Source organism: Pipistrellus hanaki, assembly GCF_964339955.1.
Source record: "Pipistrellus hanaki genome assembly, chromosome: 4".
NCBI classification, from domain to species: Eukaryota; Metazoa; Chordata; class Mammalia; order Chiroptera; family Vespertilionidae; genus Pipistrellus; species Pipistrellus hanaki.
Window position 1 is genome coordinate 73,365,863 of NC_140506.1, and position 251,752 is coordinate 73,617,614.

Below are 251,752 nucleotides of genomic sequence, written 5' to 3' on the forward strand. Positions count from 1 at the left end.
GTAGGACTGCCCTGGCAGGAAGGAGACAGGCTCCAGACTGCTCTGAACGCCACCTCCAACTCCACTTCCAACTGAACTGAACCCCAGTTTCGGGCCCATTGCGGGAGAGCTTACACTGTTTGGTAGCAGGCGAAAATCGAGGGCACCTTTCTCTCAGAGGCACTTGCAACAAGTACTGAAGGACCCTGAGTCTCAGGAGTCGCATAGGGCGGGGCTGAGGGAAGCCAAGGCTGTAGGCTCCACCCTGAAACTCCGCCCCCATCAGGAAAGCTGCCTGCGAAAATGCCTAAACCAAATAGATCACAAACGAAAGAAATGGAGGACAAAAAGCGACTGGATATAGAGTTCAAAACCACACTTATAGGGTTTTTCAAGAGACTCCTAGAAAAGGCCGATAAAATAAATGAGACCTATGAGGATATGAAAAGGGATCAACAAGAAATGCTAAGGGTTCAACAAGAAATAAAGAATACATTGTCTGAAATAAAAAATATTCTACAGAGTCCTAAAAACAGAATAGAAGATCGCAAGAATCAAGTCAAAGATTTGGAACATAAAGAGCCAGAAGACACTCCTCTGCAGAAGCTAGAAGGCAAGAGAATCCAGAAAATTGAAGATAATGTAAGAAACCTCTGGGACAACTTCAAACGATCCAACATCAGAATCATGGGGGTCCCAGAAGATGAGAGAGAGCAAGATATCGAAAACATACTGAAAGAAATAGTGACAGAAAACTTCCCCCACCTGGGGAAAGAATTGGACTTACAAGTCCAGGAAGCACACAGAACTCCAAATAAGAGGAATCCAAAGAGGACCACACCAAGACAAATCATAATTAAGATTCCAAGAGCAAAGGACAAAGAGAGAATATTAAAAGCAGCAAGAGCTAAGCAGGTGGTTACCTATAAAGGAGCACCTATACGATTGTCAGCTGATTTCTCAACAGAAACCATGCAGGCCAGACGGGAATGGCAAGAAATATTCAAGGTGATGAATAGCAAGAACCTTCAGCCAAAAATACTCTACCCAGCAAAGCTATCACTCAGAATCGAAGGTCAGATAAAGAGCTTCACTAATAAAAAAAAGCTAAAGGAGTTCATCACCACCAAACCAGAATTATATGAATTGCTGAAGGGGGTTCTTTCAGAAGAGAAAGTAAATAAAGATAAAAATTATGAACAACAAATACGTAACTATCAACAAGTGAATCTAAAAACCAAGGAAATTAAAAAAAAAATCTGATGAACAATATTAACTGTTGAATATAATAGAATCAGAGGTATGGAAGGGGAGTGAACTGATGATTCTTGGGGAAAAGGGAAGAGGGGAATGTGGGAAGAGACTGAACATAAACTGTGCACCTATGGATGAGGACAATGGGGAGTGGGGAAAGGGCAGAGGGTGGGGTGGGAAGGGGGGGGAAAGGAACACTTGTAATAATATGAACAATAAAAATTTATTTTTAAAAAAAAAAAATAAATAAATGATAGCCTTACAGGGTAGAGTAATCTTGGTTGTAAGTCCTTGCTTTTCACTACTTTGGATATTTCTTGTCAATCTCTTCTGGTAAGCAATGTTTCTGTTAAGAAATCAGCTGACAGTTTTATGGGAGCTCCCTGCTAATTGCTTTTCTTTTGCTGCTTTAAGATTCTTTGTCTTTAACCTTTGGCATTTTAATTATGATGTATCTGAGTGTGGACCTCTTTGGGTTCATCTTGTTTGGGACTCTCTAAGCTTCGTGAACTTGTGTGTCTATTTCCTTTACCTGGTTAGAAAAGTTTTCAGTCATTAGTTCTTCAAATTGGATTTCAATCTATTTTGCTCTCTCTTCTCCTAGTACTCCATGATGCAAATGTTGGTATGCTTACTGTTGTCCTAGAGGCCCCTTAAACTCTTCATTTTTTAAAATTCTTTTTGCTATTCTGATAGGCTGTTTTCTACAACCTTTCTTTCAAATCTCTGATTTGATTCTCTGCTTCATCTAATCTGGTATTAGATGAAGCAGATGGTTCCATCTAATGTATTCTTCATTTCAATTATCATATTTTTCATTTCTGACTGACTTTTTAAATGTTTTTATCTCTTTATGTAAGGGCATGTGAAGGCCAGCTGCTGATTTTTTGGGGGGTTGTGGATCTTTGAAAGATTTTAGGAAAGTCTGTAGCATGGGCTGGGGCCAGTAGCTTGTGAGGAACAGCTGCTGAAAGAGGTTCAGGCTGGTGCATGGGTTGGGTGGAGGGGGGTATTAGGGAATCATCAGGGTGGGGTGAGCAGTGTTAGCCAAGTTGAAGGAGACCCAGATATGTCTGGTGAGGGAAGGGCTCAACAAAGGAGTAATGGTGCCTGTCAGCACTTCTGTCTGGGAGAGAGCTGCCCCTCCAGCCCAAGCCCTGAAGCCAGACAATTCAATTTCTCCTCATGTGTCCCTGGTGTTTTTCAAACGACTTTCCCTTTGCTGGAGCCCAGGGAGAGTATCTGTGAACAAGTGAGTCTGTGTCTCAGCTCTTTAAGAAAATGCCTGGGTCTACCGCAGCCCTCCATCTCACCAGGATGGAATCTCCACTGATTTTCACAGCCATATGTGTGGGGCTCTTCCTCCTGGCACTGGTGCTCCAGTTGGGGAGCTCATTGTAGGACTCCTCACTCCTCAGGGGGGACCTCCATAGCCAAGATAACCCTCTCAATTAGTTTCCAAAAAGATATGTTTTTATTTATTTTAGAGAGAGAGAGAAAGGGAGAGGGACAGAGAGATAGAAACACCAACTAGAGAGAGAGACATTGTTTGGCTGCCTCCTGCATGCTCCCCACTGGGGATTGAGCCCGCAACCTGGGCATGTGCCCTGACTGGGAATTGAACCTGTGATCTCCTGGTTCATAGGTAGATGCTCAATCACTGAAGCACACTGGCTGGGACTGTTAAGTTAATCTTAAGGTGGTTCTCAAGATGGATTGTTCTATAATTTAGTTGTAATTTTGATGTGATCATGGGAGGAGGCAAGCACAGGATTTATCTACACAGCCTTCATTTTTTGTTTTGTTGAGTTTTTTTTTGTTAATCCTCACCTGAGGATTATTTTCCATTGATTTTTTAGAAAGAGTGAAAGGGAGGGAGAGAGAGAGAGAGAGAGAGAGAGAGAGAGAGAGAGAGAGAGAGAGAGAGAGAGAGAGAAACATCAATGTGAGAGAGACCCATTGCTTGATTGCCTGCAGCCGAGGTATGTGCCCTTGACTGGAATTGAACCAGGGACCCTTCAGTCTGAGGGCCAACATTCTATCCACTGAATCAAACAAAAGGCCAGAGCCTACTCTGCCATCTTGGCTGGAAGTCCATACTTTTAAATTGTGTGCTGTTCTGAATGGTGTGATGAAATATCATGTTATTCTGCTCCACCCCTCCCAGGATGTAAATCATCCCTTTGTCCAGCATATCCAGCCTATATTTACTCTCCAGTCATTAACTACTAAGTAGTCATTTGTTATCAGATCAATTGTCATGGTATCGCAGTGCTTGTGTTCAAGTACTCCTTATTTTGCTTAATAATGACCCCAAAGTGAAAGATTAGGAATGCTGGCATTTCAAATAAGTGCTTTTTTAAAGTGGGTTGGGGAAAAAATTATATATAGGGTTTGGCACTACCCATGGTTTCAGGCATCCACTGGGCATCTTGGAACATATTCCCCATGGATAAGGGGGAACTATTGTATATATGTTCTTCTTCTCCAATAATGAGAAATCAGGCTCCCATTTTTAACTCACTTGCTCAAGCTTGGAATATAAGAAAAATAGTTTCACAGTTGGTAACCCATAACACTGTAACAGGCAAACCTACTAAATGGAGTTCAATATTTCTCAAGATAAAATTTAATATAAAAATGCACAAAAACTAATGTATTATTTGATAAATTTTAACAAATACATACATTGTGTTACCCATGGCCCAATTGCTTTTGTCAGCTTGCGCTGCCATAACAAAATACTACAGATTGCATGGCTTAAACCACAGACTTTTAGTTCTCACATTCTGGAGGCTGTGAAATCCAAGATCAAGGTGGTGATAGATTCAATCCCTGGTGCGAACTCTCTTCCTGGCTTGCAGGTGGCCACCTTTTGGCTGTGTCCTCACATGGCAGTGCACCAGGGATGTGGAGAGAGAGCGGGAGAGAGAGGGAGAGAGAGGGAGAGAGAGGGAGAGAACCCTTCTGCTTTTTTGTGAGGTTGCTAATCCCATTATGAGGACCACACCCTCATGAACTCACCAAAACCTAATCACCTCTCAAAGGTCCCGCCTCCAAGTACCATGGCATTGGTGGTTAGGGCTTTAAAATATGACCTTGGAGGGACACAGACTTTCAGTCCATAAGATCAGTCAAGGCAGAGAAAATTTCCATTATTTCAGAATGTTTTCTAGGGTAACTAACTAGGAGTAGAATGACTGGGTGATAAGAAAAGCGTATGTTTAACCAAACAGGAAAGAGTCAAAACCTTTCTCACAGTGTTTGCATGTATTACATTTACTCCAGCGATAAAGAAAATTGTTGCTCCACATTCTCATCAACATTTGGTCGTTTTAATTTTAGACTTTACAGTAGTATCATACAGTATATATCCATTGAAAATCTGAATTCTTATAGCTTTGTAGTGGTACCTCAGAGTGATTTTAATTTGCATTTTCCTGCAGACTAATTATGTTGAACTTATTATCAGTTATAAAATTGAGACGTGTGTAATGTCATTTGAGAATGGGAAGTGTTTTCCCATTTTTTTTAGCTGAGTTATTTTTTATTATTGATTTGTAGGATTTACTGACATATTGTGGATACAAGTCCTTTGCCAGATATATGTTTTGTAAATATATTTTCTTCCAAGTCTGTGCCTTGTCTGTTTATTTTCTTTTTGATTACGTACTTTTTTTTTCTATAGTAAAACATTCTGAGCATAAAGTTTACCATCTTAAACATTTTGAAATGTAAAGTTCGGTGATATTTAGTACATTCACAATATATATAAGCATCACCACTCTCTAATTTTTATCACTCTGAAAGGAAACCCAATACCCATTAAGCTGCCATTCCTCATGCTCTCATTCTAATCTCCTTTCTGTCTCCATGGACTTGGCTATTTTCACTGTTTTATATTAAAGTGTCTAGTTCCTTTCACTTGGCATAATGTTTTCAAGGTTCATCCACATTGTAGAAAGTACCAAAACTTCATTCTTTTAAGTGGCTCAGCCATGTTCCATTGTATGACCATACCACGATCTGTTTATCTGTTCATCAGTTGGTGGACACCTGGCCTGTTTCCATGTTTAGGCTATGGTAAATAGTACTGCCATGAACATTTTTGTGCAAGTTTCCGTGTGAACATATGTTTTCGGTTCTCTTAGGAATTGCTATTGAGAAACTGCCACGCGGTGTCTCCCCCGCGACTATACTGTTTCACATTCTCACCAGCAATGTATGACGGTTACAATTTCTCCACCCTCTCACCAAAACTTATTTTCCATTTTTTTAATTATAGCCATCCTTGTGGGTGTGAAGCAGTGTCATTATAGTTTGGATTTATATTTCCCTAATGACTAATAATGTTAGCCATCTCTTCATGAGAGTTTTGGTCATTTACATATTTTATTTAGAGAAGTATCTATTCAAGTATTTTTGTTATGAGTTATAAGAGTTCTTTAAAAAAAACCAAACACCTACATTCCCTAAGTTGTACATTACATCCCCATGATTTATTTTATAACTGGATGTTTGTGCTTCTTAATCTACTCCCCCTTTTCTGCCCAACCTCTACCGCTCCCCTCTGGTAACAATCAGTTTGTGGGTGTTTTTTAAGAAATATGTTTTTATTGGTTTCAGAAAGGAAGGGAGAGAGATAGATAGAAACCTCAATGATGAGAGAGCATTATCGATCAGCTGCCTCCTGTATGCTTCCCTCTGGTGATTGAGTCTGCAGCCTGGGCAAGTGCTCTTGACCAGAATCGAACCCAGGACCCTTTAGTTTGAAGGCTGGCATTCTATGAGCCAAACCAGTGAGGGCCATCAGTTGCGGGCCGTGCTCTTTGCACATTTTAAAATAAGATTTTATTTTTTGCCATTGAGTTGTATGTGTGTTTTTGTGTTTTTTTTGTTTTTTTGTTTGTTTTTTTTTAATATTTTGGGTTCCAACCCCTTATCAGATACATGATTTGCAAATATATTATCTTGTCCCTTAGATTTCCTTTTCACATTGTTGAATTCTAGCTACTTTACAGCTGGCTAAATTGACCAACTCAGATTCTGGTACAAATTGTTTAAAATGTCTTTAAAATCTGATTTAGGTGGCTAATTTTGTCATTTCGTCAATTTTTTTGTCAAAAAGTTTTAAAAAAATGTTTTCCAATTGATTCTAGAGAGGAAGTGAGAAGTATAGAGAGATAAAAACATAGATGAGAGAGAAACATCAATTGGGTGCCTCCTGCACACCTCCCAATGGGGATTGTGCCCATAACCCGGGCATGTGCCCTGACCCGGAATCTAACCAGTGACCTCTTGATTCATGGGTGGACACTCAACCACTGAGCAACACTGGCTGGCAAGGAAAAAGTTTAAAAATGTATTATGTATTTGCTGAAATGTTTCTTAATATTGCATACTTTATTATTTAAAAATATTTTACACAAAACAAAGTGCTTTTTTTTTTTTTTTTGCTCTACCGAAGCCAATTTGCAGTTCATTATGAAATTTGCAATATAGTTTCTCAGTTTCCATTTTTTCTTTCCTATTGTAGTCATAGTCCTAGCTCCTATGACTCCATTGTTCTACATTGGCGATATACCTTTGTTTAAAATTAAAAATTTGTTCATACTTATTTTTTAAACTGAAAAAGGGAATTAATTATAATCACAATGAAAATAAAAATATTTCAAGTTTATTACTAATTACAATATAAGTAGGTATCATTATTACCAGTGCTTTCTACATGAACTATTCAAATAAACACTTAATGTTACAATGGTGCATAGAAAAATACCATGATAGAATCAGTACATTGACATTGACTATATGTGTTTATGTGTAATGTGCTTCTAATATGCAATATTAGTAGGATGGTTGGGTCATCTGGTAGGTATATGTCTGACTTTTTAAGAAACTGCCAAACTGTTTTCCAAAGTGGTTGTATCATGCTACATTCGCACTAGCAGTGCAGGAGAGTCCTAGTTGTTCTTTATCTTTGCCAACACTTCATGTGATCAGCCTCTAAACATTTTACTCCCTCTAAGAGGTGTGCAGTGGTATCTTAATGTGGTTTTAAATAGCATTTCTCTAATGACCAATTATGTTGAACATCTGTTCATTTACCTGTGTGATATTGTGATCTATAAGAAGAAATATATATCTGGTCTTCGATCTTATTCTTGGCCCAGAGCTCCTAAAACCTTTCGAATGCCCTGAGCGATGAAAGCAATAAAGACATATTTTGTTATGTTAATGAAGCGGCGTTTGGAAAGTCCATAGCTAACCTCAGGATGGGGACTGGCTGACAGGTGAACCAACAGGTGGTTAGAGGGTTGGAACTTCCATTCTTCCCTTCTCCCGCCCCTCTGAAGATTGAGTTCAATCACCAATGGCCAATGGTTTAATCAATCATGTTTATGTAATGACGCCTCCATAAAAACCCCAAAGTGCTGTAGTGGTGTTGGGAAACACACACAGTGGAATTGGTGTCAGTATTGTAACCTGTTTTATCTTCTTCACAGGAGTGTCTGTTCAAACATTTCCCCATTTTTGGGGGGTCGGGGGAGGTACAGAAATTGACTTCTTATTATGAGTTATTCTTTATGTGTATTTAGATACAGGTCCTTTCTTATATACATATTTTACAAATATTTTCTCTCTGTAATTTTTCTTTCTTCCTTTCTCCCTCTCCCCGCAGTAATGACTTTACTTTTTCAGTTAACATAATCAGCCCACGATACAGCATACTAAGTCGTAAAGAACAAATCTGAGTAAAGTAATACCTTCACTATGTTTCAAAGCTTTGGCAAACCAATACAGTACTCATTTAATACAATAAAATCGTATTTTTGTTGGAGTTACATTTTACTTGCATGATCATTTTCACTCCAAAAATGTCATTTAAGTTCCCAATTAAAATGCTGTGGTTTTTAATGGTGGTTATACAGAACAGGTTGTTTTACACAAGTTAATATATCCTTTCAAGCTATACAATTTCTCCTTTTAAAGTGGATTCTCTCTTGAAGTTCACCACAGCAGGGCAATTGTGTCGATGTAGAGGCGGCCCTGCTTTGTTCTGGGTTGGTCTGAAGCCAAGTAGAGTTCCAAAGTATGACAGGTTTTAAAATTCTACCTTAAGGAGATTTAATATGCTAACACCAATTTCCAAGGACTTTTCAAAAGTTGTTACATTTTTCACAGTGGATGCTGGAGTTCTCAAAACCAGACAGTCATTTCAAATAACCCTAGTAATTTCAGACGTTCCCTTTGATTTAGAAATCCTGCTCCTCTTTGTTTTGATCAAGCCCCATTGCCTTTTTTCAGCTTAAAACAATTCTGCCTAAAATATAGTTGCATTTTTTATTTTTATGATCATTTAATATCATTAATGTCCTCTCCTGAAACAGAGGTGGTCTGAATACATATCTCTATGTGTTGTTGTTTTTAAGATGCATATTTTTATTGATTTCATTGACTAACTGCCTCCTGCACGCCCCCTATAGGGGACTGAGCCCGCAACCCGAGTGGGTGCCCTGACAGGGAATAGACACTCATCCCCTGAGCCATGCTGGCTGGGGCTCTATGTATTTTTGTAAATATTATTTTAAGTATTAGTAACCAAGTATACTAAGATGAGGTTGAAGCAAAATACCAAGAATTTTCTAAGATTTTAGCCACATTTTTTTCTTTGAATAGAATATAAAGACATATACTCCAAACCCTATATTAGTAATTACTTCTGTCCATAAATGGTCTGTCCACAAATGGTCAGTTGTATCAGGAACAACGGACTGTTTCTGGTACAAGAAAAGAGCCGTTCGGATTGCCATACGGAGAATGAGAAATACCGTGGCTCCTTGGAGCTTGATCACGGCTTAAAAGGTTGAGCCTTTGCACCCGGAGGAAGAGTGCCCTCCTCAGGCTGGGGAGGAGCAGGCCTGAGAGCGCCCCCGCTGGAGGTAGAGCTCTCTGCAGCCTGGGTGGTGAGGGGTAGCCATTCTGACTGGGGATGGAGAAGCACTTCTGGAGAGGTGAGGCCACGGGGAATCTCCTTTGCAGAGGTTTCTGAGGGGTGCTGTGAGGGAGCTGCTGCTGGCCACTTTCTCGGGGAGAACTTTAACACAACATTATCTCCCTCTGTCTTCACTCTTGGGAGAACCACCACAGAATGCAAAAGATGAGCAATAGCATAGGTCATTACAATGGAGGGGCCAGTGTGAGAGGAACTCCTAGGTGTACTGGTTAATAAAGTGGATTTTTTTTCAATAGATGGAGTTACACATAGGTTGATATAAACGATTTGATGTGTATGTTATTTTGTTGTATTGCTCCTTCAGGTTACCACTGGTTCCAATTGATGGCACTTGCACTTTCTGAGCAGGACTTCAAAATATATGAAGAAGAGGAAAATTTGATCTCTGAATGGTGTGCCTCAAAACAAGAAAAGTTCTATTGGGATGGTACCTGAAAGATGGGGAAATGTGTAGCGAGCAATGAATACTACTTTGAATAAAGCACTTTTGATGCTTCTCTTGAAATTATAATGTTTTCTTTGATTACAAAATCCACATTATTATGCTTAATAATGTGGATTAATTATTAACCGGTTAATATGGATGAACTATTAATTGGTTAATAATATGGATTATCTATTAACCTATTAATAATGTGGATTACTAATTAACCAGTTAATGGTGTGGATTGACTATTAACCAATTAATAATACAGGTTAATTATTAACCAGTTAATAGTATGGATTAACTATTAACTAATTAATAATACAGATTATTAACTGGCTAATAATGCAGATTAATTGTTGACCAGTTAATAATGCAGATTAACTGTTAACTGATTAATAATTCAGATTTTGTAATCCAAGAAAACAGGATAATTTCAAGAGAAACATCAAAGTGTTTTATTCAAAGTAATGTCCATCGCTAGCTACACATTTCCTCCATCTTTCAGGTAATTTGTGAATACCATCCCAATAGAACTTTTCTTGTTTTGAGGCACATCATTCGGAGACCCAATTTTCCACTTCTTCATATGTTTTGAAGTGCTGCTCAGAAAGTGCATGTGCCATGGATGGGAACAAGTGGTCATCTGAAGGAGCAAGGTCTGGTGAATACAGCGGGTGGGTTAATACTTCCCAGGCAAGATCTTTTAACGTGTCTTTAACTGGTTTTGAAGCATGTGATGGTGTCTCATCATGAAGCAAAATCACTTGCCATGTCTTCTGGCTCATTCTGGTCATTTTACAATCAAAGCGTGGTTCAAATTGATTATTTGTTGTCGGTAGAGATCAGTATTAACGGTTTCACCTGGCTTTAGAAGCTCATAATACACCACACCTTCTTGATCCCACCAAAAACAGAGCATTGTCTTCTTTCTGAAGAGATTTGGCCTTGCACTCGATGTTGATGGTTGACCTGGATCAACCCATGGTTTTGTGCATTTGGGATTCTCAAAATAAATTCACTTTTCATTGCCAGTCACAATTTGATGCAAAAAAAAAAAAAAAAAAAAAAAAAAAAAAAGACTTTCTTTTGTGCTGTTGAAGCAACATTTTACAGATGAATTTTCGGTTTTCCATTTGTCTTTCGTTTTTAAACCAGCGCTCACAAGTATCTTGAGATGGAGCATGTTCACCCTAAGCTTCCCGAAGTATACGATAACTTTTTCTTCAAAATAAAGTAATGAATTAAAACTTCCCGCAAATGCTCTTTTTTGGGGGCATGAAATGCAACATTTTTAAGCATAAAAATATCTATGGTGTTAACACCTTCAGCAAATTTGACACATGAAGCTTTGAAGCATGTTGTCAGCACAACAAAAAAGCATACATATCAAATCGCATATATATCAACATATGTGTAACTCCATTTATTGGGAAAAAAAATCCTCATTATTAACCAGTACACCTGGTACTTCCTTGGCTCCAGGTCACCATATTTCCAGCCACAAGAGTTACACCTCATGATCCACTTCTTCTCCCATTTTGCTTATGCCTTTCCTTACCTGCCAGCTTTCCTCCCCTTTCTCATGGGTGGTAACCTCTGGAAGGGATCCCACCAGGCCAACAGCACCATCAGAAGACCACCAGAGGTTGGAGGCAGGTCCAAAGCATCAGGGTGGTGCTGGCAGTGGTCTCACCGAAAGGAACAGATTCCTTCAAATCCCTGGCTGCCATAGATTGTTGCCTGTTCTGCATGCAAGTTCCATGAGGGTTTCCAAATGTCAACATTCTTTCTTTCTTTCTTTCTTTCTTTCTTTCTTTCTTTCTTTCTTTCTTTCTTTCTTTCTTTCTTTTTTAATATATTTTATTGATTTTTTTAGAGAGGAAGGGAGAGGGATAGAGAGTTAGAAACACTGAAGAGAGAGAAACATCAATCAGCTGCCTCTTGTACACCCCCTACTGAATATGTGCCCACAACCAAGGTACATGTCCCTGACCGGAATCAAACCAGGGACCCTTCAGTCCGAAGGCCAACGCTCTATCCACTGAGCCAAACCGGTCAGGACTCAACATTATTTCTGAGTCACTCAGGACGCGTCGGGCCCGGTGATCCCTGGATGCTCCCACAGGCCGTGGCAGTTGGTTAGGGGGATGAGCGGGTCACAGCCCCCTCCCCCCAGCCTCCTGCATGCCCTCTCGTTGCCTTACTCTGGAGGAAGAGCAGCAGCCGCCGAAGACAGGCAAGCGTGGGCTGAGCCAATCTGGCGAGAAGTTCCATGGAGGAACCCGTCTTGGTCTCCCATGGTGTATAGTCGTGTGTGTGTGTGTGTGTGTGTGTGTGTGTGTGTGTGTGTTTTTAAATAAGTAAATATAATGCCAGTTAAGAGAGACCCGGTGGGGGCTGGGTGTTGCATACCAACTTTCATCATCATTTCTCTACAAATGCTGCTGGCGTCCTTCTGCTCCCTCTTGCCAAGCTGTCAGCTCGTCAGTCTCTGCATTTAATTTGTGTCACCCATTCCATTGCTTCTCGGCCTTTATTAGCATTTGAAGGTATCGTAGTTGCCATCAGCCCTTTGAGGTAACTACTGAGACCGATTCCTTTCACATTGTTTATGGCCTCTTGAGTCAAAAAGTCTTTTCTGGGTCCTGAGGATGTGGTTTGTATATAAGTCTCTTATCTACCTAAACCATATTTGTAAATGAAATATTAGCGGGTTTAAGTTCCATTGTTTTCTCCACAGGAGCAGCTACAGAGTGTTTTTGCACACTTGTTTTGGTTCTTGCTGCACCAGTAAGAGGTTTCACAATGAAGACCACCCCCACTCTGTGCTGAGAAGTCCACGGCAGTTCTCCAGAAGGATCTCTGTGTCTGTCCAATACATCAACTCCAACCACACTTGGATTCTTAGGGTTTGGGTATTTCTGCATCGCACCTGTTGTAACAGTTTCCCATGGGCGGTCAAGACATGTTGCAAAGCCCAGATGTGTACGGGCCAGAAGCCTGCGCAGGTGTCTGGACATGCAAAGAGCCAAAGAGGTCACATTGGCCCTAACCCCACCCCCTCCCCACTCCTTAATCATGACATTCACAGAGCAAAAGCTGATTATTTTGATGAAGCACCAATTTTTTTTTCTATTTCACCAGTTGTAGTTTCGGTGTCATATTGAAGAATTCTTTGCCTATCCTAGGTCATAACAGTTTTTTCCTAAAAATTTTAGAGCTTTACATTTTATATTTAGATGGGGTCTCAGCCTGGCAGGGGCACCACACTCCCACTGTGCGATTCCCTGCCAGCGGGCGGCAGCCTGGGCTGGGGTCTCGCCTGGCAGGGGCACTGCACCCCTACGGCGTGACCCCCTCCCAGTGCCAGCAGCCTGGGCTGGGATCTTGCCGCACCCCCATGGTGTGATCCCCATGTGGACACAAGATGGCTGCCATCTAGCAGGGGAGGGCAGTTGGGGGTGACCAGGCCTTCAGTGTAGAGTAGTTGGGGGGGACCAGGCCTGCAGGGGAGGGCAGCTAGGGGCAAACAGGTTGGCAGAGGAGCAGTTAGACATCAATCAGGCTGGCATGGGAGTGTTTAGGGGGTGATCAGGCTGGCAGACAGAAGTGGTTACGGGCAATCAGGACAGCAGGCCGGCGAGCAGTTGGGAGCCAGCAGTTCTAGATTGTGTGGGGGATGTTTAGGGCAGTTGGACATCCCTCGAGGGGTCCCAGATTGGAGAGGGTGCAGGCTGGGCTGAGGGATACACACCACCTTGCATGAATTTTGTGCACCGGGCCTCTAGTATTAAAATAAGAGATGCTCCTAGTGGTCTTACCACATAGAAAATCACAAGGGTTTTAAAAGTTCTGTGCCAGCTGGCACCGGTTTGGCTCAGTGGATAGAGCGTCAGCCTGTGGACTGAAAGGTCCCGGGTTCCCTTTTTAAAAAAATATATATTTTATTGATTTTTTACAGAGAGGAAGGGAAAGGGATAGAGAGCTAGAAACATCGATGAGAGAGAAACACCAATCAGCTGCCTCCTGCTCATTCTCCATTGGGTATGTTCCCCCAACCAAGGTATATGCCCTTGACAGGAGTCGAATCTGGAACCCAGGCCAATGCTCCATCCACCTAGCCAAACCAGTTAGGGCTGTCCAATATGTTAAAACAAAACAAAACAAAGCAAAACAAAACCCTATCTACCACTGAGCCAAACCGGTTTTGGCAACAAAACCCTATCTAATAAATAGGGAATATGCAGGGGAAGGCAGTTGGGGACGATTGGGCTGGTAGGGGAGTGGTTAGGGGGCAATCAGGCAGGCAGGAGAGCAGTTGGGAGCCAGCAGTCCTAGATTGTGAAAGGGATGTCTGACTGGCTGTTTAGGCCCAGTTGGACATCCCCCAAGGGGCCCCAGATTGGAGAGGGTGCAGGTTGGGCTGAGGGACCCCCCCCCCCCCCCCCCCGCACGAATTTCATGCACTCGGCCTCTAGTAATGGATAAATGTTCAAGCTATTCTTAGCTTGAGGCCATATAAAAATATGCTGTAATCCAGGTTTGGCCATTTATACTTACATAGTTATTGTTACAGTGGGATTTAATTCTGCCATCTTGATATTTGTTTTCTATTTGACACATCTGTTCTTTTTCTTTTTCCTTCTATTTGGCATTTAAAAGCACTAACTAAATACTTTTTATGGTCCTATTTTATTCATCAGTTTATTAGGTATAACTCTTGGTTTTTTATTATTTAGTGATTACTTTATAGCTTATAGTATACATCTTTAACTTATTAGTCTATCTTCAAGTAACATTATATCATGTAAAATATAGTATAAAATATTATAACATTGTCCCTCTATTTTTCCTCTTTGAAGCCGTTTTCTTATATTTTTCTTTTACATGTTGTGAACTCCACAATACATTATTATTATTTTTACTTTAGTTGGTCAATTATTTTTTGAAAAGATTTAATAAATAATTAAAAGTCTTTTATGTTTACCCACATACTTACCATTTCTGGTGCTCTTCATTCCTTTATGTACATCTACTAAAGGCCAGGTGCACGAAATTTGTGCGGGAGGGTGGGGGAGGGGGAGGACCCTCCGCCCAGCCTGCACCCTCTCCAACTGGGACCTCTTGGGGGATGTCCAACTTCACGTTTAGGCCTGATCCCAAACAGGCAGTTGGACATCCCTCTCACAATCCAGGACAGCTAACTCCTAACTTTGCCTGCCTGCCTGCCTGCCTGATCGCCCCTAACCACTTCTGCCTGCCTGCCTGATCGCCCCCTAACTTCCCTCCCCTGCCAGTCTGATTGCCCCTAACTGCCCTCCCCTGCTGGCCTAATCGCCTCTTAACTGCTTGCTCTCTCAAACCAGACTGATCTCGCCCCTAACTGCTTGCTCCCCTGTGCTGGCCTGATCTTGCCCCTAACTGCCTCTGCCTTGAACATTTTTGAAATGAAGATCTGCTGGTGATTAATTCTTTTGTATGTCCAAAGAAATCTTTATGTTCTGGTTCTGGATAAAATGGAGTAAGAGCACTCCATCCTGTCTCTCTTGTTGAATACAGTTGTAAAGTTTGAACAAAATATGTGGAAGAGCTATCTGAGGGCTCTCAAAAGTCAATTATTAGCAGGAACATTGGAAAAAAAAGATAAGAATTCAGAGTACCACTGATCCAGTGTAGAGTCTACCATTATATTCTCCAGTATCTTTCAAGTTTGAGCATAATACAGTTTGAAGCCAAGGGGTGACATTGGCACAAACAGTGAGAAGTCCAGGAGCAACCTCGGGTTCATAGATTAATGCTCAACCACTGAGCCATGCAAGGTGGGCTCCATTTATTTATTTATTTATCCTCACCCTAGGATATTTTTCCATTGATTTTTTAGAGAGAGTAGAAGAGAGAGGGAAAGACAGAGAAATATCAATGTAAGAGGAACATAACAATTGGTTGCCTCCTGCATGAACCCTTATCCAGGGCTCAGCTGGGAGAAGCCTGCAACCAAGATACGTACCCTTGACGGCAATCAAACCTGTAACCCTTCAGTTCCCAGGTCGACGCTCTTTCCACTGAGCCAAACCAGCTAGGGCCCATCCATTTACCTTTAATCTATGTGTATGATCATGTTTAAAATGGGTTTCTTGTAGACAATATGTATAGTAGTTGGGTCCTATTTTTTTTTTTTATCCACTCTGACAATCTGTCTTTTAATTGGTGCATTTAGACCATTGGCATTCAAAGTGATTATTGATATAGTTGGGTTAATATCTCCCATAGTTGTTATGTTTTCTATTTGTCTACCTTGTTCTTTTCTCCTATTTTGCCTTCCACTCTTTTTCTGCCTTTTAGATTTTAATTGAGCATTTTTATTATTCCATATTCTCTCCTTTCTTTTACTTTTGTTTAAACTTTTTTAGTGGTTGCCCTAGAGTTTGCAATATATATTTACAAACATATAAATCCAAGTTCACTTTCCAATAACATATACCTCTTCACAGGTAGTGCAAGTCCCTTATAATAACAAAATAACTCTAATTTCTCCCTCTTGTCCTGTGTACCATTGCTGTTATTCATTTCACTCGCACATAAGCATATATATATATATATATATATATATATATATATATATATATATATATAATATACACATATATATCTGAATACACAATCCAATACATTGTTGTTATTATTATTTTGAACAAACTATCTTTTATATCAATTAAAAATAAGAAAAATAAAAGTTTTTCTTTTATCTTCACTTATTTCTTCTTTGACATTCTTCCTTTATTTATATCTGATTTTCTGACCTTATATGATTTACCTTCTCTTTAAGGAACTTCTTTTAAAATAATTTACTATATATTGGTTTTGGGTGTACAGCTTAGTGGTTTGACAATCATATACTTTACATAGTGTTCCCCTCAATATTTCCAGTACCACACCTGAGACCATACATAGTTATCACAATGCTATTGACTATATTTCCTATGCTTTATTCACTTTCCCATGACTGTTTTGTAGCTACTAAATTGTGCTTCTCAGTCTCTTCACCACTTTCACCCAGTGCCCCAATTCCCATTCCCTTCTAGCGACCACCAGTTCTCTCTTTGTATCTATGAGTCTATTTCAATTTTGTCTGTTTATTTTGTTCTTTAGAGTCCACATATAAGTGAACTCACATGGTATTTGTCTTTCTCTGACTGACTTCTTTCACTGAGTTATCACAAATGGTAAAATTTTATTCTTTCTTATGGCTGAACTAGAGGCCTGTTGCACAAAGATTCATGCAAGAATAGGCCTTCCTTCCACTGGCTTTGCTCCCAGCCACCAGGGAGCCTGCAAGTCCTTCCTCCTGGCTGGAGCACCACTCCTGTAGCTCCCTCCGCAGTCACCTTCCCCCTCATAGCAGGCATCCCGCCCTACCCAGCCGCTCTGCTCCTGTGTATACAAATTAACCCGCCAGCTTTGTTGGGATAATTTGCATACTCATTCCTAATTGGCTGATAGGCATTACAGAGGTATGGTCATTTTTGCATGTTTCTCTTTTATTATTGTAGATAATATTCCATGGTATATACCCTGTTTCCCCGAAAATAAGACAGTGTCTTATATTAATTTTTCTCCCAAAGTTGCGCTAGGTCTTATTTTCAGGGGATGTCTTATCTTTCCATGCGCTAGGTTTTATTTTCGGAGGATGTCTTATTTTCGGGGAAACACGGTATGTACCAGGGTTTTTTAATCCACTCTTCTATTAATAGGTACTTGGGTTGCTTCCATAGCTTATCTGTTGTAAATAATGCTGCAATAAACGTAGGGGTGCATATATTCTTTCAAATCTTGAGTTTCTTTGGATAAATCCCCAGAAGCAGAATCACTTGGTCATAGACAGATCCATTTTTAAAAATATATATATTTTATTGATTTTTTTACAGAGAGGAAGGGAGAGAGATAGAGAGCTAGAAACGTCAATGAGAGAGAAACATCGACCAGCTGGCTCTTGCACACCCCCCACCGGGGATGTGCCCACAACCAATGTACATGCCCTTGACCAGAATCGAACCCGGGACTTTTCAGTCCACAGACCCACACTCTACCGCTGAGCCAAACCGGTTTCGGCGACAGATCCATTTTTAATTTTTGAGGACTCTAAGGAACTTCTTTGAATGTATCTTGCAAAGCTAGTTTACTGGAAACAAATTATTTCAATTTTTATTTGTCTAAGAAAGTCTTTATTTCTTCTTCATTTTAAAAGGATAATCTCATGAGTTACAGAATTCTAGGTTGGTATTTTTCTTTTCTTTTAACACTTTAATTATTTCCCTCTACTCTCTTTTTGCTTGCATAAATTTTGAGGAGAAGCCAGATGTAATTCTCATCTTTGATCTTCTGTAGATAAGGTGCTTTTTGTTTTTTACCCCTGGCTTCTTTAGTTTGAATATTATATGCCTTGGTGTAGGTTTTTGTCATGCACCCTGCTTAACGTTTTCTGAGCCTTTTGGATCTGTATTTGGTATCTGACATTAGTCTGGGGAAATTCTCAGTCATTATTGTTTCAAATATTTCTTCTGTTCCCCCTTCTCTCTTCTCTTTCTGATATTACAACCATGCATATGTCACACCTTTTGGTAGTTGTCTTACAGTCTTAGGATATTCTGTTCTTTTCCCCCCAGTTCTTTTTCTCTTTGCCTTTCAGTTTTAGAGATTCCAATGGAGGTATCCTCAGGCTCAAAGGTTCTTTCCTCAGCTGAGCCCAGTCTGCTAATAAGCCCGTCAAAGGGGTTCTTCATTTCCGTTACAGTGCTTTTTGATCTCTAGTATTTCTTTCTAAGAATTTCCATATCTCTGCTTCCGTTGTCCATCTGTTCTTGCATGCTGTCTACTTTATCTTATTATCTTAGCATATTGATCATAGTTGTTTTAAATTCTTGGTCTGATAATTCCAATATCCCTGCCATGTCTGGCTCTGATACTTTGTCTCTTCAGTCTGTGTTTTGTTTGTTTATTTTTTGCCGTTTAGTGTGCCTTGTAATGTTTTTTTTTATAGTTAGACATGATATACTAGGTGAAAGGACTGTCTGTAAATAGGTCTTCAGTGATGTAGTGGTAATGTGTGTGGAGCATTCTATAGTATTATAATTAGGTCTCAGTCTTTTAGTGAAATTATGCCTCTGGACTGTGACATTCACAAGTGCTTCTCAGTTGTCTCCCCACCACCCACCCACCCTCACCCCCCACTTGGGTGGAACAGGATGGCTTGAGTGGACTGGAGTTGGGTATTTCTCTTCCCCCAAGTTAATTAGGTTCTGATAAAAACTCAACAAGTTGGGCTCTGGTTTGATGGTTTCTCCTGAGGGAGGGCTTTATTAAGAAGAACAGAATGCTCTGATGTATTTTATAAAGGTTTAATTTCCCTCCCAACTGCCAAAAGCATGAGGAGATTTTTCTGATATTCATTGTGAGAACCTGGTAGAGCTCCAGGAGGTAAATTCACAAACTCACAAAATTGTGTGTGTGTGTGTGTGTGTTTGTGTGTGTGTTGGGGGAAACAGGTCACCTTATAATTGGTCCCTCTAGAGTTTTTATCTCTCAGACTTGTCCACACTGAGTCTTCAGCCATTTGTCAATTATATTGATAGTTCAGGTTTGCCTACCCTGGCACTGATCCCCTCTGCTTTCTGCTTATGGGCTTCTATTCTGCTAAGTTGTAATTGTTTGTGACTAATGATGTTGATGTCTCTGCAGCTTTGGGTGCAGCAATTTTCCTGTGACCTAACTTCTCAGATGGATCTAAGAAGAATTGTTGATTTTTCAGTTTGTTCGGCCTTTTATTTGTTGTTAGAACAGAGCAGTGACTTACAAATTTCCTACATGCCCAATGGGAAAATTTCCCTGAAAAGTATTTTTATCATGAACAGATATTGAATTTTTTTTAAAAAAATATATTTTTATTGATTTTTAAAGAGGAAGGGAGAGAGAGAGAGATAGAGGTAGAAACATCAATGATAAGAGAGAATCGTTGATCAGCTGTCCCCTGCACACCCCACACTGGGGATTGCACCCACAACTCGGGCATGTGCCCTTGATCAAAATCAAACCCGGGATCTTTTAGTCTACAGGCCGACACTCTATCCACCGAGCCAAACCAGCTAATTAATAAATTTTATTAACGGCTTGGATTTTATTAACGGCTTTTTTCTGCAACTATTGATATGACCATATCATTTAAAAATATATTTTTATTGATTTCAGAGAGGAAGAGAGAGGGAGATAGAAATATCAATGATGAGAGAGAATCATTGATCAGCTGCCTCCTGCATGCCCTAATAAGGGGATGGAGCCTGCCTCTTGGGCATGTGCCCTGTCCAGGAGTTGAACCATGACCTTCTGGTTCATAGGTCAATGCTCAACCATTGAGCCATGCCAGTAAGGCACCATATCATTTTAACCTTTATTTTGTCAATATGTTACATTACAATGACTGATTTATTTTCATATTTTGGTAGACCAACACTGCATTTATGGAATAAATTCCATGCAATCTTTATATGTTTTATCTGTCTTATATATTTCTTGGTGGATTTTCATCTTTCTTCATGAGAGCTATTGTCTATAGCAGGGGCCAGCAAACTTTTTCTGTAGAGTCAGGTAATAAGTACAGGCTGAGGAGAAAGTAGATTTACAGTTGTGAATACTTGAAAGTTTATTCTTGTACTCTTGCATTATTATTTATTAATTATTGTATTATCTTCCATATAAACAACTGTAAACCTCCTCTGCCCCACCCTGTATTGGAAGCTTTGTAGACCATATGATTTGTGCCATAACTACTCACATTCACCACTGTAGCATGAAAGCAGCAATAGACAATATGTAAATAAATGGGTGTGGCTGTGTTTTAACAAAACATTATTTTCTGGCTGGCTTTGGCCCACAGGCCTTGGTGTGCTGATCTTTTGTCTATATTTGTTAGGCTGTTTTTTCCTTTTGTAATGTCTTTGTCTGGTTTTGGTATCAGTAACACTGGCCTCATAAAATTAGTTGGGAAGTATTCCCTTCTATGTCTTCTTAACGTTTTTTGGGATTTGTATTACCTCATCCTTAATTACTTGCTAGAATTTACTAGTGAAGCCATCTGGGCCTGGAATTTTTCCTTGTTGGAAAGTTTTAACTATAAAATATAAATTTTGATAGATATAAATTCATTCAGATGATCTAGTTCTTCTTTTTATTGACATAAATCACAAAAATTACTTTTTTAAGAGAACAATTCCATGATTTTTGGTGTATTCACAAAGTTGTGCAACCATACTAATTTCATAAAATTCTATCTCCCTCCCCAAACTCTTATACTCATTAGCAGACATTCCTGATTCTCCTCCCCTCCTAGCCCCTGACGACCACTTTCTGTCTCTATGGATTTGCTTAATCTCGACATTTTATATAAAAGGAATCACATAGTGTGTGACCTTTGGTAGCTTCTTTCACTAAGCAAAATGTTTTCCAAGTTCATTCATGTTGTAGCAAGGATGAAATAAGTTTTTCATTAATTTTTATAGTTGAATATTATTCCATTGTATGGATGTACCACATTCTATTTATCCAGCTTACAGTGCTGGGTATGAGTGTTGCTTCCATTTTTTGAATAGTATGGATAATGTTGCTATAAAAATTTGTGTACAAGTTCTTGTGTGAATGCACTTTTTCATCTCTCTTGAGTACATACATTGGAGTAGAATTGCTCCTTTGGCAACTCTACGTTTAACTTTGTGAGATACTGCCAAACTGTTTTCCAAAGTGGCTGCACTATATTATATTTCTGCCAGCAATGTATGAAAGTTTCAATTTCTCCACATTCTTGTCAACACTTTTTTATTGTCTTTTTTTTTATTATAGACATCGTAGAGTGGTTTTGATTTTTATTTTCTTAGTGACTAATAATGTTGAACTTCTTTTCATGTGTTTATTGGCCATTTTTATGTATATGTTCTCTGGAGAAATGTCTGTTAAAATCCTTTTCACATTAAAAAAAAAAAGTGGGTTATTTATCTTTTTATTGTTATGTTGTAAGAGTTGTTTATGTACTCTGAAAATTAGTCTCTTATCAGAGAAATGATTTGTAAATATCTTCTTTCATTCTGTGGGTAGTCTTCTTTTACTTTCTTAATGGCCCTTTGAAATACAAAAGTTTAAAATCTTGATGAATTCAATTGACTTACTTTTTGTTGTTGTTGTTTGTGCTTTCAGCATCTTATCTAAGAAACCATTACCTAGCCAAAACCGTTTTGGCTCAGAGGATAGAGCGTCGGCCTGGAGACTAAAGGGTCCCGGGTTCGATTCCGGTCAAGGGCATGTACCTTGGTTGCGGGCACATCCCCAGTAGGGGGCGTGCAAGAGGCAGCTAATTGATGACTCTCTCTCATAGATGTTTCTACAATAACTCTCTCTCTCCCTTCCTCTCTGTGAAAAATCAATAAAATATATTTTTTTTAAAAGAAAGAGAAAAAGAAAAAGAAACCATTTCCTAGTCCAAGATCACAAAGACTTATACCTGTACTAGAGGCTCGGTGCACAAAACACATGCACTGGGGAGGTACCTAAGCCCATCCTGTGCCCTCTCGCAGTCCAGGAGCCCTCAGGGGATAATGGGATAGGCCTACTCTCCGTGGGGAATGCGCCTAAGCCCCCTGTTGGACATCCTTAGAGCTACTGTGGAGGTAAGAGAGGCTCCCAACACCACCGCTGTGCTCACCAGCCATGAGCCTGGCTTCTGGCTGAGCAGCGCTCTCCCTGGGGAGTGCACTGACCCCCGGGGGAAGCTCCTGCATTGAGCTTCTGCTCCCCCATTGGTCACTGGGCATCATAGCAACCGTTGGTTCCACCGTTAGGTAGATTTCCATATCGGCCTTTTATTATATGGGATTTTCTTTTAAGAATTCAATAGTTCTAGCTCTTACATTTATGTCTATAATTCTTTGAGTTAATTTTTGTATATGATTAGAGAATTTGTTTTCTTGGTTTCATTTTTATCTTTTTTTTAAATATATTTCAGAGAGGAAGAGAGAAATATCAATGATGAGAATTATCAATTGGCTGCCTCTTGCATGTCCCCTACAGGGGATTGAGCCTGCCACCCAGACATGTGCCCTTGATCAGAATCAAACCCAGGATCCTTCAGTCTGCAGGCCAATGCTCTATCCACTGAGCCAAACCAGCTAGGGCTATTTCATTTTTAAATTATTTACTTCTAAAATGAATTGTCCAACAAAATAAGACCCAAAGCATGGAGAAATGGTACAGACTGACATATCTCAATGTGGGGTTGGGGAGATGAGAAGAGATAAACCAAAAAACTTATATACTTATATACGTAGCCCCTGGACACGAGAAATAGGGGTAGTGAAAAATGGGGAGGTGGGTAGGGGCTGGGAGGAGGGAGGAAATGAGGGGGGATGGGAGATATCTGTAATGCTATCAACAATAAAAAATATATTAAAAATAAATTGTTCACTTCTATTTTATTTTATTTTTAATTATCACCAGAGGATATTTTTTCCCCATTGGTTTTTTAGTGAGAGTGGAAGGGGGAGAGACACACAGAGAGAATCATCCATGTGAGAGAGACACATCAATTGGTTGCTTCTTGCTTGCACCCTGACCAGGGCCTGGGCTGGGGAAAGCCTGCAACCGAGGTGTGCACTCTTGATCTGAATGGGGACCCTTCAGTCCACAGTTTGACACTCTATCCACTGAGCCAAACCAGCTAGGGCTTGTTCACTTATAATGTATATAGATTTAACTGATTTTTAAAAATATTTCTCTTGTATGCTACAGTCTTGATAAATTTGTTTATTAGTTTTAGTAGTTGTGTGTATGTGTTTTTAAATTTCCATATATTTGTGAATTTTTGGTTTACCTCCTGTTTTTAATCTAGTCTCATATCATTGTGGTTAGAAAAAATATTTGCTATGATTTCTAATTCTTAAATTTGTAAAGGCTTGTTCTGTGATCCAGCATATGATCTATCTGGGACAGTGTTCTGTGTATGGACACTTGAGAAGAATATATATATTTGTTGCTGTTGGATAAGATGTTCTGTATATGTCTGTTACGTCTATTTAATCTAAACTATAGTTCAAGTCCAGTGTTTTCTTATTGATTTTCTGACTGGATGATCTGTCCATTGTTGAAAATGGGATACTGAAGTCCCTTATTATTATCATGTTGCAATGTATAGTATTTCTCCCTTTTGGTCTCTTAACTTTTTAAAAAAATATATTTTGATTGATTTCAAAGAGGAAGGGAGAAGGTGAGAGAGAAAAACATCAATGATGAGAATCCTTGATCTGCTGCCTCCTGCACACTCCACACTGGGGATCAAGCCTGTAACCCAGGCATGTGCCCTGACTGGGAATAGAACTGTGACTTCCAGGTTCATAGGTCAGTGTTCAGTCACTGAGCCTCACCTGCTGGGCTTGATTTCTTAATATTTGAGTTACATATTTAGGTCTTCTGAATGTATATTTAGAATTATTATATCCTCTTGATTTATTTACCTCTATGTAATGACCTTTTATCTCTTATTATAGCTGTTGACTTAAAATCTATTTTGCCTGATATTAGTATAGCTCAGTGATCAGCAAACTCATTAATCAACAGAGCCAAATATCAACAGTACAATGATTGAAATTTCTTTTGAGAGCCAAATTTTTTAAACTTAAACTTCTTCTAATGACACTTCTTCAAATAGACTCGCCCAGGCCGTGGTATTTTCTGAAACAACCACACTCAAGGGGCCAAAGAGCCGCATGTGGCTGGCAAACAGCAGTTTGCCGACCACAAATATAGCTTCCCTTGCTCTCTTTTGGTTTTAATTTGCATCGAATATTTTTATTCATACCTTCACTTTCAGCCTGTGTGCATTCTTAAAGCTGAAATGAGTCTGTAATAGCATGTAGTTGGTTTTCTTTTTTCTTTTTTTTTAAATTTATTCAGCCACTCCATGTGTTTTGAATGAGGAAATTAATCTACTTATATTTAAAGTAATTAGTAATAAGCAAGGACTTATTATTGCCACTTTGTTCATTGTTTTCTGGGTGTTGTATAGTTCATTTGTTCTGTTCTTCCTCTCTTGCTGTTTTCCTTTGTGATTTTATGGAACATAGTGGTATTCTTTGATTTCTTTCTCTTTATTCATTTTGTATCTATCGTACTACAAGTTTTTGCTTTATGGTTGTTAAGAGTCTTATATAAAATACCTTATAGTTATAATGGTGTACTTTAAACTGATAACAACTTAATTTTATAATAATGTCTTACATATCAACATGATAATAGTAAGGGACTTCAATATCCCATTTTCTACAATGGATAGATCATCCAGTCAGAAAATCAATAAGAAAGCACTGGACTTGAACTATAGTTTAGATTAAATAGACCTAACAGACATATATAGAACATCTTATCCAACAGCAACAAATATATATATATATTCTTCTCAAGTGCCCATACATGGAACACTGTCCCAGATAGGTCATATACTGGATCCCAAAAGATATATATATTTCAGAGAGGAAGGGGCGGGGGGGGGAGAAATATCAATGATGTGAGAGAATCACTGATTGGCTGCCTCCTGCACTCCCCACACTGGGGATCGAGCCCGCAACCTGGGCATTTGCCCTGGCCGGGAATCAAACCCTTACCTCCTGTTTCATAGGTCGATGATCAACCACTGAACCATGCTGACCAGGCTGATAACAGCTTAATTTTTATCACATGCAAAAACTCTACCTTTTTACACCCCATTTTATGTGCATCCATTAACAAATTATTATAGCTATAGTTATCTTTAAGTCTTTTGTTGTTTAATCTTCATACTAGAATTAAAAGTAATTTACCCACCACCATTATAGCATTAGAGTTTCCTAAATACGCCTATATATGTATTTTTTTTTAAACTAGTGAATGTTATATATAATTTGACATGGTTTCATGTTACCATTTAGTATCCTTTTATTTTCGCTTGAAAATTTTCCTTTAGAATTTCTTATAAGACTGATCTAGTAGTGATGAACTCCCTCAGATTTTATTTATCTCTGCAAATCTTTATCTTTCCTTCATTTCTGAAGGACAGCATTACCTGGTAAAATGGTTTAGTTGGAAGTCTTTATATTTTACTTAGAATATATCTTTCCACTCTCCCCTGGCCTACAAGGTTTTTGTTTGTTTGTTTGTTTGTTTGTTGTTTTTGTTTTTTGAGAAAGTGAGAAACATTGATGTATGGAAAAAATATTGATTGGTTGCCACCCCTATATGCTCCAACTGGGTCCAAATTCACACCCTAGGTATATTTCCTGACCAGAAATCGAACCTGTGACCTTTTGGTTTATGGGAGGGTGCTTTAGCCAACTGAGCCACACTAGCTAGGGCCACTTTTATCCTTTGGGTAGACAGGCATTTTACTTCTATGTACTTTATAAACCCTACAATACAGTGGTATTTTTTCTTTAAAAGTGAACTATCTTTTAAAAATTTAAATGAGATAAAATATCTTTTTTTAAAAATAGATTTTTATTGATTTCAGAAAAGAAGGGAGAGTGAGGGAGAGAAAGATCAGTGATGAAAGAGAACCATTGATTGGCTGTTGCCTCCTGCATACCCCCTACTGGGACCAAGCCTGCAACCACCTCAAGTCACCCTGGCTCTGGGTATGACTGCATTTTTGATATCTGAGTTCTGGCCTCATTCTCTCAGAGCAGACTTCACCAAATTCCCTGATTATGATTGTGGCACTTGATCCTTATATGACAGACCTGAATCCCTGTCTGACCTGCCCATCCAGCCCCTCTGGTCTCTGCATCTGGCCCTGAGCTTCCTAGGCCACTTACCCACACACTGCACTCTGAATGTGGTGTGTGAGCACTCTGCTGTCTCTCATGCACAAGGCAGAGACCTGCCTTTGGGACTCCCTGCTCTCCTCAAATCTGACCTTTCAGTATCAATCACTTGGTCACCCCCAGCCAGACTCCACCCAGGGATACTACTGGTAGTTCCCCAGGCTGCACTCCTACATCTAGTCCTCAGGCCTACATGCAGCCAAGTTCTTGTCCTCATGGGCCTTGTGGTCCAGACAATCATGGCATGGGGTGGGCCAATCTCATTCTCAGCCCCAATCAACTACAGCATTTGGCTGGAGGTTGGAGGAATGAGATGGGAGATGAGACCACAGAGGCATGTTGAATTTCCGTGGCTGGAGCTTCTGAGTAGCCCTCTTAGATTTTCACCCCCACTCTGGTAGACAGCCCCACCGACTCCAAGTGCCCTGCCTTCTGCACAATGCCTGCCTTGGTTTGGGTTTCCAGAAGCAGAGCCTGAGTCAAGGATTGGGTGCCGTGATTTCCCGAGGGAGGGAAGAAGGACGTGGCCTTAGGGTGTGTTCTTGGCCTGATCACCGGGAAGGCTCCGGAGCACACTGGCAAACTGCACCACCCCCTTGAGGCCAGGAGGCCCCCATTTCGGATGGCCATTGAATGTAGCTTGCTCAGCTTCCATCAGCTGAGAGCTCTTCTCTGGAGAAGGGGCCGCTGTGAGTCATGAGCCGCTGACGTCCACAGCTCACAGTTGTGTTCGCACCCAGCCCGCCAAGGGGGGGTCGGGAGGAGGGCTACAACGACATCAACCGTGGCACCTTTCTCTGCCTCTGAGTTTGTGAGCCTGGGCGCTCTTAGCCTGAGAGCAAGTACAGACGGGATGTGGGCTGGGGGTTAACTTGTTTGGCAGCAAAACAGTGAAGGTGAGGAGACTGTCTCTCCAACAGACCGGGCTGGATGGCAATCTGTGTAGTCCCCGGAGGTTCCAGCGGAATTGTTCCGGCCGCCTACGGCAGACTTTGAGAGCATCTTTAGGTAGCCTTCATGTTTCCCCTGCTCTCCCTCCTGTCTCTTGGAAATAGCTCCTAAATGCCTGCCTTTGTTTAGGCATTGCCCTCAGGGCAGTCCAGATTAAAATGCCTGGGGAAGAAGTTTGGACTGACTTCTGAGGCTAGCAGAGACCTGTGGAAGGCGTTGTGCTGGGTCAGGGTGACTTAATCAGGTCTTCATTCCTGAGGGACAGAGAGCCATGGACACTGTCACCGGGGAAGAGAGGGGTCAGCGGGTGAGTGTGAGGGGAAGAAGAGAACAGGAGTCACTGAGAAGGAGAGAGAGAAATAGGATTTGGTTCTGGTCGGAGGGGCATGGAGAGTCTACAGCCCAACGCCCTGGCAGCCAGGACCTGGGGCCTGGGACCGGGGCCTGGGGCAGGATAGGGCCATGGAGAGGTGGCACTGGTTCGGGGCAGCAAACAGATCTGGTTTTCCCGGTGCCCTTTCTCTCAAAAGAAACAACAATTACATGAAATGTTCAGAACAGGCAAGTCTATAGAGACAGTGGGTAGATTACTAGCTGCCTAGAGCTGGTGGGAGGCAGAAGGATTGGGAGTTGTGGGGTGCGGTGTTAATAGCTAAAAGCTATGCATTTTCTTTTTCAGAGTGATGAAATGTTTTAAAATGAACTGTGGAGATGACTACAACGCTGTGGATATACTAAAAGCCATTGAATTATACTTTAAACGGGCAAATTATATGGTATGTGAATTGTATCATAATAAAGCTGTTATATTTTAAAAAGCAATTAGTGCAAAGTTGTGCAAGGGATATGGGTTGGCTGTGGAGGGAGGTTTGCTGACCATGGGAAGGACTTCAAAAGTCCTGTTACTCACCCACCTTACCCACCGGGGGGTACTGGGCTCTGGTTTTGCCCACGGGACAGGGTGAGTCAGGGGCTTGAACCCAAGTCTCTGAATTCCTTGGTCCAGCGTTCCCCCACCACCTCCAGCCACTTTGCCTGCAGTTGCCCCCTCCTGGATCTCACTCCATTTGGCAGCATTGCCTACCTTTGGCCTGCTGAGAGGTGGTCGACAAATCGGATGAATGACCTCTCTGCATTCTGCCCCCCACCCTGCCCTGCCTGATGAGTTGGGGAGACTGACTGCCCCTGCACCCCCAGAGGTCTTCCTGCTTGCCAAGGAGGTGGCCTGGGAGGACTTGGCTTGTGTGGAGGGAAAGATGTTTGGGTCTCTGAGCAAGAAGGGTCGGGAAATTGAGTCTGACACCTGGCAAGGCTCTCTCCCCGGGCAGCACGCTAGGGAGGCTGGCCCACACCCTGGCCAGGCCCGTCCAGGCCAGCCCCTCGCTGGGGTCCTGGCAGAAGCCAGAAGTGGGTGCGCCGCGGGACTGTGCTCGGGGTGGAAGGTGGGCAGGCCGCCCGCCGGTAATGGAAAAGCTCAGACATTGGTCATGGCGGGACTGCTGTGTTTGTGTATTGATGTCAACAATAGAAGAGGAATTTGTAACTTTTTGCCAAAGATGCTAAGATTCCCAGGGACCGCCTCAGAAGGCATGCTCGAACCACTCCTGGAACCTTCTTGTCACCATTGCCTCACCCTCGCGTCCAGCGAGCCCCGAGCCCCTCTGCTTCAGATACCTCCGTCCGCCTCACTTTTCTCACTCCTGGCAGCTTTCTCCCGGGGCCCCTTCCACCTTTCCAGTGTCCCTCTCAGCAGACTCTGCTGGGCCCAGCCTTCCAGCCTGGATAGCTCCCGGGTGCTCTGCATCTACCGTAGAGCCTTTGCTATCCTGTGTGAATGAGGCCAGGGCCTTGCTTCCTTACTGGAAGAGGAGGGCCTTTCCCAGTCATCCCAACTGTCTGGTACCCCAGTCACCAGGCCTCTCACTGAACGGGAAACCCTACATTGCCAGCTGCCTAAGTCATGCCTGATCCTTCGCTTACATTCGTTAATGCCAGGGAGGCAATGGCGTCCCCTTCCTGTCCATTCTCTTACCTGAAGCTGAATGCTCCTCAGTGACACTGACTGGTCAGAGGGGGCTTCTTGACTGAAAGTCATGGTGGAAGGAGCTTCTGTGTTTGCTGGAGGGGCTTTGGTCAAGAGCTGCTCCCAGCAACGCTTCTGTGGCTGTTATTTTCACCATCGCTGTCGCCTCCAGTTTCATGAGTCACAGCAGCATCCCTGTCACCATCACCATCACCACCACCAATAACCCCATGGTCCCCACCACTTCCTCCGTCCTCACTATCAGTCTCATCCCATCCCCACCATCTTCAGCAGGTCTACCATCATCACCACCATTGCCACTGCCAATGTCTCAGTCATCTCTACAATTTCTTCCATCCTCACCTCCACCTTCACCATCTCTACCATCACCACCACTGCCACCACTTAGCTCCCAGGTTGGACCTCTGACATCACCAGACATTTTTTAACAACTAGACATGTGTCTGGTTGGAGAGGTGACCCTGGATGTGGGGGTGTGCCAGACTGCATGTCCTGGATATCTCATAGCTGATGTCTGCTCATGTGCTGGGATGCTGGCCTTGCATGGTGATGGTAGCCCAGGGGTGGAGTTCTGGGCTGACTGACTTGGCATCCATGCAGCCAATGCCTGAGAATCAGTGGGCAGCCCACCATCAGGCCCAGTTGGTTAGTGTACTGTGGGGCTGAGAAGCTTTGTGGTTAGATGTGATCTCAAAGAAACCAGAAAACCCAGGGCTAAGGGGGCAGCTTGAAGCAGGAGTCAGCACTCTGGCTGTCCACGGACTCGGCACGACCTCTAAAGTCACCGCCTCTTTCCAGGCCTCCCTTTCTCATCTTAAAATGGCAGTAGACTCAACCTCTTAAGATTGCCATGAGGATTAACTAAGATCATCCATGGAGAGCACTTAGTTCAAGTGTTTACCTCCCCATGTTTCAGAGGGTGACAGAGCACTGGGGCTGGGGGCGGGGAGGGGGGAGGTGGAGTCAGTGGTGAGAACTGCCTGAGGTCACCCTGTTTGAAGTGACAGAGCAGGGGTTGGAAGTCAGGCCATGAGCTTACTGGTTCCTTTTCTAAGTCCCACTGACTTAGGAGCCTGTGCCCAGACTTTGAGGGGCACACAGGGATGCTGAGGGCTCGCTCCTTCCCTGGAGCCCATGGGCTGAGCCAGGGAGGGGAGAAGACTGGGCTCCTGGCTGCAGAGCTGGGCTGAGGAAGAATGTGCCGTCCAGGTCCAGCCGTGGGACTCAGTGAGATGTCCTTGGATTGCTCAGGGCCAAGGATCTGGGAAAGGCTGGGCTGGGCCGGGGTGAGTGTCAGAGAACCAGCAGGGCTGGGGACACCAGAGAAGATGAGCTTTCCAGTCAAGGGAACCTGAGCAAGCAAGTGTTGCAGACTGAGGTCAAGGAAGGCAGATGCCTAGCCCCTGGGTGTGAAGGACGTGCATCCTAAAAGCCAAGCGCTGGAAGGGTCCGAGGAGGCCACCAGCACATCCAACTTGTTCAAATGACAGCTACGGCCAGAGGAAGGCCAGGCAAAGGCAAAACCAGAGCTGTAACCGGGCTCCCCACTGCCTCTGTCCTGAGCTGGTGGTGTTTTTCTGACCATCAGCAAAACTCTCCAACATCGCCGAAACTGGTTTGGCTCAGTGGATAGAGCATTGGCCTGCAGACTGAAGTGTCCCAGGTTCGATTCCGGTCAAGGGCATGTGCCTTGGTTGCGGGCACATCCCCAGTGGGGGGTGTGCAAGAGGCAGCTGATTGATGATTCTCTCTCATCGATGTTTCTAGCTCTCTACCCCTCTCTCTTTCTCTGTAAAAAAAAAAAAAAAAAAAAAAAAAATCAATAAAATATATTTAAAAAAAACCAACAAAAAAACCTCTCCAACATCATGAAGACCAGTGTCCAGGGTGGCTGAAGTCCCGGACTTTCCTCCTGTCTTGTCCTTCTTCTACAAGGCCCTGCTTCAGAGGAGGCCTCAATGAGACAACCATCAAGAGAGTGATGGAACATTAAGATTTCTGGCCACAGATCTATGAAGAGACCGTCTCTCCTGTGTAACAGTCATGTGCGGTTGCTGCCTGCTCCGCCATCATTAGACTGCCCTTCGGTGGGTAACCACTAGAGACCGGGCACTGTGGGTGTTAGTATCTCCATCTAAGTGGAGAAACTGCTTAGCTAGAGCAGAGCTGGGGTTGGATGCAAGGCCTGCCTGAGGCTCCATTGGATGACACGCACTACAGTCTAGTCTCTATCCACTTGACCAGGGACTGTAGGGGAAAGTGATGAGCTGGATGATGAGCTGGGGAGGAGTGGAAAACAAGATGAGCAGCTGCTGCCCCTGCCAGCTGCCTGCGGGCCAGGGCTCCCTGCCACCTACAGTCCAGCCTGTTCCCTGCCAGGGCCTGCTGCCTATTGCACTGAGGGTGGCTGGAACACCCAAGCTCCTGGGACCATCACCCTCTCTCCTCATGGCCCTGGCACAGCTCCCCACGCCAGTGGGCTTGGATGCTTGGGGCACTATCCACAGGCAAGCCCTGCTCTGTGGCCCATCACGACCAGTCACGGGTCTGAACATGGGGGCTAGGGTCTACCAATGGGCACAGGAGGTGTGAGGCCTCTAAGCCTTCCTTCCTTCCTTCCTTCCTTCCTTCCTTCCTTCCTTCCTTCCTTCCTTCCTTCCTTCCTTCCTTCCTCCCTTCCTTCCATACTGTTGAGGTGTTCTTTGAAGGCTGGACAACATTCTCAAGCAGGACAGCCATTGGCAGCCACACTCAAAGTCGCGGGGTTTGGGGCAGCAGATGGGAGCTGGGAGGCAAGGAGGGGCATGGGTTATTGGTGTTTGATGGGGAAGCCCTTTCGGAGCCTACAATGACGGTTTCCTCTAGGGTTTTGTAAGCAGTGAGATGGTGCTGGGAAAGCACACAGCGGGCATTTGGTGGATGGTTCTTCTTCCCGCCTTCCTTTTTCAGGGCGCTTTGTTCAACGTGGGTCACGTGGGACCCATCCTCAAGAAGCAGAGAGTTGGGATCCTGCAGCCCATACAAGCATCCTGATGTGGGAAGTGAGGGCAGCGGAGAGGTCCCGAGGTCTCTGCCCTGGGAGGTGGACTGCCTGAGTCGGGTGCACAGGGTGCCTGTCTGTCCTTCCTGCTCATAAGCCAGCATAGGCCCCTGCCCTGCACGCCTCACAGCCCAGCGGGGCCAGTGTTGGGTGCGCCCAGCATTGGCCCTGCAGCCGGAGGTAGGGCCAACCCCATCATTGACGTGGCTCTGTGCCTCACATCCCTCTGGCATTGCCTGGGCACCGGCTTCCTGCAGGCGGATGCTGGCAGGCCCTCCCCAGAGCCAAAGGGGCCTTGGAGCCAGACCCACACCCGCTGAGCCTCCCGGGGGAGAGCTGATGAATGGGGACTTGTAAGAGAAGGGTCACATCTCCACTCAGGTCACAGCACCAGGGCCCTTGCCCCTGCGGCTGGGTCTTCTCAGAGGAGGCCGTGTACCCCCCTCTGACTAGGCCTCCTGGGCCAGGACTGTGTCTCCCCCCTCAGACCCTTTCCAGAGCGTGACTATGTCTTTCCCCTCAGACTCACACTTTTTATGGCAGGCCCATGTCTCCTCCTTCAGACCAGCTTCCTGGGGCAGAGCCATGACTCCTGCTCGGACGAGGGGAGGAGATGAGTTACAAGAACATTCTAGAAGCACCTGGTGGGGGGGAAACCATGGCGAAGTCAAGGCCCTACCAAAGGTTTCCTCTGTGGGTGTCAAGGGGTACAGGAGAGAAAATAATGGCTAAAGATTGAGGAGCTGGGGGTCGAGGACAAATATGTGATACCTAAATCAATAAAGAAATTAATTTTTTTTAAAAAAGAGTGAGGAGCCAGGTGTGCCCCGTGACACCCTAAGAATGGGCTTTTGTCCTGAAGATTATGGGGAACCAGGGAGAGAGCAAGAAAGTCAGATGCATCCTCCCAGACCCCTCGGCTGCGGTGCAGGCTGAGGAGATGAAAGCCTGGCTGCCACGTGGTAGGAGGATAGGCGGGAACAAGTGAAGGAAGAATTGATGGGCCTGGGGAGGGGGAAAGACGGGGGACTCGTCATAGGCCCAGCTCCCTGGTCTCTGGCTGAGGCAGTAAAGGTGGGTCCACAGAAGGGGAGCCATGGAAAAGGCCTATACCTTCTGGGTATCCAGGGGCGTGGAGGTGGAAGTATCCAGAATGCAGCCCAGGGAGAAGGTTTGCATCAGAAGTGGAGTTGGAGGAGTGGGATAGCAGGTAGAATTGCTCCCCCTTTTCACCTAGGGAAAGGGGGGACTCTGGGCCTGGGTTGGGGGACACAGCAGAGAAAGCCCCCTGAGCTGCCTGTTTCCTTTTCTGGAAGAGGGGAGAACATGTGCTGCTTGGCCTGTATCCTTGGTGGGGCGGGGGTTGGGGGTGGGGGCCAAAGCAGCGGATGCCGGTGGGTCTGTGGGCTCCCTGATGGCCCATCGGCCTGGCCTGGGGATGCCAGCCCCGCCCTCCAGCCTTTCCACTCCGCACAGAGCCCTCGCGCTCCTCTGGAATTTTCCAGGTGGAAATTCTCCTCAAAGGCCCTCTTTGGCTCCACATGCTCAATACATCTTGTCTCTGGTCCCACCACCCTGACCCCCAGCGGTCCTGGGCTCCACGGCTGAGCCCCCTGGAGAGCTGAACCCTCCTATCAGGGGGGCAGCGGAGTGGCCAAGGAAGGAAACAGGTCCCCCAGTGACCCCCTCATACCTCTCCCCGCTCCCCACCAGTTCCAGACACATTTGCGATTTATCTTTCTCTGTTGTTTATTGTGTGGAGGCCAGGCCTTCCAGCCAACTCAGAGCTGGACCGGCCAGCCGCGGCCCGAGACAGCCGTCCCAGCCAAGCGCAGAGCAGCCCCCGCCTGCCGTCCCCTCAGCCGCCCCTGAGCCAAGCAGGCCCTGAGCTCTGGCCCGGCTGGACGCTCGTTATGGAGCCCCAGGGCCTGTCTCCCCTATTGTCTGCCCATGTTTACAGCCTTGCTCATGTTTGCCTCATGATTTTATTCCGGGTGACGCCCCAGTCTGGATGGGGCCTGCGTGCCATCCTGCTGAGGCCTCTCTCATTGCCCAGGCCCTGGGCCCCTGGGCTCCTCATCCATCATTGCATGGAACAGCAGGAGGGCTCGTGGTGAGCAGGGTGGGAAGGGAACCTGTGCTCTTTCTGCTGCATGCTGAGTGGGCCTGCATTCACATGCACGTGTGTTTGTGCATAGTCATGTGTATACATACACCCATGTGTTTGCTCGTGTGTGCATGTGTATGTGTGTTGATATGTGTTCATGTGTGTGCTTGTGTGGACATGCTTTTATGTATGCATATGCACACATTTACATGTGGGTTGTGGGGGTGTGCCCATACATATGTATACAAGTATGTGTGGAGATTGTGCATGTATTCATATGTTCTCGTGCATGTGTGTGTGCACACATGTTCATGTATACTCTGTGTTTCTGTGTGTGCATTTTGGGATTTGAAGAGGTGCTTGTGTGCGTGCATGCGCGCACGCACACACACACACACACACACACACACACACACACACTAGAGCCTGTCAGTTTTTGCTTGGTCTCTGCTGAAGAGACAGAGCCTGGAGAGCTAAGCATCTGACCTTCAGGCCAGGCTTTCAGGCTGGTTCACGCCTTCATAGATGTGTGACCTTGGCCAAGTCATTCACCTCCCTGGGTTTCAGTTTCCTTTGGGGTGAAGGAAGGCTGTGCTGGCCTCACAGCATCAGCACAGCCTTCAGGCATCTAGAAGGGCTGTGCTGGGCTCTGCTACAGATCCAGGGCCTAGGCTGTTTGAGGACAAAAGTTGGTACCCCCATCTCTAGAAATTAGGGGGTTGGAGTGCTCCTGTATCGTGTGGTCCTGGGTGAGGGGCCAGGGGAGACCACGGCCGGAGGGGATGGTCTCTGGGGCAGGAAGAGGTGGTTATGACGCGGCCTGGCGGTGGAGCCGGGTGGTGTGTAAGATGGCAGGGCTTTGTTGATCTTGCTCGTTCTTTATGGTGTGCTGACAGCCAGGCAGGGCTGTACAGCTCCTCACAAGCACATCCTGTCCCTCGGGACTGGAGCTCCAGTAGCCAACAGTGACAGTCAGTTGACCACAGCTTGGGGCTCCCAAAGGCAGGCCCAGATGTTGTAAACTCCCTGTGGCATCCATTCCCCAGGGCCACCTGCCCCAGGTCTCCCTCCCTGGGAGCTGCAGCCTCTGTGCTCCTCTGGCCTCGGGGCTTCCCCTGGCACCGGGTGTGGTTAGGACCAAGGCAGGAGTGGCTCAGGGGTGTCCTGGGAGGAAGAAGGGTCACCCCAAGGACATGGAGCCCCCTAGTGTGGTTTGTTGTGATGTCATTGAATACATGCACAAGCTCCACACATACATGTATACATATGTATGGGCACACCCCCACAACCCACACGTAAACGTGTGCATATGCATACACACAAGCATGTCCGCACAAGCACACACATGAACACACATGAACACACACACACAAACACACGTGCAGCTCTCTTCTGGCCCTTCTGACCCTGACGAACCCATCACCACTGACCCGGGTAGGCAAGTGCCTCCTCCAGGGACCTTAGGAGGTGACCAGGCCCTGATGGCCTCTGCCCCGCCCACCTCCCAAGGCTGCCTCGGACCCTGAGCAGCTGCCACCTGCTCCACACCAGCCGAGGGCATTTGAGGAGCTGCCGCAGCATATCCCTGGATTGTGGGGGAAGGCACAGGGAGGGTGGGTGGCTCCCCAGTGGGTCAGGAGACCCTGCTCCCACAATTGAGCCGATCCCTCAGGGAGGCTGCAGGGGAGAGGTTCTCCTTTATCCCGACAATAAAGCCTGGCACTCAGTAAAGCTCGAGTGTGCACGTGTGTGTGTGTGTGTGTGTGTGTGTGTGTGTGGTTGCACACTCGAAGCCTCAGAGTCTGTCCAGAGTCTGTAACCAGAATTAGACACGCCCCGTGACTCCGAGACAGGCCATGCGGCTACATCTGGGATCCGCGGTCCTGGCCAGGGACGGGCTCGCAGCCCACCGGCCCCAGCGCACACCCAGGCCAACATCCCTCTCCAAGGGCCCTTTCAGGGAACAGAGGATCCGGGGTTGAAGGTCTTGGGAGAGCCCATAAAAGTGCCGATAAAGGCATTTATGTTTCTCCAAATGACACCACAACAAACCGCACTAAAGAAGAAGACAGTGTTTCACGCATCTTAAATCACGGTCATGGGGACGGTGCAATTAATTCCCATCTATCATCTTTCCCGTGCACGAGAGACGTCCCCGTCTCAGACCAGCCCCCATCGCTCACCCCACCCGCGCACAGCTCCGTTTCAACCAGACGCTCATAAATCTGTTGTGCTTGTTCCACACGAGCTGCCTGGGAAAAGGCCCCATTTGCCGCGTCTGCTCCTCTGTCCAAACGTTCAACGCCTTCGATAGTTTATGGTTTCACGTTATTGACTTGGCTTCCCAGGTCCCCTGTGGAAGGCGGCTGTTTGAGAAAGCGGCGAGAGGCGTGGGGTGACCTCAGGTTCACCCCCCTTGCCTTGCCGGAGCAGGGAGAGCCGTGCAAAAGCCCTGAAGTTGTCCAGGGCCCCCTGGCCTCCCGTGGCAGCTCCTGGGGGACCACAGACCCTGATCAGAGGCTGTCCTCGGTGAACTGAGTTCACCCCGTCCTGCGGACCCAGGCCTGTTTATCAGCTTCTGCTCCCCTCCTCTCCCCTCTCCAGCCCAGCCCCGCTTTTCCCAAGGACATGGCCTCCCACCGCCTCCAAGGGAACAGGCACGAGGCCAGTGTGTCCTGGAAGCAAATGTCCAGGTGGAGGGAAAGGTGTGCAGGGCAAGTGCCCAGGCCTGTGTTCTCCTCACCGAGGACACAGATAAAGGCCGGGCTGATCTTCAGATGGCACATCCTGGAGAGGGCATCTCAGTTGTTAAATGTTTTGGCTGAGGCCCTGAATGAGGGGCACCTACCCTTGCCCCAAAGGAATTGCTGCGAGGAAACAGACAGGTAACTATGATCCCGGTGATCAGCGGTGTCAGCAGAACGTGGGGTTCCAGGTGTCACCTGCCTCTGTCCGAGGCTCCTGGAAAAGGCACTATCTTAGTTAGTCCCCAAAGGACTCACAAGAAACACCAAAGGTTTATGGTTACAGCCGGGAGGGGAGAGAAGGAGTGGAACCTCCAGGCAGAAGGAACAGCTAGTGTTGTTCACGGAACAGGGGGATGGAGGCTTGATGTGACTGGGGCGAGCTGTGGGCTGAGGCATGTACCTTAGAGAGGGTGGGGTATGCCTTGAGGGGGGCACTTTAGGTCCAGGAGCTACATGGAAAGGTTTACATGTTCCCCAAAGCATCCTTTAGTGCGGCGAGTGGATTGGAGGAGGAGTAAGATTGGTGGAAGTCACCCTCCCTCACATCATACACAAAAATTAATTCAACATAGGTCTAGACCTACCTGTAAGAGCTAAAACTATGAAACTTCCAGAAGAAAACATAGGGGGAAAGCCTTAATTACCATAGGTTTGGCAAATATTTCTGAAATACAAAAAGAACAAACAATAAAAGAAAAAAAATCGACAAATTGGATTTCATTGGATTTCATTAAAGTGAAAAACTTCAGCTCCTCGAAGACACTATTGAGAAAGTGATAAAGGGGGAGGAAATGGAAGAGATCTGTAATATCAATAATAAAAATACATTTTTTTTAAAAAAAGAAAATGATAAAGGCATAGACTGGAATTTTTTAAAAAATTTATTTTATTGATTTTGTACAGAGAGGAAGGGAGAGAGATAGAGAGCTAGAAACATGGATGAGAGAGAGTCATCGACCAGCTGCCTCCTGCACACCCTCCACTGGGGATATGCCCGCAACCAAGGTACATGCCCTTGACCGGAATCAAACCTGGGACCCTTCAGTTCCCAAGCCAATGCTCTATCCATTGAGCCAAACCGGTTTCGGCATAGGCTGGAATTTTTGTAAAACACAAATCCAACAAAGGAATTATATCTGGGATATACGAAGAAATTTTAGACTTAAAAAAAAAAAAAGCAAAAACTAGAACTCTCAGTCACAGCTGGTGGAGTGTAAAACGGGGCAACCACTTTGGAAAACAGTGTGGCAGTTCCTTAAAATGCTGCCACACCTACCACATGACCCAGCCATCCCACTTCTAGGTATTGCCCAAAAGAACTGAAAGTATCTCTCCACACACACAAAACGATGCATGAATATTCATAGCAGCTTTATTTGTAAGAGCTCAAAACTGAAAACAACCCAAATGTCCCTCAGTGAGTGGATGGATAAACAAATTGAAGAATATCATACAGTGGATTATGATTGGGTGATAAGAAAAGAGAGAGAGAGAGAGAGAGAGAGAGAGAGAGAGAGAGAGAGAATCATTGATACATGTCACAGCATAGATGCATCTCAAAATAATCATTCTGAGTGAAAGAAGCCACCACCACCACCACCCCCAAAAAGAGTATAAAAAATCCTAGAAAATTCAACAGATCTGTAGTGAGTTGTTTGGGAGACACCATGGGAGGCCTAAGAAGCAGGAGGAAACTTTGGGGGATGACGAAGGATGTGCTCATTATCTTAAAAATGATGATTTCCTGGGTGTGTACATATGACAAGACCTATCAAATGGTACATTTTAGATCATTGCTATTAATGTATGCCAATTGAACCTCAATGAATTTGTAAAAACCAAGCCAACATACAAATCACAGCAGGCAAGCAGAGAGGCATGGGGTGACTGATGTCCAAGACCACAGCTGAGAGATTAAATACATGATCCTTTGTTCACTCACTCACTCCCACACCCACTGACCCTTTGCTAAATTGTAAGCCCCATAAAGGCAGCAGTGAAGTCTGTCTTGCTCACCCCTGTGTATCTGATGCCCCTACTCTAGCTTGTCTAGGCACTGGGTCAGAGAAAAGTGGATTGTCTCAGGAAGAACTTGGCCAGATCTGAGGATGAGTGAGGAGGCTGAGGAACCAAACAAACTCTGGTGTTTCCAGCTCAAGTATATACTGCTGGGGTTTTGGTTTGGAAAGGAGGGACAGGTGGAGATGCTTCAGTCTTGGGGATGCTTCAGTCTCAGGGATGCTGAGTTTGTGGTACTGGGGGACAGAGTGTGGGGAAAGATGCTGGAGTGCAGGATTTGGGAGTAACCAGCATCTCTCCAAGTGATTCTCCACATTGGCTGCATATTAGAATGAAAACTGAAAGTTTAAAAAAAAATACTGATGCTTGGGCCCCACCCTTAGACCAATAGAATCTCTGAGGATGCTTAGCTCTGGAATTTTTCTAAGGCTCCCATGGCATTCTACCATGTAGACAGAGTTGATAACCTTCACTATGGGTGGTAATTGTCATCATGGGAGAAGATGGGCTCCCCAGAGCAGGGAATGGAGCATGAGAGAGAAGAGGATTTGGGACTAAACCTCAAGGAGCCCCAACTTTAGGAGACGAAAAAAGGGAGAGTAGTGAGAAATTGGGAGTAGCTGGAGAGACAGGCAGAAACTCAAGAGTGGTCCTAGAATAAAAGGGAAAAGGGATTCATGGAGTGGGAAGTTGATACTAGTGCCAAGTACTGTAGCAAAAGGGAATAAAAGGGAGAATATAAAGGATCCATTGGATTTACCCACAAAAAGGTATCAGGAACATGGAGGGAAGTGTTTTGGTGGAAGAGGGATGACAGAAGCCAGACTGGAGGGGATGGTGGAGAAAGTGGGAGGTAAGTAGTGGAAACAGTGAACTCTTAAAACAACTTTGCTTTGAAGTGGAGCAAAGTGGAGTTAAGCCAGGGCTGGGGGTTGTCAGGCAGGGAGCGGCTTAGCCATGTTTAATCGCCGATAGAAATGAATCCAAATGGAATAGAATAAAGTCTAGAAACAGAGGTTGCCCATGCAGCCACTCAATTTATGACAAAGGCACAGTACAATTCTATGCAATAAATGCTGGCACTCAAACGTTAGTTCAAGATGGATTATAAAGCTACATATGAAAGCTAAAACTGTGAAGAAGTTGTAAGAGAATATCTTTATAACTTTGGGATAGACAAAAGTGTATATTTAAACAAAAATGACACAAAAAGCACTATCTACGAAAGAAAAAATATATAATTTCATAAAAATTAAATTGCACATCAAATGCCTCCACTGAAGACAAAATTAATGTATGGTTATTAGAAATCATATCAGGGGTTCTGAGGAACTGGAAAGGGGCACCAGGGAACTTTCTGGAGTGATAGAAATGTTCTGTGTCCTGAGAGGGGTGAGGGTTACATAAGCATATGCCTTTTTCTTTTCTTTTAAAAAAGATTTTAAATTTTAAATCTATTACACTATAACATCTTATAAATGTGATGTGTATAGCATGTTGATATGATACATTTATATATTGCAACATGATTGACATTGAGAGTTGGGGAGGGGACATGCCAGCGTGAGTGGGCCTGGGCCAAGGGAGTGGGCGTTCAGCCTGACTTCTATCCTGGGGGGGGAGCTGAGGCAGAAGCCCGCACCTGTGGACAAGGCTGTGCAGAGGGAGAAGGGAAAAGGGAAAAGCCTGGCCCCTGGAGAAGCCAGCCAACTATGGGGCGGGGTGCGGTTGGAAGGTCTCAGGCGGAAGGACCATTCCCCAGCTTTGGGATGCGGGAACGGTGCTGGGGCAAACCCCATTTGTCAAGCAGCCCTGGGCACCATCCTGTGGTAGGTTCTGTGTCAGGAGCGTCTTGATAGGAGGTCAGTGATACATCCAAAGGCATGAACAGAAGCGACTTTAAGGAGGGATGTGGGTGCAGAAGCCGGGGAGGGGAGGCACGGGAGTGCTGAGGCCCAGCTGTGATCAGCCTGCCCCAGGCCTGGAGGGGCACCGGAAGGGAAGGTGGTACCAGGGTCCAGCAAGAGGTGGGATCATGTAACAGGACCCCCAACCCCACCATAGCAGCTGATATCCTGGGGAACAGCCACTGGCAGACCCCGTTTCTCCTCCTGCCCTGCTCTCACAAGCACCTCATATGCATCCTTCAGTCATCATTCTTCATTTTTAGTCCATTTTATGGAGAAGGAAAGCGAAGAACAGCAGCGAGGGGACCTGCCCACGGCACTGCACAGTTGGTAAGTGGCCAAGTCACTTGTCTGGGACCTTGACCTTGGCACTCGGGACAAACCTCCGAGGCATTCCTTGCTCAGAGGATGCAGAAGGTGTGGCAGCCCCAGGTTGTGCATGGGCCGTGGTTAAAGCTAGCTCCGAGGACCCAGAGCTAGCAAGGTGGTTCCCTCAGGATGGTGACCTCAGCCCTCTCCTGACTCTGAGTCAGGGCCCTGAATACCCAGGGCCCTGAATAGCGTCTGGACCCCCTCTGGCGGCTCCCCTCGAGGCCATGGCTGGACAGCAGCCCATCACGTGGCCTGTGCTGACAGATGGGGTGTCTCTGGTGCGCCAGCGGCTGCCGCTAAGTGGCTTCCTGGCAGGGAGTCAGGGGTCACCTCATCGCTGCTCTGCTCAAACAGCACTGGCCTCTTCGGGGCGCCTCCCACGTCTGTCTGCGAGGATCAGGCGTGTTTAGTATCAACTCTGGGATCCAGTCTCTGCCTGGCAGCTCTCTGGGGGGTGGCCTTAGGAACCTGCGGCCCCTGGGGCAGATGGACTGTTGGCTAGAGGGGCCCAGGGGAAAGCTGGAGAGTCCAGCCCCCATGTTCATGGTGTACCCCACATACAGGGCTGCTCTGTGTCCCGGGCTCCTGTGTTCCACACTCTGTGATATCCAAGCCCCTGGCTTTGGGCCTCTGCTCTGGGCAAGCCCTTGATCACAGTATTTTTATTTTTATTATTTTTATTTTTGCAATGTGGCCCATCGAGGCCCATCTAGGGCCTGGGGACTGGGTGAGCCTGTGTCCAAGCCACTGTCTAAGACTACGGTCCTAGTCAGTGAGGCCACTGGTGCAGGCGGTAATAACAGGTCAGTTCTAAGGCCATCACCATCACCTGAGCTGAGGAATTCTGGGTAGTCTGTTCCCCTGCCGAGGGCTCCATTGTCTTTGGAAAAAAGTGAGGAGAGAGCCGAGTACATAGCAGGATTTCGGCAGCCCCTGAGACATCCGAGTCTGGATGTGCATGTCACTGCGAAGCTGCTCTGCCCTGCTCTCCAGCAGTCCTGGGCTGGCCCCATGCTGGGGGGGTCACACACAGCCCAGCCAGGAGGGGAGGGCAGTTTGGTGCAGAGTGATGAATGTCCGGAAGAAGGGGAAGCAGGGACAAGGTGGGGGTCAGGGAAGGCGTTTTTGGAGTGACGTCGGAGCTGGTCCACGCGATGAGAAGGATGCCTCAGGTAGAAAGGAGGCCATTGGACAAGCATTCCAGATGGACGGACAGCGAGGGTGGACAGGGAGGGTGACTGTGAGCTGGGGAAACAGCTGTGGCTCTCCATAGTCAGAGCAAAGGGTGTACGGGGTCGGGTGGCAGAAAGTCTGCTGGAAACGTGGGAGCCTGAGGACCAGGGAGCCAGCGTGGTGAGTGGAGCTCAGCAGGCAGTACAGAACATGCTGGAAACGAGGAGGGGATGGCTAACTGGGAAGGGACAAGGAGTATCTTCTCTCTCTAGGTATGGCCTGGATCACCCATGTTAAAATGCAGATTCCAGGCCGATAGCTCCATAGCTGCAGCAGGTGGACTGCAGAGAAATCGGGGAGGGGGGTGGTGGGAGGACCTGGGGAAGTTTGGGGGCCATTTGCAGAGAGCAGCTGAGGCCCAGGGTGAGCCAGGCAGGCAGGCCCTGGGGGGGGGGGGGCACCACAAGCCCCACTGTTAGGCTCCTGGCTCAGGGTACAGGTGGGCACCCTGCATGATCCCCAGCAGGCAGAGGGCCCATTTACCTCCACTTCTTCCTCCCAAGGAAGGGACGGGTCTGAGTTTCTGGGGTCCCTGATCTGGGGCCCTGAATCCCTTCAGTGAGAAGCTTGTCCCACAGCCGGTTGGCAGAGCCCTGTTCAGGTGACACTCGCTCTTTGTCTGCTTCTCAGCAGGGGAAGGTGCCGGGTTGGTGTCCAGCTTGGTTGATATCCAAACTGGGTCAGCAGTGCCAGCCACCCATCTGGACCCAGAGACATGCCCAGAGTTCCCGGGCTCCTCTGAGAGAGGCCAGGATGGCTAAAGGAGCTGGCACTGTGGTTGGCAAGGCCCTGGGAATAAATGGCTTGTCCACCTCTTGCAGGCAGAGGCTCATCTCATGGCCAGAGGTGTGGATGGGTTGTGCTGGGCCAAACCCAAGACCCAACTGAGCCAGGGTGGCAAACCCCATGCTGCTCCAGACAGTCAGGGGCTTGGTGAGTTTGCATATGGAAATGAGGCGTTCCCCAGATCACCCAGGGTTGGATTTGAAATGAGCCCAGCTCACTGATGGCTGGGGGGCTGAGGAGGCCAAGGAGGAGGGTGGGGCACAGGGCCCGGGCCGGGGAGGGTCTGGGAGCTCTGAGAGGGGCTTGCATCCTGAGTCTGGGGACCAGCCAAAGCTTGGCCCTGAGCTGAGCTCCCTGGGTGCCTGGCACCAGCTGAGGCTGGGGGCCTGGCCTCTTCCAAAGCCTTCCTTGTCCACAGCGGGTGGGCGGGCGGGCGGGCGGGCTGGGGGGCTGGGCGCAGCAGCTCATATCTTCCCCGTTACTTCATTCATTTTGCTCCCACTGATCCCTTGTTTATCTCACTGGGAACGCAGCCGCGGTGGAAGCTGGGGCCAAGGGAAGGGCCTGAGCCTGGGCCACCTCCAAGAAAGGCCAGTCCCACTCACCCACCTCCCTCACCTGGGTCACCATGCCCGGGGTTGGCCATCTCCACACCCACCCTACAGGGAGAGGCCAGCTCTGGGAAGCCCTCACATGGAGCCCAGAGGCCACGTTCTGCACCAGGCTGAGAACTGACCATCTATGGGCCTTGTTTTCTCTAGCTGAGAATTGAAGGTTGTTCTAAATGACCTTAGAAAATGCTCTTTGCGCCGAGACCGGTTTGGCTCAATGGATAGAGCGTCGGCTTGGGGACTGAAGGGTCCTGGGTTCGATTCCGGTCAAGGGCATGTACCTTGGTTGCGGACATATCCCCAGTAGGGGGTGTGCAAGAGGCAGCTGATTGATGACTCTCTCTCATGGATGTTTCTAACTCTCTATCTCTCTCCCTTCCTCTCTGTACAAAATCAATAAAAATATATTTAAAAAAAGAAAAAAGAAAATGCTCTTTGTTATCAACAATAAAGCTCCTTGTCTAGCCTGTGCTGGCCTGGAGGCTCACATGGATTATCAGAAATACCTTAGAGAGGAGACTGGATTCAGGGGGCATCCTTGGGTAGGGTGGAAGGTAGAGATCAGGCTGGGAGAAGATCCTGTGAGATGGGTGGGGGTGCAGCCACATGAGAAGGCGGAGCTGCCATGGGCAGGGGTGTGAGAGCCAGCAGGGCCAGTATCTGAAAATGATCTTCAAAAACTGGCCAGAAGGATATTGCAGGTCCCTACCATACGTTCCTGTTGCTGGTCTTGATCCCATCACCAAACCTGTCTACCTCAGAAAATCACCCCCTCAGGTCAGTGGGTGGGCACGCACCTGGGCTTCAAGCAGGCTGGTCTGAGCCCTTGTCCTTGGTCAATGATGCCCAAGGACACTACTGCCAGGAAGGGGCTGGTCAGATGTGAAAACGTAGGCCCAGAGAAGCCGATTGAGCGTTTAGGACACACAGCTGTGAGTGGCAGGGCTGGGATCCAATCACAGCTGGTCTGACCCAGAAGTTTGCCCACCGTCTGTCTGGCCCACCATCCAGGAGGGTGTGAATTCAGGCCTGGCACTAGGTCCAGCGCCTCAGTGCCCTCTTGTCTTCTTTCCCCCAGTGACTTGGTTTCCAGTCTGTGAAATGGGGTGGCTGGGTCCAACTCCAGGCCTGTTTCTGCCCCCTGCCCTGGAGCCTGGAGGAGGAATGAGGTCACATTTGTCTAGGAGCATCTTGGAAGGAGAACGCTCGGCAAAGACAAGGGCCCATTGTCCCCCCTTCTCCGGACCCCTGCCAGCTCCCGCCCCACTCACCAGACAAAGCCAGCCCAGCCTGCAGGCTCCAGAGGCCACCACGTGCCAGCAGGGGGTGACTCAGAACTCCCTCCCTTCCCAGTGATTGACACTGTCTGGAATTCCCACCGCCACAGCTTTGTTGCGGTGCCACAGAGGAAAAGGCAGGAAAAGAGGGAAGGCTCAGGGGTCCCGGCTTGGGGATTTCACACGAGGGGGTTACAGTGAGTTTGAGAGAGGGGCAGGAAGAATAATAGGCAAGAAGAACCTCCAGCAGCCTTGGTATGAAGCTCTAATAAACATTAGCTCAGTGAATGCTCACAGCACTTGAGGGGACATTGCTGCCATTGCCCCCACTTTACAGATACAGAGCACTCATCCTAGGCCACCCAACTCGTAACTAGTAGATATGGATGGAACAGGTGGCTCTTGAGCTGGTGTTTGTGTGGTTCTCAGGAATTCTGTAGGAGGGTCCCGGATGAGCAAGTGGAGGCTGGACTAGGGAACAGAGAAGAAGGTTAGATTCTGAAGCTCACAGTGGATGAATGTTGGGGTGGGGGGGAGGGGGAGTAGAAGAGATCCAACAGGGATGTGGACGCCTCCCCTCTGAGTCCTTCTTTGTTGTAGAATAAAGAGGTTAGGGAACTCGGTTCTTCCCTGGCTAAGGCTTGGGAAGGCAGGATAATGGATACTCAAGCAATTTCAATGCTTTGAAACACCTAATGGGGCCACACATGGGCAGGGCGGTTTCTGGCCTAGAGACACCCCTCTTTCTGGCTTCCCTGCAGCTCTGAAACCCATGGAGTTCTGTCAGCAATCAGCCAGGCAAGACAAATAACAGCTCAAGCTTAACATGCCCAAGAGTAAACTCTTGATTTCCTCCCCAACCTGTTCCTCCCTGTGTCTTCTCCGTCTCAGGAAATGGCACCATCATCTGCCCAGTTGCTCAGGCCAGAAAACTGGGAGGCATCCTCGGATCCTCCCTCCCCTCACCACCCACACCGATCCATTGCCAAGACTTGTCAATTCTGCCTCCAAAACAAATCCCAAATCCACTCCCCTCACTTCCCGCTGCCACCACTGTGTTCAAGCCACCACCGGCTCTCCCCTGGACAGCAATGTCAGCTTCCTGCCTGCCACCCCTCTGCCCGCCCCAGCCCAATCCCCCACAGAGCCAGAGAAATTGGCTTAAAATGTACATCAGATCCCACCCTTCTCCTGCTTAAACTGCCCCATCGCCCATTGGTTTCCTGTTGTGTTTGAAGCAAAACTGACACCCCTCCATGGCTGTGGAGTCCTCTGACCTGGCACTACCTCAGCTCCTTCCACTGTCCCGGCACCATCTTCTCTTTTCATCGGTGCCTTTGCCTGGAAGGTCTTCCCTGCAGTTCTTCACCCAGCTGGCTGGTTCTTGTCCTTCAGGTCTTGGCGTGTATCTCACTCTCTTTGCCACCCCAAAGGAGGTGTCCCCCAGGCCATGGCCTTAGAGCCTCTTGTTTGTCTCCCAGGAATTTATTTTAATTTATAATGATGTATTTGCCCTTTGTCTCTGAAACCAAACTGAAAAATCCATGAGGACAGACCCTTGCTCACCACTGTGTTCCTGGATGGCACTCCAATCTCTGTGGAATGAATTAAGCACTAAAATAATAGCAGCAGCTACTGTACACCGAGCATGTCCAATTCTCTCTCATTTTGAATATAATCACCTCAACCACCCAGAGAGGTAGGTAGTATCAGTGTTCCCCATTTTTCAGGTGTGGAAACCGAGGCTCAAAAGCTAGGATTACACAGTATCACACCGTGCACCCAGTATCACACAGCCAGAACATGGCAGAGCCAGGTATGGTATTTGGGGAACAAAACCCCTTCCATCCTTAGGACCCAGAGGAGGAAGGAATAGGTGGGTGTCTCAGCAGTGCTGAGGAATGTAGCCGCCTGGGAGCTAGGAGAAGCCCTGCCGTTGGCCATGGAGAGTTCAAGGTGATACGTGTGCTGGACGCTGTGCTGAGGCTGCTGAGGACTTCCTGGGTATTTGACCGGGAGACCCCAGCCCTGCGGGGAAGGCGGTGAGGGGGAGGAGCACCACGGACTTCCTGGAGGAGGGGGCCTCTAAGGCAGATCCCAGAGGAGGAGCAGAGGTTCGCAGGCTGATAGGGTGGGGAGTGCGGCAGGCAGAGGGGAGAACCCGCACAAAGGCCTGGAGCACACCTTCCCTCGTGGGAAATGGCGTGTAGCTCACTGTGGCCGAAATGGGGAAAGAGAGAGTAGGCTGGGGATGTCTCCGGCAGATGGTGACGGCCTTTTCGGGGCTGGAGAAAGAGTGGAGGCTTCATCCCGCAGAGAAGGAAACCCATGAAGTCATGAGGCAGCGGAGTGACAAGGCCACCTTTGTAGGTTGGAAGGAAGGAGTGAGGGATGACAGGAAGCTGAAGGCGGCGGCGTGGAGGCCTGGGAACGTCTCGGGAGCTGCTGTCAGGGATCTCCCGCCACCTTGGGCTGGATGGGGCAGTGAGCGGCACCGGGAGGAGGCTGGGCAGGGGGCATCTTCTCCCCAGGCCTGGGAATGTCCGGGAGGGCAGAGAGCCCGCCGGAGCTGGTGAAAGGCCCACTTACCATGACAGATGGGGGCCCCGTCAGGCCGCGCCAATTAGGCAAGATGGAATGCCAGGGCAGCGCTATAAATAACTTGGCCGCCGACCGGCCCAGGAATGTAAATGGTGGTGTTGAACAAGCGGGAGAAAATGTTCAGTTCAGACAGGATGGGCTTTTTGTGTGTTTAAAAAACATGTTCTTCCCGCCACGAAGGATTAAAATTGAGCAGCAAGGAGACTGGGTTCCCAAGACCTGGCTACGTGTCCAGTCAGAGACAGAAACGAAGGCTCATAAGTCAAAGTTTGGGGGCAAATTCCTGGAAAAGTCAATACATGAGGAGCTCAGAAAAAGCCTGAGCCTCACTTGTCGCCGTGTCCCTGGTCAGAGGGGCATCTGGATGAGGCCGAGCACCAACCATCCCGTGTGAGGACGCACAGCCCGGCCAGATGTGGGGGGTGCCACTCTCGCGTAGAGGTGCCTTCCAAAACCCAGTGCTGCCCTGAGCTCTCCGTTCTGTTTCGGGTGTAGCCCGACAGGGTGCCATGTGCTGGGGTGAGGGCTCAGCTGCTCTTCGAGGTCAGAGGCAGGAAAGCCTGGCTTTTGTTTGGGGTCATCCACGAGAGAAGCTGGGAGGGCCTCGGAGGTACATCTGGAGAGGTGGTCCCACCTGCCTTCACCTTCTTTGTAAATGTCAGAGCCACGCTGACCCACATGACTAACCGTCCGCCTCGGGGCCTCATTTGTTTTTAACCACAAGATTGCAGGAAGACATGTAGGAGAAGAGGGCCAGGAGACAAGGGGTGTGCGTGTGTGTGTGTGTGTGTGTGTGTGTGTGTGTGTGTGTGGTGGTGGTGGTGGGTGCCCTGCAGTGTTAGTACACCTCTCATCGCTCAGAGAGGCCACCTGTGTAGGGGGCTTTGAGCAGCCCAGAAGCCCCCAGCCAAGCCCTGAGAGTGGAACACACACCCTTAGAGGGGACGTGAGGATGCCCAGCCCGGGAGGGGCCAGGGAGGAGGTTCCAGGCTGGTTAACGGAATGGAGCGCCTGCAGCCCAGGAGGAGCTAGGCCTGGAGAAAACTTCAAGACAACAGAAAAGTCCCGTGTGGTGGTGGGACCCTGCTCTGTGTGTCCGGGAGGAGGTGCTCAGAATTGGGAAGGACACGCCCTCTCTGGGGAAGGAAGAGGTGAACGGGGACCCTATGTGAATGAGGGAACGGGCGGCAGGAACAGAGCTGCATCCAGCAAATTCTCCTCCCCTGGCCCAAAGCAGCCCGCTCAGGGGCAAGGCAGAGAGGGTGGGTCAAGGAGCGTACTGGACTATGTCAGGGGATTGTTGAGGAACTGATCCATCTGGCAAATATTGATTGCCATCCTATTCTGTGCCAGGTGCTGTGCTCAGCTCTGGCCAGACGAGTCACTGGAGGTGGGGAAGGGGTTCTGGCCTCCAGATGGGATGAGGGCTCAGCCAAGCTCCAGACAGAGCTTGGGACAGAACTCAAGTTCTAGGCTGAAGTTCTGAGTCTGGGAGGGTGAGCTCAGGCAGATGTTGAGGGGTGAGGTGGGGCTAGGCCAATTGCCGGGGGGTAATGGGCAAGAACAGACACAGGGAGCAGAGGTGAAGGTCAGCACTGCTCCGTGGAGACCCCTGAGCAGGTGGTGGAGCCTGGGAAACAGGGCTGAGCCTGCAGGTGAAGGGATGACAAGACCCGCAGCCTTGCCATCCATCTTTCAGGGCCTGCAGACAGGGCTCAGAGTGGGTGCAGATGCGCGGTGTGGCTTGGGCTGGAGAGGTGTCTAGGGTGGGGATATGGGAGGCAGCAGGAGCTGCGGCTGAGCAGTGGGTAGGCCAAGCCCTGGGCTCCCCTAGGCCGGTCTGGTCAGCCTCAGGCCTCACTGCCTGGTGAACTCTGGCAGGGCCCTCAGCTGCCACACTCTGGAGTAAGTTGGCCACCCAAAGAGGCCCAGGCTTTGCAGGCAGATGGTGTCCTGGCCTGTGCTCAGCTGCTGGCTATCTCTACCCAGTGAATGTGCACGTGCCTACATGCGTGCAAACATGTCAGCAATCCCCAAGGGAGCACTCTTCCAGGAGAACCATGGGGTGTGTGATGTCGAGAGAAGATGTGCCGGTGGACGTGCAAGAGGGTGGGAGTGCAAACCAGGGATCCAGTGAACAACTAAGGATGTAAGTGCGTGCTGGGGGTGTGGCCTGAGTGAGCACCCAAGGGCTGCCAGGGGGAACGTGGCAGCAGTGTGTTGGTGTCTATTTCTTGGTCCTCAAATGTCATTTCCACGCTGGTCACTGTGACCTCGTCCCCAATGGTCGCTGCTAGGGGAATGCCACTCTTGCCCTCTCCACCTCCCCCGACGCCAATACCCCCATCTTAGCCAAAAACATCCATCTTCTCCTTGTGTTTTCTTCTATTGTTTGGAAACTTATAAACCTCTCAGGAAGTTTAAGAAACATTAAAGAAAACTTATGAATGCTTTTCCAGAGGGTAAGAGAGACCTCACTATTTTCTACTGGCTACTGTAGAATTTTATTACTTAATTATGTAAGTTTTAACTCTGTCATCTGCCTCGCGGTAATTTTAGTGTTAAATAGAAAGTGTTAGCTAATTTCCTCCCACCCTGAATTACTGACTCTTAGATTCATTTTATAATGCTTGCTTTACCATGTGTTGCATTTATATGTAATTGCCCTTGTATCTATTCCAGCGATATGTGTTTTTGATCTTATTCTAGTACTACACTGTCAAATTATTGTTCTTTTAGGACATGTTTTATTGAAGGCTTTATAGCACAGTAGTTAAGATTATGGCCTTTGAAGTCAAAATGACTGGGATTTATATGGGAACTTTGCCATTTAAAAAATGTGCGACCTTTTACCTCACAGTTCTCCATCGGTAAAATGGAGTATTAGGAATCTCTAAAAAGGTATCTCCTCAAAGTTCAGAATTAACTAAGAGAGAATAGGAATCAGACAGAGATAAACATCAACCTTATTCTGTGTATTTCTGTCCACTGCCTCCACTAGTATTCAACATTGTGCTAGAGGGCTTAACCATTGTAATCAGGCAAGAAAATGGAATAAAAGGCATGATAAAAAAAAAAAATGGAATAAAAGGCATGATAAAAAAAAAAAAGGTATGATGTTTAGAAAAAAACAAAACAAAACACAAGACCTCTGACCTCAGCCCCAGGTCTCCCCTCTACCTAGCCAAGCAGAGCCTTCCCCAATAAAGTCACTACAGAGCACAACATAAAACACAGGTGTCTGGGGGGTGGAATGTCCTGTGAGGCCCCTTCACATAGAAATAGGAGGTGGAGGTGGTGGTGGAGATCCCCAGTGACACCCTCACATAGTGGTGAGCATTCAGTGAGATGCCCAAGAGGCACTCAGAAGGGGCCCAACGTGGCAGGCGCAAGGTAAATGCTGCTCTTGTTACCAATACATGGAGGGTTTTGTTCCATTTCAATTCGCCTCTTTCCTGAATATCTAAAAAAAAAAAAAAAAAAAAGAAAGAAAGAAAAAAAAATTACTGCCTCTTTCCTGAATTTCTAAAAAGAAAAATTATCCAGAAGAAATATAGGATGGTTTGGTGGAGTTCTAAGAAAAAGCCTTCCTTCCGTGCGGGAGGCTGGAGCCAGAGAACACGGGGCCCTGTGGGCATGGAAAGGATTATTACGTTATCCTACAGGGAATGGGAAGGTATGCTGGGTTTTCTGGGAGTGACATGATAAGATTGGGATTTTTTAAAGATGAAGCTGAGCGAAGGGGCCGGAGTGGATGAGGATAGCCGAGCCGGAGAGCTAGCTTAGACGAAAAGCGACAGCAGCTTGAAGTGGAGTGGGAGGCCATTGGGATGGGGGAAGAGGGTGGTAGCCATGGGGTTGGGGTGGGACGGTGTGCAGGGCGGCGGGGCGATGGCGAGTTGGGAGGGTACTGAGACATGGCGGGGTGGCGAGGGGATGTAGGTGAGGGTGGGAGGATCAGTGGGGGTAACAAGGCGGTGCTGGGGTGGTGATGGAGGTGGCAATGGGGTGAAATGGAGAAGTGGGCACAGAGGAGAGATACTCATGAGGTAAGGTTTCCAGCGCATGGAGGTGGGTTGGACCTGGGACGGAGGAAGAGGGAAGTGTGGAAGGTGACCTGGGGTTTTGAGCAACAGGGATGGTGCGATTCGCTGGGCCTCGAGTCCGAGGGCGAGCAGTTTGAGGGGGAGTAGAGTCAGGGTTTAAAACACTGAGATTGTGACGCTCGAGGAACAGCGGCCAGAGATGGCACTGCCAGTCTGGACGGAGGGGGACAGAGTGAGGTCCTGGGACCCTGGAAGGAGCAGTCTTGGGGAGTGGGTGGTCCAGGGTTGAAGGCTGCTGAGATGATGAATAAGTTAAAGAATGCAGCAGCGCCCAATGGGCTGGACCCTGGGGTCACCGCCGACGTCAGTGAGGGCCGTTTGGGCAGCGTGGGGAGGGGCGCTGACAGGACCGGCTGAGCCGTGCGAGGGAGGTGAGGAGTGGAAACAACCGTGCAGACAGGGTTTTGGAGATCTGACTGTGACAGGGAGGTGGGGGGGGGGGGGGGGGAGCCAGAGGTGGAAGTGGGGTTCAAGGAGGGTTTTCTTTTTCTTGTGTTAATGGAATGTGTAAATGCTAATGAGGAGGGATGGAAACCAATGAGAAGTGCTGGACACAAAGCTGGTGGTTGGGCTGAGATGTCAGGCAGGTGGCAGGGCGGGGGGCCCAGGTCCAGGTGGGGTGTACCTTGGTCGAAATGGCGTCTCTTCTGCCTGGACCGGGAGGAGGGGAGCAGGCAGATGGCCGGAGGCTTGGCCTGGGACGTTCAGGACAGTCCCATCGAACTAGCCTCCGGCTGAGCTGAGGGCTCAGAGCTCCGGGACAGTGAGGGAGGATGAAGGATGTCTATGTGTGAGCTCAGGGACCGGGGAAAGTCCAGGTTAACCTGAGGCTGAGGCCAGAGGTCATTGCAGACCTTGGGCTAGGTCAGAGTCTGGGTTAAGGTCAAGATTCAATCCGGGGTCAGAGAGGGCTCTGTCCAGAGTGGGCAAGCAGATAGTTAAAACAGGTCAGAGCCACACATTGCTGGGGTTCATCCCGAGGTCAGGGTACAGCCTCTGGAGCCACTGAGGTCAAAGGTGAGCTCAGCCAGGCCCTCAGTCTCTGGTATCTGACCTGGCCTGGCTCCCGTTCAAGAGCCCTCACTCTGCCTTCAAGCCAGAAGGGCCTCCAGCCCAGGCCTCCCCACACCCTCCCCCCCCCCCCCCCCCAAAGCTGGGCACGAGCCGCAGTCTTACCCCGCCTGTTCAGGGTGAGAATTCCGGCCACACGTCTCTGTGATGTGGTCACGTTGGAAAAATGTTAATCAAATATTCTCCTCCGTGTTTCCTTTCTTTCCCAGGCTGGATTCCTAGAAGACAGGAATTTATGGTGTGAGAGCTCCAGCCCCCGCAAACCCGCAGCCAAGGTCAACAGCGCGAGGCGGGGAGAGCTGCCAAGCCAGGAGGGGAGCAGCAACTTTGGGAGCTGATATCACAGAGAATCAAAGTACATGCATTTACAAAACCCTTCCTCTCCCTCACATTCCCCACCCGGGGGCTCACACAGGTCCCCCAGATGGGCCCCTTGTCTGGGAAGAATGCCCCACTCAGAGGCAGGGTCTGTGAGGCAGCCAGGAGAGTCCCTGGGCCCTGCCGAGGGTCGGGAAATGGCCCCATCGCCGAGACCCAAGTGTGGCAGCCCCTATCTGGCCTCGGGGAGGCAGGCAGCTTGTCCATGGTGCCCCCATCTTTTTGGCCAACCAGGGGCAGTTGTGATGGAAAGAGGCACCCCAGACCCTTCCACAAACACCCCCACCCCCTTGAGGTGGCAGCCTGACTCACCCCGGGCTCCCCTCTGCCTTCTGGGATCTGGAGTCTTGACTGTCGCTGTCGCCCAGGCCCCTGGGTCTCTGGCAGCAGAGAAGAGCTTATTCCAGCCTCCTGGGTTAGCTGAGGAGAGGTGAGGAGGGGCCTGGAGAGCACCTCAATGCAAACCCCACTGGTTCAGTGCTGGGAACACAGCCCTGCCCCGGCCTGAGCTCCCCTTACCCCCACCAGGGTGATAAACATCCACGGGTCACCCAAGCACCTGCCGTTTGCTGAGCCTCAGGGTACCGGGCACCTGGGAAAGGAGGAGGCAGCCTCCTGCCCTGCAGAAACCCCTCCTACTGGGGTGCCGGGAAGACAGACGTGGAAATGGAGGGTGATCTTTACGTGAGGGGCTGTGGGTCCCACCAGGAGAGAGCAACTGCCCCTGGGGTGGGGAGGACACTGGTCAGGGAGAGCTTTCTGAAGGAGGTGCTCTGAGGGTGCTGCAGGCGCCCAGGCGGACACAGAGTGGGAGGTGGGCTTAGAGGGAACATTCCAGCTAAGTCTGCAGCATGTGCAAAGGCCCCGAATGTTTATACCTTGGTAAGACTTTTCACATAAATACATTCTCCAATCCAAGAACATAAAATAAAATAAAAGGCCTCTGGCAAGCCACTTGTCTGGTTTTCTTGCTCAGAACATTAGGCTCTGCTCTGCTCTGAAGCCAGGGACCAGCGGAGAGTGTGTCCTGACACAGCCCTCAGGTTCCTGACCCTTCCAGTCAGCCCCTTAACTGCACCTCAGCACACCCTGTACCCCCAAGGGGTCTGCCGCTGCTGCCGCCCACAGCCCCTGGTCCCACCTCACACCGCCTACTTCCTCCCTTCGGTACCCGTGTCTCTCCCCCTACAGGCATCCGTTCCAGTGCACACGTCCTTCCACGCGTGTGTGCGCTTCTAAAACGTGGACACAGAGTGACTGTTGAGTGGGTAGGGTTTCCTTTGGGGTGGGGGGGTGACAAGTCCTGAAACTAGATAAAGGAGGTGGTTGCACAACATGGTGAATGTATTAAACACGGCCAAAACCGGTTTGGCTCAGTGGATAGAGCATCAGCCTGTGGACTGAAGGGTCCCAGGTTTGATTCCGGTCAAGGGCACGTACATTGGTTGAGGGCACATCCCCGGGAGGGGGTGTGCAGGCGGCAGCTGGTCGATGTCTCTCTCTCTCATCAATGTTTCTAGCTCTCTATCCCTCTTTCTTCCTCTCAGTAAAAAATCAATAAAAATATATATTTTTAAAAATAAAATAAAATAAACACAGATGGATTCTATCCTTTAAAATGGTTAACGGTTAATGTTGGATGAATTTTACCTCAATTCTTAAAAACACGTATCACTGTTTTTTTGGGGGAGGGCTATTCCCATGGGTGGGACTGGGCTGTGGGCCATGTTTCTTCCTCACCTTTTCCACTCGGTGCCCTGTGTTTTAGATCTAACAGCACAGTCTCATCTCCACCGGCGTGCTGCTCTGCCCTGTGACATGGTGTCCCCAGTGGGCATGGTCACGTTTTTGCACCCACATCCCAGTGCTGGCCACCTAGGAAGCCCCTCTCCCCCAAACAGTGCTACCAGGGGCGTCCCTGTGGGCCCAGGGGGTAGTGCTCTGAGGAGGAAGCCAGGCGAGCAGGTTTTAAGGCAACCAGGCACTTCTAGATGGCAGGGCCGCGGGGCCGCTCCCGCCCACCTCCCTGCCAGCACTGGAGCTACCCAGCTTGCTCATGCCCGGCAGCCTGGCCTGTGTGACCCAAGAGCTCATGGTGGTTTCAGGTTGCATTTCCCTGGTCATAAATGAGATTGAGTCTTCCTATGCTCTCTCATGGTTTGATTTTTCCTCTGCAAGTTGTCGCTTCATGCTCTAGCTCAATTTTCTGCAGGTTTGGCTGTCTTTTCCTCCTTGCTTTGCAGGCATCCCCTGCATATTCCAGGTGGAAGCTCTTTGTTGCTTTAAAATCACAAATAGTATCCTCCTTCTGTCTATCACTTTGAAAATGGCCCTGCGTTGAACCGAAACCCCTAACTCCAGCTGGATGTTTTTGAGGAACTTGATAAACGTACTCTAACGTACATGGAAGAATACAGATTCATGAATGGTTAGGTCAGTGGTCGGCAGACTCATGAGTCCACAGAGCCAAATATCAGCAGGACAACGGTGGAAATTTCTTTTGAGAACCACATTTTTTAAACTTAAACTTCTTCTAACGCCACTTCTTCAAAATAGACTCACCCAGGCCGTGGTATTTTGTGGAAGAGCCACACTCAAGGGGCCAAAGAGCCGCACGTGGCTTGAGAGCCGCAGTTTGCCGACCACGGGGTTAGGTGCATGTGCCCAACGTTAGCACATACTACAAAGCTGCTGCAAGGAAAACACCAAGGCCCGGGGGCAATGGGCAGAGGAGCAAGCTCCAAGACAGAGCCTCTCACGCCGCAGGCCTGGTGGTAGCCGGACTGAGGGAATGGGCTCGTTTTATGGAAAAGATGGCACCGGACCCCTACTTAGCGCTTCATAAAGTCCAGATGGATTAATGTCAGACCCTAAACATGAAAAAAAAAGGACCAAATCCGTCCGAACAAACTGTTGGGGAATATCTTTGTAACATAGGAGCAGGACTTCTCAAAACAAAACCTCAAACGTAATGCAAACCGGCGGGCCTCTGGGCCTCTGGCCTTATCCTCAGGAAGTGGCTTTTCCTCCCGGACACCAGCCTGGGCCCTGCCCACCTGGTGACTCATGGGTCTTTCGAGGCTGGCGGCCCGCCCTTCCCGTCGGTACCCAGGAGGCAGGCGGGTGTAATGCCCGCCTTATCTCCCCCGTGCCCAGGCCCTGCAGACATGAGGTCAGGGCTGGGGAGGAGATGTGGGTGGAGGGCAGGAGGGATACAGCAGAGGTCAGGGAGAGGTCAGGGGTAACTGGCAAAGCTGCTGCTGCCCTTTCGAGGTGGGGGTGGGAGGCAAACCAGGCCCCTGGGGGACCGGAGCAAGCCTCCAGGGCTGCAGGTGGTGAAAAGCTCAAGTCCACAGGGGGTGTCTGGGGAGAGGGGAACAGGGACGTGTGAGCCAGCCTAGTGGAGCAGAGGGCTCCAGATTAAGATCTCATATCTGGGACTCGATCCGCCCCTCCCAGAATCCTCTCCGGTCTCTCTAACGGCTCTTTGGAGCCAGCCCCTTCCAGCCAAGACACACCAGACTGAGACGCTGTGAACAATCGAGGGTGTGTCTGCCTCTCCCAGCCTGTGTCTGCGCTCCACCTGGGTGTCTCCCCTGGGCGCTTGGGGTATCTGTGTCTCGTCCCTGGGGTCACCCGGCAGAGGGTCACCCAGCTCCAGCGCCAGCCCTGCCCTGGAGGCACTTTGGGTCCAGGGTGGGAGAGTCCCTCTCAACAGCAGGATGAGTGCGAGTCTGTTTTTGAGTCCTGTGGCTGGGCCCTTCTAGTTGCCTGGCATCCAAGCCTGCTGTGTGAGGGTGTGTGTGTGTGTGTGTGTGTGTGACCATGTGAATGCAAATGTCCAACTGTCTGTCCCTCTTGCTTTGTCCCTGGACCAATGCTGGCTATTCCAACTGCTCTTTTTTTTCCCCCAGAGGCCCTAATAACTGGGACAAGACAGCGTGTCCTCCACCCTGTCTCTGGGCATCCTGGCCAGTGTGGGTCACGGTCTGTGAGTTAGGCAGGCAATTGGTCAACAAGTTATTTATTCAGGGTGTGCAGGCCAGCCTGAGGGCTGACAGCCTGGTCTGCCGCCGAGTGCCAGCTCTTAGGGACTGAGAAGGGGACGTCATTATCCCCTCTGGCCAGCGCCACTGTCCCCTTCCCCAGGGTGCAGGTTCGTGGGGGAGGGGGCTTCTCCATAGTCTGTATCTCCTTCCACCCTGTCACACAGAGAACCCCACTGTATTTCAAGAAAAACTCATTAGCCAGATTATCCTAAATATACAGATATACAGACATTGGTGACAGATAAATAGACAGAGACAGGCATAGATTTGTATACACACACACATATACACATATATGAAAATATTGCCACTAAATTTTGAACTTTTAAATCACAGGATCATATTATTTATATAGAGAGATGCACACATCATATGTGAATGTTCATCAAATCAAATGTAAATTTTCACAAACTGAACACATTTTGTGCTGACAGCATCCAGATCAGCATATAGAACTCTGCCAGGACCCCCCGAAGCTCCCTTACACCCCCTTCCAGTCACTATTCTCCCACCCATGATCACCATTCCTCTGGCTTCTCTCAGCATGGACTGGTTTTGCCCGTTCCTGAGCTTGATGGAAATTGAACCCCAGAGTGTGTAGCCTTACATCCGCAGCTGTTGCCTGTAGTGACAGTGTGTGTGTTTGATACAGGCAACACCTGTGCCTCCTGCATTCTGCCTCCGCCCCGCCCGAGTTCTCAGGAGCGCACCACGGGGAAGATTGTAGAAGGAGCCTTTTTGAGAGAACAGATACCTCGGTCCTGTGTCCTCCCAGAGATGGGGGTGACCTCAAGGCTCAGACACGGGGGGCCTTCCCTGGGCCTTTCTAGAAACGTGCAGTGGGACAGCAAGCCTGGTGCAGGTGCTGGGGGCAAACTGCCGCCTTCCAGGCAAGACGGGGCACCTTCTCAGGAGGGGCTCTGAGGCCGCGGGTGAGGGGAGCTGAGCAGATGCGGATGGAGCACATCCTAGGCACAGGGAAGACTCAAACCTCCCACTGCCTGTCTCCAAGAGAGGACGCCTTTGTGGGCCACTCAACCCAGCCCTGTACCTGTGCCAGGCGCAGGGACAAACGGGGGCCGGACATCCCTTTGCTCCTCTTTCAAGGCCCAGACTGAGCAATACCTCCTCTGGGAAGCTCCCGTGACCTCTGTCCTGACCCCTGCTGGGCCCCTTCCTCGGTGCCCCTGGTGCGGTGTTCGGCACGCAGGAGGTGATGCCTCAGGGTCATTCTAGGCCTAGGGTGCCAATCTGATCACATAGCCTCTGGCTTGTGAACCTCCCTTGGCTCCCAGTCTCTTCTGTTGCGCTGTTCAAACTCCGCCTGACATGTCACGCCTGGCAGGATCCAGCCCCACCAGCCTCCCCACCTTGCTTCTCTCCACTCTCCCCTCTCAAGCGCCCCACCCGATGTCTAGCTTCTGTCTTGCTTTGTGGTTTCTGAATTGTGGTTAATTGCCATGCCCAGTGTCCCTTTCAGCAAGCCAATTTCTCCTTGTCCTCTTAAGATTCTTCCTCACCCCTTGGTCTTAAAGGACAAGAAGAAATTGGCTTGCTGAAAGGGACACTGGCTTGCATCAAGAAGATGGCTTCTCTGACTGCAGAGGGAGGTCAGCACCTCCTCTGGGCTCCCACGCCTTATGCTCCCCTCAGGGCACTCCATTCCTCCATTGTAATAACTTCCCCTCCGGACTTGGGGCCTCTGAAAACAGAGGCTGGCACTGAGGAGGGGCCCTGTGTGGGCGCCTGAGGGCATCCTGGGGGAGGCATCCAGCAGGCAACTGGCCATGTGGCCCAACAAGTGTGGCCCAGCAGACAGATCTGGGACTGTCCCTGGTAGGAATGCAGGGACTGTGCTGGCACGGGGCCCTGCGTGGTGCTGTCCTGGGAAGATGTTAGCGTCCTCAGGAGGACCGTCCCCCCAGGGATGAGCCAGCCTCCCCTCCAAGCTGGTGGAAGCAACGCGACCCTTTGGACCAGAAGCCGATCTAGGACAGCGCCTCAGATGTGAACCTCACTGACTCCTCCAGCTGCCCCTCAGGATCCCACAGCCCCTAACAAGGCCCATTCTCCACAGGGCGGTCCGAGGGTACATGCAGACCTGACTGTGACAGCCCCTGCCTCAGACACTCCATGGCTCCTCAGTGCCTCAGGCAGACGTCTGGCCTGATTCCCACGGTCAGCTGACCTTTTCAGCCTCGTCTCAGCACCCACACCGCATCCCCAGTACTTTACTTCATCGGAGTAAACCTCGGGCAGGTCCTCGGTCTGTTCCCTTTGAGCCTCTGCCTCTGCCTGGAGCCCTCCCTCCATGAACCCCCAGCCCCAGGTCCTCTACAGAGGATCCTGCTTTCTCAAGAGAGGACTGACTTCTCCATCTCAGTCCTCCTGCTGCACCTCGCCCTCTGTCCTGGATCGTGAGACACTCTAGGCACTCCTCTGTCCACCTCTACTGTCCCCCCTGCTAGCCTGTGGACTCGCCCACGGCTCTCCTTGGTGCATCTCCATGCCTGGGGCCCAGCACACAGTAGGGTTGTTCCCTCTTATCCACGGGGGTACATTCCCAGACCCCCAGGGGGTGCCCCAAACCACCGATAGCACCAAACAACATATACAATGGATGGAGAAGAACAGTGAAAGATCTCAGCATACACTCAGAACGACATGCAATTTAAAACTTACGAATTGTTTATTCTGGATTTTCCCATTTAATATTTTCGGACCACGGTTACTGAAAACCTCGGAAAGCTCAATGGAGAAAAGTGGGGGGCTACTGTAAATGTCTGTTGAATGAATGAGTGAATGCACCCCTTTTACAGACAAGGGATGTGAGGCTCAGAAGAGCAGTGATGGTGGCTCAAACCCACTGTGGAGTACAGGCACAGCACTTTGAGTGTCTAAAAGGGTGTAGGCTAATTTCCAAAACATCACCCTACCCCAGTCAGTCCTCTGGAGGGAGCAACAGTCCCCTGCAGGGGCCGCCCCTTAGGAGCCAGGGAGGGGGCAGCCACTGGAGAAGTCTGTGGGACCCTTGGGGGTACTTCCTGAGAACCAGGTCACTCAGGACCGCTGCTCTCTGGAGCCAAGAGCTGCTGGGCAGTCCTTCAGCTTGCCCCGGGCTCCTCTCTGCCTCCCCAGCAGGTGGGGCTCAGGGTGGGGCGGGCAGCATGGGAGGGTGTGGCGGGCGCAGGCAGACAGGGGGAGAGGCAGGCCTGATTTATGAGCAAGCAGTGATGGGACCACTTGGCAAGGTGGGCACGCACGACAGACCCTTGGAGATAAGAGCCCACAAGTATGTGAGCGATGTAAACGGGGGAGGGCGAGGGCACCCCAACTCCCAGTACCAGCCGGAGACATCGAGACCAGAGCAGGACGAGGCAGCCATCCTGGACAGAAGGAAGCGTCAGGACCTTCCCTGGCTGGACCGGGCTCTGCCCTCCAGCAGATCTGGACCCCTCTTTCTACCCCACAGTGCCACCTTCACCACGGCTCACGCTGCCCCTTCCACGGAGATCCTACTTCATCACGGAACTCTGCCCAACTTGGCGTTCTCTCTCAAGGCAAACCTGCTCCGGAATGTTTCCTGAATTCCTCATTCTCTCCGTCATCAACTGACTGGTCAAGTCGGTCTCTCCTTCTTCGTGCATCATCATGGCCCTTCTCAGGCTCAGCCTTCCAGACCTCCTGCACTTCCCTGAGGGTGGACGTACCACCTTGGGGACTCTGCACACATGCTGGCTTAGCTCTAACGTCCTTCTCCACTCTGATCTACTGGCAAACTCCTACTCAACCTGCAAAACCCATCTCATAATTTCCTTCCTCCGGAGTCATTTCTGCCTCTCTAGTGGATGCCCTCAGCTCCCACAACCTCCCCCGACCCCAGCCCAGCCTTCTCAGTCACACTACTCAGCACTCTTTCCAGCCTTTGATGGGAGGCTCCCTCGGACAGAGGCCTCCCTTGTGCCCTCTCTGTGCTCCTGACTTCCACCTGCGGCTCTGGAGGACACAGGATCTTCCAGGTCAAGACTGGAGGCTCCCTCCTTTTGTGAAGAGGCCAAAAGATCAGGCCTCCGGCATAATGCCCGGCCAGCCTAGTCCCGGCCCAGGGACAAAAGGTGTCCTGGACATTGCCCTTTATCATGATCCCAGTGGTCAGTGAAGGGTATGACTAGGCCCAATGAAAGAGGAGAGAACTGAGGCTGAGGGCCTGGGAGAACATATCTACCCAAGCCATACGCGAACAGCGGTAGAGCCCACGCTGGTTGACTTACATGACCTGATGTCTACAGTAGGTTGGAGACATGCCCACTTTAAGTACAGCGCAGGGCCCATCCCAGCTGGGGCCCGGGCAGGACACGGGGACAGGGGAAGCAGTGTGTGGGCAAGGGCAGGGACTGGATGGGCTGCCTGCTCAGGGCTAAGGGCACGTGTGGGCAGGGCCATGCCATGTCCATGTGGGGCAGACATAGGTACGAGCCGAGTGCCCAGGACAGGAAGCAGGAGAAGCAGGGCATCCGCCGTGTGCACAGGGCCGGTGTCTGCTGACTGCCTGTGAGGGCAGGAACACAGCTGTGTGCCCGTGGCACAGCCGCCCGGCAGTGCATCCAGCAGACGCCCTTGGCTGCGGGCACAGCCCGGGGACCCACGTCTGCAGACAGGACGGATGGTGCCAAAGCAGAGCCCCCGCCCCTGCAGACAGCCTCGACCCCCTCCTCACCGCCCTCCCGCAGGAATGCATGACTTTGGACGAAGACTGTGTCATCCAAGAAACATTCCGTGTTTTCCTTGGTGCATGCTCTGGGAACGTGGCAAGAACGGCTGTCCACCCTGCCGTCCGCATACTTGGGCAGCTGCCGGAATTCCGCCGGGCTGCCCAGGCCAGCCATGTCCTCAGCCCAGAAGGGCCTGGCCCTGGGAAGGGCCCCGCCCCACGGCTCCACCACTACCACCTGCCTGGGAACTCAGGCGGGCTATTCTGGGACTGAGGGGTCTCCGTGGCTGGGGGAGGGTAGTTTTCAGAGAACAGAGGTCAACTGCCCTCCACCCAGGCCCAGGCCCGGGCCCTGCCGGTCAGGCACTGTCTTTGTGTCTGGGAGACAGAGACCTGGCTGCCAGCTCCCACAGAGGCCACACCCATGTGATGTGGGGCAAGCCACAGCTCTCTGAGCCTCAGTCTTACCCTCCATCCAGTGGGCTGTCCCAAAGCCTTCCCAATTCTGAGGGGTCAGCAGTTAGGAACTCTGGGTCTTGACCCGGGCAGCTCACACCAATAGGATAGAAAGGGGCCCGCAGGTATCCCCACGCCCGTACCTCACAAAGGCAGGGACACGTCAGCCTTTGTTCCTGATGGCCTCTTGTCGCCCAACGCGTCTCTCCTTCCGCCCACTTTGAGCACAGAAGCCAAGGTGCATCTGGACCCAGCCTGGGACGCCCGCTCTGATCACTCACCCATCTCCTTTCTCTCGTCTCTCTCACCTGTCCCTGCCCTTGTGCTGCAGGGGACCAAGCAAGATGGGGGCCGTGGGGACTGCTGTCTGTATTCCTCCCTCTCTGGTGGGGAACCCGGCACAGCACAGCCCTCAGGTGGCTCTGAAACAGTGCTGTGATGGGCCTGCTCCCCTGGGCCTTACACCCCCCCCTCCGGAGGGGGGGTGCAGAGGTAAGGAGGCGGGGACAGGAGAGTCAGATGCAGCAGCTACCCCTTCCCTCCCTTCAAAAGGCCTCCTATGAGGCCTGTCGAGGCGATGCCCTCTGACTGGTGTTCTCACTGGGAGGTCCTGGACTGTAACTCTACCAGAGAATGGCCTCTCAGGGCCGAGCGCCAGCTCCCAGGTGTCGCTGGGCCCAGGTGAGGTTGGCTGACACCAAGCACCACCTGGCAGTCCTGTACAAGCCAGCGATGGCGTCGCAGGGGGGGCAGCCCCAGAGGGGCAGCTGGGCCAGCCCCAGCCCGAGGCCCGGTGCCTGCATTGGAGTTTGCAGTAGCGCTTCAGCCTCTTGTTTTGGATTTGGACGTGGTGGACAGACCTTAAGGGTTTTCATGTTTCCTTGGTTATTTGGGGGCTGGAACCTGGGGCAGGGGCTGAACAGCAGACTGGGGTTGTCCTGGTCCTCACAGGACACCCAGGTCCAAAGGGCAGTAGAGCCCAAGCAGCTTCTTTCACAAATGAGGAAACTGAGGCCCACGGAGGGGAGAAGCTTTCCCAGGGCCCACAGTGCACGGGGCACAGGGCCCAGATGGGAAACCAAGGCGCTCAGGCCCCGCCCCTGTACACAGGTGTGTGTCCGGGTGAGGCCTGTCAAGGTGTTCTCGCTGGGAGGTCCTGGGACTGTAACTCTACCAGAGAATGGCCTCTCGGGGCCGAGTGCCAGCTCCCAGGCTCAGGGCCTCAGCCGGGACCCCACAGCCAAGAACCAGGCCCGTGCGGGCAGGGCCTTGGTCAGTCCTTGGATCCCTTAACCTGCCAGGCCTATCCTCACCGTCTGCCCCTGTCCAGTCGCGTTTGCCTTGGCCTTCCTCTCCCCCATTCCCGTGGACACCCAAGTGCCTGGATTCGGTCACATCCGGCCCAGCCGTCTAAACAGGCCTAAGGGCCTAAAGCTCTCTGAGCCCAAGGGGTGCCCAAAATAACATCTGACTCAGCGCCCCTACAGACACCACCCCCCCACCCGCCTGGGCCCGCCGGGAGGGGCCTAGAGGCAGCCCAGACGGGGGACCGGGCCAGGTCAGATGGCCACCTGCTCCAGGGAGGCCCTGCCAGTGACGGGCCCAGCCCTGAGGGCAGAGAGACTATCAGGGTCAGGAGAGCGAGGCTGGGAGGGGAGGGAAGAGGGGGCCCTGCCCTGGGTTCCTGAGGGAGACAGGTGTCTGCAGAGGTGGCAGTGCGGTGCGGTCAGCGTCACAGCAGACGGAGAAGAGGGGCTGGGGGAGAAGGAGGAAGCCCGAGACCCAGCTGAGGTCGGAGAACACTCCCAGAGGCAAGCAAGTCTGGAAGGATGGATTGGATCTGGACAGGACAGGGACCGAGGAAACACACTCCAGACAGGGGAGTGACATGAGCAGAGGCCAGGCACTGGGGTCTCACACCAGAACGAGCTGGGTACCTCCACCCCTCCGCTGCCGACCCTGACAGCTCCCGCTCCAGCCCCTAACGGCAACCCACCCCTCAGCAGCCTCACTCATCACTCAGGGCTCGGCCTAGGAACAGGGACAGGAGGGAGGCCGCTGTCATCCAGGGTTGAGTCTGGAGTGGGGTCAGGGCTTGGCCTGTGGGGGGAAGGGGTGCTCTAAGTTGAGAGACTTGGGCCTGTTGGGGGCAGGGGGCACGTGGCCTTATCTCCCTGAACATGGTCCCCCATCGATCCTGCCCAGGGGGTGCTGTGTTCCCACATCCCTGGTGGGTGGCTGGTGTCAGCCCCTTTGTTTCACAGCCCTTGGCCGCTGTGAGGTCATCCTGCCCCTCATCTCCAGGCTGGGGCAGGAGGTGGACACCTGAGTCCCCTCAGGCCTGTGGCTTAATCCCCCAGCTTTCCTGAGAACGGCTCTGCTGTTCTTGGCCAAGGGCCTCCTCTGAGCCTGGCACGGCCCTGACTTGGCCCTCACCAGCGAGCGAGGGCTTGGCAGGGGCCCAGCCAGGGCGTTGGACATGAAAAAAGCACAGAATGTGGGTCCCGGGCGGGCAGCAGGGGCCCAGCGCAGCTCTGGTCAGAGGCTCTGTGGCAGGATTGGGGCTCACCTTCTGGGCCCCTCTAGTCCAGTGGAGGCCCCAACAGCTTTCTCCCTGCTTACTTAGTCCGGAAAACATTCAGACCCCGCTCCTCACGCCTCTGGAACAAATTAGGGCTTCCCAGCGGGAAAAATGGAAGATTGAGGGTAAAACCCTGGTCCTCCCTGCATAATGAGTCTTGATTGCATCTTTCCATGTCCCCAGCTCAATGCCAAGCTCTGGGTGGGGCACAGAGATGCCAGTCTGCACACCGCCTCACTGCCCCGCTTTCTTGGTATAACCCTGAGCCAGTGACCTCAGTGGGGCCACAGGGGGGCTGTAACGGACATTAGTAGGGCAGCTACCCTATGCCCAACATGTGGAATGTGCTCCTTAACTCCCCCTACACCTCTCTCTCAGAAAGGGGGAAACTGACGCTCAGGGAGGATAACTGCCCAAGGTCAAATCGCTCAAAGGAGGACAATAGGAACTTGAACCTTAGATGGTGAGCCCAGAACCTCGGGGACAGACAGAGAGAGAGAGCGCGGGAGAGAGGGAGAGAGAGCCTGACACATGTTTGTGTCTATGTGTATTCTCCATGTCCATGTATGCATGTATGTGTGTGTCCTTTTGTGAGTGTGTGTGTCTATGTCTGTGTGTCTGTGTCTGTGTGCATGTGTGTCTGTGTCTATGTGTCTGCATCTGCATATGTCTGCATCTGCATGTGTTTGTGTCTGTGTCTGTGTGTCTATGTGTCTGTGTCTGTGTGTCTGTGCGCGTGTGTGTCTGTGCATGTCTGTGTGTCTGTGCCTATGTGTTTGTGTGTGTGTGTGTTGTCTGTGTGTGTGTGTGTGTCTATGTCTGTGTCTGTGTCTGTGTCTGTGTGCGTACAGCAGGAAGGAGCAGGGAGAAAGGCCCGAGCGTGCGGAGCAGCCCCTGTGCTGTCCCTTTAGAAACCCCAGAGCTCCATGGTCCGTTTCATCAGCAACAAGGGTTTTCACATCCTTTGTTTACAGACCTCATTTGTGACCCTCTTTCCTGAAAATTACTTGGAGAGAAACATTTCAACTATGAAACCCCAGGTATCTACCAAATTTTCTGTGCTTTTAAATTGTACAATAACCCTACTCCATGGACTGGGCTGGAGGTGGAATGAGCAACAGCAAGCTCAGCAGATGGCAAATGGCCATCACATGAGACGCCGGATTCACTCATTATATACGTTGAATATTGGCAGCAAGGAAGTCCTGTGGACCTCGGGTAGACCCGACGAGGCTTCATTCACCATCGCACCTCTGTGCCCAGTGCTGAAATACACCATGACTGAACTGCAATAGGTGCTCAGTCCATATTTGCTGAATAAATGAGTAAGTACCTCTGTTGAATGGATAACACCTGAGCTTCTAAACCACCTCAATTAAATAATAGCTGAGTGTCCTTGAATAATAGCTGAGTGTCCTTGAATGAATCCCTAAACTCTACTTCGTATTAATGCTAATGAGAGACCTAGACTAGATCAGAAGCATTAAAGACACAACACGCAGGGCACAGCGCCCACCTCTGCTCCCAGGCAGACATTGCCAAGCACCCACCACACCTGGAGATCCTCAGGCTCCTTTCTCACACCACTTTAGGCTGCCATTGCTAGTCAAGTGTGGTGGTGATAGAACTTATTTGCCATCCTGGGAGGGAACAAGATCCTCCAGATCGTGAATCTATGAACAAATGGACAGAAGTGAGGAGGGAGGATAGGGTGAGGGGAGGATGGGGTAAGGAGGCTCCTTGGAGATTCCTTGTCCCAGTCTGAGGACCCTCAGTGTTGTATGAATGGAAGAGCTGGTCCCAAACAGGTGGGAAAAGAAGTACATACGGAGAGGGGATGGGCACCCCACTTGTTGCCTGAATCCTGACAGATTGGAACCAGCACAGCCTGAAAACCACAGGTAGCTCAGAGCTTCTTACTAATTCTGGGGCTGGGAGGAAGGGCTGGGGCCAATGAAAGAGTCAGGACAGCTGGCAATTCAGAAAGGAGTTCCCCACCAAGCTTGGGGAGGGGTTGGGTGGTAGGTTGCAGCCTGGCTCTGGTGAGATTTAAAGTGCTCCTGTATCGCCCAGCCGGCGTGGCTCAGTGGTTGAGCATCAGTCTATGAGCCAGGAGGTCACAGTTCAATTCCCAGTCAGGGCACATGCTCTGGTTGCAGGCTCAATCCCCAGTAGGGGGCATGCCAGAGGCAGCTGATCAATTATTCTTTCTCATCGTTGATGTTTCTCTCTTTCTCTCTGTCCTCTCCCTTCCTCTCTGAAGTCAATAAAAATACATTTTTTAAAAATAATAAAGTGCTCTATATCAAAGTAGATCAGAAACTTAAAAGTGAAAGGTAAAACTACAAAGCTTCTAGAAGAATGTCTACCTGACCTTTTAGTAGACAACGATGTCTTAAGCAGGACAGAAAGTAAAACACTCACCACTGGAGAAAAGATTGATAAATTTGACTTTATTTATTAAAATTAAGGATTTCTGTTCATCAAAAGACAACATTAAAAGAAAGACAAGCCACAGAGCAAGAGAAGATCTTTCTTATATATATAACTGATCACAGGATTGTAACAGCATAAAAAAGAACTGCTACAGCCCTAGCTGGTTTGGCTCAGTGGATAGGGCATCAGCCTACAGACTGAAGGGTCTCGGATTTGATTCCTGGCCAGGGCACATGCCTTGTTTGCTGGCTCGATCCCTAGCAAGAGGTGTGCAGGAGGCAGCTGATCAATGATTCTCTCTCATCATTATTGTATCTATTTTTTTCTACCTCTCCTTTCCTTTATGAAATCAATAAAAATATATTTGGAAGAAAAAAAAAAGAACTGCTATAAAGCAACTGGAAATTACCAAACAGCCAATGGACAGAAAACTTAAATAGGCACTTCACAAAGACATTCAAATACCCAAGAGGGATAGGAAAAGCCTCTTGAACCGTGAATCTATGAACAAATGGACAGACCAGGAATCTATGAACAAAAGTGAGGAGTTGGGAAGGATGGGTGAGGAGGCTCCTTGGAGATGTTCACCATCATTATTCATCAAGGAAATGAAAGTCAAAACAAAATGAGAAGCCCCTATGCACCCACTAGCATGGCTAAAATTTAAAGACTGGCAATTCTAAATGTCAACAGGATGTGGAGCAACTGGAAAGCTCACCCACTGCTGGTGGAGATGTAAAATGGTGCAACCACTGTAGAAACTTATGATAAGAACACATACTTATCATAAAACCCAGCAATTCCACTCCTGGCTCTATATCCATGAGAAATGAGATTATATGTCCACAAAAAGAACCATTGTTAGTGGCATTACTCATAAGAACAACAGAAGAAGAAACAACCCAAATATACATTAACGTTAGAATGAGTAAGTAAATGGTGGCACCATTCTAAGATGAAATATTACACAGCAATGAAAAAGAATGAATACACAACATAATTACATTTCACAGACACAATATAAGTAAAAGAAGCCAAACACAAAAGAGTATATATATTGGAATTCCATTCATATGAAGTTCATCTTAGTTTCCTGGTCCTCCCCCAACAAAGTATTACTACAATAGCTTGGTGTTCAAATAAAAGAAATATATTCTCTTCCAGTTCTGGAAGTGAGTCCAAAGCCAAGGTGTTGGAAAGGCCACACTCCTTCTGGAGGCTCTTCAGGAGAACTCTTCTGTGCTTCTTTCTAGCTTTTGGTGGTTCATGGTCACCATTGGTGTTCCTTGACTTATAGGTGATCCACTCCCATCTCTGCCTTCATCCTCACCTGGCCATCGTCTCCCTGTGTCTCTGTGTCCCTGCGTCTTCACATGGCCTTCTGATGATGACACCACTCATGGGAATTAGGACCCACTTTAATCCAATATGTGTCTGTGAAATGTAATCATGTTGTGTGTTCATTAGGACAGAGACATGGAAAGGGAAAACCACATGAGGACATAGGGGGAAGGTGGCCATCTGCAAGCCAAGGAGAGAGGCCTCCGGAGAAACCAGCTTTGCAGCCTCTGGAAACATGAGACAATAAATCCCTGCTATTTAAGTCACCCCATCCACAGGACTTCGTGATGGCAGCCTGAGAAAACCATACCCTCTCGAAACCTCTGGTGGCTCGTCCTCTTTCCAGAAGCGGCAGCTGTGGTTGCGGGGGACACAGGCAACCTTCCTGAGGAGGAATCTGATGGACAAGGTTAGGCCAGTGGTTCTCGCACATGAGTGTGTGTCAGCATCCCCCCTGTGGGCGTGTTAAAGTGCAGGTCACTGGTCCCACCCCTGAGTTTCGGAGCCAGAAGGTCTGGGGGGGCCTGAGAGTCTGCCTTTCTAACAAGCTTGTCTCTGGTGCTGAGGGTCCAGAGACCACACTTTGAGAACCAATGATTACGATGCTCGTTAAATTCTGAGAACGGCTGGCCCAGCAGCCCGATTCCCCTATGGAGGGTCCCTTGTAGAGACGGGCCATCTAGCCCAGTGTTTTCCAAGCTCTGCTGAGCATGGGAAACCCCTGGGGAGCTGCTCAGATACTAACACCTGGGCCTGCCCCAGAGATCTTGGTCTGGGGCACAGCCTGAGAAGTGGAACTGAGGTCGTGGAACCCCCGGGCTTCTAGTGCACGGTCAGGGGTCAGAACCACCGCTCCAATCTGATCCCCCACTGCTCAGAGGGAGCTCCGGGCCCAGGAAATGGGAGAAGTTGCCCAGCATCACACGGCAATTGGGGCCAAGCAGGGAATGGAACCCCAGTCTCCTGAGCACCCTGACTTCCCAGGAGAGTAGTGGTTTGGGGGATTTTTCAAGCCCCAGAAGCCTTTCTCCAGAGGTCCCACAGCAAACCGGTGGGACCAGGCCGGCTGTGGTAGCCGTTGGGTGGGACCTGGAGCCCTGCCCACCCAGCAGCCCCACCTCTGCCCTCGGGTTTCTGAGGAGCATGCCCTGAAATCCCTGACCTCCCCCAAGATGTCCTCTGGGGAGCCCCTGGGGAGCCTGAAGGGCTTTGGGGCTCGGGGCAGGCACACGCTCCTCTCCAGAACAATGGAGCCGGAGTGTGGATGCCAGCACCCCAGTTCTTATCAGCGTGGCAGGGGCATGCCCCTGCGGCCAAGCCAAGGCAGGAGTCCGGGGACTCGCAGCAAAGGAGACTCCCTTCCCCCAGTTCATTTATTCAGCCACATTGTGGGTGCCTACTTCAGAGCAGGCCTCCTTCCCACGGGCAGGACAGCAGCCCCCGTGGGAAGGTGAAAATCAATTCACGCAAAGTTGTTGCGATGGTTTCTTTCAGACTTTCTGTGATGTGCAGAAAGAAAAATTCATCGTAATCCAGTGCTCACATGCAAATACATGCAGCTCACAAAAGATTTCAGGCACAAGGCTAATTTGGTCACATGTATTACGTTTGCATTTATTTCGTTCTGTTCCCTTATTGTTAAATGCTGTTCCTTACCCACTAAGCCAGCTTTGCACCCCACCCAGGGATCCTACCCTGCACTGTGAAACATGCTGGAGGCCTGCGGAGGGCTGAGCAGGAAGCCCCCACATCCTCCCAGAATCAGTGACTGGCGGGCTCTACGCGGGGCGGGGACCGAGGCGTCTGTGCTTTCGGGAGCTGGAAAAGCAACAGGCAGCCGGTGGGTGGCCGGGAGAGCAAAGGCCAGCCTCGGTCAGAGGGTCAGAGCGGCTTCAGCCTTCCTCCTTTCGCAAACACTGCCCGGACACATCTTCCTTTGGAAGAAGAGAACGGGACTCAGCGGTGGCATCTTCTCCTCCAGGAAGTCTTCCTGACTGCCTTCTCTTGCCCAGAACACTGCAGGTGCCAGTGTCCTGCCTGTATCCCCTCCCAAGGCTACATTCCAAGCCAGACCAGGCAGCTCAGAAATGTGCAGAGTTGAATAAATGAGGCAGTAGATAACCCGGGCCCCGTGGGAGTCCCTGGCCCGGCCTCGCCTGCCTCCCACCCCGCATCCTGGCAGCTGCCCTGCCCGCCCGGTGGGACCCGCCCGGCGCCACAGGGATCAGGCCAGCTGAGGGTTCCGGGCATGGGTGGAGGGGTCTATCCAGGGCAGGGAGTGGCCAAACGTGGTGTAGGGATGGAGACCGGCTGAACCCTGGAGGAAGAGAGCTCCCTGCCCAGCAGTGTTCCCGGCTCAGGCTCTTGGACGGGCTCCTGGGCACGGCCGGCCGGGGGAGGTGAGGTGTTAAGAGAGAGCAGGAGGTTGCATGGCTGTGAACAAGGCAGAGGGAGTACTGGCCAGCGCGGGGGGCGGGGGAGCACGGACAGCTCCGCCCCTCGGGTCCCAGAGCCAGCACAGAAACCCCTGGGTGCCTGCTCTCCAGGTGTTAGTGCACCTGAAGCTGGGGCTACCGCCCCTTAGGAGAGCAGTGTGGTTGGCCAGGGTGAAACACCCCAACACCCTCAGCTCCAGCCACAGTGTCCCGGGGGGACCTTGGGTCCGTGTGTGTATGTCTACGAGACTCTGTTTCCTCGCCCGGGTCGCAGGGCGGTTTGTTAAGTCACCAACACCTGCGTGCATCCGTTCTGTATCCTGCCCTTCCTATAGCTCGCCCGGCTGCAAGCCAGAGCAGTCGGAAGCTTTTTTATATTTGAGAGACTATCCTGAAGGGGCAGGAGACTCAGAGGGACCATGTCCCACCCTGGGGATGGGAGAATTCTCTGGTCCAGAGATTGGATCTCTCCTTACAAGCATCTGAAGCGGCAGCCCAGGCTCCAGCTCCCTAGCCCCAGCCCAGTCTCAGGGTACACAAAGGCACAGAGGCTCCAACAAGGGGGTCGTCCAGGCCAGGGCCCTTCTGTCTCCAGACCCCACACTCCCGAGACGCCTGGGTTTTGGTCAGAGGTGGAGGCAGAGCCCCAGTAAACTGGGATAGGATTTACTGCCCATGTGACAGGGGCTCCAAGTGAAGATTAAATAGATCTGAAGGAGATACGGAGAGTGCTCTTTCTGGCGGCCAGAGTTTGTAGACAGGGCTCCTGACCCTGTGTTTATAAACCGGGATAATAATATCTGTGATCGCAAAGGGAGATGTGCTTTGTAAACTGTCAAGTGTCAAGCGAGAGGCGTGTTCTGGCCTCCTCGTCCCGAGTCCCCTGGGGAGGGGCGGCCCGGGCCCCCGGCTCACAATGTTCCCCCGAGGCCGCGGCGGACAGCCCGCGAGGTGATGTGGGAACAGCACGGGGCAGAGCGGCCGGTCCAGGACACCCACCCCCCACCCTGGCTTGCACCCGCCAAGGACCCAGACTGACAAATGACTCAGACACGCAAACACCAGGGCCTGAGCAGAGGCAGTGACTGCTCAGAGGTCGCTGGATCAGAGGCAGCTCAGGGCCAGGGTATCCCAGGGGGGTAGTGGGGCTGGTACTTATGGGAGGGGCTTCCTTCCCTCCCACCCCCGCAGCCTCAGTGGTCTGCTTTGGTTGCCTGAGATGGCGTCGGGGTCCTCATCCCACCTTTGAGCCCTTGCTGTGCACCAGACTTTTAAGACATGAGCCTTCAGTCTTGAAAACTGAGGAGACCGGGGCTTCCCTGGGTTAGTGCTCTTTATACCACCATTATCAGGAATGACTAGGTAACCTGCCAATTATGTATGTAATCAGTGTTCATCCCGGTCACAGCACCAACCACTGGCACCACACACCCCTTGCCCCACGCTGCTCCCAGCACCCTAGCCTGGGGCTGCAGAAGCAGTCTGTCCTGGAACCCCCGCCCCCATCCCAACTGCTAACCCCCTCTCCACGATCAGCCTGTTCTCCCCTCAAGAAGAGTGAGATTCAGGTGGCCCAGGCCAGCAGTGCCCCATCTCCTCTCGGCTGCAGACCCTTTACCTCCAAGGAAGAATGACACCTGTCCTGCTGCAGGTCCCTCCTGCTCCTGGCTTCTCGCTGTCAGAGGGGTCCCGGTTGCCGCTGGGGAGACAAGAGCCACGCAGGCCTTTCTCATTTTCTAGCCCAAGTGCTGGCTCTGGGCCGACGCTGCTTGGTACCCTCCAATAGGCGGTACCCGCTCTGGCTCGGTCACCAGCGTGAGGGCAGGGCCTCTCCCCTGGGGCTGCCTGTCGTGGGTGCGCCCAGGTCTTTCCCTGCCAGCCCTCAAGGCCGTCCCTCCGGCCCTGGCGCTCTCCCTCCTCCGCACACCCATCTCACCTGGGAACTCTGAGCAGCAGAAGCCACCATTCTCCCTCCTCTCTTGTCAGGTTCATTCTCACTTCACCCCCTCATAAGTCTCAACCTGTGCCGTCCACTCCGGCGGCCACTGGCCACATGTGCCTCCTGAGCACTTGAAATGCAGCTAGTCCCAACGGAGATGTGTTCTAAGGGATACAAAACGAACACAGAACATCTTATTAATATATACAACAATAACATCTTATTAATATTTTTCCTATCCATGACATGTTCAAATGATAGCACTTTAGATGTACTGGATTAAATATAACTTATTACTAACATCAACTTTACATGTCTTTTATGCTATATGACTGCTAGAACATTTTAAATCAGAGAACGAGAAGGTTCTGGCCATCTTCTTAGTGTCTGCAGCTGGGTCTCAGGGACAAGGGCAGGTGGTTGGGGGAAGGTGTGAAAGGATCCTGCGCTTTACCTTGCTGCTGATTCTCCTTGGAGTATCTACTCTTGAACCCAGACTACCCAATTCACACTCTTTCTGTGGCAAACCTCTCTTGGGTCCATTTGAGACAATCACATTCCCCCCTCCCTCTCACAGAGGTGTAAATGATGGATAGCAGAGACTTTCCCCTTGTAGGAAATATAGCAGAGTCCTGGGTCTGGCTGACTCCAAGCTCTTCCCAGACTAGCCAGGCAGCCCGTGCTGATCTCTCTCTCTAGTTCAAGGTTTCACGCAGACAGAGCATCCTGCACTCAGTGTACAAGGGAAAAAACAAAAACTGCACCCCAGCATTCTGGAGGTCTGTCCCATCTTCTACTGAGCACATCTTTGCTTATTATCGCACTCTTGGACAACAGGGGAGACAGAAATGATTCTATCCCCTAGCTAGCTCTACTGATGGCCAGGCCAGTAGGGGATGAGATGAAGTACTGAGTTCCTATGGACCCTCAGAGAGATCCAAGGGGCAAGGATGCTGAGGGCACGGACCTGCAGAGAGAGAGGCTGAGACCAGGGAACGTGGGCAACCATGGTCCAGTGTCCAGCCTCTAGGACAAGCCTGGCAGCTGGGAGCAGCTGCATCAACCAGAAGGGAAGCTGGCTGGCCAGGGGGAAGGAGAGCGACAGAGAAGTTGAGCCGGTAGGGAAAAAGCCTTGAAGGCCATTCTCGGAAGTCTGGACCTTATCCTCAAGGCAACTGGGGATTTCTGAGCAAAGCAGTGGCCTGCACAGAACTGTGTGCACGCTGGCGGCTCTGTTCTTCCTAAAGGGGTGAACCTGGAGGGGCTGAGGACAGACGTGGCCTGTCAGTGACTCACCTGGATGCCCAGCAGATGCGGTTCGTCAAGGATAATGGCGAAGCCAGGCTTCCCCAGCATTTGGTGAGCCCTCTGTGGGAAGTTCATGACCTTATTTAATCCTTATAGCTATGCAGGGAGGTGGCACAGAGCAGCTGAGGACTGTTGGCTTTCTTGAAAGAATGAATGAATGAATGAATGAATGAATGGAAGTTAGTTGATAACTGTAACCCCTAGTTCTTACAATTATGTTTTGGGCTAAATTGCACTGGATAATCCAGTTAATAGATTGGATTCTGAACTGAGGCTCCCCTTTGGAGGTGCACTGAGCCTTGTTGGATACGAGTTCATGGAGCTCCTGCAGTGAGCATGGGATGCTAAGAAGAAGAGGGAACACAGGGGGTGGGAGTGGGCGGGAGCAGGAGACAGGGCCCTGGTCCTGCAGAGAGAAGCCTGGCCCAGCAGCCTCAAGTCTATCCCTGCAAGCGCCCCTCCACACCTCTCCTGGATCCCCCCACAGCAAGCCCTCTCCAGCTGGCTCCAGCTTCCCTCCCGGTCCTGGAATTAATAAAGACTCTGAGCAGACTGCGGTTTGTAAGTCTGAAAGCCGGTTCCTGCCCACGTCATTGCCCTGAAAAGAGTGGGGCCCAGCTCTTCACCAGCACCCCGTCCTTCCCCCTCCTGGGAAGGGGCAAGCATACAGAGGCACCCTCTGGTCTCCCCACCAGCGGGCACATCCCGGCACTGAGCCTCAGGCCCTGACCCTCCCCAAGGACTCATAATCTCCATCAGCTACCCCCCAAAGCACCCCCAAATAACACACCCTGGAAGTAAGAGCTGCACGTTTGCTGTGCAGACACAGCTGCAAGACAATTCTGCTGGCACACCCACCCTTCCAAACTCCTGGAGGGCCACCACCTGAGAGTGGGAAGAGTAGGGATGGCCCAGGGTCCCGAGGTGGCCCGCAGCCAGCCAGCCCAATGGTTACTCTACAGACGGGAGTGGTGCTTGCAGAGCCTGTGGTGGTAACCGTGGCATTATTGCCAGGACTAGCATCGGGTGAGCACGGAGCACTTGGGATCCAGCAGGCACAGACAGAACTGTAGGACCACATTTCATTCATCTTTGCCATAGCCCTCCTAGGTGGCCATATTAACAACCACTTGACCTGTGAGGAATCTGAAGTTCCATGAAGAGGTGAGCCGTCCACTGGGAAGTGCTAGATGCAGATGTGAGGCCTAGGCCCACCCCGGAGCCCAGTGCCTGCCTCTGGCATCTCCGCTCTCGGCCACCCCTGGTGCCCTGCGGACTGCCGGGCGCTCCTGGCTGGAGGGGGGTCGTTCACCTCCTTCCCTGGAGCTGTGGTTGTGTCCGCCCCTCACTCTCCACCTGGGCGAGGGAAGGTGGGGAGAAGCTCTCAGACTTTGTGGCCTCGACTTTTCCCCTCCAGGCTGTGATGAGGGCAAGTACCAGTGCCCCTCTCCTACCTTCTGGCTCTCAAATCCCCTCTCACCTTACCCCTTCTCCTGTCCCCCAATCCCCAAGGTCCTCATTCTGCCCAGTTAGGCAGGAACAGTCCCAGTCCTTCTGGAAATGCTGGTCCCAGCTGTTTCAGCTCAGGGTCGCCCCCTCCTGGCCACCCGAGGAATGTCAGTCCTGGGTGCTCTGGGGCAGGGAGAGAACCAGCAATCTGGAAGCTCCCCTGTCTGGGTGCCCCAGTGCCTAGTGTTGGGACAGGTGGGGGCCAAGTGATAAATGGGGGCTGGGCCACCTACCAGTCTTGGAGGGCTCCCTACACCCCTGTGCACACACAGGGCACCTCGGGGGTCCAGACTGACCTTTGCCAGACACTTGGACCTGCACTAGCCCATGTGTGGGACTGTGACCTTGATCCATGTAAATGGGACCCCTGTGGTGTGCCAGGATCTCCCACGTGCCGCCCCCAGACGCCCCAAGAAACAACACCAACAGGGTCTTAACTCCCGGGCCATTCCCCCAGTGCAGCCCCTCAGCCTCTGCAGACATGGATCAAAGACCTGCCAACCCCTCCCCCTCCCCACATCCCCCAGCTTCAGGCAGGAGGCTGAGACCTTAGCCCCTGCAGAATGGAGCTGTGTAGTATGTCAGGGTCTCCCTCCCAGCTCCCAGGTGTCTCGGGGGACAACAATGACATGACTTTACCTTCCAGGCCATTCTGCCTGTAGACACTGGCCCCGGCCCCAGCCCCCAGCCCAGCCCCAAACCCCACTTCCCCAGATTTAAGCAGGGCTTGTCTGTGGCCAGGTCTGGGGGAGTTGGGGAAGTCTGGAGGGCCAGGGTGGGGGCAGAGGCGCGGGACAGCTGGCCTGTGTCCCCACACTGGGCCCGGGGCCCAGCCGGAGGGGCGGGGGCCTGGCCACTCAGGACTTGGCTAGGACTGGATTTTTGGCCGGGCTGCAGGGCCCTCCCTCCTGCTTCCTCTCCCGAGGGCTGTCCTGGCAGAGGCCCCCCTCACACTTTCTGGCGGGAACGGGGCCAGCAGTGAGAGAACAGCCACAGAGGGAAAGCAGGAGAGAGATGGGGAAAACTGTGTGTGTGTGTGTGTGTGTGTGTGTGTGTACGCGCACGCGTGAGCGACTATGTGTTCTAAGGGGAAAAAAAAGCCCAGTCCAGTCCACTCAGACCCAGCCTGGGAGGATTGCGAGGCGGCCTTTCGTAATTGCCCCCCCTCCTCCCCGCGGCCCCCTCCCCCAGGCCTCCCCCTTCCCAGGCCCTCCTGCCCGCCCTCTCTCCCTCCCTTCTTCCCTCGCAGCCGAGGAGGCAGCAATTACGCTTTGGGGATAAAACGAGGCGCGGAGAGCAGGCTGGGGCATTTCTCCCTGAGATGGCGGGTCCGACAGCTGCAGCCCTGTGGCCTGGAGTCCTCCTGCTCCTGCTGTCCTTCATCCACCCCTCGCAGCCTGGAGGTAGGCCTCCCCCTGTCCCCGGAGCCGCCGCAGCCCTCCATCCTCCGGCCAGGTGTCTGGGCTCATCGTTGAGAGGGTGCCTGCCCTTCATCCCCAGCACCCTCCCAGGGTTCCCCCGCAGGAGCCCGGCAGGCACGGGGTCCCTGGAGCTGCCCTTCCCCGGACCCTGTCACATGGGTACCCCCGGTTTGGGGTGGTCCCCAGAGGGTCCAGGTGCTGCTGCCCTGGGTGGATGGAGGGCCCCCTGCTCCGTCCCTGGTGCTCTCCCAGGGGGGTGCTGGACGCATGCTGGGGAAGGACGGTTCCCGCTGGGTCTGCAGGCACCTGCAGTTTGCACACCTGCGGACCCAGCCCAGGGGCACACGTGCCCTGCAGGTAGGGGACCCGAACAAGAGAGTGAACTGTGTGACTTCCTCGGGTTCCTTGTCCCCAGGGGAGTCAGGAGCCCCTCTGCGGGAGGTCAGGGTGAGTTGACCGCGGGGTTGTGGTTGGAAAGCTGCTACTGTGGTCTGTCCCTGGGTGAGAAGGACTGGGACTTCTGAGTGTGTGTGTGAAGTATGTGTGTGTGCGCACGCACACACACACACACGTGGGTACACATGCATACATGAATGAGTGTGTTGCATGCTATTGCACAGGTGGGTATGGGTATGTATTTCAAAGACGTCATCAAATAGTGGAGAAGGTGTCTGGGATAAATGTCTGTTCACAAGTTCATCCCTGGACAGGTGTGTGTGTGTGTGTGTGTGTGTGTGTGTGTGTGTGTGTGTTGTGGGGGGAGGAGGTTGTAGGGTATGTGAAAGTGCCTATTGGCATATGCAAAAGTCTGCCACCTGACAGGCTTATACATATGGAAGATCTGATATCCAGGTGTGCATGTGGATGTGCGTGTGTGTGTGTGTGTGTGTGTGTGACACAAGAGAGGACAGGGAAGCTGGGCAAAGTGTCCATCTCCTGGCAGAGGGAGTGTGGCCATGGCAGAGGCTGGAGCAGACCTCAGGGCAGCCCTGGACCATCCAGGGTGTGTCCTGCTCAGGTCCCAAGGGCAGCCCTGTGGGGCGGCTACACCCCCTGGGGACCCTGGGAGTGACCCGCCGCGGTGCTCCCGGCCCTGGGAAAAGGGAAGTGAAGGTTCACAAGGCATTTGGTGGGGTGTGCCGGATGGGGTAAGGTTCTCTTGCCATGAGAACCAGACCTGCAATGGGGACCAGCACGGGGCTGCACAGGGTGGAGCAGGCTGGGCAGGGGCTGGTGTGGGGGAGCGGGCAGGAGCGGCAGCTGTTTCCGTGAGATTGGCTTTCTGGACCAGCGCTGCTGGGAACGGGAGCTTCCTGCACAGAGGTCACCGGCCCCCGGACCTGAGCGGGGCCGTGCGATGTGCGCGCCATCAGGTGGAGCCCGGCGGGGGGAGCGAGGCGGCCCGGAGGACCTGCCACCCCGCGGCCTGAGAGCAGCCGCGCTGGACCCGTCTGGGCCTCCCCTCTCCAAGGTGTGGCCCCCGGACACGTACCTGCCTTCCCGCCGAGAGCGAGGCAGCCAATCTCCACAGGAGCACTTAACCCTGAGCGTGAAGAACCACTGTCTTTGCGAATGGGGAGCTTGAGGTTCAGACAGGCTGAGGCAGTGCTAGGGGCTTTAGTACCTGCCAGCTCTCTGCCCTGGGCCGAAGGATGAGGGGGCGGGGGCCGGGGGCCAGGCAGCACTTGGGGAAGATCAGGCCTGGGACTGAGCCCTCCAGGGTGGGCACGCCCAGGGCAGCGGGCACCTTCTGCCTGTGCCCTCGGTGGCACTGTGGAATGCTCAGCTGGCTGTGTTCTTTCCTTGCAGACATAAATCACCGCTCTGTCCCAGGTGGCGGAGCACTGGGTCCAAATAAGGGCTGTGCAAATTGGTGAGGTATTCAGGGGCTTTGCCCAGAGCCTACCAAAATCTAGAGAGGTCAAGCAATGGGGAGGCTGAAGACACACACACGCGCACACACATTGGACTCTGGCTACGCTGGGGGAGCCCAGCTTCTCCCACCCCAAGACAGTGTCACCCCACGAGTTCCCCAGATCCAGAGGACCACGTTGTCAGTGGAGGCAGGAAGGAGGCTCCCCAGGATGACTGTGTAACGGAAAGGGCTGTCTAGACCCAGTTAGGATGGGTCCCAAGTAGCTTTGAGGTCCAGCTGTCTCAGACCCCCAAGAGAGAGAGAAGGGGAAGAAATCCAGCATCTCCCCATCCCCCAGAAATATTATCACCCCCCCCCCCCCCCGATTGCAGGACTGGGACAATTTGGAAGAGGGGCTTTCTTTTCTCTTTTCTCTTTTTTTTTTTTTTTTTGTGGGTGGGGTTGTGGGGGGAAGGAGAATGTTCAACCCCTAGCCACACATTGGAGTTCCCGGGGAACTAGGAACACTTCTGATGTGGAGGTCCCACCCAAGAATTCCTGCTTCATTTGGCCTGTGGAGGGAGCCTGACACGGAGATTGTGTGGTGACTTCAGTGAGCCTCCAGGGCCCAGGACCTCTGGCTCAGGGGTTAATCCTGCTCTCTGTGTCCACTAAGGCCAAGGCAGCAGGGCAGGCGTGCCCAGCGCGGGATCCCGTCACCCACTGGAGGGCAGGCGGTGTGTGAAAAGCCCTTGGCAGCCCTTCTCCATGCCAACAACAAACAGCTCCGTGTGGTCTTAGCTGCTCCCCAGGCCGGCCCTCTGGACCTGGGCTTGGCAAAGCCCCTCCCGAGGACCGCTGGCTCACTGCTACTCCTAAACAACCTTCTCCCAGGTCTTTGAACTTGGAGCCCAAGGCCCTGCGTGTGACTGGGTTCAGCTATAGGTCCCGGGCCAGGCACTCCATGTCACTGGCTCTCGGTTTCCCTGGCTGGAAAATGGGCAGAAACATCCCGGCCCCACTATCTCGTAAGGCTGGTGGGAGGCTCCGGCAGTGAGACAACTGCCAAGAATGTATCAAGTAAGAGGGCTGTGGAAATGTGAACTTTTAAGAGGATCTATCTACTTATTCAGAATTTGCCAACTTGAGCTGATCAACCCTTGTAATTAGTGCACATTGATAAGCTTAAATTTCCCTCTCGTTACTCACGCCATGGTTTGTCTAGTGGGGAGCAGAGTTCAGTGGTGGAGAAAGCAGACAGGACTAAGGCTGGGGTGCCTGGAGGAGTCGCCGGAAACCAGGGAGGGCTTCCCAGCGGAAGTGACATTTGAGTTAGACCTTTAAAGAAAGGTCGATATTTGAGGAGCTTTCCTTGGATGACAGATGAGCCTCGGTCTATAGGGCCGTGGGAGGCAGAATTAGAGAGATAGATGGTCAGTCTAAATTGATCGGAGGGAGATCTCTCTGCAGGAAGAGCTGACAGCGTCAGAGGTGGTGGTTTTCCTGTCACTGGAGGCGTGCAAGCAGGACTTGCAGAAGGAACTTCAGCCCAGCCCCGAAGGGGATGCTTGCAGAAGGAACTTCAGCCCAGCCCCGAAGACCGTTATGATCCCTGAGAGTCGAGGATCATGACCCTACAATGCAGGAGACGAGTTCACCCTGGGCTAGCCGGTGAAACGTTCAAACCCACATAAAACATGACAAGCGTGCTGCCGGCCAGCTACTCTGGGCCAGCTAAGCAGTGAGAATGGAAGGCTGAGAGAGGCAGGAGGGAGGGTCGGAGCCCAGTCTTGGTGGAAGGGTAGGACTTGGAGAGAGGAGAAGGCATTTCTGGCAGGAGGGACTGCCCGGGCCAAGGAGCGAAGATGACGGACCGAAGTGTGAGAGGTGAGCGGTGACTGCCGCCTTTTCCAAGTCCCTCCGGTCTTATCATGTTCTCCCCCCTCCTGCACTTGGAGAGAGAAGGCAGGCCAGGGCACCCTTTACGCCCACTGAGTGTCCTCCGTTTCCTCAGTTCAAACGGGGGATCAAAATCCGCAGCTCCCCGGGCTGTCATGGTTCAGGCACGGAGTTTGGCACAGGCTGCTGGGATTTGAATCACGGGGGTGGGGATGGGGAAGAGGAGATGGGTAGGCGCTGGGGAGAGAGGAAGCAGAGGAGGAGCTGGCAGGCCCGGGAGGGGCTTGGTCACCAGCGGGTGTGGGAGAGCAGAACCCCAAGAGAGGAAGGAGGGGGTCAGCCAGGCCCAAGGTGGAAGACCCCAAGGTTGGTTGGGGATAGAACAGGATGAACCCAGACCCACTGGCAGCATCCTCGCCTGCCCCCCCCACCCCTCCATTCACACATCATTTACTGGACGCATCCTGTTTACCTGACCCCAGGCCGTGTGCTGTGCAGCAACGTGGAGAGGAGGGGTCACCATCTTTTGTTTGAGCAATTACTGCGTGCCAGGTCCAGGGCAGGGCAGCTCAACAACTTTGCAAGGCAGCAGTTATCGGCCCCACCTGGCTGAAGAGGAAACTGAGGCTCAGAGGGGTGAAGTGACTTGCCCAAGGTCACCCAGATGTGGCATAGCCAGGAGTGAAGGCAGATGGGTCCGTCTTGAGCCCCTTGTTCCCTCCACCCCCGGCCCTGCTCCTGCCATCGCTCCGAAGCTGGACAGGAGGGAGAGAGGCCGAGGCAGAGACAGGCCTGGGCTGCACCGGGGAGGGCACATAAGAAACAGGGCTCAGAGCTGGGGACCAGAGCCAGGGAAGGCATCAAAGGCTCAAGAAGGCCATGTGTGCGCTTGGCAACACATGACAGGGCTGGAGCGCTCGTTCCCAGCCGGCCCACCCTCCTTAGGCCACCACTTAGAGCCCCCGAGGCTTTGACCAGATTGCTTGCACGCTCTAGGCCTGGATCGCAGTTCCTGGGGGACGGCAGGCCCTGGGGGAGGGAGGGGGGGTGGCGCCAGGACTTTGGCACAGAGTGGCTGTGACAGCTTGGCATCCCTTACCCTGCCGGGCTGTGGCTGAGGCTAACAGGCCCAGCTGTGCAGCATCACCAGGCCACAGGGGCCAGATGTCTGTCCACGAGGCCTCTGGTCACCCTGCAGGACTGACCGGCACTGTCGCCCAGCCCTGCTCCTTTCAGTGGGGCGATGCTGGGGCTGGGGCATTGGCAAGGAGACTTGTCGGGGTTGGGGCCATTCTGTGGTGGCGGAGTGAGGGCCTGGCCTGCACCAGGATCCTCGGTTGCCATGACCAGGCCCGGGTCTGGCCCAGCCCCGCAGCGTTCCCCAGTGAGCGCTTCCCCCGGCGGTGGGGACTGAACTCGTGATCTCGGCTGGGCAGACAGCCCCTGGCCTGGCCCGTGAACCCGCTTTTCCTTAGGAAACTATTCACTTTGCTCATTCATGGTGTCCCCCTCCGGGGCCCGGCGCCTCCCAAGACAGGCCTGTGTCAGACAGCCAGAGCCCCACCCATCCCCTGTTGCCCAGCGGCTGAGGACGCTGACCTCACGCCGTCCTATCAGTGTGGGAATGGCTGCGCTTTTACTGGCAGGGGCCGCACTTCCTTACCGCTCGCTAACAGCCCCGCCACAGCCCTGCTGGCCCGGGCCCACACTGCTCTAGGGCTGGAGACAGTTGGCCGTTCGTCGACAGGCGCTCAGGCCCAGCCTCATGCCAGGCCCTCTCCGGGGAGAGGAGTTGCCTGAGTTTGAACCCAGGCTCCACCATCTCTTTCCAGCTGTGTGACCCCAGGCACGTCCCTCCATCTGTTAAGATGAAAATAATAATCCCAGCCCTTCCCACCTCGCAGGGCCACTTTGCAGAGCATCAATGGAAAAGAAAAAAAAATGCTTTGAAAACAAAATTGCTTTGTGGATTTTCATCATCATCATCATCATCATCACCATCACGTTGCTATCATGTTTTTATTAGTTCTGGCTAATAGAGGACTCTGCCTACTTCCTTCCAGGGGTCCCAGGAGCTATTCCTGGAGGAGTTCCCGGAGGACTGCCCGGAGGAGGCTATTTCCCAGGTAACGTACATGGAGCTTCCCCACACCCGGGAGAGGAAGCCTGTGGTGCATCCGTGAGAGATGCACATTTTGGTGTTGCAGAAGGGAGGAACATTGCCATGCCCACCACAGAAGACCCACAAGTCACTGCTACTTAACAAAAGCAGTTTGCGTGACACCGTTTTTACAACTCTTAAGGGCATAAATCTTCTGAAAGATGACAGTGCTTTTGAGGCTCTAGGAAAGTGAGTGCTTTCACGCACGCCTGCCATGCACAGCCTTCCAACCGTTCACCCCACGTTGGAAATCCATGTGGAGGGGAATAATTGCAAAGAAGAGGAAAAGAATGGTCTGCAATGAGGTTCATAGGTGTGGTGTTTGCAAAACTGTAAAACAAGAAACCCACCCGGCGGGAGGGTGTGATTAAGTAAACTCTGAAATACTACCCAGTTGCTGAAAAGTATGAATATGTGATCTGTTGTGCAATATGGTGAAGTGTTTTTCAAGTAAAAACAATATAAAAGCAATGGCCATGCACCGAAAGGAAATGGGGGGAATGTTGGAGCCATGCCATTTAGAAAAAAGCATAATGTTTTCAGGTAGATTGAAAGAACAAAGTAATATTTTCGATACTTAAAAGGTATCTAAGTGCTCAGAACTGACATGGAAGTGAGGGAGGCTAACAGCACACGCTCAGGCACAAACTAGCTCAGGGCTTTTGGCCCTCGGAGACAAATGAGGAAACTGAGGTTCACAGAAGTTAAGGCTCGCCTGAGGTCATGTAGAGGGGCAGGGATGGATTTGACCATGGGTTGAAGGGTGGCTTTCTGGCAGGGCACTGATCCGACAGGGGCACTGATGTTTCTCTTTCTTCTTTCTCTCCCCACCCCCCACCCCCCACCCCTCACCCCAGGGGCTGGTCTCGGAGGCCTGGGAGGAGGAGGTGAGTGCAGAAACCACATCTGTTTCCTCACTGATGGGGTCTACGTGTCACTCCAGCCTACACAGGTCCTCAAACCTCAGAACCCCAGAAAGTCCAAGCATCAAGGGTCCCTTGTTTTATAGACCCAGTGCCTCTTGGGGAGAGACTTGACTGAGAACTGGAACTCGCTGGCATCCCAAGCCCCTCCCCCAGGCTTTCTCCCTGATGGCCCCTGCCTTCTCCTCCACAACACTCCTAAGATGCTGGCTGAGAGCAAAAACCACAAATCAGGGATGGAGTTGGGCGCCTAGACTCTGGGCTCCCAGCAGCTCCTTGTCCGGAGGGTATAAATAATAAGACAGGGGTGCTGGGGCTCCCCGTTCACTACCATCTCTTCCTTCTGCAGGGCTGGGACCTGGAGGCAAACCACCCAAGCCAGGTAAGACCTGAGGTCTCAGGGCACTGATAGTGAGCCAGGGGCAGGGGAGGGGAGGCCCAGCTAGCAAGGGCAAGAGGCAGGAAGGAAGTGGTGGGCCGTACCAGTCTCCCGGTATGAGCAGGCTGGGGCCGGACTGCAGGGCTCAGGGACAGGAAGCTGGCAGCAGCTTGTGCGAGGAGGGTCCAGCATCTATTCTATAAGTGCCTATGTGCCCAGCTGCCCTGTTCCTATGCACATGGCCTCAGAAACAGCCCTGGGGCTCAGGACACAGGTAGGGGCTGATGTTCCAGAGGCCACCAGGCTGTGAGTGTCATTCTGGGACTCAGGCGCAGAGGGTAGGCTCCAGACTCCACCTGGATGGTCTCTTGACTCAGACCAAGCCCTCTCCAACCCCAGGCCAAGCCCTCCATATCCCTGACCCTTGATGACCATCTGAGCCCCTGTCCTAGTGTCAGAGCTGGGCTGACTCCAGACCAAGCCTGAAATTAAATCCCAAGGTTGGATTCTGACCCTGGCCCCAGAGGAGCCTCCTTCTTGATCCCAGGCCCCTTCTGGCTGCCCAGACCATGGAGTTTTCCAGGAAGGAGATGTGACTAGCTTGTCCTGGCCCTGCCGAATCGGACAGCAGGGTCCACCACCGGTTCCAAAGAACACACCCCCAGGAAGGAGGGAGGGTGTGTCCTTCCAGGAAGCACAGGTGGATAAGGAGCAGGTGGAGGAAATGGTGTCTCTGTCCAGATGTGTGACCCCACTGGCGTGAGATACTCCACACGTGGCCTTGGCACCCCCCCCCCCCTCTGTGTCTCCCTGGCTCTGCAGTCCGAGGCTCCGGGACAGCTTGGGTGTCCAGCGGCTCTTATGAAACCAGCCGCTGGCTGGATGATCCAATTGCAGATGAATCTGCAGGACCCATATCCCCCCTCCCTGCCAGCCCATCCGGGTTGTGAAACACCAGGGCTGGGCCGCGCCGGGGAGAGGCAGAAGGGCAGGCAGCCAGGGCGAGGGCTTTCCTGGGATTTGGGGGTCGGCAAAGCCGGAGCCCTGGGAATCCACTGCCTATCCTGCCGGAACCTGCGTCCCGCCTCCGTGGAGGGACCTTCTCAGCAGGGTCTTTGATGGTAGAAAGAATGCCGAGAAGGACTGGATAAGCCAAGATGAGGCAATAGGTTCATGCATAGCCAAGAAGAACCAAATTGTGGAGGTTGTGATTGCAAAGCTAGAGGGGAACTGGCTGATCTCACGGGGGACACGGGGCAGGTTGTGATTAAGTTCAGGAAGGAAGGCTGAGAAAACCTCATAGAGCCCCATAACGGGGTGGTCACGAAAGTGAAGCTTTTATTCATGATTCATGTTAGGCTTCCGAAAGCACGCTCGGGGCAGGGTGAAGCAGTAGACCCCTCCAAAAAAAAAGTCAGGGTATCTCCTTCTGATGAAAAGGGTCTGGATCCCACAACCTCCCCGAGGTCATCAGGACTCAGCTACCAAAGCCAGGTCAAAGCCACAGTCCCCCTCCTTCCCTCGGGCAGTTCCTCGCTCCCATCCGGGCCAGAGGGATGTCCGGGCCTGCCCGGGGCAAGATGGAACGGGGCATGGGCAGTGTGTGTCATGCTTAGGAACAATTAATCCCTTGGCACGTAGAGGGTGGGTGGCCTGGCAGCTGCTCCATGTGGGCCTCGGCACGCCGGCCCTGCCCGGGCTCTCCGCGGGGGACCAGGCGGCTGGGAGCCAGCAACACCCACACCCTGAGCACCAGCTGGAGGCCAACCACCCACACGAGAGGACTGGAAGGGACGGGCCACACCCACTGGACACCCTGGCATGCTGCACACATGAGGTGCTTTCTGCTCGTGATCTTACTGGTCCCAGGAAGGTCAGGGACACAGTGACCATTTCTAAGTAGGGAAACTGAGTCTCGGAAAGGCAAAGAGACTTGCTCCTACACGCATGGAGTCGGCATGAGTAGCAGCATTTGAATCCAGGGCTCTCTGATTCCAGGAAGAGAGGGGGGTTGGACTGGCCAGGGCCCTAGGCTCCCTGCTGTGTGTGGCCAACATCTCACCCCTCCTTCCCTCCTTTCCAGGGGCTGGTGGACTCCTTGGGGGATTTGGACCAGGTGAGTCCAAAGGGAGGAGGGCAAACGGGAGGGGGCTGGTCATGGTGGAGGGCGGCCTTGAGACCAGGCACCTCGGGAGGAGGGAGGGAAAGGACAGATGGCGCCAGAGAGGTTGCCTGCTCCCACCCCCACCTGTCCCAGCCTCTTCTCACTTCCTGTTCAGTTCCCATCTTCTCTTCCAGCCCCTCTGTGCTCAGGAAAGGTCCCAGCCCTGTGGGAGCTCAGGAAACAGGCCTGGCTTGAAAGAAGCCCCAGGCAGAGCTGGGGAGGGGCAGGGCCCACAGTGCTGGGAAGTGAACTCCCTGCCCCCAGGCCGGGCCAGACCCACACCGGGCGGGGTGTGCCTGGAAGGAAGATTAGCCAGAGATCGAGACCCATCTCGCTGAGGGGCTGGCTGAGTCTCAGAGGAGGCCAACTCACAGTAGGAAATAGTGGGGGAAGGGAGACCACGCCCAGGGAAAGCCAGGTAGACGCTCCAGGCTCGGCAGTTCCCCAAGGTTGGGGTCAGTCCCCAGAGAGGGCTTCCCTGGGCTCAGGACCCTGGCAGCCAGGCCGCCGGACTGGTGCTCGCAGCAGAGATTCTCACATAATTGGAAACAAACCCCGCACGCTTGTGAACCTGATTGCCCATCAGTCCTGGCCGAAGCCGTGGAATGTCTCCTGGAGGGGGAGAAGGAGCGATTGGGCCCAGATGTGAGAAGGAGAGAGCCAGAGGGACCATTTGACTTCTCATAAACATTTTAGCATCTGTCTGAATTCGAGGAGGCTCCTGGACTGCAGGCAGGCTGGATGGACACATAGACAGATGCTGGGAGCTGGAGGGTCTCCAGATACAAGGGAGAGGGGATGGGCTGAGCCAGAAGACACCTGCAAGGAAGCGGAAGAGAGGTCTGGGGTGGAGGCTAATGTGGGAGCCGGGCAGGGCCTGGCCTGAATCAGGTCTTGCTAACAGACTCTCCTCAGCTTCCACCCTCAGAGAAAGCCCTGCTGAGCCTCCCATTCACTGGCAGGCCTTCTAGGGGAAGCCAGGCCTGGCCTAGGTGCATTATGGGGGGAGGGGAGTGGTCAATGCAATTACATCTACATGGTCCATAGCAGCTGGTCACTCAATGGTAGCTGCTGTTTTATCAGCGTCAGCCCCTGAGTACCAAAGGCTTGAGTCCAGCGTAGGGTCCTGAGTGACCTTACTAACCACAGCCCTGCCTGGTTCCTGCCTGCCCATCATGAGACCCTTCCCACCCAGGACCCAGGGATGATGCCCACACACCAGTCTCTCCTCTCCTCACCGGCTCTGTCTCTTCTCCCTGCAGGTGCCGGAGGTCTCGGCGGCGGTGGCCCTGGGGCAGGTTAGTATTGACACACAAGCAAGATGCCCGTTTGGGGCCAGAGCCACGCCCAGGGTATCTGCCTGGCATGTGGGCCAGGCCAGCCCTGGGCGCTGGTATGAGGGTGGTGCTGAGACCACTTGCCCTAAGCAGCTTCCCAGGACACAAGGAAGTAATGGCTGCATCCTGAGTCCTAGTATAATGCAGGGGCCCGTGGAGCCCAGAGGAGTTGCTCAGCTCGGCAGGGTTTCAGGAAGGCTTCCTGGAGGAGGGGGTGTGGAAGTTTGATCCCAAGCGATCCTGCAGTTGTGTCAGGCTGGGTAGAACCATCTGGCACCTGTTGCTCTCCAACACTGATCCTGGCCCTGGGGCCACTGCTTGGCCTGGAAGTCCTGCAGAGAACAGGAGAGCCACCTCAATGTGACTCCTGGGCGGGGCTGGGTGGGCTCAGGACCTCACCCTCTCCTCCCCTCTATAGGGCTTGGTGGTTTTCCTGGGGGCGCCTTCCCGGGGGCTCTGGGGCCTGGCGGAGCAGCTGGCGCGGCCGCAGCCTATAAAGCTGCTGCCAAGGCTGGTGAGTGTGACTGCCTGGGACGTGCCATCGACCCTCTCGCCTCCGTGGGCTCTACACTCTGCAGAGAACATTTCCTGGGAGGCGGGCGGGATTCTCATCTCTAATCTCCTGGGGCTCAGGGAGGCAGCCAGTCTCCAAGCGAGGAGGTGGCACGATCAGATATCATCTCTGGGCTCTCCGCATGCACCCGGACCCGCCCACCTGCCACTGCGCCGGGCATGACTCCGCGCCTCTCCACTCCTGGCTCTGTAGGTGCTGGGCTCGGCGGTGTCGGCGGGCTAGGCGGTGTCGGTGGGCTCGGCGGTGTCGGCGGCCTTGGTGGTGTTGGTGGACTTGGCGGTGTCGGTGGCTTAGGCGTGTCTACAGGTATGGTGGCTAGCCCTGAGTTGCCCAGGTAAAGGCTGAGGGCTGGTGACACCGGCTCTGACACGGTCCCTTCCATGCCAGGTGCTGCGGTGCCCGGAGCGGGAGTCGGAGTTGGAGTCGGAGCCGGAGGGAAGCCCGGGAAAGTGCCCGGTCAGTGTGGAGTCCCTGGGGCTGGACAGCAGGTTCAGGGAGGGGCTGAGGCCCTCGCCTCTGCACTGGGCGGGACAGGTGGGGCCTGGCTGCAGCGGGGCAGGGAAGAGTGGCCGGCCCAAAGTGTGGGACCCAGTTCAAAATGGGGAGAGGGACTCCAGCCCACATTCTGGGCCCTTCTTCCAGGATCTGGGAGCAAAAAGGGGCCTCAGGGCCAGGCCTGTGGCAGACATCAGGGGACAGATGGGGACACTGAGGCTCGGCACGGAGAGTCAGGGCAGAGGGCCCTTGGTGGCCACAGCAGAGCCAGGGTGGCCAGAGGAGCCTGGACTCCCCATCTGGTGCTCATTCCTGGGCACCAAGCCCTTGAGGAAGTGACTTCAGGTTAAACAAAGGCCTGCCTGAGTCCACACAGCGGGGAAGGAGCATCTGGAAGCCGTTAGCCCAGAGGTGGGCCGGGCGGCCGTGTAAACAGGCTCCAGAAGACAAGATAAATCCCCGCACAGAAGGGTTTGCAGATGACTTCTGAAGCTCAGGGGAGGAAGGCTGTGGCCACAACACATGTCCCTGGCTGTCCTTGCCAGGCGCTGGGGGGCTGGCTTGTGAGCCTGGAGCGGTGGAGGGGGGGCCAGGGAGGGGCTGCTGGAGGCAGGGGCGCTGCTCATGGCTCCGCTGTCTTTTGGCCATAGGTGTGGGCCTGCCAGGTGTATACCCAGGAGGAGTGCTCCCAGGCACAGGTAAAACCACAGAGAAGAAGGGGACCCTCCTTCAGTATGGAGACCCTCTCTGGCACTGACCTTGGGGGGCCTCTCAACTCCCTGCAAGCGGAGGCCACCAGAGCATCAAAGCTCAGGCTAAGGCACACAGGAGCCCTGTCCTCTTTCCCCTGGAAAGCCAGTCAGCTTCCCCTCATCCTACCAAGCTCTGGCCCCAGACCCTGACCCAGATCATCGCTACAGCCGGAGGTGGGCCCCTGGGGACACACCAAGTCCCTGGTGTAGCCAACTGATTCCCAAAAGCCATGAGTCACCAGGGAGCCCGCCCAGAGCACATCCGCCCTGTAGGGGACCCTCAGAGCTGCCCTCTCACCCTCCTCTCCCTGCCAGGCCTGGCCACCCCCCCAACATGTGACCGCTTGAATTCCCCTAAAAGCCCAGGCTTGGGCTGCTCTGGGAGATTTGCTGACAGTGTCCCTCCCTCCGTCCCAGGTGGCCTAGTCCCAGGGGAGACAGGAGAGGTGGGAGGGCCAGACACTGGCAAGTGCGGAGTCCCCGGCCACAGCAGAGGGCTGTGTGCTTGGTGGTGGGCACAGGCCTCCCACAGTGCTGGCTTGTGCTGTCTGCCTTCCCTGGTAAGGGTGGACAGGGCGACTAGAACTTCATCCCAGCGCAGGGACAAGGCATAAGGTCATATAGCCAGGAAATGGCACAAAAGTCAGGTCTTCCGAGTCAAACAGGGAAGAGAAGCCACCACCACATGAGTTATGACATCACTGATGGTCAGTGCAGAAGGAAGTCAACTTGGTGACCCAGGGGTGGTGTGGGAGCCAGGTTGGGCCTTCTAGGCCTGCCTTCCCATCCTCACTGCCAGACCCCCTTTGCTCTCACAGGAGCTCGGTTCCCAGGTGTGGGGGTGCTCCCTGGGGTTCCCACCGGAACAGGAGTCAAGGCCAAGACCCCAGGTATGTGGCCCGTGGGCTGGGGACCCAGGGTGGGAATCTGTATCTACCCTCAGGCCCCTGTGGAGGGGAGCAGGAGTGGGGCCGGGGAGCCTGGGCTCAGGGCCCTCTGCATGGGCACCCCTGTGCTCCAGCCTTGGCACTGGTGACTGAGATGCACAGGACACCTCTCAGAAATCCCAAGTGTGGGTGAGGCAGCATCAACCTGGAAATCTGGGCAGAAATGGCCACTGCCCAGCCCTCTGTGCTGCCTGGCACCAGTCATGGGTGCCTTGGAGCCCTGCACCTGAGGCGGACTACAGTGATGACTCCTTATCATTGCAGGTGGAGGGGGAGCTTTTGCTGGAATCCCAGGTGAGACAAGGCGCTAGTCCCCTGTGGGTGGGCAGGCCAGTAGGGAGACCAGCCAAGGAGAGGTACTCACCCTGGCAGGGGCTGGGCATTCAGAATCCCATCAGGCCTGTCCAATGTCCATCATGCCCATTGCTCCAGGAGAGAAGAAGCCCTGGATGGAAGAGGGAGAGGGACTGGCTCCAGACAAAGTGATATCCATTACAGTTCTGCTTCCCCAGTCCAACCCCTCCTGTGTAGCAGCCCACATGAGTCCAGAAAGCCTACCAGTCTGAGCCACATGCTGCAAGGGCTACAGGTCCCAACTGAGGCCCAGGCCCCAGGAAGGGGGAGAGTTCTGCAGCTTTTTGTGGGCAATGGCCCAGCACTGGAAGGGCTCAGCTGATCAGTGACAGCAGGCAGGAATGCCCTCTGGGCAGGATGGTTTGTGGATACAGTGGGGCTCATTCTATCTGAGCAGAAAGTGGAGAGTGAGGCTGGGGGCTCAGCGGGAGCTGCTGGCGCAAGTTGCTAGGCCCTGATTTTGTTCTCCTTGTTCTCACAGGAGTTGGACCCTTTGGGGGTCAGCAGCCTGGAGTCCCACTGGGGTACCCCATCAAGGCACCCAAGCTGCCAGGTAAGTCAGAAGGAGGATTCACCACTGAGGAGGCATCTTGTGGGGGCACATCTTTGGTCACCGGTGTCTCTTGTGGGGGGTGTCAAGAAACCTGTGTACTGAACCCCACTTCTGGTCACCAGCAAGGAAAAGCATGAGGAAGCCATCCTGCGGGTGTTGGCCTCACTCACATGCACACCTGTACATACACACACACACACACACAGGCACAGAGACCCACAGCCCTGATAGGAAACCATCGGTGCTGATGGTAAGAAACACTGTTCGTTGGAAAGACCCCTCAGACGTCACCCAATGAGCTGTTCCTTGTTGGAGAAAGGAGTAAGGAAGCTACTCAGACTCTAGGGAGCTGGTGGGGTGCCCCCTCTCCCTCTTCCACCCAGGGCCTCCGCTCTCCTGAGAGCAACCGTGGGCTGCCATGACCCCGGGGAGGGTCTCAGGCCTCAGCCTCTGTGGGAATAGATCTGCCCACCAAGATAGTCGGAGCCCAGCAAGGCATGGGCTGTTCTGGGGCAGCACCTGAGCCTCCCCTCCCCTCTCCGCAGGTGGCTACGGACTGCCCTACAGTACGGGGAAACTGCCCTATGGTGAGTAAGGCCCTCCCGGACCATTGGTCTTCCGGGTCTTTCCAGATGCAGGGTCCTGGCAAGAGCTGGGAGAGCACCCTGCTGGGAGGGGGTGGGCTTGGAAAGGGAATTCCCTAAGGAAGGAACGTGGAACTTGGACTCAGACAGCTTGGTTCTCAAGCCTGGCCCTCACACTAGCGAGAACCATCCTCTTCCCCGAGCCTCAGTGTTTTAGTCTGAACAGTGGGAGTTACCATCCCCGACACATATGTGAATATGTGTTAACTCTGACTGGGGGTGACATGGTAGAGACTCTGAATGGGTAGGGCAGGGGGGCAGCTGCAGTGAGACCTGCACAGATGCCCAGTGAGCCTCTCTGTTTACAGGTTATGGTCCTGGAGGAGCAGCAGGTGCCGGCGCCAAGACTGGGTACCCAACAGGGACAGGTAAGGGGCCAGCCAAAGGGGCACTGGTCACCCTGGCTCCAGGGCTCTGGGGCTGGCTATGATCTGTCCAGAAATCAGCCAGCCCACCCTGCACTCAGATCCCCATCTGAGTCGAAGAAGGATCCTGGGCGGGACCGCTCCACCAGCCTCTGATGGCTGTGATGCCCCCACCCACACCCACATGTGAACAGGTGGCTCTCCTCGGGCTAGAATGGAGGCCCCTGGAAATGCAGGGCCACATTTTTCAGTTTCTCCCCTTCCCCTCCCCCAGGGGTTGGTCCCCAGGCTGCAGCAGCAGCAGCTAAAGCAGCAAAGTATGGTGAGTACCTCTGAAGTCCCTAGCTGCTAGCTCCAGCCGCCCAACCTCTGCATCGCTGTTATCACCGATAGCCTGCCTCACAGATAACTAACCAAGGCAGCACCTCACAGATAACTAACCAAGGCAGCACACCCGCCTTTGTCCAGCTTTTTCAGCCCCACCTATTCCGCCTTCCTCCATCCATTCATCTACTCTTCCCTCCATCCCTCTCTCCATCGTCCATCCATCCATCCATCCATCCCTTCATTCCTCCATCCATTCATTCCTCCTTCATTCCATTCTTTCATCCATCCATCCATCCACTCACCATCTAATTACCCTTCACTCCCTCCCTCACTCCCACACTCCTTCTATCCATCCATTCACTCCCTCCCTCACTCCCACACTCCCTCTACCCATCCATTCTAGAGACCAGGCAGGGACAGGTAAGAGCTCTGCTGCAGGCCGGAGGCATTGCTGTGGGACTCGAGAAGAGGGAGAAATTATTTCCACTGGGGGAAGAACATCAGAAGGCTTCTCAGAGAAAATGACATTTGATCGAGGCCTTAAAACATAGTGGAGTTCGCCATGTGGTTAAAACAGGAAGAGGGAGCCCGTGCAGAGGGAATGGGTACTATGGTGGTTAGAATAAGCATTTTAAAAATTTAACAGTTTAGTATCAATTTAGTGTGTGCTATAAAAATGTTAACTGGCTCCTCAAGCTCATGTCCCCTTGGCTGGCAGACATGGCTTGGCCTCCCCTGTGCCCATGCTGTGAGCAGAATGGGCATCTGTCCCCCTGTCCCAGGCAGTCCCAGCTCAAAGTCAGATCCCTGGGGCCAACATCCTCACCTTCATCCTCAGTGCCAGGGGAGCCCTGCGTGTAGCCATGGTGGGACCAAAAGCATCTGCCCGCCAGTGAAGGGGGCGAAAATGTGGAGGGCAGCATTGAGCGGGAGGCCCTCCCCTAAGAGGCCCCATAGGCTCTCCCTCCAGGCCCCAGGGGTGGAATGTGGGAGCCGGAGATTGGGACAGCGAGGGACTGCCAGAGCCAGGCAGCCAGGCGCTTGGATTACAAACTTGGCCGAGCCTTCGGAACACAAGGAGAGGAAGCCTTGAACATTCCTACAGGGGCCCCTCTGGCCCAGGGAGTGGCCGCTTGTGGTTTCTCAGTATGTGGCAGTGATTAGAATGGGATTTGTCTGAAAACATACAAGTCCCTTAATGAGCGTGTTGAAATGGACACTTTGGGGGTGAGTCAATGAACAGTGGGGTGGGGGCCTTCTCAAGCAGGCCCAGCCAGAGTTGCCTGGGCTTCATTCCCAGAGGAGACTGTGCTGGTTAACGTGCCAGCATCCAAGTGGCCTTCCTTCCCAGCCTCAGGAGGGGCCCCGGGAGCTCCATCTGCACCGTCCCCATCCCCACAGGTGCCGGAGGAGTCGGAGCCGGAGTTCTCCCTGGTGTCGGTGTTGGAGGTGGCGGCATTCCTGGTGGGGCTGGTGGCATTCCTGGGATTGGAGGCATTGCAGGTAGTGTCTGTTCCAGTGGGGTTGGGGGTGGGGGTGTCCTGGAGAAGGCCACAGGGAGAGGCCTCACCCTCTGCGGCTTCTCTCCAGGGGTCGGGACTCCCGCTGCTGCTGCTGCTGCTGCAAAGGCAGCTAAATATGGTGAGTGCCCTCAGGGGAGGAAGGCTCGGGACTCTGGCCTGCCCTCAGGCCCTGGGAGCCTGCCCAGGACACTAAGAGACCTCAGTTCTCTCAGGCTGAATGGACCTGGCCTTTGTCCATCTGTGGAAACCTCCCTTTCACCTCCCCAAACATGCCTGTCTGGCCACTCTGCCTGGCCCTGCCTGTTGTTCTTCACTGGTTGGCCCAGCAACAGGGGACCCCTGTGGAGCATCTGGCTCCTCCCACTCTACTCCCAAGGCCAACCCACAGCTACTGCACCAACTGCCTGGGTGCTAGTGGTATGCTCTGAATTTGCTTTAGCCATAGACCATGTTCTTCCCACCCTTAGAACGCCAAAGGCAATGTCAGCCCATCTGGGATCCCGCACTCAGGACCTGCCACCCCCACAGCTCCCCAGAACCATGCCTTGGAGGCACTTTAAGATTCCCACAGGGTTTAGGCCAGAATAATTATTTTCTCCCACAGGAGCTGCTGGAGGCTTGGTACCTGGTGGCCCAGGAGTTGGAGTCCCAGGTGTTGGTGGAATCCCAGGTGTTGGTGGAATCCCTGGTGTTGGGGGAATCCCAGGTGTTGGTGGAATCCCAGGTGTTGGCGGAATCCCAGGTGCTGGAATCCCAGGTGTTGGAGGAGTCCCAGGTATTGTGGATAGACCGAGTGAGCTGGGCTGTGTGTGTGTGTGTATGTGTGTGTGTTGTAAAGAGAGAAATGTTGACACTATTGCCAAGACTTTTGGATTCTCCCTAACACTTCACCCATCTATCCTCTTCTCCCATACCCTTGACCATGACTCATCTTCTCTCCCTTGGGCTGTAACAACCTCCTAACTAGTTACTGCCAGCATCATCTTCTCCAACTCACCTTCTCATTGCCACTGTGCTCCTGAGGGAAGGAACTATGTCTTTTTCATCTCTATGTCCCCAGTCCTTAGCTGAATAGATAGATGCTCAGTAAATGGTGGATAGATGGGTGGGTGGATGGGTGGATGGATGGATGGGCAGATGGATAGCTGGGTATATGGAAGAATGGTCATGTGGATAAGTAGAGGTTGATGGATAAGAGGATGAATGGACAGAAAAGGGATGAATGAATACATGAATGAATAGATATATGAGTAAAATGGTGGGTGAAATGATGAATGGGTAGATGGAAAGACAGATGGAAAAGTAGATGAGGGACTACATAAATGTTTAGACTGATAAATGGATGGGTGGGTGGGTAGATGGATGGATGAGCACATGGTTGGGTGAGCAGATGGGTGGTGGGAGGCAAATGCAAAATAGATGGTTAGACATGTAAATAGATGAATGGGTAGATGAGTGAATAAATGGATGGATAGATGGGTTCATGGATGGACAGAGAGATTAGTTGAGCAGTTGTATTGAAGTCTAATGATAGAGCGGCAAATGGACAGACACCTGGGCAGGTAAGTGTGGGGGGAAGGTGAATGAGTGGTTAAGTACACAGAGAGCTAGATGGAGATGTGGCTGGGTAGACAGATAACTAGGCATCCATTGGGTTGGCTTGATAGATAGGAAGGAGGTAGACTGGACAGATGGGTGGACAGTAGGATATATATTGACCATCTTTCCTCCACTCTCCCCTGATTATTTGTGTCCCCTTGGTCTCTCCAGGGGCTGTGTCACCAGCCGCAGCTGCTAAAGCAGCCGCCAAAGCAGCCAAATATGGTGAGTGTGTTGATAGCTCTGCCCCACCCTGTTCTGGCCAGAGAAAGGGGATGACTTGCCCAGGATTACACAGCAGGTCACTGGACTGAGCTGGACCTGCTGGGCCCCAGGATGAGGCCCTGAGGCTGAGTGATAGGAGAGTCCTGTTATGGCAGTGGGGCTAGTGTCCCTGCCCCTCCCCACTCAGCCCAGACAACGCCCCTCTCAGAGGAGCCCAAGCCTGGCTGGGGCAATGGGACTGCCCGCTGTCTCTCCATAACCAGCAGCAAGGTCCTCTCCCAGGCAGAGAAGAGATGGGCTGCAGACATGCTGGGGGGATGGTTTCCATAAAGGTTTCCTGGAAAAGGCTGGAGGGGGGCCCAGGCACTCTATGGTTTCCTGTCCTTCAAGGACCAGACTTGAGGGGGGCTTGCTCCCACTTTTTAGTCCACCAGCACCCCTCAGGGCCCTCACAGCCTGGCTCACGGATATCCTTTCCTATCCATCCTCTTCTCTCCGCAGGGGGCAGAGCCGGGGTGGGAGTTGGCGGCGTTCCCACTTACGGGGTCGGTGCTGGGGGCTTTCCGGGCTACGGTGGTCTTGGAGCCGGAGTCGGCGGTCTTGGAGCCGGAGTCGGCGGTCTTGGAGCCGGAGTTGGAGGTGTCCCTGGAGCTGGCATTTCCCGTGAGCCCTAGTTCCATCTGGGGAAACAGGGAGAAGGCATGGGGGCTTCTCTTCTGCAGAGCTCGAGGGGGTGGGGGAGTGTTGATTGGGCTGCATGTGCTCAGGGAGAAGTTGGGGAACGTGCAGGGAGGGCCTGCAGGGTAGGAGGGTGTCAGCACAGCCCCACTGAGATCCAGCAAGGTTTCTGAGGGTCTCTCTCTTTCTCATTCCGCAGCAGCTGCAGCCCAGGCAGCCGCCGCCAAGGCCGCTAAGTATGGTAAGTGCCCTGGCCTTGCCTGCCCCCATGCCCAGGGCATTGTCCTTCCCTCCTGGGCAGAGCCCTTCCCTCCTCTCAGAGCCTGGACCCCAGCCCTGCTCTGCCCTGGAGCCCAGGCTCTGAGCTCAGAGCAGTTCTCCAACATGAGGACCGAGCCAGCTTGCGCTCAGGCCTCCAGGGCCGAAATGGCCTGGGCCAAGACGCCCTTACCCCATCTTCCAAAGCCACACTGAACTTTCCTGACCTTTTCAATCGCCCACCGTTAGGGTTACTGGGGCCCAGCTTGTCACCCCCCCCCCAAACCACCGCAGCCACTCTGTTCCCTACCCCACCTTCGCCCTCCGCTCCCTCCGGGAGGGGAGCTTCGAGGGGCAGCGCTGACGCTCTTTACCACTCCAGGTGCTGGAGGAGCAGGAGGCCTGGGAGGGCTGGTGCCAGGTGCCAGAGGCATTGTACCCGGTGTGCCGGGCGCTGGAGGGGTGCCAGGTGAGCAACCCAGAGATGGGTTTGGTTTGCCTCGTGGAAGGGGCCCTGAAATTGACCCAGGTCAAGTGCACCATTTTATAGATGGCAAGACTGAGCCCAGAGATGGGGAGGAGGAAGAGCAATGCCCCCTAGTTTGGAAAGAAGGTCTTGTATGGGGTTCCAGTCTGCTGAGCAAACCTGGCAATCCTCCCTCGGGGCTGTCAGCCGGCTGGGTGCTGGAGCTCTGGCCTGTCAGGGCTGGGTGGCCTCCCGTATGTTAGGGTCCTTTCTGTTCCTGACCAGGTAGAAAGGCCTGTCACTCTTTGGTTCCCTGCACTCTTCCTCCTCCACCAATCAGAGGCCAAAGGGAAGAAATTCAGAGTTACAATGAGATCAAGTTACAACCTTCCTTTGTCGTCGTCCTGGTCCCCCCGACCCCCACACACACAGATTTTTATTTTCCTTCTTCTTTCTGGGAGAAAATGTCCCTTTTGAGTTTCTCTCCAAAATGAGACATTTCCTCCAATAGTTTTAAAAACTAACATGACCTTTAGCAGAACGCTTCACAGATCCTTTAACAGAGGTTTGGAGACGATCTAGGCCTTGGCCAATCACAGCTTTAGGCTCCCACCCCCATAATCCATGCTAGACTGCCACCGTCCCTGAGCTGCTTGCAGGGAAGCATCCTCACAGCAGGCCTGGAGCCCCTCCTTCTCTGGCTCCAGCGTAAGGAGGCAGCACAGAGCGGGTCTTCCGGAGGCATTTCTGGAGCGGGGGGGGGGGGGGGGGGGGGGGGGGGGGGGGGGGGGGAGTGAGGAGCGGTGCAGGGAGCCCCTCCCCAACGCCCTCTCTTTACCTCTCCAGGAGCTGGAACCCCAGCAGCTGCAGCCGCCAAAGCAGCCGCCAAAGCTGCTCAGTATGGTATGTGTCCCACCCCAATTCTGTCCCCTGTGCTCATCCTACAGCCCCGCTCTCCTGTCCTCTGCTCTGGGGTCTGGCAGCCCCCTCAGCGGTCACATTCTCACTGGGGGCCTTCTGACCCACCTGACCACTTTTGGGTGTGGGCAAAGTCTCTGATTAGGAAAGCAAAGTGAAAACAGGCCTGCTGAGACCCCAGAACCAACCTCCGCACCCTTCCCAAAGCCCCTACTGCCCCCACGTCTAGCTGGGGCCCGCCCCCCATTCTGGTCCTCAAGATGGGTTCCTCGGGGTTCCTCGGGGTTCCCACCACCCTCCGTGGCAGTATTTCTTGCTCCCTGACAAGGTTCTCCATTTCTCAGTAGGTCTGAGGGCCACCCTGGCAGCCCCAAGCACCCACGCCTTCCTGAACATAGCCAGTGACAGTGAGAGCTTACATGTCTGCCAGGCCTGGGCCAGGGCATCTACGCGCCTTGGCTTTAGGGACCTGTGGGCAGCAAGATTCAGATCAGAAAATCTAGAGCTGTCTAGGCCAGAGAAATCTGGCTTTCCCTCCAAACTCACATATGACAAACAACCCCTTTGTAGATAAAGCCGCTATTTGCTGAAGCAATCCTTACAGCAACTTTATGAAGTTGGTCACATCATTCCCATTTTAGAGATGCGGAAACCGAGGCTCTCAGAGCATACGTAACTTGCTCACAGTCACACAGCTAAATGGTGGCTGAGCTGAGCTTTGAGCCCACGTCTGCCTGTCTTGTAGAGCACCCTTGACTACATAACTCTGCTTCCACCCTCAGAAGTCTCAAACAGATCCTTGTCCCTCCAAAGGTTAAGAACTCCCGACCCTACACATGCCTCATATTAGGGATGGGCAAGCTGAGACGCATAGAGAGAAAATGACTTGTCCAAGGTCACACACAGCAATCCTGTGCCCTAGTAGGGATGAAAGCCCAAGGCTCCTGGTGCCCAGCTTGCTGCTCTCTCCATTGGCTTCTGTCCTCCTTGGTGGAGACTGGGTTAAGGATTCATTCTTCCCACTCTTGTAGGGTTAGGACCTGGCGCTGGCGGGGTTCCCGGCCTTGGCATTGGCCCTGGCGCTGGCGGGGTTCCTGGTCTTGGCATTGGCCCCGGCGGTGTGGCAGGTAAGTTGTGTGAGAAAGGGGGCCTGAGGAGCCTCTGAATCCTCCATGGCCGACACCCTGACCCCCCCTCCCTCTCCGTCCAGGAGCAGGGATCCCGGGTGCAGGCAAATCTGCTGCTCAGTTGGCCGCCAAAGCCCAGCTCCGTGAGTGCCCTGCCTGGCTTTCCCTCCTCACCCCACCAAGTGCAGGCTGGCCCAGCACGCCCCGGGCGGGAGCCGGGCCCCACAATAGGCAGGCTCTCCGGCCCACTGCAGGCTGGGAGGTCCCCAGAGCAGCAGGCGAGGGTTGGGAAAGCAGATTTAGCAAAGGAGAGGCCCAGGTTCCAATCCTGGGCCCCACACTAGCCGAGTGACCTCCGAGTTTCCTGTCCTCGTGTGGGACGTGTGGGTGCTGACCCCACCTGCTGCAGGTTGTTGGGAGACTAACATGAGCTCATGCACGAGGGAGGAGTGGAGGTTGGGCGGGAAAGGAAAGCGGTGCAGTGAGTGTGCAGCCCTGAGTGCCGCTGGGGGAGGGGCTGGACGTGGTGGTCGGCGGGAGTTCTAGGAAGCCCATGCTGGTGGGAGCATAGAGGGTGGGTTAAGGGATGAAGGGGTCTGACCCCTTCTCTTGGGGCCCGTCTCGGCTCCCTGGGTAGGACACCCCACAGGGGCCTGCTTCCTGCCTGCTGTCGCCATCCCACTGCCCATCTTTCCCAGGGGCTGCCGCTGGCCTTCCTGCTGGCGTCCCAGGATTTGGAGCTGGTGCTGGGGTCCCTGGATTTGGAGCTGGTGCTGGCATTCCCGGATTTGGAGCTGGTGCTGGTGTCCCTGGCTTTGGGGCTGGTGCTGGTGTTCCTGGCTTCGGGGCAGGTGCAGGTGCAGGTGAGAGACCTTCTAGCCTGGGCAGAAATGACCCCTGAGCTCAGAGAAGGGAGCCCTCTCCCTCCCAGCACATCCCCGCCACCTCGTCTAAGGGCTCAGAGTGATTCCGCATTAGGTTCTCCTGAGAGTCATGTGACTAGGGTGACAGATGGCTCAGGCCAGGCAAGGAAGCCCCAGGCTGCATGGGTGGGCCCACCGGGCTCGCCCTCAGCAGTTCGCTGTGGCCACTAGGCGCGCCAGTTTTTCACCTGGTGGTTGCTGAGCCTGAAGGGGCTGGGAGGGGCAGACGGAAGGAGGAGGCAGCCCAGCCCTCCAGTGCTCCCAGACCAGATTGGCAGACATGGTTAGTGACTGGAGTTCTACCCAGGCCCGGTGAGCTCCTGCCTGCGGAGCCACAGCTCCAGGGCTTTGAGAGGAGCAAAGAAGGCCGAGGAAGGCAGGGAGGGCTCCCAGGAGGAAGCAGGACCCTCACCCAGCACAGAGCTCAGATGCTGATTATTCCACATTTCCTTTTTCTTTTTTCTGCAGGACCTGGATCTTTGGCTGCTGCTAAAGCAGCCAAATATGGTGAGTGCCCCCACCCTGATCAGCACGGCTGGTTCCACTGCTGCCCCACCGTCCCTGATGCTCTGGTCACCCATCCCCCCTCCTCTGGCCGGGCCCCATGCCCGGCGCCTGCAGCACTGGGCTGGGATGGTCAGGGTGGAAAAAGGCAGTTTCTAGGACACATTCATGACAGCTTAGCAGACCTGGCCGCTGCCCACGAAATGCCTATCGAACCTCCAGCCCCGGGACACCCAAAGAAGCCTCACATTTCCAGCCTCTCTGGGAGCAAGCCCACCTTGGTGAAAACCATAGCCCCGGGGTCCCCCTCCGGCCCTCAGTTTTGTGGGTCCAAGGCAGGGCTGCTGTCAGCTAGGTAGCTTCTGCCTCCTGGACAGCAGAGTGCCCCCCCGCCCACCTCCCAGTCAGCATGACTGCGCCTGCCACGAGCCACGGGGACGTGGCAGACAAGCCTGCCCCTCCACTTGGCGCTCAGCAGCCCTGGCTGGCCAGACCCACCCTGTCTGTGGCCCCTGAATTCTTGGCCTTCTGAGCGCCAGGCCAGGGCCTCTGCCAGGGAAACACCACCCAGCCCGGCCAGTCCACTTGGGGCCAGTTTCCACCTCGGAAAATCCCGGTTTCCTCAGTCCCACCCCTGGCGGGCCTGGTGACCCACAAGCCTTCTCCTGTTCCTTGCTGGCTGCTCTGCCTGCCTGGCTCTTGCACATGGTTTTCAACAAAGCAGCTGAGGGGACAGGCTCCAAAGCCACTTCCTGCCTGTGGGGCCTTGAGCATATTGCTTAACCTCTGCTGTGTCTCCATTTTCTCATCTGCAAAATGGGGGTGATAACAGCACCCACCTTTCCTGTTGCAATGAATAATAAGCAGGGGGATCTGTGAGAAGCACTGAGAATGGTGGGACTCCTACTATTCGTAGCAGCTCTGCCCTGGACAGCAGTTCAAAACTCAGAGTACATTCCCCGATGGTGTGCTCTTCCGCTCTCCAAACACCGTAGGGTGAGTGGAGTAAGGATCATCCTCTCCTTTAGGGAGAGGTGACAGCTCTAATGAGTGGAGGAAGCAGGATTGGAACCCAGGACTGTCAGTACCTGAGACCACTCTTCCCTGCTCGGCAGCATGTGGCCACCTGTGGCTCCAGTGCGAACCCAAAGGGATGGAGAAAAGATTGGCAGGCCCAGGCTCAAGGAAGCTCGCTCTTTTCTTTTGTTTTAGTAGAATTTTATTGATTTCAGAGAAGAAGGGAGAGGGAGATAAAAACATCAATGAGGAACATCATCAATTAGCTGCCTCCTGCACGCCCCCTACTGGGGACCGAGCCCACAACTTGGACATGTGCCCCAACCAGGAATCGAACCGTGACCTCCCAGGTCACAGGTAGACACTAAACCACCCAATCTACACTGGACGGGCAAGGAAGCTCACTCTTGACTGATTGGTCAGGGACACAGGCCAGGTGTCTGGGAATGGACTTCCGTCCAGTGCTCCTTCCACTGGGTCACATGGCCTCGACCACCTGTCTGCTTGCCTAAAGCCCCTGGGTCAGGGAGACCCTGTGCTTCAGAAATGGGGGTCTGACTCTCCGCCCCTCTCCTCAGGCGCAGGCGGGCCTGGAGGCCTTGGAGGGGTTGGAGGTCTTGGTGGCGCAGGTGTCCCAGGAGGTCTTGGTGGTGTGGGAGGTGAGTTGAAACCCAGGACAGGCTGGGCAGGGAGGGGGACTGACCCGTGGAGAATGGCTCCCTGAGCTCCCTCTGTGTCCTCAGGAGTCGGACCTGCTGGCGCAGCTGCTGCTGCCAAGGCTGCTGCCAAAGCTGGCCAATACGGTGAGCACTGTGTAGAGGTGGGGCTGCCAATCGCCCTCAGGGTTTGGGGGGCCTCAGACCATGCACCATGGAGCACTATTCCCTGACCTGCCCCTGAGGCCCAGCCCGCCTCCTGGCCCCACAGCATCCGCAAAGGCTCTGGAAGCTCAGGCTCTGCCCGGGTACTGGGATGAAAGCTTCAGCTCTTCACAGAGGAGCAGCAAGGGTCTCGCCAACGGGGTTTTAACACCCAGCTCTCTCCGCAGGCCTCGGGGGAGCCGGAGGACTCGGAGCTGGAGGGCTTGGAGCCGGAGGCCTGGGACTTGGAGGGCTTGGGGCTGGTGGAGTCCCAGGGGCCGGGGGCTTTGGAGGTAAGAGGCTGCTCTAGGCTCTGTTAGTTTAGAGTGTGTGTGTGTGTGTGTGTGTGTGTGTGTGTGTGTGTGTGAGAGAGAGAGAGAGAGAGAGAGAGAGAGAGAGAGAGAGAGAGAGATTCCTTTCCATTTGCCACATCTTGCTCAAGTTGTCATCTCTGTGCCCACCCCAACCCACTTCATCTGCCTCTCAAAATTGTGGGGGGCCTGCCCCTTCTCAGGGCTCCTCCAGCGTTTAGAGGGGCCTGAGCTAGCAGGAGCTAGGGCTGCTTCTTGCAGCTGGGATCCGACCCTCTCCCTCTCCTCTCCTTCAACCCACATGACCACATCAAATGGGAGTTCATTAGGATAGTGATGGCTATGCCATTTTCTGGGGGAGAAAACCAAAGCTCGGATGGAATTACTTTTCCAAAGTCTCTGCCATCCTGGCTGGCCATGTGTTGACATGTCACTCTTTCTTGGGTCATCGTTGTATCTTTCTACCTAAACTCACCCGAAATCTCTGCCTGTGTGCGCCCCAAGACTGGACGCACAGTAGGCCCTTCATAAAGACTTTGGGAAAGATGGATCAAGGAGGGGTGGAGGGATGGTGGAAGGATGAGTTGGTGGGCAGATGGTAAACAGTGAACAGGTCAGAAGGGGACATGACTGGGAGGGAAGGGATATTTCTGAGCTGTCATGTTCCCCATCTCCCCAGGTGTGTCCCCAGCTGCAGCTGCTAAAGCAGCCAAATATGGTGAGTGGCTCCCTGCTGCCCTCCTCCTGCCCCATACTCCCCATCCTGACCATCCCATCTCCCCCACCTCCGGCCTCAATCCTGCTCAGTCCTAACAGCCTGTCCGGGATCTCCCTGACCCCGGACCCCAGGGGAGGCTCATGACTCCTCAGACTGTACCTTGTCGCAAACCCCATCTGCCCTCTTCTCAGGTGCCGGTGGCCTTGGAGGTGTCCTAGGAGCTGCCAGGCCTTTCCCAGGCGGAGGTAAGGCCATCTCTGCTGTGAAATCCTCTGCCCTGCCAGGCTAACAGGGGAAAGCCTGGGGCTGCAGCTAGCACAGGGACACGAGGGAGAGGGGAGATAGGAAAGGGGAGAGGGGACAGTCCAGGAAAGGAACACCCTGGGCAGAGGGGCAGGCCTCGGTGTCAGGGCCACCGTGGGCCTTGGGCACCAGGCTGGCAAGCTGAGGCGATGGGGCCCCACACCAGGATGCCAGGCAGGGACAAGGTGTGTGAAGAAAGCCACTCTGGCCATGGAGAAGGGGAGGGGGAGCAGTGGGCAGAGAGAAAGAGGGGACGAGGCCAGAGTGGGTCCTGCCCCATGCCAACCCCAAGTCCCTCCTGCAGGAGTTGGAAGACCTGGCTTCGGATTGTCTCCTATTTTCCCAGGTATGCCCCGGCTTCCTACCCTGTGCCCCGTGCTGCAGCTCTGGCCCCAACCTTACCCCTCCCCCCTTCATCTCCTGCTCAGGAGGGCTGGGTCAAGCCCCAGGATGGGTCCCCTATCCTCAGGTTACACCCCGCCAGGCTCCCCTTTCCTCTTCTCTTCCTCCCTTGCAAGGCCGGGGAGCATCAGCTTTTCTAAAACACCACGCTCCCGATGGGGTACCAGGGGTCTTCAAACTACGGCCCGCGGGCCACATGCGGCCCGCAGAGGAGTCTGATCCGGCCCGCCAGGTTTTTTGGGCAGTGAGCGCAGCCGAGGTGTTACAGTAGGGATTAGTAGTTCATATAGTCCGGCCCTCCAGCTCTCTGAGGGACCGTGATCTGGCCCCCTCTTTAAAAAGTTTGAGGACCCCTGGAAACTGAGGTTCCTAGAGTGCCAGGGACTTACCCAAGGTCACACAGTGAGTGAGAGAGAGCCAGGGCTCCTGAGCCCAGAACCTGGCCCCTCTCAAGCAAGGCCCCCACTGCCAGGAGGCCTTGGCCACTCCCGGAAGTGGCACACTCACCGCCCCCCCTCCCCCCGTGTTGCAGGTGGCGGAGTTGGAGGAGCCGGAGTCGGAGCTGGGGGCCTGGGAGTTGGTGGTGAGTCTGCGAGAAGGAGGGGCCCCACTTCAAGCAATGCCCTGAGCTCCTTTCCTGGGGTGGGGGTGGGGTGGAAGAGTCCTGTTGAAGGAGTGGCTAGTAGGACAGCAACTCTTGGCAGGGCCTCTGGAGTGGGGGCTTGAGGAGAATCACAGAAGCTGACAGTTCAGCCCTGGGGTATGGGGATAGGAGGCAAGGATTTTGATTCCTAGAGCTCCCAGCCTGGTCCGTAACTAGGTACTGGGACGGAGACAGCAGCCTGGGCCACCCTGGAGCTTGGGGTCTAAGAGGTGAAGCTGACCAGCTCCCATAGGAAAAGAAAGAAACTGTAAGGGAAGAGCAAGGTCCATCACGCAGGTAGCCAGGGGGTCAAAACCCCTCTGATACCAGCATGTTGGCTGGCCAGGCTGGGGTCTGGCTCTGGTGAAAGAGCGCCAAGCTGCTCAGACTTCTATAGCAGGCTATGATCTGGAAGGCCTTCCGAACCTGCTGTGATAGGATCGAGGCCCCATGTGGCGGGGGCTCTGAAAGAGGCGGGAAAGCCTGGTCCCCTCCCCAATTCCTACTTTCCCTTCCACAGGCAAACCCCCCAAGCCCTACGGAGGTGCCCTGGGAGCTCTAGGATACCCAGGTGAGCAGAGCCCCCACCCCCGGAAGAGAGCTTGGAGGGAAGGGCAGAGATGGAGGCAGAAGCGGGCCCATCCGTCTGGGAGAGGGGGAGCACCTTTGGACTGAGCCTGGCAGCAGCGGGGAAGCTGGAGGAGCTGCACATTTCACTCATCCCTTCTTCTGCCTCCAGCACAGATGTCAGAGCTGGGAGGAGGCCCAGGACCTCCATACTCACCCAGCCTGGCCTGGCCTAGCAGTCCCTGCCTCCCTGCTGCCCACACGCTCCCCACCACCACCGCGCCCCCCCCCCCCGCCACCTTCAGGAAGGAGCCAAGAGAAAGAGAAGGGGCAGGGGAGGGGGAAGAACTCAGAGGAGCAGACACAGAGGGAGAAATGGATGCCATAGGGTTAGGGAAATCTGAAGGGTGGGCAGGGGGACCCAAGGTGCCCAGGCTGGGCAGAGTGGGCAAAGGCCACTGCCTGGCACTGAGCCACACTCTTGCACAAAATGCATACGTGCTTCTGAAAGTGTGTGTGTGTGTGTGTGGGGGGGGGTCCCCGATCACCACCACCTCCCAAGCTCCTCCCAACAATGCCCAAGGGAGACCCCAAGGAGCCGCAGCTCCACCCCTACGGTTGCTCAGACTGGATTCCCCTCCACCCCCACCTGCTTCCTGCCCCCCAGATGAGGCAGCTGAGGCAAGGCCAGGGCTGGGAGAGGCTGAGGCAAGACCAGCCTGGCCTTCCCAGGGGACCTAGGGATGCCTGTGGCCACACCCCATTGCCGGCCAAACACCCTGGATGAGCTTTGCACAGATGCCTCTCCCTGCCCGGCTTGGCTTCTCACGGCCACCAGGTGGCGATCACAAGCCATGTCTGTCCCCACAGGGGCAGTAGGAACTGCTCCAGGCCCTCCCACCAGAACATGGTGCCTGGTGATTGGAAACAAGGTTTACCAATCAGACCCTCCCCAGGAGAGGATAGGCGTGCTGGGGTCCAGTCCCAAGTTAGCCTCAGTTTGCTTATCTGAGGCATGTCTGTGACACTATCTCCCTTATTGGGGGGAGGGGGTGCTCTGAGTCCCTCACTAAGGCTCCCCAGATGTAGTGGATTCAGAGTATGGAGACCTCGCCCAGGCCAATCCTTCCCAGACCTGGACCCATGGCCTGGCCTCATCCCTTCCCTAAGTCTTGGTTTCATCACCACATCTTGATCCCTGGTCCCACCCACCCGTCCAGTGGGAGTTTGTACGATGAGAGTTAGGCCTGGGGTGGAGCCCAGGCTTCTGGGGGCTTCTTGGAGCCTCTGTTCCCCACTGCGATAATGCTGGAGCTGGCCGGTGGGCAGTGGCTTGAGCAGCAATGGGGAGGGGCCGGACTAACCTTGTGTGCTCCCCCTCCCACCCAGGCGGAGGCTGCCTGGGGAAATCCTGTGGCCGGAAGAGAAAGTGAGCTTCCCAGGACCCCTGACTCACGACCTCATCATCAACGTTGGTGCTACTGCTTGGTGGAGAATGTAAACCCTCTGTGACCCTCCCCTCCACGCCCCCTCCCAAGTCCCCACCTCTGGAGGGGACAGGGCTGGCTGGGCGGACCTGGAAATCCACAGGACAAGGAAACAAGAGGACTGTGGCCGAGTGGGCCCTGGGCAGCCCCTGCTGCAGAGGCGAGGGGTGGGGGCGCCATCCACGCTCCGTCTCCGGGGGAACTTGGTGCTCAGTGTTGGTGCTTTCATCTTCCCCGGGGAGGGAGGAGGGAAGGGCAGCCCCTCTGGAAGTCCCCTCCCTGGGGCTCCTCTGAACATGGTGCAGACACTTCCCGGGCAGTCCCACCTCCCCCTGCCCACCAGGACCCACCCCTGGCTGCGGTCCAGTTGGTACCCAAGCATCACAAACCTCAAGCTGGATTCGGTCACACCATCTCTTGGCAACGTTGGCCCGCTTTTCCTCCACCAATCACTATTCCCCCATATTCTGGGGCACCTCAGATCAGAAGAACGCCAATGGGAATAGCCCTCTTTCTCTGTGGAATTCACCCGCCCATCTGTCCGTCCGTCCATCCATCCATCCATCCATCCACCCTTGCCCTCAGTTGTCCGCCTGGCACCACTAGCTGGCTGGGCGCCCCAACCACCAACCTGGTTAATCTGTCATGGCAGCATGTGCCCTGCCTTGGCCCCACCACACACACCCCTACAAAGGGGCCCAGGGTGTGAGGGGCTGTGCCAGCGGGGGCGGCAGGAGTCTCCTCCCGAACCGGGGTCCCCCCACGCAGTACTGTATCCCCCGTCCCTCCCTCGAGCCACTGTACTTCACAGCATCTCCCATCCCCGCCCCGCCCATCTCTTTGTGTCTCGCTGTGATAGATCAATAAATATTTTATTTTTTGTCCTGGATATTTGGGGATTATTTTTGATTGTTGATGTTTTCTCTTGATTTTATTTGTGATTAATTGAAAACAAATTTTTTTTTCTCTCTCTGATCTGGGGAGCTGTATCCCCAGAAGAAAATTCATTTTAATCACTTTGGTATAACTCTGGATGAAACACACGTTTTTTTAAAATAAGAAAAGAGGATTAACTGCTTCAAAAAAAAGACTAATAAATGAAAATATTTTAAAGGAAACTGTGTGTTGGCCTCCTCTGTAATCCCCTCGTCTGCCGTCAGCTCCTGGCCCAGGGAAGGCACAGGGCTCAACCTTGGGAAACTTCCGCTGTTCAAGGTGTATTTGGGGGCTGCTTACCAGAATCCCCTGCTGTTGGCTTCTGGGTATGATCCTTCTCCAAGTTCGGATTGTCCTTTAGCAGTGAAAACCCCCTTGTAGGGGAAATAGGGCCAGCCAGTCCTCCCCTCAACACCCCCACACACACACCTGCCCACGGTGCGTCTCCTCTGGAGACGGACTCACCTACCCAGCCACACTGTCCCCATTGAACTAAGATGAGCACAGGGACTGGTGGCGGCCTCTGAGCACTGAGGGTGCAGCTGGAGGGGAGGAGTAAACAAAAGTGACCCTTCTATCCAGACCAAACTCTTGGCCTTGGTGACAGCAGTACAGAAAGGAGAAAATGGCCCTACCTACAAAAACTAGAAGACGTGCCAAAACCGGTTTGGCTCAGTGGTAGAGCGTCGGTCTGCGGCCTGAAAGGTCCCAGGTTCGATTCCGGTCAAGGGCATGTACCTTGGTTGCGGGCACATCCCCGGTGGGGGGCATGCAAGAGGCAGCTGGTCGATGTTACTCTCTCATCGACATTTCTAGCTCTCTATCTCTCTCCCTTCCTCTCTGTAAAAAATCAATAAAATATATTTTTAAAAAATAAATAAAAAACAAAACAAACAAAAAACTAGAAGACATATTTTCCTCTGAAACATCCGCTCTCTCACATGACCAAGTAAGGTTCCACTTCACTTTCTTATAAACCAACAACCCTGGCCAGTTTTTCTCAGTGGATAGAGCGTCAACCTGCGGACTGAAGGGTCCCAGGTTCGATTCCCGTCAAGGGCACAGGCCCAGGTTGGGGGCTCGATCCTTAGAGGGGAGCATGCAGGAGGCAGCCGATCAATGATTCTCTCCCATCATTGACGTTTCTATCTCTCTCTTCCTCTCCCTTCCTCTCTGAAATCAATAAAAATATATATTTTTTAAAAAAACTAAAACTTTCATTTAAAAATAAAATATAACAAATGTCACCTGCAGGTGGCACTGGGAGACTCAAGATCACGCTTAGATGCACCCATCCGCAGAGACATCCCCCTCCCTTTGGAGTCAGAAATCCCTGGGGCCTGGGGCCATGCCTACAGCTCCCTTCTAGACTACACTCTGGATACCAGATTCCCGAATTCCTTCCCCAAACCACCAAGTCCACTTCCAGGGACCACATGGCCTCATGCCTGCATCTGACCTCCTGGGACAGACCCCAGGGCCAGTGACACACCCCTACGTCAGAAGGGGGCTAGGGAGCTATTCGTTGGGAGTCTGAATGGAGTAGGCAGACTGGACTATCTTGCATTTGTCCGAAAGGACCACTGCAGTGCCAGAAGGAGTTTGGATGAAAAGAGAAAGAGGATGGGATGATGCTCAGAGACAGCTTCCTAGAGGCTAATAGAGTGCAAAAAGCAATGTATCAGACAAAGAATAAATCAGGGAGGAGGGTCATGCCTTTAGAGCAGGGAGAGCGGCCTGTGTAAAGGCCCAAAGGGCAGGGCAGTGAGAGCGCCCTAGAGAGACAGGGCAGAGCCAAGAGGAGATGGAAGGTGAATCTGAAGTTGGTAGGGGGTGGGTTCATGAAGACCCACAGGGGGCTGCTGTGGCAATCAGTGAGGAGTGACAGCCTGCCCAAGAATAGTGCCAAAATGCCGGGACCGGCAAGAATAGTGCCAAAATGCCGGGACCAGTTTGGCTCAATGGCTAGAGCGTCGGCTTGGGGACTGAAGGGTCCCGGGTTCGATTCTGGTCAAGGGCATGTACCTTGGTTGCGGGCATATCCTCAGTAGGGGGTGTGCAAGAGGCAGCTGATCGATGACTCTCTCTCATCGATGTTTCTAACTCTCTATCTCTCTCCCTTCCTCTCTGTATAAAATCAATAAAATATATTTTAAAAAAAAGAAAAAAAAAAGAATAGTGCCAAAGGAGATTCATTATTTCATTCATTCACTCATTCATTTATTCCTTCAACAAAAATATCCCTATGGTCCCTCTTCAGTTCTCTGGCCTCTGAAAGTTGGCCAACCCCAGCAGGGGGCAGCATAGCTGCTTTGGTTTCTTGGTTCATGGCTTTAAACACAACCCATGAACTGGCAACTCCCCAAGTGATAACCTCCAGCATAGACCTCTCCCGTAAGCTGCAGTCTTGCACACCCAAGGCCAGTTCTTACATCTCCACCTGGAAGTCTCAAAGGCATCAACGCATAGCATGGCTCCCCACCCCCCACCCTCACCCCACCGTTCCCAGCTTAGTAAATAGCAACTCCAGTGGATCAGGCTTTCAGCTTGGAGCCATCTCTGGGTCCTCTCCTCCCACTCCCCATAGCAGATTCACCAGCAGATTCTGTGTTGAAACTACCTTCAGAAGATATCCAGAGTTCAGCCACTTCTCACAACTTCCAGGGGCCAGGCCCTGGTCCGCCAGCAGCTAGTGCTTGGATTACTACACAGCTTCCTAGGGTTCCCCGATTCTGCCCTGGCTTCTCCAAGCAGCCTTCTCTCCACACAGCAGCCAAAACAATTCTCTTACAACGTAAGTCAGTTCAGGTCACGCGTCTGCTCAAAATCCTACAGTGGCTCTCATCTCACTCAGGCACAAAGCCAGCAGCCTTTCAAAGGCTTAGACGCCCCTACCTGAGTTGCACCAGCTGTTCTGACCTCACATCCTGCTACTCAGCCCTCCGCCAGGCCATGCGGTTCCTCGGGCCCTCCTGTTCTTTCTGTGGGCAGCCGGCCCCCATTACAGGCCTCCGCGCCTGCTATCTCTCCTGCCCAGAAGCCACTGTCCTCAGCTCTCAATGTGCTTGGCTCCCTCATCTCCTTCGGGCCTTGACTCCATTGTCACCTTCTCAGAAAGTCCTTCCCTTTCCCCTAAAACTCTCCCCTGTGCAGCACTCTCACCCTGCCCCTGCCTTCTTTTTCTCCAGATTTTCCTTCTTTTTTTTTATTAACTCTCCATAGCAGAATGTAAACTCCTTAAGAATAGACACTGTTTTAAGAACACAATCTATAAACTCCTTGTTTCCCCTAGTTGTACACTGTGGTAGACAAGATGGCCAAGCAAGTGTACTGATAATGGCCCCAAAGATATCCAGGTCCTAATCCCTGGAGGCTTATAATATTACTGTGTTAGACTGGTTGGGCTGCCATAACAAAGTACCATAGACCGGGATTGGGGGTCGGGGGTGAGGGCTTTAACAACAGAAATTTATTTCCTCACAATTCTGGAGGCTGGAAGTCCAAAATCAAGGTGTTGGCAGGGTTGGTTCCTTCTCAGGCCTCGCTCCTTCACTTGCAGATGGCCATCTTCTCCCTCTATCCTCACATGGTCTTCCTTCCCTTTGTGCATTTCTGTGACCTAATTTCCTCTTCCTATTGTATAAGGACACTGGTTTTATTGGCCTAGGTTTTACCCTAGTCACCTCATTTTAACCCAGTTGCCTCTTTAAAGACTTCGTCAACAAACATAGTCACATTCCGAGGTGCTGGAGTTAGGACTTCAATGTATGTATGTGGGTGGGACATAATTCAGTCCAAATGTGATTAAGAGTATTGAGCTGGGAAGATTATCCTATTATCATCAGAGTGGGCCCCAAGTGCAATCATATGTATTATTATAAGAAACTGAAAGAATCGCATGGCAACAACTTGCCCACAGAAAGAACTTTGTTATGGCAGCCCAACCAGTCTAACACAGTTTAACAAGAAATTGATAAATTCCAAAAAGCATACAACCTACCACCTGACCAGCTTGGCTCAGAGGTTGAGCATCAACCTATGAATCAGGAGATCACAGTTTGATTCCCAGTCAGGCCACATGCCTGGGTTTTGGAATCAGTCCCCAGTGGGAGGCATGCAGGAGGCAGCCAGTCAATGGTTCTCTCTCATCATTGATGTTTCTATCTCTCTCTCCCTCTTCCTTCCTCTCTGAAATCAATAAAAATATGTTATTTAAAAAAAAAAAAAAAACAAAAAAAAACACATACAACCTACCAAGACTGAAGAAATAGAAAATCTGAACAGACCAATAACAAGTAAGGAGATTAAATCAGTAATCAAACACTTCCCAATTAAAAAAAAAAAAAAGCCATGATCAGATTTCTTCACTAAAGAATCTTACCAAACATTTAAAGACAAATTTAGACCAATCCTCTTGAAACTCTTACAACAATTAAAAAGGAGAAAACACTCCCAAATTCATTCTAAGAGGCCAGCATTACCCTGATACCAAAGCCAGACAAAGACACCACAAGAAGAAAAACCTACAGAGAAGTGACATCAGCAAAATGGCTGAACAGGAGGTCTTCAGCCCTCATTCCCTTACAGAAACAATTCTAAAATTCATATGGAAGTACCAAAGACCCCAAACAGCTAAAGCATGAAGAACAAAGCTAGAGACATCACACTTCCTGCTATCACAAAGCTGTAGAATAAAAAACAGACATACAGACCAAAGGAACAGAACAGAGTACAGGCCCTGGCTTGTTCGGTTCAGTGGATGGAGCGTCAGCCTGTGGAATGAAAGGTTCCGGGTTCATTTCCAGTCAAGGGTACATGCCTCGGTTGCGGACTTGATCCCCAGTAGGGGGGCGTGCAGGAGGCAACCAATCAATGATTCTCTCTCATCATTGATGTTTCTGTCGCTCCCTCTCCCTTCTTCTATGAAATCAATAAAAATATATTTTAAAATACATAAAATAAAATTTATTCTAGAAAAAGAATGGAAAGTACAGAAATAACCCCATGTATTTACAATCAACTGATCTTCAATGAGAGTGTCAATACACCCAATGGGTAAAGATAGTCTCTGCATTCTAGTAACTGGTGTTGAAAAAGTTGGATACTGGATATTCAGATACAGAAGAATGAAAATGGGCCTTTATCTTACACCATATGTAACAATCAAGTCTAAATGGATTAAAGCCAAGGCCGGTTTGGCTCAGTGGATAGAGCATAGGTCTGTGGACTGAGGGGTCCCGGGTTCGGTTCCGGTCAGGGGCATGTACCTTGTTGCAGGCGCATCCCCAGTGCGGGGTGTGCAGGAGGCAGCTGATCGATGTCTCTCTCTCATCGATGTTTCTATCTCTCTATCCCTCTACCTTCCTCTCTGTAAAAAATCAATAAACTATTTAAAAAAAAAAAAGATTTAAAAAATAAAAAAATAAACGGATTAAAGACAAACAGAAGACCAGAAAATCTAAAATAATGGAAGAAAATATAAGGGAAAACTTCTTGGCATTGGTCAGAGCAATGTTTGTTTGTTTTTAATAGGTCTCCAGAAGCACAGATGAAGGAAAAATAGACAAATAGAATTGCATCAAACGAAAAAGCTTCTGCAAAGGAAAGGAAACAATCAACAGAGTGAAGAAACAAACTGTGGAATATTCTTCTGCGCTTGAATATCTAGTATCCACTTTTTCCAGCAACCTACAGAATGGGAGAAAATATTCCCAAGCCCCGCATTGTATACAGGCTAATATCCAATACATGCCCAGGAAGCAGGCATGCAGGAGGCAGCCGATCAATGTTTCTCTCTCATCATTGATGTTTTTATCTCTCTCCCTCTCCCTTTCTCTCTGAAATCAATAAAGACTGTGTTTTTTTTTTTAATGGGTTAAGGACCTGAATAGACACTTCTCCAAAGATGACATACAATTGACCTTCAAACATATGAAAAGATGCCTACTATCACTAGTCAGTAGAGAAATGCAAATTAAACCACAAAGCACTAATTGACATCTCAAAAAAATAGCCTAAATATTGCAGAGGAAAATTAAAACTTATCAGATATATCTATGGAATCTCTACAGGCCAAGATAAAAAAGATGAAAAGAAGTTTTCTAAATTGACAACCTATCTCCATTAAACCTTTCTCTCTGTTAAACATCCTTATTTATTTTTCCTCTCATAAAAGACTTATGAATTAATTAATTGATTTACTATTTTTTTCTGATGTGAACATTTAAATGACATCACGTGTACATTGTGATCATATGAGAATAAAAATTCTGAACCAGTCTCTCAAAAAAAATACCCACAATGAAATATCACTTCACATCAATTAGGATGGCTACTATCAAAAAAGCAAAAGATAATTGTTGACGGGAATGTAGAGAAGTTGGAACTCTTGTGCACTGTCGGTAGGGATGTAAAATGGTGAAGCCACTATGGAAAAATGGTGTGGAGATTCCTCAAAAAATTAAAAATAGAACTATCATATGATCCAGCATTCCTACCTCTAGGTATATACCCAAAAGAATTGAAAGCAAGCCCTAGCTGGTTTGGCTCAATGGTGTGGAGATTCCTCAAAAAATTAAAAATAGAACTATCATATGATCCAGCATTCCTATCTCTAGGAATAGAGGTAAATACTCAAAAGAATTGAAAGCAAGCCCTCGCTGGTTTGGCTCAGTGGATAGAGCGTTTGGCTTACAGACTGAAGGGTCCCAGGTTTGATGCCTGTCAAGGGCACATGCCAGCATATAACCCCCAGTAGGGGGTGTGCAAGAGGCAGCCGATCAATGATTCTCCCTCATTGATTCCCCAAAGCACAGACCCCAATGATTCTTCCTCATTGATTCCCCAAAGCACAGACCTCATTTTCTATCTCTCTTTCCCTCTCCCTTCCTCTCTGAAATCAATAAAAATATATATTTTTTAAAAAAGAATTGAAAGCAAAATTTCTAAGAAATATTTGTATGTCCATGTTCATAACAGCATTATTCACAATAGCCAAGAAGTGGAAGCAACCTTAATGTCTACAGACAAATGAATAAACAAAAACAAAATATTATTCAGCCGAAACCGGTTTGGCTCAATGGATAGAGCGTCGGCCTATGGACTGAAAGGTCCCGGGTTCGATTCCTGTCAAGGGCATGTACCTTAGTTGCGGGCACATCCCCAGTAGGGGGTGTGCAAGAGGCAGCTGATCGATGATTCTCTCTCATCGATGTTTCTAACTCTCTATCCCTCTCTCTTCCTCTCTGTAAAAAATCAATAAAATATATTTAAATATATATATATATATTATTCAGCCTTAAAAGGAAAGGAAATGTTGCATGCCAAAATCTGGATGAACCTAGAGGATATTTTACTACCCTGTTTCCCCGAAAATAAGACAGTGTCTTATATTAATTTTTGCTCCCAAAGATGCACTAGGTCTTATTTTCAGGGGATGTCTTATTTTTCCATGAAGAAGAATATGGTGTACATTTATTGTTAAATGAAAATAAAGGAATTTTATTACCTGTATATGGTACGGTAGTACAGTAGTTGTCAACACAAATCAGACAAACTGTGAATCCTACAGTATCAAGAATTTACTCATTTATTCAATGACAATCATGTCATCATCTTCTGGAACATCATCATAACAATCCAATTCCTGAATTTCCTGGTGAATTTCTTGTGACTCCTACGGGGGGCCTTATTTTCGGGGGATGCCTTATATTTCACTCAGAAGGAAACCTGTAAGTAGGTCTTATTTTCGGAGGATGTCTTATTTTCGGGGAAACACGGTAAGTGAAATAAGTCACGAGACAAATATTGTATGATTCCATTGATATGTGGTATCTAAAACAGCCAAATTCATAGAAACAGGTGGTTACCATGGGCTAGAGGGGAAGGAGAGAAGGGAGTTTTTGTTTAATGTGTGTTGAGTTTTAGATTGGCAAGATGAAAAGGTTTTGGAATCTCTTTCACAACAGAGTGAATATACAGTACTTAACACCGTTGAAATGTACACTTAAAAATTGTTAAAATAGTACATTTATATTATCTGATCTTTATCACAATTAAAAAAAAAAAAAAAAGTAGAAGCTAAAAGAGAAAAAGAACTGATTTTCTGCCAGAGCCCCTGGAAGGATTGTGGCCCTTGACTTTGGCCCAGGAAAACTGATTTGAGATTTCTGGCCTCCAAAAACGTGAGAAAGTTAATTTCTGTTGATTTAAGCTTTCAAGTTTGTGGTGATTTCTTGTGGCAGCCACAGGAAACTAATACATTGAATAAATTATTAACTTCAATGTCAAGTGAACCCATGCTATGAAGATTAAAAGCCAGGGAAGGAGACAAAGAATGACAAAGAATGTTAAGATACTTGGAACGGTTGAGGTCACCTGACCTCAGGTCAAAACCCCTGTGATAAGTACATACCTAGGAAGTCAGAACAGCAGAGAGGTGCACCTTGGTTAACAAAAATGAGGAAGAATAAAAATAATAATAGCAATAATAACAAGGACAAAGAAGTAGCCAGGTGCTACATCCCATAAGGGTTCAAGAGCTTTGGATTTAAAAGCAAGGAAATGTCAGGTTTTCATTCATTTGTTCAGAGGCTCTGAAGCATAACAGGGGGGAAAGACGTGGGGCTGTTACAGAAGTCCAGCTAGAGCAGAGAGGTGGGGAGCACCGGTAGATTTCTGGATATATTTTGTACCGAGAGCCAATAAGATTTGCTGATGGGTCAGATGCAAGGAGTAGGGAGAGAGAATGAGTCAAGTCAAGGGCACCTGCAAGTTTTGGCCTGCACCACTCGGGATGACGGTGGTGGCATTTACTGAGATAAGAAACATCTGGGAGGAGCAGGCCCAGACACAAATTAAGAGCTCTGGCCTGGATGCATACAGTTTGATAGGCCCATGTGCCACCCAAGTGAAGATGCCATGTAGACATGTGGGTCCTTGTGTCTGCAGTTCAAGGAGAAATTTATTTTTTTATTGTTTATTTTTAAATATATTTTATTGATTTTTTACAGAGAGGAAGAGAGAGGGATAGAGAGCTATCAATAATAACGTCAATGAGAGGGAATCATCGATCAGCTGCCTCCTGCACTACCCCTACTGGGGATGTGCCCGCAACCAAGGTACATGCCCTTGACCGGAACTGAACCAGGGATCTTTCAGTCCGCAGGCCGATGATCTATCCACTGAGCCAAACTGGTTTCAGCTCAAGGAGGAATTTAAAAGGGAGTCACTGAGCCATGTGTCTGGGTGAGGAGGAGGCAGACTGAGTCGGACAGCATGGACCCCATGATGCCAGCTCTCTTTTCTTCCCGGGGCTGGGACCACTCAGGCTCTGGATTCTGGCCTGGGTACTAACTGTCTTGGGCTCAACCTGTGACAGTGTCCTCACGGGGCTTCTCACTTATCACCAGTTTGTGTTCAGCCGGGCACCAGTTTACACAAATCCTAATCACTAATCTGGAGTGATACAACCTTCCCCACAGGACTTTTAGCCCCTTGTCTAGAAAATTTTTATGGTGAATCCCATCAATAAAAGATTTTTTTTATTAGCAAATACCAGTATATATATATATATATATATATATATATATATATATATATATATATATATAATTTGCCACCTGGATTGCAAATGGGCACCTAAAACTTAACACATTGAAGCCAGAGTTCTTAATTTGCACCCAAATTAAGATCTGTGCCCTATCACACACATGTACACATATTCACTTATAAATTATATACACACTTGACTATATACAAATAATAAAATATGTTCATATAGCAATGCAAAAAGAGTATAAGAGGAATGCTCTAAAGATGAGATAAACAATTTTTGAATTGTTTTCTTTGTTAAAAGTACAAAATTCCTTTTTGCTTTCAGTTTTGAAAAGGCAATGCATTGTCTGAGCAATGTGACTGAATGTGTCAGATCTGATGAGCCGGTTACTGGTTTCACCAGGAAATGTTTCTGACAAGGGGCTCCAACTAGGATGGAAATGCCAGCTCTATTTTGTCAGTCTTCTTGCAGTATTAGCATTGTTGTCTGTCTCCGCTTTCTTTTCAGCAATCTTTGGCAGACACAAGTCCGTTCTGTGTGGGTTTTAGTTTCGTTAAGACTAGGTAATATCACTCAGCTAAGCGAGGACAGGCCCGTGGCCCCTCCAGGTCCACTCTGAGCACAGCCTTCACCCCGCACTGTGGTCCTCTCCTAAGCCCCTCCTCCCTGCGGCAGTGACTGCTGCCACCCCCTGAGAGTGTGCCTGTCTCATTGGTTTCCCTAATCCTGCCCGATCCATTGTGGCACCTCCTTTATTAAACTCTGCTCAGTCACCCCACTGAGTGCTCCTGTTTCCTGCCTGGACCTTATCTGAGATATGCCCTATAGAAACGCAAAAACATTGTACAGCCTCTGAGGACCTCCATGTCTCCTTGGGGGAACACTTTCCTGTAAGTGCTCTGGGACCATCTGACCAGAAGGCAGTGGGGGCACTAGTGTCCGTCTAAATATTCAGTATTTTTAAAGCCCAGCTTCTTTGTGATTAGAAATCAAGATGTGAACACCCCCCAAGGTAACAGTTTTGCACCAGGGCTGAGTGCCTGGCCTTACAGACCACTGGCCAGGGCCCTGGCAAGAGAAGTCTAGCAAATGTGATGGCTGAAGCCAGAGTCTGGGTACCTCTGCCTTTATTCACGTGGGCAGGTGGCTCAACCTCTCTGCTCATAGCTTCCTGGGCAATAGGATTTAAAGGGGGAGGGTGGGCCTGGGGGGAGATAGGGTCGCTTCTCCCCAGGGAGCATTCTAGGATTCTCCACTTCTAAGCAGGCTGCTACACCCTTCTGGTGCTGAACTGGGCACCTGTGCTTTGGGAGCCACGTCACTCAGCCAAAACCCTGCTCATCTGTTCTTCCTCCTCCTCCTGAACCCTGGGCAGGGCGGCGCCAGCATCCAGTCTGCAGCGCTGGAAAGAGCACAGCCCTGAGCACATCTGTCACGGTCTGGCAGAAGGTCACCCCTCCCCCAGGTCCTGCTCCCTTAGCTCCCTGCCTAGCCTGTGAGAGCCTGAGAGCCTGGGGCCATCGCCTTTCCTCCCCAAGGCGGCCACCACGGTCCCCAAAGTCTCCTCCAGCTCAAGTCCCAGTTCTTGGGTCAGATGGGGTTCCTGTCGGAAAACTGAGGCCCCTTCTTGGGGCTTCTCTTAAACTCTAAGCCTCAGTCCTCGGTTGACGTGTCTCCGCCTCTGGGCGCCGGGAGGGAGGCGTCTCCGGGGAAAGATGAATGAAGGGGCGGAGCAGCTGGCGGGGGCGGGGCGCCGCGAGGGCGCGGGGCGGGGCCGCGCAGGGCAACTGGGCCGCCGCCCCGCCCCTCCCGCCCCGCCCCGCCTCCTGCCGCAGCTCCGAGGCCCCGCCCCGGCCCGCCTCCCGCACCATCCCCAGGCCGCCGCGGCGCGGAGCCGGTGCCGGAGCCGGTGTCCGAGAGCCGGAGCCCACCCCGCCGGGCCCGCTCTCCCCGCCTCCGCCCCCGCCTCCCGGGCCGGCGGCGGCGGCTGCGGGCCAGCTCGCGGGGCCCGGGTCCCCCAGCCCCATCGCCGCCGGGCCCCGCCTCCCGCCGAGTGCATGAGGTTGACGCTACTTTGTTGCACCTGGAGGGAAGAACGTATGGGAGAGGAAGGTGCGCGGGGCGCGGGCCGGGCCGGGCGCCCCCTCCCCGGGGCCGGGCGGGCGGGGGCGCCTTTGGGAGGGGGCCGTGGGCTCGGGAGGGGGCCGGGCCCTGGCCGCCCCGGAGGCCGGGTCTGCCGCGAGGCCGCGCCCCTGCCTCCTTGGGGGATGAGCTCGACCTTCCGAAGCCTGCAGGCCCCTCCCTGGCGCGCTCCCACCCGGGTTCTCCTCTTGCGCCCTGGGAGGGCTGCCCTTCCGTGGGGAGAGCCCCTCCTGCCTTTCTTCCCGCCTTCCCTTGTCTCCCCCGACCGATGACCACCCGGTGAGGGTCTCAGGCACTGTCCCCTACCCCACCGCAGCCCGGCCCGGCCGTCAGCTGCGTGCCCTGCCCACCCGGGGCCTGGCTCAGGCCAACCTCACCCAGCCTGACCCTGCCTGGGAAGAAAGCGGTTCCAGGGAAGCCGCAGCCCTGGGTCCGAGGTGCCGTCTGGCGCCTGTTTGGCTCCGTGACCTTGAGCCAGGCGCTAGCTGCTGGACCTCAGTTTCCTAGTCTGTCCAGGCGGGGCCCCCACCGCTCCCGATACTAGGGGTTGGGGGCCAAATGGGCAGAGTCCAGATGAACCTCCAGCGAGTCCTTGGCAGTTTGTTGAGGACCCGCAGTCCCTCGCTCCCTGCCAGCCCTATTGGCGGGGAGGATGACTAACCCCAGCCTCCTCTTCAGCCCCTTCCCCTTACTGGGGCTCAAGACTTTGAACTCCACCGCTGTTAGGGTAGGAAGACCGGGCTCCCCACAAACTCCCCCAGCCCAGAGCAGGGTCCGGTCTCCTTCCCAGAGATTCCTCGGCTGCACCATCCCATAGGCCCACCTGGTCCTGACTAGGCAGACATCCACCTGGCTACCCGCCAGGCCCCTGAAGGCCTACTTGGAACAAGGGTCCACCTCACCATCGCCCCTTCTGCCCCTGCCATAGGTCCCTGGGTCCTCCTGGAGGCACAGGCCGGGGCCTGGGAGCCTGCTGTGTGACCCAGCAAGCCTTAACCTCTCCAGGCCTCCGCCTCCCCATCCGTACCGTGAGGAAGGGCAGGCTTGGGGCATCTTCCAGGGCCCACCCCAGTTCTAACCGTGCCAGGCTCCAAGGATGACTAAGCATGCCTAGTGGCTAGCTTGTGGAGGTGCCAGGCTCCCTGGAGCAGGTGTGTGGGAGTGCCCAGCCCTGCAGTCCCAGCCTCTGGTCAGGCCAGGGCATAGCCAAAGCTCCTTTGGGGCTGGCCCCTCTGGGCTTTCTGCCCTTCTCCTCCCAGGGGTTTCAACCCAGGATGCACCAGTCCAGCCCTATCTAATCCCTACCTGGACTTGAAGGGTCCTCTTAGCTCCTTTTTCTGGGCAGGCAGGGGAGAAAAGGAGTTGTGACAAGAATGTCACCCGTTGCCTTATTTCTAAATCCTGCAGCTTTCTTACTCCCTCCCCATTTACCTTGAGGTGAAGAATGCGGTTGCTGGAGAGTGGACATCTGATCCTCTTCAGTTTACAGTCAGTTTGTAGATAGGGACATGGAGATCTAGAGAGTCTTGGTAATTCCACCAAGGTCTCCGCAAGATTCTCAGACCTGCCTTCTTTCTCCTTCGGCACGGCGACTGCCCAGCCTGGGTGCCATGTGAGAGTGCGTGCACGCGAGCGCGTGAGGGTTTGTGCAGGTGCATGTGGGGTCTGCAGGGCAGGCTTGGCCTGTACCAAACGGGGCCTCCACTAAGCATGGTTCCTGGCTCCCTTACCGCCCCTGCAGGAAGCGAGTTGCCCGTGTGTGCGAGCTGCGGCCAGAGGATCTATGACGGCCAGTACCTCCAGGCCCTGAACACTGACTGGCATGCAGATTGCTTCAGGTAAGGGGGGCCGGCCAGGGGAGGGTGCCCTAAGCAAGACCTGCCAGACAGGTGGCGAGGCATGCATTCTGGGAGAGCCGTCTACTCCCCCTGGTGCTGTCTCTTGACTTCCAGCAAGTCTTTGGCCTCAGTTTCCCCATTTGTTAAATAGGCACTTGAACTAGAGACCCCTCAAGGCCTCTCTGTTTTGTCATTCCAGCAACCTAGGCAGGGGGTGGGGGGAAACACACTTCCTGGTGTTCATGCTCCAGGAAGGAAGGGAGACAAACCCAGGCTGAAGGCTGGTTGTGAAGATGCATCGGCCAGACACTGACTCCCATGTGTTGGAGACAGGGCCCAGGACTGTGACTGAGCACATGGGCAACCCAGTAGGACCAAAAGTAGAAGCAGGATCAGGGATAGCCTTAGAGTTGGCGTTAGAGCCAGAGTTGGGGTCTCAAAGGCTGTGAGGTTTCCCACATGGGAAGGAAGTCCAGGCAGAGGACCCAACAGGTGCAAAGGGTGGAATGGTTGCAGGGCCTGGTCAGTCAGTGGACAGCCACGTGGTGGAAATGCATTGCAAAGGAGGGAAAGTGAAGTTGGGAAGCCCAGCGAGGGGCAGAGTATGGACCACCAGCTGATGGAGTTTATTTCAGTCAGTGGAAACCTCTGACAAAGTTGTTTTTTTTTCCTTTTCAAGAGTAATGTCTGACATTTTCTACAGTTTAGTAAGGGCCAGGCACTGGTGTAAGGACAGTTAGATAGTGCGTTGTCTCCATTAATTGATTCACAGAGGGGTTAATTCTTCTGACCAAAGTCACGCAGCCGGTGAGTGAAATGAATCCCCACCACCCACGCCACTGGCTAGTGAGGCCGGAGAGGCAGGCCCCGTGCCGGCTCCCGGCAGGTGTTCAGAGGAGGTCTGCAGGGCAGCAGGGGAGTCTCCGGAGGCAGAGAAACCACAGGCACTGAGACAGGGCGGTGGACAGCGTGGGCAGTGGAGGGAACTGGACAGCTCCTTTGGTTGGCATAGATTGAGTGGAGGGATGCAGCGAGGAGGCAGACTTGTGACTGATTTGTGAAGGGCCCTGAACACCAAGATAAGCACCTTCTGAGGGTCTACGGAGCCAGCAGGAGGATTCAGAGAGCAGAGAGCACGGGAGGGACATGGGCAGAAGTGCTATTGAAAAGTGCCCTCCCGTAGCAGATGGTAACCTGGCAGAGAATGGACCGTCACAGTAGTTCAGGGGTCTTCAGGCCTGATGTAAGACAGTGGCTAGGAGTGGAGAGAATTGGGGGTTTAGAAGGGACCATGTATGGCAAGTTTTAGTCATACTAGCCACCATGTAGGAATACTCTTTTAATGTCATCTCATTAAACCTTCAACAAAAGGTGTGAATGAAGCACCATTATTTGCCCAGCTTGTATGTGTGAGACATGGAGGCTCAGAAAAACCAAGTGACTCACTGAAAGTTGCAACAGCTAGCGCTGGGACTTGAACCTATGTCTGTCTTATCCCAGATCACTGCAGAGGTGAAGAGGTGGGGGGTCTTGGGCTGAGGCTGGGGGCTGGTGAATTTAAAGGGGTCTGGTTTTTACCCTGGTGCTGGGGAGGGTAGTGGTCTGTTGGCTCTGGTGGAGTCAGGGGCTGGGTTGGTGATGAGTTGTGCCCTGTCCCTGTGGAATTAGAGGTGTGGTGGACTATCCAGGGTGGCAGTGCCCTGCCCAGACCTGGCTGAGGTGGTCTGAGGCCAGTCAGAGGTGAAAGGGCCAGAGAGAACAGCCTGCTTAGGGCTGGCACTGAGATGGCGGGGCTAGGGGTGGGGAGAGAGAGGAGGGCGGGGAAATTAAGATGGGGCCAAGAGAAATCAGCGGAAGAACTTTAGGGGCCTCCGTGCCTTTGGTCGGGAGGGAGATGGAGCCTTGGGAGACATGGGGAAGGGCATGAGCACAGCTGTGGAAGCCACAAGGTAGTGGAGTGGGACAGAACGCATGGACCCTGGCTTTGAGAGCGGTGAGCCCCTGGTGGGGGCGTAGGAAGGAGGCATGTTTCAGCTGTCCCTGGCATGACAGGCACAGAGAAGGCTCCCACGGGGAGGCGAGCCCGTAGGTAGTGAGAGCCACAGGTTCCATGGCGTGCAGGAGTGATCTGACCCTGAGGTGTGGTTCTCCCAGCAGCCCCTAACACCGGTGACGCCAACCGTGTCCGCGTCCCATGACAGCTGGAAAGCAGTGCAGACAGGAGACACTGCTTGTCTGGTCCCATGGCCAATAGGCAGCCAATCTGGCTCTGAGGGGGATGCCCAGGGCTCTGACTCTGTTTGGTTTCTCTCTGGAAGCTTCTCAGTGCCATGAGCTCTGAGGCCTTGCCCTGGGAGAGCTCCTGTGGGCACTCAGGATGCCCTCCGGCATTAATCCTGGGGGGGTCATTGTCACCCCAGGCCCCCCCTTTCTCTGTTCCAGGCACCCCACCCCTTGAGGGCCCCACCTTCTGGAAGGTTATGGCCACGCCTGGAGCGGTCCAGGCTTCCCTCTGGCCCAGCTGCTGCCTTTGGGAGGTCCCTTCCCAGCAGCCTGCGCTCCTGAGCCGGGGGGCTGCTGTAGCTCTGGCAACATCCCCCCGAGGCTGGGTGAGGAGGGGAGCACGCAGCAGCTGGCACTGTGGTCGGAGCCTGGGTCAGAAGGCAGCCTCCCCCTCTTGGGGGACCTTTCAGGCAAGGAGGACAGATTGTCCGTGAAAGGCGACCTCTGTTCTCTTGGGGGCAGCACCGGAAGGAGCAGCTACTTTGAGCTTGTCCCTGTCCCCAGAGAGCCCCGAGCCCTCGCTGCCTTTCAGTGGAGGCCGGAGAGCACGGAGGATGCCTTTCTCGGCGGGCAGGGCTGAGGGCAGAGGGACTGCCACGGCCCCCCTGCCTGCACCAGAGTGCCAGCAGACGGCCCTTCCACTGCTTCCTGTTGCGGGCTCAGACCAAGTCCTCGGGCGCCCACATTGCTGCATTCTCCTCCCATGCTGGTGGCCGCGCTGGCCCCACCCTCCGCAGGCCTCCAATCCTGAGTGCCTGGAGTAGGATGGGGAAGCGGCTGGTCGGCCCACCCTGCCTGAGCGCTCCCCATCGGCCTCCAGGGCCCCTGGAGCTGTGGGAGCTGCGAAGGATGCTGCCCTCCGCCCCGAGGAGAAGGCGCTGCTTTAGAGGGGCCAAGTAAGTGGAAAGCCCCTTCCCCACCTGTCCCATTCCTCAGGAGATCCCTGCTCAGGTCTGGGACTAGAGGCAACTGTGGGACAAACCGACCTGGGTCCAGGCTGTGGGGCAGGAGAACTGAAACTCCCGGTCACTGTTGGCCGCCTGTGGAGGGGAAGCAGGCCGCCGCTGGAGTTTCTGGCCTTTCTGGCAGTCTCTCCATGAGGCTGATCCTCCAGCGGCCCTCCCTCCACCTCTGATGTCCGGGGATGTGGCCCCGGGTCGAGTGTACTCATGGGAGGGATGGACGGGTCCTTGCAGAGGTTGCCGCTGCCTCTCAGCCCAGCCTTCTCATGCCCTCCCCAGTGGCTGAGCCTAACTTTGTCTTCTGCTCTCGGGGAGGGGTACTCTGTTCAGGGCAGGCAGATAGCTGTCCTCTAGGACTTCCTCTCTGTCCGACCCTGGACCATCTCTGTCTACCCTTAGTACCTGGCACTCCTCTCTTGGCATCCTTTGCGGGAGCAGGGGCGTGTGTAGGGCACCCCTAAGAGCCAGGCCTGCCTGCCCCACCTGCCTCCCCTGGCTCCTGGCTGAATGTGGACCTGAGGGGTCCAGGGTGGACAGGGTTAGGGGCTCCTGAGGACCTTCCTTTAGCAAAGGTCCTCTGAGGCCCTGAGTGCCAGCCACACAGCTGCTGGGTGAGCCTGGGCTAGATTCCCCATCTGAGATGGAGGTCCCCTGTCCCCTGTCTGAGATAAGAGCCCAGCTGGGCTGCCCTGGAGCAGTTCTGAGAATGCTGGGGGGTGGAAACTGCTCCAGATGGAGTGCACAGAGCAGGTCTCTGTCTGGTGGGAACCACTTGGGTTCTCTTTGGGGCCCAGTGTTTGTGGGTGCCTGGCCGGGGACCTCAGAGCCCCTGCAGGTTAATGGTGGGCCAGCAAAGGCTGGCTGTGCAACCTGGGGTGGGGGTGGGGGACCCGAACCAGGCCTCAGAGCAGGTTTCACGGAAGGAAGTGGTAACCAGGTTGCCATTACACTTGGATGTCAGCGTGGCCGCAGTCGCGTGGTCGGGTCTTCCAGGGCTGCTGCCGCGGAGTTTGTGAAGGAGTAGGAGTTTGTGGGAGGGAGGAGAGCAATTCTCTCCCCTGGAGGAAGGCAGCTGCTCCTGACCAACCCACCCACCCCAAGTCAGGCAGCCCCCACTTCCCGAGTCCTGGCAGCCGGGGAGTGAGGGGGAGACTCCTGCGGTGACACTCCTGTCACATCGTGATGTGCCTGCTCCGTGGCAGGGCGAAGTGAATCACGGATCAGTGCAGAGCGTGGGGGGCCTCCCCGTGGTCGTGGTGCAGTGTCTGCACCGCCTCTTTGCAGAATCCGCTTCTCCAGCACCTCCCCCCCACCCCTTCCGCCTCCCCGGCTACCCCTTCCGCAGTGAGACGCCCGCCCCCTGCGGGGCCCAGGGCAGGAAGGGGGGTGCGGATGACGTCATGGCTCTGGTCCAGATGCTGCTTCCGCTGCCGCCTCTCATGTCCCAGGGAGGTCTCCTGAGTCCCTCCCTCCCCTCTCCCCTCTTTCATAGGGAAATTGCTTCAGACCCCCATTCTGCATGCATCTCACTCCCCACCCTGTGTCTGGATCCAGGCATTTTGTGCCTTCCTTGCCCTGACCTCTCTTCACCAATCACCCCTCCCTCTGGCTCCCGGACAATGGAGAACAGGCTGGATCCCTTAAAGGGACAGTGTCCCACAGCACTCTTGGCTGCTGCCCTCTCCCTCCTCATCCCCAGTTCCCTCGTTAAAGAGCAGTCAATGAAAGCTGACTGTGTAGAGTGGAGTGTTCCCTGGGGTCGGGGCAGTCTCACTCAGGACCCAGTCTTTCCTGCCCCCTCTCTTCCGAACTGTTTCCCTGCTGAGCCATAAGCTCATCTGCCTTCTCTAAAATGAGGATGTCATGGCTGCCTCATGGTGGCCTGTGAGGATTAAGACAGTAAGACGGTGTTAGCTTAGTAGGTCCTCACAGCTCCAAAGGTCACTTTTATATACGTCAGTTGGCTCAAGCTGCCTCCACATTGCTTGGGTGGGGCAGAGGAGAGGGGGAGGAAGCTGTCTAGAGGAGTGGGCTCATGGTTCGTTAGGATCCCCAACTCAGTCCTGGGCTCCCTGGTTCCATTATGCTCTCCGTGACCAAGAGCTAGTCACTTGCCCTTTCTGGGCCATCTTTCTTACATGACAAGACACAGGGGCTCAGGTGAGCCAGATACTTGGGGTGCAGAACTGCTCTGGGTGGTTGTGCAGGCTGCGCACTGCAGAGACTTCTGGCCAACGGGGCTGACTCCATCCCTGACTCCACTTGGTAAGTAAGCCCTGTGCTCCAGGGCAGGCTGTCTCTGCCCAGAGGGCACACCTTTTTGTAATTCTCACAAAGGTGCCTACAGGCTGACCAGACCCCGCTGTGGGAGAGGGCTGGGAGTGGGCCTTCCTAAGCCCGGGCTCCTCTCCGTCCAGGTGTTGTGAATGCAGTGCTCCCCTCTCACACCAGTACTACGAGAAGGATGGGCAGCTCTTCTGCAAGAAAGACTATTGGGCCCGCTATGGCGAATCTTGCCACGGATGCTCGGAACACATCACCAAGGGGCTGGTCATGGTGAGCACCCCCGCCCCGCTCGCATGTCTCACCTGGTCTGTATGTGTGCGTCCGTCCGTGTCCTCACAGAGACCTCTCTCCCATCATCGCTCTTGTTCTTCTTTCCACTGGTTCTCTAATTCCCCCATGCCTTCTTAGCCTGTCTGTCTGTCTGTATCCCTCAGCCCCCTACCTTTACCAGTAGAGCCAGCTCTGTCCAGGAGCTCAGCAGCTGGCCAGACAGACCCTCAAGGTTTGTCCAGGGTTGCCCTTCTCAGAGAAGGTCAAGGGGAGGAGATATGGGAGCTGAAGGGGCTACTAAGTTGGGTTGTCCCCGCACCCCCCCTTCCAGGTGGCGGGGGAGCTGAAGTACCACCCAGAGTGCTTCATCTGCCTCACGTGTGGGACCTTCATCGGTGACGGGGACACCTACACGCTGGTGGAACACTCCAAGCTGTACTGGTGAGTGTGCCCTGGCCCCTGGCCCAGTCTGCCATGCCCACCTACAGCACGGGTCTCCCATACCAGGGCGCTTTGCCTACCCATCTGGGGCGGTCCTTAACAAAAGTGCTTCGTAGGAGTGACTGGGTACTATGACATGGGAGTCACACTGAGAAAGCCTCAGATTTCTTAATGGTTGTATTGCTGGCACCCACTACTGACCCTCCGAGTGCAGGGCCCAGTCCGCACGCAGCAAGACCACCTTCACTTCAGACAAGTTGAGGGGTCCCTAGGCCACTCCCACTTCAGACCAGCTGGTGACAGATCAGGAACTCCCACAACCCCCTCAGGTTTGATAATTCACTAAATGACTCACAGAACTCAGGGAAGTTCTATAATTAGGACTCAGTTTTGTTTTTTTATAAAGGATACAAATCAGAACCAGCCAGATGAAGTAACACAAAGCGGAAGGTCCAAGAGGGTCCAGAAAGCAAAGGTTTTGTGCATTCCCCCCAGTGGGAGCAGGACGTGTACCCCCACCCCCCAATGCAGCATCACCAGAGTTTTTGTTGTTGTTGTTGTTTTTTAATATATCTTATTGATTTTGTACAGAGAGGAAGGGAGAGAGATAGTTAGAAACATCGATGAGAGAGAGTTATCAATCAACTGCCTCTTGCATACCCCCTATTGGGGATATACCCACAACCAAGGTACATGCCCTTGACCGGAATCGAACCCGGGACCCTTCAGTCCCCAAGCCGACGCTCTATCCATTGAGCCAAACCGGTTCGGCAGAGTTCTTATTGAGGTTCCGTTATGTGGGCAGAACTGATAGAATTATTGGACAGTCTCCAGACCTCCTTCCCTTCTCGGAGGTTGAACTGGATCAAAGCACCAACCTTCTCATCACAAGGTTGGTCTTTTGGTGACTAGCCCCATCCTGAATCACCTTGTTCACATACACTCGGGTGTGGCCTGAGGGGCTCCGGAAAAACAGACACTCTTATTCCAAGGCTTTAGAGCCTCTTTCCCAAAGACCAGAGAAAATTTTTATTATGTAACTGATAAAACTGGATTCAAGGGCAGCATGGCTTGATCCCAAATGGACTTTTAATGACTTACTCCTGAACTGGACTTGACCCCAGGCCTCCTTCTGGTAAGCTTATACTGCGACAAGCGAGCAGGCAAAGCCAGGCTGACTGAGGGGCAAGGGCAGGGCTGCACATGCTCAGTTTCTGCTCCCAGGCCCTTCAGGCAGCTAAGCCCCTCCCCCTCCCCTGGGAAGCAGTTGGGGTGGTAGAACTGGGACTTGGGGTGGGGAGATGCCAGTGACTGCTGATGCTCTTTTCTCCCCACTCTTTGGGTCCCCACTGCCTGTGACTCCTGCAGCGGGCACTGCTACTACCAGACTGTGGTGACCCCCGTCATCGAGCAGATCCTGCCCGACTCCCCCGGCTCTCACCTGCCCCACACCGTCACCCTCGTCTCCATCCCAGCCACAGCTCATGGCAAACGTGGCCTCTCGGTCTCCATCGACCCACCTCATGGCCCACCCGGCTGTGGCACGGAGCACTCCCACACCGTCCGCGTCCAGGGGTGAGTGGCTGGCCCGCTGAGGCTGCAGGTGGTGAGGCTGTAGCCACGATGCTTTAGATGGGGAGCCAACTCTGGGACTGGGGGCTCTGAAAACGGCAGCATGGAGGCCCATATAGAGCACAGCTCTGACAGCCTGGCATACCAGATGCCTAGTTCCTCTAAAAACCACTACACAGCCCTAGCTGGTTTGGCTCAGTGGCCAGAGCATCGGCCTGTGGACTGAAGGGTCCCAGGTTTGATTCTGGTCAAGGGCACATGCCTGGGTTGCAGGCTCGATCCCCAGTGCAGGAGGGCATGCAGGATGCAGCCAATCAATGATAGGCTGTCATCATTGATGTTTCTATCTCTCTTTCCCTCTCCCTTTCTCTCTGAAATCAATAAAAATATATTTCAAAAAATAAGTAATAATTTCTTTTTGGATCCACATCTGATCCAATAAGAAAGGAAAGTAACCAGGTCAAGATTAAGTGAAGGAGGGAGCTCAGGGATATCAGCAGAATACTAAAGGTAGCCATGCCTTGAGGGCAGATCTAAATTGGGTGAACTTAAGCTTCAATTTTTTTGATTTTTTTTTTTAATATGTTATTGATTTTAGAGAGAGAGGAAGGAGAGAGAGAGAAACATCGATGAGAGAGAGATATTGATTGGCTGCCTCCTGCACACCCCAAACTAGGGATCGAGCCTGCAACCTGAGTATGTGCCCTCATCAGAAATTGAACCAGGACCTCTTGGTTCATGGGTTGATGCTCAACCACTGAGCAGCAACAGCCGGGCCTTAAGCTTCAGTTTTCAAGTCCTTTCATGTCTGGGTCTCTCAAAGCCTTGACTTGCTAAGGAAGCTAGTCTATTAAGAAAACTGCCTATTAAACTTTGGACCCCAAAGGGCTCTCAAGGTAAGGATGAATGAGAAATAAACCACACCTTCCATCAGCTCACACTCCCCCACCCCATGCCCCAACCCCAACTACGAGAACTATAAAACGGATTTGAGCCTGAATGGAAGGGAAGAGGGAATCTAAGAATTTATACACTTGGGATTGCAAACCAAATTCCTCTGTCTGGGTGGTTCAAAAAGCCTTGTTTAAAATGCTCCTTCCCCTGGGGAGGGAGGGCATGTATGGGAGCGGGGGGCAATGGTATATGTACACAGATAATAATTTAATAAAAATAATAATAAATAAAATTTTGCTACAAAATAAAATAAAATGCTCCTTCCCTGCTGATGGTGCTCCCAAGCCCTTTACAGAATCAGATCCAGATCCTTTCCGAAGAAACCCACTTCCAGGCTTCATTGAATTTACTTAGATAAGTGTCTCAAGGATGATGAGCAATTCAGTCAAAAATCACTGAACAAATAGATAAGAAAGCAAGGCATTGTGAGCAAGAGTCAGCAAAGACAACAGGAAGCAGAACCAGACCTATAAAACCTGATATGGGAATGATCAGAAAGGATATAAAATAATTACACTCAGTATGTTTCCATAAAAAAGAGATGCCTGAAAAATGAGAAAAGTAATAAATTTGTAAAGGAACCAAATATACCTCTAGAAATGAAATATATAATTATTAAAACGAAAATATTCAAGCATTTAACAGTAGAGTACAGTTTAAAACAGAAGAAAGAAGCAGATACACAAAAAGATAAAAACTGGGAAAGAGAGGTTAAGACATATGGAGGACAGTGTGGGGATCAGATCATCTATTTGGAATCAGAAGAAGAGAGAACTAATGGGAGAGAGGCACTATTTGAAGATGTAATGGCTGCGAACTTTGTAGAACTGATAAAAGACGCCAATCCACAGACTCATGTCCAGTAAATCCCAAACAGCAAAATAAAAATAAATCCACCCATGGATCACCCCATCTAGGGAAATTAGTACCCTAAAAGCAAAAGAAAAGACTTTCAAAGTGGCCATAGAAAATAGAGAAATTACCTTCAAAAAAGTTCAGTTGAACTGAAAGCTGATTTCTCAATAGAAAACATGTAAGCCAGAAATCAGTGAAATGATATATTTAATGCACTGAGTAAAAAAAATAAACCATCAACCTAGAATCTATATTTGAAATACCCTTCAAGAATGAGAGTGAAATAGACATGGTAAGGCAGGCAAAACCAAGATTTGGTACTAGCAGTTCCTCCCTAAAGAAAGTTCTAAAGGATGTAGAAAAGGTCTGGGATGCCAAGAGGAATGAAGATTAGGGAGCCAGCCCAGGAGGGATGAAGATTAGGGAGCCAGCTCACTGTGACGCTCAGCAGCTCCCTGTCCTCTATGGGCTTTGGGGTCTTTGAACAATAAGGAAGTTGGACACTTGGGAGCCTTGTAAGATTTCTGTGAGGAGTTCATTGACTCCTGAAGAAGTAGTTTTAAATGTCTCCCATGCCCCCACATGTGGCCATGAGAGCCAAGTGCCAGCTTCCATCGGATTCAGTGAACTTCCTCACACACCTGCTGGGCACCAGGCACCACGCCGAAGAGGTGAAGGTAGCACTGGGGAAGGAGGGTGCTGGCAGGCTTGCCTTCCCATCTCCACCCCCACCTTGAGCATCAGCCAGGCCAGCAGCTGCCTTACATACACAAGTAAGCAGACAGACTGGTGAGAGAGATGGGGAAACTCCCAGACCAGCTGGTCCCTGACAACCAGGCAGAACCTTAGAAATGGAGAGCCAGTGGCACCTCCCCCGTCTCCCTTACTGGCTGGGCATTCTTTCCAGACGACATCTGCTCCCCAGTTTCTGCAGAGCCACCCGTCTCAGAAGCTCCCAGCTCGCCCAAAGGCTGCTGACTGGATTTACTTGTTATAAGTAAGTCTTAGCTGACCACTTCTCATTTTGTTTATAGCAGCATTTTAAGGAAAGTTTATCTCCGACCCCGCCCCCTGGAGTTTAACAGGAGACTGAAGGAAAGGAGATAAGTCTAAGGAATATATTTTTCAGGCTCTATCTATGAGTAGCTTATATTAATGGAAATGTATTCATTGGTGTGTGTGGTGGTGGTTTTTTGTGTGGTTTTTTTTTCAACTTTTTATCTTGACATGTACAAATTTACAGAAAATTTGCTAAAATAATAAGTATATTGAACACTTATACAATCTTCACCTAGATTCGTCAATTTTAATTTTTTGCCACATTTGGGGTGTATGTGTGTGTCTCCCTCTACATTTATGTATGTGTATACATATATACTGATTTATGTTTATATATACACATATATGTACATATTGTTATTTGCTAAATCATTTGAGAGTAAATTACAGATGTCATTGACCCTTCCTTCCTGCCAAAAAAACATAGACATTCTCCTAAAAATAAGGATATTCTCTTACATAATTATCAATTGTAATTATATGTAATCATGCCACTTAGGAAGTTTAATATTGATACAGTACTTTTTATCCAGTATGCAATCCAGTTAAGATGTTGCCAGGTGTCTCGGTCCTGTTCTTTGTAACAGTTTCCTGATCCAGGATCTAGTCCGTGATCATGCATTTCCCTGAGTCCTCATGTCTCTTCAGTCTCTTAATTTGTGACAGTTCCTCAGTCTCTTAATTCATTGTCCTCCATGATGTTTATGAAGAAGTGCAGGTCAGTTGTTAAGTGGGATGTCCTCCATTGGGTTTGACTGATGTCTCCTGTTTATTAGATTTAGGTTGTGCATTGTGGCCTGATACCACATAAGTGCTGCCGTGTCCTTCTCTGGGCATCGTCACATGATGCCCTTTATTGGGGATGTCAGCTTTGATAAACCTCTCTGCTGTAAAGGATTTTTCCCCCCTCTGTAATGTAATCAATAAGTCATTTATGAGATTTGACTCTGTAAATATCCTGTTCCCAAGAACCGTTCACCGAATGGTGCTGGCATCCGTAGGTGATTCTTATCTGTATTAATTATTACCATGATGGCTACAAAATGGTGATTCCCCTTCTGTATTTACTACCTGGCTTTCCACTATAAAAAAAAAAAAGCTCCCCCAGGTATGAATATGCTCTTGATAATGAAATTTTTTTTATGAATCTCTTTTCCTTAAAGTCTTCAGTTTCCTCTCTGTTTAATCACCTACCCGAGCATTCATGAAAAAGCTTTTATGAAGACAAAAGGAAAACCAGATGACACCAAAGAGTTAAAAGAAGCAATTAAATTTGGCAAGTTGGCCATTCCATTAGCTAGCTTCTGGCCAATAATGGAGGGCGTCATCCCATCTCCGGTCTGCAATGTGGCTCAGGGCAGGCCTCGAGCGCCTTCCTGCTTGATTCCGGAGAATGGGAGCCTTCACCTCACCTTGCAGGGCAAGTTTGGGAGTCAGGTAGGAAGCCAGTGAATCCAGACCCTTTGAACACTCATGACGTTCATCTGCTCCAAGCAAACCAGGAAGTTCAGAGGACTGGTCTGTTGAATGGCAGCCTCCGAGCATCTGGTGTGGGGCAGCACATGGCTAAGGGAGTACCACCTTTCTCCAGTTTCACACAGCGGAGACATCAGTCATCAATGACAGAATTCTCACCGAACCAGAACTCCCAAGTTCTAGACCATTGCCATCTACTGATCACCCAAGTTGGAACCAGATCAGGGCTCTAGGAGATAGGCTGGCGGGCAGGGGTCTGACCACTGCCCTTGCTCTGTGCCCACAGAGTGGACCCAGGCTGCATGAGCCCAGATGTGAAGAATTCCATCCACGTTGGAGACCGGATCCTGGAGATCAATGGCACACCCATTCGGAACGTGCCCCTGGATGAGGTATGGGTCCTGAGTCTGGGAAGCAGGGTAGGAGGTGGTGCCTTCATGCCTGCCCCCACCACCTGGGACTCACCCGTCCACACACTGCTCTCCCCAGATTGACCTGCTGATCCAGGAAACCAGCCGCTTGCTCCAGCTGACTCTCGAGCACGACCCCCACGACACGCTGGGCCATGTGGCGGGCCCGGAGCCCAGCCCCCTGGGCTCCCCAGCTCACACTCCCAGTGGAGAGGCTGGCAGCTCTGCCCGGCCGAAACCTGTCCTGTAAGTCAGCCCTGGACCTTGGTGTATCTGGGTACTTTCACTGATGCTGGGCCTGGAGATGGGACCTGATTCCCACCCTCCAGTCAGTCAGTCTGTGAGGGAGTCAGCCCTGCAGAAAAGCAGGCCAGCACAAGGTGCCAGGCACTATGAGAGGAAGGACGGGGAGTGAGAAGTAGGAAAATAGTGGGAGCATCTCCCCCAGCTGGGACTACAGAGCTTTCCAGGGTGTACCAGCGCCTTGGTTGCAAGGAGCAGCCCACGAGTAGCTCAGGATGATGGGAGCTCTGGGTGTGGTTTGGGAGGGGTGGGTTCCAGGCAGAAGCTAATTGCAGGGCTTCAGATGTGGCAGGGGTCCTTGGACCTTGTCCACCTGTCACAGGGCCTCACTGAGGGGTGTGTTTCACAGAGACCACTCTGGTCCCCGTGTGGAAGGGCACCCAAGACCAGAGGTAGCGGGGGGGGCTGTTGCAGTGGTCCAGGTTGGGGGTGCCTGTATCCTGCTCCAGGGGTTTGGAGGACATGAGGAAGAAACCAGAAGCAGCCTGGTCCTCACTGCACTCACTGTGGGCCTGCTCAGGACTCCTGAGAAAGACTCGGGGAAGGGGCCGGGGGACAGCCTTTACTCGTGAGCAATAGTGATGCTGAGGTTATGGACTTCTCCCCCACCTGTGTTTGTCTGGAGCTCATGCCACCCTCCGAGGCCACCAATGTGGCAGGGCTGTGGGCTTCTTGGGAAGGTCGTCTGCTTCTGCGCCCCAGGACCCAACTGCTGGGAGACAAATGTCTGACCCAGCGCCACCAGGCAGAGAAGCCCACGGACAAACGTTCCTACCGAGGGCACCTGAACAGTAGTGGGCCCCAAACAGGAAGGCCAAACGGGATGGACAGCGGGTGCTGGCATCAGGATGGGGTGAGAGTCTTGTGGCCACCCAGGAGAGCTGCCCTGTGTGACCCTCTCAGAACGGGTGGTTATGTAAAGACTGACATAGATGGGAACATGACAGGCAAGAGGAAGGGGACAGGCTGAGGCCTAGCCTCCCCCAGGGGGCCTCAGCCAGGTGTCCACCTGCTCCCTGGTGGCACTGTGTGTGTGTGTGTGTGTGTCCTCAGGAGGAGCTACAGCATCGACAGATCTCCGGGAGCCAGCTCACTGGGCTCCCCTGCCTCCCAGTGCAGGGACCTGGGGCGCTCTGAGTCCCTTCGCGTCGTTTGCCGGCCACACCGCATCTTCCGGCCGTCGGACCTCATCCACGGGGAGGTGCTGGGCAAGGGCTGCTTCGGCCAGGCTATCAAGGTACAGGGCACGCCGGGCATGGGCAGGCCAAGAGTGGGAGCAGGCAGGCAGGCGGGTGCAGCCTATCGGTCCTACCTCCTCCCACCAAGAAGCCACATGGAAGGGGCTTCCAGACTCCCTGGCCAGTCTCCTCCACCTGGGCCTCCTTGAGCTAGTGAGGGGAAGGGCACCTACTCCAGATAGACCCAGAACTTCATATGGAGCGGCTGTTGGGAGGTGGCAGCTGGGAGGGTAGCCCAGCCATACCCTGAAGCTTAATGCCAACCCACTGAGCCTGATGCCAACCCACTCGGGCTTGGGACTGTTTTCCCCTTCCCCCTTCCCCCAGCAGAGACGTGAGCCCTTCCCCGGCTCTTGTGTCACAGCTAGGACTAGGCTAGAGGATTCAGGATTATACAAAAGGTGCTGGTCAGGTTGCCCACATGCCCTGGTCCAGATAGGCCCTGGCCCCCAGCCCTTACCTCTGGTCCCATTGCCAGGGGAGGAGTCCCTGGCAAAGCCACCATTCCGCCTCCGGGAGACAGCCCAGCAGAGCAGAGACCGCTGGCCTCTGGGTCAGGCGGGCCTGGTCCCAAGCCCAGCCACCTCCTTCCCTGCCAACTGGGTGGCCTGGAGCCCTGCTAGGATCCTCCCTGAGCCTCAGTTTCCTCATCTGTAACGGTATTAAGTTCTACCGCCCTCGAGGGCCAGGACACCACAAGAAATGTCCGTAAAGATCTTGAAGCTGACTGTGTATCTCCCTGACAGTCCAGGGGTAGGGATGGGGCCTCGGCAAGATGGGCCTAGAGCAGAGCTTCTGTCTGACTGTCTCCATGCCTCGGTGTCCCCACGCAGGTGACACACCGGGAGACAGGGGAGGTGATGGTGATGAAGGAGCTGATCCGGTTCGACGAGGAGACACAGAGGACGTTCCTCAAGGAGGTCCGTGAGTGGGACTGCCACCCTCGCCTCACCAGACTTCGGGCACATGCTGTGGCCCCACCCCTTTCCCCCATTGGGAGAGGGTCCCCGAGCAGAAACAGTATCTGCCAGGAGGGCAAGAAAGGCAGGGCCCCCTGGGGTGGGGAGCAGCTCCAACAAAGAGCACAGTGGCCGTGGGTGTGGCAGGAGCCCCCTGGGCGGGGAGGGTCCCCTGTCTTTGGCTTTGTCTGTGGCCTCTGGTGGGGCAGTGGAGGGAGAAGGAGATGTGTGCACAGCCTGTTTGATCCCCGCCAGGTGAAGGTCATGCGATGCCTGGAGCATCCCAATGTGCTCAAGTTCATTGGGGTGCTCTACAAGGACAAGAGGCTCAACTTCATCACCGAGTACATCAAGGGCGGCACACTCCGGGGCATCATCAAGAGCATGGTGAGTGCTGGGCTGCACCTCCCCTCTGGGCCTGACCCCTCTTCAGTGGGGGTCCCTCTTCGGTGGGGTGGGCCTCTGGTCTCAAAAGACCCTCCAAACCCTGACTCGGAATCCAGTGGGGTTGCTCTGACTCGGTCTGAAGCGGGGAAAGCTGAGGCTCAGGGTGGCAGCTGTGCTGAGGGGACACGGGCTGTTTTGAACTGGGCGTCCTGCAGGGCTGCAGGCCGGCCCCAGCCCACCTGCCGCAGGTCACACACCTGAGAGGCCCCTCCCATGACCTCTTCACGCGGACCTTTGTTTTGCTTCTGGTGAAAGCAAATCATTTGTACTGTTTGTCCTGTTCCATAAAATTCAGAACGAAGGGCTGGGGAAGAATTGCAAAGCCACCTTTAGAAGCAGAGTGCTTGGAGGGTACTTCCATCTCTTTTGTGCTGCGGGTAGTGCCCCTGGGGTCCAGTGTGAGGGCTGTCAGCGTCACCCTGAGACCCTGAGTTCTGTCCCCTCCCGCACCCGCCGCTGGTCCCTCCCCCCTCGGCCAAATTACCTGGTGTTGCCGGAGTGTCACTTTGTGGGCTCCTACAGATACGACTTCTCAGAGGGGATTCTGTGGTCAAGCACCACTTAGGTTTCCTAACTGCGCTCTGAGTCTTTAATATGCTCTGATGTCCTCACCTTCCCTCTGGAGGTCTCCAGGGGATGAGGTGAGAGAAAAGTTATTTCCCCAAATGACAGTCCAGAGCCCTGCTCTCCTGAGCGATATGGCTGGCCCGTGGCAGGTGACTTCACCAGGCCCATCTATGATGGTCCATGAAAGTCAGTTCCGATTTTTTAAAAACTAGGAAGGATGGGATTTTGTAGAAGATAAAAGAGCTTTTTTTTTCTCAGAGGTGGTGCATCAGTAACTACAGAGAAATATGTAGTTACTCCTCCCCACCCCCACGTTAGTGTTCAAAATCAGACTTTTTAAAGTGGGGGCCAGATCACGGTCCCTCAGAGAGCTGGAGGGCCGGACTATATGAACTAATTCCTACTGTAACACCTCGGCTGCGCTCACTGCCCAAAAAACCTGGCGGGCCGGATCAGACTCCTCTGCGGGCCGCGTGTGGCCCACGGGCCGTAGTTGGAAGACCCCTGTGCTAGAACCTTGTTTTAAATTATACACTCACATCCACAGTGTGGGTGCAGATGAGAGTGGGGTCATCAGACCCTCTAGGGCACTTGCCCCTGCCTCTCTCTCACCCCTTTGCCCACCACTGTGGCCCTGTTTTGGTCCTTCCTGGCCATTGTCTCTCCGCCCCCAGGACAGCCAGTACCCATGGAGTCAGAGGGTGAGCTTTGCCAAGGACATTGCTTCTGGGATGGTGAGTAAGCTTTGGTTCTGACTTAGGGGGTGTGGGCTGGTGATCCAACCCCATTTATAAAAACATTCTCTCTGCTAATCTGAAATTCCACAAGGGATTTAGACATGAAAGCCACGAGGAAGCTTAGAGAGTGGGGAGAACACCCCCAACTGGCCTGATGGGGGCGGGATGGGAAGTGGGGGCCTCCGGGGCCAGGGCTGGGGTCCTTCGGCGCAGCCACCTCCTGACCTTTGTGCCCTCCTCCCTCAGGCCTACCTCCACTCCATGAACATCATCCACCGGGACCTCAACTCCCACAACTGCCTGGTCCGTGAGGTGAGCAGCCTGGGCCTGGGAGGGAGGGGACAGCAGGAGCCCTGCCCACCACACTCAGCCTCAAGGCCTTTTCTGAACAGGGGTCCCTGGGTCGTTTTAGCTACTCCAGTTTAGCCCGGGGGCGGGGGGCAGGTGGTGGAGGGGAGCAGCTCAAGGCCAGGAGGCGAACAGACCTGAAGGTGCCATTTACCTGCAGGGTGGCTCCAGCGCTCTGAGCCACTGACATTGCAGGTTGTAGGAGGGTCTGACAAGTCAATGAAGGAAAAATGGATGTGTAAACCATAAAGGCCCAGGCACGTGGCATTCGTAGAGAACAGCCTACAGCAGAGCGGCCAGGCCTACACCAGGCAGCTCTCCCGGCTGTGGGTCTGGAGTGGGGCCTGGCATGTGGGCTGGGTCCTCAGGGCAGGCTTCCTGAAAGAGGCTTTGAGGGGACATACTTAAGTGGGGTAGTGATTAGGCTGTCTGCAGAAAACAGAGAGAGTCACTGACCACCCAACTGGAGAGGCCTCCTGGGGCTGCCATAACAACGGGCCACAGACCGGATGGCTTAAAGTAACAGCAGTGTGTCCTCAGGGTTCAGGAAGACAGAAGTCCAAAATCAAGGTGTTGGCCTGGTTAGTTCTAAGGGAAAACCTGGCCCCTCCCCTCTCCTAGCTTCTGGTGGCTGCTGGCACTCCTTGGCGTTCCTTGGCTTGTAGCTACATCACTCCAGTCTCTGCCTCCATCTTCACGTGGCCTTCTTCCCTCTGTTATCTATGTCTTCTAAGACACCTGTCATTGGAGTTAGGGCCCACCCTAATCCCATGTAACCTCATGTTAACTAAGCGTGTCTGCAAAGACCCTGTTTCCATGTTAGTTCACACTGAGGTTTCGGGTGGACATGGATTTGCTGGGGACATGATTCATCACACTACAGACAGGTGTCTGTCCAGTGAATTCAGTACAGGAAGTGTCTGATGGTGGCAGTGGGACATACAAAGTCCCAGCAGTATGACATCCAGAAAGCCATGAGTTGCTCACTGTCAAGTGGGGGTCTCTGCTCCAGGGAATGTTCAGGCAACGCAGGGGCTTTCTAGGCCGTGGGAAACGGTGGGCAGTGAGCACAGAGAGGTTGGTGAGGTCCTACATGGACTTCCAGGGAGCCGGCTTAGGCTGCCTCTGCTGGCAATGGATTCACTGCGAGGTCCAGCAGGTGTGCTGGGCGCAGTGAGAACAGGGTGACCTGTCATAGCCTCAGGCCCACAGCACAGCCCATCCTTTGAGAATCTGCTGAGAGTTGTAAGCCTCCTGTCCCCAGAACCCATCTATGCACAACAAACCCTTTGTCTACAATGTGGGGCCTCTGAGAATCGGTGATGGCCCTCACTGGTTTCCCTAGAGCTGTTCCCATAGCAGGATCTGCAGAACCCTGCACCATTGATCCTGTGAGACTTAGGAAAGTGCACAGTCCTGAGCCCCTCACCAGGCCTTCTGAAAGAGATGGGGCAGGAACCAGCACTTGGACCCTATGGACCCTGGCTTTCAAGAACCACTGCCCTGGAGTCTGAGGGACCCAGGTCAAGACCCTCCCACTAACTTCCCACCTGGTATTACACCTGAAGAGATGGAGCCCTGAGAGGGACTATGTCCCCTGAGGCCTCATTGAAGGGGGCCCAGGATGCATTTCACCCCCTCGCCCATATGCCACCTCTGCAGAGTTTTCTCTGGGTGACTGTTACATTCATGCTACCCCCAAAGGCAGCACGGAGTCCTTCCCTTCAGAGGAAGCCTGGCTCTAACTCCCCTGCAGGGGGCCCTGCCCCTCAGCCTCGCCTTGCCCATTCCTCGGTGTCCACCCAGCAGTGGCCATCCTGGACCTGGCCAATAGGTTCCAGAATTCCAGGGCCCCAGACACCAAGCCTAAGAGGCTGGGCCTTGGGGCACTCGGAGCATCTCCCCAGCCCCGACTTGGCACATGCCCTAGGGTTCCCTGCCTGTCCCTCATCGCTCAGGAGACCCACCCCTGATTTTACCATCTTGGGTGAACACAGCAGTCAGCATCTCAGCTCTGCCAAGGGTCCAGGCTGGGCGCTGGGAGGGGCTCCTACGAACCTAGAACAGTAGAGCCAGGGGCCCTGGAGCCCTGGGTGTGAGTCCAGTCCTATCACTGACCAGCTGGGTGGCCTTAAGCAATTTTCTTAACTCCTCTCAGCCTCAGTCACCTCATCTGCAAGGTAACATGTACCAGATGGTTGGAGAATTAAGAGAGAAATAATAAATAGGGGTGTGGAGCCACACTGGTATTTCCTGAAGCTTTGGGCAGCTCCATTTGCAAAGAGCAGAGGGGTTTGGGAAAGGAAGGCGGTCCCAGCCCTGCACACGAGTCCCTCTGAACAGTGGGGTTACACCCCCACCAGCAGCCCCCGGGTGTCAGAGCTGTGCTCTCTGGCTGGCTGTGCATTGGTGTGGGGGCCGGGCTAGGAGCAGGTGGCTGGTGGTGGCGGGAACACGCTCAGGGTGGCCCTGCTTCCTCGTCACCCAGAACAAGAGCGTGGTGGTGGCGGACTTTGGGTTGGCGCGGCTCATGGTGGATGAGAAGACTCAGCCTGAAGACCTGCGAAGCCTCAAGAAGCCAGACCGGAGGAAGCGTTACACAGTGGTAGGCAACCCCTACTGGATGGCGCCCGAGATGATCAATGGTGAGTGGGCGGCCCCACCTGTCAGTGGTGAGCTGCCTCAGCCTACCTGGCCCCCTCAGCCCCTCCGCTTCCTCTTTGGGTTCTTTTCCCACGGCTGGTGTAACAAATTACCACACACTTGGCTTAAAAACACACGTTTCTGTGTAGTTCTGGAAGTCAGGAGTTCAATAACTTAAGTCTCATGGGCTTAAGTTAGTGTCAGTAGGACTGGTTCCCTGAAGGCTCTCGGGGAGAATCTCTCCTTCCTCTTCCCAGCTCCTAGAGGCCACTCATTTAGGTGGTGGCCCCTTCTCCCATCCGGGCCAGTAGCCTGGCATCTTCTGACGTCTGTGTCCAGAATCACATTTCTTTCCCTGACTGACTCCCCTCGCTCTCATAGGGGAGAGCGACTACATAGAGTTCATCCCCGTAATCCAAGACCTCTCCCCTCCCATCTCTCTGCCCCACCCCCACCCCCAGTGCAAGGTCCTTAATTTAATCACCCGTATAAGGCAGTGAATTCACAAGTTCCAGGGCTCAGGACATGGACATCTTTGGGGGCCGTTATTCCGCCTAGGATAGGCCCCTCTCCCACTCCCTTTCTTTTTCTCTTTTTAAAAAAAATATATTTTATTGATTTTTTTACAGAGAGGAAGGGAGAGAGATAGAGAGCTAGAAACGTCCATGAGAGAGAAACATCGACCAGCTGCCTCCTGCACACTCCCTACCGGGGATGTGCCCGCAACCAATGTACATGCCCTTGACCGGAATCGAACCTGGGACCTTTCAGTCCACAGACCGACGTTCCACCACTGAGCCAAACCGGCTTCGGCTCCCTTTCTTTGTCAGTCAGGCCTGTCACACTGTGGCCCTGGGTGTGCCTAGACCGTGGGTTACAAAGCCCCTCCACAGGCAGGCGGCATGCACACACGGGGTCAGGGCAGGCGGACTAGAGGTTGTCACAGCGCCAGCTCTGACCGAAGTTCACATAGTCCTTCTCTCCCCGCCACAAAATAACTTCACCTGTGAAGTAGGCTAACAGTCCCTATCTTTAAGGGGTGGTGTGAGGATTAGATAAGGTTATAAACTAGGTAGCATTTAGTAAATGAGTGTCTATATTGATTGTTTTTAGCATCATGAGGTAGATGGTATTCCTCCCATTGTACAGATGAAGAAACTGAGGCTTCGAGGGTTCTGAAGGTGCTGTCACAAATTACCACAAACTGGGTGACTTAAAACGAAAGAAGTTTATTCTCTTACATAAGGTTCCAGAAGCTGGAAGTCTGGAATCAGTGGAGCTGTGCTCCCTGCAGAGACCGTAGGGGAGGGTTCATTCCTTGCTGCTTCAGGCAGCTGTCTTGGCATTCCCAGGCTTTAGGCCGCATCATTCCAACCTCTGCTCCCATCTTCCCATGGCCACCGCCTCCTCTTCTGGGTGTCTTCTCTTCTGTCTCTTATAAGGACACTTGTGATGGCATTTAGGGCTTATCTTGGATAATCTTGGATTTTCTCATCTCAAGAACCTTCATTATATCTGCAAAGACCCTGTTTTCAACAAAGTAACAGTCACAGGTTCCAGGGGTTTGACATGGTTTCTTTCATGACCACAATGAAGTCCATGCCTTGTCAGTGACCAAGCTGGGCCTGGTACCCCTTACCCAGGGCTCTTGTCCTCACCCCCCCAAAAGTTTTCTTAGCCCTGGTGGGGTCAGGGGCAGAGCATCTTCCCTCTGGTCCTGACCTGCTGGCCGGGGCATCCATGTGGTTTGCCAGTCCCTGGCCCAGCATCCCTGCCAGTTGATCCTGGTCCTGCCTCATTTGCTAATAGCCAGTTTCTTTGTCTAGGCCGAAGCTATGATGAGAAGGTGGATGTGTTTTCCTTTGGGATCGTCCTCTGCGAGGTAGGTGCAGGGGTGGGCAGCCGTTGGCATTAGGACTGGTGACTCCTCTCCGCTCCCTACCCTCCTGGGCTGCAGGCTAGGGAGGCTCCTGGGACCTGGGCTACCCACAGCAATTTGCATCCAGGCCCAATGTAAACTCCCCTCAAATGCCTCCTCGGTGGTACCCAGCCCCAAGGGCCCCTGGGTAACTGCTGGCCCTGTGCTGGACAGATCATCGGGCGGGTGAATGCTGACCCTGACTACCTGCCCCGCACCATGGACTTTGGCCTCAATGTGCGAGGCTTCCTGGACCGCTACTGCCCCCCAAACTGCCCCCCGAGCTTCTTCCCCATTACCGTGCGCTGCTGTGATCTGGACCCTGAGAAGAGGTGAGTGGGGTCGGGCACGGCCCGGGCAGCCTTGGGGTGGGCTGGTCCTCAGCAGAGCCAGAACCCACCATCCCTCTCCCCTGACCTGTCATCCCAGGCCCTCCTTCGTGAAGCTGGAGCAATGGTTGGAGACCCTCCGCATGCACTTGGCCGGCCACCTACCACTAGGCTCACAGCTGGAGCAACTGGACAGGGGCTTCTGGGAGACCTACCGGCGTGGCGAAAGTGGACTGCCTGCCCACCCCGAGGTCCCTGACTGAGCCCAGCCCACCCAGCAGCCCCTGTCCCCACTCCAAAAATCCACCCTGCACCAGATTCCTCTGCAGGAGGCAGCCAGGTGTGGAGGCTCGGCAGGAGTGGGCACCCAGACTCCTCCCCATCACCAGGTCCTGACTTGCCTCCTACCCTGTGGGCTGTGGCCCTGCGCTGTCTCTGCCCCCCAGCCGCAGAGCTGGCCTGGCTGCACACACACCACCACCTCACCCTGCCTTACCTCTGTCTCGGTGGGGTTGCCCTCTCTTGCTTCTCCTTGCATGAGCTTGAGGGCCCATGTGAATTGTGCCCCATCCCACACCCCACCGCCCTGGCTGTCCTGCACACGCTCCATCCGTCTGCAGCTCCTCCAAGGCCTTGTTGGAGGCCAACTTCAGACCATGCCCTGTCACGGCCGAGCACTTAGGAGGAGGTGTGCCAAGGAGCGGTGTTCCCAGGAGCCATAAGGGTCTGGGGCCTATCACCACCACCCCCTCCCAGGGGTGTCTAGGTAGTAGCAGGTACTGATGACTGTCCAAACCCCCAAAGCAAAGAGTCGTCTGCTCCTGTAGGGGGCATCCTGTCGGTGGGGCAGCAGCCCTTCTTGCTTTGGGTCTTTTTGTTTATTAAAGCCACTTTAGTGAGAAGCAGGTACTAGGCCTCAGGGCAAAGGGAGGATCCCTGGCAGAGCTGCTGGGAGGAGCAGCAGAGGAAGGTTGGGCAGAGCGGACCAGGCAGGTGTCCACCAGCATCCCAGCCCCTGAAGTTCATCTCGGCGCCCCTCCCGGACCTCTCCCCGAGGCTCCTCACCAGGAGCTGGAGCAGCCCCCGCCTCTCCCCACGCCCCTCTGTCCTCTGGGTTCTTTCTGTGTAATCTATTTTTTAAGAAGAGTTTGTATTATTTTTTCATACGGCTGCAGCAGCAGCTGCTGGGGGCTTGGGGTTTTATTTTATGGGCTGGTGGGGGGAGGGCCATTTTATCACTTTGCCTCAGTTGAGCATCTAGGAAGTATTAAAACTGTGAAGCCTTCTCAGTGCACTTTGAACCTGGAAAATAATCTAAACAGGCCCACGGGACTGCGACTCTGGGAGGTGGGACAGTCACCTCCATCCAGGAAAAATCATGTCCGAGGAACAAAACCCAGACTCAGAACAATAAACTCAATTCCGTGCTCCCCCAACCCCCCCAGATCCTGCGTCGCAATGTTTGTCTGGGGGCCCTGAGGAAACAGGATGAGAACGGAGCTCTGTGGTTAGAAGTCTGGTGGGGAGACAGGAATGGAAGCGGAGTAGAGAAGGGTGGAGGATGCAGAGGGCCGAGGTGGTGGCCAGCCGGACAAGTGAAGACTCCCAAGGCTGGGTTTGGGAAGGGGAAGAGCAGATACCGGGGAATGTATTGCTCTCGTTTCATGTTTTCGTCCTAAAATTTAAAGGGCTCAATCAGGAAAACAGAAACCACACTAGTTATTTCAAATATAGGGCCTTTAATCTAGGGAACTGTTCACACACCTGTTGAAACGGTGCCATTTTTAAGGAAAGAGGAAGTGACTAGTTATCTGATGTACAACAAAATCACCCCTTAAACATGGTGGCTTACAGTAACTGATCACTCATGGTTCACAATTTCTGTTAGGAATTTGGCAGCAGCAATTAGGGGTGGTGGTGGTGGGGCATCTGTAATGCTTTTAACAACAAAGATTTAAGTAAAGGCTTTGGGAGCAGTGTGGGTGGGCGTTCCAGTTCGGGGTTTCTCCCGAGGGTGGTTGGGTGGTTTTGGTTGGGGTCTGTCCTGAGGTTGCCATCGGGTACTGCCTGGGGCTTCAGTCTTTGAGGAAGTGGCTGGAACTGGGGGGTCTACTCACATGGTGGAAAGTTGGCTCTGGCTGCTGAGGCCTTGGGCTCTTGTCCACGGGGCTCCCTGAGTGTCCTCATGGCATCCTCTGGGTGAACATCCCAAGAGAACAAGGTGGAAGTTCCACTGCCTTTTATGATCTATCTCAGAACTCACACAGCTTCATCGTCACCATATTCCATTGGTCACACTGGCCAACCCTGATTCAACGTGGGAGGGGCCCACACAGTCACTAATACCAAGACCAGAAGGGATCACTGGGGGTCATCTTGGAAGCTGGCCAGAAACCTGCAGGGAGGGGCCCCATGAGACCAGTGCCCAGATTTTGATGTGCACTGGGGAAGGGTTGGATTCTAAGAAGTTGGTGCTGGAACTGATAAGAAGGTAGGTGCCAAAATGGTCAGTGGTAGAGCTAAATGCCTGCTACTGACAGCTGGTATTGAGAGCAGAAGTTCGTTCCTTCCCTTTCACTTCCTGGGTCTCCCTCAGCCGGCCCCTAAAACAGGAAGCCAGCCGGCAAGGAAGTCTGAGAAATGTAGTTTTCAGGAGTCCAGCATCACAGAACACAAAATGGAATGGGTTTGGGGCTGAGACACAATAACCAGCACGGCCCACCCCGTTTGGCTACTCATCACTGATACGCACCCTTCTACCATATTCAATTTCCATCTTCCTCTAACAAGTTCATGCTTCCACCTAACGCTGCAAGATTCCTTCGTACACAGATGCATCATTCTCTTCTAAAAGAGAGGGACAACAAAGTTCTGTAGTCATCATATGCATCACTGTTCATTCCAGTCAAAATTCCACTTGAATATTCCATAACTGAAAGACAAATAGTAAGGCTCGTCAATACTTTTACATAAAACAGCAGAGGGAAGGAAAAATTGGTTGATAGACACATAACAAGCAAAGAAAATACAGAGTTGCTATAGTCTTCATTGCTGCAATTGATTATGATGTCATAATAGATTTTGTAACATAAGATATAAATCACATACAAGTCACCTACTTAATATGTAAAATTCTATAGTTTCTAATGTATTCAGAGTTGCATAAACATCACAATTTAAAAAAAAATGTTTTTTTTGGTTTTTAGAGGAAGGGAGAGAGAGAAGTAGAAACATTGATCGGCTACTTCCTGCACGCCCCCTACTGGAGATTGAGCCTGGAACCAGGCATGTATGTGCCTTGACTGGTAATCAAAAAGGTGATCTCTTGGTTCCTGGGTCAATGCTCAACCACTGAGCCACACTGGGCAGGCTACTGAACATATTTTTAAGGTTCACCATGCCATAGATATTATCAGCATTTCATTCCTTTACAATGTTTCCCAAACTTTTGACATATGTGTGCCCCTTCTATAATTTTCGTAACGCTGAGTACCCCTCGTACTCATGAGAACGTAGAATTAGGCGCAGCTAAGCACGGTGCAGTACATATCCCCACCAAACTCTGGTGCAACGCCCCACCAAACTCTTTCCGTACCCCTGGGCGTACGCGTACCACACTTTGGGAAACACTGGTCTAGAATAATATTCCACTGTAAGGATATGCCACTGTCATTCATAGGCATGTGATCTGTTTTCACTTTTAGGCTCCTATGAATAATGCTACTGTGAATGGTGTACAAGTTTTTAGTGAATGTTTTCACTTGATTATATATATACCTGAGAATAGTAACTATGCTTTAACATTTTGAGGGACTTCAAAATTGTTTTCCACATTGGCTATATCATTTTACATTCCTACCAGCAATGTATGAGGGTTTCAATTTCTTCAAGTCTTACTAACACTTATTATTGTCTGTTATTTTTATTATAGACAGCTTGTGGGTGAAGTGGTATCTCATTGCAGTTTTGATTTGCATTTCCCTAATTACTAATGGTATTGGGCATCTTTTCATGTGCTTATTGGCCATTTGTGTATCTTTTTTGAAGAAATGTCTATTCAAGTTCTTTACCCCTTTTTAGTTGGGTTATTTATCTTATTATTGAGTTATAAAGTTCTTTAAATATTCTGGATACAAATCCCTTATCATATATATAATTTGCAAATATTTCCTCCCATTCTGTGGATTATCTTCTCACTTCTTTGACAGTGTCCTTTGATACACAAAAATTTTAAATTTTGATGAAATAGACTAATTGCTTAAAAGACACAAGCAAAACTCACCAAGGAAAAAATATAAAATGTGACTATTTACTGAATTCATTGAATCTATAGTTTAAAACCCTCAGGAAAAAAAAAACTTCAGATAGTTTTCTGAATTCAAAGAAGGAAAAACACCGATTCTACCAGTTCTCACCTCTTCCATAAAATAGAGGGGAAGGGAACACTTGTTAACTCATTTTGAAGTTAGCATTACCTTGATACCAAAATCAGATACAGATTGGGTGAAAGAATTTACAAATTATCTATCCAACAAAGGATATAAATAACTGCCAGAACATAACTGTCAAAAACAACAAAGCAAAGCAACCCAATTTTTAAAAGATAGGCAAAAGACGGCCCTGGCTGGCTGGCTCGGTTGGTGGGAGCATTGTCCTGTACACCAAAAAGACTGTAGGTTCGATTTCCAGTCATGGCACATACCCAGGCTTCAGTTCTGATCCCTGGTCAGGGCATGTATAGCAGCAACCAATTTATGTTTCTCACATTGATGTTTCTCTCTCAAAATCAACATTTTTACCCTTGGGGATTATTAAAAAACAAAAATAGGAAAAAGGTTTTATCAACCACTGCACCAAGAAAGATAAACAGATGCCGAATAAGCACGTGAAAAGATGCTTCACACCATAGTCATTAGGGACATGCAAATTAAAACCATTATTCATTCAACTCACACCTATTAGAATACCGTAGCTAACATTTTAAAACTGTAATACCAAGTTTCTAGCTATCTCTCTCCCTTCCTCTCTTTAAAAAAATCAATAAAATATTAATATATATATATTTTTAAAGTAAAAGGATGGCCCGGCCAGTGTGACTCAATAAACCAGGAAGTTACAGTTCTAGTCACGGTGCCATTCCCGGTCAGGGCACATGCCCGGGTTTCAGACTCCATCCCCAGTAGGGGGCATGCAGGAGGCAGCAGAGCAGTGATGTTTCTCTCTCATCGATGTTTCTATCTATCCCTCTCCCTTCCTCTCTCTAAAAAATCAATAAAAACATTTTAAAGTAAAAGGATGGAAAATGATAAAACACACAAACACTTTTTTTAAACTGGACTGACTACATTTAGATTAGATTAATATCAAACAAAGTAAACTTCAGAGCTGAGGAAATTATTAGGAATAAAGATGGAATTACATAATGAAAAAAAAAGAGTCCACTAACCAAAAAATCATAACTATCTGAAATATATATGCATCTAAAAACATGGTTTTGAAATACATGAAATAAAATCTGCTAGACCTGAAAGGAAAAGTAGACTTCAAATACGCACCAACTTTATAGCCATGTGAAGTAGTGTAGTACCTTTCAGCTGACAGCAGCCCAAGCCAATACTAGAGACCCTGAGCCAGAACCATCCAGATAAGCCACTCCTGAATTCCAGATCCTCAGAAACGAAGAGACAAGCCACTAAATTCTAGTGTAAGTTGTGTAGCTGATACAGCCACACATAACCTCTCTGGTTCTTTGCCCGTGACCTGCGCTGAGACTTTTAAGCCCCAATATAATCCTTTTCTTCCTGTAACTCTGCAGTGCCATCAGAAACAGCCAGCCACACCCTCCACTCCTAAAGTTTTCCTTAGCCACTTGTTTTCCCCTGGCATTGGATTCAATAGGCACTTCACCTCAAGAAACCATGAGTGGTAATTGGATTACTTGAGATGTCTCTTTATGCCAGGGGATACCAGAAACCCATCCTCATTGGCAAGGTGCTCAGCGCTGAGTTCAAGGTCAAAGACATGATCAAATAAATTTCACAATCTCTCCCATCTATGCAGGCCTATTTATCTTGCCAGCTGTGTTTCTTCTGACAATAGGAAGCACTAAAAGGGACATCAGGAGATGGAGACAGAGGGAAAATGACTTCCTTCCACTTTTCCAGGGATTGTCTTAAGCAGCAGCATTTGGCTTCTGCCCCCAACTACTTGCAGCACACATGGCCCATAGTTCCTCTTTTAAAACAGGTTTTTAATAGGGACTACAGGTCGCCCTGGCCGGTGTGGCTCAGTTGGTTGAGCGTCATCCCATGCACCAGAGTCACAGATTCAATTTCCAGTCAGGGCTTTATCTCCAGTAGGGGGCGTGCAGGAGGCAGCCAATTGATGTTTCTCTTTCACATCTGTTTTTCTCTCCTTTCCCTTCCCCTCTCTCTAAAAAAATTAATTAAAACATATTTTAAAAAGATAGGGACTATACGTCAATTGAGGAGTACCCATGCACCAGGCCTCTAGTTATGAAATAAGGGCAAAATACTCTGTATACAACTGCCAGTATTAGCAAAACTATGTAGTGTTTTAGTTACATGCCCTGAAATAGAAACGTTGTGCATTGTTTTTCAGATGGCACCTGGCCTCCATTAATTGGAAATAAGGGTTTCCCAGGAATGAAAGCCACTGCACTGTATTTAATGGTTAACGTAAGTCAACTGTTTTTCCATATTATTAGAAGCATTAAGTACATGGAATTTATGCTGAAGTTGATTTATAAGTCAAATAATTCACAAGTTTTCTTTTAAATACTTTTTGATTTCAGAGAGAGGAAGGAAGAGGGAGAGAAAGAGATAGAAATATCAATGCTGAGAGAGAATCGCTGATCGGCTGCCTCCTACACACTCCCCATTGGGGATCGAACCTGCAACGCGGGCATGTGCCCCCACTGGGAATCAAACCTTGACCTCCTGATTCATAGGTCAACGCTCAACCATAGGGCCACACCAGCCTGGCACAAGTTTCCTTTTAGAAAAAATGTTTTGTGGTCACAATTACTTCAAAATATAATTACATTCCAATAAGCTGACATATCCTGATTTAGCAATTATACAAGTGTAATTTTTGACACATGGCCCACTCCAGGCCACCCCGCCCCAGGATTTTTTGTAAGTTACGTGGAATTTTGTTACACAAATGTAAAATGCTAAAATATGTGTGTGTGGGGGGGAGATACTAAAAGATGAGAAGAATTGTTCCTCTGTTTAAGTTTAGACTGCAGCCAAATATAGGTAATAGTTTTCAGTTAAAATTATCAGACTATAATATAGCATTCTACAATAAGTCATAAAGACTTGGAAATACAAATCTAAAGAAGGTAATTCCTTCGCCAAATGACAAAAATTTGGCAAACTAATACAAAACCTTATGATACAATAAAACTATGTTGAATTTGTTGGAATCATATGTCACTTTAATGATAATTTCACTGCAAAAATACCATGAAAGTACAAATCAAATCACTGCCTTTTTGCAGAGTTCATAGCAGAGCCAGTTGTTTTTACAAATTAATAGGGGCTTTAAAATTATATAACTTCCTTCTTTTAAAGTGCATCCTTCTTACAAACTGAGCAGTTACACAGCAGGGCAATTGTGTGTATAGAAAATATGCTGTTTCCTTCTGGGGTTGACCCCAAACCACTCACGAAAAGCTTTAAAATTCTAATTTAAGGAGCTCAAACATGCCAATAACAAATTGATTTTTTCAAATATTGGTGAGTCTCCCATCAATAGAGAAACCCTCAGTAATAGTCAGATATATAATTCTTTTTTTGTGAACCAAAATGGCCTATTCCAACTCAAATACACTATCAGTTTATTTTTCCTGTTTTGCTGTACTGGCTAGTACCACCCATACAATGCTGGAACAAAAATGGTGATAATGGGGCAATCTTTTCTTTTTTTTTTTTTTTTTTTTTTTTTTTTTTTTTTTTTTTTTTTAATCAATCTTTATTGTTCATATTATTACAAAGGTTCCTCATTTCTTCCCCCCTCCACCAGGTTCCCACCCCACCCTCCGCCCCCTCCCCATCCCCCATTGTCCTCATCCATAGGTGCACAATTTATGTTCAGTCTCTTCCTCCCTCCCTTTCCCCGATAGTAAATCCCTTTTCAGATAGTAAATCTGTTACTTAGCATTATCTCATATCAATAATACCTCCACATGTGGGGCAATCTTTTCTTTTTTCCTTGTTTTATTTTATTATTCATATATTTTTTTATTTTGTTGGCCATTGTGCCAACTCTCCTAAAGGTTTTACATATACTTTCTTGTTCTATTCATTAAATGAATCTCAAGATGCTGAGTATGTAAATTTTGAGAACTCAGAACACATGCTTAAATACATACATAAGAAGATAAATATCACCCCCACCCGCTACCCAGAAATGACCACCAGTATATCTGTATATTGCCTTGTGTAACAGCATTTTTATGTAGTATTTTCCCCATTCATTAAAAGCTGTACACAAACATTTGAGAGTTTCATCTTATTCTGCATTATCAAGATCATTCTGTGTAGATTTCTGGATGAAAGAAGGGGTTCTGTGGAAAGTCACCTCACAGTGTGATCTGATCCTAAATTCCTAACTGGGCAGGCCATGGTGGATGCTCACATCCAGGCATAAAACTTTTCTGTAGTGAAAGGTTTGCCTTTCACTACAGAAAAGTTGCCTTAAGCAATTCCTCTCCATTGTTTCTTTGCTTTCCCCCCCTATTTTTATTTATATTTATATAAATATATTTTATTGATTTTGTACAGAGAGGAAGGGAGAGAGATAGAGAGCTAGAAACATCGATGAGAGAGAGTCATCGATCAGCTGCCTCTTGCACACCCCCTACTGGGGATATGCCCGCAACCAAGGTACATGCCCTTGCCCGGAATCGAACCCAGGTCCCTTCAGTCCCCAAGCCGACGCTCTATCCATTGAGCCAAACCGGTCTCGGCAATATATATATTTTTGGCCATTGGTGATTAACTCAATCTCCAGTTCCTATCTCCACCAAAGTTCAAAGAGTGGGGGCTAAAACTGCTTACTCCCATAATTATTATACACTCTATTTCTTACCTTTTGGTAGTGGCCATTTAACCTCTAACTGCATACTTGACTTAGCAAAGTATAAAATTAACCTCCCTACCTTTCCAGGCTGAGGCAGGCAAGCTTAAGACTTTCCTGGGTACCCACATTATCTCTAGTCTATCCTTTCACTGAGTGTGGCTTTAAAAAAAAAAAAAAAAAAAAAAAAATTGGAAAAAGAAATTGACTTGAGAGAGCGAGAGAGAAACCTTGATTTGTTGTTCCACTTATTTATGCATTCATTGATTTTTTCTTGTAAGTGCCTGACCAAGGGATCGAACCTGCAGACTTGGATATCTGGATGATGCTCCAACTGAGCTATCTGGCCAGGGCTATCTCTGTATTTCATACAGACACACACACAAACACACACACACACACACACACACACACACATACACACACACACACATCCTGTATTATCTTATATATTTTTCCTGGCAAACCTAGTGCAGAGCCTCATCTCCTGTCATTCCTGGTTACTGACTCTCATTGACACCTAAGGGAAGACACATTATCAACCCACTGGCTGTCATCTCCCCTATTTCTTTCTGGACTCCCGAGATTTCCCTTTCTTTCATGGGAGCTCAGCTATGCATTCAAAATAAAATTTTTAAATGTTATCACACATTTCAAAGAGTTTTAATAGGAGAAATTTCTGGTTATTGTAGCCTGCCAAATCAGAAACATATGGGAAGATGTTTCGGAGTATGTTTCAAAGCCCCTCTTCCCCTGCCAACATTCTGATACAGTCCCCTAAGGAGTGTGCAAAATCTGGATGGAGTTGGGCCAGAAACGGGATGGAGGTGGGATCGTTCCTGTGTAATACGAAAAACAACTTACGAACCCACTTCCCTAGTGTTTGGTTCCATTTCTAGTGTTTTAGACTTTTGTATCTCCAGTGCTAATGCAGTTCCATGGCCCATAAAAGCTACTGGATAAAGGTATACTGAATGAATGAATGAGTGAATGAATGAATGAATGAGTGAGTGAATGAATGAATATTGTGATCAATGTGAAATAACGAGAATACCTATTGTGCAGGTCTGATATACCATCAAACTAGACAGTACCTGACACAATCCAACACACAGTAACTGCCCAACAAAGGTCCCTTTTTCCTTACCCTGAAATGGGGAAGAATGGGGGAGGGGCAGATGCAGGCTAGAAGGGGTCAAGGAGGGCATCTGTGATACTTCTAAGAATGACAATTAAATAAGCAAACAAACAAACAAATAAATAAAGGTGGTGAGGAAGAGGAGCTCACCACCACTCCAGGGGTTTGGCAGGCTTAGATCAGACTAATTCCAGGGCATGGACAACCTGCATTCCAGCCTTGGTCCGGGTCTGATAACCTTGATGGAGATAAGTGGGTTAGCCTAGATTCCATTCTGTGGATTTGGACCCATGGTCCTTGATGAGTGGGCCAGTCAACCTGGAGGACAGGCCCTCGGGGTGTGTGTGTGTCAGGGTTGTGTATTAGGCAGGCCCCACTTATTCGTCTGTTCAGGGCATGGCACAGAGTTGTGAAAGATCAGGAATACATTGAGTCAGCACCACGGATGGCCTCTTTTGCCTCATAAAGTCTTACCTTTCCTTCTCCATCCCCCTCCCTTCTCTTCCATTCTGTCCTTGGCCTTTTCCTGCCGCTGCCTCTCTCCAGAGAGCTCCTCCTCCAGCATAGATGCCTGCCCCCGGGGCTCCAGCTCCTCCTCTCTCCAGGTCTCCCGCTTGGTGCAGGAGGCCCCAAGGCCACATCTCAGACAGAGACACTCCTTTCCTCCCACACACTGGCCTCTGTGATTCCATCACCAGGATGTCACCCTGGACTCCACCCTCCCCTTTTCAGCTCGGTCACCACGTCTCCAGGATGGAGTCCACCTCTGGGTAGCTCTGCAGTCAGGCCTCTACCAATCAATCTCTTCACCGTCACCTGAGGTCAGCCACCAGCACTGCCATCTGGATTATCACAGCTCCTAACTCACCTCCACCTCTAGCCTGGGAATGGTGGTCCCAAGCCTGGTCAGGGCCTCAGCTATGCTTTGTCTGCCTCCCACAGTGGGCCAACACTATAAACTAGAAGATTTCACATTTTAAAAAAAAAGAACTGTGGCTACATTTGAGAAATTTGCTGGGCTCACATACAGCTCAACCCTTTAAAGGGGATATCCGCTGTCCCCAAGTGGCAGCTGGTCCCTTCAGAGGGGACTCCCAGTCTGCCTTGCCTCTAAAGGCTTTTGAGATCATGGCTCCAGTTCATCATCTACACCACTCCCTACTAAAATACCACAGCTGCCTGGCTAGCATGGCTCAATGGCTGAGTGTTAACCCATCAATCAAGAAGTCAGGGTTCAATTCCAGGTCAGGGCACATGACTGGGTTGCGGGCTCAATACCCAGTCTGGGCGTGTAGGAGGCAGCCAATCTATGACTCCTCCCTCTCCCTCCCTCCCTCCCTCCTTCCCTCCCTCCCTCCCTCTCCCTCTCTCATTTCTGAAATAAATAAAAATGTATATTTAAAAACATACCAAGTTGATCCTGCCATTTAGCAGCCTGTCTAAGTCCCACAGAAGAAATCAGGCTCTTTAACCTGGCATTCAAGACCCTCCCCCATTCCACCCAGGCCACCTCTCCAGCCTCACCCCAGTCCCTCTGCTCCCCTGGAGCACAACAGTATGCGCAACATACCGTGTTATGATTAATCTGTGCAGTTATTCAGTGTCTGATAAGTACATGCTCAAGAAAAAGTATTAATTTTTATTTAAATGTTCTATTATTTTATGTTAACAATTACTCATTTATTTCAGCCCTTTGTGTTTAGCATGTCTCTATAATAAACCTACATTTCTATGAAAATTGAAGCTTTTGCTTTTTCGCGGCCCACATAAACTTAAACCTTATTTATTAGTATTTGGTCCCATTAGCCTTTGAGTTTGACATGCTTGCTCTAGCCCCTATAGTTCCTATAACTGGGAATGTGGTAGGCAGTTAGAGAGACATGAGCAGAACAAGGACAATGGGCCAGATACTGACCAAGGCAGAAAGTCCTGGTGCCTAGCAAAGGACAACTGTAGGGTAGGACCTCGCTTTCCAGGGTGACCTTTCCTCCCCTAGCATATCACTGGTCATGTGGTTTGGACCCCTGACCTTTCCTTCCCAAGAGATAACATCTATGTCTCAGTTGTATTTCAGCTCCAGGGTCAGAAAAGCAGCAAAACCAGACAAGCGACCGGACCCCATGGCTGACCTCAAGACCTACTGCCTTGACTAATGACTCCCTACCCTGGCATCACCAATCAGTCAGTGGAGACCTAGACCCTGAAAGGACACACCAGGAAAGCTGCTGAAAATTCTAATAAGATCATCCCCTAGGACCGCCCCTAAAACCTCCACCTATAAAAGCCTTGGTATGGAGGACCCAGAGCCTCTCCCTCCCCCACCCCCCAGGCACGTTATGTCATCATTACCTTCCTCATTCCCAAGCTCCAAGGGCCCTTCCTTTACTTCTGTAACTTGTTTCCTCAACCCATTTCTTCTAGGAATTACGTTTTCTACCTCTGTGATTTTGATTTTTTTTTTTTTGGGGGGGGGAGGGTGAGGGGAAGAGGAAGGGAGAGGGATACATGGACATGTGCCCTGACCAGGAATCAAACCCACAACCTCTTGGTTCATGGGTCACGCTCAACCACTGAGCCACAATGGCCAGACTGCCGCTGTAATTTTATAAATAGATCTTCTCTTATAATTTGGGTCTTGGCTCTGGATTCTTTCTTAGCCAGAACCCAAGTACCAAGGTTGCTGAACCCAGGTCCAGTGTGACCCCACTGGCCTAACCCCTGGTGGTGTTCCCACGGCCTTCAACAGGAGGAGAAGTTAAAGGCTTGACTCAGGTTAAACGTTTGACAAGAATAGCTCGAGGGTGGGGCAGTGTACATAGGGGAAAGGGGTTTGAATTAGTCTCCGTGTTTAGACTGATTACCTGGAACTGACTGGTGGACACTGCAGGGAAGAGGCAAAAGCTGTGTATAGAGATCAGAGCTGCGGAATGCGGCCCGGGCTTCCTTGTGAGATGGTGAGCACCTCATCTCTGGGGATATTACATCACTGGAGAGCCATCACGTAAACTCACTGCATTGGCTAGAGCGTCACACTCCCCTCACCAAGCTGGATACTTTACGGAGTGTTTCTGATTGTCACAATGACTGTACATGTGAATAGGCAGTAGACATGGTCCTGCAACATGCGGGACAGTCCCATGAAAAGACCTGAGAACTTCTGGGTGAGAGGCTTGGCTAGAAAATGGCTTTCAGCTTCTTTCAGTAATGAAAATATGTTTCAGCCGAAACAGGTTTGGCTCAGCGGATAGAGTGTCAGCCTGCGGACTGAAAGGTCCCAGGTTCGATTCCGGTCAAGGGCATGTGCTTTGGTTGCGGGCACATCCCCAGTAAGGGGGTGTACAGGAGGCAGCTGATTGATGTTTCTCTCTCATCAATGTTTCTAACACTCTATCTCTCTCCCTTCCTCTCTGTAAAAATCAATAAAATCTATTTTAAAAAAGAAAAAAAATATTTGTCACACAATAGCTTCACAGACCCAGAATACAGAATAGAATCAGTGTTTAAAGACAGGGTGGCTCCTGCCACGGCCCCTCTCCAGAACCCTAAGGCACCAAAGAATACCTGTAAAAACCACTGATTTCGGTGGCCTGAGATCTAGATGCTTCTAACATTCTCTCTCTATCCCAGGAGGGGGACATCCATGCCAGTCCCCACAGCCACCATCACTCAGGCTCTGGGTTCCTGCAGGCAAATGCTGACCTTCTCAGGCTCAGGCTCAGACAAGAGGACACAGTGCCCACCTGCTCTTACAAGGACTACAGGAAGCATGGCCCAGCCAGTGCCTGGCGTATGGCAGGGGCTCCATGTTCGTTAAAGCCAAATCCAAATTTCATTTATTCTCTTAAATTAGAAATAGACTGAGTGGCCAGATTATGATGATCTCTAAAACTATTCTTCAAACTAACCTTTCTCATAGTGTTTCTCAGTACAGGCACGCTTAGCATGTGAGGCAATCTTTACTCTGTGAATTGGTCCAAAGAATCAGATTCATTACATGTCAACTTCACTCCCTTGTGGTTGAGAGAATTAAAAAAAAAAAAAAAAAGCCCTACACATTTCCCATTGGGAAAAGTAGTACTTCCCCTATTGGGGACTACTGTTATAATCAATACAAGAATTGCCTCATCAGAATTCTTGAGTCATATGACACCTCTGTTGAAATATCTCCAATGAGGGCGAGATCGCACTGCCTCAGGAGGCAGCCCTGCCAATTTCAGGCAGCTTTGGTCACTGTCCAGTCGGTTCGCCTCCTACATTTTCCCACTATTATACAAGTTCAACTCTCTCATCTAACCCCTCTTCAGCTTCAGCTTCCTCTTCTGGTTAAAATCCCCAGGTTTTCCTTATTTTACATAAAGGACATGGTTTCCAGACCTTTCAACATACTGGGAAGGAGCATCACTTTATTTATCTAATTCTAAAGGTGTGCTCAGAGCTGATAATGCCGCCTCTCCAGTCCAGGAGCATTCATTCTACTTGATTTAGCCTTTATTAGCTGAACTCTTGTGGTCTCTTGTGATAGAAACCAAGTCCAACTGGCTTAAGGAAAATAAAGCAAAACCAAAATCAAATCCAGTGGCTCACAAAGCAGCCCAGCTCGCCCCCCCAGCAAGCCGGGGTTTGCCTCCCTGCAAATGTGCATCAGTCCAGGGAAGGCTACTGATAGACCTGGGTTATGTGCGCGCTACTTGGACCCATCATTGTCCCCAGGGAGATACTATGATTGCCCAGGCCTGGATCCTATGTCCTGGCGTGAGAGATGGGTAAATGCATGAGAAATAGCAATGCTGGCAAGATGAAAATCAGTGGATGTTTGTCACGTTACCTTTTTTTTTTTTTTTACCTTTTTTAAAATTTAATAAATCTTTATTGCTCAGATTATTACAGTTGTTTCTCCTTTTTCCCCCCATAGCTCCCTTCCACCCAGTTCCCACCCCACCCTCTGCCCTTACCGTCCCCCCATTGTCCTCATCCAGTCTCTTCCTGCACCTCCTACACCTCTTTGATAATTATCAGTCCACTCCCTTTCTTTGCCCCTGATTCTATTATATTCACCAGTTTATTCTGTTCCTCAGATTTTTAGATTCACTTGTTGATATATTGTATTTGTTGATCATAGTTTTTATCTTTTTTCTTCTTCTTCCTCTTCTTAAAGAATACCTTTAAGTATTTCATATAATACTGGTTTGGTGGTGATGAACTCCTTTAGCTTTTTCTTATCTGTGAAGCTCTTTATCTGCCCTTCAATTCTTTTTTTTTTTTTTTTAATATATTTTATTGATTTTTGTACAGAGAGGAAGGGAGAGAGATAGAGAGTCAGAAACATCAATGAGAGAGAGTCATCGATCAGCTGCCTCTTGCACACCCCCTACTGGGGATATGCCCGCAACCAAGGTACATGCTCTTGACCGGAATCGAACCCGGGTCCCTTCAGTCCCCAAGCCGACGCTCTATCCATTGAGCCAAACCGGTCCCGGCTGCCCTTCAATTCTGAATGATAGCTTTGCTGGTTAGTGTAATCTTGGTTGTAGGTTCTCGATTTTCATCACTTTGAATATTTCTTGCCACTCCCGTCTGGCCTGCATAGTTTCTGTTGAGAAATCAGCTGATAATTGTATGAGTGCTCCCTTATAGGTAACTAACTGTTTTTCTCTTGCTGCTTGTAAGATTCTCTCTTTGTCTTTTGCCCTTGGCATTTTAATTATGATGTGTCTTGGTGTGGTCCTCTTTCGATTCCTTTTGTTTGGGATTCTGTGCCCTTCCTGGACTTGTAAATCTTTTACTTTCACCAGGTGGGGGAAGTTTTCTGACATTATTTCTTCAAATAGATTTTCAGTATCTTGCTCTCTCTCTTCTTCTGGACCCCCCATTATTCTGACGTTAGTATGCTTGAAGTTGTCCCAGAGGCTCCATTTCTTTCGTTTGAGATCTGTTTCCTTGTCTCAGCATTTTTGTTGCTTCCCTGAGTTGGTAGAGTGGCTTTGTGTGTTTGGTGTCCTATATGGCCCAGTGGGTCAGCCTCCCCAGTTACCTGAGGTAAACACTCTTGGTGCTCCCCTTTGTGGACTGCGTGTACAGCCTTGTTATAGTTAAGTCTTAATTGTTGTTGGTATCACTGGGAGGAATTGACCTCCAGGCCCATTGGATGTGAGTATCAGCTCTGGGATACCTTCTGTATTGGAAACAGTCTTATAGGATCAGACTTACAAAACTGCAAAAGCCTCTATGCTCAGCTTACATGGAGTGGAGTCTAAGGGCTGAGCCAACAGTCTTGGCCTCTCATCAGCCCTGCCCTTGTGCGCGCACCTCAGACCTCTGCCTTTCGCAGCTCCCGAGTTTCCGCCTGACAGTCCAGATTTCCCCTGCAAGAGCGTAGGTGCCCCAGGGGCTCGCCCAGAATTGGGTTGGGTCTCTGTATAATATTTTTAATCTCAGTGTAGTCAGGAGCTTCCAACTCCTTCCACTATGGAGAGGCCATGGCAACCTCTGCAGTCAGACCTCTCTGCGCGCACTCACTCGTGCGTGGGCACCTCTAGACCCTGCCCGCTGCGGCTCCTGGCTCCCCTGAGTCTCCCAGTCTCTGATTCTCCAGGTGCATTTCTCTACAGTCCAGACTCCACCCGTATGAGCCAGGCACTTGGCCGCCCTTCCTCTCTACCCGCACATCTCCCTACCTCAGTGCTTTGCAGCTCCTGATCCGATCCGTGAGCCTCCCACTCAGCCAGCTTTCCTATGGTTTTGGATGACGTCAGTTCTGTCTTTTAGTTGTTGTTTTGAAATTGTTGTGCGAGGTGGCAGCTCAGGTGCTTACCTAGGCCGCCATCTTGGTTCCCTCAAAATTTACTACCTATCACGTTACCTTAAAGATGAATGGCATTTGCTTTTTGGAAACCAGCGTTCACTGCATCTCAGAGTGAAACGACTTTACAGACGACTACAAATTCCACTACAGCACAATTTAAAGCCAGTTCTCACTTATCCTGAAAAGTTACTAGCTTTTTCAAACTCCATTTATTCAGCAAACATTTTGCACACCCATTTGCCAGCCTTCAGTAGGTGGGTGGGTGGGATAGACATGGCCCTCGGACTAGAGGCCCCACAGCACAGTAGGGAGGCAGACATTCCAATAGACCGTGTTGCAAAATCAATGCTGTGAGAAACTCCCTGGAGGAGGGGGCACTGGCAATAAGCACAGAGAAGGAGTAGGTGTTTGCCTGTTCAACATGAGGGAGCAGTGAGGACAGAGAAGGGAAGAACATTCGAGGAAAAGTGTGCGCAGGGGCACAGATGTGAGCAAGGACTTGGAGTGTCTCGGAACCATTGGGAGTCCAGTACCATAGGAGGATGCAGTGTGGCAGAGGGGCTGGGGATGAGGCTAGTAGGATAGACAGGACCAAGTGTGGGGATTCTTGCAGCCCCAGAGTCATCAAGCTCCCTAGCTTTTACAGTGCAGCCATCATTCTAGCACCTGTTCCACAGAGTCTCTTGCCGCCCTCACCCTTACCCTCCCGTGAACGTAGGTCTCCACGACTTATCAAAGGAAGTGCCTTGCCACCGGTATTCCTGAGAAGGTGGGAACATCCCAGCCTGGACATTTGCACTGTTGATGCTGTAAGAAATGTCCAAACCTGCAGAGGATTTTTATGAGTTTCAGTCAAACTGAGATACAAGCCTGAGTTTGAGCATATGCAAGATCTCAAATGCTCCTTAAGGTGGTCTCAAAAAAAAAAAAAAAAAAGGATTACTCTGGTACTTCAAGGATGTGTTAATCTAGATGCACAAGAACAATAAACAGGGCTGGCTTAAAAACCTTTTACTAAAGAAGTTACATACCTGAGGCAGTAACTACTACCATGACCTGCCCAGTTAGGAATTTATGATCCCATCACCCTGTGAGGTTACTTTCGGTTAGATTTATTACAACACCCCTTTCCATCCACAGTGCTGACTGTGTCCTATTATCCAGGACTGTATCCGGAGCAATGGCTGGTGTTTATGCATACGATCCTGCCCAGGAGCAAATTCCAGCTCCCACCCTCCCTGCCCTCTGGAAACTGGCAGGTGAGTTTCTTAGTAGCACTGTCATCCATCCTTCTGTCGTGGGTTCGCATGTTATTTTGTGTTTGTTTGTTTAGTATTATTTTTATTGATTTCAGAGAGGAAGGGAGAGGGAGAGACAGATTGAAACATAACTGATAACAGAGAATCACTGACCAGCTGCCTCCTGCATATCTCCTAACTGGGGATCAAGAGGGCAACCTGGGCACATGCCCTTGACTAAAATCGAACCCAGGACCCTTCAGTTTGCAGGCTGATGCTCTATCCACTGAGCCAAACCAGCTAGGGTGGGGGGGGTTCATAAGTTTGAGTTTAGGGTCAGACCCCTCCTTACAGCACCATGATATTCCCTTACTGTCCCAGACCCCTGTCCGCAGATGGCTGCGGTTTTGGTTTGCCCAAGCATCAAATCCTTCCTTAGCTGGCCCCGCAGCCTGCAGAGAATGAACAAGATTATCCCTGCCCTCCAGGCACCGTCTGGCGGATCCAAAGAAACCCATGTGGACACTGAGGAAGGGTGTTCCATAGCAGTTGCCCTTGGGAAGAACTGGGTGGCCTGGAACCCAGGGTGTGCCGGAGACAAATTTTTCACCATATAGTCATGGGTGCATTTTGAATCTTGTACATTGTGCATATAAAGCTTCCTTTTAAAAGCAAATTATATGTGTGTGTATGTATACATATATGTATAAATGTGAATTAGAATATGTATGTTAAAGTATTTTAAGAATATAGAAGTTGGGCTTTCTAGGGAAGGCAATATTTGAGATTGATTTTGATAGAGAATTAAAATGTACCAAGTAGGAAAGTGGGGAGGGGAAGGGGTAAGAGAGAGGGCTTGCTAGGAAAAAAAATACAGCAAGGGCAAAGGACTGCAGGCTTGGGAAAGCGGGATGCTTGGAGAATCATGAGATGTGTGAGGCTGTAACTGAGGTAACTGAGGCAAACCATGGGGCTGGAGCCCCTTGGTTAGGAGCACCCCTGCTGGAGGAGCTCCCCAGGAAGAGTCCAAGGATCAGGGCTGAGGACAGAATGGGAGAAGGGAAACGGTAAAAAGCCAAGGTTTAAAAGGCCAAGAGGCTATGGTGCAATCCTGACTCTCAATCAGTGTCCCTGATCCTTCACAACTCTGTGCCACGCCCCAAGCAGACGATCAGGTGGGGCCTAACACACAATCCTGACACACACCCCTATGGCCTGTCCCCCGGGTTGACTGGCCCAATTCATCAAGCACTGGTGGGTCCAAATCCACAGAATGGAATCTAGGCCAACCCACAAGCTTCCCACTTGACCTCCATCAGGGTCATCAGAGACCTGGACCAAGGCTGGAATGCAGGTTGTCCATGCCCTGGAATTAGTTTGGCCAGAGCCTGCGAAGGCTGCGGGGCCATAGTCAGCTCCTCCTTCCTCTCTAAGGCTGCAGGGTCCAATATGGGAGCCACCGGCTACAGATAGTTACTGAAATTTCAATGTCAATTAATTAAAATGAAATAAAATGGGAACATCAGTTCCACAATTAGCTACCTTCCAGGTATTAAATAGTTCTGGTATTTCTGACTTTGCCAATTTAAAAACCTGCCTAGGGTGGATAGAGCGTCGGCCTGAGGACTGAAAGGTCCCAGGTTCGATTCCGGTCAAGGGCATGTACCTTGCTTGCGGGCACATCCCCAGTAGGGGGTGTGCAAGAGGCAGCTGATTGATGTTTCTCTCTCATCGATGTTTCTAACTCTCTATCCCTCTCTCTTCCTCTCTGTAAAAAATCAATAAATATATATTTTAAAAAAATAAATAAAAAATAAAATAAAAACCTGCCTAGGGTTGCAGGCTTGATCCTTGGTAGGGGGTGTGCAAGAAGCAGACAATCAATGTTTCGCTCACACATTAATGTTTCTCTCTTTTCCTCTCCCTTCCTCTCTAAAAAATCAATTTTTAAAATTCTTTAAAAATAATAATAGTTAATAATCAGCAATCCTAAGGATGAGCTCACAGTAAGAAATGTCAAAATCCCTGGGAGCAAATTCCACTAGGATTGAAACAGGGAGGACACAACAAACAGAAGAGCTCCAGAATACACAACAATCTGAAAGAGAACTCAAAATGTCTTAAAGATGATTTAAAAAACCGTTTGCCTTTGGAGGGAAGGAGAGACTGGGAGTGAGCATTAGGGAAGCTTCTGGGAACACTGGAATGTTCTGTGTCCTGACCCAGGTGCTGGTGACAAAAGTTTGTTCAGTTTTTGAAAGCTGGGTGAGGTGTATACCCATAATTTGTACACTTTTCAGGATGTATGTTGTAATTCAATAGATTGATTTAAGAAATTATTTCTGTATTTATTTCACAAAATTTATTTCTTAAAAGTGTTTAGGATGTATAAACTAAATATGCATTGTATTTCAAATATATTTTTTTTCTTTTTCTTTTTTATTTTTTTAAATTTATTTTTATTTTATTTATTTATTTTTTTTTTTTAAATATATTTTATTGATTTTTTTTGCCCCCCTCTCTCCCTCCCATTCATACCCTCCCTCCCCTCAAATATATTTTAACAAAATGTCAAATAAAATGTAATTTATAAAAAATATTAATAGTTAAGATTTTTCTCTCATCATTGATGTTTCTCTCCCTCTCCTTTCCTCTCGGAAATAAATAAAAATATAAGTTTTTAAAAGGAAAACTTTGTTGAAATGTATTTTCACATGTATTATTATTACATGTTAGAGGCCAGGTACACAAATTTGAGCACCAGTGGGGTCCCTCGACCTGGCCCATGGGATCAGTCTGAAACTGGCTCTCCAACATCCCCTGAGGGGTCCCAGATTGTGAGAGGGTGCAGACCAGGCTGAGGGATCCCACAATCAGGGCTAGGAAGGGACACAGGAGGTTGGCCAGCTGAGGAGTGACTATGGGAGGGCTCTAGGACATGTCCGGCCTGTCTCACTCGGTCCTGATTCACTGGATGTCCCAGCAAAAAGCTAACCTGTCAGTTGGAGCATCTGCACCCAGGTGGTCAGTGCATGTCATAGCGACTGGTTGACCGATTGAATGTCTGTCCCCTGATGGTCAGTGCACATCATAGCGAGCATTTGAGCTGCCTTAGTATATCATTAGCATATTACACTTTGATTGGTTGAATAGACAACAGGACACTTAGCATATTAGCCTTTTATTATCCAACAGAATGGCAGAACGACCTGTTGTTATGATGTGCACTGACCACCAGGGGGCAGAAGCTGGGCTCATGGCTGGTGAGGGAGCCTCTCCTGCTTCCGTGGCAGTACTAAGCTGTCAGTCAGACAGATGTCTGACTGACAGCTTAGTACTGCCACGGACTTAGTACTGCCTGGACTGCAAGAAGGCGCCGGCTGGGCTGAGGGACCCACTGAGTGAATGAATTTCGTGCACTGAGCCTCTAGTACAGGATTTGAAAATTTCTTTGTCTCCCAAGTGCGAGCCCTCATTCTCCCTGCTTTCATGCCCACATTGTTATCTCACAGCTAGGCAATATTATGGCAGGGAGTCATTTTACATTATCTGCCTTCCCCACTGGACAGTTGTCTCCTTCAGAATGGGAGATTTCAGCCATTTGGGGATTCCCTCTGAGATCTGGCTTCCCAAGGTACTGGGTCATAAGAGGGGAATGGAATTGGGAGAAGAAGGAAGGGATGCGCAGGGCCACAGGAGTCTGTTGGCTCAGAGGACCCCAGCTGTGGAACCTGTGTGGTAGAACAGTCTGGCATTCTGAGGCCTGGAGTCAGAGAGTGGAACTCTTCACTGGGCAGAATGTAGGCTGCTTTCAGGGTGACTGATCCAGCCTGTCTTCCATAGCACTCCTGCTCAAATATATGCCTTCTTGTGGCCTGGGGAAAAGTCACAAGCCTGGGTTGGGGGGCTGAGGGAGGACACAAACCAAATTTGACCCTCCTACAGAAGAGCACACCCTTTAAGTCTTTCAAATAATTGGAAAATCCCAATGTATATAAAGAGCTAGATGACATCTTCCCATGCACCAAAAGGTCACTGGTTCAATTCCGTCAGGGCACATGCCCAGTTGCAAACTTGATCCCTACCCCCAGTTGGGCGGGGGTGTGTGTGCAGGAGGCAGCAGATTGACGTTTCTCTCCCTCTCCTTTCCTCTCTTTCTAAAAATAAATCAATAAAAATATTTTTAAAAATAATAACTGCCCCAGCTGGTGTGGCTTAGTAGTTGAGCATCAACCTATGAACCAGGAGGTCAGAGTTCAATTCCCCGTCAGAGCACATGCCTGGTGGGGCATGAAGACAGCCAATCAATAATTCTCTCTCATCATTGATAGTTTCTCTCTCTCCTTTCCCTCTAAAGCCAATATTGGTTTTAAATATATATTTTTAAAAAGTAACCTGAACATTACCTTTTAATGAAGAACATTAAATTGTGAAAACTTAAAGTTGAAATGTTTTTCTCTTTTAAAAAGGGTCATCTTGCCGGAAACAAATCAGTTTAACTAAAAGAGAGATGTTGACAGGAAGCCAGGAAGGCTGGTCAACAACCGAGTCTAACCACTCACCCTTTAGTTGAGACATTGTTAGCTAAAGCTGCCTCCACCTTGTTTGTTCCATGTAAGTTTCTGTTATTTCCTGCCTAAGATGGTTTCCCCAAAGCCTCAATAAAAAGGATGACAGGGCCAGAGCAGTGAGTAGTTCTCCCACTAGAGTTGGACTACCGCCTGGCCTCCTATATCGCCAAATTGAATTTCTTCAAGTCTTTTCATTTGTGTTTGGTCTTTCTCCAGTACTCAAACCCTGAATTGGAACCCTTTCCACACAGGACGTGAAAGAGATTCTTAAGTCATCTCAAAAATATTAAGCAGATGAAACCAGAGAGATTAAAAGAAAACTACAAATCAATATATTTTATGATTATAGATGCCAAAACCCTCAACAATATACCAGGAAATCAAACCCAGCATGACCAAGTGGTATTTATACCAAGAATAGAAAACATCCAAAAATTAGTTAATGTAATGTACCACATCAATAGAATTAAGGACAACCCTCAAACACACACACACAGAGTACTTGACAAAATTCAACACTCCTTCATAATAAATCACTCAAAAAACTAATCAATAGAAGAAACTACCTTAACTGATAAAAGTTACCTATGAACAACCTCCAGCTACTATCATACTTAATGGTGAAAGACTGGAAATATTCCTCTGAACATCAGAAACAATGCAAAGATATTTGCTCTCACCACTTCTGTTCAACACTGTAATTTTTCCCAGAGCAATTAGGCAATAAAATGAAATATGAATCTAGATTGAAAGGAAGAAGTAAAACGATCTCTATTTGCAGATGACATGATCTTGTGTACAGAAAACCATAAGGAATCCACTTAAAAACTATTAGAATAAATGAATTCAGCAAGATTTCCGTATACAAGATCAATACAAGAAAGTCAATTGTATTTTTACACATTAGCAATGAGCAAACTGAAAAAGAAGTTAAGAAAACAATTACATTTTACAGTAACATCCCCAAAATTCTTTAGAAATAAGTTTAACAAAAAAAAAAAATGCAAAACTTATACTCTGAAAACTATAAAACATTGGTGAAAGAAATTAATGATAACCTAAGTAAATGGAAAGACATCTCATACTCAAAAATAGGAAGACTTAAAATTGCAAAGCTGGCAATACTTCTCAAATCAATCTACAGATTCAAACAATGCTTATTAAAATCCTAGCTGACTTTTCTCTAGAGATTGACAAACTGATCCTAAAACTAATATGGTAAATCAAAGGACCCTAAATAGCCAAAACAATCTTGTAAGGGGGGAAAAATTGAAGAATTCACACTTTCTGATTCAAAACTTACTGCAAAGCCATAATAATCAAGAGTTAGTGCTGGCATAAGATTAGACTTATAGACCAATGGAATAGAATTGAATTCAGAAATAAACTCTCACATTTCCAGTCAACTGATTTTCAACAAGGGTGCCAACACAATTATATGGGGAAATCAAAGTTTTCAACAAATGGTGCTGCAACTGGATATCCACATGCGAATGAAGTTGGAGCCCTATGTCAGTCACATATATATAAAACTGAACTCAAAATGGATCTAAGACTGCCTTGGCTGGTGTGGCTCATTGGTTGAGTATTGTCCTGTACACTGAAAGGTTGCCAGTTTGATTCCCAGTCAGTGCTCAAAGCCCAGGTTTGGGTTCAGTCTCTGGTCAGGGTGTGTGAGGGAGGCAACTTATTGATATTTCATTCTCACATCGATGTTGCTCTCTCTCTCTCCAGCTCCCTTCCTCTCTCTAAGATCAATAAAAACATATTTTTAAAAATGGATCAGAGCCGAAACCAGTTTGGCTCAGAGGTAGAGCGTCGTCTGCGGACTGAAAGGTCCCAGGTTCGATTCCGGTCAAGGGCATGTACATTGTTTGCGGGCACATCCCCGGTAGGGGGTGTGCAAGAGGCACCTGGTCGATGTTTCTCTCTCATTGATGTTTCTAGCTCTCTATCTCTCTCCCTTCCTCCTCTCTGTAAAATATCAATAAAATATATTTTAAAAAATTAAAAATAAAAATGGATCAGAGATCTAAATATAAGAACTAAAACTATAAAACTCTTGGAAGAAAACAGACATAAATCTTTGTGATCCTGGATTAGGCAAAGGTTTCTTAGATATGACATTTAAAGCATAAGCAACTAAGGGGGGAGTGAAAGAAAATGAAACATCATTAAAATTAAAATTTTTTGCTTCAAATGGCACCATAAAGTGGAGAGAGAAAAAAACACAGAAAAGGAGAAAAAATTTGCAAATCATAAATCTGATAAGGGTCTTCTATATAGTCTAGAATATATAAAGAACTCTTACAATTCAACTCAACAATAACAAGACAACCTAATTTAAAAATGGGCAAAGGGGCCTCGCCAGTTTGGCTCAGTGGATGGTGCATCAGCCTCCAGATTGAAGGGTCCAGGGTTTGATTCCAGTCAAGGGCACACACCCATGTTGTGGGCTCAATCTTTACCGTGGGGCGTGCAAGAGGCAGCCAATCAATGATTCTCTCTCATCATTGATGTTTCTATCCTCTCTCTGCCTCTCCCTTTCTCTCTGAAATCAATATATATATTTTAATGGGCAAAGGATCTGAATACACATTTCTCCAAATAAGATATATAAATGGCCAATAAGCACATGAAAAGATACTCACAGCCATCAAGGAAATGCAAGTCAAAACCACAACGAGATACCTTTTCACATAATCAAAAAGATAAAATAATAAATGCTGTCTAGAAAAGGGAGACACTGGAACCCTCAGGCACCACTGGTAGAAATTTAAAATGGTGTAGCCACTTTGGAAAACAGTCTTGAAGTTCCTCAAATAGTTAAACATACTGTTACCACATGATCAAGTATCTCACTGCTAGGTATACATTCAAAAGAAGGGAAAACACCTGTGCACACAAAAATCTGTACATGAATATTCATAACAGCATAATAGCCAAAAATGGAAACAACCAAGATGTTCATCTACTTATGAATGCGTAAATAAACTGTTACATACTCATACAATGGAATTTTATTTGGCAATAAAAAAAAGGAAAGAAGACCCTGCCCGGTAGCTCAGTTGGTTGAAGCATTGTCATGTACAACAAAAAACTTGCGGGTTTGCCCGGCTGCCATGGATCAGTGGTTGAGTGTCCACCTATGGACCAGGAGGTCACGGTTCAATTCCCCATCAGGGCATATGCCCAGGTTTCGGGCTCAGTCTCTAGTGTGGGGCGTGCAGGAGGCAGCCAATCAATTATTCTCTCTCATCGTTGATGTTTCTCTCTCTCTCCCTCTTCCTTCCTCTCTGAAATAAATAAAAATATATTTTTAAAAAACAAAGGTTGTGGGTTCGATTCTCAGTCAGGGCATATATCTGGGTTGCAGGTTTAATCCTCACTGGGGCAAGTATGGGAGGCAAATGATGGATTCTTCTCTCTCACATTGTTTCTCTTCTCACCCTCTTCCTCTCTCTCTGTCAAATCAGTAAACATCAGGATTAAAAAGGGAGGAAAAAAGGGAATGAAGTGCTGATATGGGGCATGCAAGAGGCAGCCAATCAATGATGAATGAACCAGCCAATCAGCATGGATGAACCTTGAAAATATTATGCTAAGTGAAAGAAGGCAGTCACAAAAGTCCACAATTGTATGATTCTATTTATATGGAATGTCCAAAATGGACAAATCTACAAAGGTAGAAAGTAGATTAGTTAGTCCCTAGTTCTGGATTAGAGAATCAAGGCTAAGGGGAACAGAATTTCTTTTGGGTAACAAAAATGATTAAAATTGATTGTGTTTATGTTTGTACAACTCTGTGGATATACTACAAACAACTGAATTGTACATTTTTAAGTTTTTATTGATTTGTGAGAGGAGAGAACACCAATTTATTGTTTCAATTATTTATGTATTCATTGGTGGATTCTTGTATATGCCCTGACTGGGGATCGAACCCAAAACCTTGGTGTATTGGATGATGCTCTAACCAACTGAATTACTCGGCCAGGGCTGAATTGTACATTTTAAATGGCTGAATTCTGTGGTATGTGAATTATATCCCATTAAAACTTAAATATAATATAATACCAATAAAGCACATCAATTATTGAGTCACAAAGTCTTTCTAACCAAAGAGCTCAGTGGCTCCAGAAGCTCTTTGCAATGCAACCAGTTGAGAACTGGAAGGAAATGGGATGATGAAGAAAGGGTTTTCATCTTATTTCAAATAGTTCACTGGTTCAGGTGAGGCAACTGCTGGGAAAAGAGCCACCCAGCAGAAAAAAGAAAATTGGGGGCTGTTGCTATTTCAAACAGAGCAGTTAGGGAAGGCTTTTTTTGAACAGGAGCCTGAAGGAAGCGAAGGTGGGTGTCATGCGGGTGTCAGAACATAAGTAAAAGCTTAAAGTGGGAAGCTGATTGGGAGTTGAGTGATGGGGGAGAAGGGAGGAGGGGCTAGGAGCAGGAGTAGACATATGCAAGCCTTTTAGGCCATAGTGAGGGCTCTGGCTCCTTCCAACTCAGAAAAATGAGAGGGTTTGAGCAGAGCAATGACAATCCCTGATTTTGGGTAGAAGACACACAATGACTTGGGGCGAACACACAATATATGCGTTGTGCACCTGAACCCTGCATAATTTTGTTAAGCAGTGTCACCCCAATTAATTCAATAAAAAGAAAAAAGAAAAGAAGAAACACTATGACTGCTATGTGGAAAATAGATCAAAGGGGCAGAGTTGAAGCATCCTTCTTCGAATATCTATTTGATATATTTTTTAACAGGGTTGTTTTTTTTATTATTATTGTTGTTGTTATTTTGCAAAATCTGCGTGTTTTTAATGCTACTGAGCTATAGTTTTGGTTAGGAAAAAAAGCATAGTCAGTACTTTTTTTTACTCCTTTCTTTTCATCATGTATAGATGGAGATTACAAGTGTCAATTTAATTTTTAAATTTTTCATTTATGCATTCAGTGGTTGCTTATTGTTTTGTTTGTTTTATCCTCAGGTGAGGATACTTTGCCATTCATTTTTAGAGAGAGTGGAAAGGAGAGTGAGAGACAGAAACATCAATGTGAGAGAAACACATCGATTGGTTGCCTCCCGCACACACCCCAACCAGGGCCTGGGAGAAGCCTACAGCGGAGGTATGTGCCTTTGACCAGAATGGAACCCAGGAACCTTCAGTCCCCAGGCCGATGCTCTACCCACTGAGCCAAACCAGCTAGGGCTATTGGTTGCTTCTTGTATGTGCCCTGACTGCGGATAGAACTTGCAACCTTGGTGTATTGGGACGACGCTCTAATCAACTGAGCTATAAGGCCAGGGCCTATTGGTAAGGTCTTTAACCTATACTTAAACTCATGCTTATAACAGAAGCTTTGCAGTAGCGCAATGCAGATGCGTATTATGGTTCACATAGGAGTGGAACTATATAGTTTGTAGAGCATCAATGTTTCTTTGCATGTAAACTGAATATTTAAGTCATCGATTTTAATCTCAACATAAAAATTACTCATATTTCAGATTATTTTAGATAAGTTAACAGTATTATACCAACAAAACACCAACATTTCACAACTTAATAGTATGAATACTGAAAACTGGTCTCCAACGAGTATTATTCCTGTTTTATAAACAAAGAAGTGACACATTAAACAACTTGCTTGAGGTCACACAGCTAGTAAGTGGTTTGGCCAGGATTTAAAATGCAGGCAATCTGAAATGCAGCCCATAGATTAACCACTACACTAAAGGCTTCTCAGAGAAAGTAGTATCTGAGTGGGGCCTTCAAGGAAGGCCCTCAGGGCTCAAGGGAACTGGTAAAGGCTGAGATATCCACTCTGGGAAAGGAATTAGAGAACTACGGTAATTAGAATCAAGGCTCATGAGGACAACCTCAGGAAAGGTTAGACATCTAACTTTTCCATGGAGTCAGTCACCGTATTTATGGAACTTTGCAGTGTTGGCCTCAATTGTATGGATCCTGAGGGGAAGGTGAGCTGTGTGCTGAAGACCAATGAAAGGGAAAAGGGCCTATGGTCTGACAGTATGGCCCAAGAGATTGGCGTCAGGTGCTGGCAGGGTAGAAGTGGGGATTGGACCAGGAGGGAGGGGATGATCCATGGATGGTCTGGTGCTTAGACAACCTTGGCCAGAGGTCTTCCTTGAAGCCTTCCCTCCTTTTACTCATTAATGATAAATTACCTCTTTCTTCTCATGTAGAGCTTCTGTGGTGGATGACACAGGGACCCTCGCAACATGGTTCCTATCTTCCAGGATCGCACCTGGAGGTGACTTTGGCCTGGGACACTTTGAAATAAAAAAAATTAAAGTACATTCAATAGTGAATATTAAGGTTTTCATTTAGTCAGATGCATTTAAGCGCACTTTAAAAGTAGAGGAGTTGTCCTAACTGGTTTGGCTCAGTGGATAGAGCATTGGCTTGTGGACTCAAAGGTCTCAGGTTTGATTCTTGTCCAGGGCATGTACCTTGGATGCGGGCACATCCCCAGTAAGGGGTGAGCAGGGGGCAGCTGATTGATGTTTCTCTCTCATCGATGTTTCTAATTCTCTCTCCCTCTCCCTTCCTCTCTATAAAAAAATCAATAAAAACATTTTTATAAAAAAATAAAAGCAGAGGAGTTACTGGAAAGAGATGTGGAGGGGAGGGCCAAATTTAAACTGTACAAGGAGAGAAGAAACCATTGATTGTTCTCTGAGCCATGTGCTAAGTTTAAAGCCATGTGACTTTGGGCAAGTCACTTCCTCTAGGTATTTCAAAACTGTAATTTATGTATGAGATATGGGAATTATACCTGCAAAAACACCCATCATGCAATCAAACACAGAGTAGGTAGGTGCTCAATATAGCTGTGGACCAGGAACGTTATAAAATTTTTCTCATTTAATCTTTATAATCCTGAGGCTGTAGGTACCATCCTCCCCTTATCTACACTAATAAAAGAGTAAGATGCATATTGATCATACCTTCATGACACCCACCAGCCAGATAGGAATATGTATGCAAATTAACCCAACAAAGATGGTGGGCTAATTTACATGGCAGGCACCCAGCGAAAGGGGGCGGGGCAGGACACTTGCATCATTGCCATGGCGACCACACAGGCCTTCTGCACTGCCCCAGCTGCTCTTGGCCTCTGGGCAGCTGGGAAGGCAGAAAAGTGACTGCAGCTAGAGCAAAGGCGGTGCCAGCAACCAGGGGAAGGAAGGCCCGTTCTTGCACGAATCTTCGTGCATCAGGCCTCTCGTGTAGATGATAAAAATGACAGTAAAGAGGTTCAGTAACTTGCTTGAGGTCACACAGCTAGGTAAGAGGCAGAACTCAGGTTATGGTGGCCTATCTAATAATAAAGTGGAGAGACAGAAATAAAAAAAAAAGTTAATAGCTGCTTTGTCATCCTGGTACTGGGATAAAATAACAAAAAATGTTCAAATGTATAGCATTTTATACCTACTTAGTATCATCTTTTTTTTAAATAAAAATTTTATTGACTTTTGTAAAGAAAGAAGGGGGAGACAGAGAGAAAAACATCAGTGTGAGGGAGAAACATTGATTGGTTGCATCTCGTAACTGGCAACCTTCAGTGCATGGGATGCCACTCAACAGAGCTACACAGGCCAGGGCCCTAGTATACTCTTTTTATACTTACTGGGTATATGCAAGAATTCTGAGGTTCTTCTAAATTGTGCCTAGACACATTAGGGTTTGGAGTATCCCATATGACCACCATCTCAATGGCAAACCTCAACAATTACCAATGTAATTGTCATTGAATAGCCTGTCTGTTATTGCTAGATGGAATTCACATCAGGATGGCATTCTTTTCCAGCGCAGTGACTTACGCAAAGGTGAGATGCACCGACTCTTGCTAATAACTCAACTACAACCTACACTCTAATGATTAGAGTGTAGGTTGTAGTTGAGTTATTAGTAATCTCACTCCCCACCCCTACCTCAAGCCCGTGCCTGCACTCCCCTCGCCCCACAAGCTCGGATACTGACCCCAATCTCACCCCTTCAGAGCCTTTGGACCCTGTGCATTCTCTGCGAGTGCCCAGCTCTGGGGACTCCAACCCGGTAAGTAACCCTGTGGTGGAAGCCAGCGACTCCTTGGCTGGGAAGAGGTGTCGGGGTGCGGCCACACTGAGCAGGATTCCGGGTTCCCGCCAGTTCTGGATTACGAAAAGCTAGGCGACACCATCAAGGACTGCAGGCCTGGCACAGGGTCCAAGGCCTGCCCGGAGAGCGGCCGTCTAGGCGCGCGGACAGAGCCCCCGGAGATTCCCGAGGTAGGGCAAGCCTCGCGCCACGGGTGGGGCGGGGCGGTGGCAGGAGGCGGCTGCAGGTGAAGCCGCGGGACTAGCACACAATGGGCCGGGCCACCAGGCCGGACGCCGGGCACACACACCGCCGCACCACGTGGGCCGCAGAGCGCGCCAGGCCGGGCGCGGCGCGGCGTACGTGCGCGCGCATGTGCGTGCGTGCATGCGATTTGCGATCAGGCGGCGCTGCGGACAGCCCCGGCGGCAGGGCGGGGGGAGTTATATTGCGGGGTCCTTCCTCGTTCACCCTGGTTCCTTTCGGAGCGGAGACGGCAAATGGCGGACTTCGATACCTACGACGATCGGGCCTACAGCAGCTTCGGCGGCGGCAGAGGGTGAGGCGGCCGTGCGCGCACCCCAGCCGGGCGCGGGGGGCGGGCGGAGTCGGGGCCTCCGGGGCGGCGGGAGGCAGGGTCCGGGCCAGGCCGGCGGAGGCCTGGGAGAGGCGCCTGGAAGAGGACTTGGGGCCTGGAAATGGCGCGCACGGGGAGGGGGCGGTTAGGCTCCCGGGGTCTTGCTCGCAGGGCGGATCCCTCGCTCTGCCGGCGACGACGTGTTGTCCTTCCCCCTTCCTCGGCCGCCAGGCCGGACCCTAGCGGCCCTGAGCGCCCGGGAAGACGAGCTCCGGCTTCCAGCCCCATCCCCCAGGCCGGCAGGGCCGGCACGGGGCTCTGCTGCAGCGCGGGATCGGGGCCGCCGCCTGCCCCGCTCGGGTTCCGGCCCCCGCCTCGGCCCCCCTGTTGTTGGCCTGTGCCTCCGGCGCCCTGACCCCCTTCGCCCAGAGGCTTGCCAACTGGGTAAGGTCGGGAGGCCGAGAGAGGAGCGATCCCCTTCCCCTTCCGTGGCTGCGGGAGCCAGGGAATGGCCCGGTTCACGGCGGGAGCGGGGAGACCAACCAAAACAAACACACACATCAGAGCTTCCCCCCCCCCCCCCCCCATTATGGACAGTTGCTACGTGCTTGCTGGCAGAAATTTTTATTTCTCCCTAGTTTCTCGTTCTGACCTAGAGAAGGAATCGCGTTTATAGCCTCATTCTTGATTCTGGCCATCCATACACTATATATAATTTGAGGCGCCCCGTTTTAAAAGAAAAAAAAATCATTAAGACAAGTTGCCCCCTGCAGCATTTAGAAGGTAGGCTTATAAACATCTTGCTGTTTGTCAAGGACACACAGCCTTTGTGCGCTTCCGCAGGAAGGTTACTTTCCCAGGATAACACCACAATAGTGCCTGCTGAGGTGTCCAGTCTCCTGGGTTTCAATCCCCAGAGGATATCTTTATTTGGAGAAGAATGATCTTTTTAATGCCTTGGTTTTGGGAATGCCTCAGAACAGGCTAGTTTGCGTTTGGGAGAGTACCCAGTATCACTCATTACACTATAACATGGAAGTGGAGCCACCTGTTAATTTTCAAAGGATATTTTATTTGCTAATAAAAAAGAAATAGATGTTGGATGACATGTGAAATTGTTGCCTTTGGGGTAGGTTTCTAGACATCAGATTTGTACTTGAAATTTAATAACTAGGTTTTGGGGATTTTTTGTTTGTTTGTTTTTTAACTTTCATTTAGAAGTACCCAGGGAAACTACTCTTAAACAGAATAAGTAGTTCAATATGAGGCAGATCCAAGGAGTTTTCATTGGTTGAGGACCAATGAAAAGTAAATCCTATCATACTGAACCTCAGGGACTTTTTTTTTTTTTTTTTTTTTAATTCTACCTTTTCACAAATTTGCCATCTCTTCTAGTGAGTTGAGGTGTTTGAGTTAGACTTTTAGTGGCTGTCACTTTTGACAGTTGGGGTGACTTGAATAATGCACAATAATCAAAAGTAAAATTCTCTTCCCCTGGCCGGTGTTGCTCAGTGGTCAGAGTGTTGGCTAGTGCACCAAAGGGTCTCTGGTGAGATTCCCTGTCAAGGGCGTGAACCTGGATTGCAGGTTCAAATGCCTCATATTCATGTTTCTCTCCCCCCCCCCCTCCCCCTTCCACCCAACTCCTTCCCACTGTCTTTAAAAGAATCAGTGGAGGAAATATCCTCTGGTGAGGATTTTTTTAAAAAGGTAAAATTCTCTCTCTTTTTTTTAATATACTTTATTGATTTTTTTACAGAGAGGAAGGGAGAGAGATAGTTAGAAACGTCGATGAGAGAGAAACATTGACCAGCTGCCTCTTGCACACCCCCTACCGGGGAAGTGCCCGCAACCAACGTACTTGCCCCTGACCGGAATCGAACCTGGGACCTTTCAGTCTGCAGACCGACGCTCTACCACTGAGCCAAACCGGTTTCGGCAAATTCTCTTAATATGCTATTTCAAATATCAAAAGACAAATGAAAATGTTAGCCATTTGCCCAGATGTTCTCCAAAAACTGGTATGAGAGAACATTAGCTGGCATTCTACATCACCTAAGCTTCCTAATAAAAAGTCCCTTTACTGTTAAGCACCTTCTACATATGACCTTGAAGTTTTCCATTTGACTTAATATTCATGTAAAAGTACATAAGAAATATTGCTCATATTCTTAACCTATTGGTGAATTATGTGTTCATTCAGATAATGTCTGGAGTGAGTCCAAAAATTTCAGAGGACCAGACTTGTAGTATTGTGTTCTGTACCAAAGCTTTCCTTTTCCAGAAATGTTATTTTAATTTCATCAATACTGATTTAATTTTATCTGTTATTGGGATTTCTAAAATTTAGCAAGATGGTACGATAGTTGACCAGATATTCTTTGATAAATTCAATTGTTATTTGAAGTGTGTTCACACCAATAAATGTCTTGGTACTGTTGCTTATGTTAAAATACATTGCTCAAGCATTATAGAAAATAATCCCATCGATGGAAACCAGTCTTATATTGCTTTGCTTGGTATTTTTTAAAAATATATTTTATTATTTTTTTTACAGAGAGGAAGAGAGAGGGATAGAGAGTTAAAAACATCGATGAGATGAGAGAGAATCATCGATCAGCTGCCTCCTGCACACCCCCTACTGAGGATGTGCCCGCAACCAAGGTACATGCCCTTGACCGGAATCGAACCTGGGACTTTTCAGTCCGCAGGCCGACGCCCTATCCACTGAGCCAAACCGGTCTCGGCTGCTTGGTACTTTTGGTAAGGCCCCTTCCCTCTAGTCCAGCAGTTGCCAACTGGTGGTCCGTGAGGTTCGAAAGGTTGGCAACCATTGGATTAAGGAAACCTTTGAAGCAGAGGCGCCAATTGGTGGTCCGTGACATCGGAAAGGTTGGTGACCACTGCTCTAGTCTAAAACACCTTAGCTAGACGAGATGCCCAAAACTCTAAACCATTTGGGTCACAGGTGAAAAAAATAGAAGTTTGAAATTTAGTCACAATCTAAAAATTTGGCTTTTATAATTACACCTTTTCCATAAGTTTACTTTTTTAAAAATATATTTTTTTGATTTTTTACAGAGAGGAAGAGAGAGGGATAGAGAGTTAGAAACATCGATGAGAGAGAAACATCCATCAGCTGCCTCTTGCACACCCCCTACTGGGGATGTGCCCGCAACCAAGGCACATGCCCTTGACTGGAATTGAACCTGGGACTTTTCAGTCCGCAGGCCGATGCTCTATCCACTGAGCTTAACCATTTTCGGCTCCCATAAGTTTATAGTCATATGTAATAACCAGTGCAGTTGTTGGAAGCAATATTGAACAACTGCTTCATTTTCCCAGCCTATAAAGGCATTTCCTCAGCAGCCAAGAAGAGAACCAGAGGCCACATTGTTGTTCAAAAAGCAGGTCAAAACATTCCAAATTATCACCCTGGCCAGTTTGCACAGATATTAGAGAATTTGCCCTGGGACCAAAAGGTGGCAGGTTCAATTCCCTTCCTGACCCAATCAAATTCTCTCTCTCTCTCTCTCTCTCTCTCTCTCCCTCTCCCTCTCTCTCTCTCTCTCTCTCTCTCTCTCATCAGTGTTAAAATATCCTCAGGTGAGAATGAAAAAAAAAAATTCCCCCCCAAATTATCAAAGAGTTGGTTGTGCCAAATCTTGAGTATATTTTGGGGTTTGTTTTTTTGTGTGTGTGTGTGCGTGTGAATCTTTTTTTTTCTTTCTTTTTTTTTAGTTTGCTAAATTAGCATTGAGGCACCAGTTTTTCATTTGCCATTGCCAATAAAGTGGAGAGCAATACTGATTTTACATTTCTGACTGCAATAAAAGCCTTCAGAGTGTTTAATCTAAAACCACCAATCCTGAAACGTGGGTTGGAATTAGCAAGAATGGGGGTTAATGAAATTGTATCTGCTAAAAATTGATTGAACTGCCGGGACCGGTTTGGCTCAATGGATATAGCATCGGCTTGGGGACTGAAGGGCCCTGGGTTCGATTCCGGTCAAGGTCATGTACCTTGGTTGCGGGCATATCCCCAGTGGGGGGTGTGCAAGAGGCAGCTGATCGATGACTCTCTCTCATTGATGTTTCTGATTATCTCTCTCCCTTCCTCTCTGTACAAAAATCAATAAAATATATTTTTTAAAAATTGATTGAACTACCAAACTCTTAAGTATTCTTTATCAGGTTCCAGGTAAGGGGGTTAGAATTCTAAACTTGGAGTCTTGTAAGGCTTAGCTTGGCATCTCTAAATTTCTAAGCATATTTTAACTTAAAACTGAAAAGAAAACAGTATATAAAAATAGTAGCTATTGCCAAAACCAGTTTGGCTCAGTGGATAGAGTGTCGGCCTGTGGACTGAAAGGTTCGATTCTGGTCAAGGGCAGCTGTTCGATGATTCTCTCTCATCGATGTTTCTAACTCTCTGTCCCTCTCTCTTCCTCTCTGTAAAAATCAATAAAATATATTTAAAAAATAAATAGTAGCTATTTCCACTGATACCAGGATCTGTAAAGGTATTGAAAAGCTGACTTTAAAATTCTGTTTACTACTGTGTTACTGAGTGGTTGGAGTGTCGGCCGGTGCACCAAAGGGTCTCGAGTCCAATTCCCAGTCAAGGGTTCTCTCTTCATCACCATCCCCCTTCCTCTCTTCCAGTCTCTCTAAAAAAAAAAATCAATAAGGGGAAAATTCTGTTTACATATCAAATGACAAGTTGTTTTGGTTTGTTGTCATCCTTCTCCCCACTCCCCAGTCTTGTGAAGCGTGTTACCACAATGCTTGGTTTTACCAAGAAGTATCTGGGAGACAGTTCAGGCAAAAGCCCTAGATTCTTTTTATTTATTTACTTTTAATATATTTTTATTGATTTCAAAGAGGAAGGGAGAGAGAGAAACATTAATGAGAATGTTTCTATCTGCACCCCCCCTCCCCCAATTGGGGATAGAGCCGGAAACCAGAGCATGTGCCCATGACCAGAATCGAACCTGGAACCCCCTCCCCCCCAGTCCACAGGCAGATGCTCTATCCACTGAGCCAAACCAGCTAGGGCAAAAGCCCTAGATTCTTAATTAGGCAGACCAGAGCTTGAGTGTAAGCTCAGCCATGTAGCTGTGTGACCTGGAAAAAGTTCCCTTACCTCTCTGAGCCTCATTTTCTCCACTTGTAAGGTAGAAAGTCCTCTGATGGGCTGTTGGGGTAGTAAATGTGTGACACAATATCTAGTTCATAAAAATGCTTAATAATTGGTAGTATTGGTTTGTAAATTTTTTTTTTTAATTCTTAAAATATTTCCCTTGAGATTAGTAGAGTGGGAAAAGTTCTATTGAGTTAACTAGAGTGAGTTTTTACTCAACTGGCTATATATCTAAATCCAAGCAAGAAATCTGTTTCTCTAGGGTACAATGGGTATTATAAGTGAGTACAAAGTAATTTGTTCTTTGAAATTGTTGGTTTGTTACAGAATTTATGTTTGAAATATTTAATATAAATGCCTCTGAGATTTCTAAAAACTTTTTTAGTATATTTTTCGCATTTATATTTCTGTTTGAAACTAACCTGAGTATTCTGGGAAGACTTGAATTATGAAATCCAAATTAGAACATCCAAAGCAGAATGTTTTGGGGGGCTTGTCAGTCCAAGATCAGTTCCCATCTTACCCTAAGAAAAGGAAGGAAGGGTTGGGCCAGAGAGCCTGCGCTGCCTCTTGACCTTTTCATTAATTTTAAAATTGAATGTCCGAGATTCTTTGAAGTTTTCCCCATGTCATGGTTCCTAAATGCTTCTTGTTGGGGTCCTTTGGATGTACTCCAATATGTTGATAGTTCATTGAAAATACAGCACCTCCAGTAAGCATTGTCTAGGGTACATAGAGACTGGTCTCCCTCATTCTACACACATTCTTCTGTAATTAATCAGTTCATTTTTGGAGCCTTTTGAACTGGCTTAATAGAAGATAGTTGATTTCTCATACCTGCTTCTGAGTTAGGTTTTGGTTGACATAGGTATCTGAACAAAGGTATATATTTTCCAGCCTTACACAGATAAGTTGGAAAAGGGTGTATTTTAATAGCCTTTTTAGGTAATTGTGGTTATTCTTATTTGCTGCTATACCAAAACTCAACAAGTGTCAGTTTTCATAAAGGTTAGTTGCAATATATAATCTGAAACTTGGTCAATTGGCTTTTCATACCGTTAACATTAAGAAATATATATTTATTTTTTAAGAAATATATATTTATTTATTGATTTTTAGAGAAAGAAGGGAGGAGAAATAGCTATTGGTTTGCTTCCCATACACATACCAACCAGGAATTGAACCTGAGACCGTCAGTGCATGGGATGAGGTTCAACCGACTGAGCCACACCAGCCAGAGAGAATATGTCTTATATTTTGAATGAAATTATACACAAGGGTCATTTAAGCAATGCCAGTAGACTGAATTATGCAGATCTTCCATATGTTGACACATTTCTTTATACTGTATCAAAAATCATGCTTATTGCTATCACTATCAATTTTCACCTGAAAATTTCAGGTATTGAGAGTCTGCCAAGCTTATGTTGGTGAGTATAGTTTTCTAAAGTTCTATTTTTTTGCTTGAAAGCCTTCATTTTATCATTGGCAATAGGTACGGTTGTTCTCCTTGAAGTGACAGACTCACTTCATTTTCAAAAAAATGTCTGCCAAATTCCCGTCTGCATAACCAGTTGGTCAATTCTTTCGGGTAAAAATGATGTTTCATGAAACAAATAGCTAGTACAGCTTGTAACTCACTTACATGAGTGCTTTTCCTGGAGATAACCGTTGTCCTTCTGTAAGTGGCAGAAGTGCTTTGTCCCCATCTCGTAATGAGATATTAAAAAGTGGGTCATACTTTAATATAATTAATAATTTTTACTGCTTTATCAAAGACATTTTTTACTGAAGCTGGCTTCCCACCTCACCCCCTCCTCAAGTACTACAAGTGAAGCATGAGTAATAATTCATTTTAGTGCCACCTTCTTGATTTGTGCTAAGGCCAATTATAAGATCAGTTTAGGTCTCTGATAAAAAGGAAAATTTAACATGAATACCATAGTTAGTAAACCTAAGGCACTGTTAAATAGAAGAAAGGTGTGACTCTGGAGGACAGAGCTGGAATCAAAGGAAGTAAATTTTAGTGTTCTTTAGAGTTTGAAAATATATGAAGAATTGCTACTTGAGGTAATCGGTAATGGAAGAACTTTAATGTGGTCTATATTGGGCTGGAACTTACCAGTTGTTCATTTTACCTAACACTTAAACATTAATCTGAACATTTTCATACATAACCATAAGTGGAGACCCTTATGCTGCCCTTACCCAGTTTCTTTTTTGTGTATTTGTGGCTTTACATATATAACATAAAATTTACCATTTAAGTGTACAATTCAGTGTCACTAATGTTTACAGGGGTTGCAATTCAGTAATCACAATGGTGTGTAACCATTACCATTCTATTTCCAGAACTTGTGCATCATCTCAAACAAAAACTACCCATTAAGCTAAGCTACTCTCCATTTCTCAGAGTTAATTTCATAAACATTTTTTGCTATTCCTGTTTCATCTATCTTCTCCATTGTAGGGAGAGGATAGAATATTTTAAGACGAACTCCAGCCATCCTATCATTCAATCTTAAAATATTTGAAATGCTTAACTATGTGTCTTATTATTATTATTATTATTATTATTATTATTATAATAGAGAGGAAAGGAGAGGGAGAGAGAGATAGAAACATCAACCATGAGAGAGAAGCATTGATCCGTTGCCTCCTGCATGCCCCACACTGAGGATCGAGCCTGTAACCCGGGTGTGTGCCCTTGACCAGAATCGAACCCTGGACTCTTCAGTCCGCAGGCCGTGCTCTATCCACGGAGCCAAACCAGCTAGGGCTGTGTGTCTAATTGAGAAGAGTTTGGGTTTTTTTAACTAGCAGTTTTTTTGTTACCTAGTCCATGTTCATTTTTTCCCAATTGTCTAAAAGGTTATTCATATACATGGCTTGTTGAAATCTGCAAAAATATTTGATTATAGAAAAACTTAAAACACAAAGCAGTCTAGTATAATGACCCACTCATATATCTATTACCCACTTTTGTTTGTTATTCCTCACCTGAGTATTTTTCCATTGATTATTTATTTATTTATTTATTTATTTAGAGAGTGGAAAGGAGGCGGAGAGATGTGGAGAGAGAAACATCCATGTGAGAAAGACACATCAATTGGTTGCCTCTGGACTGCACCCCCACCAGGGCCGGGGGTCAAGTCTGCAGCTGAGGTATGTGCCCTTGACTGGAATCGAACCTAGGACCCTTCAGTCCATAGGTCAGTGCTCTATCCACTGATCCAGGCTAGGGCTGTTATCCACTTTTTTTAAAAAAAAATTGACCACTCTTATTTCATCTGTACCTCCATGTTTTCCTCTTCTACAAATTTCTGGATTATTTTAAAGCAAATCTTAGTGTCATTTCATCTGGAAATATTTTAGTATGAGTTTCAAAGATAAAAACTTTAAAAAATATGCTACAGTACAAAGCCCAGCCGGAGTTGTTTAGTGATTTCACATCGACCTATGAACCAGGAGGTCACAGTTCAATTCCCAGTCCGGGCACGTGCCTGGATTGCAGGCTCAATCCCCAGTATGGGGCACGCAGGAGGCAACTGATCATTGTTTCTCATTATTGATGTTTCTCTCTTTCCCTCTCCTGTCCTCTCAGAAATCAATTTGAAAAATATTTTTTAAAGTAAAAAATGAACTCTAGATTTTAAAGTAAATTGTGTGGTTTTAAATTGTGGATTATATAAAATCCAACATTGAATGGAAATGTGAAACTTTATTTAAAATTAATTGGAGCTGGTTTGTAGGATATCATGTCAAATAATAAGCATTCTAATTTAGAAAAAGAACTCAACCTATAAAGTTCAGAACTAATCCGTAGATATAGTTTACTCTGGAGCTTTTTTGTGGCAGTATTCTCTTAGGACCAATGAATAGATCTGAAAATTATGATTTTATTTCCTCTGGAAAATCTGGGACTTTTGAATTGAGTAACCTTTCACCCACATACAGTTATTATATTAATAACTTGATTATTTGCTTTCATTAATGTGTGGGAATCCAAAACTTAGAATGTTATGATATATACCTTTTTCCTAGTAAGAAAATTCCCTAAAAGACTCTGTAAACCAGAAGTTCCCCTTATGTTGACTATTCATCTAAAACAAGGCTTATAAACTGCTTGTTGTGTCCTATTGGTAGATGATTAGATTACTTTAGTGGGCCCTGGCAAGATGAAATGGAATAGAGAATAGTGTGTTTTTTACTGAGTTAGTGCTGTTGGGCTAGCTTTTTTGTTTCTTTTAATATGTTTTTATTGATTTCAGAGAAAGGGAGAGATAAGAACATCGGTGATAGAGAATTATTTTTTTTAAATATATATTTTTTATTGATTTTTTACAGAGAGGAAGGGAGAGAGATAGAGATCTAGAAACGTCGATGAGAGAGAATCATCGATCAGCTGCCTCTTGCACACCCCCTACCGGGGATGTGCCCGCAACCAAGGCACATGCCCTTGACAGGAATTGAACCCGGGACCTTTTAGTCCGCAGGCCGACTCTCTATCCACTGAGCCAAACCGGTCTCGGAGTGCTCTCCCTGCAAATCATCGCAGGCTCCACCAGATCTCCTATGAAGTCAAATGCTCCAGGCTAGCTTGGCCAGGCCCACTCAGTGGCTGCAGTGGGCCCATTTGGCGACCTAGGCCGTCTCGGTGCCCCACCTCTCCCCTCATTGGCCAATTTGGTGTTCCGGGGCGGCTTCTAGCCGGGGTGCCAGGCTCGAAACCAAACCGGTCTCGGCTGCTTCAATAATTCTTAAGAAAGTGTCTAGAGCAGTGATTTTCACCCTGTACATTTCATGGCATATATAAACTAATTTCTGAAATCCTGCAGCACACCAGAAAAATATATTTTTTGCCAATCTAACCAAAAAAAATAGTTATGATTTTGATTTATTCATATTGGACAGCTATTGTTGCGTTGGCTGTTGTTATTTTGTATTGGACAATCTAAGGGGAAAGAGGTCAGTGCCCCTGACTAGTCAAGTATTGCATGTTTTAAAAATTCTTGAAGTGCACCATTGTGCCTCTTGCTGCACATTGGTGGAAAATCACTGGTCTTAATGCAAGGATGTCAAACTCTCATCCCATGGGCCACATGCCTCATTTATTTGGTCTGTGTTAGCCTTTGAGTTTCACATACTTAGTCTAAAGTATTTAGCCACTGATGGTTTTGTGAGGCTAGGGTGAAATGAGCAAGTTGTTGAATTTTGGTTAGTTTAGTTAAAATACTGCTTCCCTGAAATGGGGTTCTTCTGTCTTCCCAAAACTGGCTTCTTATCCTACTACATTCTTATTAGTGTCCCCATTATCTTATTACCATTCATTGAGGCAGCAGCTCTTACCAAAGCTCTTCTGGCTTCCTATTCAATCTGAGGTCATCTGACCCTATCTTTTCAGTTCTACATGGAACACACTCCATAAATTCTCATATAAATATTTAATATGCCCTTTCAGCAAGCCTCCCTCCCTCCATTTTCCTTATTTATTAAACATACAGATGGAATTTATCATCTCTATATGCTCCCCTTCACCTTAAATAAAAATGATTGTAACTTCTTTATTTTTTTTAACATATACAGCAGGTCCTCAAATTATATCATTTCACTCAACCCAGGTATCTTAATAACATTGTGATGCTCTAGGAACTTAAACTCTTTGTTTATATTAATTAGTCTATGCCAAAATTGTTTTATTACATATATTTTTAACTTTTAATTATTTGAGAGAGAGAGAGAGAGAGAGAGAGTCACTAATTTGTTGTTCCATTTATTAATGTATTCATTGGATGTTTCTTGTATGTGTCCTGACAGATCAAATTGACAACCTTGGTATATGGGGATGATGCTCTAACCAACTGAACTATATGTAGGCTGGTACTTTGTTATATGTTATCTTGCTTAAAGTCACAGAATCTATCAATGATAAGAGAACATATACACAAACATATCGTTATTTGTGGTTTATAGGTGCTGCTCAGTTGTGAGCTGATTGAAGGCGAGGGACTGTTTCCATTGGATATTTAATAAATGTTGCATAAATGAATTTGAAGTGTTTATTTTTCATACTCTATTTTGACATTTTCTGTATGTTTATACTGTATCTTATGTGTTCGTTATCCAGTTCTATAGAGTATCTTATTGAAAGTAATTTAGGTTTTATGGTATTGAGATAATAGCAGTTGTTTTGCACACTATCAGCAGTGTTAAAAATGCAAAATAAGTAACATTTGCTAACCCTTGGAGAGGGGAGAGTGGGATGCAATTCACTTAATAAACCTATTTTTTTCTGGTGTTCTTAGGACAGAATACAGAACAACTATATTTCTGTCCCTGCCTCCCTCCCTTCTTACCTTCCTTCCTTCCTCCCTCCCCTCTCTAAAATCAATAAATAAAAGTTTTTTAAAGAATTATATTTATTACCAAATATTTAGCTGGAGTTTATTTCAAGGGAAGATGTGAAATTTCTCCCATGATACTTCTAGCAATATATGGAAATGAGGTTGCATTCCAGGCTGACATTCATATTTCCCCTGCAAAAAGGATGACTTTGAGCAGATGTTGGGTTGTTGAAACTCATTTATTTTAAATAGTTCCCCTTTCTGTTCGTTCATTCATTCTTCATTTTAATAGATTACTTTTAAGAGCAATTTTGGGTTCATGGCAAAATTGAACAGAAATTACACAGTTCCTATATAAACCCTGCCCTTGCACATACACAGCCTCCCGTTTGCAGAATAGTAGTACGTTTATTACAATCAATGAACTTCTACATTCATAACGTCATTATCTACATTCATCATGTCATTATCACTCAAAGTCCAGTTACATTAGGGTTCACTTTCAGTGTTGTACATTCTGTGGGTTTGGACAAATCTATAATGACCCCACTTACTTTTATATTATCTATAAATCATTATTAACCTCAGGTTGTAGGTAGTGGTGATAATGGTACTTGTTACTCTATACATATATACTGTGTGTTAGGCAGGGTTTTAATTTTAAGCACCTTACATTTGTTTTTTGTTGTCCTCCCCCCCCCCCCCCCCCAATAACTCAAGGTCTTTATTAGTATTAACCCAACTTCACAAATAAATAAATGCTTAGAGAAGGTGAGCTTAGATCATATGGTTAGTAAGTAGTAGAGCTGAGATTTAAACTGATACCTCTGCAAATTGTCAGTGATGAGGCACAATCAAGGTCCAGTCTTTGCCACTTCTTAGCTCTGAACCAAGGACAAGTAAACCACTCTGGTTATAACTGAGAACATAACATTGGGGTTTAAATGGCTAAGTAATATGCTCCACACATTTGAGGACCCAGTGACGTAAAGCATGGGGAGAGGATTCTATGATTCTGGGGATATTTCTGTCACTATGAAACAGCCACCTTTTTGATAAATAGTATTTGGAATACTCTTATAATTTCCAGGTGATGTAATTATACATTTTAGTGGAATGTGTAGCTGACTGGATGGCATTTTTATTTTTCCTGATCTGGGACAGGAATATACGGACAGACTTGAATGCTGTTTGTTTCCCCTCCTAGGTCTCGCGGCACTGCTGGTGGCCATGGTTCCCGCACCCAGAAGGAGCTGCCCACAGAGCCCCCCTACACAGCATATGTAGGAAATCTACCTTTTAATACGGTTCAGGGCGACATAGATGCTATCTTTAAAGATCTCAGCATAAGGAGCGTACGACTAGTCAGAGACAAAGACACGGACAAATTCAAAGGTGAGTTTGGGGAAATTCTTACTTTACATTATTGTAAGGTGTGGGGGGGGGGGGGGAGGGGGTGGTGGTGGTGTCTAAACCAGAATGTTTTAGTGAACCACAGGGCTCTAATTATGAAAGTGTTCTAAATGTTTGCTTGGTCCAAGTAGCTGCAATAAACATAGCACTTTGACTCATAGGCCTTCAGTTCTACCTGGGGGGAAATGTTTTATAATACATCATCTAGTTTGTAGAAATATGTGTCGTATCTTCAAGTAAACCTATTTCTTTGCCTGACCTATACAGCAGTCTTGTCTGACACTAAAGGAGTTAATGGAGAGAAGTGAACAAATAAATATGAGGATTTTTCTGGTGTATTTCACATTAGCCAACTTGTGCATTTTTCTTGGTAGTTTTTCTATAGTTCAGTTATTTATTATAAATTCCAAAAGATAAACTAATAAGTGTTATTATCATTGTACATTTGTGACTTCAGAGTATGTGTTTGGGAGAGGGTTGAGTCAAATTTCAGATACAGTTAGAGCCTATAGATTAGTATCTTAGAGGCAATTGAGCAGAGGAGAAAGAATGAAGAATCAAATGACATCGTCATCTAGCTTTCAAGATTGCCTGAAGGGAAACATGCCCAGTAGTTAAGTGCCTGGTGCAAGGTATAAAGGCATTTGGTTTACATTATTTATCCAGAAGTATGTTCATGAAAAGTAGAGTCACTGTGGTGACTTACAGTGGGGAGCTGTGCAAGAAGCAGAGGTGCTGCTCCTTTGAGTGGTTCTGTACGTAGTGAGGGTTTTTTTGTGTTTTGCGGTGTGTTTTTTTTTTTAACTTGTTGAAAGCTTTTGACTTTAGAACCTGAAACTTTGTTACCGAGTGATTAAACAGTGAAAACGAATATATTGATTAATCTTCTGTAAGTCCCACCTAGTTTGCTTGCTAAAAAGCATTTAGGAATTCAGAGTTAAGGTAAAAATGTGTAGGTGAAGCCAACCTTTGGGGATGGGTCAGTAGAGCAGCAGGTTTTAGACTATCTCATAGCAAATCATCTTCCATTTCAGCAGCCCTAGGGTGTGAGATGTGTGACTGGGCTGGGGTTGCCTCTTTGAACTTTGGAGTGGTTTTCTCAATTTCTCTAAACATTGAAGCTATTTAGGGAAGAAGGTGGGAGGGCAGGGGACACTTTCCAGCCAAGCAGTACATTCTTTGTGTAAGTACTTACTGAGCAAATGGAGAACAGGAATAGTTTGGACCCAGGCCTTCAAAGCACTTGCAGCCTAGTGGGCTTTGAAGGTAAAGTGTAATCATCACACAGGTAAGTATACTCTGCAGGAGTGGGGGTGTGCAGGGTACAGTGTGAGCATATTACAGCAGGGAAAGTACTTAACCCAGATGTAGTTCCTGGGTGGCAAGGAACATGGACAAGAGTGTTGCGCCTAAAAAGAAAAGCTTATTCAGAGGTTTTTATACCAACTACCTAGTAGTAGTAGGCACCTTCAGCCTCTCCTTCAAAGCATATCAATATTGACTTTGCCCTAAACTGTTTGGCTCAGTGGATAGAGCGTTGGTCTTCGGACTGAAAGGTTTGATTCCAGTTAAAGTCGTGTACCTTGGTTGCAGGCACATTCCCAGTAGTGTGTGTGCAGGAGGCACTCATTGATGTTTTTAACTCTCTATCGCTCTCCCTTCCTCTGTAAAAAATCGATAAAATATATTTTTTAAAAAAAACAACAACTTTGAAATCTGTCTTAAAAACCCTAGTACAGTATATCAAAAGTCATTCACAAGTCAGAACCAACAACTCTGCTGTGATCCAAGAAAGGTTTTAATATGGTTAAAACATAAGAGAGCTTTATAAAAACACAGCTGCTATTTTAGTGCCTGTTTGATTAGTACTTTCTGAAAAAATATAACTGAGAGGGAGGAATACCAATCAAGTTCTCTTTATTAAAATATATTTTTATTGATTTCAGAGAGGGAGGGAGAGATATTATAGAAACATCAGTGATGAGAGAATCATGATCGGCTGCCTCCTACACACCCTCTATTGGGGATCGAGCCCATAACCCGGGCATATGCCGTGATTGGGAATCGAACCATGACATCCTGGTTCATAGGTCAGTGCTCAACCACTGAGTCACGCTGGTGGGCAAGCTGTCTTTACTGAAAAGTAAAAATGTTCTTTCAGGCTCTGCTAGTCTGCAGTCATCTAAATGCAACAAAAGCGGTAGTTCTGATGTGGACAAGTTGTACAAAATAGCAACCCCATCATAGTGTTAACCCATAATTTCTTGAGGAAATGGAGTGTTTTCTTTCTTACAGGATTCTGCTATGTAGAATTTGACGAGGTGGATTCCCTTAAGGAAGCTTTGACATACGATGGTGCAGTAAGTATGTTCAGGTTTTCTCTGTCGTGTTGTTAGTTGAGTTTTTTTCTTGCTAATACTTATGCTGTTTTCCTCTTGTCATTAGCTGTTGGGTGATCGGTCACTTCGTGTGGACATTGCTGAAGGCAGAAAACAAGATAAAGGTGGCTTTGGATTCAGGAAAGGTGGACCAGATGACAGAGGTGATTGGTTCTTCTAAAACTGAACATGCAACTTACTGGTTACAACTCTGGAAGGTTACTGTAGAACTGTCTTGTAGGTCTGATAGGTTTTTGTGAGCTTTTATAAACATAAAATCTTAGAATAGATGATGCTTCTGCAAGCCTGGGGTTGTTTTCCTGTTGGCAGCAAAAACTCTTTAATTTTGTTGAACTTCCCATCACAAGTTGTACATCGTCCCAGTGAATTTTTCCATGTGTTTGCAGCAAGGTAATGATCCAACCTCAACTTTATCTTTTTTGTGTATCCTCAGGAATGGGTGGCCCTCGAGAATCTAGAGGTGCATGGGAGTCCCGGGATGACTTCAATTCCGGTATCAGTATTTAAAGTATCACCACTTAACCTTTTCCAATGGCCTTGCTGCTGTCGTACATTTCTTGTGCGTAGCCGGCCTGGCCGGACTACTTCTTTAATGCCTTTGACAAATGAAACTTTTCCAAAAGGTACCCAGGCATGCAATAAGCCTCTATTAGAACCTAAATATTTGGGGTAGGGCCTGGCAGTCTGATCCACCTTGTTTTGTTTGTTACCTTTCCTTAGCCAGCTGTTCATTCTCACAGGGTCTAGCCTAAGGAAACTACTTGGTGGCTCTTGTTTGTGTGTACCGCACAAATAGAATATACAGTTTGGAGATTTTAGAAACTCACAGAAGCCTTTTAACTGTGACTCCTGGTGGCTGCCTCTAAGATGGTAAAAAAGTCCTTGTGACCTTTTTCTTGAGGGGTGCAGAACTCATTCCTTATGATGGGCATGATCCACTTTATCGTTCTATTCTTTTTTCTTTAGAGTGAGAGGAGAGAGAGAAACATCAATTTATTTTATTCAGACATTGGTTGATTCTTATATGTGCCCTGACCAGGGATCAAACCCACAATCTTGGAGTATTGGGATGATGATCGAACCAACTGAGCTACCTGACCAGGGCCTACCATTCTTTTTCTTAATTTACCAAGGCAGGCCAATAGGAGCCTCCTAGCCTCAACTCAAGAGGCCAGTTTGCATGCCAGGCCTCTGCTTGAAAGATCTCTTAAACATTTCTTCATCTCATTACCTTTTTTTTTTTTCTTAAGTCATATGTGTAGTAAAAATGTCAACTGTAACAGAAAAGTGTTTTGTTTCCTATAAACTTGATGTTATTTCTGTACTCTTCCAATATATGAGAACATCAACACCCCCGCCCGCACCCCTGCCCCCATCAAAACAAAAATCAATATAAAGTAATGGGTAAGTATGGGGAACTTGGTGCAAGGTGTCTTTTGAGTTTAAAAAGTTTTCAAATTTATTTCTAGTACTGCTTTAGCTAAACAGGTGACTATATCTGTTGAATAATTTATTTTTTTTAATCCTATAGCCAATTAGAAATGAGCTTATTCATAAAAGTACAGTATAATCCAGTAAACCTGTAATTTTATGTATAAGCTAGTCTCTGATTGAAACATGCAACAAATGTCTAAAGTCTTAAAGCCAATCCAGGTGCAGCAGTTAATAGTTGCTCAGTGAGTGGTGGTCTTTGACCTGCCAGTTGTGCATTCCTGGCACTGTGGAAAGTTAACCAACTGGTGCTTTCAGCTATTGACTTAGCTTGGGCTTTAACTCTGAAGCAGACATACAGTGAGCATAGCCAGAGAAACTACCTTGCCACTCACCAGTTTCAGTGTAAACTACCATGTTTTGGTGAAGTGCCACATGGTAGAGTAATGCCTAAATATATTATTTATGAAAGCAGATCTATGTTGTTCTTTAAAAGAATGATGTTATTTTTTAATGCTGTGTGCTGCTAAAAAAAAATGAAGCATCAAGTAAAAATTAAAGCATCCCGCCACCAGAAATAGCTAGTGTGTTAAACTAAACTTTGTAAAGAAAACTCAGAAGATTCTCATGCATAGTATGCCTCCTGAAAATCTCATCAAATTGATTACACAATATTTGTTAATGTCGGCCTTGCTTTTCTCATTATCTTTCCAGGCTCGTATCATAAGATATTCTGCAATGAAACTGTCACTGATAATGTACATTGGTTTTTTCTCCTATACTTTGTCACATCCACCTGGACAAAGTAGCAGTTGTGTTTACCACACTCTATGTGGGTGTGAGTTTGATATGTTTTACTAAACACTGGCAGCAAAAAATCATTTAACGTTATTAAAGGGAAAGTAACTTTACTTTCATACTCATATGGAAAGGGACACTTTACAGTTTAGATTTGTTTGGAGAAAGTGTCAGGTTAAAAGACTGAAGAATCTTTTATTTGGCTTATGTGTGTCCCAACATGTTTTCCCCCAAAGCAGTGCTCTGATTTGGTCTAAATCTCTTTTAGAATTGTTTTTATTGCTTGCTTTGTTAAAATGGGTATTTTTCAACTCAGTCTCTGAACTGGGTTTTAAATAACTTGATCTATTTCCAAAATCCTTGCCACCCTTAAGGAACAGGAAAAGTACCATCATTACAGATAGAGTTATTCTCCATATATGCAGTAGTTAGGTTCTATAGAATCAACGAGAATGCCGAATTAGCAAATACTGATCATCTTCTAGGGGAGGATTCTTTGAGCCTCTGATCATAGCAGTTTGTCAGCAGCTGTATGCATAAACTTGCTTTGTGTGTGTTTCTATTTAAAGACACCTTATTTTCTATATATTGTTGATTCATTAATATTGAACTTGCCAGCAGCACTGTAACTCCATGAATGAAGCTTATCTAACGTGTATTTTCTCCCTGAGATACATCAGAGCCTTCTTATGCTTAGAGACACTAGACGGCTCTTCAGCACTATTTGGGGGCCATTTTAAACAAGAATTACCAACAAAAAACACAAGAGCAAAAAAACTTCGCACTAAATAGGTCGTGAAAAGAATCTTTTTACAAGTATGAGCTGAAACAAGGCAGAGTATTGTCTTGTTCCACCTCAATTGAGAACACTTGTCAGGTGACTCAAGTCTTTCACTGTTGTTTGCATGTCTGAATGTCAGTGAAAACACTGCAAGTATCAATTTGGGGGTTACAGGTAAATTTAGCAAGTATTTTAATTTGCAAATACAAAATCTGTGAATAATGGGGATCAAGAATCTAAATATATAAAAGCCTAAGCAACTGTCGCAACCAAAACAACCGCATGGACAACTGAACAGGCTGCATGGGGCGACCGGGCTAGCAGGGGGCTTAATGAGGGATGACCAAACGACTGAGTCAGCAGGCTGTGTGGGGTGACCAGGCTGGCAGGGGCAGCAGTTAGGGTTGACCAGGCCTGGGGGGAAGGGGGTTAGTGTAAGGCGACCAGGTCGGGGGGTGGGGGGGTGGCGAGGGGCGACAAGGCTGGTGTCGGGGAGCAGTTGGGGGCAACCAGGCCAGCAGAGGGACAGTGGGGGCAACCAGGTTGGGCGTGACCAGGCAGGCAGGCAGATGAGCAGTTAAAAGCCAGTGGTCTGGGATTGGAGAGAGTACAGGCTGGGCTGAGGGGACTTGCCCCCCCCCCATGCACGAATTTTGTGCACTGAGCCTCTAATATAGAAGGTCTCAAGCTCAGGATTCTTCTCAATTATACATTCCTATAAAGCTTTGAGCAATGGCACCATCCTTATAGTGAGTAAAAGTAGTCACCTTTGGGAGCTTCAACAAAGGGGGCAAGCATATGTGTTCAATTACAATCTCATTAGCTATATTTTTACTGGAAGTTAACTCTGATTTCAGTGTTAAAAGGTTAATTAGCTTAAATTCCAATAACTGAAGGACTTGCACTTAAATATAAATCTAAGTAAAACCTTAAAGTCCATTGAGAAATACTTCTACACACTGATGAGAATTGTAACTTACTCTTAACATTTGTAAATGAGATGCATTTTACTTACGTTGATAATTGTTTTAGCAGATAACACAAATGAATGAGGGAAACCCCTTTGCAAGTAGAGGAGGTGAGGTACAGGTTGGGTGTGAGGTGCTCTGCTCCTTAGCATTGCCTCCCTGAGGGAGTGGGCCTGACTGGGATAACTGCTTTGTTTACCACACAAGTGCTTTGCTTTTAGAATGATCCACCCTGAAACGCAGCAGGAACAGGAAAATGGGGAGTGTCACCCAGAAGTGGCTTCGTATTTTTGTTTTGTCTTTGTATTTTTATTTTTTCTTGTTATTTTTGCATTCTAAATTCTCACTTCTAAATTTCAGGTTTATCTTTTTAATAACCTTATAGATTTATAATAGAAAACAGAATAAAATGTGCCTTGAGGATTTTCCTATTGTTTTAAGTCGTATTAGAATATAGTCTCATATGTTGTTTTCCACTTTTCCTGCAGGCTAAGAATTTAAACAGCTTATTTTTCTCTCCCAAGATTCTTTTTTATTTAAAAAGTCTATTTGCATTGAAATTATCAAATAGTTTCACATTTGGACTCATTTTCAATACATTATACTTCGGAAAAACTTCAGATGGTGGACAAACTAAAGAACTTAAAATTTTTTAATCTGAAACAATTTACTCAAGATATGTAGTCAGCTTTGAGACAGTAGTTTCTAAAGTAATTCAGTGTCATCTTTCTCTTCAGGCTTCAGGGACGACTTCTTAGGAGGCAGGGGAGGGAGTCGTCCAGGTGAACGGCGAGCAGGCCCCCCGATGGGGAGTCGTTTCAGAGACGGCCCTCCTCTCCGAGGGCCCAATATGGATTTCAGAGAACCAACAGAAGGTATGGCGGCAACTTTAAAGGTGCTCGGAGAGTACCTTTTCGTGATATTTTGTACCTCATAGACATTTGCCTTCTATAACCCATGCACAGTTACTGTAGACCCACCCTTGGTCTTAAATAGAAAGTTTATCTTTATTGTGTATCTAGGAATAGAATAGTTCTTAAAAGCTGTTAATTTTTAGAAATTGCGCTGGGCTGTAGAGATCATTTCACCCGGTGGGGAATGAATGGGATCCATCCTTTATAAACCTTGTTTTTCCCCTCCCAGAGGAAAGAGCACAGAGACCACGGCTCCAGCTTAAACCTCGAACAGTTGCAACACCCCTCAACCAAGTAGCCAATCCCAACTCTGCCATCTTCGGGGGCGCCCGGCCCAGAGAGGAAGTTGTCCAAAAGGAGCAAGAATGAGCTGGCGGTTGGGAGGGAATGGGGTTTGGGGGCAGGGAGAGCAAGACCGAAGCCTGGCTAGCCCCCTGGACCGGCAGTCCTGCAGTTACCATTCCTGCGCCTGACCTTTGTCCTCCTTTCTTACAAAGGAAACACAGAGCTTGTGAGTGCATGTCAGCAGTTAACAAGTGGTTTTTAGTACATTCTTGGCTTTGCTGTATCTAGTGCCTGTTTCGTGCTTTCTTTTCTCTGCCACTCCTTTCCCCATTTCCTTCTGTCCTTTTCCCTTCTTGTTCCTTGTTTCCTTCCAGCACATGAGTTTCTCTAAAGGGACAAAGGCAGCCACCATGTGGAGAGCTCTTTTGAATTGAGGTGCTGTTTCATTTTTCTCCTTCGCTTTCTCATTTTACTTTAAACACACTGGCCAGATTCCAGTCACTTCCTTTTGATTTTTCTTTATTTTTTTTTTTTTTAGTGCTTCTCCGACCTGCATGTTGAGTTCTCTATTTCTGTGGCTTTCACATACACATACACAAAATAAAAAATTTAAAAAAAAGAAACCACACACACACACAAAAGAAGTCACAAATTGAATAGCATTGTTTTTATTCAGCTTTGATCAACATACAGATTTGGAAACACCTTGTTTTCAAAACAAGGATAAAATGTCTGTTGATTCTTGCAGATTTCCTCCATCCTATTTATAAGTAGTCCTGTCTCTATGGCCCCCTCCCCAGATGGTTATTTGAGCAGAATGGGTTCACATTTTGACAGTGAAACTTAAAGGGTAATGTGAAGTGTTCGTAGGGAGTTTACATGGGAGGATCAGTTGAATGCACTACTGTATTCACATGTCTTATTACTGCTTTTTCAACACTGTCCAACTGGTTCCCTCCTTTCACCAGCTATATGAGCGGCTCCTCTGGCTGGCTGAATGTATCCAACTACCTGCTGCTGGTTTCCTTTCTACTGGGCACAGGTGCTTTGGGGGACTAAAGGGTAGGGGTGGGGGGATGGTAGAGCTGTGCTGGGATCACTTTATAGTGTGAACATTGCTTTTTCCAAATCCCCGTTATCTGTGTATTCTGCATCTCTCCCTTGCATTTATCTGTTCCCTAGTTAACAGTGAGATACTGTGCTTCCCACCACCCTTTACTTTTATAATGAAAATTAAAATGGGCCTGGAATATGGCACTTTACTCTGTTTCACTTGATGAATTGAGAATTTTACTATGCATAGCTATCAAGAACCTTAAAATAAATGGTAGGTGGCTGTAAGGTCTCATCTTTGGGACAGAGTTCATTGTTCCCACATACAGTGTTCAGCATTTACCCAGGGCTAGGGGTCTAGGCAATAGCTTTTGAGCTTGAACACCCATATGTGGACAAATTAAATTCATTAGCACCCGAGTCCCACTCGTTTTATTGGGAGAAATTCAGGATCAGCCAGCAGCTAGAGCGGGAGAGAGAAGAGGCCCTCGCCAGCATGCTGGAGGGCTGAGGGGAATCGGCCTGCGCAGCGCGCTTAGATAGTAGTTAGTCCCTAGCTGGCGTCCTTGGTGTCTACTCTGTCTTGTTGCAAGGTCTCGGCCGTTTACAGAACTCTCCCTTCTTTCCTTCCACCTGTCATCTTTGCTTCTGGAATAAGAACCATTTGTGTAACACCAATACTTAACTTAAGAAAGACATGCATTATGTGGTTGTAACCAAACCTGATGCTTTCAGATGACCTTCTTATATCCTCAATGTGGAAGAGATTAAGGACAAAACAAATTCACCTACACTTCTGGGCAACCCAGTTGACTTTTAAATGTAAGAATGGAATTCCAAACACTTAACACATTCAACTATATGACAGAAAGTAAATCTATGGATATGGTATTTTGTGAATGATCTTTTAAATAAAAGAAAACCTTACGTAATATTTAATGCTGTCTTTATTTTGAGGTGGTTTTTTTTTTTAGCTGCTTATAAAATTAACCATTTTTAATTTGGGAAGCAATATCTAAATTTAGTAGAATACTGTAGTTTAAGAGAGAGAAGCTGCTTGCTTTTGGAAGTTACAGGATTAGTGAAATTAAGAGCTAATGATTAGAAATAGGATGCCAGATCCCCCCCAATCCATTTTCTAAAAATGTAATTTTCCAAACAGCAACCTTACATGATGTGGCTGTAGTTTTTCCCATTTGTTTTTTATAACTTTGTTTTTAGAAGAAATTCTAGGTACTCTTCATGACAATGGTGGGTGCTACTCCATAGCAAGCAGATCATGTTTGGGGAAGAACTGCTCTGTAGTTCGATGGTTGTATGACTGTGGTCAAGGTACAGGCTTTGAGCGGTTTGGAAGAGGCCAGGCTGGCGCTGGAGATGATGGTAGAGAACCTGGCACGGTGTGGTTTGCTTGCCTAAAGGTGAGAGCCTTGGCAGCTTGACCTGGAGAAATAAGGTGGCGGTAGGAGCTGTTCTGGTGAGTGCATGAGTGACTGTTTACTTCAACTGCTACCCAGCCAGGAACATGGAGGAGAGGATTTGCTGCCTGCTGATGTTTTCTTTAAGGGGGAGACGGTCTCCTGGAGGGATTTTCTAATGGCCAGAGGCTTGAAATCCAACTCTGAGGCTTCTTTCCAAAGGTGCTGTTAGATTCCATCTTTGGAGGACCTGCAGAATGTTCAAACCCTTGAAGAATCAGCTAGGCTTCCCAGGAATTCAGAGGTTTTTAAAAATCTGTTTGTTCTTGAGGTACGCACTCCTACCAGAGATCAAACCCACAACCAGGATATGTGCTCTGGCCGGGAATCAGACCGGCGACAGTTTGGTGCACAGAACACTCGGCTGAGCCACCGTGGCCCGGGCCAGAGGTTTCTTCATAATGGAAATGAAACTCCTGTGCAGCTGTCTTCCTGCCTCCCCCCATATATTGCTATAACTTTACAGTGGTTGCTTCTCATAAGCACCTCCATGGTATGTAATAGTTCTGTAATACTACAGAAAGCATTTTAGTATCTGCCTCCCATCCATAAGTTAACTGAATGAAGAGAGAAGGGTACAACTTTCCCCAAAGAAGTACCTAAATAGGCTCTGTTTCATAAATGCACTTACTATGTGAATATTCCAGAGATAGGTTTAAAACAGGTGATGCCTGATTTCTCTGTGTTATTGAGCTGGCTTCAAAGAAACAAAGTGTAATGAAATTACAAATGGAGTCTCAATAGGTTTCTACGAATGTTCTTACCTTGGCATCCATTGTCAGAGGCCAGATCGGTGCAGCGTTGGTGGAATAGTGGTGAGCATAGCTGCCTTCCGGCGGCCAGATGGTTTCCCCAGGTCCCAGGAAAAGGAACTGTTGCCACAGCAGACTTCAGAGCCTGGGTTTCCTCTCATGACTCAAATGCCCTCTCTCTTCAGGGAGGTCTTAGGGAGCAGGAGGCGTAAAGAAGGAAGAAGTTGGAAGTGGACATTTGGGGAAAGGAGGGAGGTGTTGCAATTTTACCTACTGTCCACTTTCAACTTGTGATATTTAAGGGTTAGCCTGATTTTCTCAATGAAAGAGATTACTTGGTAGAGCTTAAATCTAGAACCAGAAGAGCTAATTAACATCAATTTGTAGAGCCACTCGGTCTTGAGACTCAGTAGAAACAGCATATATTTTTTATTGGGGGGAGGGGGGACGTCAATGATGAGGGAGAATCATTCATCAACTGTCTCCTGCACACCCAACAGGATTGAGCCTGGGATATGCCCTGACCAGGAATCGAACCATGACTCCCTGGTTCACAGGTTGACGCTCAACCACTGAGCCATGCTGGCCAGGCATAGAAACAGCATTTCTTTGCAGTGTGAGGAGATTGGTTTTTAAACAGCCTTATAATCTGTTCTTTTCACAAGTTGTACTTTAAGTACACTTTCGTTCTTTCTCCTCGGTCTTCAAATTCCATTGGCTGTTAAGGTCATGCAGAGTCACTGCCACTGACAAGGTTCACTCTGGACTGTCCACTGCAGTAGGACCTGACGGGGCCTGGTGTCGTCCACAGTGCTTCCTGATCTGGTGGAGAAGGGTGGGCAGCCCATGTTCTGTTCAGCTGCTTGCTATCTGCCCAATGGGACTTCTCACCAGTGCTCTTTCAGGGAAACGGGGAGGAGAGGACAGGACAGCAGTCCATGCTGCGTGTCACAGGTGGCTATTGCCTGGGCACCTCATGCTTAAGAGACTGGCTTGCTTGGATCTGGCCACGTGTGACCTTTTTTGGTGAGGAGCTTTGTTCTATTTTTCATATTATCTTGGCCAGTGTTTTACATTGTTGATGAGTTACTTTCTCATTAGTGTTAGGTTAACAGGCTTATAAGCATCTTAAAGTCTGGTGTCTTACAGTCTTTGTAAGTTTTTTGTCATGAAAATGAATCAGAATGATGGAGACTATGTACTTAATTGTAACCTACTAATCTCTCCCCCCACCTGTAACCACCCTCTTATTGTAAAATAGTAAATATACTAATAAAGCAAACTATTTCACAGCAGCAGGCTCTTTGGTATTCATTTTGGACACTAGAGAGAATTTGTTTCTTATACCTGTTCTGTTCATTGCAGGGGACAAGGCAAATGTTAAAATCATTACTGGACTAGGCCTAGCCAGTTGCTCGGTGGTTAGAGCATTGGCCTGTGTACTGAAGGCTCTTGGGTTCAGTTCTAATCAAGAGCATACAGGCTCGATCCCTGGCTCAGGTCAGGGCTCATGTGGGAGGGAACCAGTCGATGTTTTTCACATCAATGTTTCTATCCCCCTCCCTCCTACTTTCTCTAAAAATCAATGGAAAAAATATCCTTGGGCGAGTATTAATAAACAAAAATCATTACTGGCCTAGAAGCTTATCCTTCTAAACAGGATTAGGAGAGAGGGAATCCGAATCTTTTTTTCTTTTAATACCTTGAATCATAATAGCACCATCAATTTTTAAAATATATTTTTATTGATTTCAGAGAAGGAAAGGGAAAGAAAGAAAAACATCAATGAGAATCATTGACCAGCTGCCTCCTACATGACCCCCACTGGGGATTGAGCCCACAACCAGGCATGTGCTCTGAGAATTGAACTGCAACCTCCTGATCCATAGGTTGACACAACCACAGCCACGCTGGCTGGGCCAGAGAGTTTCTGTCAATAGCACCAAGATTCCTTGGAATTGGTAGAATTGCTTTTCACATACATTATACTCTTGAAATTAAGAATGTACTCATTAGGCCCTAGCCAGTTTGGCTCAGTGGATAGAGCATCGGCCTGAAGTACTTGATCAAAACGAGAAAGGAAAAGGCATGTAACTAAAATGATAAAGGATATATGAAGAATTCCAGCAAATTGGTAAAAAAAAAAAAAAAAACAATAGGAAACTAAGCAAAATATGTTAACAGTTATTTCACAGAAGAGGAAATAATGGCCCCCAAATGATATTCAACTCATTTGCAATCAAGGAATTGTAAATTGAGGCTAAAGAAATATTGTACACCCATTTAAAATGGCAAGTCAGGAAGCCTGACAAGCCAGTCGCTGGAGAGTTTGTGGGTCTCTTCTCCCTTACAGATGCATATAAATGGTGTAGCCACTTTGGGAATGAACTTGAACATTGAATGTTCCCATATTCCATACCCAGTGGTTCCCCTCCAGGAATACATCCAAGGAACATTCATAGCGGCAAAACCTAAATTCAGATGATGGAATGTTGTACAGAAATCTTAAAGGAATGAATGGTAGCCATGTGGGTGAGTCACGGTTATGGTAACAGAAAGTTTGTCCCAAATTCTTACAGACAGAATGACACATATGTAAGACGAACTTTTGAAATATAAAAGCAGTTACTTAGGTAGGGTGAGGCAGAAGAATGGAATATTCTAAGTTCCATTAGGTAGTGAGTTAATTATCAGAGAGAAATGTCCTGAATGACTGGGACTAGGGGTGAGAGTTGTGTTTATTTGTACCTTGAGAGTTGGGGGTGGCAAGAAAAATTCATGGTGGGCTCCAGGGGCTTCTAGAATGTTGTATGTACTTCTTAAGGTGCATTTTTTTTCTGATGAAAATCCATACCTTCACATTACTTTTAGGGTGTGTGTGATCCCAGGATATTCTCATCCTTAGAACTGTTTAGAGTCCTTAGAGCTCTTGCATTACTACCTAGGCATTTTGTTTCTATAACAAGTGTGCACACAACTGAATCAGCTGTGAACCGGAAAGCTAAATAGCCCTGTTTGGAGTGATGAAAAAATTTTGGAAGTAGTTATGGTTGTACAATATTTTAGTATAATTAATGCCACTGGTTCACACAGTTAAGATGGTAAATTTTATGTTATATACTAGAGGCCTGATGCACGAAATTCGTGCAAGAGTAGGCCTTCCTTCCTTTAGCTGCTGGCACTTCCCTCTGGCACCCGAGACCTGGGCTTCCCTCGCAGCCCCAGCTTCATCGAGAAGGTTGTCTGGAAGGATGTCTGTCTAATTAGCATATTACCCTTTTATTAGTATAGATAATGCAATATATCAAAGCCCATCAAACTGTAAAAACTAAAAGGGCACGAGAATTTATACAACTGGACATGAATTGCCTAGCTTTTTAAAGCTTATTTTCTAATTCACAAGTGAATGGTTTATAAATATAATAGAACTTGGAGAAATTTGACAAGTGCCTAGAAAGGGGGCGAGCTCCTCCACTCAGGTCCAAAAAGGGTCTTCGGGTTGACAGGCCCCTGTTTTTATGCTGGAAGACGGGCTCAGAGAAGGTCCAGTAGAGCTGGTCACACTGGTCGGACCTGGAGATTTTGCCAATGGTCAGATTTTGCCATTGCTAAGGCCCCAGCCGAGGTAGAGTCGGGAATGTAGAACAGAACTCTGTTCCCATTAGATTGTTGGAGCTTCTGACCATCTCTACAGACAGGAGACCCGGGGAGGCACGTGGTCCAGGGGTAGATGGGAGCCTGCCCGGTTTGCCCACCTGTGTGAGGAGGGGCCAGGCAGGAGGGCCGCTGGCTTTCACCCACGGAGGTCTCTGCGCTCAGGTGGTGGAAAGGTAACGGGCTCCGGGCGCTTTGGTGGTCCAGATTCAAATCCAGTTAGTCTCTGGGGCAACGTGTTCTCACCTGTGTAAGCAACAGTCAGCCAGCAAGTGACCGTGGAGATTCAATGTAGCCCAGCTACACTGGCATGGCTCAGTGGCTGAGCATTGACCTATGAACCAGGAGGTCACAGTTCGATTCCTGGTCAAGGCACATGTCCCTGTTGCGGGCTCGGTCCCCAGTGGGGGGGGGGGGGGCATGCAGGAGGCAGCCGATCTATGATTCTTTCTCATCGATGTTTCTATTTCTCTCCCTCTCCCTTCCTCTCTGAAATCAATAATATATATATATATTTAAAATATAGCCACACCCTCATGAAATAAGGGCGTGTGGTGGTAGTGATTGCACTGGCACAGGTTTGGGAGTCAGATGAGGTTTTAGTTCTAGTCCCACCACGTACCGGGATAGGGACAAGCTCCTGGCAGTTAAGGGTGCAGGGTGTCTCCCAAAATGAGCTCTAGTCTGTGCACCCCCCTTCTCTCCCACGGGGTGGCAGCAGCAGGCCCAGCCCTCAGTTTCTGTTTCTGTTTCCGTTCCTGCTGAGCCTCCTTGTCTGCACTTGGCCCCTTGCCAGCCGTGGCTGGACCTGCCCTGCAGGAAGTCTTGGCCAGCCTGCTAGGGCCACAAGAGACACCCAGTCCCAGCCTAGAGCTGGGGAGACCAGGTTCGGGAGTGCCGGACTAGTGGGATACTGGGGACCCTCGGGGGCTTCTCTGTGATCTCTGGCAGTCTGGGGTGCCTCAAACAGTGCCATGGCTTTGGGCAAGTTACTGACGACCTGCGACATGAGCACCAGAGCCAGTCTCTCCCAGGAGCGGTGCCTACAGACCTCCCCTCACACCTCTCAGGGAGCCAAGGGCTGGCTGCCAGTGCTCTCACCTGCTCTGCCTCATCTGCAAAGCGGGGGTGATGAGATGTGGCTTCCAGGACAGGAGAAGCCGGGATTGTCCTCCTGTCCTTCAGCGTGGCTGCCTGTCTTGCTCCCTCCCATGTCTGTGGCTGTCCATTCCTCTGCCAGCTGCCTTGTCTCCCTCCAGCCTTTGTCTTCTCTGTCCACTCCTGTCTCATGGTGTGTGTGTGTGTGTGTGTGTGTGTGTGTGTGTGCACGCGCTGTACACCTCATTTTTGGGACTCTTGCTCTCTGAGTATCTGGCTCTGGCCCTCACTCTGCATCTCTGACAATTGGTCTCTCTGTCTCTGTGTCTCTCTGTCTTCCTGTGTCTCCCTCTCCTTCTGAGTCGGAGACTCTTGGTTGATCTCACGCTCAGTCCCTGACTATCTCTCTGTCCCTCTCCGTGTCTCTGTATGTAGTCTCTTTCTCATTCTCTTCCTGCCTATTTATCTCCTCTCTCTCTCTTTCTCTCTTTCTCTCTCTGTCTCTCTCTCTCCCTCCCCCCAATTCTGTATGTGCATGTTTTAGTGTTAGTGTGTATTTGTGTTCTTTTTTTTTTTTAATATATTTTATTGATTTCTTACAGAGAGGAAGGGAGAGAGATAGAGAGCTAGAAACGTCGATGAGAGAGAAACATCGACCAGCTGCCTCTTGCACACCCCCTACCGGGGATGTGCCCGCAACCAGTGTACATGCCCCTGACCAGAATCGAACCCGGGACCTTTCAGTCCGCAGACCGACGCTCTACCACTGAGCCAAACCGGTTTCGGCTGTATTTGTGTTCTTTAGTGTGTGCTTCTCCATGTCTTCCTACTCTTGCTGCCTGTATGTGTCCCTGTGTGCACTTCCATTTCATTCTTCCTCCCTGCCCCCCTGTGTATCTTATTCTGTGTGACTTGTATTTACACGTGTGTGTGCCGTGGCCATGGCTTTCGGTTCTCTCTCTCTCTCTCTCTCTCTCTCTCTCTCTCTCTCTCTCTCTCTCTCTCTCTCTCTCTCTCTCTCCCGTGCATGTCTCTCTGTGTTCACACAGAGCCTGTCCGGCAGGGCAGCGGATGTGTGAGGGATGATTCAGTGGCTGACAGGAAGCCGGCCGCCTTGCTTGCTGCCCACAAGAGTCTGTGGGGTTGGAGTCAGCTCCGGCAGGTGTGTGGGCTCGAGATGAGGTGGCCGCAGTGAAGAGCCCCCGACTCTCAGGTAAGCCTTTCCCGGGAGTGCCCGGAGCCTGGCCCTGAGGTCAGGGGTCCTGAGGCTGCCCCCCCAACCTCCGACACCCCGTGGGGTTGGCGTGGCCTCTCCTGAGCACTTGGCGGCCTGCGGGGTGAAGTGGGAAGATGTCGGGATGCCTGACACCCCTCCTTTGACCCCACTCCTGCCCTGGTACCCCTGATTGGGGAGCCCTCACCCTGGACCCTGAGGCACTCAGAGAGGCAGCCTGGTTCTGGGGTTTCAGCCACTTCCCTGCCCTCACCTTTCCCGGCCCGGTCTGCAGCCCTAGGGGGCCTCCGGGGTGCTCCCCTCACTTCCAGAGACTGTGAGGGGCCAGGACCGTGGCCCCGGCCCCTGCCCAGGAGCTTAGGTTTCTTCATCTGTAAAACGGAACTGCAATAGCTCAGACACGGGGCTACACCCAGGAGAACGGGGGAGACCCTAAGGCAAGAGTGCCCAGGTCCTGCCCAGGCCAGACGGGAGCATCTGTCCCTGCCATCCCACCCCTCGCCCAGCCCGGCCGGCCAGCTCTCCGCTGGGGCCTCGGATGTCAGCCCTGGGGCGCTCCCTGTGCCAGCTCTGTCCACAGGTGGCCCTGGCCTTCGCCATCCTCCGCTCCTACCCTGGGACAGGGGCTGCCAGGCCCTGTGCCAGTCACCTGGGCACTGAGAGCCCCATTGCAAGCCCCTGGGACAGCCTCATGTGAAGGCCAAGGTCACTTGGGAAAACGAAACAGACCCCAGAGCAGAGCCCAGTGGTTAAAGCCTTTTGGGGGCTAAGGCCAGGGCCTCTTTCTCCCCCCCCCCCCCCCCAGCCCTAGTGGCCTCAGTCCCCCATCCCCAGCAGGACGGGTGCTGGGAGGATGGGCAGGATCATGTCCGAGGGCCGCTCTGGGCGGGAGGCTCAGGCGCTGTGGCCTGCGCAGTGCAGCACCGAGGGGTTTCCCACACAGCCTGCTGCGAACCTTGTTCATATGAAAACTGCCCACTTCCCTTTCTGCTATTTTGGCCTGCGGAGCCACGGGCTGTGACAGCCACCCTCCCCGCCCCACCCAGCCCTGCTGGCTCCTTGGGGCCTCTCCTGGGGCCCAGCCTCTCCCCCTCCACCCTGCCCACCCTTCTGCTCTCAACACGGGTGGAAAGTGACGAGAGAGGGAGTTTTATTCGGTGGGGAGGAGGATCGAGGGCATAGGAGTTTTACTCAAATGAGTCTCTTTTAAAAAAAATATTTCATGACTCTTAAAAATAGAAGAAAAAAGGTAAAGGAGTGTGGCCTTCCTAGGCAGCATGCCTGGGCTTTGATCCTGCTTCCGTGACCGGCCAGCGGTGTGAGCTCGGACAGAGTGCTCCCCTCTGGTCCTGGCCTCTCACCTGAGGCGGTGGGTGTCTGTGACAGCTGGCAGGGGGGCTGGGGCAAGAGCCGTGCTCTCTTCCCACCCCAGCGCCTCTCAGGGCCCAGCACGAGGCCCACGTGTGGCAGGGAGGGAGGCTAGGCCTGTCTGTCTGGGGAGCAGGCAGAGAAGGCTCTGGAGAGACCTGCTCCACCCCATCCGCTGCAGGCCCCAAGGCGGCTCTGGCCCCAACAGGCTGCCCCTGCCCCTGGAGCCAGAGGGTGGCCGGTCATGACCGTCACGGCCAACTGTGCGCCCTGCCCCAGCACCTTCCATGCATCATCTCGATGCCGGGTCTCATGTGACAAACCCACAGGAAGAGTGTCCCTCTTCCCCCCACTTAACAAAGGGGCAACCAAAGGCCTGTGATCCTGGGACCCCATTTTCGTTCCTGGCAGAATTTGCGTTCTCCGGCTCCCTTCCCCAGCCTCCCCCAGTGCCGGGGGGAGCAGATGGACCAGGGCCACCCTGAGTGTGCTTCACCTCAGGAAGCAAAAGGCTCTCCGATAGTCAGGGTCCCAGAGGTCAGCAGGTCATGGCCCAGGGCTCCGAGTGCCAGGTCAGGGGTGTGGACTCACTTCTGGAGTCGGAAACAGCCCCCGGGTGTGGCCAGGGTGGACTCATGGCCCAGCTCTCGCAGGGGGCATGTGTGCGACCCACCCCATGTGCTGTGCCCAAATCTCCCTTCGGGTCAGAGAGAGTCACCGTGCTCACTAAAGGACCGCGTTGTCGAGGATCCGGAGCCTGAGAGAGCCGTCCAAACTAGCCAGCCAGAAATCAGACCCTCAGTGGGTTTCTCTCCAGGAAGCCCCAGCCGTGAGCCTGGCTGGATGTGATTGACCCCCATTGCAACAGATGAGAAAACTGAGGCCCAGGGATGCCGAGGCACAGACAGGATTTGACCCCAGGAGTCCTCCCCCTCGAAGGCAGGTCTTCCCAGCTTCCAACAACCCGAGGGAACGTGAGAGGGAGGCAGGGCGAGCTGTGCAGACCAGGAGGGCAGTGCCCAGCCTGTGAGAGGGAGGGGGAGCGGATCCCCTCAAACAGCATCGTGTGTGACAGGCCGGTCTTTCTCCTCACGTGGAGGCTGCTCTGAGACAAGATTTGGGAATTCCGTGTTCCCGCTGACTCCCTGGAAACTCCACGTCCTGGGGAGGAGAGGTGGCTCCTCTGGGACGGGCCCTGGTGAGGCTCCGCCCCGCGTGGAGATGTCTTGTTGACTTTGCCCCAGATTTGCCCCAGGAAGCTCGGAGCTCAAAGGAGTGAGGGGACAGCAGCGGGGGGAGAAAAGGGGGGCACACACAGGCCTCAGGGGAGCCCGGAGCAGGAGGGGGCAGTGCGAAGTCCATCTCCTCCTTCAGCCTCACCAGCCCCCCTCCCAGGTGCCCCATGCAGGAGGCACAGGTGTGCACAGAGTGGGCGCTCCGTGTGGGCGCTCCATGTTACCACCTGGGCACCGGCCCCTCAGACAGCCCCCGCAGCCCTCAGCTGAGGCCCGGCTATTTCGAGGTGGCTGAGTCCCTTGATAGTTTCAATGATTCTCCTTGGAAACCCCCTCAAGGGGGCTGGACTTGCCTGCACCAGCCCCTGGTGTGTAGATTGGATCACCAAGACCAGACGATCAGGGTGGCCCTGAGGCTGGGGCGAGGACCGGCCACTGAGGCAGCAGCCAGCAGCCAGGGATTCGGGGCCTCCTTGCCCTGTAGCCTCTCTCCTCCAGCCCCACAGCCCACCACTAGCCACCATGGGCCATACGCCAGGTCCCTCGGAGCTTGCTTGTCCCCTAGCTCGTAAGCCCACCTCCTCCAGGAAGCCTTCCCTGATCTCCCTCCTCCCAGCTCCCAGGGCGGGAGGAATCTGGGTGCACGGATGTTTAATGAATGGGAATCCTGCTCCCAGCTTCCCTGGGTGGCCGGCCGAGGGTGGGGTGGAGACGTGCCCGCCGTTGGGGGAGGGCTGCTGGGACCTCCCATGCAGAAGGGTCCTCAGACTCCAAGCTCGGGGAGGAGCGCCGGGTTTATAGGAGGGAGGGGATGCGGTGGGCAAAGCCAGGGTTAGGCTCTGGGTGTTGGAACCTGAATCCCGTCTTTCCACTTAGCAACGGGAGATGTCTGGCCTCCGGTTCTTTATCTGTGAAGTGAAGCAAGCCCTTCCCTCAAAGGGCGATTGTGTGGGTGAGGTGAGGGTGTATGCAGGAGTGTGTACACGCGTGTGGCGCTGCCTGCTGGGTCCCCAGAACCTTCCAGCCCTCATCACGAGTTGCTGCTGGCCGTGGGGGGCACGGGCACGGGCCTGGGGTCGGGTGCAGGAGGAGGTGTGGTCCTGCCTGGCCCTCCTCAGGGCGGGAAGGGCGCTCCTCAGCCCGGACTGGGCTGTGAGGCTGTCAGGGGCCGGCAGGGGTAAGAGGCCTGGGAGTGGGGGGCTGGGTGGGCTCCCGAAGGGGCAGCCCTCCAGCCCTCCCACGCGGGTTTGCGCCGTGGCCTTGCAGGAAACGTGCACAGGAGCCGACATGAGTGCGGACGCGGAGCTGCTGTGGCCCGGGGCGGCCCTCCTGCTGCTGCTGGGGGCGGTGGCCAGCCTGTGTGTGCGCTGCTCCCGCTCAGGTACAGGGGGAGCATGACAGGGAGGGGCCGGGAGGGGGGCTCTGGGCACAGCGGAGGAGAAGACAGCATCCCCCCAAACTGCCACAGGCCAGACCTGGCTGTGTTTGGGAGGGGCAGTCTGCTAAGCCTCACAAGATGCGGGTGACTCCCCCAAGGGCTGGCCCCACACTGCACCTGAACACCGTCTGGTTCACTGGGGGCGGGGGGTTGCTCTGGGCAAGGGAGGAAGGCCGGCCTGGCTGCCTGGGGCATCCGCCTTCTCTGCTCCGCTCTCCTAAATAAACAGTGAGAGACACCCTGTCAATGCCATGGCCCCCCGCGGTCGGCGGGCCCGGTGTGCTGTCTGTCCTAGGAGGAGGGGGCCTTGTGCTGTCCTAGCACAGGGCACAAGCAGACCGGAGGAGGGGGCCTTGGGTGCCAGTTCCACCCTGGCTCTGGGCACTTGCTAATCTGGTCCCGTTTTTGCAGGTGCGAAGCGGCCCGAGAGGATTTATGAGCAGAGGAGCCTGTGAGTGCCGCCGTGTCCGGGCCCTGGGCCGTGTGCCTGGGCTGTGGGCGTCCCCTCAGGCACCTGCCTGCTGTGCTCACCCCTTTGCTCACACCGCCTCCAGGCTGGGCTCCGGTGGATCCCGAGCAGTCAGGGAAGGAGAGGGGGCACCCAGGGCACCTGCTGTGCGGGTGGGGGCGGGTGTCCACAGAGCAATCGGGCCTCTTGGTGCAACGAGGGGCTGGGGTGTGGGGCCGGCACTGGGCACAGAGCAAAGTGCGAGCTGTGTCTGAGTGTCCCTGGGAAAGTGCTAAGGGAGCCAGGGAGGATGTGGGCCTGTCCCTGGGGGATTAAGGAAGGCCTGATGGAGGAGGTGGGAAAGATTTTAAGAGAAAAAGAGGCAAAGGGGGATATCAGAGGAAGAGAGAACCGAGTGGGCAGTCGCTGGCATAGGGCCGGCGGACGCTGTCTTTCAGGGATGGGGTGGCAGTACCGTGCGTCTCGGGGAGATGAGCTGGGTGAGGGAGAGGCCCTGGCCTCCGTTCTAAGGACCGAGGGGCCCAGAGAAGAGCTGGGAGCAGGGGCTCATGGGCAGCAGGAAGGAGGGCGGTGCAATGGGGTCAGTGAACCCAGCAGGGGAGGGGGGGGCTGGGTGATGGAGCTCCAGGCGCTTTGAGGGCAGGTGGGTGGCTCTGTGAGTGCTGGGAGGGTCAGCTGTGCCAGACACTGCACACCAGGGGCCACCCTAGGACAGCCCCAGGCAGGGGGCAGCGGCCGTCGGCATCCTGACACTGAGTAGGAGGGTGACTTGATGGAGGGCCTGTGTGTGAACGCCCACGCACACCCACACGCTCCCTGCACGCTTGCTCATGCGTGCACTTCTCACACATGCAGCGCTGTGTGCACATTCGGGTGGCTACTCACGCACAAATGGGCACACACGCCCTTTCTCATTTCCTTTTGCAACTGAAAAACCACAATGAGATTTGAAAAACAGAATTTCCCCATCCAGGCCCACCCCGGGCGGGGGCAGGACTGAGACTCTCCGGGCATCTGTGGCCACTTGGCTGTCTAGATGGCTGGCCTACAACGTGCGCTGGCCGCCCCAGTGGCCCTCTCTCCTGCCCCAGGCAGGCCTCCTCAGAATCTCCCCTCTGCTCTCCCCCACAGCCCCTGCCCACTCAGGGCCCCTGGCTGATCTTCGAACTGTGGACTCCACCTCCTCATGCAGTGGGTGGGGAAATGGCGCCCTGGTGGGAGGAGGGAGGAGGAGAGGCTTGGGGTCTCCCCACCTCACTGGGGCTCAGTCCTCCGGGAAGCCATGCCTGGCTCTCTCCTGTGGCCCATCCTAAATCATATCACCCTTATCCCCCGCCCCCCAGGAGCTCCTAGAAGGCTGGGCCAGGTGCCTATATTAATCCAGGGGAGACGCCCAAAATGCTTTAATGGTTAGCTAATCTGTTCACCATCCTCAGTGGTGGCTTCCGTTCTCAAGGGCACTTCATGGTCCGAAAGGCAGCGAGGGCTCCAGCCCTCATCTCTGCAGTCCAGGTTGTAGTAAGAATGAAGGAGAAGGACAAAAAGGCTGTCCCCCAGCTGTCAGTGACTCAAGGTTTCCTGGAACTCTCAGCAGCCTGGGCTTGCATTTCATTAGCCAGAGCTTTGTCACGTGGCCACATGCAGGTGCGAGGGAGGCTGCGGTCGGTATTCAGGTGTTTAGATGGGCGTGCTGCCGGCTAACCAAAAGCCAGGGTTGTGCCGCAAAGGAGGAAAGGACACTGGACAATGACGAGATACCTGCCCACAGACCCTCCTGGCCATCTCTGGGGTTTCCCGGGCGCCCCACGTGGAGAAATGGGTCTTCCTGGCAGCTGACGCCAGGCCAGGGCCATGTGAGAAGGGTGGGCACCCAGTGGGCAGGGTCGGGGAGCAGTCCAGAAAATGAGGGCCTCAGGGGCAGGGCTCTGGCTCTGCGGCCTGGAGGGGTGGCAGGCAGCTCCTTCTCCTCACGCTTGCCCTACTGTGTGCCTCCGCTCTGTTCCTTGTCCCCCTCTGTCCATCTCTCCTGTCTCTCTGCCCCTGGGGCTGGGGGAGGCCAGGCCCTCGCTCAAAACTGTCCCGTGTGTTTCCAGGCAAGAGAGCCAGCAGAACTTTGCAGTGGCCCGGACCTACTCCTGTGAGTCCCGAGCAGAAGGGTTCAGGGGCTGGGCTCAGGGTTGAGCGGGGAGAGGGGGGTTCATATCAAAGTGTCTTCACCCTGAACTCGTGGCCATGACTGACCTGGCAGGGTGAAGGGGGGAGGGAGCTACACTGGCAAGCTGGCATTGGGGTCCAGCTAACACCCCCTGGTCCTTTGCAGTGGGCAGGCCCCTGATGGACACAGCCTATGACATGGCACCAACGAGGTAGGAATGAGCCCCTTGTCCTGGGCCCAGAGGGGTCACAGCCCCCACAGGAAGTGATGAGGAGGGCCCTGGCGCCCCCTCCTGGCTGAGCCCAGGCCGAGACCTGACTTCCTCTTCAGACCTCAGAGTTCCAGTGCCTGAGAGAGATGGGCCTCCCTCCCTCCGGGAGGCTGGAGGGCTGTGGCCTTCAAATCCCCCCAAATCCTGGAGCCATTCCCCTCCCTCCTCCCCCGCCCCCCATGGCTCCTCCTCAGCCCCTACCTCCCCCTCCCCTGCAGGAAGGATAAGCTGCTGCAGTTCTCCCCCAGCCTCGAGGGTGAGTGAGCCCCACACACAGGAGTGGGGCAGGGGGAGGTGGGACTGGGACAGGTGAGTACCTGGTGGGGCAGGTACTATGCATACGTGCAGGGGAGGTGTGGGCGAGGGGAGGCAGGGGAGCCAGGCCTGACAGGAAGGCCTTTGCAAGAGACATAAACGCCAGGCTGGGAGGCCTGATGGGATTGGCCTAGTGGGGGAGGGGAGAGAGCAGGTGCAAAGGTGTGCAGGTAAGAAACCTTCGGCTTTCCTTCCAGATTCTGCGTCGCCGAGGTACCAGAACTTCCGCAAAGGTAGGTGGGCCCCGGGGATTGGGGGCGGCAGTGGGGGCCGCCTCCAGGAGCCTGGGCCTCATGCCGCCTCCTCCTGCAGGAAGCAGACACGGATCAGACGGAGCCTACATGTGAGTGGCCTCCCAGCCCTGCCCTGAGCTTCCTCATTCGGGAAGGCCTCCTGCCCTGGAACCCGCCAGCCCAGGCTCAGGCAGGCGCTCCGTAGCACCGTTTCCCTTCAGGAGGCTCGTGGGTGTGGGGACTGGGGCAGGGACAGGGCCCTACTCTGAGAAGGGCCTGTGCGGAGGGGTCATCCTGCCTCACCCCGTCAGATACAAGTCACAGGGGCACCTGGAGGCCCCGAGAGGAAGGGCCCTCAGATGTCTCATCTCACAGATGGGCAACCTGAGGCCCAGGGCCGGGGGAGACTTGTCTGGGGTCACATGGCGAGGTGGCTAGTGCCAGGTTGTCTCCCCCTCACCCCAGGATGGCTCAGGGGTTCAGGGAAGCAGGATGGGGAGATGGGGGAGACCCTCCCCCAGCCCCCATGGGCCCCGGAGGAGTGATGGCTGAAGCAGTCCTTGCCTCACTGCACCCCTCTCCCATGCAGCTCTTCTTCTCTCCTCTTCCCCACTCCCCCCTGCCCCCTGCCCAACGGGCCTGCCCAGCAACTGGTGTTGTGTTTGTGTTTTCCTGCCAGAGACCCCATCATCATGGAGTATTGCAACTGGGAGCGGTCCCAGAAGCGGCAGGAAGGTGAGGCAGAGAGGAAGGCGGGGCAGAGGGGGGAGAAGCATGGAGATCAGGTTCCCTGTGGGACCAGAGGCTTTGGGGGGACTCGGAGGAGGAGCCTGAGGCTTGGTTTGGATGGATTGGGGAGTGAGGGACAGGTGAGGGAGCTGGCACCTCGGGCAGGGGCCCAGGTGCAGAGGAGAGGAGTGTGGGAATCAGGGATGGGCCACAGGGGTGAGCAAGCAAGAGAAGGATTGCTGGGTCCCTCGTCACCCAGGCCCCATGCAGGGCTGGGCATGTAGGGGACCCCAAAGGAAGGCCCAGGGTGGGGCAGACTTGCTGGTGGATGCTGGAACTCTAGGCCCTCAACACCTCTGCTTTACAGAAAGGGAAACTGAGGACCCAGGGTAGACGGTGGTCCTCCTGGGCCATGCTGGGGTGGGGAGTGAGGCACCGCTGGGCAGGAGCGGGCCCTCTTCTTTCCCCCTGCAGCCTCCTAGCTGGGGTGGGGCCCTCGTTTCTCAGAGCCCCTGATGTCAATGGGTGATGGGTGAGTTGTTGGAGCTCAGCTTCCAGTTGGAGTTGGGGGTGGGGTGGGGGGCATGCCACACCCAGCCTAAGCCCCTGGACAAAGACCCACTGAACTGAAGGGTCTGCTTCCAGGCAAGCTGCGACCTGGCTGCCGTCTCTCCTGGGCCCCCAGTGGCTCTCACTGCCTGGTGGAGATGGGCCTCCCTCCATTCAAATATCCATCCCAGGCCTGAATGCAGCCCCAGCCCCTGACCTCCCCTCCCCAGGACATTCAGGGGTAACCTTGGAGGAGAGAGGAGGAGCTCAGAGTGGCAGCTGCTGAGCCAGGCCAGTGCCCATTAGGAAGCTTGTCCAGGAAAATGTCCCAGGCCCTGCGGGACCCAGAGGACTGGGGCCTTAGCAGGACATGTCATCTGCTACAGGAGGGCGGGGCATAAGGAGAGAGGAAGAGCCAGGCTTGATGGACAGGGCCCACCATAATGAAGCTCTCTGCCTTCTCCCCTCTTCCCTCTCCCATCTCCCCTCTCCCCTCTTCCCTTCTCCTCTCTTTCCTGTCCCCTCTCCCCTCTCCGTTCTCCCTGTCCCCCAGCAGATGATGAGGATTCTATTTCCTATGAGAATGTGCTCATCTGCAAGCAGAAAGAGCCCGACTCAGGTGAGGCTACCACCTGGAGCTGGGCAGGGACCAGGTGGGTGAGATCTGAAGTCCCCACAGAGGCATGGCCCTCCTTGGAGCCCAAAAGTTCACCAAAACCTCCAATGCCTTTGGGTCAGCACTGCCTCCTGTCCTGGGAGGAGGCCCATCATCCGGGGCCTCAGTGGGAATGGAGCCTTCCTACTGGAGGGGCTGCCACCCCAGGGCATGAGGTGCCTCTCGGGAGGGGCCGTGGCACCTCGATGGCCTGAGGACCAGTCACGGTGGCTTCCCCTTCCTCCCTGCAGGCCCTCCCCCTGGTTCTCCCCCTGCAGGCGATGAGGATTATCAGAACTCTGCTTCCATCCAGATGTGGCGGGAGTCCAAAAGGGTCGTAGGTATGTGGCCAGAGAGCAGGGGCTCCTGAGTGGACAGCTTCAGCGGGCCCAGCGGGTCTGGGGGAAGGGTAGTGTGAGTCAGGGTGTCTGGCCAGGGAGGCTGGGGGGAAGGGTGATGAGAGACGGGGGGTGTCTGACCGGGGAGGGCCAGGCTGGGGTGGACCCCCTGCAGCCGGCCAGCTAATTTCACAGGAAGCTGAAGGCGGCAGCATCGGCGGCTGCACTGGCCTGAACCACGGCCTCCTGAGGTCAGAGTCCTGCGCAGGCTGCCAGCACCTGGGTGGATGGAGCCCCAGTGACTCTGCCTCCCAGGAGACAAATAACCTGGCAAATCCCAGAACCGGGACAGACACTCCGTGAGGGCAGGGCAGCCTTTCCCCTCGGGCTGTGTGTGGCCTCTCCTCCGGCCCTGGGAGGGCGTTCTGGCTCCAGGAACAGGTCTGGGTGAGTCCGCGTGAACCACTGACAATTCGCCCACTTTCCTCAGGGCAAGTCCCGAGAGAAGCGCCTCTCTCCCCTGCGGGAAGCCCCGAGGACGACGACGGAGAGCCCGATTATGTGAATGGGGACGTGGCAGCCCCGGAAGCCTAGGGCAGACCTGGGCCCAGGTACAGCTGCCTTGGTGCAGGGTGGGGGCCTCACTGGCCAGGGGCCCCCTCCCCTGGGAAGAGGTGGGAGCTCGGGCTGGAGGAGCCGTGGTGAGGGCCAAGCGGTAGCACCCATGGGTGCTGAAATGAGGTGGCTCTGCAGGGGGTTGGGCCTCCTAAGCACTCCCCTTGGGCCCACCCTGCCCCCAACCCCCAAGGCAGGCTTGGCGAGGTGACAGATTCGTGGCAAGCACGAGGTGGTCAGGCAGGGAAGTGGTGAGGCGGTGGGTGAAGTGGCTCTGGGCGGGTCTCTGCAGCCTTCCTGGGTCTGTTTCCTCGCCTGCAAAATGGAGCCATTCGACAATACACTGCACATAGCGCATGGGCCCAGCGGGGCTTGGCCAGGCTTGGACGCGGGGGCAAAGGGCAGGGCTGGGGGACGGTGGTGCTGACAGTAGTCATGGCTCAACTGTGTTAAGCAGCCACTTTGCCGGCCAGCATGGAGTCAAGTGCTCACACACACCACCGCTCACCACCTCAAAGGCATCTGTCTGGCACTAAGCCATCTGCCCAAGGGCACACTTAGAATAAGTGTGTGTGTGGGGGGGGTATGGGGAGAGGGGGGGCAGGATCCACCCCGCAGTCCTCTCAGTCGGGGGCGGGCCTGGGCTGGTCCAGCCACAGAAGCTTGAGCCCAACATGGGAAGGCCCCGTTCACTCATTCACTTAATATATAACACACCTGCCAGAGTAAACGCCACGCACAAAAGGCCTGGGGCTGTGGTGGGAGAAATACAGCTGATCCTGTGGGATAAGAGAGAGTGAGAGGCAGAGGAAGACTGCGTGGTGATACGTCCTGTGGAGGCAAACCCGGCCGGCAGGGAAGAGACGGGCAGGAAGGCGGGCAGTTCAGGAGCGAGGCCAGGGAGCCTTTGGAGCGCCCTCCCTACCCCCGGGAAGGACACCCGGCAGGGGGACTAGCAGAGGCTCTGACGGCAGCGGGAGGCGGGGGGCGGCCGAGTGAGGACGTGGAGGAAGGAGGAGGCCAGTCGGGTAGGGCCAGCTCCTGGGTTCTTTCTGAGCTTTGGGGGAGGGAAGAGGGAACATGGGAAGATTTGAAACACAAGAGTGACATGATATTTCTAAAGGATCACTGGCTACCGAGTAGAGAAATGAACATAGCCCTCTGAATCCACGGATTCAACCAACCTCAGATGGAAACTATTGGGGTGGGAGATTTGGGGGTGTGTGTGTGTGTGTGTGTGTAAATCTCAGAAAGTTCCAAAAAGCAAAACCTGGATTTGCCGCAAGAGCAGCACACGAAATCCATGCAAATGACGTGCAGGCACAGTCTGCAAACACACCACCTGCACCGGGGGTCAGCATTCTCCCGGAGGGTGCCTGGTGGAGCTGGAGGTGCCATCCTGGAATCAAGCCCCTGAGCTCTATGGGGGGCGGCGGTGGGAACAGGGAGGCGGGTGAGTTAAGAGTCCAGACGAAAGGTGCCACCTTGGCCCAGGGAGGCAGGGGGACTTGCTGGTGCCCTGGGTGTGGGTGCCCTGGGTGTGGGTGCGAGGGAGAGGCGTTGAACAGGATCACAGGGTTTTGCCTGAGATCTGGGAGGCTAGGGGCAGCGCGGGTTTTGCAGGCAAGGCCAGCTGATTTCTGGGCCAGTCCATTGGAGGGCCCATCAGGGGGAAATACGGAGTCGGCTGGAGACGGACCTGAGGACGGGTGGGACGTACCCAGGCCTCGGCCAGGACCAGAGCGCAGTCAGGATTTCAAAGAGAAGGGGAAGCCCTTGGAAGCGACTCAGCTTGCTGGATGGCTCTCCCCGCCACCCCGGGAGGGCAGCTGAGAGCTCACCATCCCTGGGCGTCCCTCCCCTCTCAAAACCAGTCACTCCGGAGCCGAGGGAACCGAGTGCTGGCCGAAGCACACCTTTTCCTTTCAGCAACCACTTTCATCTTCACCGGAGGAGCCAGAGCCCAGCGCTCACAGGAATAGTGACCGTCTCCCGCCATCGCGTCTCCGGAGCAGCTGGACTTCTGGGCCCACCACGCTCCTCACGGGAGGTGCACCCCCTCCCCCGGACCCTCCCTCTGGCCACGCGGGACCAGCAAGTCACACACGGAACCAGCTTCCCGGGGGCGGGGCAGGAGCTTGGTGCGGAGAGCACTACAGCCCCTGCCGAAACTGAATGCCCAGCACTTAGGGCAAGTGGCACCCCATCCCCGCATCGAAAACACGTCATACTGGCATTCGTGTCCTTTTTTGCTTTGGATTTGGATCCAAAATTGCTTACTAATGTCAGTGGCTGGGAATTGGTGTGCGTGATCGGTAAGCTTGTGTATAATTAATTTATATATATAGGTGGAGCCGTATTTAATATTCTACGTTCCAAGGCAGATTTTTCTAGCTTGTCTCCTCTAAGCATTACATGTTGTAACTTCAGCAGACACTTCGGGTCTCAGTTCACTGAGGAAGAGAAGCCACAACCACCCGCCGGCTATCAGTGGGCGTGTCCTGTGGACAAAGTGTGTCAGTTCTGCCGAGGGGGTGGCCGGGGAGGCAGTGGTGTCCCTCGGGTGCCCTGAATGCCTCCTCTGCTCCAGGGCTGGCTCAGCTCCCTGACTGGGCAGCATGACCGTCTCAGGGAAGGGCAGAGGCCCAGCGGGACCTTGAGTCAGAAAAGCCACTCGGGGAAACATGCCTCCTCCTTTCAAAACCTCAATAAACCTTTCTAGTTTAAGGGCAGCAATCCTCATGTCTGCTTTCTCTGCTTCGTGTAACAAGGGAATGACTGAGCCTCTTGTTCCACAGAAAGGGACCCTGAGGCCGGGGAACAGGGCCTTGGGCCCCAAGGGCAGCTCTTTCCAGGATGGCACACGATTCTTTCCCTGAGAATTAAAGCCAGTAAGGAAATTAGAGAAAAACATCTAGAACACAGCTGTGGCCATTTGCCACTTCACCCCCTGCAGCCCTGACCGCACAAGCTCAGAGGCCATTTGGGCCTGAGCAGGGGGCGCGGCGGGACAAGGGAAGGCTCCGGGTGGGAGGGGCCTCTCCCCGGTTCCAGGGTGGGAACCCTGATGTCTCTCCGGCCCCTCACCTGCAAGCTGGGCACGATCATCCCTTCCCCTGACAGATCCCATAGCTCCAGACAAAAAACAAGATTGAGGAAGTATGTGTATTTTGTAAAACTTCACCGTGCTGTTTTTGTGGTCTGGGTGTATCTGCACCAGCCTGAGAGGGTCGGCACTGAGTAGAAGAGCCAGCAGGCCCTCCCCCTCCTGCTTCCTCGATCAGGCTGGAAGGGGCACTAGAGCCGCTCGAACCGAGCGTGGGCAGCGAGAAAGCTGCTGGGCTCACCCAGCTGTTCCAGCACTACAGGCAGCACGGACACACGGCCAGTGCTGTGGCCTTCGTCAGGGAACACACAGGCGGGAAGAACCAGCGTGTCACACAAGCCTTTTAATCAAAGCCTCTCCCAAGACCACTAATCATAGGATGAGTGATTCCCAACCCCACTCCCTGGAAAACACCGTTCTAGCCCTGCCCCCGGGAGTGCTGGCCTGTGCACTGAAGGGTTACTGGTTTGATTTCGTCAGGGCACATACCCAGGTTGTGGACTCGATCCCTGGTTACGGGAGGCAACTGATAGATGTTTCTCTCTCTCCCTCCCTTTCTCTCCAAAATCAATTACACAAACACACAAACAATGCTATTCTAAAGTGGCATCTGGGATTTGTTTCAGAACAATCTGAGTGGGGTGGTAGGAATACAGAGGAAACTGATATTTTTCATAATTTAAAAAAATAGTATCTTACAAAAAAAAAAAAAAAAAAAAAGCAATTCTACAGGTGAATACAAAGTTTACTGGGAAATTCCAATCAACAAGCACTGCACAGACAACGTGACACGGCGGTTTTCCATGCCCCTTTTCCTTTTCTAAAGAGCTCATGGCCCCGAGCTGTTCTGAGTATTTTTTTAAATAGTAAATTACAACAAACCCTGCCCTCACCCCAGGGAACTGTCCTCCAGGCTTCTAGAAAAATTGATGTTAGCTTATCCAGTCTGTCACCTAAATCACCCTTTCTCCTTGCAGGATGCAAGCAGCATGCAGAGACAGGAAGTTGGCTCAATTTGCAGTCTTGCACTGCCACATTATTGCTGAAAAATTGTAGTTTTATTAGCTAAAATGCCAACACACACCCAGACTGGGTATTGTGCCCTGGACATTCTCTGCGGCCTTTCCCCGTCACCGAGTCCCAGAGCCTGGGGCTGAATGCAAACGCTTCTGGAGACACGTGTAGAAGCACAGGGAGGGCCACAGCACGTTACGAAAAGGCGAGTCCCAATTACTAAAGGCGAGTCCCAATTTGGGCATTTTCTCCCAAAGCAGAAGGCTGTGAGTCCTGTCTCCCAGGGACTCTTGTAAGCCCAGCAATGAGTTCTCCGCTCTAACTGGCCACCGGGGCCATTGTCTTCTGACACAGCCTGGCCAGGAGCCCTGCCATCTGCAGAAGAGAGTTCACACCTTCGGCTATCTTCATATGAGTGTATCCAATTTCCTAAAAACAAGTGAAATTTAAATCTGGTTAGTAAGTGAGGAATAGATTTTTTTTTTTAATCTGTACTAATGTTTACTCAAAATTGATGCAATGAATTCTAACTCCAACTAGAAAATGAACTCTAAATTGTCATGGATTATGTTTAAAGTTGAATTTAAACCTAAAAGGATATTGGTATTTCTTTGTAAGATCCTGTTAAGGAAATTTAAAAAAGGCAATATTAAAATATTTATATTACACATATCTGATTATACATTAAGAACACTCAGAACTAAGTAATGAGCCCTAGCCGGTTTGGCCTCAGTGGATAGAGCATCAGCCCACAGAGTGAAGAGTCCTGGGTTCGATTCTGGTCAAGGCATGTACCTTGGTCGCAGAGGGCAACCAATTGATGTGTCTCTCTCACATCAATGTTTCACTCTGTCTCTCTCTCTCTCTCTTCCACTCTAAAAATCAATGGAAAAATATCCTTGGGTGAGGATAAAAACAACAACAAAACTCAGTAATGAGAAAACAACCCAATTACAAACTGGGGAGATTTGAACAGATACTTCATCCAAGATTGGGGATGGCCCATAAGCACATGAAAAAGTGCTCGACATCACTAGCTACTGGGAAATGCAAATGAAAGCCTCTATAAGCCTATGGCAACGACCAAAAATCCGACTGAGCACTCCAAGGGCTGGCTGGACTGTGGATCAGCTGAAATGCTCACCACTGTTGACAGGATGCAAAATGCTATAGCCACCCTATCAAGTTACACTTAGACTTACCATTCGACCAAGCAACCGCACCTCCATACACTGGAGGTGACTACTCCTCAGTAATAAAAAGGAATAACCCACTGACCCTCGCAGCAAACATGTGAACAAATACAAAGTCCATTCAGCTAAGTGAAAAAACCAGGCTCAAAGACTATGTTTCTGCTTGATTCCACTTGTATAATATTCTGGAAAATTCTGTCCCCCAAAGAGAAAGCCGATCAGTGGTTTCCAGGTGACAGAGGAAAGGGGCATGTAAAGTTGGGGGGTTAGAGAGTTGTGTTTACACAACTGAATGCTGTCAACGGGATGCACCTAAAGAGGCTGAATTTTCCTCTATGTAAACTGTACCTCAATCAATTATAAACACTTAAAGATTATAAACACACAAAGCTCTAATGAAGAGTCATCCTGAGGAACAGTAGGTCACTGATGGGTAGAACGGGCTTAAACAAACTCTCAGCCCCAGGACAGGCAGCCGCCCGCCTCCATCGGAGCTGGGGACACTGCTGAGCATCTTCCTGACGCCAGGCCTGCAAGTGAAACAGAGGGAGCCACAGCGTGGCAGGAACCCCTGAGGAGAGGGGCCCGGCTGCACCCCCACTGACCTTAATGAACTCCAGCTTCAAGTACTCTGCCATTTGGAAGGTTTTGCACACTCGGAAGATGTTGCCAATGATGTCTTCTGGTGAGTAGCCAAGATGCCACAGGTGAGCGAGAATCTACACAAGAGAGAACACGCTGAAGCCGCTGAACCCGAACAGGACAGGGACACTTGGGAAATGAATCTAAAGCCACACAAATCTCGGCGGGTCACACTGCTCATCCTAGAAAACCCACGCGATTCTGAGCATCAGCTGAGCACCATGGAGCTGGTGGGCCACGCCCTATAGATCACATGGAGATAATTGGGCTGATTTTTCCAGCATTCAGACAGATAATACTGAAAATGTTTTTAAATGTATTGCAAAGTCTACTACTGTCCCCGAGCCTCTTAAGCACTTCATTAATCAAACCAGTGTACCCCAGAGCAGAAGCAGGAGAACCCTGTCAGGGTGGGGAATGTCCGGCCTGCAGGCCATATAAGGCCCATGAAATCATTTGGTCTGGCCCTGCCACGGCATTAGGGGTGAGTTAATTAAATGTTTGACCAAATATAGCAGGCTAATTTTTAAGTTGATAATTTTGTATGGCCCATGAGTGATGTTACAATATATTATAAATATCCAAATGGCCCTTGGCAGGAAAAGGTTCCCCACCCCTGTAGTATCTGCAGTGCTTTCTCTAGCTATAGTCCTATCCCACTCCCTCAGGAGCAGCCCCGAACATCCTGGCCAGGGCAGGGATTACAGCAGTGGTCTCGACCTCCCGCCTTCTCAACACCCCACTCCATGCCACCTGGACTGCAGGGTCTGGAATCACTTGTTTTTGCCTTTGTGTCAGCATCCTGGGGCAGGGAAGCTCTGTGCCTAAATCTGAAGGTTTCCTTCACGCCCATTCCAGGTACCTGGGTCTCTACCTCAGTCTCCCTGCCTTGCACTCATTTCACCTTAGGTCTAACCCAGCCCTAAACTCAATCAACTTCTATCCTAATTTAGTGGGAGCAGGGAAACTGGCTGTGATCCATCCAATGGCCCCAGATCACACCATTGCCACCCATGTGACTTGAGGTCACCTGAACCACATGGTGCCCACTGGAACCTGCTCACATGATTCTACACTTAGGCCCGAACCCCCCTGGGTTCTCCTCTCCTGGCTGACTGGGGACTGCTGGGTCCCAGGATGCTCACTGCCATGTTCATCAGGAGGATGGAGGGAAAACCTCCGCTTAACAGAGAAAGACAGCGTCACTACAAAGCGAGGCACTGGGCTGGTCTTCCCTCGTGTGCAGGTGAACCAATTCCTGAGGCAGAGAATATAATTACAGTACAAGGACATGCTTCTGAATTCCGGGTCTACCATTTTTAAACAATTGGCATAGAGAACGGAATTTAGCCTCTGTCGTGGTTTTCTCATCTGTAGGGTGCACCAACTCCTAGCATCGTTTTAGGAATTCAGGGGAGCGATGCGTGTGAGCCCCTAGCACAGGGAACCCCCTCAGCCCTGCTCAGGAAGAGGAAGGTCCCCCTGGTTTCAGGAGAGGCGGAAGGGAGCAGACCTTGTAGGCTTCGTCGATGTTGGCATTCACACAGTGCTGGATCATCTCCTTCACCAGCAGGGGGTGCGGCTCATCGCAGACCTGGCCAAACCGAAAAGAAGCTGAGTCAGCGCTGAGGGGACCACGGAGGAGGACCCTGACACTCCCACTTCTGGGCCATCTACGTAACCAACCTCTCAAACCGTGGTTGGTTTTTTCCCATTGAATTTTCCAGCAACGGAACCAGGCTGAGGAAAGCCCTTCACCACCAACAAGTCACCAAGTAAAAAGAATATGATGTCGACCTACTGAGGTGAGGAGGGCTTCCGACACCAATTCTGTTACCGATTTCTCCCACAGAAGATGAATTAACGAGGGCCCCTGAAGACTCTCCGCTCAGGGGCAGCATTAAGCCATTGTAAGTCACATCTCAGAGCCCTTGGGTGACCACTGGCCCAGAACCACTTAGAACCCACTAAGACCTGGGAGGTCTTTTGGGCGGGTCTCCCACTGGAATCGCAATTGTCTTTCCTGGGACAGGGTCCCAGACTCTCGTAACCTGAACAGCAGCCTGTTGAGTGCAGGTGCAGCTCTCCCTGAGCCCAAAGGCTGCCTCCTGCCACTCCCTCCCCAGGCCTTAGATCCCACCCGCTAGCACAGGCCAACATGTAAATCTAAACAACAGCCTTCTGGTATCTCCAGGGAGTGCCGACACCTGCCCTTGGCCTTCTCTTCCCAGTTCAGTGAACTTCCCTCAGAATCCTGGTTTGCAGAGCCCTCGATGCTTTGCTCCAGGAGGAAACGAGCCCTTACCTACCTGTCAGGACAGGTGACTATTTTCAGTGCCCTTGAAAATACATCACTGCCAAGGCCTAGGCAGAGGCTTTTAGCACAGCTTTCTTTACCCACAAACTTGAAAGAAAAAGCAACAGACGAAACGCATGGACAGCCCTACCCAATTTTTACCCCCAAATTAGGGAGAAATCAGACACTGAGCTGTTGGATGAGGCAGTTTCTAGAAGTATTCCCAAAAGGAAAATCCTGTCACCTGGGAGGGTGAGAATCTTTGGCTCATCCTCACAGAGCTCTGATACCCACACCAGGCACAGGGAGTGCGGAGGGGAAGTCTCAGGGGCAGCCAGGCCCGCAGAGGGGACAGCGCTGTGCTCCCTCCTGGCCCCCAGCGGCGGGACGGTCTCGGGCAGGCTGCCTGGGCCTGTTTCCTCGGCCACAAAATGCTGACGAGAACGCGTGTGTGCGGGGGTGCTGTGTGGGCCAGAGCACTCGGGAAAGCAGCCAGCACCAGCCTGAGGCAGCAGCGGCAGCATGTGCATTGATTGCACCCTGGTGACATCCCAAAGTTCCTCCCGACTCTCCAGTGAGGGAGTCAGGGGGACACAAGGGAGGCAGACAAGCACCCCCCTCCGAGGGTGAGCCCCAGTGGCAGCACCGTGTCCATCCCCTTCCTTCCAGCACCTTCCCACCTTCACTCATGGCCCCGCAGAGAAATACAGTTTTTGTAGACGTGATGCCCAAGCCAGCTTGTGTACCTTGAACACATTCTCACTGTTAATGAAGCCGAATCCTGAGAAAGTGGACTGCAGGTTGTTCAACGCCTGTTGAGGAACAAAAATGACCGGGTGATTTTCTGTCTCGGCCCTGCCCCACCTCTTTAACGGAGCACCCTCCTTGCAAGCCTGCTGTCAATCAACCCGAGGTCCCATCAGTGTGTTAGGTCAACGCTCCCCACCCTGGCTATGCTTGACTCTGCACAGCCGTCACTTCCTTCTTCCCCTGAAAATAAGGGGCATGGCAAGCCCAGGGGGTCCCGCCTGGGGCGGTAACTAAGCGCACCTGCCGCATGTCTCCCTGGGCGGTGAAGATGATGGCTTCCAGACCGTCATCCGTGTACGGCACGTTCTCCTTCTCGATCACGTTCATTAACCTGGTGAGGACCTGGGCGTCCGTCAGCTTCGTGTAGCGGAGGACTGCGCACCTGGACTGGATGGGCTCTGCACGAGACAGGAAGAGGGTGAGGCCCCCTGGCCAAGGATGGCGTCGTCCTGCTGCTTCTTTAGTTTCTCGGAAGCAGCTGCACAACCTGCACAGCCCAGCCATGCTGGCACCACTCTCTGCCCAGCAGGTGCTCACCAGTGACTGAGTATTTAAGACTAAATTTCAAAATATTAACCAATAAGCAACAAGAGAGGCCTCAGCCAGTCCTGCCTGGGATGACCGGGGCTGGCCACGGCTTCCAGAAGGGAAAGATCCTTTAAGATAGAGACATCCACATGCCACAGCCGGCAGTGAGCCAGTGCTGGCCCAGGTGGCCCCAAATCACTGTGTGTGCTGGGTGGGTCATGGCTTGCTTTTTGGGGGGCCCTCCCTATCCAAGCATGAGCTCCTAGAGGGCAGGGACAGAGCCTCACACAGATCTGTAGCCTCGTGCAGAGTAGATGCTGTGTACACATCTGTCAAGTGGACAAGACTTCTATTTCCAACCTGTTTCATTTCATGGCACACATAAACTAATACTAAAGTTCTGCGGCACTCCAAAAATATACTTTTTTGCTGATAAGACAAAAAAAAAAAAGGTATAATTTTGATTCATTCACACTGGATGGCTATTGTTGTGTTAGCTGTTGCCACTTTTTTAAAAAAATGTTTTTATTGATTTTTCAGAGAGAGAGGAAGGGAGAGGTAGAGAGACAGAAATATCAACGAAAGAGGAATACTGATCGGCTGCCTTCTGCACACCCTCTAATGGGGAACTGAGCCCGCAATCCGGACATCCGCCCCGAACAGAAATCTAACCTGCAACGTCTTGGAGCATGAGTCGACACCCAACCACCGTGCCACACCGGATGGGCTGTAATTTTTTTATTTGACAATCGAGGGAAAGAGGTCAGTGTTCCTGACTAACTAGGCATTGCATGTTTTAAAAAGTCTTACACATCAGGTGAAAATTGCTGACTTATCTGAAAGCAGGAAGCCTCACAACTGAACCTTATTAGCATATCTGATTTATCAGCACAGACAAGAGAAAGAGCATTAGGAACAGGAATACATATTTTAAGGCCATTAATATTCTAACTACAATGGAAGTTTCCTTTAGTCAATTTTTATCTCTTGAGACATTCCAAAAGCAGAATTCACAGAATTTAAATATATGTCAGAGTAAGGCAGCGTGGCCTTCCTCAAAGTGCACCCATCTTTCAACGCATGGCTCCAGGAACCAAAGAGAGACTGGGCTACTAAGTTTCACAAGTTAGCTCTGCAGCAATTTGATCATAAACCGTTTCCTCCAACGCTGAGAAATAAATTCCTTTAGAGATTTCATTTGTTTGCTATATCCCTTTAAAAATTAAAGTTAATCCAAATGCTGTATGCATCACAAAAATTACTTTCATAAAAAGCGAAGGCCAGAGCTGACTCCACCAACACGTGCAAGTTCAGATCACACAGCCCTGAGCAAAACGCACTGGGGGAGGCCTCTAAGTGTGACAGGGCCCCTGCCCTCATGGTTCCCATGGCTACGGAGACAAGCCCCATACACCCATCAGTCAAAAACTTTTCGCAGTTTCCTCCACCACACCACTGATGTCTTGAAGGTAGAGAATGTTTCTCATTAAACGTTGTATGACCTATATTGATGGTACCCGCCAACTACTGAGACCACCAGAGTAAATGCTTATTGAGTGAATAGCTGACTAAATTAATAAACAAATAATGACTATCTAGGTAGGGTAAAAGGCATAAAGGATTCCTGGTAACACAAAGAGCCCACCAACATTGTGGGGGCATCATGATTGATAACCAGCTAGTGCACATTGGCCCCTGGGAGATGAGGACTATTGGGGCGGGGGGGGGGTGGGGGGGGGGTGGGCGGGCAGGGAGAGAAGGGGGAGTCAGATGGCTGAGCTCACACAGGGTGGGGTTTAGTGGGCGGATGTGAGGCAAGGACGGCAGGACAAAAGAGCTGTGAGAAATGGTGAGACAGAAAGCTGGACTATGCCGAAGTCTGCATCAGAAAGGGAAGGATGTGAGCCCTGACTGGCTGTGGATATGTACAGGGGTGCAGGTTCAATCCCCAGCCCCATTCTGAACTTGTGCGGGAGGCAACCAAATGATGTGTTGATGTGTCTCTCTCACATTGATTCTCTCTCTCTCTCTCTCTCTCTCTCTCTCTCTCTCATTCTCTCTCTCTCCCCCCACTCTTGCCTTTCACGCTCCACTCTCTCTAAAAAATCAATGGAAAATATCCTGGGAAGAGGATTAACAAGACAAAACAAAAAGAGAAAGAGAAGGATATGAAACCACCAGGAAACTGCGATGCTGAAAGGGAGGGAGGGGAGATAAAACCGTGAGGAAAAAATTGATGGAGCGGGGCCTGGAAGAACAAATGCCAGGTCAGAGAGGAGACTAACATGTCAGGCTTCACAGGTGAAGCAATTGCTGGCAGTAACCAAGTCCGGTGTGCAGACACAGTGCATGTGCAGTACTCAGACACACAGAAAGTGCAGGATCATGTCTGGAGAGGGGCAGTGACTATGACCCTGTGCGTAAGATACCCAAATGTCACGTGTGCTTGTGATGGAGCAAGAGGCAGAAAGATGTGGGGTTCCAACCTCAGCTCCTCCACTTGCTATGTGACCTTGGGCAAATTAACCTCCCTGAGCTCCAGTTTTCTCATCTCTAATGTGGAGTTGATAACACCTCTGCAAATAATTATATAAGATTAAATTAAAAAGTTGATTACACAGCATAGTGCTTCGCTCACAACAGGCAAGCAAAAAGTCCCTGCTCTTCTGTTGCTAAAGAGCCAATTGAGCCCATGCAGACCGCAAGACACCCAGCGCTGACCCTCACCTATGATTTTATCTGACGCATTACAAGCAAGAGCAAAACGGGTCGTTTTGGAGTAGATTTCCATGGTTCTCCTCAAGGCTTGCTGGGCTCCATCAGTCATGCTGAGAAGAAAAATATAAGATTGCAGTTGGCAACGGTGACCTGGGCCCGCGGGACACAAATCCCTCCCTCAGAGACTGGGAACCTGACCTCCTGACTGGGCATGCTCAGCCTCTCCTCAGCCTGTTTGGGTCTTCCACGGGAGGCTGCACGTGGGCACAGAGCAGAGGCTCTGCAGCCAGGCTGCCTAGCCCACCTTGAAGTTCTTTCATCTGCTAGTTTGGGGACCACAGGTACATTATCTGAGCCTCAGTGTCCTTACCTATAAGGAGATAATGACACTGCCTACGTCAGAGGGTTGTTGATGACAATTAAGTGAGATAATAACATGTAGAGTACCTGGGATAATGTAAAGCTTACATATAAGTGCTTAATAAATGATGGCTATAATGTTATAGTAAAATAGGTTAAGGTATAGCGAACTATGTACTATCACATGGCAATTACAATATTCCCAACAAGATTATAATAATTGTGGAGCACTTCTTTTTATATTAAAAGAAAAAAACAGGATACAAAAATTACATATATTATGATCTCAACATGTAAAAATATATAGCGTAGAAAAAGAAAATAAAACAAGATATTAATAATATTTTCTAAATTTTCTTCAAAGAATCTGAATTACTTTTTTTAAAATGTCATTTAAAACTTTTCATTTATACCAGTGATGGCTAACACTGTGAATGTACTAAATGTCACCGAATTATACACTAAAATGGTTAAAAATGGTAAATTTTATGTTATGTGTATTTCACCACAATAAAAAAAAATTTAAATGATTCATCATGTAAGTGATGCTGGAACAAACATATTAACAAATGTTTATAAGTTAATTAAGTTGACTTTAGGACTCAGGCTCCTATTACATTGCTTTTGAAGATAAGCAAACATACCACAAAAGTGCAAAGGCAAGGCTTTCTCTCTAGACTTAATAGAGCCAGATAAGAGATTTAGAGATCAAGGTCAAACGTTTGGAAAGCACTCTACCTGTCCGCTTCATCCAGGATGATGATCTTGTGTCGTCCTTTGGGGAGGGTGACCTTCTGCTGGGCAAACATTTTGATTTTGTTTCTCACAACATCGATGCCCCTGGAACAACAAGCCGGAATTAACCGTCACCTTCCGAACAAAACCAGGTACCTTCGTGGGAACTTTAACCCTCATCATCGTCACAGACCCAAGTTTAGTTTTGAAGTTTCCTTTTTGAGCAATTCTATTTCCAAGAATTGAAATTTCATTACTTTTATTCCGTTTTGGAGGTTTTCAGAACAAAGAAAAAATTTACTGCTTAAAATATAATGAGATTCATTTTACCTTGCAATTACCATATGGGTTCACTGAATTATTTTACAATCTCAGATTTATCTTAAAGTCTTAGTGATCTTATACTTCCTGTATCTTAAAACTGTTTGGTATTTCATCATCCTAGTAATTATTTCATGGTTACTCACCAATTATTCCCAACTATCCTAAAAATAACTAAAATAATAAGAAAATAAAAGAATCATGGAATTGCCTAAAAGAACAATGCAATAGAGAGAAAAATACTATTACTATTGTCTCATACTTCATTTTTTGTGTGTTCTTGAGGTACTATATTATCTTTTTTTTTTTTTTAAATATATTTTTATTGATTTTTTTACAGAGAGGAAGGGAGAGAGATAGAGAGCCAGAAACATCGATGAGAGAGAAACATCGACCAGCCGCCTCCTGCACACCCCCTACCGGGGATGTGCCCGCAACCAAGGTACATGCCCTTGACCAGAATCGAACCCGGGACCCTTCAGTCTGCAGACCAACTCTCTACCACTGAGCCAAACCGGTTTCGGCTATATTGTCTTTCTAGAAGGCATAAAAAAAGTTCAGATACTCTGTCTTTTCTATCTTTTTTATTTATTTTATTTTATTTTATTTTTATTTTATTTTTTTTAATATATATTTTATTGATTTTGTACAGAGAGGAAGGGAGAGAGATAGAGAGCTAGAAACATCGATGAGAGAGAGTCATCGATCAGCTGCCTCTTGCACACCCCCTACTGGGGATATGCCCGCAACCAAGGCACATGCCCTTGACCGGAATCGAACCCGGGTCCCTTCAGTCCCCAAGCCGATGCTCTATCCATTGAACCAAACCGATTTCGGCTCTATCTTTTTTAAAGTTTTCACTGACCCCAACTAAAAAAAACATCAAAACTTATCATTTTTCATGCACAATGTCAAAGAGAAAAAAATGACAGGAAGATGTTTCATAATTATTGGACAAATCAGAAAATGATTGAAGAGGAGCAAATAACACTCTGGCCTCTAATGATGGTGAAACTGATCACATAAGCAACATCTCAGATCATGCTTCCTCAGATGCCAAAATCCTAGGTGAATTTTCTCAAACTTAAGAATCAAGGTGTGTGTTCGCTTTGGCAACACATTTGTGAAAACCGGATGACACAGAGAAGATTAGCATGGCTCCTACAAAAGGATGACATACAAATCTGTGAAATGTCCCATATTTTAAAAATCAGTAAGTCATGGGGATGTGATGTACAGCATAGGGAATACAGTCAATAATACTGTTCAGTGTCAGATGGTTACTAGACTTACCATGGTGATCACTCCATTAGGTGTATAAATGTTAAATAAGGACAAACACTAAATATATCTGGCTAGTCACTCAACAGGAAGGACTTCATTCCCAATATCCTATCGTAAGAATTTGACCTTCTGTTTTGATAAAAGAACACATGACAGCACTCTTTCATCTTTTATGTTTGTATACCAACATTTACAGGGTACAGTTTGTAAGTGATCAAAAGCTAACGGCAGGTTTGTATACAAAGGTGATATAGAAATGCAAAAAAGTCACTGTATTGATCATTCAAATAGGTTTTTATAAATCTAAAATTAAAAGTATTTTATAATTATGGGCTATTCTTTCTTCAACAAAATTATGAGTCACATAGTTTTCAAAAATAATGAGTTTGATGATGCAAGTGTGAGAAGAACAAGAGGTAGTAAGAATCAGCATTGACAAAATGTACTGATTACAGGCTCATTCATGACAGCTGACGAGCAGTTAGTTGCATTCCAAGGACATTTGCCTGTTTCAAGTCTACATAGATCTTCAAGATTAGTACAATATTAAAGAGCTGAGACCTGCATCCCCAAGGAATAACCAAAGACAGACTTTGAAGACTTTTTATTTAACAAGTCCTCATTTCATAATACTCTATTTTATGTCTGAAAAGTAAACCAGCACTTCATACCATTAGGATGGCTACTAACACCAACGAACCAAAAAATAAGTGTCAGTGAGGACGTGGAGAAATTGGAACCCCTGAACACTGTTGGTGGGAATGTAAAAGGGCGCAGCCACTAGGAAAAACAGCATGGAGGTTCCCCAAAAATTGAACACAGAATTACCAAATATAAGCTAGCAATTCTAAGCATATATCCAAAAGAATTAAAAGCAGGGTCTTAAAGAGATATTTATACACCCATATCAAAGCAGCATTTTCACAATTCACAAATGTCCTAAAGATCAAAGCAACCCAAGCATCCATCAATGGATGAATGAATAAGCAAAACGTGGCGGACCACCCTTACAGAGGGACGTTATTCAGCCCTAAAAAGGAAAGACTGGCTCCGTGGATGAATTGTGAGGACATAAGCTATGTGAAATAAGCCAGCCTCAGAAAGACAAATACTGTATGAAACCACTTCTAGGAGGCATCTACAATAAAATCAAGTTCATAGATACAGAAAGGAGAATGGTGGCTGCCAGGGGCCGAGGGGGGGGGGGGGGGGGGATGGTACAGAGTTTTAATTCTGGAAGACAAACAAGTTCTGGAGATCATCAGCTACACAACAATGTGAATATATTTAACACTACCGAACTGTACACTTAAAAATGAGTAAGCTGGCCCTGACTTGGTCGCTCAATGGGTTGGAGCGTCACCCTGTACACCAAATGGTTGGGGATGATTCTCATTCAGGGCACATACCTAGGTTTAGGGTTCAATCCCCAATTAGAGCACATATGAGAGCCAACCAATCAATGTTTCTCTCTCACAGTGATATTTTTTTCTCTCTCCCTTCCTTCTCTCTCTAAAAATCAATGAAAATATGGGGGAGGATTAAAAATAAAATCAGCAAGATGGTAAATTTTATATTGTGTATTTTACCACAATTAAAAATGATATTTAAAATTCCCACTAACAAAGTTAAGCCATCAAGTCTAGTGCCTATGATGCCACCTTGATGAGCCAGCAATTCCCATTCTATTTCACTGGGAAGGATTAAAGGAAAACATAAAGCTGGCTAGGCAAGCTCCACATACAACACAGAACGAAAAAAAGGCCTTTTCTATAACAATTCAAAATGTAAAACACTTGCTGCCCTTCAGTCCTAATTCCCAGACGTACCTGTCATTTGAGGCATTGAGTTCCAACACAGCATCCTTGAGAGCTGGGCCCAGCAGGGCTCGGGCCAAACACAGGATGCTTGTAGTTTTGCCAGTTCCTGGGGGGCCCTACAAACGAGATCGCCAGTAAGTGCTCCAAGCCAGCAGAATGACTCCCTATGGACTGTTCCCCACTTTTCACACTCACCTCCCCCTCCAACCCTCCAGCCCAACCCACAAGCCTCCTGACCAAGGAGCTCTGCGCACAAGAAAGCACTCAAGAGAGAAGCGAAAATGAGACTTCAAGACATCACCAGGCCAGGACTAAGTACTCACAGCAATGATAATATTGGGCACATTCCCTTCTCGTGCAAAGACCTGAAAGAAGAAATGTTCGTAAAACTGGTTAACCTGTAAACCATAAGGAGCCAAGCCTCCCAGCCAATAGTCTGTGTAGTAAACATGGCTACAAATTTCTGCATACGGATGCCCATGGAACACTCACCTCAGCATATTCTAAACTGAATTCATCATTTCCCCCTACAAGCCTGAGGCCCCACCCACATTTCCCCTTCCATGGACGGTCAATGCCATCAACACTACCACCCAAGCCAGGAACCTGGAGGTCACTGTCTCCATTAACAGAGCCATCCTCCTTACCCCACACAGCACCTTCATTACAAAGGTTCAGACATTCCTAGTCTCCTAATTACCCCAACCCATTTCCCATACGGTAACCACAGCCAATTTTCTCAAACACACATAATAACATTTTTACCTGTAACCATTGGATGACTCTTTACTGCTCTCATCATGAAGCCCAAACTCTTTGTTTTCTTATTTATTTTTATTGAATTTATTGGGATGACATTGGTTTCAGGTGCTCCAATCTAAAATACTTCACCTGTATACTATTCTGTGTTCATCACCCCAAGTCAAGTCTCCTTCAATCGCCATTTATCCCCTATACTCCCTTCTACCTCCTCCTCTCCTCCTTCCCTTCTGGCAATCACCATGCTGTCGTCCATATCTATGTTTTTTTGTTTTTGTTTTTTTTTAATATATTTTATTGATTTACAGAGAGGAAGGGAGAGGGATAGAGATCCAGAAGCATCGATGAGAGAGAAACATCGATCAGCTGCCTCTTGCACACCTCCTACTGGGGATGTGCCCGCAACCAAGGTACATGCCCTTGACCGGAATCGAACCCGGGACCTTTCAGTCCGCAGGCCGGTACTCTATCCACTGAGCGAAACCGGTTTTGGCCATATCTATGTTTTGTTTCTGTTTGTTTGCTTAATCCTTTCACCTTTATGATTTCATTCATATATGGAATCTCATGGACAAAATAAATCAACAAACGAAATAGAAACAGACCCACAGACAGAGAACAGACTGACAGCTGTCAGAGAGGAGATGTGTTGTGGGGCTGGGAGAAAAAAGATGAAGGGCACTGGGGATTTTCCAATGTAAATTAAGGTGTCTAGGTTGGCTTCATAAAGCCCAAACTCTCAAACACGGCTCATGAGGCCCTGCCCAATCTGCATCCTGCCCACCTCATGGGCTCATTTCTCACACACCCCAATACAGGTCTCTACAGTCTTGCTCTCAGGGGCTCATGGACCAGAAGCATCAGCATCCCCTGGGAGCGTGTTAGAAATGCACAATCTGGCCTCAAATCCAGAACTACTGCACCAGAATCTGCATTATAACAAACCCCCAGGCAATTCAAATGCCTATTAATGTCTGGAAAGTACTACTCCAATCAGATGGCATCCCACCCAAGAACAAAACAAGCTTTCTCACTTGGGGGCCTTTGCACCTGCTATTCCTGCTCCTCTCTCACTCCTCCCCTCCAAGCTGGCTAACTCTCACTCAAGCTTTGGTATCACTTCCTCCACTTGGGAATAAAGATATTGTGAGGGTTAACTCTCCCCATGTGCTCCCACAGCACCCTGTCCTCCTCTAGCAGAGTGCTTATCACGTCGCCTGCTGACTTTAATGTTACCCCATTAGACTAAAAATCTTACTTGGGCAGGAATCATATCTATTTATATCAATAGTTCCTAACATGGCACCATAGCTGTCCCAGAAAACATACTCAAATATCTGTAAAATGAATGCATTTTGTAAAATAAATAAATACCTTGTTAGCTAGTATAGTGTAAGCACCGATTACTACAGAGATTATCTTTGTCATGACTCACAAAGTTGGGCTTCTTCTAGATTCTGCCTAAAGATGGCTGGGAATTCAAAGCTTGCTTTAGTGCTAAACATTTCTGCCTGCCCATTTTGAAGCCAGCTGCCTGGTCACTTAGTCCCTCTAGGCAGAGGTTGGCAGACCATGGAGGGAGGGACATGAAGGGAGTGAGGTAATCTAGCCTGAGGCCTGTTTTTATGATACCCCTAGCTAAAAATGGCTTCACATTTTTAAAGGATTGTTGAAAAAATAAAGTTATTTGTCAAATTTAGTTATACTAGTGGCCCGGTGCAGGAATTCATGCACATTGATAGGAAATTAATTAGAAGAGATATTTTTTTATTTTATTTTATTTTTTTAATATATTTTATTGATTTTTTACAGAGAGGAAGGGAGAGAGATAGAGAGCTAGAAACGTCAATGAGAGAGAACCATCAATCAGCTGCCTCTTGCACCCCCCCCCCCACCAGGGATATGCCTGCAACCAAGGTACATGCCCTTGACCGGAATCGAACCCAGGACCTTTCAGTCCACAGGCCGATGCTCTACCACTGAGCCAAACTGGTTTCGGCAGAAGACATATTTTAATATCACTATCTGCCCTTTCTCTATAATAGAAGTGCCAACCAAATTCACTATCGATAATGACAGATTGAAACAGACACATGGGATTGGCACCAGTGAAATATATATATATATATATATATATATATATATATATATATATATCTTAATATATAAATTAATTTGCTTAATTAGATCTGCTTTCTGATTTAGCTAAACTTTTTCCAGCACAGTGAAGCACCCCAACTTCTCTTTCAGGTAATTATCAGCAACACAGTAGTAAATATCAACACAAAGCAGATTATTATTGTAGATCACACCAGGAGAACAAAGGGTAAAATATTTAACTGCAGCAGTGTTTGACTATATTCTGTACAGTGAGAAAACCTGAAGTCATTTTCAAAGTCCACTATTTCTTACTTCTTTTCAGTCAGGTCATTTCTAAGCTTTTAAATCTCCATTTTCTGGCTAATGAAAAGAAAATAGGATTCCTCCGAGTCTCCTATCAACCTATTCCAGGACTTCTATGAGGATCAAATGAGATGAGGCACGGAAAAACGCTTCACAGACATTTGGTTAAAGTATAAAAAAATGTGTGCACCTAGCTATAAAGCAAGTAGTGTTCCTGGGCTGAAGAAACTCCAAGGAGGCTAGTCGCTAGGAAGAGGAAGCCAGGCATTGCTACGTGATGTCATTACCTGGCGCCCACAGCGACCATTTCCGGGCTGGGCTGTGGGCTGCATTTTGTGCCATAGGGTCTCGGCAGCGTTGGCTGCGATTTGGTGGGCTGTTGCTCTAGGGTAGTAGCAGGGCCTGTGTCCCACTTGTTGTTAAGTCATCAGTCATCTCATCAAAGTCAAATGTTGCTTTGTGGGCGCCAGGTCCATGGTGCCATTTCTCTGTAAATGGCCAGTGTACGTCACAGTGGCTCCTGTGTTGAGCATCTGCCCCTGGTGGTCAGTGCATGTCATAGCAACTGGTTGGACAGTCGGAGACGTAGCATATTAGCCTTTTATATATATAGGTATTTGCAAAAAGCCTATGGTATCTATTAAATTGCCTTTACAGAAAGTTTGCTAACCTTGCTCTTGTCCGATAACTCCTCTCCAATAAGCCAGCCCTTCAAACATCTGAAGTTACCCACCACTTCTAGGCATCTCCAAACTGAATGTTTCCTATTCCCTCAACTCTTCTGGATCCATGGCTTGCCCCCATTCTCCACCATGGCTGTCTTGCTCCAAATGTAGTGAGCTTTATCAAGGCACAATAATGTGGTATAAGTTTATATATATATATATATATATATATATATATATATATATATACACACACACACACACACACACACACACACACCCACCTCCAGTCTGCTCACAGTATCTTCATTCCCGACTACTTCATTCAACTTCACTGGTCTATATTTCTCAACCCTGTATTAAAGAAAATGTATAAAAAGATGATGACATAACTATTTTCATGCTACACAAAAGGAAGCACTAAAGAGCAGCAATCCTCAGCTTTGTAAGGTGATATACATTAATATATATATATATATATATATATATATATATATATACACACACACACACACACACACACACACACACACCCCAAATGGTGGCAGGTTTTAAATTTAAGGGGGTGCCCAAGTGCCCTTTGAAAAGTTAAGTGCGTGAGAATCACACACCGGAAGCTCCACACCCACCACAGCAAAGAAATAGCTGTTGTTGCTGGAGAAGGGCCAGAGTGAGCCATCTGGACCAATGTGACACTGTCAGCAACAGTCTGCCCGTCACAACAGAGATCCAGCACACAGCACTGACATCGTTTTTTCTTTTTTCTTTTTAATAATGCTTCATGTATTTGTGTGTCATCCTTGCACAGGGACCATGCTAATCTTCTATCGTTCCAATTTTTAGTATGTGTGCTGCCGAAGCGAGCACAGCACTGACATCATCTGACCTGGCAGCTATGGATGTAACCAGGCCTCCTCATGCTTTACCTGCCAATTTCTGCAGACTTGGCAAGGCGGGCACAGCAGGGCTGGCTAGACAGAAACCACAGGCCTATCTTGTGACCCTATTAGGCTACGTGGAGTAGACAGGCTAGTGGCCTAATCAGACCAATACTTCTCTCTTAATTTTTATCTTTTTAAAAATATATATTTTGTTGATTTTTTACAGAGAGGAAGAGAGAGGAGGGATAGAGAGTTAGAAACTTCGATGAATTGGGTATATGCCCACAACTAAGGGCCATGCCCTTGACCAGATCGAACCTGGGACCCTTGAGTCTGCAGGCAGACACTCTATCCACTGAGCCAAACCGGTTAGGGCTTCTCTCTTGATTTTTTTAGAGAGGAAGGGAGAGGGATAGAGAGATAGAAACATAGACGAGAAAAATCATTGATTGGCTGCCTCCTGCACGCCCTTCCCTACTCCCATCTCCTTCCTCGGGGATCGAGCCTGTAAACTGGATATATACCCTGACTGGGAATTGAAACAGTGATCTCTTGGCTCATGGGTCAACACTCAATCACTAAGCCACACTGGCTGGACAATGCTTCTCTTTTAAATGAATCAGCAAGCTACGCTAGAGAGAAAACTTTCTACAGTGAGAATAGAAGTGGAAGATATGCATGATTTAACCATCAGGACTTCCTCAGTCCTTTACAACACTCCCCCTGATTTATTATGCAGGTGCTAGCTGTGCTCCGGAAACAGCTGCTTGCAAGAAGCCTGTTTGTCACATACTACGGTAAACAGACAGTTCCCCTCCAAGACCAGCAGAGGAAGCATGCTTTTTCCTATTCAGTTATTCTTCATCCTCAGTCCCTTCCAAGTGCCAAGCACTGTGAAAGGAGAGAGATCTCAAAGGGGGGAAAGCAGAAGATACAGAGATAAGCAAGAGATGGTGATTGCTCTGAAGGGCTTTCCAAATGGCAGGGAGATAAGAGCTTAGCAAGTCCCACTACTACAGTGCTAAACTTGTTATAACAGTGGTCGCAAACCACAGCAATCAAGCCACATGCCTCAATCAGATTGAGGACGCTTTTAGCAAAGGCCAGCTTAGGAGTACCCTACTTAAGTTAATAACAATGTCCTACCTATATAGTTTAAGTTTAAAAATTTGGCTCTCAAAAGAAATCTCAATCATTGTACTGTTGATATTTGGCTCTGTTGTCTAATGAGTTTGCCGACCACTCTGTTAATAAAAACCAAGGGCTGCGGACACTGAGGAGGGAATCACCACCTGGGAATGTTAGGAGCTGAAATTTGTGCTGGACTTTGAACAAGGAAAAGATGCTCTTCTTGTCCTGATTGGTTTGGCTCAGTGGATAGAGCGTCGGACTACAGACCAAAGGGTCCCAGGCTGGATTCTCCTCAAGGGCATGTACCTTGGTTGCGGGCACATCCCCAGTAGGGGATGTGCAAGAGGCAGCTGATCGATGTTTCTAGCTCTATATCCCTCTCCCTTCCTCTCTATAAAAAAAGAAAAGAAAAAAGAAAAGAAAAGAGATGCTCTTCTTTTCAAGGCCTTCATAGCTGCTCCATCTACCTGAGAGGTTTCTCCAGTCACATGCCTTACTCCTGAGTTCAGGTCTTTGCTCAAATCATCAAAGTCATCTCATCAAAGGCCTTCCCTAAACACCACTGCTATTTATTTATTCCACAGCACTTGTTTTTTACTTTGTCTTCTTTCTATCAAATGTAAGCTCCATAAGAGCTTACATTTTTAAAAAAATTATATATATAATGCCAGCCACATGGGTAATTTTAAACTTTCTGGTAGCCACATTACAAAAGGTAAAAGAAAACAGATGAAGTTAATTTTACTAACATTATTTATTGAACCTTATATGAAAAAATATTGTCATTCTCAACATAAAAATTACTAATGAGTTTTTCTTAATACTAAGTCCTCAAAAGCCAGATGTATATTGTACACTTATAGACCATCTCAGTTCTGACTAGCCTCATTTCCAGGGCTCAATAGACTCTTGCGGCTAGTGGTTGGGGGGCTGCACAACACAGCTGTAGATATTCCAATAAATTATACTGCACTCCATTTGCGTATCTGCTCTCATCAAGAAGAGGGGTGGGCCTGGCCAGAGGGTCTCAGTTGGTTGATCGTCTTCCCAGTGCACAGGAAAGGTTGACGTGGTTCATCAAATTGGAAGGCAACCAATCAACCAATCAACCCACCAATGTTTCTCTCTCCCTTCCTTTCCCAGTGGTTCTCAACCTTCCTAATGCCCTGACCCTTTAATACAGTTCCTCATGTTGTGGTGACCCCCAACCATAAAATTATTTTCATTGCTACTTCATAACTGTAATTTTGCTATTGTTATGAATCGTAATGTAAAAATATCTGTGTTTTCCGATGGTCTTAGTAAGCAATGTTCTGACCAACACTGAGTTTCCAGGGTTCAGACCGGCCACCCTCCACCCCGGGTGGGCTAAGCGACCCGTGTCCCTCCCCCTCTCCAAATAATCTCCTGGACACCCCCCTGGAGCCTCCAGCTCCGCTCAGGTCCCCCCGCACCCCACGATCTCCCGCTCTCCTGGGTCCCCCGTTCCCCCACACACATACACGACCCGCCTCTCGCCCACCTACGCTCCCAGGGCCCTCACCACGGCAGCTCGTAGTGGCCGGCACTACCGGGGGCCTTGCTGGGGGCAGGGGCAGGGTCCTGGGCCCCTGGATCGGCCGCCCCACTGCTGCTCTCCTCCATCTCCATTCTCCCGCCGCCGCTTCCCGCCGCCCGAGGCCCCGCCCCATGACGCCATCACGCAAGTCCCGCCCCTGGGAACGCGAGCGACGCCGGGCGCGAGCGGAAGCTGACTGGCCGTCTCTTTCCGCGCCTGCGCAGATGACACCGGCCGGAGTCCTGTTGCGCAAGGCCGCTCTTGCTCGGGGAGACCTGGCGTCGGGCCGGGGAGAGAGAGGAAAGCGAGACCTGAGCGCCTTGCCTTCCGAGAAAGCAGGTCGCTCCCGCAAGGGACGTTTGGCGGTTTTCGTCTTCTCGTGACTTGTGTGAAAATACGTCTTCTCTCCGCGCGACCAGTAGAACCGCTTCGCCAAGGTGGGGAAGGAGCATGCAGCCTGTGCAGAGAGTTCCTCCAAATGCAGGACCCACCGGGACTGACGTCCAGTGGTGCTGGGTGGCAGAAAGCCGACGTCTGCATCCCGCCGGCACCCACTTTTCCCGATTGCTCAGGATGCTCCCATTGGGTGGGCTCCTCTGTGCGCCCTGGAACTTGACATTTATTAATGCTGCGGGTGGGAATTACTTTCATTTTGCAGATGAGGCAGCTGTCCCTCTGTAAGATGTGACTCAATTTCACTTCAGAGAAATAGGTACTTTTTAGTCACAACTGATTTGAGCATTCTTTTAGATTGATTTTCTACCTATTTTACTCATCTTTCCTCCCATAGCTCGTGTTATAATAATGAATAACAAATAAAGATATGAATAATAATTATCATTTACTATGACTTGAAATCCCTTGGTGGTATATTAAGGAGGTAGGAGAAAGCAAAGCGGAGAAACCTGTCGGATTGGTTAAAAAGGGAAAATAAAGAAACATACTTCTTTCCATTGGTGGATAGTTAATCTTTAACATTTACAGCACATAGAGGAAGTATTGGGGCAATGAGATAACAAGGGTTCTGTGGTCACTCTGATGCCAGCAGTGCCCTGAGGGTCTGGAAAAGAAGATTACTCTGGCATTTTAAATGTTATCCTAGACGCTAAAAGACTGTCCACAGGCTCGCTAAAGACTGATCTTTATCAAGGAAGCTACAGGCCTTGGCTGTGACTAACCACCTTGACCCACACCCACGTTAGTTAGGAATTTATGTTGGTAAGGCCTGCCATGACTTGTCAGGTTTAGTATAAGGCTCTTTTTTGTCCACAATATGTAACATGTAGACTTTTTGCCTTCTAGGTGGTTGAGCAGTCATTCAAATAAATAGGGGCTCCAGAATCTATATTGTAGGTGATTGTTTTTCTAATTTTTTAAAATTATTTTTTAAATTCTCACCCCAGGGTATGTTCATTGGTTATAGAGAGGAAGGAAGGGAGAGAGAAAGAGAGGGAGAAACTCCGATGCAAGAGAGAAACTTGAGCCAGTTGCCTCCCCTACACACCCAGACCAGGACCAAACCCACAGCAACCCTTTGGTGTATAGAACCACGCGCCAACTGAGCCACACTGGCCAGAGCCATTGTTTTTCTATTTTTATCCTTAACATTTTTGTTTTTCTTATTCCCCCCATCCCCCAAAGCCCTGTCCATTGTGGAAATTTATTGGGGAAGACAATATTGCTGTTATATTTATTTTTCATCTGTAAATTCTGTGCTCCATCTCTCCAAACATTTTGTTTTTGAGGATATAGTACCTACCCCTACTAGTTTATTCCCTTGTATGCTGTAGGGTAGTGAGCCTGGAGCTGATGTCTGCCCATGGCTCCTTCTAGTTACACAGCCAGGCCAGCAAGGGCCCAGCAGCAGGCACAATTCACAATTGTGTTCTGAGATGGGACCAGAGCATGTGCTTCCTCGTTCTTTTCAAGTTATTGCCAATTGGCAGGAACCTCAAATGACTCAAATTCTGAAGCAGTTTATTTTCATGAAGGTAGTTATTAAAGTTTCCAGGTTCTTTTTCCTTATATGTGATTTGGAAAAAATTCTTGAGGTTAGCTATCCCCTGTTCCTCTTTAAAGTAATGGAACCATCTTGCATATTTTTTAAAAACATTTTTTATTGATTTTAGAGGGGGAGAGGGAGAGAGAGACACATTAATGATGATAATCATTGATTGGCTGCCTCCTGCACACACACCCCTCCCCACCACTGGGGATCTAGCCCCCAACCCCAGCATGTGCCCCAACCAGAAATTGAACTCTGACTTCCTAGTGCATGGGCCAGTGTTCATTCAAGCACTGAACCACACCAGCCAGGCCATCTTGTATATTTGTAAAACCACTATTCACAGGTCCTTTATTTCTCTGAAAGAGAAAATACAAATGGTTATTGAAATAAACTTTTCTTAAAATGTTTCTTTGTATTTTTCTCTTGAGATTGTTCCCATTTGGTAATAATATTCATATTTTCCTTATAATCAGCTATGACACACACACACTTCCCACCACATACACTGGGTGTTTGTGATTAGAAACTAAACATATTCTTTTAAAAAATATATTTTTTATTGATTTTTTTACGGAGAGGAAGGGAGATGGAGAGTTAGAAAAATTGATGAGAGATAAACATCAATCAGCTGCCTCCTGCACACCGCTACTGGGCATGTGCCCGCAACCAAGGTATGTGCCCTTGACCGGACTCAAACCTGGGACCCTTGAGTCCGCAGGCTGACGCTCTGTCCACTGAGCCAAACCGGTTAGAGCAGAAACTAAACGTGCTCAATAAATATAGAAAACTGTTCACAATTCTTTTCCCCTTTAAAGTTCTTTTCTCTTTTTTTTTTAAAGGAATATATATATATATATATATATATATATATATATATATTTATATATATTTATACATATATATATATATATTTTATTGATTTTTTACAGAGAGGAAGGGAGAGAGAGAAAGAGCTAGGAACGTCGATGAGAGAGAAACATCGACCAGCTGCCTCTTACACACCCCCTACCGGGGATGTGCCCGCAAACAAGGTACATGCCCTTGACCAGAATCGAACCCAGGACCTTTCAGTCCGCAGACCGACGCTCAACCACTGAGCCAAACCGGTTTCGGCTAAAGTTTTTTTCTACAAACCCCTCTCTACAAGAGGCCTGTTGGCCCGCTGCTTTCAGTGATGTGCTTGGAATACCAGGAGGATGGGAGAAGGAGGTGACCTTTTGGGCAGAACTGCACTATCAGGACATTTTTCTCTTCCCTATACCGAGCCTTCTGTGACTTGTTGGACTTAGGCCCAGACAGAGCTAAGAGCTTCAGAACTCCAGCCTCCTGCAGGCCACACAGCACTCCCTAAGGCCGCACAGCGCCCCCGAGGGCCACACAGCGCCCCCTAGGGCCACACAGTGCCCCCTAGGGCACACAGCGCCCCCTAGGGTACACAGCACCCTCTGCCACACAGCGCCCCCTAGGGCCACAAAGCACCCTCTATGGCCACACAGCGCCCCCTAGGGCCACAAAGCACCCTCTATGGCCACACAGCGCCCCCTAGGGCCACACAGCGTCCCCTAGGGCCACACAGCGCCCTCTAGGGCACACAGCGCCCTCTAGGGCCACACAGCGCCAAAGAGTGTTGGGGAATCCACAGGCTCTTGTGAAAGAGCAAATATGAGCCTAGGTGAATTCCTACTCTTACCACCAAAGATCTGTGGAATCCCAGGATATTGAATTCACCACCAGGCTAAATTTCCAGGTTATTTTCTCACAAAAGGGCAATTCGTTTTACAAAAGAGGAAAGGAGATAAAATAGAAAACAAAAATCCTTACCTAAAGCCAGAGCCTTCCAGTGAAATGATCACATGAAACAGGCAATAGATCTTGGTTAAAATGACACCTTCTCCTGGCTGGTGCTACTAAGTGGTTAGACTGTTGACCCCCAGGCGGAAGGGTTGTGGGTTTCATTCCTGGGCACGGGCACATACCTGGGTTGCAGGTTTGATCCCCAGCCCCAGCCAGGGCACATGCGAGAGGCAACCGATGGATGTGTCACCCTCACATCAATGTTTCTCTCTCTCTCTCTCTCTCTCCTCTCTCTCTCTCTCTCTCTCTCTCTCTCCTTCTCTCTCTCTCTCTCTCTCTCTCTCTCTCTCTCTCTCTCTCTCTCTCTTCTTTCATCCTCTCTAAAAATCAATGGAAAAAAATATCCTTGGGTATGGATTAGCAACAACAACAAAACGACACCTCGGCTTACCAGTGGATGATAGCCCACTTCCCTTGCTGCTGGATGGGGTTGAAAATTCGGTGGCATCTCAAGAGCAGGACTATTGGATACGCCTACTTCCACCCACCCATTGGCCCAGAATGTTGAGCCTGCTTGATGCTGTTTGTCTTGAATTCTTAAAAATTCGCTTGTGTTCCAGTGGATTTCTTTATTAATTTTAGCTTTTTTCAAAGATGATACTATTACTGAAATAATTGTTTTCTCTCAGACAGTGCAGTGTTCCATCACCGTGAGAATTTTTCTGACATTCCAATTTCCTTATTTAATATATTTTTGTTGATTTCAGAGAGGAAGGGAGAAGGAGAGATAGAAACATCAATGATGAGAGAGAATCATTGACCGGCTGCCTCCTGCAGGCCCCCTACTGGGGATCGAGCCCACAACCCGGAAATGTGCCCTTGACCGGAATCAAACCTGGGACCCTTCACTCCACAGGCCAATGCTCTATCCACTGAACAAAACCAGCTAGGGTTGTTTTATGATCTTTTAATCTCCAAATTTTAAATTATAAAACATATTAAAAATAATGTCAACAGTCATGTGCTCACAGTCAAGACAGCTGTTAAATTTTGCTTCCTTTTATAAACAAACAAACACTATGTTTTTTTTTTCTTTTCTCCTTTTCACTCCCACTTCACAGAAGAGGAGACTGAGGCACAAAGAGGTCAAGCTGTGGTCCCAGGGTGTCTTGGTGAGCAGGAAGTAGACTTTGAGTCTAGACGAGGCGGTCTGAGCCCAGGACCTATATGTTTTATGTACTTTTGTACTTTGATGGGACATACATTATTTGTTAACATGATGTACTATTGTTTGGTGGGTTTCAATAATTTCCATAAATTGAATCCTTCTATGAATAACTTCCAATTTATTTTTAGCCACTTAGCATGATGTTTTTGAGTTATTTATATTGGTCTATTTCATCTTATAGAATGTAAGATTATCTCTTTTGTAGAAACCTTGAGGAAGAATGAGGTTTTTCAAATGTGTGACTTTCACAAGGCAAAACAAATTTTTAAAGTAACTTTCCAATAAACGTCTCAGAGCACAGGGTGGGTGTTGCTATTTGTGTCCCGAAAAGTTGTGCTAACATATACTCCTACCAGCAGTATCAGGAGGTAATTTTTAAAGTGCGATTCAATGGTCAAGCACTATTATTATTACAGGCGAGAAACCCAAGGGCTGCTGAGATTCAGGGAGGCCCTGTCACACATGAACGCTGAGTCAGCAGGTCCCAAGCCCCAGCTCCTACCTCGGGCCTGTCCCCCCCCACCCCCCCAGCAGCCTCTCCCCTGCGGTACCTGGCACCCCCTCAATGAGCCTGGGGCTGTTGACAGTCTTCAGGCCCTGCTGAGGATCAGTAATAGTAACTAACAATTGGCCCTGTGAAGCGGTTTTACACGTTTCCTTGAAACCCTTCTGTGAGGTTACTATCTCCATGACAGACTTGAAACCCTTCTGTGAGGTGGTTACTATCTCCATGACTTAGAAACGGAGGCACATGGTACATCTCCACGAGAAGATGGGACTGGGATCCAACCCCGAGGTCCGACGCTGAGTCTGTGCTCCTGGCCGTGTCTGAGCAGCTGCTCTCGTGGCTGCCTCTCTCAGGACATCTGGCCTCTCCAGGAGCTTCCCGAGGGCCCTGGTGGCCTGGAGTGAAGGTCATTCTGCCCACGGCAGAGGCACACCAGCCACCTGGACATCCTCCCTCCATGCCTGTGTCTGCCTCTCGGAGCCCCTCCCTGGATGTGTGAGTGTGTCTCTTGCTCCTATCATTCCAGTTACCTGAGGTCACAGGGTGACCTCCAGGGGATGTCTCCACGGGCATCCATCCCGGGGTGGACAGCGCTTTTGACAAGGACAGGCCCTCCCATAGAGTCTAGATGTGACTCCCAGTCAGTCCACAAAGGGCAGCCCCGGGGGAGCACTGTGCTGATCATAGAGGGAGATACAAATATTAGTCCATGATCCGAGAACCCTGGCAGGATCCCACATGCACTGGTGGCACCTGAAGAGCACAGGGGGGAGGGTCACTGTGGTTGGAGTGGCCCAGGCTCTACAGGGAAATGACGTGTGACCTAGCGCCTAGGAAGCACAGCTGAAGTGTGAATTCAGTGCTCCTGAGTCATTGTGTCCAAGAGGACTCTTGTTTTTTAAAATTTTGCCCTAACCAGTTTGGCTCAGTGGATAGAGCGTCAGCCTGCGGACTGAAAGGTCCCAGGTTCGATTCTGGTCAAGGACATGTACCTTGGTTGAGGGCACATCCCCAGTAGGGGGTGTGCAGGAGGCAGCTGATCAATGTTCCTCTCTCATCGAAGTTTCTAACTCTCTATCCCTCTCCCTTCCTCTCTGTAAAAAAAAATCAACAAAATATATATTTTAAAAAATAAACTTTCACACCTCTCAGCACAACAGCTTTGGTCCTGTCCCCTGACACCTCTATTTTGAGAGCCATGGATGATGGCTACAAAATACCCTAAGATGCATCTTTTAAAAGACATTTATTTTTTTTCTCATAAGGTGGCATTTTAGAGTGGGTGAGGCTGATGCTTTCAAAGAGAGCCTGCCCCGCTTTAAGCAAATTCTGAGCAGTAAGACTTTAATAACCCTCCCAGAGAGCAAGCTATTCCACAGGAAGACTTCCTGGTTAAGTGCCCTCTGCATGCAAATTTTGCGTTAACGGTTCTGTTAATTTTTTAACAATTGGGAAACTTTGAAAACTACTTTCTTGTCCTCCTAAAAACAGAGGTACGGGATCTCCCTGATGCTGCTTTAGGGTTACTGCTGCAGGGGCCACGTGACCTGCGTGCTGTGGCGTGGGGATGACCCCAGGCTACTCTCTGCCCCCACTCTCTAGAGCGGGGTCATTAGGCTGTTGGAGTCTTGACTGCTAATTTTGTTCTGCCTGCTTGTTCATCCAAGCTTTCCCTGCTTCCTGTTCGCCGCCAGCACATCTGGCCTGGTGTCCATGTGGCCATTTCTAATCTGCTGAGGGATGGGGGCCAGCACACTGAGCTCATTCCGGTTATGGCCAGTTATCACTCCATCAGCGGAGATGACACATGGGAGGGCACATTTTACTTTGCTTGCCAGTCTGGTGGGCATATAAATATGCTATTGCTTGTACCATGTGCATTGCATGTACTGTAGAACATGCATGTGTGTATAATTGCTGTTTTAATTTTCCTTTTCTTGATAAGCACGTTTTTAACGTGTGTGGGCCTTTCACGTTGAATGTGTGTTCCCCTCCTTTGTGACTTGTGCATTTGCCCATTTTTCTGTTCCGTACAAATTGTAAAGCTCTTTGGAGAGCAATCTGTCAGCTTGTAGCGGTGCTTTAGAAGTATACATTCCTTGGCCCAGAATTTGCTTCTAGAAACTGTCCTACGGAAGGGTTTGCACATGTGCACAGAGACATCTGACTAGGATAGTCCCTGCAGCCAGCTGGAATGGGAGAACCGGAATGGGTAGGTGAGTGATGGTATATTTGTACCACATAGTCACTAACATATGAAGGACATCCACATTCACTGACTCCAGGTAAAGAAAAAAAAATCACAGAAAAAACACAGTCTCATTGTATCTCTGCCCGAAGCAACAAGTGTTAGCTGTGTCTCCCTGTGGGGAGGACAGCGGTATGGAGGGGGCTGTAAGGGGGACAAGTTCAACTTCCTCTCATGGTTCACGCCACGCATTTCCGTTTTAGTCTTCTCCAAGGAGAATTACTCGTGTCCTAAAATTTTTGTTTCAAGTAAAAATTATTCTGCCTAAAGTCTTGCCACTTCAAATGTTCAGGGACCAGCAGCACCGGTTTCCATGGGAGCGGGTCAGAAATGCAGTCCCATGAGGCACTGCCAAGGTTTCCAGCCCATCTGCACGAATTGCCCAGAGACGTCCACACACATGCCGAGGCCGGCGCACTGCAGAGGGAGGGGGTAGGCCTGGCAGCCTAAGAACACAGTAGGGCTGCACCTCTGTTCTGAGACATCCAGTAAGTGATGAATGCAGGGACAGTGTGAGTGGCGGGCTGATCGTCTAGGCCCGTGATCGGCAAACTGCGGCTCTCGAGCCACATGCGGTTCTCTGGCCCCTTGAGTATGGCTCTTCCACTAAATACCACGGCCTGGGAGAGTCTATCCTGAAGAAGTGGTGTTAGAAGAAGTTTAAGTTTAAAAAATGTGGCTCTCAAAAGAAATTTTAATCGTTGTACTGTTGATATTTGGCTCTGTGGACTCATGAGTTTGCTGACCACTGCCCTAGGCTGTTTGGTAGGTGTTTGTTGTTGTTTCTGCTTCCTGTTGGCTCTCTGTTGTGTGGGATATTTGAACTGCTAGGTCACGGAGCCCGCTTTAAGCTAAGAAGTCTTATAGGTACTGGGGGAAAAATCTACATGTGCACACAGGGTCAAGTAGGGGTTGATTAAACTTAAAAACCCTTGCCTAAGCCGGTGGAGGTATTCTTTCAACAGCAATCTCCCCAAGACGTTATTTCTCAGCCTGAGGCCCCACAACTACCTTCCCCGGGAATGGGGTCGTTCAGCTGGGTTCAATCTGGCCGGCTGGGGGTCCGCCTCTGGGGGTGTAGCTTATGTTTTTTCCTAAACTCAGAAGTACCCAAGCGTGGTCTCATTGTCTGGAGGGTGTCGTGAACATTCTGAACAATGCTTGGTCCCAGCATGCTCACTCGTGCACATACACGCTCACCACATTCTTTGAGAATCCCCGGAGGGCGGCATTTCCGAGAAGGTTATGTTTTCCTCATACCTGGGGCTGTTAGGTGCAGGGTGTAACTTGAAAATCCTCCTTACCCTGGGAGATTCCAAGACTGCCACTTACTCTGCTCCAGGAAGTGCACAGGCTGCGGTGGGGAGGGGCTGGGTGACACATGCAAGAAACAAGGGACTAATGCACAGCGAGCATCAGGCATTAACAGAGTGGGTCTGACCTCCATGTGGGAGGGAAGGGTTCCATCTGGACGTGGTGCAAGTGGAAGAGAGCCACAGACACAGGCAGTCACGGCTTCATCCACCCACCCACTCATCCATCCATTTGTCCATTCAATTATTCAACAAGTGTTTACTCAGTGAACGGGGCGGGGGAGTCTGGGCCCTCTCAGAATGTGGGGTAAGGAGGGTGGGGGAGACGGCTTGGGCTCTGCCTTGCAGGTGCTAAAACAGGAGAAGTCATTAGAGGGAGGTTTGGAGGGGAGGCAGCAGGACAGTTTCCCGAAGGAAATGATACCCAAGCCAGGCCCTGAGAGCTGAGCAAGGATTATCCTCCAAAGGTAGCCCAAGAGATGGGGAGGCCCTGAGTTCCAGGAGAGGGTGTTGTCGGTGCAAACATCTGGAGGAGGTCTTTAGAGGCCAGGGGGAGCCACAGATGTAAGTTTACACCAGGTGGAGCAACTGGAATAAGCAAAGGCATAGCACCACGAGAGGGTCTAATTTGGGGAGTGGTAGGGGGCTCCACAAAGCTGAAACAGGAGATGCCCAGATGTAGGAAGGGCAGGCAGGTGAGGGGCCAGAGAGGAGGCCGGGTCCTCTCTCTTTGACTTCAGAAAGCCAAACCTAAATCTCAAGCAGCGGAAGGACCCCCCCCAACACACACACACACCCCCTTCTCCACCCCATGGTTAGGGAAGTGGGATGAGGCAGAAGGTGGACGGTAAAGCAACATCCCCTCTCACTAAAGGGAATTGGAGCCCCAAACCCGGCCTCCAATCAGGGGTACAGCCTCTCCCGCTCGCCCCCACCCCATCACCCCACAGATAGAGGAGATGGAGGTGGGCGGGTCCCAGCAAGCATTGTCCTGGAGGCCCCCACATTGGACAGTCCCCGCGAAAATACCACCTCTCGGCCACCACCCGCAAATATTTACATCCTGTTTATGCCGAGGCCTCCCAGGGCCTCAATTTTCATGAATAAAATATGAGTTTCTAGGCCGAGCCAAGAAGGGAAGAAACCCCGCCAGCTGGTAGGGACCAGGAGCAGTCTAGTGATTTCGGTTGTTGTCGCCGACCGTGTGGAATTTGGGGAAATTTAGATTGGTTCGTCAAGGTGACAGGGCAGGAGGACTGGCATTTTCTATACTGAGGAGGAGGGGGGGAGGGTCCCTGGAACCAAACTGCTTGCAGCGCACATTCCCTGTTTCCTGAGAGTTCACTCAAATGTTAAAAAAAAAAAATTTTTTTTTATTTTATTGATTTCAGAGAGATAGGGAGAGAAAGAGTTAGAGACATCAATGATAGGACAGATCATTGATTGGCTGCCTCCTGCACGTTCCCGAACCCCGAACCCTTGCATCTACCCCAACCCAACCAGAATCCACAGAAATCCAGTTTGACCTCCTGGTTCATAGGTCGATGCTCAACCACTGAGCCACGCCTGCCAGGTAGACCTTCACTCTCTAGCCTTCCGAAATGGATTTATGTAGTCTCTTCAGACTGGCTTCTTTCGCTTGGCAATATGCACCAATAAGCGGAACAACAAATCAACATTTCTCTTTCTCTGCTCTCTCTCTAAAAATCAGTGGACAACAGTGTGGTGGTTGTGGGTGGTGGTGGTTTAAGAGGGCATAGAGGGGATAAATGGTGATAAAAAATTAAATTAAATTTTAAAAAATGAATAAAACTGTACAATGGCAAACCTGCAAAAAAAAATGATTTTTTAAATGTTAATAAAAATTTTATCCAAATAAAAAATGTTCAAAATTCTTTTGCAGAGTGGGATGAGCGTCAGTTATCTAAAGAAATACTTTTTCTGGGAAAGAAAGTTTTGGTTGAGAATTGCTTATGGAAAACAAAACAGG

The 251,752-nt window shown here is 49.7% G+C and overlaps 5 protein-coding genes, 2 long non-coding RNA genes and 1 pseudogene across 23 annotated transcripts; 4 read left to right on the forward strand and 4 right to left on the reverse strand.

Moving 5' to 3' along the window:
* Positions 1–12,101: 12,101 nt before the first annotated feature.
* LOC311621038 (PRELI domain containing protein 3B-like) lies at positions 12,102–12,697 on the reverse strand (annotated as a pseudogene). The gene has a single exon. The product of its transcript is annotated as a PRELI domain containing protein 3B-like (transcript).
* A 64,878-nt stretch (positions 12,698–77,575) lies between these two features.
* On the forward strand, positions 77,576–109,146 carry ELN (elastin). Of its 8 annotated transcripts, XM_084881618.1 has the most exons (38): positions 77,810–77,981; positions 83,817–83,879; positions 84,772–84,801; positions 85,187–85,219; positions 87,300–87,332; positions 88,643–88,678; positions 89,136–89,231; positions 89,484–89,597; positions 89,679–89,747; positions 90,437–90,484; positions 91,357–91,428; positions 91,750–91,779; positions 92,321–92,392; positions 92,938–92,979; positions 93,345–93,404; positions 93,676–93,723; positions 95,130–95,231; positions 95,319–95,369; positions 95,856–95,939; positions 96,009–96,026; positions 97,022–97,075; positions 97,577–97,738; positions 97,953–97,994; positions 98,394–98,480; positions 99,324–99,380; positions 100,427–100,522; positions 100,606–100,665; positions 101,221–101,385; positions 101,914–101,952; positions 103,545–103,625; positions 103,692–103,769; positions 104,015–104,119; positions 104,817–104,855; positions 105,047–105,100; positions 105,463–105,504; positions 106,093–106,143; positions 106,724–106,774; positions 108,160–109,146. In XM_084881618.1, exons 1-38 carry the CDS (start codon positions 77,900–77,902, stop codon positions 108,201–108,203), a joined length of 2,490 nt encoding a protein of 829 aa, XP_084737744.1. In that variant the 5' UTR covers positions 77,810–77,899; the 3' UTR covers positions 108,204–109,146. The 8 variants fall into 8 exon arrangements, with proteins under 8 accessions (XP_084737741.1, XP_084737744.1, XP_084737739.1 ...); XM_084881615.1 differs by having other exon boundaries at positions 77,576–77,981; positions 95,856–96,026; positions 103,710–103,769; XM_084881613.1 differs by having other exon boundaries at positions 95,856–96,026; positions 97,956–97,994.
* On the reverse strand, positions 89,679–95,123 carry LOC311621515. The gene is made up of 3 exons (XR_014794842.1): positions 94,555–95,123; positions 91,850–91,930; positions 89,679–89,768 (listed from the first exon to the last, which is right to left on the reverse strand). It is a non-coding gene; the product is annotated as an uncharacterized lncRNA (long non-coding RNA).
* An 11,457-nt stretch (positions 109,147–120,603) lies between the features above and the next one.
* Positions 120,604–146,222, forward strand: LIMK1 (LIM domain kinase 1). Its single transcript, XM_084881620.1, has 16 exons — positions 120,604–120,861; positions 122,633–122,729; positions 128,392–128,530; positions 128,862–128,971; positions 130,340–130,546; positions 135,174–135,279; positions 135,377–135,543; positions 136,654–136,837; positions 137,672–137,758; positions 138,053–138,184; positions 139,486–139,545; positions 139,795–139,860; positions 142,385–142,541; positions 144,366–144,421; positions 144,632–144,789; positions 144,887–146,222. The coding sequence occupies exons 1-16, from the start codon at positions 120,807–120,809 to the stop codon at positions 145,047–145,049; spliced, it is 1,944 nt and encodes a 647-aa protein (XP_084737746.1). The 5' UTR covers positions 120,604–120,806; the 3' UTR covers positions 145,050–146,222.
* LOC311621514 lies at positions 146,015–176,009 on the reverse strand. The gene is made up of 3 exons (XR_014794841.1): positions 175,664–176,009; positions 173,834–173,938; positions 146,015–147,718 (listed from the first exon to the last, which is right to left on the reverse strand). It is a non-coding gene; the product is annotated as an uncharacterized lncRNA (long non-coding RNA).
* Positions 176,010–176,102: 93 nt separating this feature from the next.
* Positions 176,103–198,787, forward strand: EIF4H (eukaryotic translation initiation factor 4H). The gene is made up of 7 exons (XM_084881632.1): positions 176,103–176,307; positions 189,019–189,206; positions 191,520–191,584; positions 191,670–191,766; positions 192,057–192,116; positions 196,339–196,476; positions 196,745–198,787. Exons 1-7 carry the CDS (start codon positions 176,249–176,251, stop codon positions 196,882–196,884), a joined length of 747 nt encoding a protein of 248 aa, XP_084737758.1. The 5' UTR covers positions 176,103–176,248; the 3' UTR covers positions 196,885–198,787.
* Positions 198,788–205,849: 7,062 nt separating this feature from the next.
* Positions 205,850–219,171, forward strand: LAT2 (linker for activation of T cells family member 2). Of its 9 annotated transcripts, none has more exons than XM_084882047.1 (13): positions 205,850–206,048; positions 209,939–210,053; positions 210,522–210,561; positions 212,673–212,716; positions 212,900–212,945; positions 213,224–213,261; positions 213,518–213,553; positions 213,633–213,663; positions 214,233–214,288; positions 215,385–215,450; positions 215,738–215,827; positions 216,315–216,435; positions 218,314–219,171. In XM_084882047.1, the coding sequence occupies exons 2-12, from the start codon at positions 209,960–209,962 to the stop codon at positions 216,416–216,418; spliced, it is 645 nt and encodes a 214-aa protein (XP_084738173.1). In that variant the 5' UTR covers positions 205,850–206,048; positions 209,939–209,959; the 3' UTR covers positions 216,419–216,435; positions 218,314–219,171. The 9 variants fall into 9 exon arrangements, with proteins under 9 accessions (XP_084738173.1, XP_084738172.1, XP_084738177.1 ...); XM_084882046.1 differs by having other exon boundaries at positions 218,369–219,171; XM_084882051.1 differs by having other exon boundaries at positions 215,765–215,827.
* Positions 219,172–219,874: 703 nt separating this feature from the next.
* RFC2 (replication factor C subunit 2) lies at positions 219,875–240,804 on the reverse strand (the record flags this gene model as incomplete). The annotated part of the gene is given in 12 exon segments (XM_084882044.1): positions 219,875–220,988; positions 222,358–222,471; positions 223,908–223,988; positions 225,437–225,502; positions 225,741–225,898; positions 228,756–228,856; positions 229,845–229,946; positions 233,276–233,382; positions 233,590–233,631; positions 237,378–237,447; positions 240,649–240,767; positions 240,769–240,804. Coding segments are annotated over 12 exon segments (1,107 nt in total). The 3' UTR covers positions 219,875–220,877.
* Between the last annotated feature and the right edge of the window lie 10,948 nt (positions 240,805–251,752).

Bases quoted from the DNA above. Each gene is read 5' to 3' on its own strand.
- ELN (XM_084881612.1), top strand. From the start codon at position 77,900: ATGGCGGGTCCGACAGCTGCAGCCCTGTGGCCTGGAGTCCTCCTGCTC. The intron at 93,724-95,129 runs GTGAGTACCTCT...CCATCCCCACAG, and splicing joins AGCTAAAGCAGCAAAGTATG to GTGCCGGAGGAGTCGGAGCC. The intron at 103,770-104,014 runs GTGAGCACTGTG...CTCTCTCCGCAG, and splicing joins TGCCAAAGCTGGCCAATACG to GCCTCGGGGGAGCCGGAGGA.
- LIMK1 (XM_084881620.1), top strand. From the start codon at position 120,807: ATGAGGTTGACGCTACTTTGTTGCACCTGGAGGGAAGAACGTATGGGA. The intron at 138,185-139,485 runs GTGAGTGCTGGG...CTCCGCCCCCAG, and splicing joins GGGGCATCATCAAGAGCATG to GACAGCCAGTACCCATGGAG. The intron at 144,790-144,886 runs GTGAGTGGGGTC...CTGTCATCCCAG, and splicing joins GATCTGGACCCTGAGAAGAG to GCCCTCCTTCGTGAAGCTGG.
- EIF4H (XM_084881632.1), top strand. From the start codon at position 176,249: ATGGCGGACTTCGATACCTACGACGATCGGGCCTACAGCAGCTTCGGC. The intron at 176,308-189,018 runs GTGAGGCGGCCG...TTCCCCTCCTAG, and splicing joins AGCTTCGGCGGCGGCAGAGG to GTCTCGCGGCACTGCTGGTG. The intron at 189,207-191,519 runs GTGAGTTTGGGG...TCTTTCTTACAG, and splicing joins AGACACGGACAAATTCAAAG to GATTCTGCTATGTAGAATTT.
- LAT2 (XM_084882045.1), top strand. From the start codon at position 209,960: ATGAGTGCGGACGCGGAGCTGCTGTGGCCCGGGGCGGCCCTCCTGCTG. The intron at 210,054-210,521 runs GTACAGGGGGAG...CCGTTTTTGCAG, and splicing joins TGTGCGCTGCTCCCGCTCAG to GTGCGAAGCGGCCCGAGAGG. The intron at 213,262-213,517 runs GTGAGTGAGCCC...CTTTCCTTCCAG, and splicing joins GTTCTCCCCCAGCCTCGAGG to ATTCTGCGTCGCCGAGGTAC.